This window comes from Bufo bufo, chromosome 7 (assembly GCF_905171765.1).
Source record: "Bufo bufo chromosome 7, aBufBuf1.1, whole genome shotgun sequence".
In the NCBI taxonomy this organism is placed as follows: domain Eukaryota; kingdom Metazoa; phylum Chordata; class Amphibia; order Anura; family Bufonidae; genus Bufo; species Bufo bufo.
This window is the reverse complement of record NC_053395.1, coordinates 229,753,951-230,042,308: the sequence shown is the minus strand read 5'-3', so window position 1 is coordinate 230,042,308 and position 288,358 is coordinate 229,753,951. Positions and strand designations below refer to the sequence as shown.

Sequence of the window (288,358 nt, the reverse complement as noted above, 5' to 3'; positions counted from 1 at the left end):
CATGATGGACAAGGATAGGACTGGTCTATTATGGGCTGGATGTTCCGCTTCGCAAAATGCAGATGGAACACGCCAGGTATCCGTGTTTTGCGGACTGCAAAAATGGCTGCGGCTTGGTGTATGAGCCCTTATACTGCGTGCATGTGACTAGGGATGAGCGAATCGACTTCGGATGAAAGTACGGAGCTCCGTACAGTATTAGAATGTATTGGCTCTGATGAGCCGAAGTTATTGCTTCGCAAAGTCTCGGGAGACTTTGCGCAATAACTTCATAAATTAATTTCTATTGTAAAAAAAAAACATTTCCCAAACTCGGGTTCGGTTCCAATAACTTCGGCTCATCGGAGCCAATACATTCTAACACTGTACGGAGCTCCTGTATTAGAACTAAGTTTTATGCGAATCGACTTCGGATGTTTTCGGCTCATCCCTACATGTGAAGTTGTGTTATGTGGTGACACTTTTGGGCCCTGGGTTGCTGAACTGTTGGGCCGCGGTGCTTACCATGCGGTCACGATAGCTGACATAGCAGAGTGCACAGTGACCCTGGAGGGATGCAGGTGGAGCAGGTTTTGGTGGTCCGCACGTTGACCTGTCTGATCTGTCAGGCTTAGGGCGCGACCACACGGTCAGGTTTCCTGATGCCCTTCTGGAAGCCGAAATCAGGAACCTGAACGTGTGACTGTACCCTTGGGTCCCATTCACATGAATGTGTGGCCTCTGTGCCCGTGTTGCAGAATGTTGACTTGAATGGGTCCACGATCCGCAACATACGGCAAAAGATAGGACATGTCTTATCTTTTGCAGTGCGGAGGCACGGACCTGGAAACTGACAGAAGGGCTTCCGATCAGCGCCTCCGCACCGCAAAAGATAAGACAAGTCCTATCAAGTCAATGGGTCCACACCTCAGCACGGAGCTCACACGACCGGTGCCCCTGTAATGCAGACCATAACACGGGCTCGGAGGCCATACATTCATGTGAATGGGGCCTAAAGTTTGTCTATCGAGGGAGTGTCGGTGATCCGGAGGTCGGCGGTACAGAACGGCCTGTCCATTGCAGGAGAATGTCTGGGCTGGAAGCCAAGGGGGCACAATAATTAAGCTCGCCTTTTTTTAGGGGTAAAAAGAGACTGGTGTATTGCCTCAAATGTATGATCCCATAATGAATCTGCTTAATCGTATTGGATTTAAGTCTGACCTCTAGTGGTTGTTTTCTGGTAAGACAGGCTCATATTTACTAAAGCCTCATTCACACGTCAGTGTTCGGTCAGTGATTTCCATCAGTGATTATGAACCAAAAACAGGAGTGGAGCCTCCGCAGACATAAGGTATAATGGAAAGATTTTCACATTTTCTGTGTTCAGAGCCGCACCTGGTTTGGGCTCAAAATCACTGATGGAAATCACTGACCGAACACTGACGTGTGAATGAGGCAGTCAGCACTGTCAGGGGGTCAATATGGAGTCAGCACTGTCAGGGGGTCCATGTGGAGTCAGCACTGTCAGGGGGTCCATGTGGAGTCAGCACTGTCAGGGGGTCTGTGTGCAGTCAGCACTGTCAGGGGGTCCATGTGGAGTCAGCACTGTCAGGGGGTCCGTGTGGAGTCAGCACTGTCAGGGGGTCTGTGTGCAGTCAGCACTGTCAGGGGGTCCATGTGGAGTCAGCACTGTCAGGGGGTCTGTGTGCAGTCAGCACTGTCAGGGGGTCCATGTGGAGTCAGCACTGTCAGGGGGTCTGTGTGCAGTCAGCACTGTCAGGGGGTCCGTGTGCAGTCAGCACTGTCAGGGGGTCCATGTGCAGTCAGCAATGTCAGGGGGTCCGTGTGCAGTCAGCACTGTCAGGGGGTCCGTGTGCAGTCAGCACTGTCAGGGGGTCCGTGTGCAGTCGGCACTGTCAGGGGGTCTGTGTGCAGTCGGCACTGTCAGGGGGTCTGTGTGCAGTCAGCACTGTCAGGGGGTCCATGTGCAGTCAGCACTGTCAGGGGGTCCGTGTGCAGTCAGCACTGTCAGGGGGTCTGTGTGCAGTCGGCACTGTCAGGGGGTCTGTGTGGAGTCGGCACTTCAGGGCGAGTTTGGCATTCGAAAGAGCTGAGAATAATGAGAGAGAAGCTGACAAGAGGGAGGAAGACCCTGCACCAAGCCCCCTCCATGTACCAAGCCCCCTCCATGTACCAAGCCCCCTCCCTGCACCAAGCCCCCTCCCTGCACCAAGCCCCCTCCCTGCACCAAGCCCCCTCCATGTACCAAGCCCCCTCCCAGCACTAAAAGCCCTCCATGTACCAAGCCCCCTCCATGTACCAAGCCCCCTCCATGCACCAAGCCCCCTCCCTGCACCAAGCTCTAGTGGTTGTTTTCTGGTAAGACAGGCTCATATTTACTAAAGCCTCATTCACACGTCAGTGTTCGGTCAGTGATTTCCATCAGTGATTATGAACCAAAAACAGGAGTGGAGCCTCCGCAGACATAAGGTATAATGGAAAGATTTTCACATTTTCTGTGTTCAGAGCCGCACCTGGTTTGGGCTCAAAATCACTGATGGAAATCACTGACCGAACACTGACGTGTGAATGAGGCAGTCAGCACTGTCAGGGGGTCCATATGGAGTCAGCACTGGCAGGGGGTCCATGTGGAGTCAGCACTGTCAGGGGGTCCATGTGGAGTCAGCACTGTCAGGGGGTCCATGTGGAGTCAGCACTGTCAGGGGGTCCATGTGGAGTCAGCACTGTCAGGGGGTCCATGTGGAGTCAGCACTGTCAGGGGGTCTGTGTGCAGTCAGCACTGTCAGGGGGTCCATGTGGAGTCAGCACTGTCAGGGGGTCTGTGTGCAGTCAGCACTGTCAGGGGGTCCATGTGGAGTCAGCACTGTCAGGGGGTCTGTGTGCAGTCAGCACTGTCAGGGGGTCCGTGTGCAGTCAGCACTGTCAGGGGGTCCGTGTGCAGTCAGCACTGTCAGGGGGTCCGTGTGCAGTCAGCACTGTCAGGGGGTCCGTGTGCAGTCAGCACTGTCAGGGGGTCCGTGTGCAGTCAGCACTGTCAGGGGGTCCGTGTGCAGTCAGCACTGTCAGGGGGTCCGTGTGCAGTCGGCACTGTCAGGGGGTCTGTGTGCAGTCGGCACTGTCAGGGGGTCTGTGTGCAGTCAGCACTGTCAGGGGGTCCGTGTGCAGTCAGCACTGTCAGGGGGTCCGTGTGCAGTCAGCACTGTCAGGGGGTCTGTGTGCAGTCGGCACTTCAGGGCGAGTTTGGCATTCGAAAGAGCTGAGAATAATGAGAGAGAAGCTGACAAGAGGGAGGAAGACCCTGCACCAAGCCCCCTCCATGTACCAAGCCCCCTCCATGTACCAAGCCCCCTCCCTGCACCAAGCCCCCTCCCTGCACCAAGCCCCCTCCCTGCACCAAGCCCCCTCCCAGCACTAAAAGCCCTCCATGTACCAAGCCCCCTCCATGTACCAAGCCCCCTCCATGTACCAAGCCCCCTCCCAGCACTAAAAGCCCTCCATGTACCAAGCCCCCTCCATGTACCAAGCCCCCTCCATGTACCAAGCCCCCTCCATGCACCAAGCCCCCTCCCTGCACCAAGCCCCCTCCCTGCACCAAGCCCCCTACATGTACCAAGCCCCCTCCCAGCACCAAAAGCCCTCCATGTAACAAGCCCCCTCCCTGCACCAAGCCCCCTCCATGTACCAAGCCCCCTCCCAGCACCAAAAGCCCTCCATGTAACAAGCCCCCTCCATGTACCAAGCGCCCTCCATGTACCAAGCGCCCTCCCTGTACCAAGCCCCCCTCCCTGTACCAAGCCCCCCTCCCTGTACCAAGCCCCCCTCCATGCACCAAGCCCCCTCCCTGCTAGTCACTCACTGATGAGAGCAGGCTTTAGTGGGACTGTATTGCCACCTTGTGGTGACTCATTACAGTGCACCCTTCTGCTTCCTCTGAATGCAGTTTGGCTGTTGTAACTTGATACAGTAACTGGCTCAGCAGTCGGGCCGGAGAGGGAGGAGGGAGGCTGCAGGCAGTGCAGAAAGATAGAGAAGGCCCAGTACTGCCCCTGCTCCCCAATAACTGTCCTTATGGCTAATGTGATTTTGTGCAATTTGCTGGAAAGTTGCAAGAAAAAGTAAGTGAACAATTTGGGATTAAAGGGGTATTACAGTTATTTCAAATTAAACCCTACCCACAGGATAGGGAGCGCCGATTAGCTTGGTGGGAGTCCTACTGCTGGGTCGCTTCCCAGTCATGAGAACAGGGGCTCCGTTCCCCACAGTGACCCCCAAAATGGATGCAGTGGCAGGTCAAGTATGTGCATTCATCTCTGTAGGACTCAGGGGCGGACTGGGAACGTAAAGTGGCCCTGGGAAAAAAACTAAAAGTGGCCCCATGTTGTAGGCGGGACTAAATTGATAGAAGACAGGGCAACATAAATAGGCAGGGCCTGCAATACCACAGTGCAGCACAAAGTACCACCGCAGCAGAATCAAATACCACAGTGCAGCACAAAGTACCGCCACAGCAGAATCAAATACCACACTGCAGCACAAAGTACCGCCGCAGCAGAATCAAACACCACAGTGCAACACAAAGTACCACCGCAGCAGAATCAAATACCACAGTGCAGCACAAAGTACCGCCACAGCAGAATCAAATACCACACTGCAGCACAAAGTACCGCCGCAGCAGAATCAAACACCACAGTGCAACACAAAGTACCACCGCAGCAGAATCAAATACCACACTGCAGCACAAAGTACCGCCGCAGCAGAATCAAATACCACAGTGCAGCACAAAGTACCACCGCAGCAGAATCAAATACCACAGTGCAGCACAAAGTACCGCCACAGCAGAATCAAATACCACACTGCAGCACAAAGTACCGCCGCAGCAGAATCAAACACCACAGTGCAACACAAAGTACCACCGCAGCAGAATCAAATACCACACTGCAGCACAAAGTACCGCCGCAGCAGAATCAAATAACACACTGCAGCACAAAGTACCGCCGCAGCAGAATCAAACACCACAGTGCAACACAAAGTACCGCCGCAGCAGAATCAAATACCACAGTGCAGCACAAAGTACCGCCGCAGCAGAATCAAATACCACACTGCAGCACAAAGTACCGCCGCAGCAGAATCAAACACCACAGTGCAGCACAAAGTACCGCCGCAGCAGAATCAAATACCACACTGCAGCACAAAGTACCGCCGCAGCAGAATCAAATACCACAGTGCAGCACAAAGTACCACCGCAGCAGAATCAAATACCACAGTGCAGCACAAAGTACCGCCGCAGCAGAATCAAATACCACACTGCAGCACAAAGTACCGCCGCAGCAGAATCAAACACCACAGTGCAACACAAAGTACCGCCGCAGCAGAATCAAATACCACAGTGCAGCACAAAGTACCGCCACAGCAGAATCAAATACCACAGTGCAACACAAAGTACCGCCGCAGCAGAATCAAACACCACAGTGCAACACAAAGTACCACCGCAGCAGAATCAAATACCACACTGCAGCACAAAGTACCGCCGCAGCAGAATCAAATACCACAGTGCAGCACAAAGTACCACCGCAGCAGAATCAAATACCACAGTGCAGCACAAAGTACCGCCGCAGCAGAATCAAACACCACAGTGCAACACAAAGTACCACCGCAGCAGAATCAAATACCACACTGCAGCACAAAGTACCGCCGCAGCAGAATCAAATACCACAGTGCAGCACAAAGTACCACCGCAGCAGAATCAAATACCACACTGCAGCACAAAGTACCACCGCAGCAGAATCAAATACCACAGTGCAGCACAAAGTACCACCGCAGCAGAATCAAATACCACACTGCAGCACAAAGTACCGCCGCAGCAGAATCAAACACCACAGTGCAACACAAAGTACCGCCGCAGCAGAATCAAATACCACAGTGCAGCACAAAGTACCGCCGCAGCAGAATCAAATACCACATTGCAGCACAAAGTACCGCCACAGCAGAATCAAATACCACAGTGCAGCACAAAGTACCGCCGCAGCAGAATCAAACACCACAGTGCAGCACAAAGTACCACCGCAGCAGAATCAAATACCACACTGCAGCACAAAGTACCGCCGCAGCAGAATCAAATACCAGAGTTCAGCACAAAGTACCACCGCAGCAGAATCAAATACCACAGTGCAGCACAAAGTACCGCCACAGCAGAATCAAATACCACATTGCAGCACAAAATACCACCGCAGCAGAATCAAATACCACAGTGCAGCACAAAGTACCACCGCAGCAGAATCAAATACCACATTGCAGCACAAAGTACCGCCGCAGCAGAATCAAATACCACAGTGCAACACAAAGTACCATCGCAGCAGAATCAAATACCACAGTGCAGCACAAAGTACCGCCGCAGCAGAATCAAATACCAGAGTTCAGCACAAAGTACCACCGCAGCAGAATCAAATACCACAGTGCAACACAAAGTACCATCGCAGCAGAATCAAATACCACAGTGCAGCACAAAGTACCGCCGCAGCAGAATCAAATACCAGAGTTCAGCACAAAGTACCACCGCAGCAGAATCAAATACCACAGTGCAGCACAAAGTACCGCCGCAGCAGAATCAAACACCACAGTGCAACACAAAGTACCGCCGCAGCAGAATCAAATACCACAGTGCAGCACAAAGTACCGCCGCAGCAGAATCAAATACCACATTGCAGCACAAAGTACCGCCACAGCAGAATCAAATACCACAGTGCAGCACAAAGTACCGCCACAGCAGAATCAAATACCACATTGCAGCACAAAGTACCACCGCAGCAGAATCAAATACCAGAGTTCAGCACAAAGTACCACCGCAGCAGAATCAAATACCACAGTGCAGCACAAAGTACCGCCGCAGCAGAATCAAACACCACAGTGCAACACAAAGTACCGCCGCAGCAGAATCAAATACCACAGTGCAGCACAAAGTACCGCCGCAGCAGAATCAAATACCACATTGCAGCACAAAGTACCGCCACAGCAGAATCAAATACCACAGTGCAGCACAAAGTACCGCCACAGCAGAATCAAATACCACAGTGCAGCACAAAGTACCGCCGCAGCAGAATCAAATACCACAGTGCAGCACAAAGTACCGCCACAGCAGAATCAAATACCACATTGCAGCACAAAGTACCGCCGCAGCAGAATCAAATACCACAGTGCAACACAAAGTACCATCGCAGCAGAATCAAATACCACAGTGCAGCACAAAGTACCATCGCAGCAGAATCAAACACCACAGTGCAACACAAAGTACCGCCGCAGCAGAATCAAACACCACAGTGCAGCACAAAGTACCGCCACAGCAGAATCAAATACCACAGTGCAGCACAAAGTACCGCCACAGCAGAATCAAATACCACAGTGCAGCACAAAGTACCGCCACAGCAGAATCAAATACCACAGTGCAGCACAAAGTACCGCCACAGCAGAATCAAATACCACATTGCAGCACAAAGTACCGCCACAGCAGAATCAAATACCACAGTGCAGCACAAAGTACCGCCGCAGCAGAATCAAATACCACAGTGCAGCACAAAGTACCACCGCAGCAGAATCAAATACCACAGTGCAGCACAAAGTACCGCCACAGCAGAATCAAATACCACAGTGCAGCACAAAGTACCGCCGCAGCAGAATCAAATACCACAGTGCAACACAAAGTACCGCCGCAGCAGAATCAAATACCACAGTGCAGCACAAAGTACCGCCACAGCAGAATCAAATACCACATTGCAGCACAAAGTACCACCGCAGCAGAATCAAATACCACAGTGCAGCACAAAGTACCACCGCAGCAGAATCAAATACCACAGTGCAGCACAAAGTACCGCCACAGCAGAATCAAATACCACAGTGCAGCACAAAGTACCGCCACAGCAGAATCAAATACCACAGTGCAGCACAAAGTACCGCCGCAGCAGAATCAAATACCACAGTGCAGCACAAAGTACCGCCACAGCGGAATCAAATACCACAGTGCAACACAAAGTACCATCGCAGCAGAATCAAATACCACAGTGCAGCACAAAGTACCACCGCAGCAGAATCAAATACCACACTGCAGCACAAAGTACCGCCGCAGCAGAATCAAATACCACAGTGCAGCACAAAGTACCGCCGCAGCAGAATCAAATACCACAGTGCAGCACAAAGTACCGCCGCAGCAGAATCAAATACCACAGTGCAGCACAAAGTACCGCCGCAGCAGAATCAAATACCACAGTGCAACACAAAGTACCATCGCAGCAGAATCAAATACCACAGTGCAGCACAAAGTACCACCGCAGCAGAATCAAATACCACACTGCAGCACAAAGTACCGCCGCAGCAGAATCAAATACCACAGTGCAGCACAAAGTACCGCCGCAGCAGAATCAAATACCACAGTGCAGCACAAAGTACCGCCGCAGCAGAATCAAATACCACAGTGCAGCACAAAGTACCGCCGCAGCAGAATCAAATACCACAGTGCAGCACAAAGTACTACCGCAGCAGAATCAAATACCACAGTGCAGCACAAAGTACCGCCACAGCAGAATCAAACACCACAGTGCAGCACAAAGTATTGCCGCAGCAGAATCAAATACCACAGTGCAGCACAAAGTATTGCCGCAGCAGAATCAAATACCACAGTGCAGCACAAAGTACCGCCGCAGCAGAATCAAACACCACAGTGCAGCACAAAGTATTGCTGCAGCAGAATCAAATACCACAGTGCAGCACAAAGTACCGCCGCAGCAGAATCAAATACCACAGTGCAGCACAAAGTACTGCCGCAGCAGAATCAAATACCACAGTGCAGCACAAAGTACCGCCACAGCAGAATCAAATACCACAGTGCAGCACAAAGTACCGCCGCAGCAGAATCAAATACCACAGTGCAGCACAAAGTACTACCGCAGCAGAATCAAATACCACAGTGCAGCACAAAGTACCGCCACAGCAGAATCAAACACCACAGTGCAGCACAAAGTATTGCCGCAGCAGAATCAAACACCACAGTGCAGCACAAAGTATTGCCGCAGCAGAATCAAACACCACAGTGCAGCACAAAGTATTGCCGCAGCAGAATCAAATACCACAGTGCAGCACAAAGTACCGCCGCAGCAGAATCAAATACCACACTGCAGCACAAAGTACCGCCGCAGCAGAATCAAATACCACAGTGCAGCACAAAGTACTACCGCAGCAGAATCAAATACCACAGTGCAGCACAAAGTACCGCCGCAGCAGAATCAAATACCACATTGCAGCACAAAGTACCGCCACAGCAGAATCAAATACCACAGTGCAGCACAAAGTACCGCCGCAGCAGAATCAAATACCACAGTGCAGCACAAAGTACCGCCGCAGCAGAATCAAACACCACAGTGCAGCACAAAGTACCGCCGCAGCAGAATCAAATACCACAGTGCAGCACAAAGTACCGCCGCAGCAGAATCAAATACCACATTGCAGCACAAAGTACCGCCGCAGCAGAATCAAACACCACAGTGCAACACAAAGTACCGCCGCAGCAGAATCAAATACCACATTGCAGCACAAAGTACCGCCGCAGCAGAATCAAACACCACAGTGCAACACAAAGTACCACCGCAGCAGAATCAAATACCACACTGCAGCACAAAGTACCGCCGCAGCAGAATCAAATACCACAGTGCAGCACAAAGTACCACCGCAGCAGAATCAAATACCACAGTGCAGCACAAAGTACCGCCGCAGCAGAATCAAACACCACAGTGCAACACAAAGTACCGCCACAGCAGAATCAAATACCACACTGCAGCACAAAGTACCGCCGCAGCAGAATCAAATACCACAGTGCAGCACAAAGTACCGCCGCAGCAGAATCAAATACCACACTGCAGCACAAAGTACCACCGCAGCAGAATCAAATACCACAGTGCAGCACAAAGTACCGCCGCAGCAGAATCAAATACCACAGTGCAGCACAAAGTACCGCCGCAGCAGAATCAAACACCACAGTGCAGCACAAAGTACCGCCACAGCAGAATCAAATACCACAGTGCAGCACAAAGTACCGCCGCAGCAGAATCAAACACCACAGTGCAGCACAAAGTACCGCCACAGCAGAATCAAATACCACAGTGCAGCACAAAGTACCGCCACAGCAGAATCAAATACCACAGTGCAGCACAAAGTACCGCCACAGCAGAATCAAATACCACATTGCAGCACAAAGTACCACCGCAGCAGAATCAAATACCACAGTGCAGCACAAAGTACCGCCACAGCAGAATCAAATACCACAGTGCAGCACAAAGTACCGCCGCAGCAGAATCAAATACCACAGTGCAGCACAAAGTACCGCCACAGCAGAATCAAATACCACATTGCAGCACAAAGTACCGCCGCAGCAGAATCAAATACCACAGTGCAACACAAAGTACCATCGCAGCAGAATCAAATACCACAGTGCAGCACAAAGTACCACCGCAGCAGAATCAAATACCACACTGCAGCACAAAGTACCGCCGCAGCAGAATCAAATACCAGAGTTCAGCACAAAGTACCACCGCAGCAGAATCAAATACCACAGTGCAGCACAAAGTACCGCCGCAGCAGAATCAAACACCACAGTGCAGCACAAAGTACCGCCACAGCAGAATCAAATACCACAGTGCAGCACAAAGTACCGCCACAGCAGAATCAAATACCACAGTGCAGCACAAAGTACCGCCACAGCAGAATCAAATACCACATTGCAGCACAAAGTACCACCGCAGCAGAATCAAATACCACAGTGCAGCACAAAGTACCACCGCAGCAGAATCAAATACCACAGTGCAGCACAAAGTACCGCCACAGCAGAATCAAATACCACAGTGCAGCACAAAGTACCGCCGCAGCAGAATCAAATACCACAGTGCAGCACAAAGTACCGCCGCAGCAGAATCAAATACCACAGTGCAACACAAAGTACCATCGCAGCAGAATCAAATACCACACTGCAGCACAAAGTACCACCGCAGCAGAATCAAATACCACAGTGCAGCACAAAGTACCACCGCAGCAGAATCAAATACCACAGTGCAGCACAAAGTACCGCCACAGCAGAATCAAATACCACAGTGCAGCACAAAGTACCGCCGCAGCAGAATCAAATACCACAGTGCAGCACAAAGTACCACCGCAGCAGAATCAAATACCACACTGCAGCACAAAGTACCGCCGCAGCAGAATCAAATACCAGAGTTCAGCACAAAGTACCACCGCAGCAGAATCAAATACCACAGTGCAGCACAAAGTACCGCCACAGCAGAATCAAATACCACATTGCAGCACAAAGTACCACCGCAGCAGAATCAAATACCACAGTGCAGCACAAAGTACCACCGCAGCAGAATCAAATACCACAGTGCAGCACAAAGTACCGCCACAGCAGAATCAAATACCACAGTGCAGCACAAAGTACCGCCGCAGCAGAATCAAATACCACAGTGCAGCACAAAGTACCACCGCAGCAGAATCAAATACCACACTGCAGCACAAAGTACCGCCGCAGCAGAATCAAATACCAGAGTTCAGCACAAAGTACCACCGCAGCAGAATCAAATACCACAGTGCAGCACAAAGTACCGCCGCAACAGAATCAAATACCACAGTGCAGCACAAAGTACCGCCGCAGCAGAATCAAATACCACAGTGCAGCACAAAGTACCGCCGCAGCAGAATCAAATACCACAGTGCAGCACAAAGTACCGCCGCAGCAGAATCAAATACCACACTGCAGCACAAAGTACCGCCGCAGCAGAATCAAATACCACACTGCAGCACAAAGTACCGCCGCAGCAGAATCAAATACCACAGTGCAGCACAAAGTACCGCCACAGCAGAATCAAACACCACAGTGCAGCACAAAGTATTGCCGCAGCAGAATCAAACACCACAGTGCAGCACAAAGTACCGCCGCAGCAGAATCAAACACCACAGTGCAGCACAAAGTATTGCTGCAGCAGAATCAAATACCACAGTGCAGCACAAAGTACCGCCGCAGCAGAATCAAATACCACAGTGCAGCACAAAGTACCGCCACAGCAGAATCAAATACCACAGTGCAGCACAAAGTACCGCCGCAGCAGAATCAAATACCACAGTGCAGCACAAAGTACTACCGCAGCAGAATCAAATACCACAGTGCAGCACAAAGTACCGCCACAGCAGAATCAAACACCACAGTGCAGCACAAAGTATTGCCGCAGCAGAATCAAACACCACAGTGCAGCACAAAGTATTGCCGCAGCAGAATCAAATACCACAGTGCAGCACAAAGTACCGCCGCAGCAGAATCAAATACCACAGTGCAGCACAAAGTACTGCCGCAGTAGAATCAAATACCACAGTGCAGCACAAAGTACCGCCGCAGCAGAATCAAATACCACAGTGCAGCACAAAGTACCGCCGCAGCAGAATCAAATACCACAGTGCAGCACAAAGTACCGCCACAGCAGAATCAAACACCACAGTGCAGCACAAAGTACCGCCGCAGCAGAATCAAACACCACAGTGCAGCACAAAGTATTGCCGCAGCAGAATCAAATACCACAGTGCAGCACAAAGTACCGCCGCAGCAGAATCAAATACCACAGTGCAGCACAAAGTACCGCCGCAGCAGAATCAAATACCACAGTGCAGCACAAAGTACCGCCACAGCAGAATCAAATACCACAGTGCAGCACAAAGTACCGCCGCAGCAGAATCAAACACCACACTGCAGCACAAAGTACCGCCGCAGCAGAATCAAATACCACAGTGCAGCACAAAGTACCGCCGCAGCAGAATCAAATACCACAGTGCAGCACAAAGTATTGCCGCAGCAGAATCAAACACCACAGTGCAGCACAAAGTATTGCCGCAGCAGAATCAAATACCACAGTGCAGCACAAAGTACCACCGCAGCAGAATCAAATACCACAGTGCAGCACAAAGTTCCGCCGCAGCAGAATCAAACACCACACTGCAGCACAAAGTACCGCCGCAGCAGAATCAAATACCACAGTGCAGCACAAAGTACCGCCGCAGCAGAATCAAATACCACAGTGCAGCACAAAGTATTGCCGCAGCAGAATCAAACACCACAGTGCAGCACAAAGTATTGCCGCAGCAGAATCAAATACCACAGTGCAGCACAAAGTACCACCGCAGCAGAATCAAATACCACAGTGCAGCACAAAGTTCCGCCGCAGCAGAATCAAATACCACAGTGCAGCACAAAGTACCGCCGCCCTCTTCACAGTATTCAACTGTATCACAGTCCTGAGGATGGTAATACAGATAAGTTCAGGAGGGAAACTGCAGCCGTTGAGCATCGGATCATTATGTAGCTGGCCTGCAGCCATCAGAAATGCTTGGGTGGCCCCCTGGGCTTCGACCCACCGGGATATTTCCATGTAGGGTCTATGGCCAATCCGCCCACCCCTGGTAGGACTGCTGAAGATAGCAGAGTTCAAGCGATTATCCCATAGAGATGAATGGAGCAGCAGTGCGCATGCTTGACCTACTATTGCATTAATTTTGGCGGCCCCTGTTCTCATGATGAGTGGGAGTTCCAGCGTTCAGCCCCCCACCGATCGAATAGTTTTCTCCAATACTCCTTTACATGTAGTCTGATTGTTATCTAAGTCACCGTTATAGACAAACACAATGTAGATAAATGAATCCCACACAAACAGTTCATGTCTGTTATTGGAGAGTAAGTAAGTGAACCTTTGTGTAAATGACTTTTCTAAGAGTTGGGGCAGAAGGTTTTTCAATTAAGGAGATTCGAAGTGTGGGTTTCACAGGTGCTATGTCTATTAAATAAAGTCACACAATGCCCGGTTACTGACAAATCTGTTCTTCTTGACGAAGGTTGGTTGTTGGAGTGAACCATGCCTCAATGCAAGCAACTCTTAGAAGACCTCAGAAGATGGGATATACAGGGAGTGCAGAATTATTAGGCAAGTTGTATTTTTAAGGATTAATTTTATTATTGAACAACAACCATGTTCTCAATGAACCAAAAAAACTCATTAATATCAAAGCTGAATATTTTTGGAAGTAGTTTTTAGTTTGTTTTTAGTTTTAGCTATTTTAGGGGGATATCTGTGTGTGCAGGTGACTATTACTGTGCATAATTATTAGGCAACTTAACAAAAAACAAATATATACCCATTTCAATTATTTATTTTTACCAGTGAAACCAATATAACATCTCAACATTCACAAATATACATTTCTGACATTCAAAAACAAAACAAAAACAAATCAGTGACCAATATAGCCACCTTTCTTTGCAAGGACACTCAAAAGCCTGCCATCCATGGATTCTGTCAGTGTTTTGATCTGTTCACCATCAACATTGCGTGCAGCAGCAACCACAGCCTCCCAGACACTGTTCAGAGAGGTGTACTGTTTTCCCTCCTTGTAAATCTCACATTTGATGATGGACCACAGGTTCTCAATGGGGTTCAGATCAGGTGAACAAGGAGGCTATGTCATTAGATTTTCTTCTTTTATACCCTTTCTTGCCAGCCACGCTGTGGAGTACTTGGACGCGTGTGATGGAGCATTGTCCTGCATGAAAATCATGTTTTTCTTGAAGGATGCAGACTTCTTCCTGTACCACTGCTTGAAGAAGGTGTCTTCCAGAAACTGGCAGTAGGACTGGGAGTTGAGCTTGACTCCATCCTCAACCCGAAAAGGCCCCACAAGCTCATCTTTGATGATACCAGCCCAAACCAGTACTCCACCTCCACCTTGCTGGCGTCTGAGTCGGACTGGAGCTCTCTGTCCTTTACCAATCCAGCCACGGGCCCATCCATCTGGCCCATCAAGACTCACTCTCATTTCATCAGTCCATAAAACCTTAGAAAAATCAGTCTTGAGATATTTCTTGGCCCAGTCTTGACGTTTCAGCTTGTGTGTCTTGTTCAGTGGTGGTCGTCTTTCAGCCTTTCTTACCTTGGCCATGTCTCTGAGTATTGCACACCTTGTGCTTTTGGGCACTCCAGTGATGTTGCAGCTCTGAAATATGGCCAAACTGGTGGCAAGTGGCATCTTGGCAGCTGCATGCTTGACTTTTCTCAGTTCATGGGCAGTTATTTTGCGCCTTGATTTTTCCACACGCTTCTTGCGACCCTGTTGACTATTTTGAATGAAACGCTTGATTGTTCGATGATCACGCTTCAGAAGCTTTGCAATTTTAAGAGTGCTGCATCCCTCTGCAAGATATCTCACTATTTTTGACTTTTCTGAGCCTGTCAAGTCTTTCTTTTGACCCATTTTGCCAAAGGAAAGGAAGTTGCCTAATAATTATGCACACCTAATATAGGGTGTTGATGTCATTAGACCACACCCCTTCTCATTACAGAGATGCACATCACCTAATATGCTTAATTGGTAGTAGGCTTTCGAGCCTATACAGCTTGGAGTAAGACAACATGCATAAAGAGGATGATGTGGTCAAAATACTCATTTGCCTAATAATTCTGCACTCCCTGTAGAGATGCATGAAGCTGGTAAAGGCTGCCAAAGATAAAGACCTGGGCATCAATCTATGTATAGACAAATTATCTACAAATGGAGAACATTCAGGACAGTTGCTGCTCTTCCTCGGAGTGAACGATCTGTTAGGATCACTCCAAGAACACAACCAATAATCCGGAAAGAAGTGAGAAAGAACTTGAGAGGAGCAGCAAAAGACTTACCAAAGACTCTACAAACTGGAAACCTTCTGTCTATGTGTCCATTAATATAAAAACACTGATCAAAACTGGTGTTAATGAAAGGACATGGAGGCTGCAGACCACCTCAAGTTAACCCAAGACCACCTGGATGTTCCACAAAGCTTCTTGGAAATGTTCTATGGACAGATGGGGCAAAATTCTCTCGTCACAATGCACAACACTATGGAGAAAAAAGACACTGCACAGCTACACCAAAACTCATCCCAACTGTGAATCATGGTGAAGGGGGCATGATGGTTTGGAGTTTTTGGAGGGGTTATGGAGCATCATGGGTTAGGGCTGGTGGAAGAAGCATCATGGTTTGGGTCTGGTGGAGGGAACATCATTTTGTAGGGCTGGTGGAGGGAGCAGCATGGTTTGGGGCTGGTGGAGAGCATCATGTTTGGAGCTGGTTGAGGGGACATCATGGTTTCGGGATGGCGCAAGAGCATCATGATTTGTGGCTTGTGAAGCAGGCATCATTTTTGGGGCTGCTGGAGGGGGGCATCGTGGTTTGGGACTGCCTTAATGCCTGGATGCCTTATGATCTTTGAGGGAACAATGAATTCTAGGGTGTATAAAAAACATTTTAAAGGAGACTGTAAAGACATCATCCAAGACCTCAAGCTGGAGAGATGTGATACAACAACATAATGATCCAAAGCACATATGCGGATCAACTAAAGAACAGTGGGAAAAAAAGATAATTTTTATTTTGGACTGACCGAGTCACAGTCTTGACCTTGACCCTATGGAGATGCTGTGAAGAGTCCTGACCTTAACCCTCTTGAGATGCTGTGTCATGACCTAAAGAGTCCTGGCCATAAAGGGGTTGTCCGGGTTCAGAGCTGAACCCGGACATTCCTCCATTTTCACCCCGGCAGCCCCCCCTGACTTGAGCATTGGAGCAGTTCATGCTCCGATGCTCTCCTTTGCCCTGCGCTAAATCGCACAGGGCATAGGCATTTTCTGAAGTTCCGGTGAGGTAGTGGGCTCTCCATAGGGCTGCCAGGCGGAGGCTTCCACCCAGCAGTGAGCCCGGTGGCGTCACCGGCACTGATGGGCGGGCTTTAGCGCTGACCTGGCCTGTAAAATGACTAGGGCAGCGCTAAAGCCCTCCCATCAGAGCCGGTGACATCACCGAACACACTGCCGGGCTGAAGCCTCCGCCCGGCAGTGTGATATTGTAAGTAAAAGAGCCCTTGCCCTGCACTACCCAGCGCAGGGCAAGGGGGCGCATCGGATGCTCCGATGCTAACATCAGGGGGGCTGCCTGGGGGAAATTATGGGTATGTCCGGGTTCATCTCTGAACCTGGACAACCCCTTTAACCCTATGGAGATGCTGTGACATGACCTGAAGAGTGCTGTGCACACAAGGCATCCCCTCAGTGCTGTAAAGTTAAGTGGAGGTGTTTGCTACTAAAGAAGGATCTAAAGGTTATTCAAGTTAAGGGTCACTTAGTTGTTCTCCTTGCTCTGTGGATGTTTATATTGTGTGTCACATGAACGATGCAGTTGTTTGTTATTAGTCTAGTTACTTTGTGTTTGAATATAATTGTGATTTAGGGAACTTTCACACTTGCGTTGTTTGATTCCGGCAGGCAGTTCCGTTGCCTGAACTGCCTGGCTGATCAGGCAAACTGTATGCAAACGCATGTCAGTCAGAAAAATGCATTGCAATACCGGATCCGTTTTTCAGGCAAAACGGATCCGGTATTTTTTTTTCTTCTCATTTTTAAAGGTCTGCGCATGCGCAGATCGGAATACCGGATCCGGCATTCCGTTTTCTTGAATCTTGGATCCTGCACTAATACATTCCTATGGAAAAAATTCAGGCAAGGCTTCAGTTTTTTTCGCCGGAGATAAAACCTTAGTATGCTACGGTTTTCTCTTTTGCCTGATCAGTCAAAATGACTGAACTGAAGACATCCTGATGCATCCTGAACGGATTACTCTCCATTCAGAATGCATGGGGATATGCCTGATCAGTTCTTTTCCGGTATTGAGCCCCTGTGACGGAACTCTATGCCGGAAAATAAAAACGCAAGTGTGAAAGTAGCCTTAGGCCTCTTTCACACTTGCGTTGTCCGGATCCGGCGTGTACTCCACTTGCCGGAATTACACTCCGGATCCGGAAAAACGCAAGTGTACTGAAAGCATTTGAAGACGGAACCGTCTTCCAAATGCTTTCAGTGTTACTATGGCACCCAGGACGCTATTAAAGTCCTGGTTGCCATAGTAGGAGCGGGGAGCGGGGGAGCAGTATACTTACAGTCCGTGCGGCTCCCGGGGCGCTCCAGAATGACGTCAGAGCGCCCCATGCGCATGGATGACGTGATCCATGCGATCACGTGATCCATGCGCTTGGGGCGCCCTGACGTCACTCTGGAGCGCCCGGGGAGCCGCACGGACGGTAAGTACACTGCTCCCCCGCTCCCCGCTACACTTACCATGGCTGTCAGGACTTTAGCGTCCCGGCAGCCATGGTAACCACTCTGAAAAAGCTAAATGTCGGCTCCGGCAATGCGCCGAAACGACGTTTAGCTTAAGGCCGGATCCGGATCAATGCCTTCCAATGGGCATTAATTCCGGATCCGGCCTTGCGGCAAGTGTTCCGGATTTTTGGCCGGAGCAAAAAGCGCAGCATGCTGCGGTATTTTCTCCGGCCAACAAACGTTCCGTACCGGAACTGAAGACATCCTGATGCATCCTGAACGGATTTCTCTCCATTCAGAATGCATTAGGATAATCCTGATCAGGATTCTTCCGGCATAGAGTTCCGTCGTCGGGGCTCTATGCCGGAAGACAAGAACGCAGGTGTGAAAGAGGCCTTAGATAGCTACATATTATTAGGAATCAATGCAGAAACCAGGTCATTTCAAAGGGTTCACTTCAAGTTATTTTTTGCCCTATAAGATGCACTTTGCTATCCCCCAAAGTGGGGGGCAAGTGCCAGTGCACCTTATGGGGCGAATACTAATGAGCGCTTCCATTATGGAACCGCTCATTAGTACAGGAGGACCAGGAAGCTGTGCGGAGTGGGGTCACAGTGCAGCAGGAAGACCAGGAAGAGCACTGGATCTCAGGAGCTGCAGCCGCGTCTAGAGCAGGAGGGGTAAGTTGTTTTTTTTCTTCTTTCTGAGGTCTACTTCACATGGGGGCTTATGAACATGGGGGTCTTGATTGGGCAGATGCCAGTAACACTCTACCTGATCTAAGGTTTGATTGGGGGTCTGATCTGAATAAGGGCCTTATTAACATTGGAAGTCTGATCTGAGGTGTGATTGGGGGTCTTATTAACATCGGGGGTCTTATCTGAGGTCTAATTGGGGGTCTTATTAACATCGGGGGTCTGATCTGAGGTCCGATTGGGGGTCTTTTTAACATTTAGGGTCTGATCTGAGGTCTGATTAGGGGTATTTTTAACATCGGGGATCTAATCTGAGGTCTGATTGGGGGTCATTAACATCGGGGGTCTGATCTGAGGTTTGATTGGGGGTATTATCAACAAAGGGGTCTGATCTGAGGTCTGATTTGGGGTCTTATAAACATCGGGGGTCTGATCTGAGGTTTGGGGTCTTATTAACATTGGAGGTCTTATGTGAGGTCTGATTGGGGGTCTTATTAACATAAGAGATCTAATCTGAGGTCTGATTGGGGGTCTTATTAACATTGGGGGTCTGATCTGAGGTCTGATTAGGGGTATTTTTAACATCGGGGATCTAATCTGAGGTCTGGGGGTCTTATTAATACTGGGGGTCTGTTCTGAGGTCTGATTAACATTGGGGCTCTGATTGGGAGTCTTAACTGAGCTCTGATAAATATTTATTTCCTTATTTTCCTCCTCTAAAACCTAGATGCGTCTTATGGGCAGGTGCGTCTTATAGGGTGAAAAATACAGTAAACTGAAACTGTAAGGAGAGCAGCTGCAGTAGATATATGGCGTCTCACAGATAACAGCCTAGAGCCACGACGAATATACTCTATACTTGAGATTACCCATAGAGCAGGTGGATCTGGGCAAGCTTACATGGAGCAATGATCAGGAGCGAGTGCTGAAGAGGTCGCCCGATCACCACTACGGGTAAATGTGCCATAGAGGGGTCGTCTCACTTCAGCCATTGGCATTTCTCATGTACAGAAAGTTAATGCAAGGCACTTACTAAGGTATTGTGATTCTCCATATTGCCTCCTCCTTTGCTGGCTGGAGTCATTTGTCTATCATATTATACACTGCTGGTTTCCATGGTTATGACCACCCTGCAATCTGTTAGTGGTGGTCGTGCTTGCACAGAATAGGAAAAAGCACTGGCCTCTCTGGTAGCCAGGACCGTGGGAGTGCACGTAGGCAAGCACTTTTTCCTATAATGTGCAAGCACGTCCACCAATGCTGGATTGCAAGGTGGTCGTAACCATGGAAACAAGCAGTATATAACACAATGGAAAAATGAATCCAGCCAGCAAAGGAGGCAACATGGATAATCACAATACATTAGTAAGTGCCCGTATTAACTTTCTCTACATAATAAATGCTATTTGCTGAAGTAACACAACCCCTTTAAGGAGCTGCAAAAATAAGCAAGATATCCGTGGAAAATCGGAGGATTGTCGGCATGCTGGAGGACGTCACAAGCGGGGTCATTTTATTCAGAACTGCTTCCTGGAGTTGTCTGCCGACACGTGTCCAGGTAAAGCAAAGCCCCCAGGGGCCCCTCCACAAGCCCAAGAATGTTAACAGCTAGAGACAAGGAAGTTATTTCACAGAAAACAAGGAGGAAATGTCCAAAAATAACAAAGTCTTGATCTCCACGGCTCAGAAGTTCAGGAGAGAAGGATCGGATTTGCAGAAATTAAAAAGAGACTATGGCGGCTCTCAGGCCTCCCATGTACACGTATTAGTCCCTGCCAGAGGCAGTATCTGAGAGGAGGCCTGTCAGTATAACCAAGACTCAGGGTCAGAACGGAGACCCTCCACTCTGCTATACTGCTCGCTTGTAGCTCCCCCTCCTGGTCATCAGCAGAACCTGGCAGAGTAAAACTTCATATTCACACCACTCCTGGTGAGAAATCTCTACACAAATGTCTTATGTTTGTCCTGCTCTCCCCAGCCTCTACCTTGTTTAGCACAGTCAAAACTGCTGACAGACTCCGTTTAAAGGGGTTTTCCCATCACAGATAATGGGGGCATATCGCTAGGATATGCCCCCATTGTCTGATGGGTGCGGGTCCCACCTCTGGGACCCACACCTATACCGAGAACGGAGCGGGGAGAGTGGTGGCTGGAGGACCCCGGGTTTGCCAGTGCTCGGCTATTTTCGGTGGCCCCATAGAAATAAATTGAGGTCGGCTGAGCATGCGCAGTGGGCCCTTCACCACCTTACCCCGCTCTGTTCTCGGTGAAGCGGGACCCGCACCTATCAGACAATAATCAGACCATTGTCTGTGATGGGAAAACCCCTTTAAGTACAGGTGAAACTCGAGAGAAACTTCAAGAAACTCGAAAAACTAGAATATCCTGCAAAAGTCCATTTATTTCAGTAATGCAGCTTATAATTAGAATATTGTGAAAAGGTTCAGTATTCTGGGCTCAAAGTGTCACACTGTAGTCAGCTAATTAGTCCGTACCCCCTGAGCAAAGGGGACCTGAGATTGTGACTTTGGGGTTTCATAAGCGGTAAGCCATAATCATCCAAATATAACAAATAAAGGCTTGAAATATCTCACTTCGCCTGTACTGAGTCTCATGTGTTAGTTTCACCTTTTAAGTTGCATTACTGAAATACATGAACTTTGCACGATATTCACATTTTTTGTGTTTCAGCTCTATGTCAATGCAAAAAAAAAACCTGCTGCTCTCCATTTTTACCTTCTCTGCTCACTTCTGGGCAGATCTACTGTACTATCTTCCGTTTCCGTGGGTGGGCAGCAGCTCATCCCAGTGACGTGGTCATCAAGCACCTGTAACTCCCAGGAGTGCACTGCAGTCAGCTCTTGTTAACCCTTTCCTCCCCTGAAATACAGCTCCTAATAAATAGGACTATGGTATGCAGTCCCCCCTACTGACCCCCTTCCTCCCCGGCCGAGTTCCTTTCACACTATCTAGAGAGAGAGACGGCCATAGACTGCTGTACCAGAAAGGTGTCCGGGCCACTTCAACAGCTTCACATGAGACCAGTACGCCAGCTCTCAGAGGAGGATGGAAGCTACTGAGCATGTGCGTCCATCACTGAGAAGGTGGACTAGAATGATAAACAGCAGGGGGCGATACAGAGAGAAAAATGTACAGAAAAAAAAAACATTCCAATATTTTATTGCAATCATTTTTTATTTAAAATGGCCGATTAACTTTTCCTGGGATAACCACTTTAATAATATTTGTATTACCGCTAGATTTTTGCTGCACATTAGTTGGGACGGTGAGGTTGTTGTAGGTATTTTACAAAGGTGCAAGGGTCTGTCGTTGACGGAAGGAATGTGTCACCGAGGTTCCAGGCCTCGGTAAAGTAAGATCCAGTATGTTCAGGTGTCAGCGGCAGCTAATGCTGATTGACACTTTGCTATTTTAGTATGGCTGTATAGCTGATCCGGGACGGCTCTTACTGGGAGTAGGCAAAGTGCTGGGTAGGTGACTACTCCCCACGTTCCAGGCCGGGTCTCGACTGGCCTATAAAAAACCCAGCCGGCAGTGTCAGCTGGAAGTGATTACCTCTCTCTGACAGCGGAGCTCTGGCAATCGCTGGGCTGGGAAGCTGAGACCCGTGTGTTGGGAGAGCAGCCACCTAAAGCCTGCATTATGACGGCTGGAGGCAGAACCGCCGACAAGGTGACGTTTTTTTTATGCACAAACTTTCTACTTGGTGTGAACAAACACCAACCTTGCAAAGATTGTTTTTTGTTTGACCTTATGTGTTAATAAACTGATTCATCTGAATTAAGAACTTGTACTTTGTCTCTGTGCTGCACCCGCTTATCCCAACTACCAGAGCGAATCCCCACAGTATTTAGGTACCAGCCGGAATAAAATCATCACATCTTTGGAGGTCGTACATATATATAATACCACAATATACTGTGCATATAAATAATACTGCTATATACTGTACATACAGTACAGACCAAAAGTTTGGACACACCTTCTCATTCAAAGAGTTTTCTTTTTTTTCATGACTATGAAGGCATCAAAACTATGAATTAACACATGTGGAATTATATACATAACAAACAAGTGTGAAACAACTGAAAATATGTCATATTCTAGGTTCTTCAAAGTAGCCACCTTTTGCTTTGATTACTGCTTTGCACACTCTTGGCGTTCTCTTGATGAGCTTCAAGAGGTAGTCCCCTGAAATGGTTTTCACTTCATAGGTGTGCCCTGTCAGGGTTAATAAGTGGGATTTCTATAAATTTCTATAAATTATGTATATAATTCCACATGTGTTAATTCATAGTTTTGATTCCTTCATAGTCATGAAAATAAAGAAAACTCTTTGAAAGAGAAGGTATGTCCAAACTTTTAGTCTGTACTGTATATATACACTCACCTAAAGAATTATTAGGAACACCTGTTCTATTTCTCATTAATGCAATTCTCTAGTCAACCAATCACATGGCAGTTGCTTCAATGCATTTAGGGGGGTGCTCCTGGTCAAGACAATCTCCTGAACTCCAAACTGAATGTCAGAATGGGAAAGAAAGGTGATTTAAGCCATTTTGAGCGTGGCATGGTTGTTGGTGCCAGACGGGCCGGTCTGAGTATTTCACAATCTGCTCAGTTACTGGGATTTTCACGCACAACCATTTCTAGGGTTTACAAAGAATAGTGTGAAAAGGGAAAAACATCCAGTATGCGGCCGTCCTGTGGGCGAAAATGCCTTGTGGATGCTAGAGGTCAGAGGAGAATGGGCCGACTGATTCAAGCTGATAGAAGAGCAACGTTGGCTGAAATAACCACTCGTTACAACCGAGGTCTGCAGCAAAGCATTTGTGAAGCCACAACACGCACAACCTTGAGGCGGATGGGCTACAACAGCAGAAGACCCCACCGGGTACCACTCATCTCCACTACAAATAGGAAAAAGAGGCTACAATTTGCACGAGCTCAACAAAACTGGACTGTTGAAGACTGGAAAAATGTTGCCTGGTCTGATGAGTCTCGATTTCTGTTGAGACATTCAAATGGTAGAGTCCGAATTTGGGGTAAACAGAATGAGAACATGTGTCCATCCTCTGATGGCTACTTCCAGCAGGATAATGCACCATGTCACAAAGCTCCAATCATCTCACATTGGTTTCTTGAACATGACAATGAGTTCACTGCACTAAAATGGCCCCACAGTCACCAGATCTCAACCCAATAGAGCATCTTTGGGATGTGGTGGAACGGGAGCTTCGTGCCCTGGATGTGCATCCCTCAAATCTCCATCAACTGCAAGATGCTATCCTATCAATATGGGCCAACATTTCTAAAGAATGCTATCAGCACCTTGTGGAATCAATGCCACGTAGAATTAAGGCAGTTCTGAAGGCAAAAGGGGGTCCAACACCGTATTAGTATGGGGGCACTAATAATTCTTTAGGGGAGTGTATAATACCACTATATAGTGTACATATATATAATACCAGAATATACTGTGCATATAAATAATACTGCTATATACTGTACATATATATATAATACCACTATATAGTGTACATATATATAATACCAGAATATACTGTGCATATAAATAATACTGCTATATACTGTACATATATATAATACCACTATATAGTGTACATAAGAACACTGAAATGGAAAGATGCGTTCTGTGAACACTATATAGTTAAACATATCAGCTTTATTATATATCATAAGTAAAAATCACACATATTTGGTAACGACAGAAAACAGCAGATGACAAGACACCTACTGGGGTCAAAAATAACCCAGTTGGACCAATACAGACAGAGCATAAAGTGCAGGAAGTGAGGCACGTGGGGCTGTGTCTGCGGCGCCTACTGGGTCTGTATCTCGGTACCCCCCCCCCCTCTCTGGCCTCACTTCCTGCACTTTATACTCTGTCTGTATTGGTCCAACTGGGTTATTTTTGACCCCAGTAGGTGTCTTGTCATCTGCTGTTTTCTGTCTTTACCAAATATGTGTGAATTTTACTTGTAATTAGGGATGAGCGAATCAACTTCAGATGAAACATCCAAAGTCGATTTGCATAAAGCTTTGAATTCTGTACGGAGCAGGGAATGTACTGGTTCTGACGGCTCAGGTACCATTTGGAACCGAACCCGAGTTTGGTAAAAGTTTTTTTTTTTACAGTAGAAATCAATTTCTGAAGTTACTTTGTGAAGTCTCATGAGACTTTGGGTAATAATACCTTCAGCTCATCGGAGCCAATACATTCTAATACTGTACGGAGCGCTCGCTCCAGTATATTCTAATTCATGTGAATCGACTTCGGATGTTTCATCCAAAGTGCATTCGCTCGTCCCTACTTATGATGTACAGTAGAGATGAGCGAATTTCATATTTTGAAATTTGTCCACGCTTCGTCTGGTGGTAAAAGGTGAATTGCGTTATGGATTCCGTTACCACGGACCATAATGCGATTCTATGACAGAATGCCTTTAGAGGCATTCCGTTATTCATTCCGTCATAATAGAAGTCTATGGGCTGCAGAGCGGATCCGTCCTGTTTCCGTTATGCAGGAGAGTCCTCTAAAGGCATTGCGTCATAGAATTGCGTTATGTTCCGTATCGGAATCCATAACGCACCTTTTACCAGTAAACGAAGCGTCAACAAATTTCTAAATTATGAAATTCGCTCATCTCTAATGTACAATTTAAATGTGATATTTTTAACCATTCAGGGGCCCATTTATTAAGACCAGCGTTTTAGGCGCCGGTCTTAATGAGCCCCTGCACCGGCGGTGGCTCTGCCGTAGTCATCAACAGCCCCTCCATAACTTCAGCGCATCCAGCGCCAGTTCTAAGTGTAACACGGCTTCCTCGCTGTCTTATATTTAGACCATTTTATACACCTAAAAAAGACGTAGTAAATGAGGAATGAGACGAGCCGGCCGACCCTTCCCCACCACGCTCACTTTTTATAGACCTGACATGAGTGGGGAAAAGTCGCAGATTGAAAAGTCGCATAATATAGGCGTATTTCTGCATCATAAATGACCCGCATGGTGTTCGCAGAGCGCATCTTTCCATTTTGGTGTTCTCATATCTACCCTACGGCACCTGCGAGGATTGTTAGCGGGCCTGTTCCTTATAGCTGTTTCATTATGTACTGTACATGTAAATAATACCGCTATATAGTGTACATATAATCCCGCATTATACTGTACATATAATACCACTATATACTATACATGTAAATAATACCGCTATATAGTGTACATATAATCCCGCATTATACTGTACATATAATACCACTATATACTATACATATAAATAATACCGCTATATAGTGTACATATAATCCCGCATTATACTGTACATATAATACCACTATATACTATACATGTAAATAATACCGCTATATAGTGTACATATAATCCCGCATTATACTGTACATATAATACCACTATATACTGTACATGTAAATAATACGCTAAATGCTGTACATATAAATAATACAATATATAATGTACATATAATACCACTATATACTGTACATATAAATAATACCACTATATACTGTACATGTAAATAATACCGCTATATACCGTATATATAAATATTACCACTATGTACTGTAAATATAAATAATACCTCTATATACTACACATAACAATAATACTGCTATATTCTGTACATATAATACCGCTATATAGTGTACATGTAAATAATACCGCTATATAGTGTACATGTAAATAATACCGCTATATAGTGTACATATAATCCCGCATTATACTGTTCATATAAATAATACCACTATATACTGTACATGTAAATAATACCGCTATATACCGTATATATAAATATTACCACTATGTACTGTAAATATAAATAATACCTCTATATACTACACATAACAATAATACCGCTATATACTGTACATATAATACCGCTATATGAATAGAATTAAAAAAATTCAAGTCTGTAAAAGAGAGTCAATAGAAGAGTCTTCAATAGCTAAAATAATGTCTGTAGCAATCGGACTGAGGATCCTTATCCTGAGAGAACTTCTCCTAAGGAAGGTAGTAATATAGTTTCACTGACACATCAGTTGTATACCGTATTTGTGGTGAAGGTTAGATACAGAACAGTCAGGTGCGCTATATTAGACCGCAGGCCAGACGTGATGTCAGATTTGCTCTCCAGTATTCCAAATACCATATATTGGAGCAGCTCGATATGGTTCCCAGAGTTCACCTTGTACAGGACATGTTTAAGTCTAAGAGCGGACTCGTGTATTTCTGTGTTTCTGGTGGCGTCCCACCATACGCTCGTAAAAAAAAAAAGTGTAAATAAGTGATTATGGTGCATCAAAAAGTGTAAAAAAAAGTTAAAAAGTGTTGAAAAATGTGAAAGAGTGGAAAAGGTGTAAAGAAGAACATATAAGTATATATACATAAGGAAGAAAAAAAAGAAGATGTAAAATATAAAAATAATTATTAAAACACGCTTGACCCTCTGATTGATTCCTCTGTGTATGAACTCATCCCAAAATGTCTCTCAAGATCAGGAATCCAATCAAATACAAGAAATCCACACCGTCGGGGCTGCGGATCATCACTCTGGTACTTATGTAATTATTTATTTGCCACTTTGTTCATTTACGCTGACATTTCTTTTTACTTTGCACTTTATACCTGTATTTGTATTTTGCATTTTATACCTGTCTGGGTGTTGGTCACTTATTGATTACCTTCTATGACCGATCTGCTACCTGTCCTCCTGTGTTATCCAGATTGTGATCTTCCATTTATCCTGTGTGTCTTTTATCCGCCACTGTACTGTTTGTATTTTTATCCATTTTTACGGTATAAACACAGTGTATTCGTTATTAGTTGTGCTATGCTTTTTTCTCTTTGGTGTTGCTTATTTGGCATGTAGGCGCAGCACACACACTTATCGGAGCTGGTTGCTATAGGCGTGTATTTACACTGACTTCCTGGTGACCCACATCTCTCCATTCCATGCTGATAAACCCTATAGGGTTGGACTGATTGTCTGGGGTGGATGTTGATCCATTGCTTTAGTGCATTCTCTGGAAGTGCAATCCCATCTTATTTGGCTTCTTCTCAAAGTGATCATACACAACCAAGTCAAGATGGTCAAACTACAGTTATAAATTGTCAGCTAGACCCTTAAATCCAATAATATTTCACAAATAGTGGGCAGCTTAATAAAACTTAACGTTTAATAGTCTCAAATAAAATAATAGGCCCTTAGAGTTACAAAATGTTACATTGAAAACAACTGAAGAACGGAGTCTCTTAACCACTTAATGACCTGAGGTTTATACCCCCCTAGGGACCGGGCCCTTTTCTACAAATCAGCACTCCACAACTTTAATGGTTTATTACTCAGTCATGCAACTTACCACCCCAATGAATATTACCTCCTTTTCTTCTCACAAATACAGCTTTCTTTTGGTGGTATTTGATTTTTTGTTTTTCTGATATTAATCAAAATAGACCGCAATTTTCTCCAAAAAAGTGTATTTTTAACTAGTTCTGGTAAAATTTTTCAAATATAATTACATTTCTATACAAGTTTGTCAGAATTTATTGTGCTACATGTCTTTGATAAAAAAAATCCAATCAGTGTATATTTATTGGTTTGCGCAAAAGTTATAGCGTTTACAAACTATGGTACAAAAATGTGAATTTCCGCATTTTCAAGCAGCTCTGACTTTCTGAGCACCTGTCCTGTTTCCTGAGGCGCTAGAATGCCAGGATAGTATAAATACCCCCCAAATGACCCCATTTTAGAAAGAAGACACCCCAAAGTATTCGCAGAGGGGCATGGTGAGTTCATGTATGATTTCATTTTTTTTCACAAGTTAGCGGAAAATTATACTTTCTGAGGAAAAAAATAAAATAATAAAGTTTCCATTTCTGCTAACTTCTGGCAAAAAAAATAAAAATCTCCCACGGACTCACTATGCCCCTCAGTGAATACCTTGGGGTGTCTACTTTCCGAAATGGGGTCATTTGTGGGGTGTGTTTACTGTTCTGGCATTTTGGGGGGGGGGCTAAATTGTGAGCAACCCTGTAAAGCCTAAAGGAACTCGTTGGACTTTCGGCCCCTTTGCCCACCTAGGCTTCAAAAAAGTGTCACACATGTGGTATTGCCGTACTTAGGAGAAGTAGGGCAATGTGTTTTGGGGTGTATTTTTACATATACCCATGCTAGGTGAGAGAAATATCTCTGTAAATTGACAACTTTGTATAAATAAATTTAAAAAGTTGTCATTTACAGAGATATTTCTCTCACCCAGCATGGGTATATGTAAAAATACACCCCAAAACACATTGCCCTACTTCTCCTGAGTACGGCGATACCACATGTGTGACACTTTTTTGCAGCCTAGGTGGGCAAAGGGGCCCATATTCCAAAGAGCACCTTTCGGATTTCACCGGCCATTTTTAAGTATTTGGATTCCAAACTACTTCTCACGCTTTAGGGCCCCTAAAATACCAGGGCAGTATAAATACCCCACAAGTGACCCCATTTTGGAAAGAAGACACCCCAAGGTATTCCGTGAGGGGCATGGCGAGTTCATAAAAGATTTTATTTTTTGTCACAAAAAATCTACAGCCTGCCAGCCAATGATCGCTGCCGGCAGGCTGTAGTTCAACTTGTCTTCTGCGCAATCCTGTGAGCGCGCGTTCACAGGAAATCTCAGGTCTCACGAGATGACGCCAATAGACGTCATTGAGACCTGAGAGCGCTGCCGTCCAGACGCCTATCAGCGTTACCGTGACGGCAAGAGGTTAAACTGCAGCATAATCACAAAAAAGATGGGGACCCAAATACAGGGATAGCGGTAATGATAGAGTAAGAGGAAAGAATTAGACAGAAGGACACAATGCTGGGTCACAAACCCTAGGTGTCCCTACGTCTGTCTCCCCCCCCTTTCACTTTCAAACCCTAGAGTCTCCCTTCCTACATTTAGACTGCCCAGCTTCGTCCGACAGATATGAACAGGTCCGATCCCTCCTGACGCCACTGATAATAGAGTTGGCGATGCAGTGTCCTGTCCGACTGTATCAGGCCTTGGTGGTTTGACACTGATATCACTCCACAGGCTGGGGACCTAGTATTATCCCTTATAATAATAATCAAACATGGCCCGACGCGTTTCATTAGTAGTTACCAATTCCTCAGGGGACTAAACTATATACTTGTGACCACAAGGTATCAGGTCACTATTCAGATCAAGTGTATCAGTTATAATCCGAGCTAATACGGTATAATCAGCCCAAATCCATTTCTATTCAATGCTCAGTATTCATGTGGTGTTCACTCCCATACATTGTATCAGTCATTATGGTCAGATTTTACCAATAAATATTATCAGCTGTTCAACAGCGGTGGTACAGAGGCACAAAGCGCCCAACAGCGGTGGTACAGAGGCACAAAGCGCCCAACAGCGGTGGTACAAAGGCACAAAGCGCCCAACAGCGGTGGTACAAAGGCACAAAGAGCCCAACAGCGGTGGTACAAAGGCACAAAGCGCCCAACAGCGGTGGTACAGAGGCACAAAGCGCCCAACAGCGGTGGTACAGAGGCACAAAGCGCCCAACAGCGGTGGTACAAAGGCACAAAGTGCCCAACAGCGGTGGTACAAAGGCACAAAGCGCCCAACAGCGGTGGTACAAAGGCACAAAGCGCCCAACAGCGGTGGTACAGAGGCACAAAGCGCCCAACAGCGGTGGTACAAAGGCACAAAGCGCCCAACAGCGGTGGTACAGAGGCACAAAGCGCCCAACAGCGGTGGTACAAAGGCACAAAGCGCCCAACAGCGGTGGTACAAAGGCACAAAGCGCCCAACAGCGGTGGTACAGAGGCACAAAGCGCTCAACAGCGGTGGTACAAAGGCACAAAGCGCCCAACAGCGGTGGTACAAAGGCACAAAGCGCCCAACAGCGGTGGTACAAAGGCACAAAGCGCCCAACAGCGGTGGTACAGAGGCACAAAGAGCCCAACAGCGGTGGTACAAAGGCACAAAGCGCCCAACAGCGGTGGTACAGAGGCACAAAGAGCCCAACAGCGGTGGTACAGAGGCACAAAGCGCCCAACAGCGGTGGTACAAAGGCACAAAGCGCTCAACAGCGGTGGTACAAAGGCACAAAGCGCCCAACAGCGGTGGTACAAAGGCACAAAGCGCCCAACAGCGGTGGTACAGAGGCACAAAGAGCCCAACAGCGGTGGTACAAAGGCACAAAGCGCCCCAACAGCGGTGGTACAGAGGCACAGAGTCACCATTACTTATCTGCTCAATGTTAGATGGTCATTGCACACAGACAGGTGATGCCGATGTCTTTCCTCGGCGTCCTGCGTATGGCAGCAGCAAACGGAATACACTGGCGGCTTGTTTTAAAACGCCGCGCTTCTCCGCCCATCCACGCCCCTTTTTGTGTCATTCACATGTAAAATCATGTGTTCCACTCACGGCCACGTGACCAAGCGGCTCCAGGAAGTATTCAGGATACAGACATCCATCCATCACCAGGTATTTCTGGAGTGTAATAATATTACAGGCTATAGCTACTAGAGAGGGGTCATTGATCCAGGGAGTTATTCTGATTGCCTGATTGGAGTCGGGAAGGAATTTTTTATTCCCCTAAAGTGGGGAAAATTGGCTTCTACCTCACAGGTTTTTTTTTGCCTTCCTCTGGATCAACTTGCAGGATAACAGGCCGAACTGGATGGACGGAGGGCTTTTTTCGGCCTTATGTACTATGTTACTATGTTACTAAGTTACCAGGCAACCATTCAAGCATATCGACGTCACCAGTGGGCGGGATAACATTGGGTTAGTGCTCAGGATGCCGATACCTATTCATTGCCTTAATGCAGCAGCTATCATAGTCCAGAACCTACTTAATAGGTAATCCTCTAATTGTGGACATGGCACCACAGTGGATCGCATCCATGTCAAGTAGCACTGATTGCCTACTAAAGTATCCGGACAGGAGGGGAGGGGGTTAACAGCAGTTGGTCAAGGATCAATATAGCAACTGAAGGACATCTGCTCATCGGGCCCCATAGGGTGCGCCGTATTGAGCTGAAGAAGCCACCACGTTTCTCTCTGAAGGACCCTCCTCGTCTTGGTCGTGGGACCACCTCAATCCCTATAAATTCAAGGCTGGAGAAATCACCATTATGTGCACCGTTGATGTGTTTTGCCAGCGGTGTCCCTCTCTTATTTCTTATATCACCTCGGTGTCCCCCCGCTCGTCGCCGCAGCTCACGAGTGGTCTTGCCCACGTGCTCCAGGCCACAGTCACAATTTGCCTTGTAAACCACCCCTTTGGTGCGGCAGTTTACAAAGTGTCTAATTTGATAGACCCTATTTGGGACATTGCCACTAAAGGAACGTCCCTGCGTGATATGTGGACAGGCCACACAGCCACTACAGTGATAACATCCCACGGGACGGCGGAGCCACGTTGCCTTTGTGTCTTGTGTCTCACTGAGGTGGCTGTGGACCAGGCGGTCTTTTAGGCGGAGGCCCCTGCGGTAGGTTACTCGTACACTTTCTTGATGTCAGGGTCAAGTGGAAGGATTTCCCAGTGTTTCCTCAACACTTGCTTAACCTCTTCGGACGCCCCATCGAAGGCTCCTATAAGGCGTATGGGGCCACTGTTTCGGACACAGCAACTCATCCCGATTGCTGTCACAGGCCCTTTTATAGGCTGACCTGAGAACTGAATCCGGATAGCCCCTCTCACGAAATCTGCATCGCAGGTCCCCCGCTTGTTGTTTGAAGTCACCCCTGGTGGAACGGTTCCTCTGGATCCTTAGGTTCTGTCCCAGCGGGATCCCTCTCTTCAGGGGCTGCGGGTGGTGACTGCTCCAATGCAGAAGGGGGGCTTCCTGAAGGTTCTCGTTTGGATCATGCCTTCTGTGCCCCTTGATATTTCAATGTCTAGAAACAGGAGGGGATTCGTTTTAATTTCTGATGTAACCGCCATCCCAGTATTTGGGTCCCTTCTTCTTTGTGATTTTGCTGCCGTTCTTCAGTTGTTTTCAATGTAACATTTTGTAACTCTAAGGCCTATTATTTTATTTGAGACTATTAAACGTTACGTTTTATTAAGCTGCCCACTATTTGTGAAATATTTCTTCTCAAAGTGGGTTTGGTATAGACATGAGTCTCGTGGGTCTCTTTATAAACGGACCAGATTTCGCCTTATTTATGTCCAATGCGGTCAGCGGCGGTAACGTTGCGTTTTATTATTGGTATCCATCTTCTGTATATTTCATCAATGTTTATTCTCAATGGTCATATATACTTTATAACGGAGGACTCTATAAGTCTATCAGATACAGGTGGTGCTGGATGGAATTCGCCCCCTTATAGTCGCGTGGGAATTTATAAAACCGGAGGGTGATAGAATTTCCCATATATCTAATTGATTGATTTCTCCATCCATGCCTTCATGTCACGATGGTGATGTGGGGGGTTGATTGTAGTGGATGAGAAGAGGGATGGGGGCTCCAAGGGGGGATCGAGGTGCTGGTAAAACAGCCTGACCCCAATCCGCCGTCGGCTCAAGGCACCCGCCCCGTGAGCTACAGAAAGCCGAAAACTTCGAGCTCGGCATTTAAGCCTTCGGGTAGGAGCAGGGATGGACTGGGACAATAAAGTGGCCCTGGACTTCAGCCAGACCGGCCCACTTTATTTTTCCCAAACACACTCAAAAAAAAACATAAGTAAAAACATTCCACTGTAAGTATAAGTATGTTTCCATCTCCTCTGTCATCTACTATCTCATGCGTTATGTCTTCTCCTCTCTCTAATCCTCTGTCTTTTTTCAGAACTTCTCTCTCTTGTCTACACTCATGTTCCTGCTCATCTCCTCTATCGTCTTCACATTCATCGCCTGCCTCATGCTCCCTCTCCTCTCCACTCTCCTCTATTGTGGACCCAGCCTGAGAATAGACATATAGTAAGTCACAACTGTAGGCTAAATATGTTCCATAAAGTCCACAAATCTGTATGTGGTTTAAGAAGGAAAAAATAATGATGTCTGACTTACCATAGCAGTCAGGCCCGCACTGCTCTCAGCTTTTGCGGACGTTCCAGCAAATAATGCATCTAATTTTACACATTTAGTGGCATCTGCCTCAAGTGCTTGCCTTTTTTTGTCTCTTAACTTCTCGGCTCCTCCCTTACGTTTAGTCTTGTGTTTTAACATGTTTGTTGTTGCAAGTCACACCTAATGGCAATAGGTAACACTTGTTGTTAACCTTACTTGCTGACGCTGTGGTGGTGGCACTGAATTATCGCTGTACTCGTACACTTTCTCGTTCCTCCTCGGCGGCGCTGGCTCCGCCTCCTCTTGTTGCTTGAACGGGCTCGGCTCCTCCCATACTCCTCCTCTCCTCCCGCATACGGCCTGAGATACCTCACGTCGCTGGGAGGTGATCAGGGCCGCTCTAAACATAGGAGGAGGCGGAGCCGGAGGGAAGTGGCAGGCCAGCGCAGCTTGATGGACACCGATCATTGGCTGACGACGCCGCCGACGCCAGCCGCCAGGTAAATGAATCAAAATCACACAGAAAATGACAGTGATTGACAGCCGGCCCATAATTCGATCGGCCCACCGGGATTCTCCCGGTACTCCCGATGGCCAGTCCATCGCTGGGTAGGAGTGTGTTGAATTCAAATATGTGTTTCGACTCCAAACGAGACATTCTCTTAATGCGGTTACCCCCCCCCCCCTCCAATGTTCTGCAACTTTTTCTATTGCCGTGAAGGTGGGTCCCTTTGGGTCTCGATTATGATGTATTTTGAAGTGCTTTTCATAACCAATTCTAATATTGTTGATGTGCTCTGATATCCTTTTCTTTAATGTCCTTTTTGTTAAGAACTCTTTAATTTCATGTGAGTATGAACTAGTCGTCGACTAGATGGTCTCTGTTTTCTTTTGAATAGAGGTGATTTTGCAATTGCAATTTTTTATATTATTATATTATATTTATTTATATTTTTTACATATCCCCCCCCCCCCCCCCCCCCCGTTTCCATTGTGATATTAGCACTGTCTGCCTTCTAGTGTGTTATTTACAATTTTACTTTGGGAAGTGCACACATCCAGCATCATCACTTCCATGTGAACGCCCCAATACCTTCATTTTATGTGTTATTATATTGTCTATCTTATTTGAATACATCTGCATGACTATAAATATAGAGTGCGGGTCTATACTATTATCCCTAATACCGCTATATACTGTACATATATTACCATTATATAATGTACATATAAATAATATAAAAATATACATTACATATACCACTATATACTGTATATATATATAATACCGCTATCTACTGTACATATGATACCATTATATAATGTACATATAAATAATATAAATATATGTTACAGATAATACCGCTATATACTGTATATATATAATACCGCTATGTACTGTACATATGATACCATTATATAATGTACATATACATTATTATTATTATTATTATTTATTATTAAAGCGCCATTCATTCCCTGACGCTGTACATATGATAAGCGGTGCACAGACATAATACAGACATGTGCACTAATCATAAACAAGACAAGTTACAAACTGGTGCAGAAGGAGAGAGGGCCCTGCCCGTGAGGGCTTACAATCTATATGGTATGGGTGAAGGACACAGTAGGTGCGAGTTAAGTTGGTCATGGCGGTATAGAGGCATATATAAATATATGTTACATATAATACCGCTATATACTGTGTGTATATATATATATAATACCGCTATATACTGTATATATATATATAATACCGCTATGTACTGTACATTTATTACCATTATATAATGTACATAACCAAGGTGTTTGCGGATCAGTGTTTTTGTGTCCTGTGACTGGAGCCTATGTAATGAATGTAATGCTCACCTCTCACCGCCAGGAGGCGATGCTGCACACAGGGGGCGGGCTGAGTAGAGCGCCGCGGCTGACTCCGCCCACTCAGCTGTGACGTCACTCCGCCCCGGGGTCGGGCTGTAGAGGCTTCTGGCTGCGGTTCGGGAGTTTCTTCAGTGATTGGGCCTGAAGTTCTGTCACAGGATGTGTGCGCCGACAGGTGAGTGATATCGCGATATCCACCTCTGCTGCATTAGTTAGTTATGTGACGACATAGCAGAGATAACGGCGATAACCTCAGACAGACCAGCGTGAAGTCCCGACACGAATAGCGGCTCCGTCCGTGTCGTGACATATGATGTGTGTGACGCAATGTTTGTGTAATTATCGGCCAGACGTCATGAGTGCGGATAATGCGGGGCCCCTGCAGGAGAGGACACAGGGGCCCCGGCTCTCCAAGACTATTATATTGTATAATGTCACCGACTGCCCTGTAATAAGCTGCCGTCATATCACACCTGTTATATCTGCCCCGAGACTGTTATATTACCCCCCTGTACTGTACATGGGACTGTTATATTACCCCCCTGTACATGGGACTGTTATATTCCCCCCCCTGTACTGTACATGGGACTGTTATATTACCCCCCTGTACTGTACATGGGACTGTTATATTACCCCCCTGTACTGTACATGGGACTGTTATATTACCCCCTGTACTGTACATGGGACTGTTATATTACCCCCTGTACTGTACATGGGACTGTTATATTCCCCCCATGTACTGTACATGGGACTGTTATATTACCCCCTGTACTGTACATGGGACTGTTATATTACCCCCTGTACTGTACATGGACTGTTATATTACCCCCTGTACTGTACATGGGACTGTTATATTACCCCCTGTACTGTACATGGGACTGTTATATTACCCCCCTGTACTGTACATGGACTGTTATATTACCCCCTGTACTGTACATGGACTGTTATATTACCCCCTGTACTGTACATGGGACTGTTATATTACCCCCGTACTGTACATGGGACTGTTATATTACCCCCCTGTACTGTACATGGGACTGTTATATTACCCCCCTGTACTGTACATGGGACTGTTATATTACCCCCTGTACTGTACATGGGACTGTTATATTACCCCCTGTACTGTACATAGGACTGTTATATTACCCCCTGTACTGTACATGGGACTGTTATATTACCTCCCTGTACTGTACATGGGACTGTTATATTACCCCCCTGTACTGTACATGGGACTGTTATATTACCCCCCTGTACTGTACATGGGACTGTTATTTTACCCCCTGTACTGTACATGGGACTGTTATATTACCCCCTGTACTGTACATAGGACTGTTATATTACCCCCCTGTACTGTACATAGGACTGTTATATTACCCCCTGTACTGTACATGGGACTGTTATATTACCCCCCTGTACTGTACATAGGACTGTTATATTACCCCCTGTACTGTACATGGGACTGTTATATTACCTCCCTGTACTGTACATGGGACTGTTATATTACCCCCCTGTACTGTACATGGGACTGTTATATTACCCCCTGTACTGTACATGGGACTGTTATATTACCCCCCTGTACTGTACATGGGACTGTTATATTACCCCCTGTACTGTACATGAGACTGTTATATTACCCCCCTGTACTGTACATGGGACTGTTATATTACCCCCCTGTACTGTACATAGGACTGTTATATTACCCCCTGTACTGTACATGGGACTGTTATATTACCCCCCTGTACTGTACATAGGACTGTTATATTACCCCCCTGTACTGTACATAGGACTGTTATATTACCCCCTGTACTGTACATGGGACTGTTATATTACCTCCCTGTACTGTACATGGGACTGTTATATTACCCCCTGTACTGTACATGGGACTGTTATATTACCCCCCTGTACTGTACATAGGACTGTTATATTACCCCCTGTACTGTACATAGGACTGTTATATTACCCCCTGTACTGTACATAGGACTGTTATATTACCTCCCTGTACTGTACATGGGACTGTTATATTACCCCCCCTGTACTGTACATGGGACTGTTATATTACCCCCTGTACTGTACATGGGACTGTTATATTACCCCCTGTACTGTACATGGGACTGTTATAGTACCCCCCTGTACTGTACATGGGACTGTTATATTACCCCCCTGTACTGTACATGGGACTGTTATATTACCCCCTGTACTGTACATAGGACTGTTATATTACCCCCCTGTACTGTACATAGGACTGTTATATTACCCCCTGTACTGTACATGGGACTGTTATATTACCTCCCTGTACCGTACATTGGACTGTTATATTACCCCCCTGTACTGTACATGGGACTGTTATATTACCCCCCTGTACTGTACATGGACTGTTATATTACCCCCTGTACTGTACATGGGACTGTTATATTACCCCCTGTACTGTACATGGGACTGTTATATTACCCCCTGTACTGTACATGGGACTGTTATATTACCCCCTGTACTGTACATGGGACTGTTATATTACCCCTGTACTGTACATAGGACTGTTCTATTACCCCCCCTGTACTGTACATAGGACTGTTATATTACCCCCTGTACTGTACATGGACTGTTATATTACCCCTGTACTGTACATGGGACTTTTATATTACCCCCCTGTACTGTACATGGGACTGTTATATTACCCCCTGTACTGTACATGGGACTGTTATATTACCCCCTGTACTGTACATGGGACTGTTATATTACCCCTGTACTGTACATGGGACTTTTATATTACCCCCCTGTACTGTACATGGGACTGTTATATTACCCCCTGTACTGTACATGGGACTGTTATATTACCCCCTGTACTGTACATGGGACTGTTATATAACCCCCCTGTACTGTACATGGGACTTTTATATTACCCCCCTGTACTGTACATGGGACTGTTATATTACCCCCCCTTTACTGTACATAGGACTGTTATATTACCTCCTGTACTGTACATGGGACTGTTATATTGTACCCCCTGCCGGTGTGTCAGTCTTCACTGCAGTTTTGGCATTCTATTTATGAACCAGGATGAACAGAGCTATAGGACCTGCTCACATCAGAAGATGCTGCAGTGCAGGGTATTGTAGACGCTTATGATATATTATTAACCCTGTGCTTGCCCTCTGATCATTGCGAGGCCGCGTGTTCCTTGCTCTGAGGTTTCATATCTTGTGGCGCCCTGGAATGTGGGTCAGCTGAGGCCGGAATGTGGCGTCTCCCCCGTCGGGACCCGTTTGGCGAGTTTTGGGGTATTTTACTTATTTCTCTTTGTCTGCAAGGTGACAGGAATTAACCGATACAAAGAGATACTAAAGAAGACATTCCAGCAGGATCACTCCGAGCGGCCTGCCAGTGACTCCCCCCACAAGCCCCTCCACAAGTGCCGATCCGGATATGGTGGAAAGTAGTGTATGACCGGCTTCCCTGTGACAGGAGGCGTCACAGAGGAACCATCTCATCTGAGATGAACGAAGGGGAGCAAGCCAGTGACTTACTGCCAATATAGGCAGACCACACCGTTGCTATGGGGCCTGCGGCACAGGGGGGGCCCGGAGCGCATGGAAGGCCCGCCCCCTGCAATTTCTATGTACGCCCCTGCTCCGGGCCACTTCCATGCTCCCTCCAGTATCTGATCGCTGTCTCTTTCCGGCCTGAGCGCGCTGAGCCGCTGTCACGATGAACCGCATCTATCACGATGGATAGGCTGATGGGGGTAGTAGTTGTTTGTACTCACTGGGCCGGCAGTGCAGTGGATGGGAAGACAGCACTAAATCCTCTGGGACACTCTCTACTGCAGGGAACACCAGCCGGATGGTGGTTGAGGTGCCCTTGATGGTGGTGGTGTTTAAGGTGCTTTGGTGGCTGGGCCCCTGTGTTCGTGACGCCAGCACCAGAAGGTGACAATGTTGAGCGTAGTAGTAGAAATGATGAGGAGTCAGTTGTAATCAAACAATTGAACATTTGCTGAATCAGTTGTCTTCAGGTAGTCACTACAGATACAGTGCATTTGTATGATATGAGTGATGAGTATTATTCCTTTTATCAGGTTTAGGCAATTGTCAGTTGAGGAGTTCTCTTTAGGGCTGACACTTTACAGGCAAGACTTCTGTAATTATTCTAAGTCCAATCTGAGGGGGCGGAGCTTGCCAATGGCGGAGTGAGCAGCACACTGCCTGAGCTCCTGAGCACCGCCGGCATTTACAGCCCCATATAGCATCCAGAAGCCCGCAGATTTTTCATGGGTCGCAAGAGGGGCACAGCTAGCACCCCTGCACCCGCATCACGAGAATCGGGGGACATCACAAAGTTCCTGTGCCCGTCCAGCCAGCCTGAAAGCCTGAGATCCGGCGCCACAACCTCCAAGATGGCGGAGCAGGCGCGGGAAACGAGCGCCTCTACTCCTCTGACTAGAGGGAAAACTGCGGCCCTCACCTCCAGGAACCAGGGGGAACATATCACCGGAGGACCTCCGGTTTCATATGCAGCAGTGGCAGCAGCGGTGAGTCCTACCTTGGGGTCCGTCCCTTCATCGCCAGCCTCCAGGGGTTCAGAGGCCTATTCAGGCCCACAGCTCTCCCACCACAGCTCCCCTGCCTTGTCGGCTGCCTCCAGTAGATCGCCCACTGCCCTCTCCCATGAGGATGACTGGGACTGGAAGCTCCATTTAAAATCCCTTCCCACTACTGCTGAGGTAGATGCTTTGCTCAGCAGGATGGAAGCTTCCCACAAACAAGATATTGCGGCCTTGCATCAGGATATCAGGCATGTGGGGCAGAGGGTAGAGGAGGTGGAGAACAAACAGGAGCAGATCTTTAATACTCTGGATTGTCACCGTGCAGTCATTAATGAGCACGCTGCTCAAATGCAGGACATTCTAACCCACATGGACGATATTGAAAACCGCAATAGGAGAAACAACCTCCGAATAAGGGGGGTCCCTGAATCTGTAGAAGATCTGCCATCCTGGGCGCAACGCCATTTTGCCTCACTTTTGGAAATTAATCCGGACAGGATCATTGAGATAGATCGGATCCATCGGGCGCTGGGCCCAAAATCAACGGACCTGAAACGTCCCAGGGACATTATTTGCCGTATTCACTTTTACAAGGAGAAGGAGTCCATCCTCAAAGCTGCTCGAGCTGCGGCTGGCCCTGAATCGGGCCCGAATACCATCCAGATCCTCCCGGACCTAGCACGCCGCACCTTACAACTTAGGAAGGCCTTGAAACCGCTTCTATCCACACTCAGGGACAATGAGATCCTGTATAGATGGGGGTATCCCTTCCAGCTCTCGGCCAAGAGAAACGGGAAGTCTGCTACGTTCAAATCTCTTGAAGACCTCCCCAGATTTCTGGCTACACTAGATCTCCCCGCGGTGGAGCTGCCTGACTGGCCCAGACCCCTCATGGTGCCGCCCGTTAGTGATCGTGAAGAATGGCAAGAGGCGATCCCGAAACCGCAGAGGCATCCCAGACGCCATTCCAGACCACCTGTTTGAGCCTAATTGGCTTTCGTGGGACTTCACATTTTATCCCAATGCGCTGGTTCAGTGTATAGTATTCATGTTCTAATGTTTTATGCTATATGTTATATATCTTTGATATTCCTTTTTATATGCCGGGGGTCAGTGGGGCTGCTGCCTTGCCCTTGACCTCTCCTCCCCTCGTTAGGGGTATCGACACCTGGTGTCGAACGTGACTATAGTCACTTACTAGTCTACCTCGGAGCCATAGTTTTTGGCTCTCTCTTATAGGAGGTTTTTTTCTTTTCTTTTTCTTTGTTGTTTTATCTGCGTGTTGCTTGTTAGTCCTTGTCTCTTTCCTTTTGTTTGGATCCACGTGTTCCCTCCCCCACTTAATCCAGTTTCCTCTTAGAGGTCGGTAAGATGTCCCCTCTCTCTTTTTGTACGTTTAATGCCAGGGGCCTAAATAAACCAGAAAAACGTAGCCAGATTCTATATCGCTTTCACCGGAAGCGGGTCATGCTTATTATGTTCCAGGAGACCCACTTTAAGCTTGCCTCGGTTCCCAGGTGTGACCGTGGGTATTACACGACTTGGTTCCATAGTCCCAACCCCGTCAAAAAAACAGGAGGTGTATCTATTGCATTCCACAAATCTTTTCGGCCTACGATTTTGGCTACAGATATTGATAGTAGGGGGCGCTATGTATTCCTCAAGCTGTCTGATGGTCCACGTGTATACACGGTTGCTAATGTCTATTTTCCCAACCAGGGGCAGATTCCATATGGCTCCAAGATTCTCAGGAAACTGGCTCGCTTTGCAGATGGATCCTCTATCATCCTGGGCGGTGATCTGAATATGGTGATGGACCCGGATCTGGATTCTTCGTCTGGTAGGTCAGCTATCTCTCCGGCATCCCAGCGTTCCTTTAGGGAAATCCTGTCCTCTCTCCGCCTTGTAGATCTCTGGAGGGTGCTGCATCCGGGAGTCAGAGATTTCAGTTTTCATTCTTTAGCCCATAATAGCTATGCCAGACTAGACCATTTATTTATTTCACAATCTTTGCTTGAGGAGGATCCACTTAGCTCAATGGATGGCTTCCTTTGGTCTGACCACACTCCAGTGTATGGCCTACTGAGATTTCAGCAGACGCCTTCCCGTCCCTTCACGTGGAGATTGAATGACAATCTTCTTAATGACCTGGTGTGCATGTCAGACATTAAGAAGGCCATCTCTGAGTTTACAGTTAACCACCAAACAGACCCCTCTCCCCCGCCGATTAAATGGGAAGCCCTTAAGTGTGTGCTCAGGGGGATTTTCATATCTCATGGCGCTAGACTCAAAAAGGAAAAGTCCGCTAAACTCTCCTCCCTACTTTCACAACTCGACGGGAAAGAGACCTCAAATAAATTGACCCCCTCTGATCAGTTGAAAGCTGATATCTCGCTGCTCCGCCAACAAGTAATTCAAATTCTAGACCAAAGATCACTATGTTTGCGTGATAAGGTAAAATTTGGATTTTTTGAATATGGCGATAAAAGTGGGAAGTGGCTTGCCAGAGCTCTACATCCTAGGTTGCCCCAGACCCAGATATCCTCACTTAACACATCCGACAAGGGAATTGTTTATGCTCCATCCGAAATCTCATCAGAATTCCGCACCTATTATAGCTCTCTTTATGACTTGAACACAGGGAGGGACTCAGCGTCTGCTTCCTTTACACAGGATACTAAAGACTATCTAGACCAATTCGGCCCTGAAAAGATTCCTAGCGTAGATTCTTTGGCGCTGGAAGATGACTTTTCATCCCCAGAAATTGCGGGAGTTATAAGAGAACTCAAAAATGGGAAAAGCCCAGGCCCAGATGGCCTTACCCCACGCTTTTATAAGCTTCTTATAGATGAGCTATCCCCCTTATTACTCGAATCTTTTAATTCCATAGCAGTGGGAACCCCCTTCCCTCCCCAAACTTTACAGGCCCATATAACGGTTATACCTAAACCTGATAAAGATCCCTCTTATTGCTCCAATTATAGGCCTATTTCTCTTTTAAACGTGGACCTAAAGGTGTACGCTAAATTACTAGCCTTACGATTACACCCCCTTATCCCGAAGTATATCCATCAGGAACAGGTGGGCTTTGTCCCGGGCAGGGAAGCTCGAGATAGTACCTTGAAGACCTTGGGCATCATAGCTAGAGCTAGGAATACTAGGTCTCCTCTGTGTTTACTTTCAGTGGATGCAGAGAAGGCCTTTGACAGGGTCAATTGGGGCTTCTTAACCTTAACCCTGGAGCATTTAGGACTCGGTTCTAAAATGATTAAACGTATTATGGCTCTCTACTCTTCTCCCTCAGCTCAGGTAAGGGCTAATGGCCTTTTATCCACACCTTTTGCTATCAAGAATGGTACACGCCAGGGTTGCCCCTTATCCCCCTTCCTATATATTCTGACCATGGAATCCTTAGCTAATGCGCTGCGCAATAATCAAGATATAAAGGGGGTGAGAGTTGGAACTAAGGAGCATAAACTTTCCCTTTTTGCCGATGATTTGCTTCTCTATCTGTCGGACCCCAGAATAGGCCTTCCTTCGGTCCTGCGGGAATTTGAGAGATTTGGGAGGCTTAGTAACTTCAAAGTTAATATCCAGAAATCTGAAATCTTGAATATTTCGTTACCACGCAGGGAAATTTCTCATGTTAAAGAAAGCTTCTCGTTTAAAGTAGCCTCGGACTCGATTCGCCACTTAGGCATTAACCTCCCAGCAAACCCCAATCTCCTCTTTCAACTGAACTACAAACCCTTATTTAGGAAGGTAGAGGCTTCTCTCCAGAAGTGGTCCCCCCTGCAGATTTCTTGGTTTGGTAGAATAAATGCCCTAAAGATGGATATCTTACCCAAATTCCTCTACCTGTTCCAGACTGCCCCGTGTATTATACCAAATAGTTTTTTTGCCCAATTGCGGTCATTAGCTTCTAGGTTTATCTGGAATGGCACTAAGGCCAGGGTGAGTTACAGAGTTTTATCCAGAGCGAAGAGTGTGGGGGGAGCTGGCCTTCCTGACTTCCAGGCATATTTTAGAGCTTCCATCTCTAATTGTGTTCTAGACCTTATACACAAACGATCTCTGAAACTTTGGGTAGACATAGAACACACCCTCGAGCCCCATATGGTACCTGGGATATTTTGGCTCCCTATAGCAACACTAAATAGCCTTCTACATACTCTTTGTTCTCCCCTACTTCAGATCCTGATCAAACTATGGAGTAGATTTGCCTCCAAAATCAAGTTAATCTCCGCACCGGGTCCTTTGACGCATATTGTGGCTCATCCTGGCCTCCCCTCACAGATCAAGAATCTCCCCTTCTTTCGCACAATTCCCCCGCCCCGGATCCTAATTAGGGACATCTTTAACAGCTCAGGGCTCCTACCTCTCGTGGATCTATCACACATATTCCAAAACTCCCCGAGCCGCTGGTTCCACTACTTTCAACTTCGTAGCTTCTTGGGCTCTCTGGCTCCCGGATCGCAGTTGTCTGCCCCTCTGACAAATTTTGAAAAGCTCTGTGTTGCCAACACAGGCCCAGATCATGGTATTTCTTTGATATATGGCTTGCTGGGTGCCGGTGGGGATGGGGACCTATCATTCGTTGAACAGATGAGAGGTGTTGGGTTTGCCTCTGGTTGGGAGAGTGAACTGACGTTCTCCCTGTCCTCTGAGCAATGGAATCGTTCCCTCTTATTTACGCATAAATCATCCAGGTCCTGTCGTTTACAGGAGTTGAACTATAAGATCCTTACTCGTTGGTATAGGACGCCAGTTAAGTTGCATCATTTTTATCCGTCGGTCCCCAACACCTGTTGGCGTTGCCATTCAGAGGTTGGTTCCATGCTACACATCTGGTGGGACTGCCCTGGGGTCGCCCCTTTGTGGCAAGATGTTTTTGCTCTGTATAATGCACTTTACCGGTCTACTATATCTCCTTCCCCTTTGATTGCCCTGCTCTCTATATTCCCGGGTAGGATCAAACATGTCAAAAAGGGAGTACTTAAAACATTTGTCCTTTCTATGAGACAGATCATACCACGCCAGTGGAGATCCTCAGACAGTTTGCAGAGAATTACGTGGATACGTGCCCTGGATGCCTTATTCAGGATGGAAGAAATGGAAGCTGAGGCCTGTAACCAAGTCCAAACATTTGCACTAACCTGGGAACCTTGGAATCAATTTAGGAGCTCCTCTCGTTTTCAAACCTGGTTGGTCTCAGGTGACTGTACCTGGGATACGTGATATGATGTCTTGTCCTTTCCCCTTCCCCCCGCCCCCCCTACTTTCCACCCCCCCCTCCCTCCCCTGTCTTTTGTTTCGTCGTGTTTTGTTCTTGTCTGTCCCCCTGTCTCTCCTAGGTTAACGATTTAATCTGTTTCACTTAAGAGTTACATATTAGTAGCCCTTTGTTCAAAACGCCATCACTGAGTATCTCAGGATTGTGTCCTAAGTTCCTTTTGCCTTCCCTTTTAGTAGTCAAGGTTCTTCATATCGCACTGTATGTACCTAATATTGCTGAATCTCTCCTTTAGCATTTATTTGATGGCATTTGTCCTCTCTGGTCTTCATGGTTGCGTCCCAGAGAAATATGGTGGTCTCTGAATCCATCTGTGCACTTTATTTTATGTTTTACATGGTCTTGGAAATGGAACTGGAGATATATTTTTCATACAATGTCTTGGTTGCTATGTATGATTGTTGTGTTCTTTTTCTATTCAATAAAAATAGATTCAACACTATTCTAAGTCCAATCTCTAGCACTCTGGTACTAAATATGCTCCTGTCTACTTATCTTGAGCGATCCGATAAGGGCGTTCTCCCTCGTGGCAGGCAAACTCTCTGCGACATTATTTGCAGGATGCTCTCCTGAAGTAATCAGCTTTTTAGGTTTCCACTATATCCCGGAAGGCTCCTAGTGAATAGGGACAATTCTGCGCACTAATCATCCATTCGTGTCCCGGCACTCGGAGAGTTACTCTCAGGCACTGGTGCTGGTGAGGTCCATAGGCTGTATTCAGCTGTAGCCCTCACTAGGCTTGCTTCATATGTAGACATAGACATTACTGTCTGGTGCTTGGCTGCTGTAGATAGATGTTCGCTGTACTCTCTTAGCCTGGCCATGACCAAGGGGTAGAAATAGCAGACTACATGGTGGACGATGCCCGTTTCTCTCATCCATACACTTGTTTCTCCTCTCCACAATACACTCTGTGCTAACTAACTTTATAAACACAGCCCTGGCTATATATATTATGTGGTGCCAGCACCACCTAGGGGCGAATGGGGGAAATGACATTGCCAGCCTGATAATAGGAAATACCATACAATGCAAATACATAGGCAGATGTTCAAAGTGTCCCATTTACACACTGATGTGCGACGCTGCAACAGTGCCTTGCAGAATGAGCCCGTACATGATGAGCGGGTGTCGGGAGACTGGCAGCCGGGCTGTACCAGTGGTATGGCTGTGTGCTGGGCTTATTATTATTTTTATTATTATTATTTATTATTAAAGCGCCATTCATTCCATAGCGCTGTACATATGATAAGCGGTGCACATACATAATACAGACAATTGGATTAATCATAAACAAGATGAGTTACAAACTGGTACAGAAGGAGAGAGGGCCCTGCCCGCGAGGCTTACAATCTACATGGTGTGGGAGAAGGACACAGTAGGTGCGGGTGAAGCAGGTCATGGCGGTATAGAGGCAGCGGGGTCACTGGTTGGAGGCTTGTCTGAAGAGGTGGGTTATCAGGTTTCTTCTGAAGGATTCCACTGTCGGTGAGAGTCTGATATGTTGGGGCAGCGAGTTCCAGAGTATGGGGGATGTGCGGGAGAAATCCTGGAGGTGATTGTGGGAAGAGGCGATAAGAAAAGGAGGTCTTGTGAGGATCGGAGAGTGCGTGTGGGGATGTATCGGGAGGTCAGAGATGTCGGGAGGGGACAGGTTGTGGACGGCCTTGTATGTATTTGTTAGTACTTTGAAGTGAATTCGCTGGGCAATGGGGAGCCAGTGAAGGGATTGTCAGAGGGGAGAGGCAGAGGAGTAACAGGGTGAGAGGTGGATTAGTCGGGCAGCAGAGTTGAGGATAGATTGGAGGGGTGCGAGCGTGCTAGATGGAAGGCCACAGAGGAGAGTGTGGCAGTAGTCCAGGCGGGAGATGATGAGGGCATGTACAAGCATTTTCGCAGATTCAAAGTTAAGGAAAGCGCGGATGCGGGAGATGTTTTTGAGTTGGAGGCGGCAGGTGGTGGAAAGGGCTTGGATGTGCGGTCTGAAGGAGAGGGCAGAATCCACAGTCCGTCCAAGGCAGCGGACCTGGCTGACCGGGGAGAGTGGGCAGCCATTGATCGTGATAGATAGGTCTGGGGGGGGGGTGAGCAAGATGGGGGAAAGATTATGAATTCTGTTTTATCCATGTTAAGTTTTAGAAAGCGAGAGGAGAAGAAGGATGATATAGAAGATAGGCATTGTGGGATTCTGGATAGTAAGGTGGTGATGTCTGAATGTCGTCAGCGTAGGAGTGATACTGGAAGCCATGGGACTCTATGAGCTGTCCCAGGCCAAAGGTGTAGATAGAGAAGAGCAGAGCTGTCCTAGGACAGAGCCTTGCGGGACACCAACAGAGAGGGAATGAGACGAGGAGGTGGTGCGAGAGTGGGAGACGCTAAACATCCGGTCTGTGAGGTATGATGTGATCCAGGAGAGGGCCAGGTCCGTGATGTCAAGAGATGAGAGAGTTTGTAACAGAAGGGAGTGGTCGACAGTGTCAAAGGCAGAGGACAGGTCAAGGAGAAGGAGGACAGAGTAATGGAGAAGGCAGAGGACAGGTCAATGAGGAGGAGGACAGAGTAATGGAGAAGGCAGAGGACAGGTCAATGAGGAGGAGGACAGAGTAATGGAGAAGGCAGAGGACAGGTCAATGAGGAGGAGGACAGAGTAATGGAGAAGGCAGAGGACAGGTCAAGGAGAAGGAGGACAGAGTATTGTTTCTTGGTTTTGGCTGTCAGTAGGTCATTGGTGACTTTGGTGAGGGCAGTCTCGGTCGAGTGGTGGGGTCGGAAGCCAGATTGTAGGCGGTCAATGAGGGAGCAGCAGGAAAGGTAAGAGGACAGGTCAGAATGGACATGTTGTTCAAGTTTTATAGGAGGAAGTGTTGCCGGGGCGAGGGGGCTGTACACAGGGGAGAACTGGCCCTGCCCCGGTGACTGGGCACATATAGCTATGAAAGCCTATGGTCACGTCTCTGGGATATTGCATGCCGTATTTGAACAGAAACTAGTATTTCTGGCCGGCCCTTGTTCACACTAAGCGTTGTCACTACCTCAGGGATCTGGCTGTGTACAGAAGCCATACACTGGAGTGTACCCATAGGCTTCTGTAGTGCAGACCTGTGCCAAAGATGTGTGTTTGCCCACTTGCATTGTGTTACACAGGGCCGCCGCTTCCAATTGCCCCCGGGCCCCCGACTCCTTAGGGGCCCCCAGCGCTGGCCCGCAACTACTATTCTATAATTATTTTCTGTGTGCGACTGGGACGGACAGGACAGTGTGGCGGCGCAGCGGCGCTGAGTAATGTAATTAAACTGTCTGGACTGGAGGGGCCCCCCCGCTGCTCTACCTGCGCTGCGCTGCCTGTCTCTTTAAGAGATTCGAGACGACTGGAGCGGCATGCACGGCACAGGCAGGCACGTCTCGCGTCTCGCTGACGTTGCCACAGGCTCCGCCCCCCAGAGCAGAGAACTTGAAGAAGGAGCAAGCGCCATTGGCAGCCAGCCCCAGTCTGACTCTCCCAGCGCCAGGGAAGGCCCGCGGCCCGCCGCCCCCCACAAAAGACAGGCGGCCAGCCAAGTTCCACTTCCAACTAAGTACAGTCTACAGACCAGTTACTGTCTGGTAGGTTGGTTAAACTTATTGTTAATTAAACTGGATCGGATCCATCCATTCCCAGTTTCCCAAATCCCACTCACTTAGTCCATCAGTGTACTAGCCCGCCCTGCGGCCCTGGTTCTGTTTGGAGTCAGTAGTTGGACTGGAAAAATGTGCATGGGGGGAGGGTGGGGCCCTTATTGTTTTTCGCCCCAGGGCCCCATTTCACCTAGAACCGGCCATGACCCCCTGTACTGTACATGGGACTGTTATATTACCCCCCTGTACTGTACATGGGACTGTTATATTACCCCCCTGTACTGTACATGGGACTGTTATATTACCCCCCTGTACTGTACATGGGACTGTTATATTACCCCCCTGTACTGTATATGGGACTGTTATATTACCCTCTGTACTGTACATGGGACTGTTATATTACCCCCCTGTACATGGGACTGTTATATTACCCCCCTGTACTGTACATGGGACTGTTATATTACCCCCCTGTACTGTACATGGGACTGTTATATTACCCCCCTGTACTGTACATGGGACTGATATATTACCCCCCTGTATTGTACATGGGACTGTTATATTACCCCCCTGTACTGTACATAGGACTGTTATATTACCCCCCTGTACTGTACATGGGACTGTTATATTACCCCCCTGTACTGTACATGGGACTGTTATATTACCCCCCTGTACTGTACATGGGACTGTTATATTACCCCCCTGTACTGTACATGGGACTGATATATTACCCCCTGTACTGTACATGGGACTGATATATTACCCCCTGTATTGTACATGGGACTGTTATATTACCCCCCTGTACTGTACATGGGACTGATATATTACCCCCTGTACTGTACATGGGACTGATATATTACCCTCCTGTATTGTACATGGGACTGTTATATTACCCCCTTTACTGTACATGGGACTGTTATATTACCTCCCTGTACATGGGACTGTTATATTACCCCCTGTACTGTACATGGGACTGTTATATTACCCCCTGTACTGTACATGGGACTGTTATATTACCCCCCTGTACTGTACATGGGACTGTTATATTACCCCCCTGTACTGTACATAGGACTGTTATATTACCCCCCTGTACTGTACATAGGACTGTTATATTACCCCCTGTACTGTACATGGGACTGTTATATTACCCCCCTGTACTGTACATAGGACTGTTATATTACCCCCCTGTACTGTACATAGGACTGTTATATTACCCCCCTGTACTGTACATGGGACTGATATATTACCCCCTGTACTGTACATGGGACTGTTATATTACCCCCTGTATTGTACATGGGACTGTTATATTACCCCCCTGTACTGTACATGGGACTGTTATATTACCCTCCTGTATTGTACATGGGACTGTTATATTACCCCCTTTACTGTACATGGGACTGTTATAATACCCCCTTTACTGTACATGGAACTGTTATATTACCCCCTGTACTGTACATGGGACTGTTATATTACCCCCTGTACTGTACATGGGACTGTTATATTACCCCCTGTACTGTACATGGGACTGTTATGTTACCCCCCTGTATTGTACATGGGACTGTTATATTACCGCCTGTATTGTACATGGGACTGTTATATTACCCCTGTACTGTACATGGGACTGTTATATTACCCCTGTACTGTACATGGGACTGTTATATTACCGCCTGTACTGTACATAGGACTGTTATATTACCTCCTGTACTGTACATGGGACTGTTATATTACCCCCCTGTACTGTACATGGGACTGTTATATTACCCCCTGTACTGTACATGGGACTGTTATATTACCCCCCCCCTGTACATTGGACTGTTATATTACCCCCCCTGTACTGTACATGGGACTGTTATATTACCCCCCTGTACTGTACATGGGACTGTTATATTACCCCCTGTACTGTACATGGGACTGTTATATTACCCCCTGTACTGTACATGGGACTGTTATATTACCCCCCTGTACTGTACATGGGACTGTTATATTACCCCCTGTACTGTACATGGGACTGTTATATTACCCCCCCTGTACTGTACATGGGACTGTTCTATTACCCCCCCTGTACTGTACATGGGACTGTTATATTACCCCCCTGTACTGTACATAGGACTGTTATATTACCCCCCTGTACTGTACATAGGACTGTTATATTACCCCCCTGTACTGTACATGGGACTGATATATTACCCCCTGTACTGTACATGGGACTGATATATTACCCCCTGTACTGTACATGGGACTGTTATATTACCCCCTGTACTGTACATGGGACTGTTATATTACCCCCCTGTACTGTACATAGGACTGTTATATTACCCCCTGTACTGTACATGGACTGTTATATTACCCCCTGTATTGTACATGGGACTGTTATATTACCCTCCTGTATTGTACATGGGACTGTTATATTACCCCCTTTACTGTACATGGGACTGTTATATTACCCCCCTGTACTGTACATGGGACTGTTATATTACCCCCCTGTACTGTACATGGGACTGTTATATTACCCCCCTGTACTGTACATGGGACTGTTATATTACCCCCCTGTACTGTACATAGGACTGTTATATTACCCCCCTGTACTGTACATAGGACTGTTATATTACCCCCCTGTACTGTACATGGGACTGATATATTACCCCCTGTACTGTACATGGGACTGTTATATTACCCCCCTGTACTGTACATGGGACTGTTATATTACCCTCCTGTATTGTACATGGGACTGTTATATTACCCCCTTTACTGTACATGGGACTGTTATAATACCCCCTTTACTGTACATGGGACTGTTATATTACCCCCCTGTACTGTACATGGGACTGTTATATTACCCCCTGTACTGTACATGGGACTGTTATATTACCCCCTGTACTGTACATGGGACTGTTATATTACCCCCCTGTATTGTACATGGGACTGTTATATTACCGCCTGTATTGTACATGGGACTGTTATATTACCCCTGTACTGTACATGGGACTGTTATATTACCCCTGTACTGTACATGGGACTGTTATATTACCGCCTGTACTGTACATAGGACTGTTATATTACCTCCTGTACTGTACATGGGACTGTTATATTACCCCCTGTACATGGGACTGTTATATTACCCCCTTTACTGTACATGGGACTGTTCTATTACCCCCCCCCCTGTACTGTACATGGGACTGTTATATTACCCCCTGTACTGTACATGGGACTGTTATTTTTCCCCCTGTACTGTACATGGGACTGTTATATTACCCCCTGTACTGTACATGGGACTGTTATATTACCCCCTGTACTGTACATGGGACTGTTATATTACCCCCTGTACTGTACATGGGACTGTTATATTACCCCCTGTACTGTACATGGGACTGTTATATTACCCCCTGTACTGTACATGGGACTGTTATATTACCCCCCTGTACTGTACATGGGACTGTTATATTACCCCCTGTACTGTACATGGGACTGTTATATTACCCCCTGTACTGTACATGGGACTGTTATATTACCCCCCTGTACTGTACATGGGACTGTTATATTACCCCCCTGTACTGTACATGGGACTGTTCTATTACCCCCCCTGTACTGTACATGGGACTGTTATATTACCCCCCTGTACTGTACATGGGACTGTTATATTACCGCCTGTACTGTACATAGGACTGTTATATTACCTCCTGTACTGTACATGGGACTGTTATATTACCCCCTGTACATGGGACTGTTATATTACCCCCTTTACTGTACATGGGACTGTTCTATTACCCCCCCCCTGTACTGTACATGGGACTGTTATATTACCCCCTGTACTGTACATGGGACTGTTATTTTACCCCCCTGTACTGTACATGGGACTGTTCTATTACCCCCCCTGTACTGTACATGGGACTGTTATATTACCCCCCTGTACTGTACATGGGACTGTTATATTACCGCCTGTACTGTACATAGGACTGTTATATTACCTCCTGTACTGTACATGGGACTGTTATATTACCCCCTGTACATGGGACTGTTATATTACCCCCCTTTACTGTACATGGGACTGTTCTATTACCCCCCCCCTGTACTGTACATGGGACTGTTATATTACCCCCTGTACTGTACATGGGACTGTTATTTTTCCCCCTGTACTGTACATGGGACTGTTATATTACCCCCTGTACTGTACATGGGACTGTTATATTACCCCCTGTACTGTACATGGGACTGTTATATTACCCCCTGTACTGTACATGGGACTGTTATATTACCCCCTGTACTGTACATGGGACTGTTATATTACCCCCTGTACTGTACATGGGACTGTTATATTACCCCCCTGTACTGTACATGGGACTGTTATATTACCCCCTGTACTGTACATGGGACTGTTATATTACCCCCTGTACTGTACATGGGACTGTTATATTACCCCCCTGTACTGTACATGGGACTGTTATATTACCCCCCTGTACTGTACATGGGACTGTTCTATTACCCCCCCTGTACTGTACATGGGACTGTTATATTACCCCCCTGTACTGTACATGGGACTGTTATATTACCCCCCTGTACTGTACATGGGACTGTTATATACCCCCCTGTACTGTACATGGGACTGATATATTACCCCCTGTACTGTACATTAGACTGTTATATTACCCCCTGTATTGTACATGGGACTGTTATATTACCCTCCTGTATTGTACATGGGACTGTTATATTACCCCCTTTACTGTACATGGGACTGTTATATTACCCCCCTGTACTGTACATGGGACTGTTATATTACCCCCCTGTACTGTACATGGGACTGTTATATTACCCCCCTGTACTGTACATAGGACTGTTATATTACCCCCCTGTACTGTACATGGGACTGATATATTACCCCCTGTACTGTACATGGGACTGTTATATTACCCCCTGTACTGTACATGGGACTGTTATATTACCCCCTGTACTGTACATGGGACTGTTATATTACCCCCTGTATTGTACATGGGACTGTTATATTACCCTCCTGTATTGTACATGGGACTGTTATATTACCCCCCTGTACTGTACATGGGACTGTTATATTACCCCCCTGTACTGTACATGGGACTGTTATATTACCCCCTTTACTGTACATGGGACTGTTATATTACCCCCTGTACTGTACATGGGACTGTTATATTACCCCCTGTACTGTACATGGGACTGTTATATTACCCCCTGTACTGTACATGGGACTGTTATATTACCCCCTGTACTGTACATGGGACTGTTATATTACCCCTGTACTGTACATGGGACTGTTATATTACCCCCTGTACTGTACATGGGACTGTTATATTACCCCCTGTACTGTACATGGGACTGTTATATTACCCCCCTGTACTGTACATGGGGCTGTTATATTACCCCCTGTACTGTACATGGGACTGTTATATTACCCCTGTACTGTACATAGGACTGTTATATTACCGCCTGTACTGTACATAGGACTGTTATATTACCTCCTGTACTGTACATGGGACTGTTATATTACCCCCTTTACTGTACATGGGACTGTTCTATTACCCCCCTGTACTGTACATGGGACTGTTATATTACCCCCCTGTACTGTACATGGGACTGTTATATTACCCCCCTGTACTGTACATAGGACTGTTATATTACCCCCCTGTACTGTACATGGGACTGATATATTACCCCCTGTACTGTACATGGGACTGTTATATTACCCTCCTGTATTGTACATGGGACTGTTATATTACCCCCTTTACTGTACATGGGACTGTTATATTACCCCCTTTACTGTACATGGGACTGTTATATTACCCCCCTGTACTGTACATGGGACTGTTATATTACCCCCTGTACTGTACATGGGACTGTTATATTACCCCCTGTACTGTACATGGGACTGTTATATTACCCCCCTGTACTGTACATGGGACTGTTCTATTACCCCCCTGTACTGTACATGGACTGTTATATTACCCCCCCTGTACTGTACATGGGATTGTTATATTACCCCCTGTACTGTACATGGCACTGTTATATTACCCCCTGTATTGTACATGGGACTGTTATATTACCCCCTGTACTGTACATGGGACTGTTATATTACCCCCCTGTACTGTACATGGGACTGTTATATTACCCCCTGTACTGTACATGGGACTGTTATATTACCCCCTGTACTGTACATGGGACTGTTATATTACCCCCTGTACTGTACATGGGACTGTTATATTACCCCCTGTACTGTACATGGGACTGTTATATTACCCCCTGTACTGTACATGGGACTGTTATATTACCCCCTGTACTGTACATGGGACTGTTATATTACCCCCTGTACTGTACATGGGACTGTTATATTACCCCCTGTACTGTACATGGGACTGTTATATTACCCCCTGTACTGTACATGGGACTGTTATATTACCCCCTGTACTGTACATTGTCGGGTGGTAATAATTCAATTAAGAATTATTAATTATGGTCATAAAAATAATTAACCATAAAAAATTTAAATTTATAAAATTTGTCATAAATTCTTAAAATCATGACCTGGTGAATTGTAGACAACCTAATTGATACAATTCACATCTGAGTCCGACTATTTCCTCAGATAAATAAGTTCTTTTTGACGTGAGATGACGTTAATGATAAAATGTAGTTCTGCATTATACAATGATACACAGGTATTATAAAAATATGCAGATTTATTGGTTACAAGATTATAAACATATATAAGTAAATAAACACAATGATACATGCAAATGAATATATATAGCAATAATATAAAGCATTACAAGCTTAACAATACATGTGAGTGGAAATAACTTGTCACATTATAACCAAGCTATTATTAGGTTAGGATATCAAAGTAGGAACATAAGTTAATACATTACTTCTGTTCAGAGAAAACCTCATGATATCAGGACGGGCATGTCTAATCCTAGACATCAATATAGAATGCTGAATACATTCCGACCCCTTCTAACCAACTACACATCACATGGCTTCAGGCATGGGCAAATCCATCCAAGGATATAACTTAGAAGAGATAACTGTATCCTTCCCCCCATCCTGGACTATTTTCACACACATAACTTTGGTAAGACTATTAAGACAAATAACAGGGATCTAGGATCTTAAATGGGAAGGATTTGAAACAAATCTTCCTTGTGGGAATCCATCACTTAGCTTGGCGAAGAATGTTCTATCAATATCTATATATAAAAGCAATCATTTAATGCTTTGCTAGATTATGAGTCTAGATTCTTCTGCAGGTAGAATGAAGCCTCACAATATCCTAAGACTACATCTCAATATGGAGATGATCAATTTATTTAATTATTTATTTATTCGCCAATCTAGATGGTATAATTTCACCCACACTATCAAATTAGTCTTAATAAAATGAAATATCATTTTCTGTGTCTCTTACCAAGTCCTAGCAGGAATCTCACTTCTGCTCCTAGGAAAGCTGGGTGGTCCATCATAGCGCATCTCATTATGGCTTCCATCTTGATACACCTCAACTTCTCCTCTCCTCCCTCTCTCTTTCTCTTGATCCCCTCCTGCTACTCCGCACACGAATAATTATTCCCCCCCTTATCTAAGAATCATCCCCTTTAGATTAGGGATTCCCAATCAGGTAGGGTGGGTGTATTCGCATGCTAATAACCTCATGACGTGATCTCAACTCCTAATATGGCATAGGACAAATAATGAAATGATATAATATTGTCCATCTGCCTCCAGATGGCACTGCGGTACTGTAGGTGAACATCCCAACTTTTTAAGCATTAAAATTAAATATCTAATAATACTTTCACAGGACCTTTTGACCTACCTTACCATAAATTATTGAGGAAGGTCTTTTCCTTACACTTTTAATTACCTATATCCTGGATTTGTCGGAGTTGACTGTCTTCTCTTATCTTTTTGAAATATGGGTTGACTTGATGAAAATTTTATGTAGCGGCTTTGATGCTGGGCATCGGAACTTGTACATTTAATTTATGTACTCCCATGAATAACTATTGTTTTGAAATCCAATTAACTTAAACTTACTGAGTTGTTTCTGTACCTTCTAAATGGTAAATACATAGTATGACATATATATAAATCGATACATTGTTACACATAGATAACACATTATATGAATTATTGATTAACATATGTTGTAAACTAAATATACCATGCAGAGATATATATATATATATAATTATGAATATATAAATTGAACCTCATACACCAGGTGTGTGATACGGACATGAGTCCTTATCAAGTAACCACGTCCCCTCCAGACAGACATGTTTCAGGGAGTTGGCTTACTCCTTAACAGATGGTCTCATATCTTTAGCACTAACTTTTTAAATACAATGTTCATCTATGTTCCCAATTATTATTTTTATTTTTTTATAAACTGAACTTGCCATGAACTCATCTTGGCTTTTTCAGCCACATAACAAAACTTTGGTTCAGGCTGAATCTTATTCTTAAAGGCAATGAGATGAGCATTCATTTTGATTATAATGTCATTAGATAATATTGTATACGTATGAAAATGCCCAACAACATGGGACTGTTGTATTACCCCCTGTACTGTACATGGGACTGTTGTATTACCCCCTGTACTGTACATGGGACTGTTATATTACCCTCCTGTATTGTACATGGGACTGTTATATTACCCCCTGTACTGTACATGGGACTTTTATATTACCCCCCTGTACTGTACATGGGACTGTTATATTCCCCCCATGTACTGTACATGGGACTGTTATATTACCCCCCTGTACTGTATATGGGACTGTTATATTACCCCCTGTACTGTACATGGGACTGTTATATTACCCCCTGTACTGTACATGGGACTGTTATATTACCCCTGTACTGTACATGGGACTGTTATATTACCCCCTGTACTGTACATGGGACTGTTATATTACCCCCTGTACTGTACATGGGACTGTTATATTACCCCCTGTACTGTACATAGGACTGTTATATTACCCCCTGTACTGTACATGGGACTGTTATATTACCCCCTGTACTGTACATGGGACTGTTATATTACCCCCTGTACTGTACATGGGACTGTTATATTACCCCCTGTACTGTACATGGGACTGTTATATTACCCCCCTGTACTGTACATGGGACTGTTATATTACCCCCTGTACTGTACATGGGACTGTTATATTACCCCCTGTACTGTACATGGGACTGTTATATTACCCCCTGTACTGTACATAGGACTGTTATATTACCCCCTGTACTGTACATGGGACTGTTATATTACCCCCTGTACTGTACATGGGACTGTTATATTACCCCCTGTACTGTACATGGGACTGTTATATTACCCCCCTGTACTGTACATGGGACTGTTATAATACCCCCTGTACTGTACATGGGACTGTTATATTACCCCCTGTACTGTACATGGGACTGTTATATTACCCCCCCTGTACTGTACATGGGACTGTTATATTACCCCCCTGTACTGTACATGGGACTGTTATATTACCCCCTGTACTGTACATAGGACTGTTATATTACCCCCTGTACTGTACATGGGACTGTTATATTACCCCCCCTGTACTGTACATGGGACTGTTATATTACCGCCTGTACTGTACATGGGACTGTTATATTACCGCCTGTATTGTACATTGGACTGTTATATTACCCCCCGTACTGTACATGGGACTGTTATATTACCCCCCTGTACTGTACATGGGACTATTATATGTCATGTGACGGTTATTACACCGCAGTGTGTACGTTTCTCGTGCAGGGCGCTGGCTTCAGGTGTCATGTGACCGATTTTTACCTGCGGAGAGACGACTCCTGGGGTCATTTAGGATGAGACGCAGGTAAGATCCGGCTCATCCGCATCCATGTGCCTGTATAGGGTCGTATATAAACTCCTCCACCATGTAATATACAGTCCTGTCCTATTGATGGCGCTGCACCGCCCCTCAGTTCTGGAGAAGAATCCCTCAAAAGAGGCAGTGACGCCTCAGTCAAGAGTCGCTGCAGCAGCTCCAGCCTGACCTGAGTTCTCTACACAGGTGACAGATCCCGGGTGACAGGCAGAGATGGCAGCCATCGCTGTGCCTGTACGTGCTGCCCGTCATTGTGTTACCCTGCACACTCTGCAGAAGATCCCAGCAATCGTGTCTTCAAGTATACGATGTTTATTGCATCAAATCAAAAGATGTCCTCAGTCCAGGACGCGTTTCAGCTAGCATGCCTTTATCAGCGGGTACAGGTATACAAAGTGACCAAGTATATATAATGGGATAACTCCTCCCCTTGTGACATCATCACCTGCACAGGTGGGGGGAGGGGGGAGTAACAAACAGAAGTATCAACCAGTATGTCAGAAGCTGTAAAGCAGGGTTCATGTCTCAAACTGGGCTTCAAAAAATATACATTTCCACCACAAATCATATTTCACATTTTCTGGAGTATGAGATCCCTCAATGGATAATTGATGTCTGAAAAATAAAAGTTATATATAAATAACGCGACATCAGATCTGCAGAATCTACGTATGATATTATCCAGTTTCTGGTTATAGGGATAGGTAACTTATGTACAAGCGCCGCTCTGGATAATTTAATTCCAGAAATCCCAGTATCAGCGAGTGCAGCGAATTGTGTCTGACCCCGACATGCAACTTATCAGGATTAGTGAGATGACTGATAGATTTGAACAAAGGGGTTATCCCCATTCAATTTTGAGTAAGACTAGAAGAGAACTTACTAATCCTAATAAATCAGCAAAAATGTAATTATCCAGAGCGGCACTTGTACATAAGTTCCATCCCTATAACCAGGGACTGGATAATATCATCCGTAGACACTGGCACTTGTCGGAGAAGGCTTATCCCACCATAGAAGAGTCCTCCCTTGATATGTAACAAGAAGAATCCTAGTTATAGGGATAAACTTGTACATTCTGACATTGGGAACACAAGAAAGGCATTAAAACAGATGGTGTTAGCGACTCCACGTGAGGGCCCCTTCCCATGTCTGTTCTCAACGTTCCCATATTATTAGAGGTTCTACATTTCGCCATCCCCATAGTGGGCGACCCTTTTCAATTGAAGGTTCTTTCACATGTGAATCCACTAATGTGATCTATTTGATAAAATGCCCCTGTGGCTTATTATACATTGGAGAGACCACACAGACGATTAGGGATCGTATTGGGAAACACAAATCCACTATTCGCACTAAGAATTTAATGTTGCCGATCCCATTTCACTTTGATCAGTGCAAACATGGGATTGATCAACGGAGGTTCCAGGTATTGGAAGAGGTTAGACCCAGGAGAGGGGGGACATGAAGAAGCTGCTATTACGGATCCATATGTTGGACGCTCGTCACCCCAAGGGCCTTAACAGAGGTGATGAGATTCTGCACATCTGATGTCGCGTTATTTATATATAACTTTTATTTTTCAGACATCAATTATCCATTGAGGGATCTCATACTCCAGAAAATGTGAAATATGATTTGTGGTGGAAATGTATATTTTTTGAAGCCCAGCTTGAGACATGAACCCTGCTTTACAGCTTCTGACATACTGATTGATACTTCTGTTTGTTACTCCCCCCTCCCCCCACCTGTGCAGGTGATGATGTCACAAGGGGAGGAGTTATCCCATTATATATACTTGGTCACTTTGTATACCTGTACCCGCTGATAAAGGCATGCTAGCCGAAACGCGTCCTGGATTGAGGACATCTTTTGATTTGATGCAATAAACATCGTATACTTGAAGACACGATTGCTGGGATCTTCTTTGAATATTCGTGGAGATTTCTTCCTATCCCGTGCAACGCGCAATATTGAGTGAGCGCCGGCTGTTTTTCCTGTGTGTCAGTCTTCACTGCAGTTCTGGCATTCTATTTATGAACCAGGATGCTCAGGATGAACAGAGCTACAGGACCTGCTCATATCAGAAGATGCTGCAGTGCAGGGCATTGTGGGTAGACGCTTATGATATATTATTAACCCTGTGCTTGCCCTCTGGACTGAAGCTGCGTCTGATTATTGCGAGGCCGCGTGTTCCTTGCTCTGAGGTTTCATATCTTGTGGCGCCCTGGAATGTGGGTCAGCTGAGGCCGGAATGTTGTGCCTCCCCCGTCAGGACCCGTTTGGCGAGTTTTGGGGTATTTTACTTATTTTTCTTTGTTTGCAAGGTGACAGGTATTAACCGATACAAAGAGATACTAAAGAAGACAATCATTTAAAGGGGAATTACAGCAGGATCACTCCGAGCGGCCTGCCAGTGACTCCCCCCATGAACACCCCACAAGCCCCTCCACAAGTGCCGATCCGGATATGGTGGAAAGTAGAGTATGACCGGCTTCCCTGTGACAGGAGGAGTCACAGAGGAACCATCTCATCTGAGATGAACGAAGGGGAGCAAGCCAGTGACTTACTGCCGATATAGGCAGACCACGCAGTTGCTATGGGGCCCGCGGCACAGGGGGGGCCCGGAGCGCATGGAAGGCCCCGCCCCCTGCAATTTCTATGTACGCCCCTGCTCCGGGCCACTTCCATGCTCCCTCCAGTATCTGATCGCTGTCTCTTTCCGGCCTGAGCGCGCTGAGCCGCTGTCACGATGGATAGGCTGATGGGGGTAGTAGTTGTTTGTACTCCCTGGGCCGGCAGTGCAGTGGATGGGAAGACAGCACTAAATCCTCTGGGACACTCTCTACTGCAGGGAACACCAGCCGGATGGTGGTTCAGGTGCCCTTGATGGTGGTGGTGTTTAAGGTGCTTTGGTGGCTGGGCCCCTGTGTTCGTGACGCCAGCACCAGAAGGTGAAAATGTTGAGCGTAGTAGTAGAAATGATGAGGAGTCGGTTGTAATTAAACAGTTGAACATTTACTGAATCAGTTGTCTTCAGGTAGTCACTACAGATACAGTGCATTTGTATGATATGAGTGATGACTCAGAAATAGGTCAAGTATTATTCCTTTTATCAGGTTTAGGCAATTGTCAGTTGAGGAGTTCTCTTTAGGGCTGACACTTTACAGGCAAGACTTCTGTAATTATTCTAAGTCCAATCTCTAGCACTCTGGTACTAAATATGCTCCTGTCTACTTATCTTGAGCGATCCGATAAGGGCGTTCTCCCTCGTGGCAGGCAAACTCTCTGCGACATTATTTGCAGGATGCTCTCCTGAAGTAATCAGCTTTTTAGGTTTCCACTATATCCCGGAAGGCTCCTAGTGAATAAGGACAATTCTGCGCACTACTCATCCATTCGTGTCCCGGCACTCGGAGAGTTACTCTCAGGCACTGGTGCTGGTGAGGTCCATAGGCTGGATTCAGCTGTAGCCCTCACTAGGCTTGCTTCATATGTAGACATAGACATTACTGTCTGGTGCTTGGCTGCTGTAGATAAATGTTCGCTGTACTCTCTGAGCCTGGCCATGACCAAGGGGTAGAAATAGCAGACTACATGGTGGACGATGCCCGTTTCTCTCCTCCATACACTTGTTTCTCCTCTCCGCAATGCACTCTGTGCTAACTAACTTTATAAACACAGCCCTGGCTATATATATTATGTGGTGCCAGCACCACCTAGGGGCGAATGGGGGAAATGACATTGCCAGCCTGATAATAGGAAATACCATACAATGCAAATACATAGGCAGATGTTTAAAGTGTCCCATTTACAAACATATGTGGGACGCTGCATACCCCACTGCTAGAATATAAGTCGTCCTCAACGTTTGCAGTGATAGAAGCTGTGGATTTCTATGCCGTCTCCTGAAATACACCAAATACGCTTCACACTAGGGCTGCAGTAAACTATTATTTTAGAAATCAAGTATTCTATCGATTATTTTTTACGATTAATCAAGTAATTTAATAAGAAAAAATGAATTAATAGACTGTTTACCTTTATAAAAACTCATCTGTCCCCAACACTCTTTGTTCCCCCCTGTGCCATCAGCTCCACTATCCCCCTGTGCCTTCAGCTCCGCCCCCCCCCCCTGTGCCATCAGCTCTCCCCCCCCCAGTGCCATCAGCTGCCCCCCCAGTGCCATCAGCTGCCCCCCCAGTGCCACCAGCTTGCCCCCCAGTATCATCAGCTGCCCCCCCAGTGCCACCAGCTTGCCCCCCAGTATCATCAGCTGCCACCCCAGTGCCACCAGCTTGCCGCCCCCAGTGCTACCAACTTCCCCCAGTGCCACCAGCTTGCCCCCCCCCCCCCAGTGCCACCAACTGCCCCCCAGTGCCACCAGGTCCCCCTCCTAGCCATGACCCCAGCGACAGTACTTACCTTTCCTGTAGGGGCGCCGCTCCACAGCTCCTCCATATTCTTCTATGCGTCGGGTCACAGTGTGTGCTTACGTGCACTATGACCTGGTGATGTGTCAGAAAGAAAGTGCAGCGCGGTGCGGGCCGGCGGGTGACCACGGAGCGGTAAGTAATAGCAAGCGCTTCACTCCCGCTCTGTGGTCACATGACACAAACGAATCCTCGATGCAAAAGATTTGCATCGAGGATTTCTTTGTGTCGAATTACTCGATTCAGTCGAGTAATCGTTTCAGCCCTACTATACACACACAAATATGCGTATGCTAACGCAGAATACTATTATGGCACTTCGATAACCTCCTGTGAATAAAGGGTTAAGCATAATAATACACCTTAGGCATCATCACAGATACATTTTTCTTGGTTTCTGCTCTCATGGCGAAAGAGGGTAATTGGGCGTTGTAATCTTGGTGCTTGACAGGGACAAAAGGGCGGTGATCTCACATTTGCGGCAACAAAATTCCATGACATAGTCCTGAGACAAAGTCCATCCCTGATTTGGGGTACAAAATTTTTTTAATCCGGAGGGTTAAAGTGCAAAGGTTTCTGATTTATAAGAGCATGTGCGTTGCATAAGATAAGGCACAGAAAAGTCTTTCTGGGTTCAGTTCCTTGAACGTTGCATAAAATATTTGACTTAAAGTCCCAGACAACCTGAGAAGGGGGTGAAAAGGGAATAAATGGCGCAATTTGTCTGACAAAGGCGGAGTCCTTAGTAGAGTCCTTTAAAAGGGCAGAGGGCTCTATAGTGACTTAGGGGAAACTGCCACTGAAACTATAAGAGTTCCTCTGATAACAATGTCTCTGGCTCCATTTTAATATTGGCCAACCGGCCTACTTAGTCATAGGGGTCCGGACTAGATGGAACATCTGTAGGTAATGGGCTCCCGGATTCCCAAGACTCAGGGGGTGATGTTTCCCCAACACCTTCAGTCAGGCGTATGGTGGGTACAATGGGAAGGGGGGGTGTAAATGCTTCCTCACCTCGTCAAAGATGGAAGGATTTTTCTCCAATTTTTGTATCCTGGGCTTCGGCCCAACCATGGGTTTTTCGGCAATAAAGGGCTGTTTTTCAACGAGCTGGTACCACTGTAGCTGTGGGTCTTTGGTTGGTGACAAGAACAACGTCAGTAGATAGCTCTGTCTCCTCCTCGAACTCAGAGTCTTTAACAGGTTCCGGAACCTCAGATGGTTGCCCAGTTCACTAGACCGCAGTGGCATCCGGACCACGGGTGCCCTCCGCTGGGGTGAATTCCACAACCTCATTTGCATAAAGACTATGGAGCCAGCTGGAGAGTTCCTTTCGTTTGTCCGATCTACGGTTCACATAATAGTCCCGGTCAGTTTCCAGATTACGGATGAACCCAAACCCGCGCGTCTTTCAAAAAGACAGAACCCTGCCTAGTCTCCTCACTGGGACCGGAGTTTGTTCCAGGGGTTCCTCTAGGAGTTTACGAGTTATATCCTCATTGTACTTTCTACACGCGTGAGTGCGCTGTAGACGGGCCACCTTAATTTCAGCCGATAATTTGGCCCACAGTACAGCATGGGCAGCAACTGGCCACATAAGATCAGGTGCAGCTTGGTCCGGACCGGACCTTTTGGCTAAAATGGTTGCGATACACTGTTCAGGGGTGCTCTGACCTGCAGTGGTAAGCGGTCTAGGCGGTGGGTCCACACCACGCTCCATCCAATGTCGGTCCCAAAGGTCTCCAGCCTCCACGGATCATCGTTTGCATGGTAGGGTGGGCACTCCCCGCTCCCTCGGGTGCAGCTCCCGATGCAGGACCGGCTTGCTTTTCAGCCATGCTGCTCGCTTCTCTCAGCTCAGCGTCTACTGACGTGTTTAGCGTGCGCACGTACGTCACGCTCTTTTGGTGCGCAACCCTCCCCCTGGGTTCACTTTGCATAGGGGAACTGCCGGCATTGTTAGGACAATACAACATTGGTGGATGCACATTATTAATTACTTTGCATAAAGGGGTTGCAAAATAGATTTTCCCGCTCTGAAGGGAGTGTACCTCAATTTTCCCGCCGCTAGCAGGGTGTAACTCAAAGTTCTGGCACAGCAAATTAATCAGGAGGGTTCAATTGGAAGGTCAATTCACTGACAGCAAGCAGTCTTATTGACACAACAACATGCGATTTTTCCACTTTTGACACTGCGATTCGGTAGCAAGTGACTTGGGTAGTATGCCCATGTGACTTAAACAATTCCCCAGTTCAATAAAGACATTTAAAGTTTCCACTGTGTCAGCACATACAAAGTCTCTCAATTAGACAAATAGGGCTTATTCTCATAAGGCGCAGAGGATTTTGTATCCTGTTCGTGACACCAATTCTAAATGCAACGAGCCGAACTGCAGGGGAAACCCGTAAGGTGGGCCGATGGGGGTAGTAGTTCATGTACTCACGGTTATCAGAGCCTCCCTGGGCCGGCAGTGCAGTGGATGGGAAGACAGCACTAAATCCTCCAGGGCACGCTCGGTTACAGGGAACACCAGCCGGATGGTGGTTGAGGTGCTCTTGATGGTAATGGGTGTAAGGTGCTTTGGTGGCTGGGCCCCTGTTTTCGTGACGCCAGCACCGTAAGGTGAAAATGTTGAGCGTAGTAGTAGAAATGATGAGGAGTTGGTTGTAATTAAACAGTTGAACATTTGCTGAATCAGTTGTCTTCAGGTAGTCAGTACAGATACAGTGCATTTGTATGATATGAGTGATGAGTATTATTCCTTTTATCAGGTTTAGGCAATTGTCAGTTGAGGAGTTCTCTTTAGGGCTGACACTTTACAGGCAAGACTTCTGTAATTATTCTAAGTCCAATCTCTAGCACTCTGGTACTAAATATGCTCCTGTCTACTTATCTTGAGCGATCCGATAAGGGCGTTCTCCCTCGTGGCAGGCAAACTCTCTGCGACATTATTTGCAGGATGCTCTCCTGAAGTAATCAGCTTTTTAGGTTTCCACTATATCCCGGAAGGCTCCTAGTGAATAAGGACAATTCTGCGCACTACTCATCCATTCGTGTCCCGGCACTCGGAGAGTTACTCTCAGGCACTGGTGCTGGTGAGGTCCATAGGCTGGATTCAGCTGTAGCCCTCACTAGGCTTGCTTCATATGTAGACATAGACATTACTGTCTGGTGCTTGGCTGCTGTAGATAAATGTTCGCTGTACTCTCTGAGCCTGGCCATGACCAAGGGGTAGAAATAGCAGACTACATGGTGGACGATGCCCGTTTCTCTCCTCCATACACTTGTTTCTCCTCTCCGCAATGCACTCTGTGCTAACTAACTTTATAAACACAGCCCTGGCTATATATATTATGTGGTGCCAGCACCACCTAGGGGCGAATGGGGGAAATGACATTGCCAGCCTGATAATAGGAAATACCATACAATGCAAATACATAGGCAGATGTTCAAAGTGTCCAATTTACACACTGATGTGCGACGCTGCAACAGTGCCTTGCAGAATAAGCCCGTACATGATGAGCGGGTGTCGGGAGACTGGCAGCCGGGCTGTACCAGTGGTATGGCTGTGTGCTGGGCTTATAGGAGGAAGTGTTGCCGGGGCGAGGGGGCTGTACACAGGGGAGAACTGGCCCTGCCCCGGTGACTGGGCACATATAGCTATGAAAGCCTATGGTCACGTCTCTGGGATATTGCATGCCGTATTTGAACAGAAACTAGTATTTCTGGCCGGCCCTTGTTCACACTAAGCGTTGTCACTACCTCAGGGATCTGGCTGTGTACAGAAGCCATACACTGGAGTGTACCCATAGGCTTCTGTAGTGCAGACCTGTGCCAAAGATGTGTGTTTGCCCACTTGCATTGTGTTGTTACATGGACACTTGGAGCCCACCACCCTCAGTCTGTATGCTTCAGATGCATTGCCCAGAGGTTTGCTGAACCTAAAGGGGTATTCCAATAATAAATGGTCACCAGTCCTGGATGTGGGTCCTGGTGACTTGCTAATCCCCCACCCCATTCTGGTGATCAGTGACTACACCATTCCCAGCAGTTATCGCCTCTCCAATGAATACAGTAGGTTATAATTTGTCACTGGAATACCCCTTTAAGCCCCTTACACTCCATGTTTTATGATGTGTGGGAGTATAGGAAAGTGTTCTTTTTGATTATTCTTTTTTTTTTTGTACATTTTTCAGAAAAAGGAATTAAATGGAAATTAAGATGCAAGTGTATGCTGTGTTAGATTTTGTCTATCCCCCCCCCCCCCCCCATACTCCTTAGTCCTCTATGAGCCTACAGGCTCCCCCCCAGCACGTCAGTCACCTTGCAGGGGGGGTATGATTGGTGGCATCAGCGGTAAGGAGTTAAAGGGGTTATCCAACTTCTAAAATGCCCGGGCACCTTACTTACCTCACTCCCCAGCACCCGCATCACTCGTGGGGGCTTATTTTTTGCAGGACAAGTTGTACTTTTATATGGCATACAATGTAGTGGGACGCGGGCAAAAAATTCCAAATGGGGTGGAATTGGCAAATGGGGGTGTGGCAGGGGAGGGGCCAGGACAGGAGGTGGGATGGGCCAGGGGTGGGCAGTGGGCGGAGTTAGGGGCCCAATTCAGATTCTTGCTATGGGGCCCAATGATTTCTATGTACGCCCCTGGAGGAAGCTGTCTCATTGGATCACGACAGATTTGTCCGTCGCTGCAGCTTGTACAGGGAGGGGAGAGACCCAGATTTCCCAGATTCAGTAATTCCAGCTTTACTGTATTGCATGTTGAGGAGCCTGGGAAAGCTGGGTGGCATCCGCCGTTGACATTTTAATGGCAGCCATATTGGTTTTCAGCCGTTAAGCTAGTGTACCTCAGAGCAGCGCTCCAGTATAGTTCATCCCCCCAGACTCCTCATGTCTTCCGGTCAGGTCATGTGACTGGCGTTTCGTTCGGTTCGGTTCACCATAAGCGACATCCTCTGACATTTGCACACAGAAGGCGGTCGTCCCACAGATGGTTTATGTTACATTGTAACCACTGCTTTTGTGCATTCTCTTCTCCAGGCTGTAGGGGGCAGCGTGGGAGACCATGCCACAGAAGCCGCCGAGCATGATCACGGAGAGCGCTGACTGTGCCTGGGAGCCGCTGTCCCGCAGGGAGGAGGTGCCGTGTGACCGCTTCAAGCACGCCGCGGTGGCGTATGACGGCTATGTGTACATCCATGGCGGCCGGCAGGACAGCGTGCTGGGAGACTTCTGGAGATACAGTATAGGTGAGCGACATTTTACTTTCCACAGTTTTTTCCTCTGGATTGATCTGTGACGATCCACAAGCAGGTTTCATTCTCCGGGGTGACCCCAAGAGCTGACTCTCTGCTCCGGCCAAGACCTGAGTGGAGCAGCGGAGGCCGGAGAGGGAAGGAGCCAAGTGCTGGGTCGGGAAGCAGGCAAGTATGCTTCTCATCGCGGGTCTACCTGGAGAGAAGAATAATAGTCTGGACATGCTGGCAGTTGTAGTTCTCCCCTGTTATTATGGGGCATTGGTGGACATTACATGGATAGAGCTACAACTCCCAACATTTCTAGGACTTTATTATTGAGGACATTGCAGTGTGTGAGTATAATGAAAGAACTACAACTCCTAGTATTTGACAACTTTTATAGAGGGAACCGCTAAGCTCACGCACACTGCACAGGAGCTCCGCCCACGCGGTGACATCACTCAGGTCCTTCACCACTTCTCTGCACTGCTGAGCTCTGTCTTAATGAAATTGGCTGAAGTGGAATGAGCAAGATGAAAAGGCGGGGGAGGAGGAGAGAGCGTGGCTGCGGGGACCGAGGGCAGGACTTCTATAGCACTGCGGGCTCGTGGACGTGCCACCATTTCAGTGTGGTTAGGCCCCGCCCCTCTCCTGGACTTCCTGTTCAGTGTGTGATGACGTCAGACTCGTTCCCTCAGCCGTTCTGTAGCCGAAGATGGGGAGGACTAAGGGAAAGACGGCGCTTTGTCTTCAAGGTCTTTCCCAAACTCCTCAGGACAGCACCGTGTAGACGCAGCGCTGTGTGAGCTATGGATTTCATGTATTTGACTGATTTACGTTTTTTCAGGGTTTAGTTTCCCTTTAAACACCAGTGAAGATGTAGATTACATAATTGTATTAGTTTTCCGTTACATCATTTATAAACAGGGATGAGCGAACTTTGTGTTTTACAAGTTCGAAGTCGGGGTTCGGGTTTAATTACAATTCCATTATGGATTCCGTTACCACGAACCATAACGGAACGCATAACGGAATGTCTTTAAAAAGCGTTCCGTTATGCAATCCGTCATAGAATTGCGTTACGGCTCGTGGTCAGGGCTGTGGAGTCGGTAGATAAATGGTCCGACTCCGACTCCGAAGTTTTTGGTACTTCCGACTCCTCTGTATTTAATATGTGACTGTATTTGATACATTCCTTCAAGGAAAGAAAGGCCACGTACGTGTCATTACCACAGAACTACTGGCCAGGAGCCGCTGCCTTCTCCGTTGTGCGGATCTTCTGCTGAAGATCGGGCAGTGGGCAGTGGGGGGGGATCCAGGACGGGGAAGGGGCATTTATTGTAAAACCTGATTTCCCAGTAGAATCCCACAGTCCTGTGTAAAGGTTCAGCTACAATCTGAGGTCACAGGTTTTATGACCTCGGCTGAATGACGGCAGTTTTTCCGATGGTTTCCAGCTTCAGTCTTGAGCTATTGTCCATCCATTCCCTTCACTGATACAAGTGTCTCTAGTCCTGCAATAAACATAGTTACTTATCAGTCAGAGGCGAGGTTAACGATGGGCGCTGCGTTCCCTGTAACAGCGGAAGACAACACAGCGGAAAGTATAAGTATCGCCGCTCCTTAACTGTGCGTTGCGTGAAATATAGTGAAGCATATGAAAAGCTTCTTCACGGTCGCTTAACGCGTTCGTTTTGCGGTAACGTGACGCACCGCATGCATTAGCCTTTATTCTTACAGTAGAGAAGTATCGTATTTTTCGCAAAAGTGGAGGAAAAATAGCAGTGCGTCTTATGGGGCGAATGCTGCGACCGTCCGGCGAATAGGCTGAGAGGGAGGAGGGGCTGGGGCCGGCATCTGTAATGGCAGCGGGGCCCGGTGCAGTCACTGTATTCTACTACCCCGGGCCCCGCTCACTGTAGTATACGGTAATCATATCTAACTTGTGGGTATTGTTAGAGTATTCCAATCATCTTAAATCCAGCGCTGTACTACTTACTACTAACGTATTGGCATCAGGAGGCCGGGCGGGCGCTCGTAGCGTAGCTCACTACGTCACGCGCCCGCTCCGCCCACTGTATGAATGAAGCAGGCACCGGGCCCCGCTGCCATTACAGAAACAGATGCCACCCACAGATGCCCCCATAACAGTGCCACCCACAGATGCCCCCATAAATACGGTAATTAATTATAACTTTTTGTGAATTGGGACATTTAAACTTGATTTTTTTTTTATTCCAATTTAAATCTAGTAGGAGTCGGGGTCGGTTCATTTATTGCCAACTCCGACTTCAGGTACCCAAAATTGCCTCTGACTCCTCGACTCTGACTCCACAGCCCTGCTCGTGGTAACAGAATCCATAACGGAATTGTAATACTGCCCGAACTCGAAATTGTAAAACACAAGTTCGCTCATCCCTATTTATAATTATAACCATTCCATGATGTCACCAGAGTTCCACTTTAACCCTTTCCTGCACTATGTTATGGGGCACAGAGACTGTACCCAGGATACCATGATTGACAGCTGTTCTCCGAAGAAAACCATGAACCCAACCATTTAACTTTTTGTCCTCCGACGACATGGCTGGACGTACTCCAACGACTAGATGGCTGTCTGTCGAGATTTTTGTCATTTTACTGGAAATAGTGCACTGACGGGAGGCAGGTGAGGAGGTGCGCTGACGGGAGGCAGGTGAGGAGGTGCGCTGACGGGAGGCAGGTGAGGAGGTGCGCTGACGGGAGGCAGGTGAGGAGGTGCGCTGACGGGAGGCAGGTGAGGAGGTGCGCTGACGGGAGGCAGGTGAGGAGGTGCGCTGACGGGAGGCAGGTGAGGAGGTGCGCTGACGGGAGGCAGGTGAGGAGGTGCGCTGACGGGAGGCAGGTGAGGAGGTGCGCTGACGGGAGGCAGGTGAGGAGGTGCGCTGACGGGAGGCAGGGGAGGAGGTGCGCTGACGGGAGGCAGGGGAGGAGGTGCGCTGACGGGAGGCAGGGGAGGAGGTGCGCTGACGGGAGGCAGGGGAGGAGGTGCGCTGACGGGAGGCAGGGGAGGAGGTGCAGGGGAGGGGGTGCACTGACGGGAGCCAGCGGAGGGGGTGCACTGACGGGAGCCAGGGGAGGGGGTGCACTGACGGGAGCCAGGGGAGGGGGTGCACTGACGAGAGCCAGGGGAGGGGGTGCAGGGGAGGAGGTGCACTGACGGGAGGCAGGGGAGGGGGTGCACTGACGGGAGGCAGGGGAGGGGGTGCACTGACGGGAGGCAGGGGAGGGGGTGCACTGACGGGAGGCAGGGGAGGGGGTGCACTGACGGGAGGCAGGGGAGGGGGTGCACTGACGGGAGGCAGGGGAGGGGGTGCACTGACGGGAGGCAGGGGAGGGGGTGCACTGACGGGAGCCAGGGGAGGAGGTGCAGGGGAGGAGGTGCACTGACGGGAGGCAGGGGAGGAGGTGCAGGGGAGGGGGTGCACTGACGGGAGGCAGGGGAGGAGGTGCAGGGGAGGAGGTGCACTGACGGGAGCCAGGGGAGGGGGTGCACTGACGGGAGCCAGGGGAGGGGGTGCACTGACGGGAGCCAGGGGAGGGGGTGCACTGACGGGAGCCAGGGGAGGAGGTGCACTGACGGGAGGCAGCGGAGGAGGTGCACTGACGGGAGGCAGGGGAGGAGGTGCAGGGGAGGAGGTGCACTGACAAGAGCTTGTCAGTCAGACTAGGGGACCCAGTTGGTGAATATACTGGACTCCTAAAATGGTCAGGCAGGTGAAGCCATTCTGACATAGATTTTCTAGGTAAGTCCACTGGCTTCATCAGGTCTAAGAGATCGATTTTGTAATGTATGAACAATGTATTGTATATTGTAACGACTCCTGTTTCCTGCTCGCACGTCGTCACTCACGGTCTCTGCTCTGGTTCCAGCTCTCAGCCGATGGGAACAGCTTCCCAGCTGCAGACGAGCTCCGGATAAACTGGAAGGACACTCCATGGTGGCCCACGAGGTGAGCGTGTGTTTATTATGTATATATTGTGTCATTCTGGAGACTTCCCTGTGTCAGGGAGACTTAAGGGGTTAAAGGGCTCATCCATTTTGTGGCAGTTGCCCGATTAGGACAGTAATAAAGGGGCTCTCCACATTGTGACACGTCCTTATATCATACACAGAAGAGCACAGTTTGACCCCCTACAACCACTCTATATTGTGGGGCCCTTTATTGGGTAAACTGGACATTCCCTTTGAACAGATACCTGTGTTAGGAAAAGGGGGCAGGGCTGTGACAACTTCAGTGTCGCTGAAAACCAGTGCCACAGTTATGACAGCCATAGAGACATCAATCACAATTCCATAATTAATAATCACGGGGCGGGGGAGGGGATGCCTCTGGCAATAAATGATCCATCTGAGTATATCTTTGTGTCCTGTCATGGTGGCCTGCAGCCAAGAGTCCGCCATTCTCCGTAGAGTAGGAAATGTCGGAGATCGGGGCTTTTTCCATCCACAGGCATACATTATGTTTCGTCGTTGACAAACAATCAAACCACAGTTCACACTGCAACTTTGTTGCAATACTGTTCAGTTGCATCATGGGAGTAGAATAGAACACAGTAACTGTGAGGGGACTTTCACACTAGCGTTAGAAGAATCCGGCAGGCAGTTCTGTTGCCGGAACTGCCTGCTGGATCCGGAAATCCGTATGCAAACCGATATCTTTTTTTTCCGGATCCGGTAGACTTATTCCTTGAAATACTGGATCCGTCTTTCCGGTATCATCCAGAATAACAGATCTGGTATTTTTTTTTTTCACAGCTAGAAAACACTTTGCATACTGGAAAACCGGATCCTGCGATGCGGTAATTTATGGAACACTTGGTACCGGATCCGGCATTAATACATTTCAATGGAAAAGTGCGGTAGTGTTCCGGGATTTTGTCCGGAAAAAATACCGCAGCATGCTGCAATATTTTGTCCGGTCAAATACCGTACCAGGGACGGAACTGAAGACGTCCTGATGCATCCTGAACGGATCGCTCTCCATTCAGAATGCATTGGGACAAAACTGATGCGTTATTTTCCGGTATTGAGCCCCTTTACCGCATTTCAATGCTAGTGTGAAAGTACCCTAACTTCCTCTTGTTCTCTCTCCGCAGGGTGTGCTCTATGTATTCGGGGGAATGGTGGACTTTGGGGCCAATCGGGACAATACCCCGCTCTGGATGTACGCGACGGGTGAGCATCATGTGACCAGAGAACTGCGAGAGGTTAATAGGAAAGAATGACGTGTGACGGCTGGAAAGGGCAGCATGTGTTCACTGGACCCCCGGAGCCTAATGTATTACTGTACAGACCTGAGAGGGGGTGGAGCTCCTGAGTCTGTGCCCCGCCCCCGAACAGGTTAATACGGGTCATACATGAATTGTAATACAATATGTTATAAATTTAAACCAAAAAGGGGTTGGGTCCCTTTAAGAATGTTTCAAAAAGAATCTTTTGAATTGTTACATTTTGTATAATGCAGGGGTACTCAAGTGCTTACCTGGGTCTGCTGTAAGGAGAGACAACACCAGTAGGCCAACCTAATCCCCAGTAAGAGTGCCCCTTTAGTGCCTCCCCGCACTGGAAAAATCTCCTCTTAGTGCCACCTATCAATAATGATGCCAAGTATGATATCTCTTTAGTGCCCCCCACAGAGTGTGATGTCCCCTCAGTGCCCCCTAACAGCAGTGTGATCCCTTGGTGTCCCCACACAGTGTGATGCTCCTTTAGTGCCCCCCTCAAACAGTATAGTGCCCCCTTAAATGGCCCCGCCCACACATAGTGATGCCCCTTAGGTGCCTCCCCTGCAGAGGGGTGCACCACCAATGAGGCCAGGTGAGGTGGTCGCCTCAGGCAGCACCAGGTAGGGGCAAAAAGGGGGGGACAGCCAAAGAGCCACGGGGTGAAGGGAAGGGGTTAGGTTAAGAAATTGGCATTGGGAAGGGGGGGTGTGCTGTTTCAGGTTTCGCCTCAGGCAGCAGCAAGGCTAGGTGCACCCCTTGTTTACTTCACGACTCTTCTCACCGTGGGCAATAAATAACTAAATAATAAAAGGTCGGTCACCAGATAATGAATAAGACATGAGAGCAGAGGAATGAAACGCGTCATGTATCATGTGATTATTATTATTATCTGTCCCATCAGACACAAGACGATGGTGTGAGTTCAAGGCCCAGGAAGGACAGGTAAATATTACTGTATGTCGGGACGAGGCTGCTCCTCGGGGGTGGAGCAATGCAGGTTCAAAACTTGTTTATGTGTTACAGGAAAATAGACCCACGAACAGAAAGGGGCACAGTGCGGTCGTGAACCAGTCGGCCATGTTTGTGTACGGAGGCTACTTCGATATTGAGGGGGCGGTGGAGGAATTCTGGGTGTATTATTTTGGTAATCTGCAGAGTGTGAACTTGTGTCTGTCCTTAAGAGAATCTCTGTTCCTCTTCTAAATGTCTGTCCTGATATAACATTAGATGGTTGTCGTCTCACCCTTGTCAGATACACAGAAGTGGTCTCAGCTGTGCCCTCACACACGGGGCATGGGCCCGGGGCCACGACATGGACACTCCTGTGTTACCCATAATGCTGCCATGTTCCTGTTCGGTGGACTAAAGAATATGGCCGAACAAAATGACTTCTGGAGATTTGATTTTCGGAGACACAACTGGTCAGTCATCAAAACCAGGTGAGACAAGTATTATAGTGCAGTATTATAGTAGTTATATTCCTGTACATAGGAGCAGTATTATAGTAGTTATATTCTTGTACATAGGAGGCAGTATTATAGTAGTTATATTCTTGTACATAGGAGCAGTATTATAGTAGTTATATTCTTGTACATAGGAGCAGTATTATAGTAGGTATATTCCTGTACATAGGAGGCAGTATTATAGTAATTATATTCTTGTACATAGGAGCAGTATTATAGTAGTTATATTCTTGTATATAGGAGGCAGTATTATAGTAGTTATATTCTTGTACATAGGAGCAGTATTATAGTAGTTATATTCCTGTACATAGGAGGCAGTATTATAGTAGTTATATTCTTGTATATAGGAGCAGTATTATAGTAGTTATATTCTTGTACATAGGAGGCAGTATTATAGTAGTTATATTCTTGTACATAGGAGCAGTATTATAGTAGTTATATCCTTGTACATAGGAGCAGTATTATAGTAGTTATATTCTTGTACATAGGAGCAGTATTATAGTAGTTATATTCTTGTACATAGGAGGCAGTATTATAGTAGTTATATTCTTGTACATAGGAGCAGTATTATAGTAGTTATATTCTTGTACATAGGAGCAGTATTATAGTAGTTATATTCTTGTACATAGGAGCAGTATTATAGTAGTTATATTCTTGTACATAGGAGCAGTATTATAGCAGTTATATTCTTGTACATATAAGCAGTATTATAGTAGTTATATTCTTGTATATAGGAGCAGTATTATAGTAGTTATATTCCTGTACATAGGAGCAGTATTATAGCAGTTATATTCTTGTACATAGGAGGCAGTATTATAGTAGTTATATTCTTGTACATAGGAGCAGTATTATAGTAGTTATGCAAAAACACAAATGCAATAGCACTCTGCAACCAGCACTCTGCCCTGCCTCTATGCTGGATGCAGAGTGCTATTGCATTTGTGTTTTTGCGTTTGTATGTGTATTTCGCCATAGCGATATGCACCTACATACAGGGTTGTGCTGACTGAATCCCCCACATTATAGTAGTTATATTCTTGTACATAGGAGGCAGTATTATAGTAGTTATATTATTGTACATAGGAGCAGTATTATAGTAGTTATATTCTTGTACATAGGAGCAGTATTATAGTAGTTATATTCTTGTACATAGGAGGCAGTATTATAGTAGTTATATTCTTATACATAGGAGCAGTATTATAGTAGTTATATTCTTGTACATAGGAGGCAGTATTATAGTAGTTATATTCTTGTACATAGGAGCAGTATTATAGTAGTTATAGTCTTGTACATAGAAGCAGTATTATAGTAGTTATATTCTTGTATATAGGAGCAGTATTATAGTAGTTATATTCTTATACATAGGAGCAGTATTATAGTAGTTATATTCTTATACATAGGAGGCAGTATTATAGTAGTTATATTCTTGTACATAGGAGCAGTATTATAGTAGTTATATTCTTGTACATAGGAGGCAGTATTATAGTAGTTATATTCTTGTACATAGGAGCAGTATTATAGTAGTTATATTCTTGTACATAGGAGCAGTATTATAGTAGTTATATTCTTGTACATAGGAGCAGTATTATAGTAGTTATATTCTTGTACATAGGAGGCAGTATTATAGTAGTTATATTCTTGTACATAGGGGGCAGTATTATAGTAGTTATATTCTTGTACATAGGAGCAGTATTATAGTAGTTATATTCCTGTACATAGGAGGCAGTATTATAGTAGTTATATTCTTGTACATAGGAGGCAGTATTATAGTAGTTATATTCTTGCACATAGGAGCAGTATTATAGTAGTTATATTCTTGTACATAGGAGGCAGTATTATAGCAGTTATATTCTTGTACATAGGAGCAGTATTATAGTAGTTATATTCTTGTACATAGCAGTATTATAGTAGTTATATTCTTGTACATAGGAGCAGTATTATAGTAGTTATATTCTTGTACATAGGAGGCAGTATTATAGTAGTTATATTCTTGTACATAGGGGGCAGTATTATAGTAGTTATATTCTTGTACATAGGAGCAGTATTATAGTAGTTATATTCCTGTACATAGGAGGCAGTATTATAGTAGTTATATTCTTGTACATAGGAGGCAGTATTATAGTAGTTATATTCTTGCACATAGGAGCAGTATTATAGTAGTTATATTCTTGTACATAGGAGGCAGTATTATAGCAGTTATATTCTTGTACATAGGAGCAGTATTATAGTAGTTATATTCTTGTACATAGCAGTATTATAGTAGTTATATTCTTGTACATAGGAGCAGTACTATAGTAGTTATTTTCTTATACATAGGGGAAGTGTTATATGTACAATATTTTCTTGCATCTTAATCTGGTTCTTTTCTCTACATTTTCTGTCTGAAGTTTTGGCCCCCCGAAATTGGTTGGACATGGTTCTGTGATCCATCAGGGCTGCCTGTGGATAGTCGGAGGAGGTTTACCATCTCGCACTCCAGCTCACAATTTATGGAGATATCACTTTGCTTCTTGTTCTTGGAAGAAATTCTCGAGAGTAAAGCAGCGGGTGGACTGTGCGCGGGTGTATCATTGTGTGGTGGCGGTGGGCGGTAGATCCACATCTGGTGGCAGGAGCTCCTCTTTGTGCAGTGAACACCCGGAGGCGCTGGGTGGTGACTCCTCCGCGGAGAAGCTTTACTCCTTCCTTACTTTGGGCTCTAACAAAGTCTCCACGCTCTCCGCCTGCAACCTCATAGAGATGAAAACTTTTAATGAGCGTCCGGCGCCCACCGCGCTCTGCTCGTGCTCGTTCTCCACAGGCGCCGATGAGCAGCGCTTGCTGACTGGTTACGAGAACGAGTCTTTCACGCTCCTGGAGGAGGGTTATCCGCAGACCGCACCGTCCTGTGGGGATCCAGCGGAGGAGGAGTTCTTCCTGATGATCGGGGGGAAGCCGCTCTCCAGACATTGTGAGATCTCCATAGGTCGGGTTATGATGAAATAGTGAAAATCAGAGAGACATCGTCTGGATTATCTGTTACATTACAATACGAATCACCATTGACGGCGAGTGAGGGGTGACCTGTGTGTTACCATGGTTACAGCACTGCGGTCCCTGGCATCCAGGTGGCGCCTCCACATCTAGACCATGAATGAAGTTCTGATGTTGGACGGACGTGTGGAAAGAATCTTTATATGTTTCTCAGACCTAACGCAAAATGCTGCATTTACAGGAGCAATGGTGCTTTTAAAGGGACACTACACCTGTAATCTGTGGAGGTGTAGTATGCGGTATGTTATTCTGTGTTAGCAGCTGTTCCAGGCTGACCGCAGTGTGACAAGTTAGTAGAGGTGCAGATCCCCTCCATTTATAATGCTATTGTGAAATTTAGATTACTGGCCCTTTAAATCTTGGCTAGATGTAATTCTATATAGAAGCTGCAGCTGATCCTTGGAGGGAGCGTCTCATAGGACAGACTGCTTGATGCGCAGGTTAATTAATAAATGACCCCCACTATAATCAGACATGAGCCACGTCTCCACCCCGGACTGGTGCTGCAGGAAGCCCCCTGACCACATAGCCTACTCGGGCAAACGCACGTCACTGAGGGGGGGCCGCGCCTGTTCATAGACTTCATGGACCACCATTCATTTGATCAACTTATGAGACAATCCCTTTACGGAAAAGCAAATGGGGTAAACAAGTGCCTTTTGAGCTGCAGGATACATGGCAGCAAAGGGAAAACTGTAAAAAAAAAACGCCATAACACAAGGAGCTGTACGGGAAGCCTCAGTAGTGCAGACCGCCGTCTTCCATATTTATGTGCCAAATATACAATTGCCATGTTATCCAGGGACATCATCCAGTGCCTTACATTGGGATCTGAAAGAGAATGTTACCTATTGTTTAAATCATGTTTTTATGTTAAACACATTTTTGATGGTTATTTTTAATCTTCCATGTCAATATCTATATTTAAACAAAACCATAAAATCCTGCAGTTTTTGCACTGGCCGCTATGTCTAATAATTGGCGACACTTCTCAGTCTGTACAGATCACTTTACCGCAGTTATCTGCTTAGCTATCATTCTAATCCTGCCTGTAATGATACCACCCAGGTGTATAGATAAGACAAGCTCTGACAATCACCTGTTGTGAATGGTGGTTCCCATCTATTCTGTCCTTGTACAATGACCTCCGCACAGGTCACAACGCCCAGAAAACGCTCTCCATAGAAGTTATTGAGGTCCCCTCCTGACCATTGTGTCTACGGCTCATGTGGCTGCCATAAAGCAAATCTTTGAAATGCTGTTAATAAAAGCTCAGGCAAGATGGCCGCCCCCCATAATAATGATGTTCAGGAAATAGAATTTAAAAAGTCTAATCAAAAAATATAAACATTAGAAGAAAAAAAAAAAAAAAAAAAAAAAGGACGAGTTGCTATTTGGTTCAACTGGCAGAAAAAAGAATTGATGTTTCCATTAAAAGGGAAGTGAACACAAAAGCCTATAGGGAAAGGCGAGGGGTCCCTGCCCCCATGCAGAAAATCTGCCCACAAAAAAGCTAATAAATCCGCGCTATTTATCGAGGTTTTTATTGTGGCTTTTGGTGCAGGTTTTATGTTAACAACCCTATTGAAGTCCTTGGGGAAGACCACCCAAGGTGCGGAGCCGCACAAACCATCGACATGCTGTGGATTTTAAAATCTGCACAGAAGAAAAAAAAAAAAGCGAAGTGTACATGAGGTTTGGCAATCTCCCTCACTTTGCCGCTGCTTTTTCCAGCAGGAGAATCCGCATCGCGTGCAGGTGCCCTGAATGTGCCGCTGCTCACCGTAATGCCACAGATGTAATGCCACGATTATCGGATTGTTATTGTGAGAAATATCTCTTAGGGCTCATGCACACGAACGTATTTTCTTTCAGTGTCTATTCCATTTTTTTTGCGGACCGTATATGGAACTATTCATTTCAATGGGTCTGCAAAAAAACGGAAGTTACTCCGTGTGCATTCCGTTTCTGTAAGTCTGTATTTCCGTTCCGGAAAAAAATAGAACGTGTCCTATTATTGTCAGCATTACGGACAAGGATTGGACTGTTCTATGAATGGCCAGCTGTTCAGTGCCGCAAAATACGGAATGCACACGGACGTCATCCGTGTGTTTTTTGCGGATCGCTAAATACATACGGTCGTGTGCATGAGCCCTTAGGGTGTATGGCGTTAAGAGAGGGGGGGGGGAAGCAGTGTAAAAGCAGCCTGCAGTGTAAAGAATGGGGATTTTTCTGCTGGCTGTGGTCGGGGATATACATTCATTGCCACTGTTTATCTTTCCTATGTATTTAGCATAAAGGATACATTGTATTTACATGGACTTGACCTCACCATAGCAACTAGAGAGGAGCGAATTTCACGTTATGAAATTTGTTCACGCTTCGTTTGGTGGTAAAAGCAGAATTGCGTTATGGATTCCGTTACCACGGATCATAACGCAATTCTATGACTGGATGCATAACGGCATTCCGTTATAATAGAAGTCTATGGGCTGCAGAACGGATCCGTCCTGATCCCATTATGCAGCCCGTAGCCTTCTATTATAACAGAATGCCGTTATGCATTACGTCATTGAATTGCATTATGATCCGTGGTAACGGAATCCATTACGCAATTCTGCTTTTACCACCAAATGAAGAGTGAAATATTTTTAAAATATGAAATTCGCTCGTCTCTAATAGCAACCATTGTTTACACTGCTGGCTGCATTCAGAGGACTGGAAACCAGTGCAATATGGAGGAAAGCATTCTCTAATATACAGTATTCATCCCTTAGTAAAGAGCCTGGGCAGTAGCTATAGTTCATGAATAGAATGCCAGCAATACAGTGTAGACTGACATGAGCAGTAGAAAACAGAAGTGGATGCAGTCTACAGAATTACATGGCATTCAGGACCTGTGGAAAGCTGGGTGACAACCTGATCGGGATTGTCACCCAGCATCTCGAGCAGGAATGAGGGAGAACTGGTGAGCGGGCGCGTCTGGCGCAATCCCTCTCATTCTGCCCACTAACCACTTATTTCCTGTTGTGGGTGAAGAAGATAAATAAAAAGTATGAAGACAAGTTAGATTTTTTTTAATGTTTTTTATTTTTAGATTTGACAAAGGAGAATAAAACAATTTCCCCAATGATCTGTTCGGTACAAACCAGAGTTGCGTTCAGGCGTCTACAAAGAATTGTCGCAGAAGAGATCCAGCGCCAAGAAAAATAAATTATATTCTGATCTACAGCAAAATATCAAAAAAAAGAGTAAAAATCCCGTTAGTGCGAAAAAAATTAAAAAAAAGATGTAAAAACGGTAAGAATACAGTCAGTGGCTACGAGACGTCTGTGCGGTGTGAACAGAGAGGGTGGAGCCTAACATGACCCCGCCCTACAAACATTGAGAAACAAGTCTATCCTGTGCCATCTCAGAGTTCTGCCTCCTCATACTCTGTTCACAGCCAGAGCTGCATTTAGATTTCTGACTTTCTGCAGAGCCCAAGGAGGAGTCGGGGAGAGTTAGAGTCTGAAATCTGGGTGATGGGACCAGACATTGAGCGCAGTCTTTACAAGGTACAGGAGGTAGAAGAACACCACCCAGAAGGTCAGCTTCTGATGGAAGGACTGGAGGAGAAAGCAGAATCCTGGAATGCAGGACGAGGTGAAGTCACAAATCAGAAAACTTGTTATTAAGTCGTAAAATGTTCATAAAGCGAGAAAGAGGAGGAGGTGATAATCCAGTGATCGGGGGAATAAAGTGCCAGACTGGGTGACAGCGACAGCCTGCTGGGGGGAGTAGTTCCTAGCCCGAGGAGAGGTGAAGATTTCAGTGTTTATGTCGTAAGAGTCAAATTATATTAAAACAAACATTGTGTCAGTACATTTCCTGGACCTGAGCCGAGTGTCGCCCAAGTTCAACACCAAGATCCTCCTTGCCCTGTGCACAGCGACATCACACAGCAAATACTGTACACATACAGAGTCACATCGCATACTCTGGTCACATCCAGAGCTGCAGTCAAAGTCCTAGATGCAATAGTAACTGCGTCCCGGTGCACCACTTTGTGCTGGATGTAGTCAGTTTATGACAGATGTAGGGTTTACTCCGGGCAATCTGATGTACAATGTATTGTAGCAGAGCAGGGAGAAGCAAGGTTATGCAGGCTGAGCGCCAACAGAAAACCGGCAGGGTTGGGAATGCAGCTTTGGATGTGACTGGAGCAGAAAAAACATGCAAAAGCCTTCAAATCCATCCAACAAAACCTATCTGCGATACTGAAAGTCTGTTCGCTGGAGCTGCGAGTGTGTCCTCGATGCTTCCCAATGCATCACCGCAGTAAAGGGGACACACACTGGTATGTGCCGTGTGAACAGCAGGGGTCAGCCACCTCTGGAACTCCAGGTGTTGCAAAACTACAACCTCCAGCATCCGTTACCCACTTAGTCACCATTTCTTGGAACTCCCATATGTGTGCATGCTGAGAGTTGTAGTGTCACATCAGCTGGAATTCCTAAAGTTGCGTATCCCTGGTCTACAGTATCATGCCCTTCTGTCTACCCGCAGGCGCCTAGTGGCAGCATTAAGTCACAGGCAGCCTCTTCCCTGTGTGCCCAGGAGGGGGCAGAATACTCAGAGGGAACCTGTCACCGGGGTTTTGTGTATAGAGCTGAGGACATGGGTTGCTAGATGGCCGCTAGCACATCCGCAATACCCAGTCCCCATAGCTCTGTGTGCTTTTATTGTGTATAAAAACCTATTTGATAGATATGCAAATTACCCTGAGATGTGTCCTGTATGTGAGATGCGTCAGGGACAGGACTCGTCTCAGGTTTATTTGCATATGTATCAAATAGGTTTTTTCCCACAATAAAAGCACACAGAGCTATGGGGACTGGGTATTGCGGATGTGCTAGCGGCCATCTAACAACCCATGTCCTCAGCTCTAAACACCAAATCCCGGTGACAGGTTCCCTTTAAGCAGGGCTTCCGATGGGTCGCCTTAAAGTGCTGCTCAGGCAATGTCTGGGTGACCTGAAACCTACAGCCAATGCAGATTTCTAGGGTGAGAGGAATTGAAACCCAATGAAACCATTTCATTATCCGTGCAGGACGTACACACTAGAACATAACACACTGTGACGCTGCTGCAGCTCTTCTCCGACAAAATGTAAATACAAATATACACACAAAACTAAAGGCAGACCAAGTCTGAGAGGGAATGTAGTGTCCTTAAGGTCTAGGTTCACCTATCAGTTTACACAGTACATGATTGTGAATACTCTAGTCACAGCCAGAGCTGCAGAGTTAACAAATCATCTGGCTACCAACAAATGCACCATAGTCTGACTTTACTGCATTCTGGAATAGGCAGCTTCTGTCAGGTATAACACATCTCCCTGCAGCATCTCATGCATTCCTACTGGCTGTGATGCAGCTTCGGCTGTGACTATAGAGAAGACGACATAAGTAAAGTATAAAAAGTCCATATTGTAAGCTATACGAGGTTTATAAATGAACCTGCTCTAAAAATGACAGGAACAGAATTTACAGTGTTAAAACGGAACATGGCCTCCTGGGCCAAACACCCCGAGGGGCAGAATAGCGGCCTCCATCCTGAACCACGAGCCTCCTGGGCCATACACCCTGAGGGGCAGAATAGCAGCCTCCATCCTGAACCACGAGCCTCCTGGGCAGAATAGCAGCCTCCATCCTGAACCACGAGCCTCCTGGGCAGAATAGCGGCCTCCATCCTGAACCACGAGCCTCCTGGGCCACACACCCCGAGGGGCAGAATAGCGGCCTCCATCCTGAACCACGAGCCTCCTGGGCCATACACCCCGAGGGGCAGAATAGCGGCCTCCATCCTGAACTACGAGCCTCCTGGGCCATACACCCCGAGGGGCAGAATAGCGGCCTCCATCCTGAACTACGAGCCTCTTGGGCCACACACCCCGAGGGGCAGAATAGCGGCCTCCATCCTGAACTACGAGCCTCTTGGGCCATACACCCCGAGGGGCAGAATAGCGGCCTCCACCCTGAACCACGAGCCTCCTGGGCCATACACCCTGAGGGGCAGAATAGCGGCCTCCATCCTGAACCACGAGCCTCCTGGGCCATACACCCCGAGGGGCAGAATAGCGGCCTCCATCCTGAACTACGAGCCTCCTGGGCCACACACCCCGAGGGGCAGAATAGCGGCCTCCATCCTGAACCACGAGCCTCCTGGGCCACACACCCCGAGGGGCAGAATAGCGGCCTCCATCCTGAACCACGAGCCTCCTGGGCCATACACCCCGAGGGGCAGAATAGCGGCCTCCATCCTGAACTACGAGCCTCCTGGGCCATACACCCCGAGGGGCAGAATAGCGGCCTCCATCCTGAACTACGAGCCTCTTGGGCCACACACCCCGAGGGGCAGATTAGCGGCTTCTTTCCGGGGCCTGGGTTTCCAATGATTTCCAGCCTCTCGCTTTACAGCAGGACTATGGCAGTGATACTCAGGAGCAAAATGATGTAAATTGTTACATTTAGCACACAAATATAAAAAAGTTAATGGGGAAGAAGCAATTCTGTGTAATGAGCATCACATGACCGCAGCGTCCGGTGCGGTGCGGGCTCAGGTGCGAAGCTTCACGTACGATCCCCTGGGAGATTCCACATCCAAGCAGAAACTGGTTTTATGACGCGGTCGTCTCGAGGATGCAGTTATACATTATCAGCGGTAAACCATAAAACCAAGGAGAGATCCGAGCATAAGGCAGAGCGGAATGTCGCATCTTGTGGCAGGCGTTCGAAACGCCCCCGGACAGGGCAGCGGGGGAGGGGGGAGAAATATTCCAGTGTATCAATAGCTTAAGGTGACGGAACGTCTTATCGTCTGTCAGGAGATCTGGTCAGGCTCATCTGCAGCTCTCTGTACTGATAACACCGTCCCTTTAAACGGCCAGTCTGCCCAGATGGCGCCTCAGAGCTCCGTGGTCAGCAGACACCGCGGTCTGGTCCTCTCCGTGGGGGTCACAGTGCTGGAAGAAATCACAGGTGTCAAATGCAAAATTAATTCCTACAAGATTAGAAAAACAAGGCTACGTCTTGCACAAACAGCGCCACCACTTGTCCACAGGTTGTGCCTGGTATTGCGGATCAGTCCCATTCACTTCAGTAGAGCTGCACTACCGGAGGGGGGGGGGTGAGCTGGCGCGGTGCTCCTGTTATCCTGGACAGCCTTCTTTAAGAATTAAGCGCGGGACTGATGATCTCACCTGGAGGCGGCAGGAACTTGTGTTACATTTAGGCTCTCGGCGGCAGCGGGTGCAGAGTCGATCACATTATTCAGGACTTTTGGGTGCAGGGAGGTCTCCGCTCCGAGGTGACCGTTCGATACAACTCCACTCTGAGAGGAGAAAGATTGAGGAGGTTGTCAGGAAAGCATTCATCGTCATTGGCCAAGGTGGCAGACAGACGCCAAAAAGTCTTATACTCCAGTCACATCCAAAGCTGTCCCTGCTGTGTTGCATTGTGGGAGAAGTAGCATTTACGATCTAGAAAGCTGCTGTTCACACCTTCCTGTGAATCAAAAAGGGGCTGCCCTCAAAATGTACCCCTAAAAGAAGTGCACTTACCGGTATTAACCAGCGGGGGGCGACAGACACATAGGATGGGACCTGCAGGGAACAACCAACATGTCAGCTCCTCACCGAGGGCTTGAGCAATGCGACAGTCACTAGAAGGGGAGGGGGGGGGGTTACCGGCGGTGGCGCAGGGGTCTCCGTGAGGTCGATCAGGTTCTCGGTCAGCGATGCCAACAGCAGGTCCAGGTCATCAGTCACACTCTACAGGTGGAAGGGCCGTCAGATGAAAGAGGTACAGTCCAACCGCCCCACATAACCAGACCCCCACAGCAAAAACAGGGCAACACAAACCTTCAAAGGGGTATCCCAGCCAGAAGCATCTACCAGCCCCCCGCCGATCACACCGCCCCCAGCTGCTCCATTCAATGTCTATAGCAGAGATGCATACTGCTAGATGGGTGACAAATGCTTCTGGCTGGAACGCCCTTTTAAAGGGCCAGAGTCCAATTGTGTGAATAAAGCTCAATCACGGTGTAATGAAAACTTCAGCAATTTCCTAACAGACTCTGTTCCCATTCACTGATGATAAGCAGAGATCTTGAAAATGGTGAAGAACTGAAAACACATTCTTTTTTTTTTATATCCGAAGGCTGAAAACCTACGTTCTGTTCACACAGCTGAGGGTCTGCTACAATGGTTGACAATCTCATCAGCAGTGGAACCTTCCTGTCCTGATAGTTTCAGTTTGAAGTCCAGGATGTTTACATCACAGAGGATTGTCTAGACTGGATACAATTGTAACAAACCCTCTGCTGTGAGAAGTATTAGGTCTGCACCTGGGTGTGAAGATTTTCTCCATTCACTGTCAGCAATCAGAAACTCTAGTAGAGCTGCTCATTTACCTTGATTTGAGGGGCCTCCTCTGGGGGTATCAGGGTAGAAGACGACATCACCACGCTGTCGAATTTGGATTCCTTTAGTTCCTGGGATCCAACATTTCTACAGAAAAAATAAAATAAAAAATGTATTCTAAAGTGAAGGTTGGCCGATACCAGCGAACAGCGGCGTTATTCTGCTGCCTGGGTTCGCTCGGTGTAACATTCCTGTACACAAGAGACAGCTCAAGGCATGTAAGTGACATCTCAGACTTCACAGCATCTCGCGAGACCGCTCTGACCAGCAATAGTGGTCACATACGGATCCCAGAGATTGTGACACACAAGGCCAGGTTCAGAGGAACGAGTTGGGAGCGCAATTTCACGTCCTGAGCTCCTGTAACGGGAACTCACAGCACGATAATGATTTCTCATGCTGTGCGTTCCTGCCCGACATCAGCAGTAACGAATCGTACCGACATAGTGCAGTCAGTACTAATCATTAGAGCAGAGTTAGGGCAGGGACACACAGCACGAGAAGTTATTATGATGCTGTCAGTTCCCGTTACAGGAAATCAGGACGGGAAACCACAAGTCAAACTGGACTAAAGAGGAGAGGGAAGGTGCAGGAGGCGTATGAAGGAAGGCTAAGGGCCGAGGAGAGGGAAGGTGCAGGAGGCATATGAAGGAAGGCAAAGGGCAGAGGAGAAGGAAGGTGCAGGAGGAGTATGAAGTGGAGGTAAGGGCAGAGGAGAAGGAAGGTGCAGGAGGCGTATGAAGTGGAGGTAAGGGCAGAGGAGAGGGAAGGTGCAGGAGGCGTATGAAGGAAGGCTAAGGGCAGAGGAGAGGGAAGGTGCAGGAGGCGTATGAAGGAAGGCTAAGGGCAGGGGAGAGGGAAGGTGCAGGAGGCGTATGAAGTGGAGGTAAGGGCAGAGGAGAGGGAAGGTGCAGGAGGCATATGAAGGAAGGCTAAGGGCAGGGGAGAGGGAAGGTGCAGGAGCCGTATGAAGGAAGGCTAAGGGCAGAGGAGAGGGAAGGTGCAGGAGGAGTATGAAGGAAGGCTAAGGGCAGAGGAGAGGGAAGGTGCAGGAGGCATATGAAGGAAGGCAAAGGGCAGAGGAGAAGGAAGGTGCAGGAGGAGTATGAAGTGGAGGTAAGGGCAGAGGAGAAGGAAGGTGCAGGAGGCGTATGAAGTGGAGGTAAGGGCAGAGGAGAGGGAAGGTGCAGGAGGCGTATGAAGGAAGGCTAAGGGCAGAGGAGAGGGAAGGTGCAGGAGGCGTATGAAGGAAGGCTAAGGGCAGGGGAGAGGGAAGGTGCAGGAGGCGTATGAAGTGGAGGTAAGGGCAGAGGAGAGGGAAGGTGCAGGAGGCATATGAAGGAAGGCTAAGGGCAGGGGAGAGGGAAGGTGCAGGAGGCGTATGAAGGAAGGCTAAGGGCAGAGGAGAGGGAAGGTGCAGGAGGAGTATGAAGGAAGGCTAAGGGCAGGGGAGAGGGAAGGTGCAGGAGGAGTATGAAGGAAGGCTAAGGGCAGAGGAGAGGGAAGGTGCAGGAGGCGTATGAAGGAAGGCTAAGGGCAGAGGAGAGGGAAGGTGCAGGAGGCGTATGAAGGAAGGCTAAGGGCAGAGGAGAGGGAAGGTGCAGGAGGCATATGAAGAAAGGCTAAGGGCAGGGGAGAGGGAAGGTGCAGGAGGAGTATGAAGGAAGGCTAAGGGCAGAGGAGAGGGAAGGTGCAGGAGGCGTATGAAGGAAGGCTAAGGGCAGGGGAGAGGGAAGGTGCAGGAGGAGTATGAAGTGGAGGTAAGGGCAGAGGAGAAGGAAGGTGCAGGAGGCGTATGAAGTGGAGGTAAGGGCAGAGGAGAGGGAAGGTGCAGGAGGCGTATGAAGGAAGGCTAAGGGCAGAGGAGAGGGAAGGTGCAGGAGGCGTATGAAGGAAGGCTAAGGGCAGGGGAGAGGGAAGGTGCAGGAGGCGTATGAAGTGGAGGTAAGGGCAGAGGAGAGGGAAGGTGCAGGAGGCATATGAAGGAAGGCTAAGGGCAGGGGAGAGGGAAGGTGCAGGAGGCGTATGAAGGAAGGCTAAGGGCAGAGGAGAGGGAAGGTGCAGGAGGAGTATGAAGGAAGGCTAAGGGCAGGGGAGAGGGAAGGTGCAGGAGGAGTATGAAGGAAGGCTAAGGGCAGAGGAGAGGGAAGGTGCAGGAGGCGTATGAAGGAAGGCTAAGGGCAGAGGAGAGGGAAGGTGCAGGAGGCGTATGAAGGAAGGCTAAGGGCAGAGGAGAGGGAAGGTGCAGGAGGCATATGAAGAAAGGCTAAGGGCAGGGGAGAGGGAAGGTGCAGGAGGAGTATGAAGGAAGGCTAAGGGCAGAGGAGAAGGAAGGTGCAGGAGGCGTATGAAGGAAGGCTAAGGGCAGGGGAGAGGGAAGGTGCAGGAGGAGTATGAAGGAAGGCTAAGGGCAGAGGAGAGGGAAGGTGCAGGAGGCGTATGAAGGAAGGCTAAGGGCAGAGGAGAAGGAAGGTGCAGGAGGCGTATGAAGGAAGGCTAAGGGCAGAGGAGAGGGAAGGTGCAGGAGGCGTATGAAGGAAGGCTAAGGGCAGAGGAGAGGGAAGGTGCAGGAGGCGTATGAAGGAAGGCTAAGGGCAGGGGAGAGGGAAGGTGCAGGAGGCATATGAAGGAAGGCAAAGGGCAGAGGAGAAGGAAGGTGCAGGAGGCGTATGAAGGAAGGCTATGGCAGAGGAGAGGGAAGGTGCAGGAGGCGTATGAAGGAAGGCTAAGGGCAGGGGAGAGGGAAGGTGCAGGAGGCGTATGGAGGAAGGCTAAGGGCAGAGGAGAGGGAAGGTGCAGGAGGCGTATGAAGGAAGGCTAAGGGCAGAGGAGAGGGAAGGTGCAGGAGGCGTATGAAGGAAGGCTAAGGGCAGGGGAGAGGGAAGGTGCAGGAGGCGTATGAAGTGGAGGTAAGGGCAGAGGAGAGGGAAGGTGCAGGAGGCATATGAAGGAAGGCTAAGGGCAGGGGAGAGGGAAGGTGCAGGAGGCGTATGAAGGAAGGCTAAGGGCAGAGGAGAGGGAAGGTGCAGGAGGAGTATGAAGGAAGGCTAAGGGCAGGGGAGAGGGAAGGTGCAGGAGGAGTATGAAGGAAGGCTAAGGGCAGAGGAGAGGGAAGGTGCAGGAGGCGTATGAAGGAAGGCTAAGGGCAGAGGAGAGGGAAGGTGCAGGAGGCGTATGAAGGAAGGCTAAGGGCAGAGGAGAGGGAAGGTGCAGGAGGCATATGAAGAAAGGCTAAGGGCAGGGGAGAGGGAAGGTGCAGGAGGAGTATGAAGGAAGGCTAAGGGCAGAGGAGAAGGAAGGTGCAGGAGGCGTATGAAGGAAGGCTAAGGGCAGGGGAGAGGGAAGGTGCAGGAGGCGTATGAAGTGGAGGTAAGGGCAGAGGAGAGGGAAGGTGCAGGAGGCATATGAAGGAAGGCTAAGGGCAGGGGAGAGGGAAGGTGCAGGAGGCGTATGAAGGAAGGCTAAGGGCAGAGGAGAGGGAAGGTGCAGGAGGAGTATGAAGGAAGGCTAAGGGCAGGGGAGAGGGAAGGTGCAGGAGGAGTATGAAGGAAGGCTAAGGGCAGAGGAGAGGGAAGGTGCAGGAGGCGTATGAAGGAAGGCTAAGGGCAGAGGAGAGGGAAGGTGCAGGAGGCGTATGAAGGAAGGCTAAGGGCAGAGGAGAGGGAAGGTGCAGGAGGCATATGAAGAAAGGCTAAGGGCAGGGGAGAGGGAAGGTGCAGGAGGAGTATGAAGGAAGGCTAAGGGCAGAGGAGAGGGAAGGTGCAGGAGGCGTATGAAGGAAGGCTAAGGGCAGGGGAGAGGGAAGGTGCAGGAGGAGTATGAAGTGGAGGTAAGGGCAGAGGAGAAGGAAGGTGCAGGAGGCGTATGAAGTGGAGGTAAGGGCAGAGGAGAGGGAAGGTGCAGGAGGCGTATGAAGGAAGGCTAAGGGCAGAGGAGAGGGAAGGTGCAGGAGGCGTATGAAGGAAGGCTAAGGGCAGGGGAGAGGGAAGGTGCAGGAGGCGTATGAAGTGGAGGTAAGGGCAGAGGAGAGGGAAGGTGCAGGAGGCATATGAAGGAAGGCTAAGGGCAGGGGAGAGGGAAGGTGCAGGAGGCGTATGAAGGAAGGCTAAGGGCAGAGGAGAGGGAAGGTGCAGGAGGAGTATGAAGGAAGGCTAAGGGCAGGGGAGAGGGAAGGTGCAGGAGGAGTATGAAGGAAGGCTAAGGGCAGAGGAGAGGGAAGGTGCAGGAGGCGTATGAAGGAAGGCTAAGGGCAGAGGAGAGGGAAGGTGCAGGAGGCGTATGAAGGAAGGCTAAGGGCAGAGGAGAGGGAAGGTGCAGGAGGCATATGAAGAAAGGCTAAGGGCAGGGGAGAGGGAAGGTGCAGGAGGAGTATGAAGGAAGGCTAAGGGCAGAGGAGAAGGAAGGTGCAGGAGGCGTATGAAGGAAGGCTAAGGGCAGGGGAGAGGGAAGGTGCAGGAGGAGTATGAAGGAAGGCTAAGGGCAGAGGAGAGGGAAGGTGCAGGAGGCGTATGAAGGAAGGCTAAGGGCAGAGGAGAAGGAAGGTGCAGGAGGCGTATGAAGGAAGGCTAAGGGCAGAGGAGAGGGAAGGTGCAGGAGGCGTATGAAGGAAGGCTAAGGGCAGAGGAGAGGGAAGGTGCAGGAGGCGTATGAAGGAAGGCTAAGGGCAGGGGAGAGGGAAGGTGCAGGAGGCATATGAAGGAAGGCAAAGGGCAGAGGAGAAGGAAGGTGCAGGAGGCGTATGAAGGAAGGCTATGGCAGAGGAGAGGGAAGGTGCAGGAGGCGTATGAAGGAAGGCTAAGGGCAGGGGAGAGGGAAGGTGCAGGAGGCGTATGAAGGAAGGCTAAGGGCAGAGGAGAGGGAAGGTGCAGGAGGCATATGAAGGAAGGCTAAGGGCAGAGGAGAGGGAAGGTGCAGGAGGAGTATGAAGGAAGGCTAAGGGCAGGGGAGAGGGAAGGTGCAGGAGGCGTATGGAGGAAGGCTAAGGGCAGAGGAGAGGGAAGGTGCAGGAGGCGTATGAAGGAAGGCTAAGGGCAGAGGAGAGGGAAGGTGCAGGAGGCGTATGAAGGAAGGCTAAGGGCAGAGGAGAAGGAAGGTGCAGGAGGCGTATGAAGTGGAGGTAAGGGCAGGGGAGAGGGAAGGTGCAGGAGGCGTATGAAGGAGGGCTAAGGGCAGAGGAGAGGGAAGGTGCAGGAGGAGTATGAAGTGGAGGTAAGGGCAGGGGAGAGGGAAGGTGCAGGAGGCGTATGAAGGAGGGCTAAGGGCAGAGGAGAGGGAAGGTGCAGGAGGAGTATGAAGTGGAGGTAAGGGCAGAGGAGAAGGAAGGTGCAGGAGGCGTATGAAGGAAGGCTAAGGGCAGAGGAGAGGGAAGGTGCAGGAGACGTATGAAGTGGAGGTAAGGGCAGGGCAGGATGCGGGAGCCGAGAGAAGCGGGGAAGGGTAGGGAATATGCAGGACATTACTCACGCTATGAAGAAGGTCTGTGCTGGGATTTGTGGTTCTCTGTCTGGACTTTCCGGCACCAGCGAGCGGTTATTGATCTTGACACTGACGCTCCTGTGACAAACATCAGCCATGATCTTAGGGGGAGGGGAGGATGATCTACAAATGAGGGTGGGGGAGGGGTCAGGGGGGCACTTACCTGGAAAGCATCTCCTCAGAGCTCACAGTCCTGTGACCGATCCCCAAATCTTCTATAATCTGTGAAGATGGAAAGCCCCAGGGTCAGACAATGAGAGCATAACACTGCTACCCCAACAGTATGGAGTGATCTACCACAGATAGCACCAGGGGCTCAGTAACGCTGCATAAATACAGGCGCCCCCCAACCCCAGCCGTAAGACCTCACCTTGTGGCCGGCCTCCACCTGCGCCTTCAGGATGTTGCTCTTTATATCTGGGGGCGGCCATACTGGAGCCTCCACCATGTTATTCAAACACTTCTCCAGCAGCTTCACAGGGTCCTCCTGAGACAGACAATGATGGGGGTTATACCAGAGAAAAGGGAAGGGCACAGGAGGGGTTAAAAGGGGCAAAGGACCTGGAAAGGGCAGGGTGAAGGTGCAATGGATCGAGCCTGGGGTAAAATCACCTAAATTCTATACTCCTTGGCCTCATGGAGCCGCCCCTACCTGCTTGTTCACATTGATATTTAGTCGCAGTGGAGGAATGGCCACCATATTGGCGTCCACGTTATTCAGCTTCACGGTTGCATCTTCAAAGGCTGAAAAAAAACACACACATGAGACAGTGAGCGCCCCCTATGTCAGTGTCAGTTGGAGGGGGGTGATCCGAAAACTGATGACCCATCCCCCGCTCCGATACTGCTAAACAACTAGAAGGCCTTGGACTCTAGGAAAGCTGGGTGACAACCACGGGAGCCTCACTGGCTGCATTCACTGTCACCCAGCTTTCCCAGGAACAGATACACCGCTTCTCTTACCTGGGGGGGCGTTTGGCTGTGCGACGGGCATTTCCTCTGCGCAGGGGTTGGAGAAGGCCAGGATTCCGGGCTCCAGACTGGTTCCAGGGCCCGTGGGGACCGGCAGCGTCAGGAGCTCGTCCAGCTTCTTTTCCAGCGATTCCTGACTCTCAGTTACACTAACAAAGCTGTGGAGGCAGCAGGTAAACCCTGAGAAGCAACCCCCGGAGCAGCGCTCAGTGATGTCCTGTACTGCGCCGCCATCAGACCGTGAGTGGTGGAGGGGGTGCTGTGTACCAAGAACGGTATAGATTGTGCAGACACACATTCAAACTGTCCTCCCACTATTCCACTGGGAAATTTACCTGTGCTCATCCTTTACCTCCTGCTTCATGAATAGAATACCAGAATACAGTGAATACTGACACAATCAGATCCAGGATGCCACTCAGGGCCGATGGCTCAGTTACCCCAGACACAGGGGGAGATTATGAGCAGACTAGGGGGCGGACATGTACCTGTCTCCTCCGAGGGAAGCGTTAATAACATCAGGACCAGGCAGGATTTTTTTTGCATTTATTGCTCTTACACAGAAGTCTTGGTGTTTTTGCTGGAGCAGAAAAAAAAATAAAAAAAAAGACTAAAATGTCTTGATTGTGCTGTGTCCCCCTGATAACACTTCCTGTCCTCTGCAGCTCAGGGTTAGGGCAATTTCTCACGAGTGTTCAGTGCGGGAAATCGGCTCCGTGTGTCGGTAGCATTCCCCAGAATGAACGCTGCTCCTGTGACATGAACTCGCAGCATTACAATGGTTTATAATGCTGTGTGCTCCTGCCCGACCTCGGCTGTAATGAACTGTACTCAAATAATGCAGTCAGTACAAATGATTACAGCCGAGGTCGGGCAGGAGCACACAGCATTATAAACCATTGCAATGCTGCGAGTTCATGTCACAGGAGCAGCGTTCAGTCTGGGGAATGCTACCGACACACGGAGCCGATTTCCCGCACTGAACACGTGTAAAACGGTCCTTAGATTTCACTATCTGAGCTTAAAAAATAAATAAGAGATTCTGATTGGCTGCCAGAAGCCCCGGATAACACTAAGTGCTCAGAGCACACAGACAGGAAGGGTTATCATGAGGACACAGGTGAAAATAAGAAAAATATATACATAATTGCCATTTTCTTCACCATTTATCTTGTCATTTTTAGGTTTCACATTTTTTTTTATCCATTCATCTATATAATATAACTTTATAGAGGTCAGAGCCCCAAATCCCCGACATAGAAGGAGCGACATGATGAACTCTGTGCTGCCTGCAGTCACCACTAGGGGGAGCTCACTGTAGTCTGTGATATGGAGTTCAATGTATTAACAGTCTGCAGTAAACTTCCGAGCTCCCCCACTGGTGACTGTGTAATCTGTATGTAGTGAGCTCCCTCTAGTGGTGGCTGTATAATCTGCATGTAGTGAGCTCCCTCTAGTGGTGGCTGTATAATCTGCATGTAGTGAGCTCCCTCTAGTGGTGACTGTGTAATCTGTATGTAGTGAGCTCCCTCTAGTGGTGGCTGTATAATCTGTATATAGTGAGCTCCCTCTAGTGGTGGCTGTATAATCTGTATGTAGTGAGCTCCTCCTAGTGGTGGCTGTATAATCTGTATGTAGTGAGCTCCTCCTAGTGGTGGCTGTATAATCTGTATGTAGTGAGCTCCATCTAGTGGTGGCTGTATAATCTGTATGTAGTGAGCTCCATCTAGTGGTGGCTGTATAATCTGTATATAGTGAGCTCCCTCTAGTGGTGACTGTATAATCTGTATGTAGTGAGCTCCCTCTAGTGGTGGCTGTATAATCTGTATGTAGTGAGCTCCCTCTAGTGGTGGCTGTATAATCTGTATGTAGTGAGCTCCCTCTAGTGGTGACTGTATAATCTGCATGTAGTGAGCTCCCCCTAGTGGTAGCTGTATAATCTGCATGTAGTGAGCTCACCCTAGTGGTAGCTGTATAATCTGCATGTAGTGAGCTCACCCTAGTGGTAGCTGTATAATCTGCATGTAGTGAGCTCCCCCTAGTGGTAGCTGTATAATCTGCATGTAGTGAGCTCCCTCTAGTGGTGGCTGTATAATCTGCATGTAGTGAGCTCCCTCTAGTGGTGGATGTATAATCTGTATGTAGTGAGCTCCATCTAGTGGTGGCTGTATAATCTGTATGTAGTGAGCTCCATCTAGTGGTGGATGTATAATCTGCATGTAGTGAGCTCCCCTTAGTGGTGGCTGTATAACCTGTATGTAGTGCAGCCACCACTAGATGGAGCTCATCTGTATGTAGTGAGCTCCCTCTAGTGGTGGCTGGATAATCTGCATATATGTAGTGAGCTCCCTCTAGTGGTGGCTGGATAATCTGCATTATGTTGCGAGATCCCTCTAGTGATGGCTGTATAATCTGTATGTAGTGAGCTCCCTCTAGTGGTGGCTGTATAATCTGCATGTAGTGAGCTCCCTCTAGTGGTGGCTGTATAATCTGTGTATAGTGAGCTCCCTCTAGTGGTAGCTGTATAATCTGCATGTAGTGAGCTCCCTCTAGTGGTGGCTGTATAATCTGCATGTAGTGAGCTCCCCCTAGTGGTGGATGTATAATCTGTATGTAGTGAGCTCCATCTAGTGGTGGCTGTATAATCTGTATGTAGTGAGCTCCATCTAGTTGTGGCTGTATAATCTGTATGTAGTGAGCTCCCTCTAGTGGTGGCTGTATAATCTGCATATATGTAGTGAGCTCCCTCTAGTGGTGGCTGGATAATCTGCATTATGTTGCGAGATCCCTCTAGTGATGGCTGTATAATCTGTATGTAGTGAGCTCCCTCTAGTGGTAGCTGTATAATCTGCATGTAGTGAGCTTCCCCTAGTGGTAGCTGTATAATCTGCATGTAGTGAGCTCCCCCTAGTGGTGGCTGTATAATCTGCATGTAGTGAGCTCCCTCTAGTGGTGGATGTATAATCTGTATGTAGTGAGCTCCATCTAGTGGTGGCTGTATAATCTGTATGTAGTGAGCTCCATCTAGTGGTGGATGTATAATCTGCATGTAGTGAGCTCCCCCTAGTGGTGGCTGTATAACCTGTATGTAGTGAGCTCCATCTAGTGGTGGCTGCATCTGTATGTAGTGAGCTCCCTCTAGTGGTGGCTGGATAATCTGCATATATGTAGTGAGCTCCCTCTAGTGGTGGCTGGATAATCTGCATTATGTTGCGAGATCCCTCTAGTGATGGCTGTATAATCTGTATGTAGTGAGCTCCCTCTAGTGGTGGCTGTATAATCTGCATGTAGTGAGCTCCCTCTAGTGGTGGCTGTATAATCTGCATATATGTAGTGAGCTCCCCCTAGTGGTGGCTGTATAATCTGTATGTAGTGAGCTCCCTCTAGTGGTGGCTGTATAATCTGCATATATGTAGTGAGCTCCCCCTAGTGGTGGCTGTATAATCTGTATGTAGTGAGCTCCCCCTAGTGGTGGCTGTATAATCTGTATGTAGTGAGCTCCATCTAGTGGTGGCTGTATAATCTGTATGTAGTGAGCTCCATCTAGTTGTGGCTGTATAATCTGTATGTAGTGAGCTCCCTCTAGTGGTGGCTGTATAATCTGCATATATGTAGTGAGCTCCCCCTAGTGGTGGCTGGATAATCTGCATGTATGTAGTGAGCTCCATCTAGTGGTGGCTGTATCTGTATGTAGTGAGCTCCCTCTAGTGGTGGCTTTATAATCTGTATGTAGTGAGCTCCCTCTAGTGGTGGCTGTATCTGTATGTAGTGAGCTCCCTCTAGTGGTGGCTGTAGGATTTGTATGCTGGGGGGGGGGGGGGGGAGATTTGGAGCTCTGACCCCTAAATATACAGATCTCCAGAGCACCATTTCTTAACCTTACCACTGCAAAGAAACCCTGGAAAAATGTCCCGACTCCTGGGGAACTCGATGCCATTCCTGCCTCATACATTTTTGTGATTTGAGGGGGTAAAGCTTCTATAATTATTGTCTGGCATCATTTGGCTCAGGTTTGGTGACTGCACTGCAGAGGACCTCAGAGCTGAAATCAGTTGATCTTCTGTATTGGGAAGGTGCCCGGTCTTCTGGTGCTGTGTTCTGGGAACCAGCAGCCAGAGATTATGGGGTTGTCTGGACATTTATGACACAGACAGGATATGCCGTCTGATAGGTGGGACCCGCACCCATCTCAAGAACAAGGCCCCGCTGTAAGTGCAGAGCACACGGCACCTGTGTGGCTTCCTCCATTCGTGGCGGGGCCCCGTTCTTGAGATAGGGGCGGGTCCCAATAAGACCGCCACACGCTTCCACATCACTAATGAAAAACCGCACATTTTACAAAGTTTATAGACGCCATCATTTTCCGCACCAGAATTTTCTAATGACCCCTTTGCCTTCCAGCAGAAGGGCCCCTCATTTCTCATGTGGACTCAGTATCCTTCGCCCCAAAACCTACAGGGATAAAGGCAACGTTGTAACATGTTCGCCGACATCATAAAATGTATCATATCAGTCAGGCAAGGGGTGGAGCTCTTCATGAGAGTTCAAGGTCCAGTATCAATAGGGATTGAAGTGACATCATCAGCTGAGGGGCGGAGTCTTCCAGAACGGTAAAGACAATGGATCTTCTATCCTTGATACATTAAGATATCTACAGGATCCCCGCAGTTACACATCTTATAATTCCGTCATGGCCGCCCGAGGATTCAGACCGTGGAGCTCAATCGGTTTCCCGGCATTCCTCACATTGTGCCGATACGCGGAGTGGGTGTAGCTTCTGTCCGCCAGCAGCGCAGAGGAGGAGGAGGACTGCGGCTTCCAGTGGCTTCCACCGTCCTGCGAGGCGCCGGGAGGCCTGAGGTTGTTTTATTCAAAGACTGAAGATTAATATCAATAAAAACAACCATAAAAAGTGCGAGGAGAACCGCAACCGAGAGAAAAGCGAAGAAGAGAAGGATGCGGAGAGGAGGGAGAGTCGGCGATCACTGCCGCTTCCCGAAGATCATCATTTTCTGCAGGATGGAACTGAGAGCAAATCATCGATCGGAAGATCCACCATTAAATCAGAACTATGCGGATCAGATCACAGGATTAGGGCTCGTTCACACATTTTGCGTTCCGTATATGGAACCATTCATTTCAATGGGCCCGCAAAAGATGCAGAAAACACTCTGTGTGCTGGCCGCATCCGTTGCTCCGTTCCGTGACCCCGCAAAAGGAGTCCTGTCCTATTCTTGTCAGTTTTGCGGACAAGAATAGGCATTTATATAATGGGCCTCATGTTCCGTAAATTGCGGAAGGCATACGCTTTTTGCTGATCTGAAATTTGTGGACCCTCAAAAAACGGCACTGTCGTGTGAACGAGCCCTTGCTAGGATCAGATCACAGGATTACTAGTATCAGATCAGAGACGTATGGGGGATCAGATCACAGGATTACTAGGATCAGATCAGAGACGTATGGGGGATCAGATCACAGGATTACTAGGATCAGATCAGAGACGTATGGGGGATCAGATCACAGGATTACTAGTATCAGATCAGAGACGTATGGGGGATCAGATCACAGGATTACTAGGATCAGATCAGAGACGTATGGGGGATCAGATCACAGGATTACTAGGATCAGATCAGAGACGTACGGGGGAATCAGATCACAGGATTACTAAGATCTGTAAATCATGTAGCCAAACAAGCAGCTATTTCACGGCCACCATGTGAGAATCTACCCTCATTGATCATTGTTTAGATGCCACAATTGGCAACTCATTATTTAGACTGGATCACAGATTATCAATTATAGCAATCTGGACTAATTATGAGCAGGTCATTAAATGGGATCAGATCACTGACTATTGGCTGAGATCAGATCATTGATTATATAAAGGGAAGATCGATCATGATGAGCAAGAGATCATAACCGATTACGGATGTTGATGGTTTAAAATGGTTAACAATTTATTCATCAGGGTGGATCACTGAGACCAGATCACCGACTGATCACGACTTGCACTGGATTACTAAATTTCCGTTGCTTCAATCCAATCTTAGACAATTAAAGGGGTTTTCCGTCATTTAATACTGATGACCTATCCTCTGATTTGTGGTGGTCCGACACCTGGGACCCCACCGATCAGCTCCTCCTCGGCCAGAGATGCCACGTTCATTGGTCACGTGGCCGAGGCACAGCCCAGCCTCAGAAGTGAATGGGGCTGAGCTGAATACCAAGCACAAGCAGTATACAGTGTACGGCGCGGTGCTTGGCGAGGAGGGCGCGCTGCTCACAGGAGGCAGTGCCTTCTCAAAGAGCTGATCCGTGAGGGTCCCGGGTGTCAGACCCCCACCCATCAGATACTCAAGACCAATCCAGAAGATCGGTCATCAGTATCACAATCTCAGGAAATCCTTTTAATTGATCAGATCACTGAGGATTATGGACATTTGATTCCAAACTTCTTCATCTGGACGGATCATTGATCAGAATGGATTGTCTGCATTATTGATTACCTAGACTGGATCACTGACGGCTGGATCCTCAGTAAAGATCATTAACAATGGATTGGGTGATTGATTACTTGCATCAGTGTACAAGCTATTGATTAGTCAGACTGGATCGCGGATGATTGATTGATTGGATGGATCAGAGCTTCTTCCTCGGCCGATCATTGATTACTGGCTTCTCTGCAGGATCAGCTCGTACGTTTCCAGTGATTGGCAGCGAAGGTGAAAGATTACAGGAATCAAGTCCCAAAAATCACAACGTGGAGCAGAGAGGCGAGATGAGAGGACACAGCGATACAGATACCAGAGAAGATGGCAGCTGATATCCGTATCCACAGGACCCCAAGCCTCCAGCAGCCCCCCACCACCACAAGCAGCAAGGTCTGATTGGTGAAAAAGCAGCGCAGAGACAGCGGCACCACCCGAAACACTACAGCAAATCACCCCCGTGCCCCTCCCCCGCCACCCCCAGTGATCAGGACGTGAAACTAGAAGACTGACACAATATCAAAAGGGAAGCTAACATCAGAACAATCACCCTCATCAGCGGAGAACATCAGATCCCTCGCTTCTAGACAAGAGCTGCAACGCGGCTGAATAACAATCGCCCCCAAGGCCGCGTCGGACGCCCTGCGATAGTCCAGGGGGGGGCAGTTTCAGCCGCGGCGCAGAGCTCTCCTTATTCCTGTCCGATGTAAATAAAGCCTGGAATTTCTGCAACTTTCCAATACGGTTTGTGTTTCGGTGCGTCGTTCTTCACAATGAAGGAATTTGGGAAGAAGCAGAGGGAGAGAAGCGCCGAAGTCTGATCGGAAATGGATTGAGGTCCCATTAAAGCTTCCAACTCCGGGGTCGGGACCTCGCGCGAGGGATACGGAAAAGCTGGAGACTAACGGCCCGGACATCCGACTGAAGATTAAATATTCACTTCTGTCTCCAGCAAAGTTCTGTGCATTTCACCAGGAAACGCTTCACGTCTTCTACAGAAGCAACGGACTGAAAACAGGCGCTTGTGAGGACGGAATAAGGCAGAGCAGGGGGCGTGCGAGGGCGCAGGAGATTCGGAAGGAGAGACTAGTGCCAATGGAGATGATGAAAAGATGGAGGAATGGGGGAGGAGCGAGGAAGAGGGGTGCTTCGGTTTTTTTGCAAGACAAGTTGTACTTTCTAATGGAGTAGGGATGAGCGAATCGACCTCGGACGCTTCATCTGAGTCCGTTCACATAAAACTTCTGTACGGCGCGGGAGCCGATGAGACTAAATTACCTTGGAACCAAAACGGAGTTCAGGATCAAGGGTTTTTACTGTAATTAATTCAACCCCCCCCCCCCACATTGTTGATGTTTATGGGGAACTTTATTCATATTTGTTATAAAAATAAATAAATAAACAAAGTAGCAATGTAAGAAATGGTCCCTTTCGCTGTTGTCAAGCAGAGATTTTGGGGAGAAACAGAAACTCTATTACAAAGTTGCAGAACTTTTCATTATACAAAGATGAGGCTTTATGTACACAAGACAAGAACGTGTCCGGAAATAGAGGGGGGGGGGGGGGGGGGGGGGGGTCGGTCAGGGTTAGAGAAACGTGGCTGCTTTGTGGCAAAATAGCAGTAGCCCTGTCCATGGGTTGTGTCTGGAACTGCAGCTCCACTGAAGCAAATGGGGCTAAGCTGCAATACCAAACACAACCTGTGGTCAGGTGTGGCGCCGTTTCTTGAAGAAAGCAGCCATGTTTTTTTTTTTTTCAATCCTGTACAATTCCTTTAACCCCAAGTAAATGATCTTTGGTCCGCGGTTTCTCAGGGAGCATTCACACAGCTGCGCGTTGCAGTATGCGAAACACAGGCGTCTGATCGCCCCCTCGGCAGGTTAGATACACAGATCTAGAGGGCGTATCCACCAGTCGGACACTGTCTCCAGGGTGATGACGGTGATTGTCCATTACTAGGGCTATTAAAGGGGTCGTCCCAACGATGAGAATTATCCCACTAGTGGTGCCCGCTGCCCATCCATGGAGGTCACCCCCAAATATAACCAATAGGAGATTGTGCCCATCGGGAGAGACCGTCAGATCAGGCTCTTATCACGTCCTAGTCGTGCGGCAGAGATATTTGGGACGACCCCTTTAAGGACGACAATAATGTATAATGAAAGAAACGGCTTCTGACACCCGGATAATCGATGGCAGCGGCGGCGACCCCGACCACCGCGAATCTCGGGAGCCGAAGACAATAATAGAGAAAAGACGAACCATTTCTTCTCGGGGTGGTGGCCTCCTGGACTCTGATGAAGGGCCCCAATCTCAAAACGTGGCGACTGCGCAGGGACAGAGGGCGCCGGGCGAGCAGACGGCTTCATGGGCCAAACCTGTGATACAGGCAACGAGTTATAATACTGCTGAGCTGTGTATCTAATCCTATCCTGTGTGATACTGACTGCTGAGCTGTGTATCTAATCCTATCCTGTGTGATACTGACTGCTGAGCTGTGTATCTAATCCTATCCTGTGTGATACTGTCTGCTGAGCTGTGTATCTAATCCTGTCCTGTGTGATACTGTCTGCTGAGCTGTGTATCTAATCCTATCCTGTGTGATACTGTCTGCTGAGCTGTGTATCTAATCCTATGTGATACTGTCTGCTGAGCTGTGTATCTAATCCGATCCTGTGTGATACTGTCTGCTGAGCTGTGTATCTAATCCTATCCTGTGTGATACTGTCTGCTGAGCTGTGTATCTAATCCTATCCTGTGTGATACTGTCTGCTGAGCTGTGTATCTAATCCTGTCCTGTGTGATACTGTCTGCTGAGCTGTGTATCTAATCCTATCCTGTGTGATACTGTCTGCTGAGCTGTGTATCTAATCCTATCCTGTGTGATACTGTCTGCTGAGCTTTGTATCTAATCCTATCCTGTGTGATACTGCCTGCTGAGCTGTGTATCTAATCCTATCCTGTGTGATACTGTCTGCTGAGCTGAGTATCTAATCCTCCCATGTGTGATACTGTCTGCTGAGCTGAGTATCTAATCCTCCCATGTGTGATACTGTCTGCTGAGCTGTGTATCTAATCCTGTCCTGTGTGATACTGTCTGCTGAGCTGTGTATCTAATCCTATCCTGTGTGATACTGTCTGCTGAGCTGTGTATCTAATCCTATGTGATACTGTCTGCTGAGCTGTGTATCTAATCCTATCCTGTGTGATACTGACTGCTGAGCTGTGTATCTAATCCTATCCTGTGTGATACTGTCTGCTGAGCTGTGTATCTAATCCTGTCCTGTGTGATACTGTCTGCTGAGCTGTGTATCTAATCCTATCCTGTGTGATACTGTCTGCTGAGCTGTGTATCTAATCCTATGTGATACTGTCTGCTGAGCTGTGTATCTAATCCTATCCTGTGTGATACTGTCTGGAGCTGTGTATCTAATCCGATCCTGTGTGATACTGTCTGCTGAGCTGTGTATCTAATCCTATCCTATGTGATACTGTCTGCTGAGCTGTGTATCTAATCCGTTCCTGTGTGATACTGTCTGCTGAGCTGTGTATCTAATCCGATACTGTCTGCTGAGCTGTGTATCTAATCCTGTCCTGTGTGATACTGTCTGCTGAGCTGTGTATCTAATCCTACCCTGTGTGATACTGTCTGCTAAGCTGTGTATCTAATCCTATCCTGTGTGATACTGTCTGCTGAGCTGTGTATCTAATCCTCTCCTGTGTGATACTGTCTGCTGAGCTGTGTATCTAATCCTCTCCTGTGTGATACTGTCTGCTGAGCTGTGTATCTAATCCTCTCCTGTGTGATACTGTCTGCTGAGCTGTGTACCTAATCCTATCCTGTGTGATACTGTCTGCTGGGCTGTGTATCTAATCCTCTCCTGTGTGATACTGTCTGCTGAGCTGTGTATCTAATCCCGTCCTGTGTGATACTGTCTGCTGAGCTGTGTATCCAATCCTATCCTGTGATACGGTCTAATGAGCTGTGAATCTAATCCTATCTTGTGCGATATGGTTTGCAGAGCTGTGTATCTAATCCTATGAAGTGTGGTACTCATCTTCTGTATCTAAGCCCATCATGTGTGATACAGTCTCTTCATAAGGCTTCATTCACACGCCTGTATGAATGAGTCCGCATCCATTCCACAATTTTGCGGAACGCGTGCGGACCCGTTCATTTCTATGGGGCCGCAGAAGATGCGGACAGCACACCGTGTTCTGTCCGCATCCGTTACCCCAGGAATGAATTCTGATAATCCGCCATCTTCCGGATCGCAGCCGGATAACCGCCACACACTGACATATTCGGCCTCTCCCCCTCAGCGGCCGGTCCAAGTGGCGCTCTGACTACATCGTTAACCCTTCGGAGGATGGAGGACTATCAGATTTTGCGGAATACCAGGCACAGCATTCAGGGCGGACGCCATGTTCTCATACCGGCTGAGCTCCATTGGGGTGGACCGCAGGCTCTGCTCTGTCAGCGCTGGAGGCAAGAGAAGGAGAAAGAAGGGGTTAAAGACGCGGAGCTCCACCAGCCGCAGGAGAAGGAAGGGTCTGTACTTACTGAATCAGGTTGGGTCTCGGAGGTTGAGCTGTGAATAGAGAATAAAAGTAAAATTAGACTCTGCAGCTTTAATAATTTCACAGCAGGCAGTAAAGCGATGCAGAGTCAGAACCATGGCCAGACGGCGGCGGAATCTGCGCGGCTTCCACCATCACTTACATCGACTTAACAGGGTCCTCCGCGAGTAGCGTTTGCTGGGTCTGCGCTCGAAGGACGACGAACGCCGCGGTTTGCTGGATTTTGTCGTCTGGTATTCAGTTTTCCCGCTGTAAAGAAACAAAGTGAGAAACTGAAGACCACAAGGAATAAAGAGGAACTCCGACTGCTACAGTGGACAGCGGGGCGCTTATAACGCTTGTGACCCGCAAAATAGCTGGCAGATCGGAGCAGCCACCGCAACTTACATAGGACTGCAGGTAAAATCAGTGAAGAGGGCCACTAAACAGTAAAATCGCTGATCCAGCTCTGCTACATCTGTCTTTATTGCTGAACTTCACAGGTAACGTTCAGTCACTCTGCTTTCTGGTCATCTTATACTCTAGTTACATCCAGAGCTGCATTCAGAATAGTACAAGTTTCTGCATCGCATACTGACGAAGGATCTTTTTCCCAAGCGGATCGCTTGGGAGCAAAATTGGGAGTGCAGCTCTGGTCATGACTAGAGTAACATCTGATGCAAAGTAAATCAAAAAGGGTGACAAATGTGTAACCTAGATAATAAGGTTGAAGGCAGTCCGGGTATGACCCGTATAGCTGCACTGTGTGTGTAATGCTGCGCAGCCCTGATGACGGTGCTCCGGGTATGACCCGTATAGCTGCACTGTGTGTGTAATGCTGCGCAGCCCTGATGAAGGTGCTCCGGGTATGACCCGTATAGCTGCACTGTGTGTGTAATGCTGCACAGCCCTGATGACGGTGCTCCGGGTATGACCCGTATAGCTGCACTGTGTGTGTAATGCTGCGCAGCCCTGATGAAGGTGCTCCGGGTATGACCCGTATAGCTGCACTGTGTGTGTAATGCTGCGCAGCCCTGATGACGGTGCTCCGGGTATGACCCGTATAGCTGCACTGTGTGTGTAATGCTGCACAGCCCTGATGACGGTGGTCCGGGTATGACCCGTATAGCTGCACTGTGTGTGTAATGCTGCACAGCCCTGATGACGGTGGTCCGGGTATGACCCGTATAGCTGCACTGTGTGTGTAATGCTGCACAGCCCTGATGACGGTGGTCCGGGTATGACCCGTATAGCTGCACTGTGTGTGTAATGCTGCACAGCCCTGATGAAGGTGCTCCGGGTATGACCCGTATAGCTGCACTGTGTGTGTAATGCTGCACAGCCCTGATGACGGTGCTCCGGGTATGACCCGTATAGCTGCACTGTGTGTGTAATGCTGCACAGCCCTGATGACGGTGCTCCGGGTATGACCCGTATAGCTGCACTGTGTGTGTAATGCTGCGCAGCCCTGATGAAGGTGCTCCGGGTATGACGCGTATAGCTGCACTGTGTGTGTAATGCTGCACAGCCCTGATGAAGGCAGTCCGGGTATGACCCCGTATAGCTGCACTGTGTGTGTAATGCTGCGCAGCCCTGATGACGGTGCTCCGGGTATGACCCGTATAGCTGCACTGTGTGTGTAATGCTGCGCAGCCCTGATGACTGTGGTCAGGGTATGACCCGTATAGTTGCACTGTGTGTGTAATGCTGCGCAGCCCTGATGACGGTGCTCCGGGTATAACCCCGTATAGCTGCACTGTGTGTGTAATGCTGCGCAGCCCTGATGACGGTGGTCAGGGTATGACCCGTATAGTTGCACTGTGTGTGTAATGATGCGCAGCCCTGATGACGGTGCTCCGGGTATAACCCCGTATAGCTGCACTGTGTGTGTAATGCTGCGCAGCCCTGATGACGGTGCTCCGGGTATGACCCGTATAGTTGCACTGTGTGTGTAATGCTGCGCAGCCCTGATGACTGTGGTCAGGGTATGACCCGTATAGCTGCACTGTGTGTGTAATGCTGCGCAGCCCTGATGACGGTGTTCCGGGTATGACCTGTATAGCTGCACTGTGTGTGTAATGCTGCGCAGCCCTGATGACGGTGCTCCGGGTATGACCCGTATAGCTGCACTGTGTGTGTAATGCTGCGCAGCCCTGATGACGGTGCTCCGGGTATGACCTGTATAGCTGCACTGTGTGTGTAATGCTGCGCAGCCCTGATGACGGTGCTCCGGGTATGACCCGTATAGTTGCACTGTGTGTGTAATGCTGCGCAGCCCTGATGACGGTGGTCAGGGTATGACCCGTATAGTTGCACTGTGTGTGTAATGCTGCACACCTGTATCTGAACCGTGACCCCAGCCGTATAAAGCTGGAGCGGCTGGAGCCTTTCTGCGTGGGCCCCCGGAGACGGAAGAAGGAGTGGTGCTCCACAGCACACTTCCACAGATGCTTGCACGCCTTGGGATGATCCATTTTGAAACAAAACGTGTGTTCCTGCTCCTTGCCCTTTAAATAAGGAGGTTACAATTAGTCACAAGATCCAGACGGTCACAAGGGGGCGCACTACATCATCACAAGGGGGCGCACTACTTAAAGGGAAGGCTGGGTGCAGGGCTTATTCTGTACCCGCGCCAAGACTCCAAATGCCTCCAGAGCAGCGCCCTCTAGCGGCCAGAACAACACAGCTCAGCGAGTTGCCACGTTACCCGCCAGGGCCGCCCCTTCACTCCCTCACCTGCTCATCATCCTCAACCACGACCAGCGTCAATCTCGACTTCTTGAAGTCCAGGCGAGTTATTTTGGGCCTACGAGAGAAGATTGGGAATGAGCGCAGAAGGCGGAGTTACAATTAATTCCTTTAATCAGACAGGTGCCGGATTATCAGATAGAGGAGTAAATAAGGTCGGCGCACGCTAAACCGCGATTCGTACATCCAGGGCATTGTCTAATAAGTTGTATTTCTCATAGTTTTCAAGATTCTTCTTGCTTGCTGTCAGTGAAGGGAAACATTCCTGTTTACACAATTTTAAAAACCTAATCCAATACTTCTCACAGCTGAGGGTTTGTTACAGTTGTGTCCAGTCTAGACAACCCTCAGACCGATACACTGTAACAAACCATCAGGACAGGAGAGAGATCTGGGCACAAAGGGAGGATTGTCTACACTGGATATGATTGCAACAAACCCTCAGCTGTGAGAAGCATTAGATCAGGGAAGGTTTTCAGCTTTGTCCCATTCACCGACAGCAAGCACAGATCTTAAAAATGTTGTGAATTGAAACACATCGTCTATTATAAAGCCACAGAACATTGGAAATCTCTCCAGTGGTAAGTGTCCGATAATCCGCAGCGCCGTCATCTGGATTATGGGGAACGGTGATCTAATAATCTCATGGTTCGCCGCAGTTTGTTACAATGTATCAGATCCTGTAAGGGCAGGAAGCGCGGCTCCACACACTCCCCTATAGCTGTACCTTGTATCGGGGAGGAGCGCCCCCTGGTGTCCATCTGCAGAGGACGATCCGATTTCACATATTTCAGGAGATGTCGCAATCGTCCTCATTCCTGAAGAACGCGTCACCTTATGTAAGGGATCGGGTGTGACGAGCGCAGGAGACTGTGCTGCCCCCTGGTGGCAGAGTCCAGTATGACAACCACCATCAGTAGGTGCAGCAATGGGACGATGGACTACAATACACAACTGGTCAGACTAATACTCCCATTGGACGCTATAGAGTCTGCCCCACAGAACGTACGCCATGCATGCCCTAAAACGCTCCCCTGGCAGACACATGCCAGCCGAGCTGCCAGCATGCACTGCACATTGACAAGTCCAGACCCAAAATGGAAAATTTAAAAACTGGCACCGCAGAAAAAGTTAGCAGGGCCCGAAGCTGGATTCACCCCTTGGCGTCCGGCGTCACCGATTCTGCGCAATCCCATAATTCCCTAAAAACCAAACCCACAGGAGAGCGCTCCGAACAAGACTCACCAGAAGAACAAGCCGATCTTCGTTTCCCCCTCAAACACCAGAACTCCGGTCGGGGTCAGTCCCAGCTGGTAGTCGTTGCCGTCTCGAGCCTGTGGTGGAGAACGCGGGGTCAGTACCAAGTGCAGACCCTCAGGGGACCCTTAGGGCTCTGTCACACGAGCGGATACCATGCGTGACATCCGCTGCGTGAATGAGCGCCCAGGCCGGCTGCGGACAGCAGAGACACGGAGCAGTAACTCAGAGAGAGGCGCGGAGCGTTATCAGTCATGTGACTGCTCCGTGTCTCTGCTGTCCGCGGCGGGGCTTGGCTCTCGTTCACACAGCGGATGTCGCGCATACCCAGGGGCCACACTGACTGCAGCTGCCACAATACTTTGCATCATGTATTTAGGGTTTTTCGGTTCTTCTCTACGAATAGAATACTAGGACTGCAGTGAAGACTGACACCTGTATAGCAAGCTATGAACAGCATAAATAAGTCCGAGGCAAACCTTTCTATGTGTCCTATCATTAGCGTTAGTCAGCCCGGATCTTTTATGACATGCTGGGAGTTGTAGTGTCACAACAGGCAGCAGATCCCTGGTCTACAGATCTAAGGTTCATACAACCATGAAGTGGATGTTACTTAAGAACAGCGCAGGCGCCGCTCATCTTCGACGAAACCTCTCCGCTGAAAGGACTGGTGCAGCAGATGGCGGCGCTCACCTTCACGATGTGCATGTCCACGCCGTACATCTCCAGCCACTTGGCTTTGTTCAGATAATTTGTTTCGGCCTCGGCGGGCGTCTGACCCCTGGAGGAGGAGGAGAACGGAACGTGGTATTAATGTAAACATCTCCCACAATGCAATGCAGCGCGCGGAGGGAGGGGACGTGCTGCTGGGGATCGGTTCTTCAGATGCTATGAAAGCAGAATATTGCTGCAGCTCTGGATGTGACTGGAGTATAAGACGCGATTTAGCTCACAAGGTCCGGATTTATAAAAGACGCTACCTGAACTCCTTCCACTTCTGATACACGGCGAGCTCCATCTCCTCTGTCTGCGTGGGTACAAAGCGAAACTCCGACACCAAGTCCGGCGTGTGCTCTGTGGGGTCAAAATCTCCGAGTTCAACTGGAGGAAGAGAAAAATAATGACTGAAGTGTCTCAAGGGGCCCCGTGATGTCCTAGCATTGGGCATCCCCACAAGGACCCTTCTGTCCCTACTTATGACCCATAGAGATGCAACACGACCCCTCGGGGTGGCTGGCAACGTTTGGGGCAGTCTGGGCACAAGGGGTTAATTCCCACAGCGCTGATCGACAAAAGGTTAACACAGGATTCCTCTGGAAATATCATGTCTCCCGGGAGCCAGCGCCAACGCTGCTAAATCCGGATTAACGTCCCGTCTCATCTCAACACAATCTCCTTATGAGCCCAGAGCCAGACAGGGGGCTTACCGGCCAACACCCCCCAATGTGCCAACCAAAGGGGTGCCGCGCACAGAATACACCTACATGTGACCCATGCGCAGTCAGTGCCCCCCGCCTCTGCCCCTTACCTTGGAGCGTGTATGCCGCCAGCTGCACAGCAGTGTCGAACGGGCACTCCAGCCTGGAAGAGAAAGAAAGCAAATGGCATCAGGACGACTCTACATCCCATCACCGCTCTCCAGGTAGAACAGGTGCTCCTGTCCCTTTAAGGAAATGTAAAATAACAAAAACAAAACAAAAAAAAAAAAAATAATGAAAAAGGGAAAATATAATCCCCCCCCCACATTGTGTCAGGGATGCTGCGCATGTCATGGCGCCAATTTAGAGATTGACGTGTGTGAAGCTTAACCCTTGCAGAATGAATAATGAAACAATCTGCAACTTTTTAACAGACTTTGGACTTTTAATTTTCGCTCCATAAGATGCACTCCCCGCACTCCCCTCCCCCCCAAAAAAGTGGGGGGAAATGCCCCTGCGTCTTATGGGGCGAATGCTTCCATTTTACACCGCAGTCTGCGATGTATGAGCCGGGAGAGAGGAGGGGCCGGAGTCCGGAACTAGGGGCCCGGTGCAGTCACTGTACTCTAACGCCGGGCCGTACAGCACTTACCACCAAGCTTCCAGAGCGGACGGCAGCAGTAACGTCACTCACTGACGTCGCGCACCTGCTTCATTTATAAAGTGGGAGGAGCAGGCGCGCGACGTCAGTGAGTGACGTTACTTCTGCCGTCCGCTCTGCCTGCTATAAGTGCTGTCCGGATACAGGGGAACAGGGGAGAGCGCAGCGATTAATGGTTTATAAATACTGCGGTGAGCGGCGGGGCCAGTGTATTGGGGGATCTGTGGATGACATAACAGTGCCATCCACAGATCTCCCCCATAAACAGCGCCATCCACAGATCCCCCCCATAAACAGCGCCATCCACAGATCTCCCCCATAAACAGCGCCATCCACAGATCTCCCCCATAAACAGCGCCATCCACAGATCTCCCCCATAAACAGCGCCATCCACAGATCTCCCCCATAAACAGCGCCATCCACAGATCTCCCCCATAAACAGCGCCATCCACAGATCTCCCCCATAAACAGCGCCATCCACAGATCTCCCCCATAAACAGCGCCATCCACAGATCTCCCCCATAAACAGCGCCATCCACAGATCTCCCCCATAAACAGCGCCATCCACAGATCTCCCCCATAAACAGCGCCATCCACAGATCTCCCCCATAAACAGCGCCATCCACAGATCTCCCCCATAAACAGCGCCATCCACAGATCTCCCCCATAAACAGCGCCATCCACAGATCTCCCCCATAAACAGCGCCATCCACAGATCTCCCCCATAAACAGCGCCATCCACAGATCTCCCCCATAAACAGCGCCATCCACAGATCTCCCCCATAAACAGCGCCATCCACAGATCTCCCCCATAAACAGCGCCATCCACAGATCTCCCCCATAAACAGCGCCATCCACAGATCTCCCCCATAAACAGCGCCATCCACAGATCTCCCCCATAAACAGCGCCATCCACAGATCTCCCCCATAAACAGCGCCATCCACAGATCTCCCCCATAAACAGCGCCATCCACAGATCCCCCATTAACAGTGCCATCCACAGATCCCCCATTAACAGTGCCATCCACAGATCCCCCATTAACAGTGCCATCCACAGATCCCCCATTAACAGTGCCATCCACAGATCCCCCATTAATTCAAAACCCACCAAAAGCACACCTTTTGGTTAAATTTTTTTCTTTTCTTATTTTCCTCCTCAAAAACCTAGGTGCGTCTTATAGGGTGAAAAATACGGCAATTCTCCCTTTTCAAGAACAATCGTCGTAAAACTGTTTCCAGGGGCAACTAAGCGACGTTGTGTAGAGGCCGCCGAGTTTTATTCTGAGAGGAGTGGCCCTTTAAAGAGACCATTTTTTATATATAACTCTCTATCAATAGATTAGTTTATAGTTTCCACAAAATACACTGTACAATTAACCCTTTCCTTACAGAAGGATTTTCACTTTGCAATGCAACAAACATTATATAGACAATGAATAAAAATACATAGTGAACATGGAGGGGGGGGGGGGGCACTTACTTTCCACTGAAAATATCTTGTTTTAGTTGCAGAACAAACAAATATCTGAAAAAAAAAAAAAGAAAAAAATCAAATCAGTGAGAAAACGACCTAAAAAGAATAATGTACAAAGGAAGAAGAGCGATACACCGCTACCAGCTCCAGATGGTGTATCTAATCCTATCCTGTGTGATACTGCCTGCTGAGCTGTGTATCTAATCCCATCATGTGTGATACAGTCTGCTGAGCTGTGTATCTAATCCTGTCCTGTGTGATACTGTCTGCTGAGCTGTGTATCTAATCCTGTCCTGTGTGATACTGTCTGCTGAGCTGTGTATCTAATCCTGTCCTGTGTGATACTGTCTGCTGAGCTGTGTATCTAATCCCATCATGTGTGATACTGTCTGCTGAGCTGTGTATCTAATCCTGTCCTGTGTGATACTGTCTGCTGAGCTGTGTATCTAATCCCATCATGTGTGATACTGTCTGCTGAGCTGTGTATCTAATCCTATCCTGTGTGATACTGCCTGCTGAGCTGTGTATCTAATCCTATCCTGTGTGATACTGCCTGCTGAGCTGTGTATCTAATCCTATCCTGTGTGATACTGCCTGCTGAGCTGTGTATCTAATCCTATCCTGTGTGATACTGCCTGCTGAGCTGTGTATCTAATCCTGTCCTGTGTGATACTGCCTGCTGAGCTGTGTATCTAATCCTATCCTGTGTGATACTGTCTGCTGAGCTGTGTATCTAATCCTGTCCTGTGTGATACTGTCTGCTGAGCTGTGTATCTAATCCTATCCTGTGTGATACCGTCTGCTGAGCTGTGTATCTAATCCCGTCCTGTGCGATACTGTATCTAAGCCCACCCTGTGATACTGACCTGGTGAGCTCCTCCCGCAGGTTGTTGGGCTCGGAGGAGTAGAACTTGACGCGCAGGTGCAGACAGTACGGAGGGCCGACTGCAGGAGAAACATCAAGCGTCAGGTTTATGTGATGGACGCCGGCAGAAGCAGTGACCCGCACGCGCCCCGCACTCACCCCGCGTCAGCATCATCTCAGCCTCCACAATTATACAATTAAATCGGACACAAGCAGATTAATCCGGAGTTCTGAAGCCGTACAGCTGCGCGGCGGCAGGGAACGGGGCCATGCAGATTATTGCAAAATGTATATTTCATCATTAAAGGGAAACTCTGCCCAAAACAACAAACACCCCTCCCCCCATATAGCCGATGCCAGCTCTCCTCTTATTTCCTTACTTGTAGAAGCACCCAAGGCTTTCTGCGTCATCTACAGATTGCTAATCAGCTCCAATAAACCAATATGTTATACTCCAGTCACACCCAGAGCTGCATTCAAAATCTTGCGGAGTGCTTCTTTCTGGCACGTTTTTCCACATCAATATATATTTGCGTCCTGGCATCTGTTCATACCTGTCCGCACGGTCTACTAAATAGAAAGTATGCTACACTTCCCACAATGCACTGCAGCCGAGCATGCTCCACACAGACCAGGGACATGCACAGAATACACATGGCCTGTCCACGCCATGCCGCTGCTTACCTGCTACCAATTTTACCAGGAAGGTTTGCCACCTTGCAGCCTGAAAGCGGTCCGGAGGTCAGCAGGTTTGTGGATGCAGCTCTGGATGTGACTGGAGTATAGGGCAAATTAAAGGATTTGCAATTTTGTGACTGGTGGCGCTAAGACGGCTGGCACTGTGACTGGTGGCAGCGGCTGCTGTCTGTGTGTAGCTCTGATGCACGGACAGTAAGGGCAGTGCGCCAACGTGGAGAGCACAAAATAACCTGCGAGCGGCGGTGATTTGGTGGCGTGCAGGTGTGGAGCGCCATGTGATGATTGGTTGGCTCACCGCGCTTGTGCAGTTCAATTATCGGCACACACGCACACAGGGCTTTTATTATAAGAGATCGCTTGTACCATTGATTCCCTCAAACACAATGTATAATAATAATAAAAGCCCTGTGTGCGTGCTGATAAACTGCGCATGCGCGGCGACCAATCAGCACACGGTGCTCCACGCGCCACCCGAAACGCTCATTACACAGCTGTACCCCGCACCAGGTGCTCCCGTTACCTGACAGGCCGCAGTGCATGCCTCTGTACGGCTCCAGCACCCGCAGCGGCGCCATCACCAGATCCTGCAGTTTCTGCAGCCTGCACGCTGCTCCCTCCTCCCTCCTCTTCCAGAGCCCGGGCACTTCTGCTAGAGGAGGCCGCCCGACGGAAGACTCGCTCCCCGGGGCTCAGCTCTGAGGCGGCAGCGGCATCAGGTGTCGAGTGCAGGGGGCTGCCGCAGGCTTGGTGTTTGCCTCTAGTGATACTGCCCCCTGCCCTGCTCCAGGTAAACCCCCCCCCCCCCCCCCCCCCCCATCAACTGCCCCCTGCCCTGCTCCAGGTAAACCCCCCCCCCCCCCCCCCATCAACTGCCCCCTGCCCTGCTCCAGGTAAACCCCCCCCCCCCATCAACTGCCCCCCTGCCCTGCTCCAGGTAACCCCCCCCCCCCCCCATCAACTGCCCCCTGCCCTGCTCCAGGTAAACCCCCGCCCCCCCCCATCAACTGCCCCCTGCCCTGCTTCAGGTAAACCCCCACCAACTGCCCCCTGGTCCAGGTAAACCCCCATCGCCCCTACTCTCCCTACATCCAGGACCCCCCCTCCCCGAGTACCCCTGCTCCAAGTGCCTCCCCTTTAGTTCCAGATGCCCCCTCAGTGCCCCTCCCCCTTGTAGTGCCCCTGCTCCAGATGCCCTTCCTCCCTCTGGTGCCTGTGCTCATGCCACTTCCACCTCCTGTCATGCCCCTGTTAGGGTGGTCTCTGCTCCAGGTAGCCCCCTTACCGCCTCTTTCACCAATCAGTGGTAGAGTGCTTCTTTCTCTCCAGTGTCTGTTCTCCGGCGCACTGATGTGGGCGGTGCGGCCGCGTGTGGTGCGCTGCGATTCTATTGGCCGGCGCGCATGCAACAGCGGCACACACGCATGGACACATCGCAGGCACAGAGGGATTTTATTATAGAGGATGGATAAATGAAAGGGTCCCTAACCGCCGCGGCGTCTGCAGCCGCGGTCATGTGACTGGCCGGGGACGTCTCTCCCCGATCGTGACCTCAGCTGCTCCCTAATTTCAGGCATCAGAGAATGAGGAATGCAGAACGACCTTCGCCCAATTAAGTCATTTTACATGGATGTGACCAATAATTGTGCTCATCAAGCATGGCATTCCTCCGGCCCCCTCCCCCGCACCAAGGTGGCAGAGCGGACGATAATTTACTGTAATGTCAGGGAAGTGCTGGGCGCCTGCGGTGCAGCATATGGACCAGACAGGATTAGGCCAAGTTCAAGGTCTCTTAAAGGGGACATGACAATAAAATCCAGGTGTGACTGGCATTTTGCAGGGCACCCCTAATACAGCACTGACAGGACAGGTGCCCCGATCTGCCGTGAGACGTCGCGGGCGCTGTACTTACTCTTCACCTGCTTTTTGATGCTCTTGGTGTTGTCCAGCCAGTGCTGTGGAGAGACAGGGAGGGGAAGAGTTAACTCACGGTTCAGTAAATTGTTACAACGTTTATGAGACAATTAAGAAATAAAGTTACATTGAGGATCCGAGAAAATCGGCAGGAGGTTTATGGGGGAGACCCGAGGAAATCTCACTGATGGCGTCATAAGAAGAATGGCAAAAATAAAGGAGCGCAAGTAAACTGCGCCAAATTACCGAGATGGCGACCAGCATGCAATAGATATGGCGCATCGCCCTTACACCTCCTCTTGGTTCTCGTACAGGGACATCAATATTTGGGTTCAGATGGTAGAACATAATAATCTAATGTGTATGGGGGGCAGCCCGAGTGCCCACGATAAAACCATCAGATGGACGGCAGCGATGGGTACGACACTACAGAAACTACAGGATGTAGCAGAGCTGGGTCGGTCTCTACAGGGTGTATTAGACACCCCGATGCTGAAAGTGATTGTCAGGAGGGAAGAGTTTCCTCCCGGGAGACGCCAGACGCTATTACATGCAGGACAGCGGGGTGCTGGCGGCAAATCCAGATCTTTCAGCAGTATTAGGGTTCATTCACATGTCCGTAATTTTGCAGACCCATTCATTTTCAATGGGGCCGCGGAACGGAAGTGCGGATGCGGACAGCACACAGTGTGCTGTCCGCATCCGCACTTCCGTTCCGCAGCCCCGCAAAAAAAATAGAGCATGTCCTATTCTTGTCCGCAGACACGGACAAGAAAAGACATGTGCGGTCCAGTGTTTTGCAGAACTGCAATTTGCGGACCGCAAAACACTTGCGGACGTCTGAATGGACCCTTGGACTGCAAGATGATGGGTAACGAGTGTTCATATTGCAGAAAATTTGCCCATCTAACATACCCTTTAATCGCTTCTTGAGTAGAGAAAACACAATAGGTTTTTCAGCAGTCCTATGTAACACCACAGATAACACATGCATACTCGGCTGAGGCCTGCATGCATGTGTACAGGGGAGTCAGGAATGAGGAACATGACAATGAGATCAAGGTGGTGACTTGTCTCCAAATTCCCAGATCTCAATCCGATCGTCATCTGCGGGATCCGAGCAGCTTACAGGATCCGATACCACAGACAGGGCACCTCGGAGGTCACGTGGGGTCTGATGGGTCAGCGCAGAGGGGGCACACGGTATTAATGTTCTGGTGCGATCGCTGATTATAACGTTCGGGATCACACTCCGCTTTGCTTCCTGTAGTTGTCACTTGACCCTTCCCAGCCCTCACTTTGCTCCGACAGGAGGAGGGGGACCCCCGCACCTCTCGGTGCCTGTCTCCGAGCTGCTCAATTCCAGCCCAGGAATGTGGAGGAGATGAAAGAAAACAGGCTCCTAGATGAAGAAAAACAGCCGGAGCTCCTCACCCCCCCCCCCCCCAGCCTCCCCCACCCGAGGCCTGCACCGCACCAGCCTGGCTCTGAGAACACGAGCGCTGGGGCCACAGAACAAGGTCATCTTGCTGGAACAGAAATGGTTAATTGCTGCAATTCTGGGGAAATCCGTACACTGCACTGAACATACCGAATCAAGTACAAGAGGGGGGGCTCCAACGCACCAACTTACCGCCCCCCTCAAGACCCCAACTTACCGCCACTTGTGCTGAATCCATGAACTGTAACCCAAAGTAATCGATCTCGATCAGGTCCAGGTGGTACATGATCTGATCAAACAGCTCCTGACCTCTGGCTTTTTTCTAAAACAGAAGAGAAAACCAGGAATTAACCCTCAGAGGGGCCAGACTTCGTATAGACACCCGCACTACATGACCCAGCAACCCCAGCATCAAGCATTGCGGCAGAAGAAGAAAAACTCCACGAGAAGATACAAAATGCTGGAAATGTATCAACCAGGAAGAAGTGTCGGCTATTGTCCTGTGTTATCAGCCAGGGAGGAGAAGGCCTTACAAGTCTACTGGGAAAGCTGGGTGACCATGGACATGGCTGGTAGGCCAGGAGTCAACTGGTTTCAAGGATTCATCCAGGAGCAGTATTGTCAGCCATACTGGTTTTCACCCAGCTTTCCCAGTTACAGCGCAGTTCCTGCTGGTCATTGTTTTAAGATCAGGGCAGGAATTTTCTGGCATTCCTTCATCAACACTTAAGAAACCATCATCAGAGTGAAGGATGCAGATAAATGCTGGAGAACTGGTTTCTTACTGGTTCCGCTCTCTATTGCGCAGGTCAGGACTGGGAGTGAGGAGGAATGCGGTGGCCCTGAACAGGGAGGGGGTGCAGGGCAGGGGCTCCTCGCTGCAGGACGGGCACCGGCTGGGCAATGGCTGAAAAGCCTCTTTGTGTCTCTTAATGAGAGCTGAGCCGCGGCCATTGTCCTGGACACAGGGGCTGCACCTCGTGCCACTCCTCCTGCCCAACAAGAGGCACAGGAACCGTGGAGCCTCACATGTCCGGAGACACCTCGGACTCAACCGACCGCAGCCCCCGAGACAAAGTACTGCAGAAATCACATGAGGGGGATTAGATACACAGCTCAGCAGACGGTATCACACAGGATAGGATTAGATACACAGCTCAGCAGACAGTATCACACAGGATGGGATTAGATACACAGCTCAGCAGACGGTATCACACAGGATAGGATTAGATACACAGCTCAGCAGACAGTATCACACAGGATAGGATTAGATACACAGCTCAGCAGACAGTATCACACAGGATAGGATTAGATACACAGCTCAGCAGACAGTATCACACAGGATAGGATTAGATACACAGCTCAGCAGACGGTATCACACAGGATAGGATTAGATACACAGCTCAGCAGACAGTATCACACAGGATGGGATTAGATACACAGCTCAGCAGACAGTATCACACAGGATAGGATTAGATACACAGCTCAGCAGACAGTATCACACAGGATAGGATTAGATACACAGCTCAGCAGACAGTATCACACAGGATGGGATTAGATACACAGCTCAGCAGACAGTATCACACAGGATGGGATTAGATACACAGCTCAGCAGACGGTATCACACAGGATAGGATTAGATACACAGCTCAGCAGACAGTATCACACAGGATGGGATTAGATACACAGCTCAGCAGACAGTATCACACAGGATGGGATTAGATACACAGCTCAGCAGACGGTATCACACAGGATAGGATTAGATACACAGCTCAGCAGACAGTATCACACAGGATGGGATTAGATACACAGCTCAGCAGACTGTATCACAAAGGATAGGATTAGATACACAGCTCAGCAGACAGTATCACACAGGATGGGATTAGATACACAGCTCAGCAGACAGTATCACACAGGATGGGATTAGATACACAGCTCAGCAGACGGTATCACAAAGGATAGGATTAGATACACAGCTCAGCAGACGGTATCACACAGGATAGGATTAGATACACAGCTCAGCAGACTGTATCACAAAGGATAGGATTAGATACACAGCTCAGCTCAGCAGACTGTATCACACAGGATAGGATTAGATACAGCAGTTTAGCAGACAGTATCACACAGGATAGGATTAGATACAGCAGTTTAGCACACAGTTTTATATACAAGATCAGATACAGCATCACACATGATGGGATTAGATACACAGCTCAGCAGACGGTATCACACAGGATAGGATCAGATAAAGCATCACACATGATGGGATTAGATACAGCTGCTGTATCTGAGGGTGTGATGCATGTACTGGGGCAGTACCAGGAGGTGTAGAGGCTGCAGTCATACCTAGGCCCAAAAACCTCTTCCTCATAGCATAGACCAGCAGAGCTATACATATACATCGTGGCGGCCACACCAGCAAAAAAGGAGTTAAATGCCCGTCAGGTCATGATGGGAGTTGCAGTTTCACAGCAGCTGGAGAGCCACAGGTTTGTGAACAGGTTCTAAAACATTTTATAACATTTCTAGTTCTCTGGATGCAGCCTGCAGTGTAAAGAACGGGGGTTTCCTATTCTCCCTATGTTTCGCGCCTTTAACTGCGGTCACAGAATGGAAACTGGAGCGGCGTCCGCAGCTGGTGAATGTTTAACTTTCGCTGTTATTTGTGGTTTATTTCAGTTGCCTGAACCCTTTGCCGACTTGTGTAACTGAGGACTCCGCAAACATCCCAGCGAGGTGCAAACCGGCCCCAAACCACTTCCTGCCACACAATGGGAATCTGCACTTTATGGTAACTTGAAAATGACCCCGACGGCAGAGAAAGAGCAGCTCCGCGGGGGATATATTCGCCCTGTCCCCTTCCCCCGGGGTGGCCCTTGGTATTGAGCCTAATGCAAAGTCATGGCACAGGGAACGCCAGCCGGGGGCGCTCTTTCAAGCCTTTCGTCATACGTTGCCACCTCAGACCCGGCATTAGACAATTTTCAAGATCTCTGCTTGCTTGAACATTGTTTACATCCCGAGGCTAAACTTCTGTACAGACCTAATACTTCTCACAGCCGGGAGTCTACCATAACTGCATTCAGAGTAGACTGACACATTGTAGCAAACCAATACAGGAGAGATCTGTGAGCGGATGTGTAGAGTTCACAAGGATAGTCTATTCTAGACTGATGCACTGTAACAAACCCTCAGCTGTGGGTATAGTATATTAGATCGGTAGAAGTTCTCAGCTTAATATAAGAAAGAATATTTCCATTCATTGAGAGCAAGCAGAGAGCTTAAAAACTGAATACAAGACAAAGTATAAGAAAGTGGCCGATTGACCAAAGGGGCAACTTGTATCTCCTGGGCCCCTGTTTAAAGTACATTACCGAGCCCCCGCCTACCGGTGTCTTCTTATTTGGCAGAGGGGTTGTCGGGCCCCTGAGCCACCAGGGCCCGGGTGTGACTGCTTCCTCTGCACCCCTGACTGGCGCTGCTATTGGGGACATCATATCACCTAAAATATTTGCCAGTTCAGTCACAAAAGTCGTTCTTCTGGTTCCACCTGACAAATCCGGGAACAATTCTCTGGGTCACATGACCTCACCCCTGTGATACATTGTATCAGCTCCAACAACCAGGGATGATAATACAGGAGTCCTCCGGGGGTCATCGCACAGGATCAGGAAAGGAGCCGTAATGCTGATTCTAGGTGTCAGCAGCACCCAGCTTTCCCAGATACGGACGAGTCCCGGATTTCCTGGGATGTTCTCTCTCTCAGCTGATAATGTGACAGGCGTCTCCAGCTCTCCCAGACAGCCGTTATTATAAGAGACTGTCAGAGAGTGAAGAACACAGACAGAACCAGTCGGACAGCAGACGCAGCGGGTCAGGGAGGAACCAGAGGGAACCGGCTGCCTCAATATAACAGTTATTAAAAGGAGCTGTCATCAGCTTATTATACTACAACAGAGGTATAAGAAGAGCGCCCAATAGGTCACATCTTATTACAGTACAGCAGCAGATATCAGTCACGTCATTACTTTATGGCAGCATCATAACATCAGTCATATATTATTACAGTGTAGCAGCATTATAAGCCAAGAGACACATGTGAGTCGCATCTTATTACAGTACAGCAGCTGATATCAGTCACATCTTATTACAGTACAGCAGCTGATATCAGTCACATCTTATTACAGTACAGCAGCTGATATCAGTCACATCTTATTACAGTACAGCAGCATTACAAGCCAAGAGACAGATATCATTCACTCCTTATAGTATAGCAGCATTATAAGAGGAATGGTCGATCATTCACATCTTATTACAGTCCAGCCACTGATATTGGTCACATCTTATTACTTTACGGCAGCATTATTAGAGGGATGATATCAGCCACATCTTATTACAGTTAATGGCCGCCATTATTTCTTGTTACTCTGCGTCTGTTGAGAATCTTACAAGACTAAACAAATAGGAAACGTCTCTTTAAGACTCACACTCACCGGCAGATCCACGCTGACATCACTCCCATCCAGAAGGGAGACCCTACAGGTGATGATGGACCTGGCATCGCCAGCAGCTGGTATGTGGGTGACGGCTCTCTGGGCCTCCCGAAGACGTTCCTTCTCGGCATAGCGGTGAATGGACCGGCGCCCAAGTGTGCGCCGGAAAAAACTCAACATCTTTTGGCTGCAGAAAACAAAGAAACAAAAAACTAATTTATAAATGAGGAAAACAATAAATGATAAATCAAATGTTTCCGGGAGCGATGGCGACAATAGTCACCGGACGGAGCCGGGACTGAGGAGGGAAGGAGCACAGACGCCGGCTCTAGAAACCAGTGACTCATCTACTGATACAAACTGGTTTCATCAAATGAAGTCTATGCCAAGGACAGTCGTGTGTCTGAACATGAACCACTACGTCATCCCCGAACCTGCAGGGACAGGCCCACACCTGAAGGGGGCGACTGATCAGACAGCGGGGAGGCCATCAGAACACAAGCGATTCCGTGACACCCCAAGGGCTGATAGCGCTATATTATACCGCAACAATCGGAATCAGGAGGAGCCAGAATATCACCTGCTCCATCAAGACATAATCAGTAACTCCAGGTCAGGATGCTGCGCTCTCTCCACCATACTTTACACTACAGCTCTGATTCTTAGCACATACTCAGCAGGAAGTCAACACATGGAGAGAGGATTTCTATTTCAGCAAAGACAGAAGATTAAAGTACAAGAAGCAAAAGAACCAGCGAGAAAGATGAAGATGATCAGGAAATTGTGTCAGAGGAGCAGGAGCCTCAATAAGGGGAGGAGCCTCAATAAGGGGAGGAGCCTCACATTTATTGTTAAAGGGGTATTATCAACACGCCGTTTCATACTTACCTGCTCCCGGCGCGCTGTCCACTTCCTGGTTTCAGCACTCGGCGGGCTCCATCTTGATTGAAGTCTTCTCCCGGCCAGGCAGCGCGCTGGACTGAACGCGCACGCCGAGGCCGCGCATGCGCCCTGGTGACTTCTTCCTGGCAATTATACTGGCCAGGAAGAAATTACCTTAGCGCATGCGCGGCCTCGGTGTGCGCTTTCGGGACTGCGCACGGCCGGCCGGGAGAAGAGAAGAAGTAGTCTGCGCAAGCGCAGCCACCGCGATTCCTGAGAAGAGCGGTGGCCGTAACCAGGGGAGACGGAAGACAACAGTCAGGTAAGTATATTAGGTTTATTTTCTTCTAAGGGGTGGGAATTAGTTAATTAAATATATTTAGAAAAATGATCACTGTTAAATCATTAAATGAGAATACCCCTTTAAATCAGACTCCCTTTCTTTCTAGTCTGGAGCGGAGCGGGGGGGCATTCTGATTGCAAGCTCTGCAGCTCCAGACAGATGCTCTGCAGAGTATGCTGCCACCTTATAAATAGAGCCGCAGACGATGGGGGTGATATTCAGACCAGAAGATACAAACCTGATGACTGCTCTGACCTGGAAACGCCAAATCAGGAGCGAAGCCGAGATAAACCCCCCATTAAGATAACTCCAGACTCCATAACACACGTGACGACGCAGAAGAGAGGAAGAGCTGCATTGGACCAGAGGGACTACTACTCCCAGCAGGCGGTTTCAATACCCCAAGCTGAACACATATGTCCAGTTTAGATGTTTCGTTTAAAGGGGTTTTCCAGGATTTTAATAGAGGACGTCTCCTCAGGCGAGCAGCTAATCCATGACGGGAAGGCTGCACTCGCACAGTCCGCGGCCTTCTCTTCAACCAGCTGATCGGCGGAGGTGGCGGGTGTCAGACCCCCACAGATCTGATACTGGTGACCAATCCTGAGGATAGCTCATCAATAGTACAAGCCTGAAGAACCCCTTTAAGGGAGCTTCCAAAAGTCAGGAGAGTCCTGCAGATACCGGAGGTTGCAGAGGAAGCAGCAGAGTCCTGGGGGGGGAGCCAAAGGCCCCTAAGACGACCCTAGTGTTAAAAATGGTAGATGGCGTCACAGAGGCTGCACTGGGGCCCCTGGAAACCCCCTTCCCACCAGGATCAAGTGAATACAGTCTATTGCCCCCTGTTATCACCCACTTCAGGGGAGAGGATGACTGTAGGACAGGAGAATACAGTCTATTGTCCCCTGTTATCAGACATTTCAGGGGAGAGGATGACTGTAGGACAGGAGAATACAGTCTATTGCCCCCTGTTATCAGCCATTTCAGGGGAGAGGATGACTGTAGGACAGGAGAATACAGTCTATTGCTCCTGTTATCAGCCATTTCAGGGGAGAGGATGACTGTAGGACAGGAGAATACAGTCTATTGCTCCCTGTTATCAGCCATTTCAGGGGAGAGGATGACTGTAGGACAGGAGAACACAGTCTATTGCCCCCTGTTATCAGCCATTTCAGGGGAGAGGATGACTGTAGGACAGGAGAATACAGTCTATTGCTCCCTGTTATCAGCCATTTCAGGGGAGAGGATGACTGTAGGACAGGAGAATACAGTCTATTGCCCTCTGTTATCAGCCATTTCAGGGGAGAGGATGACTGTAGGACAGGAGAATACAGTCTATTGCCCTCTGTTATCAGCCATTTCAGGGGAGAGGATGACTGTAGGACAGGAGAATACAGTCTATTGCTCCCTGTTATCAGCCATTTCAGGGGGAGGATGACTGTAGGACAGGAGAATACAGTCTATTGCCCCCTGTTATCAGCCATTTCAGAGGAGAGGATGACTGTAGGACAGGAGAATACAGTCTATTGCCCCCTGTTATCAGCCATTTCAGAGGAGAGGATGACTGTAGGACAGGAGAATACAGTCTATTGCTCCCTGTTATCAGCCATTTCAGAGGAGAGGATGACTGTAGGACAGGAGAATACAGTCTATTGCTCCCTGTTATCAGCCATTTCAGAGGAGAGGATGACTGTAGGACAGGAGAATACAATCTATTGCCCCCTGTTATCAGCCATTTCAGGGGAGAGGATGACTGTAGGACAGGAGAATACAGTCTATTGCCCCCTGTTATTAGCCATTTCAGGGGAGAGGATGACTGTAGGACAGGAGAATACAGTCTATTGCTCCCTGTTATCAGCCATTTCAGGGGAGAGGATGACTGTAGTGTTCTCATGTCGTATTAGTAGAATAGCAGTTATCGGTGGGGTCTGGCCCCGGGATCCTGATTATAGGTGGGATTGTCGCTCCCCATCCTGGTTTCAGTAAATAAGTCCTTAGGCCCCTTTCACACGAGCGAGTTTTCCGCGCGGATGCGATGCGGGAGGTGAACGCATTGCACCCGCACTGAATACCGACCCATTCATTTCTATGGGGCTGTTCACATGAGCGGTGCTTTTCACGCATCACTTGTGCGTTGCGTGAAAATCGCAGCATGCTCTATATTCTGCGTTTTTCACGTAACGCAGGCCCCATAGAAGTGAATGGGGTTGCGTGAAAATCGCAAGCATCTGCAAACAAGTGCGGATGCGGTGCGATTTTCACGCACGGTTGCTAGGAGACGATTGGGATGGAGACCCGATCTTTATTATTTTCCCTTATAACATGGTTATAAGGGAAAATAATAGCATTCTGAATACAGAATACATAGTACAATGGGACTGGAGGGGTTAATAATTTTTTATTTTTTTTTATAATTTAACTCACCTTAATCCGCTTGATCGCGCAGCCGGCATCGCTTCTGATTTCTTTCTTTGCTGTGTGCAGGAACAGGACCTGTGGTGACGTCACTCCGGTCATCACATGATCTATCACCATGGTAAAAGATCATGTGACGACCGGAGTGACGTCACCACAGGTCCTGTTCCTGCACACAGCAAAGAAAGCGATGCCGGCTGCGCGATCAAGTGGATTAAGGTGAGTTAAATTATTTTTTAACCCCTCCAGCGCTATTGTACTATGTATTCTGTATTAAGAATGCTATTATTTTCCCTTATAACCATGTTATAAGGGAAAATAATACAAATCTACAGAACACCGATCCCAAGCCCGAACTTCTGTGAAGAAGTTCGGGTACCAAACATGCGCGATTTTTCTCACGCGAGTGCAAAACGCATTACAATGTTTTGCACTCGCGCGGAAAAATCGTGCATGTTCCCGCAACGCCCGTGTTAAAGAGGCCTTAGGGTTTCAAGATCTCTGCTTGCTGTCATTCATTCTGGATCTACATCTCTCCTGGTGATGTGAGGGACACACTGCACCTGTCAGTCCATCACTTAAAGGGGTATTCCCACCCAGGACAAGAATCGTCAGGTGTAATAGAGTCCTGGAATCTATCGTATTGCACTGATCGAATGCTGTCAGTGAATAGATTCCAGGACTCTCAGGGTCACACAGCGTTATAAATCAGTATAAGGGCTCATGCACGTTTCCATGCATTTTTTTTTTTTTAGGCCCGTATGCAGATCCATTCACTTCAATAAGTCTGCATAAAAAAAGTAATTTATACCATTACTAGAACATATCCCATTAATGTCCGTATTACGGACAAGGTTAGGACAGTTCTATTATGAGCCGGAAGTTCTGTTCCCCAAAATGCAGAATGCACATGGCCTGTATCCGTGTTTTGCGAGTTCGCAATTTTGTGCATGATCCCTAGTGCTGTGGGATCCCGTCAGAGGAGCGGAGGTCAGAACGGACCTCTCACATTTATCCAACTCATGTGTGTCTGGACTTAAGGCGTACCCAAGGGCTATGCCATAAAGGTATTACAGGAGCTAGTCCCAGAGGGGGCCGGCCTGCACTTGTGGTCCCATTCTTCAGATGGTACCTGCACCTTTCAGACCCTTTATGGCTGCTCCTCGGTGCCGCCCGGCTCGTTCGTTGCTGGTTTGCGTTGTCCGAACCTCCTCTCTGTACATTTACTGTGGGATACAGAAGACACTGGAGGAGACTTCACTGCCCCAAATACCCTGCCCCCGACCTCCCATCAACACTGGTGAGGAGACAATCACTCCCAGCAGTGACAGATCTACTACTACTGCAGCGGTAACATTGGACCAGCTACAATCTGTTCTCTGCTGGACCAGCCTGTTGTAAAACTACAACTCTCAGCATGGCCTGAAAACATCCAACCCCGGTGCTCAGCCAAAACTAGCTGTGCCCTCTACACCGTGCACCGGCTCTAGTGGTCAGATAATATAAAGACCCCCCCCCCCCCCCCCTCTTATTACAGGAGGGCTCCTGAGGTTTTCTGAGTCACCTTCAAGTCATCTGTTTACCACCGTCTCCTGCCCCTTCCCACCACACAGATAACACTGCGGGGGAGTAACGAGCGCAGAGGTCAGGAGATACAATGGGACAAACACTGCCCCCCCCCCCAATAAAAAATAAATAAATCATACAATCCTCCCCAAGATGTGATGATCAATGAACTATTGTAAATTGTGATACAAAGTATCCAGTGACCCTGGAGCGTTATAAGGGGAGCGGCTGATATCAGTCACATGTAATGTCTGGAGGTTATATCAGTACTGGAGCGTTATAAGGGGAGCGGCTGATATCAGTCACATGTAATGTAATGTCTGGAGGTTATATCAGTACTGGAGTGTTATAAGAGGAGCGGCTGATATCAGTCACATATGATGTAATGTCTCTGGAGGTTATATCAGTGCTGGAGCGTTATAAGAGGAGCGGCTGATATCAGTCACATATGATGTAATGTCTGGAGGTTATATCAGCGCTGGAGCGTTATAAGAGGAGCGGCTGATATCAGTCACATATGATGTAATGTCTCTGGAGGTTATATCAGCGCTGGAGCGTTATAAGAGAAGCGGCTGATATCAGTCACATATGATGTAATGTCTCTGGAGGTTATATCAGTGCTGGAGCGTTATAAGAGGAGCGGCTGATATCAGTCACATATGATGTAATGTCTGGAGGTTATATCAGCGCTGGAGCGTTATAAGAGGAGCGGCTGATATCAGTCACATATGATGTAATGTCTGGAGGTTATATCAGCGCTGGAGCGTTATAAGAGGAGCGGCTGATATCAGTCACATATGATGTAATGTCTCTGGAGGTTATATCAGTACTGGAGCGTTATAAGAGGAGCGGCTGATATCAGTCACATGTGATGTAATGTCTCTGGAGGTTATATCAGTACTGGAGCGTTATAAGAGGAGCTGCTGATATCAGTCACATATGATGTAATGTCTGGAGGTTATATCAGTCCTGGAGCGTTATAAGAGGAGCGGCTGATATCAGGAGGTGTCAGCACTGAAGACTAGCGACATATAGTAGTCGTCATGGGGGGCAGGGACGTCTCTACACTCGGTCACTCATCCCACTGACAGCTTCTCCTCGGCCTGGACCAGTTGATAACCGGTCGCATTCTTCCGTCTTAAAGGGGTTTTCCAAATTTTGTCCACTGCTGGAAATTGTGATAACAAGAATAGAAGCTCCTCCCATCATCTCATTCCAGGCTTTGTTTACATGGCTGCAGTGGTGACAGCTATCGACCCCATGTGACTGCTGCAGCCAATCACGGTCCTCCGTCAGAGGTAACACAGACTGCACCGCGACGCCTAACATTTATTATAATGACCGTCTATGGTGCCGCCCTGTGACGGACAGCGACACGGACGTCGCACAGAAACCCAAGTTGGATGAGTTTTTTTGCATGTCGCGGTCTCTGTATGTCACATGTCACATGGCGACTAGAGAGGAGCGAATTCCATATTTTGAAATTTCGTTCACGCTTCGTTTGGTGGTAAAAGCATAATTGCGCTATGGATTCAGTTACCACGGACCATAACGCAATTCTATGACGGGAGGCATTCCGTTATTCATGCCATCATAATAGAAGTCTATGGGCTGCAGAACGGATCCGTCCCGTTTCCGTTATTCAGGGGAGTCCTCTAAATGCGTTCCGTCATAGAATTGCGTTACGGTCCGTGGTAACTGAATCCATAACGCAATTCTGCTTTTACCAACAAACGAAGTGTGAACGAATTTCAAAATATTAAATTCGCTCCTCTCCAAGTGCGACGCCATATAGACTATCATTATAAAAAATGTCATGTGACAAACGTCGCCAGATAGCCACGAGCGGCGGACGCCCTTCCCCCAGTCTTTGGCCTCTTCAGCATCAGACTACACCGACTTGTTTGTAGTCTGTCACCATGGAAACGCATAGGTCTGCACAGCAAATACAATGTAATAAAAACACCCGGACTGTACCACTCTACACAGGTGGCAGGTAAACGCCGCGATCGCCCGTCCATCACCGGGCCATAAACCGCCGCTGCGCAAGTTTCCATCACCAGAAAATAGAACAATAAATTGACACAAACATCGCTCTGGACGGAGACGTCACATGACACAATAAACTGTACCGCGGCGACCGATTCCGTAAACGCCTCAAGTAGTCCCCCACGGTGAATGAGCCCCATAATTATCGGAAGGATTACTGTCTATCTGCTCAGCATCAGAGACTGAAGAATATCGGTTCGATCTGATCGTCCATGGGTGGGATCGCACTTCTATGGCCGATCAGCCCCCGGTTCTAATATTCACCTCCCGGGACTGAGCTGCCGACAAGCGCAACAAGTGTCGCACAGCTGGCGGCTCGTTACAGTGTGTCGGGAGGCGGCGCTCGGCGGATACATTGTCGCACAGACGTGGCCCCCGGTCCTGGGGGGGTCGGCGCTCACCTCGGTGCGGGGCTCCCGGGGCGGAGGGCGACTCTCCTCTCACTGCTCGCATCTCCCAGGAAATGGCGTCTGGAGCTGAAGGCAGGAGCTGCGCTCTTAAAAGGGCGACGCCCCCTGCAGGCGGTGGGGTCCGCACAGAGCGGAAGGGTCCACACAGAGCAGGGGCGGGGGGGTCCGCACAGAGCGGAAGGGTCCACACAGAGCAGGGGGGGCGGGGGAGTCCACACAGAGCGGAAGGGTCCACACAGAGCAGGGGCGGGGGGAACAGGGGGGGTCCACACAGAGCGGGGGAGACCACACAGAGCAGGGGCGGGGGGAGCAGGGGGGGTCCACAAAGAGCAGGGGCAGGGTCCACACAGAGCAGGGGCAGGGGGGGGGGGTCCACACAGAGCAGGGGCGGGGGGAACAGGGGGGGTCCACACAGAGCGGGGGAGACCACACAGAGCAGGGGCGGGGGGAGCAGGGGGGGTCCACAAAGAGCAGGGGCAGGGTCCACACAGAGCAGGGGCAGGGGGGGGGGGTCCACACAGAGCAGGGGCGGGGGGGAACAGGGGGGGTCCACACAGAGCGGGGGAGTCCACACAGAGCAGGGGCAGGGGGAGCAGGGGGGGGGTCCACACAGAGCAGGGGCGGGGGAGTCCACACAGAGCAGGGGGGGTCCACACAGAGCAGGGGCAGGGTCCACACAGAGCAGGGGCAGGGGGGGGGTCCACACAGAGCAGGGGCGGGGGGGGGTCCACACAGAGTGGGGGAGTCCACAGAGAGCAGGGGCGGGGGGGAGCAGGGGGGTCCACACAGAGCATGGGCGGGGGGGTCCGCACAGAGCGGAAGGGTCCACACAGAGCAGGGGCGGGGGGGGGTCCTCACAGAGCGGAAGGGTCCACACAGAGCAGGGGCGGGGGGAGCAGGGGGGGTCCACACAGAGCAGGGGCGGGTGGGGGGGGGGGGGTCCGCACAGAGCAGGGGGGGAGCAGGAGCTCTGCACTAAAACCTGAAGCCCCCCAGAGGAGAGGCCTCTTTATTCTCTTATTTATATTATGTATTTACATTATTTGTTATTATTTATGTATTTTTATTTATTTATTTATTTATTTATTTATTATTCCTTTATTTTCTTATCACTTTTTGATGAGGAAGGATTTTGGTCAAAAAAACACAACTGGAAAATAAACTCCGTTCAGACACCTGGACGTGATGCGGATTACGTGTGGTTTTTCTGCGCAAATTTTCATGCAGGAAAACCGCAGTGTAAGGCCTTACGCACACGAACGTATTTTCTTTCCATGTCCGTTCCATTTTTTTTACTCCGTGTGCATTCCGTTTTTCTATTGTCCGCATTACGGACAAGGACAGGACTGTTCTATTAGGGGCCGGCTGTTCCGATCCACAAAATACGGAATGCACATGGACGTCATCCGTATTTTTTGCGGATCCGTTTTTTGTGAACCGCAAAATACATACGGTCGTGTTTATGAGGCCTAATACAAATCTCACGTAGACTTTGCTTTTTTCTTCCGTGCGGAGCAGCGTGTTAGTTCTTTTGTGCGATTCCGCGTCCTCTGTAGAGGGGTTTCCCCATACACTCCCATTGCGTTATTAATATAAAGATAAAATATGCACAAAAATACGGAAAAAAAAAACGCTCACAAAAAATGCGCCTAACCCGCAGTGAACAGTGCAGATTTATGTGCGGTTTTGTCGCGGATTTTCTGCACATAAATTTGCGCCGTGTGCAGCCCCTCTCAGGTCGTGCTCACAAGTGACTGAAAATCCAGAAGAAAGAAAGCGCACTAAAAACCGCAACAAACCCGTGCGTATTACATGCGGTTTTTGCCATGGAAAAGCCGGAAGATTTCACTCTCTCCTTTAGAAAAGGTGAAATCCGCAAGAGAAATCCGCGGTATAAATTCACATGCTGCAGATTTACAATCCGCCATACCGCAGCTTTTCTGCTGTGTTTCTTTTTTGTGCAGCGCATGGCGAAGAATTCTAAAATTGTCGCCTACTTTGCTGGTACCGCACAACGCCGCGGAGTCGTCACGCAGAAATCCACAGCCAATTAGTCACGTGTGACCCTGGCCTAAGGTTACCTGCACACATTGCAGAATACGCGCGGTTTTTCCGTATCCCAGCACCAGCAGAGGGTATGAGATGAGACAAATCTCAGGTGCAGTTTGCAGAATTGGGCGGAAATTGACCCTCAGTGCGGACGTCCAGATCCGCAGAACATCAGTTATGTTTTTAGCTGCAGATTTCACCCTTTTCTGATGAAGGATGAGATCTGCAGCAGAACCGCATTTAATCCGCAGTTAGAAACTGTAGATGTTGGTGCAGAAATCCGTACGGAAATTAGTACGGATCTTATGCGTGTTCACCCGCCTCGAGTGCAGGCGGCCTAAATGCATCTTCAACACTGCAAAAATGCTGCAGATATCTGCATTTTGCAGAAAAACGGCTACGACCAAGGCCTCTTGGACACAAACGTGCCTGTGCTGCGGCCTGCAAATTGCGGGCCGCAATGCACGAACACCCACCGTGGGGCAGCCGCAGTTGATCACGGAGCCATTTACTTTAATGGGTCCACGATCCGCCCGTTCCGCAAAAAGATAGGACTTGTTCTATCTTTTTGCGGAACGGAAGTACGGGACGAAACCCCACGGAAGCACTCCGTAGTGCTTCCATAGGGTTCCATTCCGTGCTTCCATTCCGCATCTCCGGATTTGCGGACCCATTCAAGTGAATGCGGAATGCACACGGAACGGCGCCCGTGTATTGCGGATCCGCAAATGCGGTCACGGAGCGCACACGTTTGTGTGAAAGAGGCCTTACTGATGGCCCCTGACTGGAGTAGCTTTCACAAGATAGTAAATGTGTTGGGGCGTAAGTCCTGACCCGCCGCGCCCCAGTCACTTCCTCTCCACTCACACGTGGCGACAACGGTGCCATAATGCCTGCGTGACAAAGCATTGTGGCACAGGCGTTCAAAAAAAAAAAGGGTCTTGCGACATTTTTACACCTAAAAATATTCAAAAATGACCCCCAATGTCTCTGTATGGGGATGGATGATGGGAGTAGTCATTGCTCGTACAGTAAGGGAGATGGCTGTGTGTGATATAATATGTAAATGCGGCTCTTCCCCTCCACCGACGAGCAGGCGGTTATCAGTAGCGTTGAGCGAATCAAAGTTCACAAAGTGGACTTCGATCTGAATTTCACGGAAAATTCTATTCTCTGCAAAACAGAATTTTCTCGTGTTTTATGGTAATGAATCAATTTTTACTAAAATGGCGGTAAAAAGAAAAAAATCATACTCGCCTTGTCCATTTGAGCGCGAAGATCCGGCGCGTCATCTCATGCGCAGTGACGTATGACATCACCACTCCAGCCAGCGTGATGACATCATCACAACGCGTGAGATTTTGCCCGGGATCTTTAACCAAGATGGCCACGGCGGCCTTTTTGTGCTCAAATGGATAAAGTTTTTTTTTTTGTCGTTTTTTTTAACTGATTAGCCCTCAGATCGGCGATTTGCGAACTGCAAAACACACAGCGGTCGTGTGCATGAGGCCTCAGCCGCGGATTTCCAATGCAGCGTCTGCGACAAATACATGCCAGATTTTTCAGCTGTGTCTTTTACATACTTTTAGGCTGTTTTCACAAAATCCCATGTTTTTTATGGCGTTTTTTGTGAGCTTTTTGAAAATAGATAATGAAGCAATCTTGAAAAAATATCAGTGGACCCGACCAATTCCGCTTTACCGCCCAGATACCGATATGACTCAGAAGTCTGCTAGTAAACCCACCACATCGAGTATGTTTAATATCTCTTCTTGTTGTCAGTGACTGGAAACATTTTTGTTCACAAGCAGAGGCAGAAGACGCGCACAGAGAGTTTGTTACAATGTATCAGTGTGTACGGCAGGATCTCCCGTGCCTATGCCATATGTGTCAGACATGTACAGTAAGCTGGCGCTGAAATCCATGCCACTTCCCAAGAAATGCTGCGCAGCCGCTCAGATTGCAACCCAACGTATTCTGCTTCAGTATCTGTTTTTTGTGGTCCGTATGCGCAACCATTCATTTCAATGGGGTCGCAAAAAACAAATATATGACTCAGTGTACATTCCGTTTCCATATGTCCGTTCTGCAAAAAAAAAGAACATGTCCCATTATTGTCCACATTCCGGACGAGGACAGGACTGTTCTATTAGGGGCCGGCCGTTCCATAAAATGCGACATGCACGCGGCCGGTATCCCGTGTTTTGTGGACCAACAATTTGCGGACGGTCGGAAGTCCATGCAGATTTCTACTCATTTCTGCACCAAAAACCACATGTCACTTGCGCATTTTGTTGCGGATTTCCTGCAGGTCTCACCCTTCCCTTGAAAAGGGTGAAATCTGCGCAAAAAATAAAAATAAATCACACAAACAATTAAGATGCTGAGAATTTCTAAATCCGCCCGGCAGGTCAGTTTCCTCACGGCGTACATGTGCTGGTTCCGTATTACGCTGCGGTTTAACCGTCTGAGAATCCGTGTGCAGTCCGCATCAGGTGCTGGGACCTCCACTCTTCTCCACGGGACCCTTGTGTTTGTGTTGGGGGGGGGGGGGGGTCCCGATGATCGGACCTCTCGCTCTACATTTACACCAATATTGTCACAATGGTATTTAAAAAGTCCCCTAGAAATCTGGGGAGCAGGGAAATGATAAATCTCCCTTGTGCCAAAATTTGGGCCCAAAATGATGCTTCCCAGGCCACACCCTTTCCCGCTAAATCACACCCAATAAGCCCCACCCCCTTTGGTAAGCTGGGTGCATTTTTTTTTTTTTTAAACCTGTAAATACCAGATTGCAGATTTTGGGACAAGGTCCGGCGCAGTCAGGGTGTCTCCTTTAAGACTCCCCGGACTTGCTGTACCTGTTAGACGATTCCTCCAGTGACTGTAACATTACGTGGATATTGTGCTCCGGGGTCCGGATCCTGGTAGACGCGGCAAAGAGAAACTCCTGAAAGTCCTACCTGTCTGTGCTTCTAAACAGGAAATTCACTGCAGGATTTAAAGCGGCGACGCCACCTCCTCCGCTCCAGTGCCGAGGATAATAGAACTAGAAAACGTGCTTGATATGGGATCGACGCCTTCCCATATGGAGCGCCCCCCATGGTACCAGTAATGAGGGGATCCGGTAACATACGCTGTCAATGCATCCACTACTTACAAAGAAATGCGCTTCGTGATGACGTAATTCGTCACAAAGCGATTTTTTTTTTGTGAAATTCAATTTTACGATACTTCGCTCATCTCTAGTGACTAGTATCAGCCGAGATTTCCAGATGCCGCCATTTCTTCCTTTTCGTTACAGTTTCCTGCATTTATGTTTCTCTCTTTTAAGAAATTTTCATTCTAGGACATTTTTTTTCAAATACTAACAGGTCCCACAGTTTTTGGCTAAATTTACAAAAAATAAATAAAAAAAAGTCTGCCACTTGTATCAAATCAGCGCCAGAGGTAATTACAGTAAGAAACGGTCGGCTGCACTTGTCCTGCTGTTAAGATTGTTACAAATTCTGAAATAATTTGTAACAATGTAAAAATGAGGAGCAGGGGATATGGAGATCAGAAAAAAAAAAAAATGTTTTCCAAAGTTAGTATTAAAGGGAACCAGTCACCGGGATTTTGGGTATAGAGCTGAGGACATGGGTTGCTAGATGGCCGCTAGCACATCCGCAATACCCAGTCCCCATAGCTCTGTGTGCTTTTATTGTGTAAAAAAAATGATTTGATACATATGCAAATTAACCTGTCCCTGACTCATCTCACGTACAGGACACATCTCAGGTTTATTTGCATATATATCAAATCAGTTTTTTTACACAATAAAAGCACACAGAGCTATGGGGACTGGGTATTTCGGATGTGCTAGCGGCCATCTAGCAACCCATGGCCTCAGCTCTATACACCAAATCCCGGTGACAGGTTCCCTTTAAACAAATGTGGTAACATCGTAATCGTACTGACCCAGAGACCGAGGGGAACAGGTCAGTTTTCTCGTATAGTAAACGCCATAATCATAAAAACCCATTAAACTGTGGCGGAATAGTGTTTTTTTCCCCCCAATTCCACCCCATTTTTTTCCAGCTTTCCCCTACATCATATGCAATAAGAAACTGCGTCATTAAAAAGTACAACTTGTCCCACAAAAAACAAGCCCTCATACATTTATGTGAACGGAAATATAACAAGTTATGGCTCTGGGGAGGCTCAGAGTAAAAAATGAAAATGCAAAAACAAACATTCGCCCGGTAATGAAGGGATTTGTTAGTGACACCGACGCCTCTGCTTCATTAAACTATCAGCGAAGTCTTAATTAGTAGAAAATATTTATTTTCTAATTTCCTGTCGCCTAAACCTGCGTCTTCTAGTCCCGAAAAATAAATTCTATACACAGTGGAGTCCCATTATTTCTGCCGATGCAGCTTCGTTATCAGAGGAGCAGTGACCGTCCAGATACGCAGCAGCTTCTCTGCACTGGCGCCCGCCGGATGGTTTCAGCTGCAGCGTGTGGGCCGCCCTTGTGCACCTTCGTAGCCGATGTTCACCTCTCTCATCAGTGGCATGTGGTGCTCTGCGGTTTCCACGTCGCTTATTCACAATGGCGCCATTTGTCCACAAATGATACAATTTCACCACAGAGAACAGTTCACACTGTGCAGGTTCAGGAATAGCCCCCCCCCCCCCCCCCCGGGGCCTAAAAGCCGATAATCATCCCTCCCTGCAAATCTGATAATTCTCGCCTTTTACCTATGACAGTAATGATTGATATGTGTGCAGACAGCCTATCACACCCACCGAGCCAGCTCAGCACACTTTATATGCCCACCGAGCCAGCTCACCACACTTTATATGCCCACCGAGCCAGCTCACCATACTTTATATGCCCACCGAGCCAGCTCAGCACAACATATACCCACCAAGGGATAAGTGTGCAGACAGCCTATCACACACCTTATATACCCACCAAGCCAGCTCACCGCACTTTATATACCCACCGAGCCAGCTCACCGCACTTTATATACCCACCGAGCCAATTCACCACACTTTATATGCCCACCGAGCCAGCTCACCACACTTTATATGCCCACCGAGCCAGCTCACCACACTTTATATGCCCACCGAGCCAGCTCACCACACATTATATGCCCACCGAGCCAGCTGACCACACATTATATGCCCACCGAGCCAGCTCAGCACAACATATACCCACCAAGGGATAAGTGTGCAGACAGCCTATCACACACCTTATATACCCACCAAGCCAGCTCACCGCACTTTATATACCCACTGAGCCAGCTCACCACACTTTATATGCCCATCGAGCCAGCTCACCACACTTTATATGCCCATCGAGCCAGCTCACCACACTTTATATGCCCACCGAGCCAGCTCACCACACTTTATATGCCCACCAAGCCAGCTCACCACACCTTATATGCCCACCGAGCCAGCTCAGCACAACATATACCCACCAAGGGATAAGTGTGCAGACAGCCTATCACACACCTTATATACCCACCAAGCCAGCTCACCGCACTTTATATACCCACCGAGCCAGCTCACCACACTTTATATGCCCACCGAGCCAGCTCACCACACTTTATATGCCCACCGAGCCAGCTCACCACACTTTATATGCCCACCGAGCCAGCTCACCACACTTTATATGCCCACCAAGCCAGCTCACCACACCTTATATGCCCACCGAGCCAGCTCAGCACAACATATACCCACCAAGGGATAAGTGTGCAGACAGCCTATCACACACCTTATATACCCACCAAGCCAGCTCACCGCACTTTATATACCCACTGAGCCAGCTCACCACACATTATATACCCACCGAGCCAACTCACCACACTTTATATGTCCACCGAGCCAGCTCACCACACCTTATATGTCCACCGAGCCAGCTCCCCACACATTATATGCCCACCAGGCCAGCTCACCACACTTTATATGTCCACCGAGCCAGCTCACCACACTTTATATGTCCACCGAGCCAGCTCACCACACCTTATATGTCCACCGAGCCAGCTCACCACACCTTATATGTCCACCGAGCCAGCTCCCCACACATTATATGCCCACCAGGCCAGCTCACCACACTTTATATGTCCACCGAGCCAGCTCACCACACTTTATATGTCCACCGAGCCAGCTCACCACACCTTATATGTCCACCGAGCCAGCTCACCACACCTTATATGTCCACCGAGCCAGCTCACCACACCTTATATGCCCACCGAGCCAGCTCCCCACACATTATATGTCCACCGAGCCAGCTCACCACACCTTATATGTCCACCGAGCCAGCTCACCACACTTTATATGCCCACCAAGCCAGCTCACCACACCTTATATGCCCACCGAGCCAGCTCAGCACAACATATACCCACCAAGGGATAAGTGTGCAGACAGCCTATCACACACCTTATATACCCACCAAGCCAGCTCACCGCACTTTATATACCCACTGAGCCAGCTCACCACACATTATATACCCACCGAGCCAACTCACCACACTTTATATGTCCACCGAGCCAGCTCACCACACCTTATATGTCCACCGAGCCAGCTCCCCACACATTATATGCCCACCAGGCCAGCTCACCACACTTTATATGTCCACCGAGCCAGCTCACCACACCTTATATGTCCACCGAGCCAGCTCACCACACCTTATATGTCCACCGAGCCAGCTCCCCACACATTATATGCCCACCAGGCCAGCTCACCACACTTTATATGTCCACCGAGCCAGCTCACCACACTTTATATGTCCACCGAGCCAGCTCACCACACCTTATATGTCCACCGAGCCAGCTCACCACACCTTATATGTCCACCGAGCCAGCTCACCACACCTTATATGCCCACCGAGCCAGCTCCCCACACATTATATGTCCACCGAGCCAGCTCACCACACCTTATATGTCCACCGAGCCAGCTCACCACACCTTATATGCCCACCGAGCCAGCTCAGCACACGTGATGGGACTCAGCCATGTACAGTATATACGCACTGTGGAGAAAGTGCAAGAAAAATCAATGCAAAAGTATAGCTAAAATAAGAAGACTGGTGGTTGCGGACTCGCTCCCTGACAACCACCTATTCATGGCTGCTCTCTACCAAAAACAGCGCCACTTCTGTCCACAGGTTATTTATGGAATGGCAGGGCGGTTAGGACAGGTGTGGCTCTGTTTTTGGAACAAAGCAGTCATGAATAGGTGGTTGTCAGGGAGCGAGGCCATAATAACAGTTTGTGTTTGGTGCAATGTGTCACTAGTAACCAGCCTGTCGGACAGGACGCAGGCGAGAAGTCATTCGGTGCCACTGATCATCAGGTGGTGATCGGCAGATTTCTTCTAGTTTCTGTGACCACCACAATATGGAACATGGTCGTAAATATTGCAGCCGTCCAGACCTCGTCTGCAGCCAAGAGCCGGCATGGAGTCCGAGCAAAATATACATCCAAAACCATTGCAACAATCTGGAGTTACTCCAGTCACATCCAAAGCTACATTCCCAGTTCTGCTGGATTCCTCTGAGCTCTCAGGACCTCCCTGCTGACTCAGCGCCTGTACCGAGCAGGCTCTGCTGTGTAGCACTGCGGGAGATGTAGTGTTCTACGCCGCGCTGTACGTCTGCTGATAGCTGAGATTCATTGGAGGCAACAGGAACTGTGCTGCCAACACTAGAGCCAATGGGTGACAAGGCTGATGGACCTGACCGCTCACTGCTGCCCCCTACTGGTCCAGTCTCATAGTAATATTAGAGCCCTACACTGATCCAAGGCAGGACTGGCTGATATCAGGGAGCAATAGAGCGCAATCGCCATCCACGGACTCCGCTGTCGGCCCACGGGGCACCGAAAATAGAATTTTATTAGCAGAATTGGCCATGGCAACGAGATGAATAATTAATGGAACCACAGACAGGAGGTTACCCCCGGAAATAAATAAGTCACAGAGATCATCAGAACAAGTATCACAAAGGGTTAAACAGACACCGAACAGGAGGGGGGGGGGGGGGGGATTCAAGGAAACATTCTCCTTCTTCAGAGGCCGCAACGCATAGAAAACCTCTGCATTATTCAAGAGAAATTCACATTTTTATCTCTATTTGAGCGGGGTGCGAACTGGCGCAGGTTACTGGGACCGAATACTACATTAATGAGGGGCGTACGGCCCCGGACCCCCTCTGGTAATCACTGAGACGGGGTCTCGGGTCTGGAATCCGCAGAAGATGTTGACTAACTTACCTTCACTCACCTTGCATGTCTTAAGCTCCAGTCACACCCAGAGCTGCATTTTTCTATTTTTTTGTTAGCTCGCAGGCCCTAAAATCTCACCGATGCCCCTGCTGCTTCAGTATCTGCAGTCCGGCACCGTTTCACACGCCAGTATTCGTATAAAGTGCAACCAGTAAGGTGCACCAGAAGCAGCGCAGGCAAAAAAAAAGCTGCTTGTGCAAAACCTTGTGACCCCCCCCCCCTAAAAAAGCAACATAACCCATCGTACTCTGTATCAGGGGGCATGGCCTTATTGTACCTAAGCTAGGCTGGCAGTGAGACTCGTAAACGCAGCTTTGGATGTGACTGGAGTAGAGAACATGACAAGATGCTCAATATCACAAGGAGCTGTGAACTACACCCTATACACAGGACAGGACGGGCAGCCATTCAAAAATGCAGCCTGGCCTCAATGCCACCCCAACACAGACCGGACGTGAACTGGACACCGGTGGAACGAGAACGACGCGGCTGATACGGAACGGAAGCCGCATTTCAGTGGTTCAGGATCCATCAAGGCCATACAAAAAAACACTTTAGTGCAGCATCAGTGGGATGGATATGTTCTGGATCATCAGACTTTACAGAGTACTGGACAAACAATGGTCTGTAAACCTAAATGTTGATGGTCTGCGGAGGTGGAATACGTCTCTTATCACAAGGTGCGGCCACAATAACCGCAATCTCACCGGCCTCAGAAGGGCAGAGACAGTCTACAAGGACCTGTAATACCGATTCCGCCCACCGAGTGGCAGCACAGACATTGCATTTTATAGATTGTGCATACGGACGGCAGGATATAACACCGAGGGTCGGACTCCGAATCATGCCCGTCACTGGCGCAGCTTGGAGGGTCGCCATACTTGCAATTATTGATGCGCTTAAGAAATAGCCGCTTCCACCATCATGACAATTACATTTAATGGAAGAAATAAAAATATATTATTGTATTAGTGGTCAAGGAAACAAAAAAACAAAATCATCTCCAACCTGCGGCGCTCTCCGGCTGTTGCAAAACTACAACTCCCAGCATGCACTGAGCCCGCTGGCAGCTGTGGTTTAGCGACAGCTGGAAAGCTCTGGGTAGGGGACCACTGCTCTAGGACATACCCCTAGAATGGGTCTGAGTACACTAACATTTCACAATTATCGCTGACAATGATGAGCGGCGCCTGCACCAGCTGATCAGCGGCAGGCGGCTGGTGCTAGTTCATGGAGGGTGCCCGGTGGCGGCTCAGTTCCAGTTCAGTGTACCGGATGACGTTTGCGCCGATAACTCCAGTGATTGGTCCTGGGGGGTGGACGGGGTTCGGTGTAGATTGTGAGGGGGGGTGACGGTATGATCCGGGAGCTGCGGCCGTGTGGGTGTAATGAATAGGGCGTAGGGATCTCTGGCAGTGAATGTACAGAGGAGGGGCGCTGTAGTGCACAAAGCAACGTCACATAAATAAAAATCTCATCTATTCGTTTCCAAGCGAAGCGGTCGGAGAATCAGTTTTCTAAAGAAACAAAACCCATGGCGTCTCTGATGCGGGAGAAATGTCGACTTCACAAATCGATTATTATAAAGTGCAGCAGTGCTGATTTGTCCTCCTCAGTCCTTCTGTGTGGTCGGATCCTGGGGCGTGCAGGCGAATGGTCAGCGCGCGCCCCTGCTGACGGCCGGCTCCTTCCGTTAATGAAGTGATGAAGGTTTTACCATCCCCTCCTCGTAGACCTTCAGGATCGCTTCACACACAAATCTGTACTGACTCTGCAAGACACAAAGGGCACCAGCATTCAGCACAGGTGGGATCCGGGTCTGCAGACCCCCATGATTGCCCCCCCCCCCCTTTGGCCTTCATCTCCTCTGCGTGTGCAGACCCCTCGAATCGGTGGGGGTCTCACCACCCGGACCCCACTGATCAAAGCTTCTGACATCACTATGATATGGTAACACTTATGGAAGTTTAGTTACCCTTCGAAGGGATTGTAGGACACTATAAAAACATGGCGGCTGACTTCCAGAAACAGCGCCACACTTGTCCATGGAGGCAGATCTTTTGGGGCTTGTGAAAAACTCCCTGAAATTTTTGTCTTTTATACAAGCTTTTTTTTTTCTTGTGTTTTTTAATCTTTAGTACCCGGAGATACTGATGGCCCATCCTCATGATCATCAATCAATAGCAGATCGTGGGGGTCCTTACACACTACAGGATGAGCCGTTTCAGGGTGGCTCCGATGCATTGTGTAGCGGATGGAGCTGGTAACTGCAGCGCTGCTCCCAATGCATGTAACCAGATCATGGTGGTCTAGCCCGGAAACCCCCTTTAAGGGTCCATTCACACGTCCGTAGAAGGGGTCTGCATCCGTTCTGCAATTATGCAGAACGGGTGCAGACCCATTAATTCTCTATGGGGCCGAAAGAGATGCGGACAGCACACAGTGTCCTGTCTGCATCTAAATTTCCGGAGCGCCCCCCGATCTGCAGCTCCAGAAAAAAATAGAGCATGTCCTATTCTTGTCCACAATTGCGGACAAGAACAGGCATTTCTATGGGGGCGCCGGCCGGGTGTATTGCGGATTCGCAGTGCACTTCGGACGTCTGAATGGAGCCTAAGGCTCCTTCACATCCACTACTTTTGGAGCATTTTAAACAATTTTAAAACGTCATGTAGTTCAAGTGTTTCTCATGGCGTATTTTTTCAAGAGCGCTCTCTTTCATTACGCCCCCTCTTATTACGCCAGGCAGCGCAGGACACACAGCACAGTCCATTGGTTGTGACGTTACCGGAGTCTGGATCATCATGGCGCGCTGATCTCTCATCGTCCGTACAATGTCCAGTGGGTACACGGCCTGGTTACACTCCATCAGACACATCGCTGTCTCCATGGTGATAAGCACACCCGTCCGACCGATCCCAGCGCTGACAGAGAACAAGATAAGAAATTCAATGCAAAAATTCCCATAAAACTCACATTACACCAGTTTGCCTTTAGAACAGCGGAGCCTGGAACAAACCAGAACAACTGCAATGTTCTCCATGGCCACAGGGGGGCAGTCAAGGAATAAAAGTTCTATAAAAGGTCATTTTGCAGCTTTTATTAAAGTTATTAAAACCTTTCTTTTAGCAGTTTCCTAATTTATTAATTTTTCTCGAAAGCTGCGTGAAGACGACTATGGTGACAGCACCATGACCCAGCTCTCCAAGAGTCCTGAATGGTAAATGTGTCTTGCTGTGCAGGAATATGAGATACATCCCTCTATATCTGGCCAGACACAGGAAAGCTGGGTGACAACCAACACTGCCAGCAAACAAGTTACCTCGGGTGGCACCTGGGCAGGGAGTCCATGACAGCTGTCATATTGTGGTCATCACCCAGCTTTCCCAGCCTGCCGGATGTTATAACGGTCTCCATTCAGTAAACTGGGAAAGCTGGGTGCTGCCTGCAGCGACAATCTGTCCATACAGGAAAGGCGGACGGCAGCTCCTGCACTACTACAACTCCAGCCATGCCCTGACAGCTGAGAGATGCAGGTTGGGGACCACTGATATCACCCTTTAACCCTTTCACCCCCGGAGGTTTTCGTTTTGCGCTCCCTGCCTTCCCAGAGCCATAGCTTTTTTATGTGTCTGTTCACATAGCCGTATGAGGGCTTGTTTTTTGCGGGACAAGTTTTACTTTCCAAAGTCACCATTTAATATTGCATATGATGTAGTGGGAAGCGGGAAAAAAATTCCAAATGGTTTGAAATTGCAAAAAAAAAAAAAAAAAAAAAGCAATTCCACCAAAGTTTAACTTTTTTTTTAACGACGTTTGATAAAACCGACCGGTTACTTTTATTCTACAGGTCAGCACGAATCCGGCAATACCTTATATGTATAGTCTTGCCGCCATATTTTGACCCCTATAACTTTTTAGTAATTGTGTGTACAGAGCTGTATGGGGGCGATCGGAACTTTTCATTGATACCATTCTGGGGTGTGTGACTTTTTGATCACTTTTTATTTAATTCTTTTGTAGAAAATGAAGCGACCAAAAACTTTTTTCCGTATGGGAAATATATTTTTATACTATGAGCGTTTTTCTTCGCACATCGCGACTAGCACTGGAGTCTATGAGAAAATTGCTAGTTTCCTATGGAGCCCTGTTACAGGCAAGGGCTCCATAGGAAATACTATGCAGCAGCCTCCCGTCATTCATAAAGACACGGGCTGCTGCACACAAGCTCTGTCTCCTCCGATCGCCACATGGGGGAGCCGGAGCATAGCCAAAAGTGCGCACTTTCGGTTTCAGCGCGCTCAGATGCCATGGTCCGATTTGACCACGGCATCTGAGGGGTTAAATGTCCACGATCTGCATTACTGCCGGTTGCGGACATGAGACGCTGGTGTCTGCTAAAAGAAGCAGACGGCCACCCGTGGCAATGGCGCCCGCAGCGGGCGCCATCTATATACACCCGCCCAGCACCGTACATGTACGGTGCTGGGCATGAAGGGGTTAACCCGTGTGGTTCCATCCGGGAGGACGCTAGAAAGGCAATTCCCCTAAAAGTTTACCAGGGAAGGGTGGGGGTTACCTGCAGTGAACGACCACCGGCTGCTCGTGGTTAAACCTCTTCTGCCTCACAAGACACACAAAATCCAGGAAGTCGCTGGAGTCGTCTGGGACCCCGTGGTCGGGCCACGCCGTGTACTGGATCTGGGTGAGCGGGCGACTTTCATCCTTCTAAAAAGGAAATTTCGTCTGTAAGCAACAGCCGCACAAACCTCAGGACCGATGGGGACCCCTGTGCATGGCCTGGAGGTAGCGGCCACCTCACGCCTCCCACTGCTGTCACCGATCCTCACCTCCAGGTTAGTCAGCGTCATCTCTCGGAAAACATATGCAGGGTTCCCCTCCTCTGAATGGCAGGCGACTCTGAAATTCCCAAATTCTGAGCTGACCGAGGGCTCCGGCCAGTACTGGTGGCACTTTACCTGAAACCACAGCAATATTGGGCTATCACCACCAGGTATTAAGAAAAAGTAACCATTCCTGCTTGCTGTCAATGAAAAGAAACATTTCTGTCTGCATTCACAGACTGAAAAATCCATGCAACCTCACAGATGATGGTCTGTTACACTGTATCAGTGTAATATCTACCCCAGTACTTGGGTTAGATCAGCATTAATATGGAGTTTTGAGACATAAATTGCTATCCTCTGGACATACGGGATAGAAGACTTTGAGCTCACAGAAGATTGCATTGACTCCTACACTGTAACAAACCCTCAACTGTGTGAGGATGAGTATTCAGCCCCTGAATCTCAACAAGGAGGTTCCCAGTCAGTGACAGGAGGCAGAGATTGTGAAAATGGTGAATAAATAGATCAATCAGGGGGGAAAGGGAGTACATGAGCTCTGGACGAGCAGCAGTGTGACATTCAAGACTGGAGAAACCTGCAGACTATTGCACCCAGAAAGCTGCAGCCATTGGCATAATGGAAACAAAGCTGAAAATGGCCGCAGCCCCCAAGATCGGGAGAGGAACTAGAAGTTATTCTGTGGGATATATCATGTTTACATCCTCGCTGATGCATCTCATATGGCTCAGCCAAGACGCTGCAGGAGAATGTACCTTCCCCCGCTCCACCTGCGTAGTGAGCATGACCACCATGGACGAGCCCTGCTCCCAGGTCATCTGCCAGAAGTCTGGACAGGTATTTGGCAGCGGCCCCTGGCAGGCGATGTACCGGTTGATTATGCTGGAGGACGGTATCTCCATCTGCAGGGAAACAAGAACAATCATGAGTCGGGACAGGTCCTTATTACTGGAAGGAGCCGATCAGATCCCGAGGCGATGAATCCCTCGGCAGGTCGCCTTCTGGGACGGGCGGTTTATGTGAAAACAGAGGCGCAGATTTCCAGCTTCGCTGCCAAATCACTTCGCCCGCTCAAAGTCATGAGGAAAGGTGAAACATTGCAGCCGCGGTGCAGGGCGAGGATGAAAGTGAAGATCAATCACTGTATGTCCCAATGTCTCATTGTTTTCATGATCTCTCCTTGCTGTCAGTGAATTAAAACATTTACAAGATGAAGATCAGTCCAGTTCAAACCGACATGGGTGCAGTAAAGAGCTCTGCTCCTCTGTCAGCTGGTCATGGATTATGAGATATACATTTTAAGAAGGTGGTCTGCATTCACTGACAGCAAGCAGAGACCTTAAAAAGAGTGAGGAATTGTAACAAAGTCTGTTAGGAAAGTTGCAGAACCATATTCACTGCGTTACTGAAGCGGACCCTCCGGAGCGGTCACTCACATTGATGTAATTTGCGTTGATGTAATCGTCGCCCCCGTGTAATATGACCCGTGTAGCATCATCTGCAGAAAGTGACACACAAATAAAAGATTTGCTTCAGTTACTCAGATTTATCAATATTTCTATTTGCTGTCAATGAATTGAAACACTGCAGACTGAACACTGGTCCTGATCATATCTGACTGCCACAGGTGCAGACCCCGTTACAATGCATCACAGCAAGAGGCGTGATCAGGGTGGTGGGCGACTGTACGGACTCTGCTACATCCCCACAGCCCAGAGCGGTCGCTCTTCTCTGTCGCTTTGCTCCGTTACCACACGCGGCTGATATCTTACCAGCTGTAAGATCGCAATTCATGACAGCAAGAGAAGTGCGGAGAGCTGAGGCTTTGACCCGTCCTGATGTGTTATTAGGACGGGTTTTGTGTTTATTTTTATTTCCCCTGATTCTTGCCCCCCCCATATTATAAATAATAAAATGTGTTTATAATAAAGTAATATTTAGATATTTTCAGTAATTTTATTTCAGTAATTCCCGGAGAACCCCTTTAAAGAATATCGCCTACAGTTTTGTCCCTTTAGTTGTGAGAAGCTTCGGAGCAGAGAGCAGAGTGCAGCACTTACAAGGTGAAATGTCTCTGTATCGATTTTTGGAAATATTCTGAGGTAATTTGGCACAAGACATGGTCATCCCCGGCTTCTTCCTGTACAGTTGCTGAATGCAAAAAAAAATAATAATAATAATAATAATTACACATTTTTGAGACGACGCATCACTGGCAGCAGAGATCTTTGAAATGATGAGGAAATGAAAGACGGCCATGCGGTTTCGTTACAATGGGAACCTATGGGTGACGCACGCCCCTGTATACCGTGCCACACAATGGAGCAGCCTCTAGTCAGTAATACATGGAGGGGCTCCTTACATCGAACTGCGCCAGGACCGTGCCATTGAGCAGACCCTCCGCCAGCTGGATCATGGACTCTCTCAAAGCGTCGTCCTCCGAGTGGACACGGTCTATAGGAGTCTTCTCGGGGATGTACTGAAAATCCGGCTCATTCTCCATCCTTTCTTCTACGATGTCATAGACGGCTGAGACAGAAACACAATGAGATGAGAGCAGGGACAGCGGCTGTGCGATATGGCAGAGCTTGGTGAGGCCGCCATAAGGACCCCCCATAAGGTGCCCCAGGTGGGCTCTCTATGGTACACCCTGTATACGTCCTTGCTCTTAGGACCCCCCGAAATGAGGACATTGCATAGAAACATGAGACTCACCATTCGGTCGCACCAGTAGCACCAGCTCCCTAGAATGCCTCTCACAGCTCGCCTTAATGAACATGACAACTTGATCGTGCGTGTGCTCCGATATGTCCCGGCCATTGATCAGTACAACCTGATCCCCTTCATTAAGACGGGGGACACACAGATCGGCCTGCAAAAGGAGAGGAGACACAGGCATCACACATACAGCTACTGACACACTGTAACGAAAGCTTTACAGTCAGGAAAGGGAGGGGGGTGCACCAAGATGACGGAATGGTGCCTAACAAAACCGCTGCCCATGTGACATGAATTCGGACGGGGTGACTTTCCAATGTACGCTACATCCCCCTATAGCGCAGGTTTATGACAGAACAGACTATGCATGTATGGAGCGCTACGTACAGAGGTTCCTGGAGCCACGCGGGACACGATGACCGGCATCTTCTGATCATAGCCGCCCTGCACAAGAAGAACAATGGATCAGTGAGGACGTCCGGCCGGCACATGGTCTGTACCTCCTGTATGACGCGCCATCATGTGACATGACTAGTCGATCATACAGCTGAATTCACATTGGGAAATCTCCCTGCGGATACATGTATCTATAGACGTCCATTCACCTTGGGCCGGTATACGTTTTACTCCATCAGTAGACTACGCTATTTTCTTACAGGGACGCGCAGCCAAATCCATATACTGTGCAGTGCGCCATATCCCACAGAGGCGTACATGGGGATATGCCCCCTAACACCGATCTGGGGGGTTACAGAGCTTCTTACCTTAACATTAAATCCAAAGCGCCCGTTCTCATCTGGTCTCATTCTAATCAGAACCAGATTGTCGTGGGGCACAAAGCCGTTGGGCTGCAAGAGAAATGCAGGACACGTTAACAGAGCGGCACGAGGAGCAATCCCCCCAGGGACACATCACAAGGGGGTCTACAGTTGTCAGGATCTCTCTGGTCCTCTGACTGCGTTTTCCGTCACTTTCTACTTTCTGTTTAATCCTCACCCTCGTCAAGCTAGCTGTCAGTGAATAGAAACATTAATTCCATCATGTTGAACTGTCTTAGCTGTATGGCTTAGGATGGCTGGGTGACAACCCCAGTGGGCGCTGTAACGACGGATATTACAACGGCTTCTCCTCATCTTCCCGATCAGCCATATTATCTGCACAACTAGAAGGATTTCCCCTCAGGAGTCTGGGAAAGCTGGATGCTGACTGAGGGAGCCGCCTCCATGACAGCTCCCTGGTGGCTACCCTCATCTTTTCCAGAGGTACGGAGGGCCAATCTGTCCAGCTTTTACGTCTTGCTATCACTACATAACCACGCCATTCAGGACACCAGGAAAGCTCTGTGGCGACCCTTGCTGGAGCTGTGAAGGTGGCCATATTGGTTATCACCCAGCTGTACTGGGAATATTATAGGGAATCTGTCACCTTGATTTTGGACTAAAAAAAATGTTAATAGCAGCACAACGAAAAAATGAAACCTTTCTTGTGGTTGTGCCAGAAAGACCATGACGGTCGAAACGTCGCATTTGTGTTGGTGAAGAAATCCTGCATAATTGAAGACAAGTGAGTGCTGCGGTTTTTTACATATACGACGCTTGATTTTGGACTATTATCTACAGCAGATAAGGAGTCGGTATCACTATTTTTTAATTTCGTACTGCCACCTGTTCCCCCGCTGTCAGCACCGTCCGGACTCCTGTGCGCATGAACAGCAGTCCTGATAACGTATTTAAACAGCGTGGAGACGGGGGGCAGTAGGAAAATAAAAAATAGTGATCAGGGCTCCTTATCCGCAGTAATACTCATGTTTCACCCAGCATTTCCAGGAACAGACAAATGTGATAAATAGCTGAAAACACTTTTTTCCTGCAGCCAGCTAGAAGAAGGTGGTGAGCCATATTATGGGGGCCCGTATAATAGTGCATTCACACTGGGGTCCCTCGCAGTGCTGTTCATTCTCTCTGCGGAGAACCAGTTTCACTTGTATTAAAACTTCAGCGCAGAGGAAAGGAGAAGCGATCTCATCATACACAATGACTTCCACTAAAAGCGGGCGAGAGGAAGGACATGCAGAGAAGCGAGACCCCGGGGTCAGCGCGCACTCACTGTGGATCTCTCGGGAGACCAGCCCTCGCTGACGTGGTTGTCCAGCTCCTGCGACTGGTAGATTTGGCTGTTCTTCTTAGACTGTTTTGGGGGCAGCGCAGGTGGGGGGGCCTCCAAGGAGGTGTCTTGTGATCTGTGAATGAAGCAGAACATATAGTAAATAAGTAGACACCGCACGTCAAGGGAATGCTGGGAGATTTAAGCACTGGAATATAAAACAGGTGACAGAGCCATCTGCTAATGAAGAATAATTCTAGATGAAACTGGTGAGGAAACCAGATGCTTTATAACTGAGTGAATGTTCATAATTTCGTCTTTATAGTAAGCAGAGACAATTTTTCTGATAGAGAGCTCCAAATCTTCTACATAAACAGAGACCACTAGAGGGAGCTCAGGAGATTACTGCATACAGATATATACAGTCACCACTAGAGGGAGCTCAGGAGATTACTACATACAGATATATACAGCCACCACTAGAGGGAGCTCAGGAGATTACTACATACAGATATATACAACCACCACTAGAGGGAGCTCAGGAGATTACTACATACAGATATATACAGCCACCACTAGAGGGAGCTCAGGAGATTACTACATACAGATATATACAGCCACCACTAGAGGGAGCTCAGGAGATTACTACATACAGATATATACAGCCACCACTAGAGGGTGCTCAGGAGATTACTGCATACAGATATATACAGCCACCACTAGAGGGAGCTCAGGAGATTACTACATATCGATATATACAGCCACCACTAGAGGGAGCTCAGGAGATTACTACAGTGGGGGAAATAATTATTTGACCCCTCACTGATTTTGTAAGTTTGTCCAATGACAAAGAAATGAAAAGTCTCAGAACAGTATCATTTCAATGGTAGGTTTATTGTAACAGTGGCAGATAGCACATCAAAAGGAAAATCGAAAAAATAACTTTAAATAAAAGATAGCAACTGATTTGCATTTCATTGAGTGAAATAAGTATTTGAACCCTCTAACAAAAAAAGACTTAATACTTGGTGGAAAAACCCTTGTTTGCAAGCACAGAGGTCAAACGTTTCTTGTAATTGATGACCAAGTTTGCGCACATTTTAGGAGGAATGTTGGTCCACTCCTCTTTGCAGATCATCTCTAAATCCCTAAGGTTTCGAGGCTGTCTCTGTGCAACTCTGAGCTTGAGCTCCCTCCATAGGTTTTCGATTGGATTAAGGTCCGGAGACTGACTAGGCCACTCCATGACCTTAATGTGCTTCTTCTTGAGCCACTCCTTTGTTGCCTTTGCTGTATGTTTTGGGTCATTGTCGTGCTGGAACACCCATCCACGACCCATTTTCAGTTTCCTGGCAGAGGGAAGGAGGTTGTCGCTCAGGATTTCACGATACATGGCTCCGTCCATTTTCCCGTTTATGCGAATAAGTTGTCCTGTGCCCTTAGCAGAAAAACACCCCCAAAGCAAAATGTTTCCACCCCCATGCTTGACGGTGGGGACGGTGTTTTGGGGGTCATAGGCAGCATTTTTCGTCCTCCAAACACAGCGAGTTGAGTTAATGCCAAAGAGCTCTATTTTGGTCTCATCAGACCACAGCACCTTCTCCCAGTCACTCTCTGAATCATTCAGGTGTTCATTGGCAAACTTCAGACGGGCCTGCACATGTGCCTTCCTGAGCAGGGGACCTTGCGAGCCCTGCAGGATTTTAATCCATTGCGGTGTAATGTGTTTCCAATGGTTTTCTTGGTGACTGTGGTCCCTGCTAATTTGAGGTCATTAACTAACTCCTCCCGTGTAGTTCTAGGATGCTTTTTCACCTTTCTCAGAACCATTGACACCCCACGAGGTGAGATCTTGCGTGGAGCCCCAGAGCGAGGTCGATTGATGGTCATTTTGTGCTCCTTCCATTTTCGAACAATCGCACCAACAGTTGTCACCTTCTCTCCCAGCTTCTTGCTAATGGTTTTGTAGCCCATTCCAGCCTTGTGCAGGTCTACAATTTTGTCTCTGACATCCTTGGACAGCTCTTTGGTCTTTCCCATGTTGGAGAGTTTGGAGTCTGCTTGATTGATTGATTCTGTGGACAGGTGTCTTTTATACAGGTGACTAGTTAAGACAGGTGTCCTTAATGAGGGTGACTAATTGAGTAGAAGTGTCTAACCACTCTGTGGGAGCCAGAACTCTTAATGGTTGGTAGGGGTTCAAATACTTATTTCACTCAATGAAATGCAAATCAGTTGCTATCTTTTATTTAAAGTTATTTTTTCGATTTTCCTTTTGATGTGCTATCTGCCACTGTTACAATAAACCTACCATTGAAATGATACTGTTCTGAGACTTTTCATTTCTTTGTCATTGGACAAACTTACAAAATCAGTGAGGGGTCAAATAATTATTTCCCCCACTGTATATACAGATATACACAGCCACCACTAGAGGGAGCTCAGGAGATTACTACATATCGATATATACAGCCACCACTAGAGGGAGCTCAGGAGATTACTATATACAGATATATACAGCCACCACTAGAGGGAGCTCAGGAGATTACTACATACAGATATATACAGCCACCACTAGAGGGAGCTCCGGAGATTACTACATACAGATATATACAGCCACCACTAGAGGGAGCTCCGGAGATTACTACATACAGATATATACAGCCACCACTAGAGGGAGTTCAGGAGATTACTACATACAGATATATACAGCCACCACTAGGGGGAGCTCAGGAGATTACTACATACAGATATATACAGCCACCACTAGAGGGAGCTCAGGAGATTACTACATACAGATATATACAGCCACCACTAGAGGGAGCTCAGGAGATTACTACATACAGATATATACAGTGATTGATCAGACACTAATAACTCATCCTCTGGTAGGTTATATATTGTCATTCTGGGACAAACCCTGTTCTTCATCTTTAACACCCCCCGGTGTCCTCTATTTTTTATTTCATACTCCCCCTCCCCTGTCCTCCTGTCATGTTTCAGCAGGGACTACACTCGGTATAAAGGATAACCCTACCATGTGTCTACAATAACTCTGGCGTCTTCCTCTCTTGTAAGGAAACCTTTAAAAAGCGACTCCAGCTCTCCAGACCCTAGAGATCTCTCATGGTTACACTCAACGGAAATCAGCGGTAAGCCCTAAACCCTCCTGGAGGGTGTGAATGCCCCCATCCAGTTTCACATCCCAAGTGACTGCTCCACTTTCCGTGGTTTACACCAATTATAGTATTTTGTGGTTTTTCCTTTACTAATTCCCAGCTATGTCATGTGTTACATACACAGCAGTCGCATTCAGCTCCTCTCTACACCTCTCTGCTCTCATCTCTATGGTCAGTGCAAGAAGACAGGTTCCTGGACAATGCTGGAACCGGACCATTCAGCCCCATGTACGAAGGATTAACCCTTCTGCTGTTCCCACTAGGGTTGTTAAACTTAAAGAGGACCTTTCATGGTTTTTTGTTAATTGAGATAAATACCTTTACTTGCGGGGTACCCCCCGCTGATACTGCCACCCTGCCTGATTTTTAAAATATCGCTCCTGTGCCCCGTTGTGTTCTCCCGTAGTTTTCCCGCTCAGTATGCTAATACTGAGCATCGGTACAGGGAGGAGGAGACCCCAGGGTTTCTCAGTAGGCGTCTCCTTTCCCTGGCTGTGCCCCGGTCCAATCACAGCGGAGAGTGTCACAGCCAGGGAGAAGGAGACGCCCACTGAGAAACCCTGGTGTCTCCTCCTCCCTGTACCGATGATCAGTATTAGCATACGGAGCGGGAAAACTACGGGAAAACACAACGGGGCGCAGGAGCGATATTTTAACAAATCAGGCAGGGTGGCAGCATCAGTACCCTGCAAGTAAAGGTATTTTTTATCTCAATTAATACAAAACCATGAAAGGTCCTTTTCACTGTCCTAGAGTACCAGGGATAATTCTATTAACCCCTTTACTACCATAGACAACCAGGTATACAGGAATTAACCTCATCACTAATCTATTAGGAATCCTTATATTAACCACTTCACATCCGCCCATAGGATATAAACGTCCTATGGGGGAACGGTTTCTCTCTAAATAGCAGCTGCACGCTAATCGTACAGCTGCCGAGTGGGGGGCCCGCTGTCAGTGACAGCAGGGCACCCCAGGAAGAAGGCAGGGACAGTTCCCAGGTGTCCCTGCCTTCTAGATCGCTGCATAAACAGCGATCAACGAGCGCTGTGTATACAGATCAGGAAGCGCTCCCGGCCCGGTGGTCATGTGTACAGCCTCTCTGGGGGGTGTATTTCTCCTGTAACTGGGGCTACTATGTCAGCCCCAGTTACAGGAGAAATCAAGAGTGTAAAAAAAAAAAAAAACTGAAGTTAAATGTCCCCCAGAGGTCTTGTATGACCTTATGGGGGACACAAAGTGTAAAATAAAAAAAATAAAAATAAAGTGTTTTAAAAAAATAAAAAAAATATTTCACATGTAAAAAAAAATACAAAAAAAATCCCCCAGGTAATAATAAAAAAAGGTTAAAAATATAAAAAATAAAATAGACATATTTGGTATTGCCGCGTCCGCAACGACCGGCTCTAGAAATATATCACATGATCCACCCTGTCTGATAAACACCATAAAAAAATAAATAAATAGAAACTGTGTAAAAAAAAAAAAAGCCATTTTTGTCACCTTACATGACAAAAAGTGCAACTCCAAGTGATCAAAAAGGCGTATGTCCCACAAAATGGTAGCAATAAAATAGCCACCTCACCCCGCAAAAAATTAGCCCCTACATAGGAAAATTCGCTCAAAAAATTAAAAAACTATTGCTCTCACAACATGGAGACATTAAAACATAATTTTTTTGTTTCAAAACTGCTATTATTGTGTTAAAGTGAAATAAATTAAAAAAAGTATACATATTAGGTATCGCCGCGTCCGTAACAACCAGCTCCATAAAAATATCACAGGACCTAACCCCTCAGGTGAACACCGTAAAAAATAAATAAAAACAGTGCCAAAAAAATAAAAATAAAAGTATACATATTAGGTATCACCGCTTCTGTAACGACCAGCTCTATAAAACTATCACATGACCTAACTCTCAGGTGAACACCTTAAAAAAAAAAAAAATTGCAAAAAAATGCTATTTTTTGGTCAGCTATCACTAAAAGTGCAACACCAAGCGATCAAAAAGGCGTGTGGCCCCCAAAATAGTACCAAACAGTCACCTCATCCTGCAAAACTAAGACAATTGGTCAAAAAATAAAAAAGCTATGGCTCTCAGACTATGGAGACACTAAAACATCATTTTTTTGGTTTAAAAAATGCTATTATTGTGCAAAACTTAAATAAGAAAAAGTAGACATATTTGATATACTGTAATTGCGTCCGTAACAACCTGCTCTACAAAAATAGCACATGATCTACCCTGCCAGATGAATGTTGTAAAAAATGAAAACAGTGCCAAAACTGCCATTTTTTAGTTACCTTGCCTCACAAAAAACGTAATATAGAGAAATTAAAAATAAGTACCCCTAAATACTACCAATAAAACTGGCCCCTTATCCCCTAGTTTCCAAAATGGGGTAACTTTTTGGGAGTTTCTACTGTAAGGGGGGGCTTCAAATGGGACATGGCATCTAAAAACCAGTTCAGCAAAATCTGCCTTCCAAAAACCATACAGCACTCCTTTCCTTCTGCGCCCTGCCGTGTGCCCGTACATCAGTTTACGACCACATGTGGGTGTTTATGTAAACCGCAGAATCAGGGTAATAAATATTGAGTTTTCTAAAAGGGAAAATCTGCCAAAAAAGTGAAATTTTGAAATGTCATCTCCATTTTCCTTTAATTCTTGTGGAACACCTAAAGGGTTAACAAAGTTTGTAAAATCAGTTTTGAGAAACTTGAGGGGTGTAGTTTCTACAATGGGGTCATTTATGGGGGGTTTCCACTATGTCAGCCCCACAAAGTGACTTCAGACCTCAACTGGTCCTTAAAAAGTGGGCTTTGGAAATTTTTCTTAAACATTTTAAGAATTGATTCTAAAATTCTAAACCTTTGAACGTCCTTAAAAAATATTTACAAAATGATGCAAACATAAAGCAGACATACGGGGAATGTTAAGTAATAAATATTTTATGAGGTATCACTTTCTGTTTTAAAAGCAGAGAAATAGAAATTTTGAAAATTTTAAATTATTCCAAATTTTTGGTAAATTTAGGATTATTTTATAAATAAAGGTGAAATATATTGATTTAAATTTACCACTGTCATGAAGAACAATGTGTCACGAGAAAACAGTCTCAGAATGGCCGGGATAAGTAAAAGCGTTCTAAAGTTATTACCACATAAAGTGACACATGTCAGATTTTCTAAATTAAGCCTGCTCAGGAAGGGGGTAAATGGCCCAGATGTGAAGTGGTTAACCTACTCAATGTTCGCAACTACATTAACCCCTTCACTGCCCTAGATCACCAGCGAGTCTACCATTAACCCCTTCACTGCCCTAGATCTCCAGGGATCCTTACATTTTTACTGGCCTAGATAACCAGGTATTGTTACATTATCCCCTTCACTGCTCTGCACCACTAGGGATTCTAACATTAACCACTTCACTTCTCGAGACCACAAGGAATATTGACGCTCACCCTTTTTTTCACTGTCATAGCAGTTATACTGACACTTATTTTCCAGGGATGCTGACACTAACTAAGGCTACTTTCACACTTGCGGCAGTGTGATCCGGCAAGCAGTTCCGTCGTCTGAACTGCCCGCCGGATCCGCCGATCTGGAGGTGACTGAAAGCATTTGTGAGACGCATCCGGATGCGGATCCGTCTCACAAATGCATTGCAAGAATGTATCTGTCTCTCTGCTTGTCATGCGGACAGACGGATCCGTCTTGTATCTTTTTTCACATTTTTACTGGTCTGCGCATGGTATTTTGATTGCTGGATCCGGCACTAATACATTCCTATGGGGAAAAATGCCAGATCCGGCATTCAGGCAAGTCTGTTCCGTTTTTTTTCTTTTGCCTGATTACTCTCCATTCAGAATGCATGGGGATATGCCTGATCAGTTCTTTTCCGGTATAGAGCCCCTGTGACAGAACTCAGTACCGGAAAATAAAAACGCTAGTGTGAAAGTACCCCAACACCTTTACTGCCACAGACCACCCGGGATACAGATATTAAACCCCTTTTATGTCCAAGATAGGCAGGTAAACAGACATTTATGCTTTCACTACCCAAGATCTCCAGGGATTTTTACATCAACCCCTTTCACTGCCCTAGACATCAGAGGTACTTAAATTAACCGCATGACAGCCTATTTCTGGCATTAACCCCTTGACAACCCTAGACCACCATGGATTATGACACTAAATCCTTTGCTGCCCAAGAACACCAGGGTAGCAGACATGCATCCTGTAAAGCCCAGAAGGTATGCTGACACTCGGCTTAGATCCCCGGGGATGCTGACACCTTTTCTGATATCTGTGGATACAGATATCAACAACTTTACTGCCCTAGGCCACCAGGGATGAAGAAGATGACCTTTACTGCGCTATCCCGGGATGCTGTTTAATGCCATTTGCCTGGATGTGACGTGTCCTGTATATTTGGTTGCTTTGATATTTGGACTAGAGGGAGCAGTGTCCACGTCCATAACTGCCCTGCTCACTAACTACAAAGGCCTACAGGGAACATTGGTCCTAACGCCACTAAGCAAGGTGTCACCACACTATAGAGTCTGACCCTATCCGATTTCTTCAGGGTGTCATTTACTGGCTTGGTGTGGACTTCTCGCAGGATGTGAGCAGCTCTCACCCCGGTGTCTGCTCATCACACGTAACTGGGCAAAGCCAAATAACCGCTATGTCAGTCGCACCACCACAGCTGGTAAAACTTACTGCGGAGAGTCCAGGATGATGCTGTTGGCCTGTGTGGAGGATGGCGACCTGTGGTTTGTGAAGACTTCGCCCGGAGAAGTGTGGACTATGTGGTCTACCAGGTGCCCGACTGACGATGGCCGAAGCCGCGCGCCTTCCTGAGTGAACGTGGCGTTCCGGCTACAATGGAAAAACCTGCTTAGAAGGATGGGCACAGAACCCGAACAAAAGAACTCCCATCATCCTGTTCTGTCATTTAAACTCAGCTATTTCTTGTATATATTTCTGATTCCAGGAAAGCTGGGTGACCACCAGCATAACCACCTCTACAGGCCGTCAGTCTGCTGACAGGTAAATCTGCAGTGAAATGCGGTTCCTGCACCAGGAAAGACAAAACTCTGGATTCAGGACTGCATGAAAAGCTGGGCGAGGTCTGATGGCCGCCATGTCACCCGACTTTCCCAGACAGAGAAGAGGACGAGTCCAGGATGATCCAGGAATGTGTGTCTACGTACTGATTGGGGCTTCCAGGAGGCGAGCGGGACGGCAGGCTCTGGGTCTCCAGCCTCTCATTGGACAGGGAATTCCTGCTTACCACCTCCCAGTCCATATCGCTGACCAGTTTACGTGACAATGGTTTACTGGGAGACCTGTGGAGAAAGAATCATCATCATCAGATCTGTCCCAGCACAGATGCACTGCAAATTGGGTGCAGCTTAGACAGTGCTCAATATTCGGGGCTTCACGAACACAATGCCAGGACTACAGTGAGGACTGACACTTCAGAGCAGTCGACGTCAGACATTGCGAGGCTCCATTTAGATATCGGGGAAAATATCTTTAGATGGATTTTGTGCACAAACCCAGAAATTCATCGCCTTCTGCCTCGTAAACCGCACACCGTCATCGCGCTTTTCTCAGCTGCCTTACAAGTTCAATGTGTAAACCTCGTCCACTCGGTTGGCGACACCTCCCCCGCATCCACACAGAAAACGCAAGACCTCCTATCTGTATCATTTTTATATCACAAAGATTTAAAGGGGAAACGCGGCCGAGCTGACGGTTCTTCTGTAAAACCGCCGCGTCCGGTCATTGAAATTTTAGGTCGCTGTTCCAGATTTATAGAAATCAATGGTCATATAAAGAGAAGTTCTGCAACCTTCAAAATGATATTGCACTTTCATCTCTTCAAGATCTCTGCTTGCGGTCACTAAATGGTAACATACTGCTCACACCACTGATGACCTTGCTACAATGTATCAGTCTCCACAACAGCAGCACAAATCTCTCTCCTGTGCTGGGAATTATGCTCTTATCTACACGGACACACCGACAACCCCACCAGCTGCATGGGCAGGGCAGACATTCAGCCTCTAAAAATAATGGAGAATGCTCCCATTCACTGGCAGCGAGCAGAGATCCTAAATTTTAAGGAGTGAAGAAATAAAATGTATTAAAAAGATGCAGAACTTTAAAAAAAAAAAAAAAAAAAAATCCCCGCTGTTGCGGAGGGGCTGCGCAAATTTGCTCCTTAGATTTCTGTGTCATACAACCAATAAGAGAAGCCTCTGACAATTCCAACTGGACATCATGTTACGTTGTCATGGCCGCCTGGGACCGGGCAGATGAGAATCACCTGGCGGGCTCAGCAAGAGCCTGGGGTCCAGTCACAGCCGATACAGCTGGTACCAGGGGAGAGGATGGTGATGGGAGTCACCTGACGGGCTCAGCAAGAGCCTGGGGTCCAGTTACAGCGAATACAGCTGGTACCGGGCAGATGATGCTGATGGGAGTCACCTGGCGGGCTCAGCAAGAGCCTGGGGTCCAGTCACAGCCAATACAGCTGGTACCAGGGGAGAGGGTGCTGATGGGAGTCACCTGGCGGGCTCAGCAAGAGCCTGGGGTCCAGTCACAGACGATACCAGGGGAGAGGATGGTGATGGGAGTCACCTGGCGGGCTCAGCAAGAGCCTGGGGTCCAGTCACAGCCAATACAGCTGGTACCAGGGGAAAGGATGGTGATGGGAGTCACCTGGCGGGCTCAGCAAGAGCCTGGGGTCCAGTCACATCCGATACAGCCGGTACCAGGGGAGAGGATGCTGATGGTAGTCACCTGACGGGCTCAGCAAGAGCCTGGGGTCCAGTCACAGCCGATACAGCCGGTACCAGGGGAGAGGGTGCTGATGGGAGTCACCTGACGGGCTCAGCAAGAGCCTGGGGTCCAGTCACAGCCGATACAGCCGGTACCAGGGGAGAGGATGCTGATGGGAGTCACCTGGCGGGCTCAGCAAGAGCTTGGGGTCCAGTCACAGCCAATACAGCTGGTACCAGGGGAGAGGGTGCTGATGGGAGTCACCTGGCGGGCTCAGCAAGAGCCTGGGGTCCAGTCACAGCCGATACAGCTGGTACCAGGGGAGAGGATGCTGATGGGAGTCACCTGGCGGGCTCAGCAAGAGCCTGGGGTCCAGTCACAGCCGATACAGCTGGTACCAGGGGAGAGGATGCTGATGGGAGTCACCTGGCGGGCTCAGCAAGAGCCTGGGGTCCAGTTACAGCGAATACAGCTGGTACCGGGCAGATGATGCTGATGGGAGTCACCTGGCGGGCTCAGCAAGAGCCTGGGGTCCAGTCACAGCCAATACAGCTGGTACCAGGGGAGAGGGTGCTGATGGGAGTCACCTGGCGGGCTCAGCAAGAGTCTGGGGTCCAGTCACATCCGATACAGCTGGTACCGGGAAGATGATGCTGATGGGAGTCACCTGGCGGGCTCAGCAAGAGCCTGGGGTCCAGTCACAGCCGATACAGCTGGTACCGGGAAGATGATGCTGATGGGAGTCACCTGGCGGGCTCAGCAAGAGCCTGGGGTCCAGTCACATCAGATACAGCTGGTACCAGGGGAGAGGGTGCTGATGGGAGTCACCTGGAGGGGTTAGCAAGAGCCTGGGGTCCAGTCACATCCGATACCAGGGGAGAGGGTGCTGATGGGACTCACCTGGCGGGCTCAGCAAGAGCCTGGGGTCCAGTCACATCAGATACAGCTGGTACCGGGCAGATGATGCTGATGGGAGTCACTTGGCGGGCTCAGCAAGAGCCTGGGGTCCAGTCACAGCCGATACAGCTGGCACCGGGCAGATGATACTGATGGCAGTCACCTGGCGGGCTCAGCAAGAGCCTGGGGTCCAGTCACAGCCGATACAGCTGGTACCACGGGAGAGGGTGCTGATGGGAGTCACCTGGCGGGCTCAGCAAGAGCCTGGGGTCCAGTCACATCCGATACATCTGGTACCAGGGGAGAGGGTGCTGATGGGAGTCACCTGGAGGGGTCAGCAAGAGCCTGGGGTCCAGTCACAGCCGATACAGCTGGTACCGGGCAGATGATGCTGATGGGAGTCACCTGGCGGGCTCAGCAAGGGCCTGAGGTAAAGTCACATCAGATACAGCTGGTACAGGGGAGAGGGTGCTGATGGGAGTCACCTGGAGGGCTCAGCAAGAGCCTGGGGTCCAGTCACATCCGATACATCTGGTACCAGGGGAGAGGGTGCTGATGGGAGTCACCTGGAGGGGTCAGCATGACCCAGGGGTCTAGTCGCACTTCACGACGGGCCCGGTGTCCGGAGCTCCGCATAATCTTAGGTATTTGTGACTCTAATAAACAGTTTTGAGCGCCCGGGCGCCACCGCCCACTTATACTTTTTCTTCTGCATTTCCTGTTGAGCCCAGCAACGCGTTCTGAAGTTTACCACAAAGCTGAACATCAATTTTGCAGCAGGTTTAACCCTCCATTTGACAGAGCTGGTTGCAGATATGGTGTTGCTAAAAATGACAGAAGCACCAAAAAAACTTCTTGTGCCTCACTAGGCAGTACTAAAAAATATCTTGGAGAAGGGGGGATGGTTTAAAATGCACCAACTTAAAGGGGTTGTTCAGAATTAGAAAATAAGCATTTTTTTTCCCATAAACAGTGCCACCCCTGTACACTGGTTGTGTCTGGTATTGCATCTTAGCCCTGTTAAAATGCATGGGGCTAAGCAGCAATACCACACACAACCTATGCAGAAGTGTGGCACTGTTTCTCAAAGAAAGTAGCAGTGTTAAAGGGAGATAAGGAGGAGGAAACTTACTCATAAGTCTAGCAAGAGGAGCCAAATCTATCTTACCACATGCGCCACCGGGATAAATGTATCACATCTTCTGCTGCCTGGTACAGAATTAAGGCATCAGTGCTATGGCGTCTTACCTGGCAAACACTCGGTCCTTATTGGCCTTCTCCTTCCCATACTGCACGGACTGCACCTCCGTCCTCCCACTGCAAAGAGCGGCACATGAATCAGGGCGCGGCAGAAATTATGTCATCAATACAGAAAGCCACACCGGCCATTAGAGTGACCAGAGCAAAAACATGAAACAAATATCTGCATCCTCAAGGGGTTATTTTGGTCCTTCATTTTTGTCATCATGTCATAATATATCTTTTTGTGAAACGGGGAAGGGGGGGTGGTCAGAGACCAATTCTCTCAGAGCGCTCCAAATACTCTCCGTAGCCATAGGGTTACATGACAGAATTCTAGCAAACACTAGAGGGTGCCGCTGCCTGCAAACACCGCTAGAGGGTGCCGCTGCCTGCAAACACCGCTAGAGGGTGCCGCTGCCTGCAAACACCGCTAGAGGGTGCCGCTGCCTGCAAACACCGCTAGAGGGTGCCGCTGCCTGCAAACACCGCTAGAGGGTGCCGCTGCCTGCAAACACCGCTAGAGGGTGCCGCTGCCTGCAAACACCGCTAGAGGGTGCCGCTGCCTGCAAACACCGCTAGAGGGTGCCGCTGCCTGCAAACACCGCTAGAGGGTGCCGCTGCCTGCAAACACCGCTAGAGGGTGCCGCTGCCTGCAAACACCGCTAGAGGGTGCCGCTGCCTGCAAACACCGCTAGAGGGTGCCGCTGCCTGCAAACACCGCTAGAGGGTGCCGCTGCCTGCAAACACCGCTAGAGGGTGCCGCTGCCTGCAAACACCGCTAGAGGGTGCCGCTGCCTGCAAACACCGCTAGAGGGTGCCGCTGCCTGCAAACACCGCTAGAGGGTGCCGCTGCCTGCAAACACCGCTAGAGGGTGCCGCTGCCTGCAAACACCGCTAGAGGGTGCCGCTGCCTGCCAACACCGCTAGAGGGTGCCGCTGCCTGCCAACACCGCTAGAGGGTGCCGCTGCCTGCAAACACCGCTAGAGGGTGCCGCTGCCTGCAAACACCGCTAGAGGGTGCCGCTGCCTGCAAACACCGCTAGAGGGTGCCGCTGCCTGCAAACACCGCTAGAGGGTGCCGCTGCCTGCAAACACCGCTAGAGGGTGCCGCTGCCTGCAAACACCGCTAGAGGGTGCCGCTGCCTGCAAACACCGCTAGAGGGTGCCGCTGCCTGCAAACACCGCTAGAGGGTGCCGCTGCCTGCAAACACCGCTAGAGGGTGCCGCTGCCTGCAAACACCGCTAGAGGGTGCCGCTGCCTGCAAACACCGCTAGAGGGTGCCGCTGCCTGCAAACACCTCTAGAGGGTGCCGCTGCCTGCAAACACCACTAGTGTGCCTGAAAACAGAATATATACAGCTCCCATCCTCAGTAAGTTCGGGGCTCCCCCTAGTGGCAGGAGCAAGCAGCAAGGGTCATAACATAATTCCATGTCCATGCATGGAATTCAGAGCTCTTTATGAAACCTCTGTGCGCTCCTTACAGATTAAGGAATTAACCCGGACCTAAAAGAAAACTGTAATTAAAGACAGACATGGACTTTAAGCAACTAAATAGTTCAAAGCGAACCAACACTTTGACTTGGATTGCAGGGAGTAAACATGAGCCTTGTAAGCAGCAGGTGCTGGGCCGGGTCTCATGTGTCAGCGCACTTCTAGACCAAGACAAGGGGGATATCACTGGAAATGTCCTCTCTTCAGTGATCAAGAGCTGACCTAGGGAAGACTGGAGGAGGCAGATGTGACCAGATCACTGAGCCAAGATGTGGCCAAGATCATTTTTAGACACGGACGCTTTGCCAGCACACTTGGGCCTGTCAAACAGCAGTGAAATATCTGACACTTATGAATGGAGGCAAGCGGACAGGGGCAGCGAGGAGGAAACGGGATGAGTCAGAAACATACGGTTCACTGCCCGAGCAATTCTCGCTGTAAATCCAGGTACACGGGCACCACCCAGGCCTCTTAAATTAGCATCTTCTCTAGTAGCAGCACAAGCAAGTGAAAACGGTCCTAAACAGAATTTCCTACTGCCACTGGCTGAAGAGAGACCACCCCTGTGACCTGACAAACGATCACTACATTGCTGAAAGACTTTTTCGGTCAGGAGTATGGGAAAGCTGTTTTTCTATTTTTTCCATTTGCAAAATACACGGCACAGAAAACAGCATCAGTGACTGCAGACCACAGGGCAGAGGGCTCTACTAGTATTAGCGAAGATCCACACATGAGCACTGCAGCCAGTCCCTGGTCTCCTCGGTGCACCGCCCAGTCACCGCTGCAGCCGGGTGAACAGATCCTGGAACCAGACCGCCCCATTAAAATCAATCACACCCCGGACTGAGCCTCAAAAGCCATCAAACCTCAGCCTGGCCTGCTAAACCTAAATATAGACCCCCAGAACAGACACAAAGTTAACTCGGACCCCAGACCAGAGGGCAAAATATTTCCAGACCCCAAAATGAATTCAGACCAGAACATAAAATTCATTCAGACCTGAGAACAGACCCTACAATTACTCAGACACAAGACCAGGCTGCTACAGCCTTTACTTACATTGGACGTACATTTTCGGGGGGCAGGGTCTGCAATCACAGATGTGGATGTCACCGACGCCATGTCAGCAGTGGCTGTAATCTAGTTTCCTTCTACAGTCCTCATCTGAAACACTTACCAGTACCGAAAGCGGGAACCCAATGTAAAATAATGGGCAAAGAAGTTTTTGTGTGGCGGCAGTGGAGAGTCGAGCCGAAAGAAGGTGTGATGCTCTACGCACGTCTTCCAGACATTCTTGCAGGCTCGGTAATTCACCATATTAAATCCCAGCACCGTCTCTCGATATTCATTCTGAAAAATAGGAAAATATCATCGGTCAGCACCAGGAGAGAGGCAACGGACGGCAGTGATCTGACTTGTGCATAGCCTCACCGGAAGCCTAGAGGACAGACACATAAGCACCATGTGTACCCCAATCCTATAGCCAAGACGTGTGTGCACCCCAATCCTATAGCCAAGACGTGTGTGCACCCCAATCCTATAGCCAAGACGTGTGTGCACCCCAATCCTATAGCCAAGACGTGTGTGCACCCCAATCCTATAGCCAAGACGTGTGTGCACCCCAATCCTATAGCCAAGACGTGTGTGCACCCCAATCTTATAGCCAAGACGTGTGTGCACCCCAATCCTATAGCCAAGACGTGTGTGCACCCCAATCCTATAGCCAAGACGTGTGTGCACCCCAATCTTATAGCCAAGACGTGTGTGCACCCCAATCCTATAGCCAAGACATGTGTGCACCCCAATCCTATAACCGTGTGTGCACCCCAATACTATAACCAAGACGTGTGTGCACCCCAATCCTATAGCCAAGACGTGTGTGCACCCCAATCCTATAGCCAAGACGTGTGTGCACCCCAATCCTATAGCCAAGACATGTGTGCACCCCAATCTTATAGCCAAGACGTGTGTGCACCCCAATCCTATAGCCAAGACGTGTGTGCACCCCAATCCTATAGCCAAGACGTGTGTGCACCCCAATCCTATAGCCAAGACATGTGTGCACCCCAATCCTATAACCGTGTGTGCACCCCAATACTATAACCAAGACGTGTGCGCACCCCAATCCTATAGCCAAGACGTGTGCGCACCCCAATCCTATAGCCAAGACGTGTGCGCACCCCAATCCTATAACCAAGACGTGTGTGCACCCCAATCCTATAACCAAGACGTGTGTGCACCCCAATCCTATAACCAAGACGGGTGTGCACCCCAATCCTATAGACAAAATACATGTGCATCCCAACCCTATAACCATAACATGTGCACCCCAATCCTATAGCGAGGATATGTGTGCACCCCAATCCTATAGCGAGGATATGTGTGCACCCCAATCCTATAGCGAGGATATGTGTGCATCCCAACCCTATAGAATATGTGTGTACCCCAACCCTATAGAATATGTGTGTACCCCAACCCTATAGAATATGTGTGCACCCCAACCCTATAGAATATGTGTGCACCCCAACCCTATAGAATATGTGTGTACCCCAACCCTATAGAATGTGTGTGTACCCCAACACAACAACAGAACTATGTCTGAAGCCGTCATGTGCACCCCTGCCTAATGTGGCTCCTGTCGTTCACATAAGTGCGATGTAGTAGAAGGAATGAGCCCCTCCAGGATGCGACGCCGATCACTCACCAGTTCTCTCCGGAGCTGAATGAAAAACTGTTTACATTTGAAGGAAATTTTTACAATCTTCAACCTGAAAAATCAGAAAACATGAGATGAAACAATAACGGGAAACGTTGCATCTCGCCAGCGCTGCTGTATACAGTCATCTATATTCACGTCACATAGCGAGAGATCTCATGTGCTCTTCCTCAAGAATCCTTGCTAACACCGGACCCCCTGACACAGATTGTGGATAAGATCAGGGTGGCGTTGGTGATGGTGGGGGTCTCTGGCGCTGACAGTTTGCGCTTCACTTGCTGTTCCCCCAGGACACAGATGAGAGGCCCCTTGACTATGACCTATTTTTCAGCTGAGGAGACCCTCCACGAATCCAGTGACCTTCAGCGACCACAGAAAGACTGGTTATTTTTATCCTTGTGTGCAATCGAGAAGATGTCGCCCAGGAACATCACAGGGGACGGATTGCGGAGAGATTAGAAACATTCCCAAGGATCGCTTCCCGAGGCCACAAGTAACTGGCCATTCCCAGCTCCTGGGGGCTATCTGCAGCCCCTCCTGTGTCACAGAGCGGCATGGATGACAAGTATGACCTATGGGACATCATCGCCTCCCCCTCAGGTGCCGCTGGGAGATCTACGCGGACCCTCGCCCTGGTGGTCCTGGCCCATTAACACTAGACTTCCCCTGCAGCGGGGGGATTCGGAATGGGCTCGTGATGATCAAATGGTTGTGATGAGACAAGGAATATGTCAACATACAGCATTATACAGTTAACCCTTCAATGCCCAGGCCTAATGATGGCTACGTTTTTCGCGTTTCTGCGTCTCCCCATTTCAGCAGCCATAATTTTTTTTCACCGATGTTGTTGTGGGAAGCCTTGTTTTATGCTGGAGAAATTGCTGTTATTGGCACCGTGTGGGGGAGTATAGTACACGTTTCCACTTAAATAAAACGTGGTGCACTTTTAGTGAGGCACATAAAGACACAATAGAGCTGTCGCCTGTACGTATGCCGCGGTACGGTCTGCCGGAGCTGTGCCACATTTTGCTTAGTAAACCTTCCTCAATGTAGTGAATTTGCCCGGAGCGTTCCTTTACTATAGTAATGCATTTACAATTTAGGAAGTTAAGTATCAGACTGATAAACTCCCCTCTTACCATGGAAAAGTATTAATCCGCACCCCGTTTTTATAAATGACAATGCCACCCGACATAACGCCAATTAAGATTTCATTGTTACTTTGATCCTGAAAAATTAAAATAAATGGAATTACATAAAACCTCAAAAACAAAGTTTCATTTTGCAAGTTTCTCTGTATTTTGAATAATATAAGCACAGAAAAATAACTGGTGCAGTCACTGTGTACATACTCCAGAGCTGCACTCACTATTCTGCTGGTGGAGTCACTGTGTACATACATTACTTATCCTGTACTGATCCTGAGTTACATCCTGTATTATACTCCAGTGCTGCACTCACTATTCTGCTGGTGCAGTCACTGTGTACATACATTACTTATCCTGTACTGATCCTGAGTTACATCTTTTATTATACTCCAGAGCTGTACTCACTATTCTGCTGGTGCAGTCACTGTGTACATACTCCAGAGCTGCACTCACTATTCTGCTGGTGCAGTCACTGTGTACATACATTACTTATCCTGTACTGATCCTGAGTTACATCCTGTATTATACTCCAGTGCTGCACTCACTATTCTGCTGGTGCAGTCACTGTGTACATACATTACTTATCCTGTACTGATCCTGAGTTACATCCTGTATTATACTCCAGAGCTGCACTCACTATTCTGCTGGTGCAGTCACTGTGTACATACATTACTTATCCTGTACTGATCCTGAGTTACATCCTGTATTATACTCCAGAGCTGCACTCTCTATTCTGCTGGTGCAGTCACTGTGTACATCCATTACATTACTTATCCTGTACTGATCCTGAGTTACATCCTGTATTATACTCCAGAGCTGTACTCACTATTCTGCTGGTGCAGTCACTGTGTACATACATTACTTATCCTGTACTGATCCTGAGTTACATCCTGTATTATACTCCAGAGCTGCACTCTCTATTCTGCTGGTGCAGTCACTGTGTACATCCATTACATTACTTATCCTGGACTGATCCTGTTACATCCTGTATTATACTCCAGAGCTGCACTCACTATTCTGCTGGTGCAGTCACTGTGTCCATACATTACTTATCCTGTACTAATCCTGAGTTACATCCTGCATTATACTCCACAGCTGCACTCACTATTCTGCTGGTGCAGTCACTGTGTACATACATTACTTATCCTGTACTGATCCTGAGTTACATTCTGTATTATACTCCAGAGCTGCACTCACTATTCTGCTGGTGCAGTCACTGTGTACATACATTACTTATCCGGTACTGATCCTGAGTTACATCCTGTATTATACTCCAGAGCTGCGCTCACTATTCTGCTGGTGCAGTCACTGTGTACATACATTACTTATCCTGTACTGATCCTGAGTTACATCCTGTATTATACTCCAGAGCTGCGCTCACTATTCTGCTGGTGCAGTCACTGTGTACATACATTACTTATCCTGTACTGATCCTGAGTTACATCTTGTATTATACTGCAGAGCTGCACTCACTATTCTGCTGGTGCAGTCACTGTGTCCATACATTACATTACTTATCCTGTACTGATCTGAGTTACATCCTGTATTATACTCCAGAGCTGCACTCACTATTCTGCTGGTGCAGTCACTGTGTACATACATTACTTATCCTGTACTGATCCTGAGTTACATCCTGTATTATACTCCAGAGCTGCACTCACTATTCTGCTGGTGCAGTCACTGTGTACATACATTACTTATCCTGTACTGATCCTGAGTTACATCCTGTATTATACTCCAGAGCTGCACTCACTATTCTGCTGGTGCAGTCACTGTGTACATACATTACTTATCCTGTACTGATCCCGAGTTACATCCTGTATTATACTCCAGAGCTGCACTCACTATTCTGCTGGTGCAGTCACTGTGTACATACATTACTTATCCTGTACAGATCCTGAGTTACATCCTGTATTATACTCCAGAGCTGCACTCACTATTCTGCTGGTGGAGCCCTGTAAGGTAATGGCTGGAAATAGGAAGGTGGAGAAGTGATAAATACCAGGAGTAGCAGACGACATATATACACATAGGTGTAAGTAATGGTAACATTGCTGTGACACAGGAGTAACGCAGTGTATGAAGTGGAAGGATCTGGTTGCGGCTCAGTAACGAACCTGCACACAAGAGACAGCAATACCCTGAAGGTTCCTGGTGCAGCGAGCAATGCAAACAGACAATAACCCTGAGCTTGTCCTCACGCTCTTCATTCACTGCTCGCATCGGAGCGCAAAGAAACACTGCAGGAAGGAAACACTTGTACGAAAGGAAACATCAAAACCAAAGGTCAAGGCTGGGAAATGAGATGCAGATAAGTTATGGGGGGGGGGCAGCGTGTACACACAGACACCGCCTTCAGTGGTGTAGCGTGGGGGATGGTCAGTTGGCCGGGGGCCAAACTGCAGGGGGTTCTAGGCAGCAGGGTCACTTGAGGCCAGCTCAATGAGGGCCACAGGAGTCTATGGCTCCCGTCCCTTCCACTAGGCCTGAAACCCATGAGGCAGTAGAACAGGGTGGGAGATCACAATGACATCAGTGCGACCCGCGCCGGGTCTCGCGGGATGACATGATGAAGGGGTGCAGGAGGGCATGGTGATGTGTTTGCAGCCGCCTGTGCCAGGTCATCCACTCGGGCCACAGGCGGAACAGAGGTATTTTTTTTTCTTTTAATGTATGCACACTAAGGGTCCATTCACACATCCGCAAAATGGGTCGGCATAAGTTCCGCAATTTTGCGGAACAGGTGCAGACCCATTCACTTTCAATGGGGCCGGAATGTGCTGTCCGCATCTGCATTTGCGAAACCACACTTCCGGATCCGCAAAAAAATAGAACATGCAATTGTGGACAAGAAAAGGCATTTTCTATGAGAGTGCCGGCGATGTGTGGTCCGCAAAATGTGGAACGCACATTGCCGGTATCCGTGTTTTGCGGATGCGCAAAACACATACGGATGTGTGAATGGACCCTAATGCAGGCAGTACTGAGGGGGGGGGGGATTATAAATACTATAAGGGAGAAAAACACACACTAAGGCCCCATTCACACGTCCGCAATTCTGTTCCGCATTTTGCGGAACGTAATTGCGGACCTAATTATTTCTGTGGGGACAGACTTTGTCCCGCTCGGATCCGGAATTGCGGATCTGCACTTCCGGGTCCGCACTTCCGTTCCGCAAAAATATAGAACATGTCCCATTCTTGTCCGCAATTGCGGACAAGAAAAGGCATTTTCTATATAGTTCTGGCAATGTGCGGATCCGCAAAACACATACGGACGTCTGAATGGAGCCTAATACAAAGGAGGACATATATATATATATATATATATATATATATATACACACACACACATGGGGCATTTCATATATACTGCACAAGCAGAACAGTGAGTGCAGCTCTGGAGTATAATACAGGATGTAACTCAGGATCAGTACAGGATAAGTAATGTATGTACACAGTGACTGCACCAGCAGAATAGTGAGTGCAGCTCTGGAGTATAATACAGGATGTAACTCAGGATCAGTACAGGATAAGTAATGTATGTACACAGTGACTGCACCAGCAGAATAGTGAGTACAGCTCTGGAGTATAATACAGGATGTAACTCAGGATCAGTACAGGATAAGTAATGTATGTACACAGTGACTGCACCAGCAGAATAGTGAGTGCAGCTCTGGAGTATAATGCAGGATGTAACTCAGGATCAGTACAGGATAAGTAATGTATGTACACAGTGACTGCACCAGCAGAATAGTGAGTACAGCTCTGGAGTATAATGCAGGATGTAACTCAGGATCAGTACAGGATAAGTAATGTATGTACACAGTGACTGCACCAGCAGAATAGTGAGTGCAGCTCTGGAGTATAATACAGGATGTAACTCAGGATCAGTACAGGATAAGTAATGTATGTACACAGTGACTGCACCAGCAGAATAGTGAGTGCAGCTCTGGAGTATAATGCAGGATGTAACTCAGGATCAGTACAGGATAAGTAATGTATGTACACAGTGACTGCACCAGCAGAATAGTGAGTGCAGCTCTGGAGTATAATACAGGATGTAACTCAGGATCAGTACAGGATAAGTAATGTATGTACACAGTGACTGCACCAGCAGAATAGTGAGTGCAGCTCTGGAGTATAATACAGGATTTAACTCAGGGTCAGTACAGGATAAGTAATGTATGTACACAGTGACTGCACCAGCAGAATAGTGAGTGCAGCTCTGGAGTATAATACAGGATGTAACTCAGGATCAGTACAGGATAAGTAATGTATGTACACAGTGACTGCACCAGCAGAATAGTGAGTACAGCTCTGGAGTATAATACAGGATGTAACTCAGGATCAGTACAGGATAAGTAATGTAATGTATGTACACAGTGACTGCACCAGCAGAATAGTGAGTGCAGCTCTGGAGTATAATACAGGATGTAACTCAGGATCAGTACAGGATAAGTAATGTAAGTACACAGTGACTGCACCAGCAGAATAGTGAGTGCAGCTCTGGAGTATAATACAGGATGTAACTCAGGATCAGTACAGGATAAGTAATGTATGTACACAGTGACTGCACCAGCAGAATAGTGAGTGCAGCTCTGGAGTATAATACAGGATGTAACTCAGGATAAGTACAGGATAAGTAATGTAATGTATGTACACAGTGACTGCACCAGCAGAATAGTGAGTGCAGCTCTGGAGTATAATACAGGATGTAACTCAGGATAAGTACAGGATAAGTAATGTAATGTATGTACACAGTGACTGCACCAGCAGAATAGTGAGTGCAGCTCTGGAGTATAATACAGGATGTAACTCAGGATTAGTACAGGATAAGTAATGTATGTACACAGTGACTGCACCAGCAGAATAGTGAGTGCAGCTCTGGAGTATAATACAGGATGTAACTCAGGATAAGTACAGGATAAGTAATGTAATGTATGTACACAGTGACTGCACCAGCAGAATAGTGAGTGCAGCTCTGTAGTATAATACAGGATGTAACTCAGGATCAGTACAGGATAAGTAATGTATGTACACAGTGACTGCACCAGCAGATTAGTGAGTGCAGCTCTGGAGTATAATACAGGATGTAACTCAGGATCAGTACAGGATAAGTAATGTATGCATGTACATAGTGACGGCACCAGCAGAATAGTGAGTGCAGCTCTGGAGTATAATACAGGATGTAACTCAGGATCAGTACAGGATCAGTAATGTATGTACACAGTGACTGCACCAGCAGAATAGTGAGTGCAGCTCTGGAGTATAATACAGGATGTAACTCAGGATCAGTACAGGATAAGTAATGTATGTACACAGTGACTGCACCAGCAGAATAGTGAGTGCAGCTCTGGAGTATAATACAGGATGTAACTCAGGATCAGTACAGGATAAGTAATGTATGTACACAAAATGAGTTCACCGACTAGTTCTCCTTTATCCAGTTGGCACATAAACAGGACTGAGTGGCGGATTCCTTCTGCTTCCAGCCATGACACATCACTTCCGATCACTTACCCGTGCGTAGTGCAGCTCCACACCATACAGCTCTAAAGTGCGAGCAGTGTTTAGATAACTGAATTCCGCCTCTGCTGGAGACAGGCCTCTGAGAAAAACAAAACCATAAAACGCGTCAGTGCCTGCAGAAGCACCGTACAATGCAAGACAAAAACCTGCTACAGAAATCTAGAATATATGAGCCACATAAAGAGCATTCTGTGGACACAAGACTCAGCAGCTGTCCCGAACACCTGCGCTGTTGTTTTTGCAGCGTGTGAACAGGTTTCGCAGTTGACATATATTGTACCCGGTGGTAGATTAGGGCAGAACGACTTGAGGAGACATCGGTGTCGGCTCTGTAGAGATTAGTGAGGAGCTGCCCTAATGAAGGGTCAACTTCTGAAGGTTTTCCAAACAAACTCTGACTATGCCATGGATCATGCGTGACACCAGGGAAACTCCTCCCATACGAAATGTTCCCGAGATCTTAACTGACGTCCAACAACAACCTAAAAGGCAGAGTTAGTCATTGGCACATGGACGCAGGGAGGTGTCCGGCGGGTGTCCACACCACAGAGGTCAGGAGGCTGAGGAATCCGAGGCTGGCAGCTGATGTCTAGGACTATGCTCCAGGACTGGTCTAACCGGGTGCTGGAGTCCATCTGTCCACCCGTCTAAGCTCGTCAATCAGTACAATTAAAGGGGCTGTCCAAGAGTTTTTGCAAATGAAGCTTACATCAGTAAAATGTTATACTATATAAAGAGAAGGCGGCTACCTAGCTGTAAACTCCCCTCACCACTACAGCACCGCTGCTCCAGCCACGGGTTCACTTCTCCTACAGCGATGACGTGCTGTACATCCAGCGTCTTCAGTGATGCATGCAAACTCTTGATTGGCTGCAGCAGTCATGTAGATGTACAGCGCGTCATCGCTGCATGGAGTAAATATAAGAAAAATGACAGCGCACACCATATCCGCGCTGTTCACACTTCTCGCCACATCAAAACCGATGAGAAAAGTGGGCGGGGCTAAGCAGGAGGGGACAGCGCCGGACTCGACTCCGCGCACACTGCCTATTAGTAAATTCAGCGCGTTAGTCCAGCAGACTTATGAAGTATGAAAACCCGTAAATCATGCCCTTTCAGTTTCTCACCATTTTCAATATCTCCGCTTGCTGAGGTGAAAGGGAAATGCCCATGAGAGAGACAACCCTGCAGTCAGCTACCGTTCTGCGCCAGCCTCATTCATCTGAGAGAGGTTTGAGGAATTCCCTGCACCTGCTACAACAACCACCCCATTCACATGAATGGAAGGACTTTCAAGTCACAGAGATTTCTGTCGCATGTGAATATACACTTAGGCCTCTTTCACACGAACGATGCGGATTGCGTCAGGATGCGTTCAGTGAAACTCGCAACAAGTTCAGTCACTTGCAACCATCAGTGAAAAACGCATTACACCCGGAAGCAATGTGTTTTTCACTGAAGCCCCATTCACTTCTATGGGGCCAAGGCTACGCGAAAAAAAAACGCCGAATATAGAACATTCTGCGATTCTCAAGAAACGCCTTAGGCCACTTTCACACGAGCGAGTTTTCTGTGCGGGTGCGATACGTGACGTGAACGCATAGCACCTGCACTGAATCCTGACCCATTCATTTCAAAGGGTCTGTGTACGTGAGCGTATTTTTTCACGCATCAGTGCTGCGTTGTGTGAGAATCGCAGCATGTTCTATATTCTGCGTTTTTCCCGCAGCCCCGGCCCCATAGAAGGGGATGTGCGCTGTCCCAGCATCTATTTCTTCCATTTAAGATTACCATGTTATGTAATGCTGCTAATGCGAATTATAGGTTTCCTGAATGTATTATGTAAATCCCATTTGCCCTTTGCTCCCTGTCTACTCCTCCCCTTTCGGTGACATCACATCCTGTTCTCTCTGCTCCTGTGTGCTTTTTCTTCTGCAGCAGACTCAGAGCTGGTGAGAGCATTTCGTTTGGACCTCAATATCCTCAATGTGTCTTTGCTCAAGGTAAATTCAATAAATTACCAAAGCATCTCCATTGTATTCTCCTCACTGGATTATCACATGCAACTGGTACCACGACCTAGGGATATTAGTGAGTTCAGCCGTCTACCATTGCTTGTACAGATTACCACTCACAACCAGAGACTTATCTAACGTACATCTGTGGCAGAATAGTCAAAACAAAGCTTAAATCTACAGTCTCTGCATGTCTACACGCAGTCTGCAAGCAAGCTTAGAGCTGTCCGCCATCTTACATGCACGTGGCTTCATAAGCACAGTGAATAAGCTGAAATCCTTTCTTAAAGAGACAGTACCACTTAAACAGGAATAACATGTCCGCAAGAGGCTCCGTGGATTTCTCGGTCACTGAACATACGGAAACTCACCCTGCTCCCAAAAACTCAGATATACAAGAAGAAGATTAGAGAGACCTTTGATGCAACCAAAGAAGAGTTATGTGACAATTTAAATGATTTATGGCAAAGAATTGAACACTATATAGCAGCTCTTTTGCGCTATAAACAATGATGCATCACAGCGTTGAATCGTTTAACTAACGCCTTAGCGACTGTCTGCAAAGTACATCACCTTTCTGAACGATTCCAATTTTGATGATGCTTCAGAAGGGCTGAGAGAGAGAAAGAATCTCCTCCAAGAGAAAGATGCCTTAGTACAAGACACTAAGAGCAAGGCATCGCACACTTGCAGGAGGTGAGATCCCATCGATCAACTCCAAAACCTCTCGCTCCGGAAAGTCGGCGTTACATGACAAGATTAGAGAGATCCGGGCAGAAGCAGAGGAAGCTAGTTTAAGAAGTTCCTTTGCTAAGAGGGAGGCTGAGATCGCAAAGAATAGAGCAGAAATGGAGGCTGAGATCGCAAAGAAGAAAGCAGAGACTGTGCAGATGGAGGCAGAAGCCTAACTGAAAATTCTTTAAACAGAAAGGGAAGAAGCAGCGACCTTAGCTAAACTGAAGCTCTTTGACAAGCATTAGGGCAAGGTACCGACCTAGACTGTTTCATCCCAGGAGAAGTGGAAGACCCAGCCGACCGCTCTGCCAGATATGTGCTAAGGCAATCATCGCCTGCTCCTCCTGCTAAATCGCATGTACCAACGCCACTTCTAAACCACCAACTAGTGAACCCACAGAGCACCAGATATCGTCACCCACCGATAACCAGGTAATTTCTAGCCTCGGGCCTCCAGAGACTAAACCACAGCTTAATCCTTATGACACATCATCCTGTCCTGATCAATCTCAGCCTTATGTGCCCGAGCCCCTACACGCCCCAGAGACACCACAATGCAATCCAGCAACAAGGAATGGGAGAGCAGACATGTCGGACTTTGCCAGATACTTGATGCGCAGGGAGCTTATAAACAACATAGACTGTGCTGAAAACTACAGAGCCTGGAAGTCGACCTTTGAAGCTGTAATCAGCGATCTTAACCTCACTGCCAGGGAAGAACTTGACTTGCTTGTCAACTGGTTAGGCCCAGAATCTGCAGAAGGCGTAAAGACATTCAGAGCAGTTCATGCAGGCCGCTGCGGCATGGGAGAGACTTGAACAGACCTAGGGCAGTTCTGAAGCCATAGAAAGCGCCTTATTCAGGAGACTTCAAGCCTTCCCAAAGATAACTGGTAAGGACAATCGCAAGCTCCAGGATCTAAGCGACCTACTAAAGGAATTAGAATTGGCTAAACTGGACCCACGGCTGCCATGACTGAGTTGCCTTGATACTGCCCATGGTGTCAATCCAATTGGGTCGAAACTACCACACGGCATGCAAGAAAAATGGGCAGACCAGGGCTCCAGATATAACGTGTCTTTTCCCTCTTATTTTTCCGGATTCATCAGTGCTCAGAAGAAGAATGATCCCAGCCTTTGACTTCACAGAATCCACTCTACCTGCTTCACCCTCGTGCTCAAGGTACGACAACACAACAAGTAAATGTAGAGACTTAAGGGGAACAGTCTCCGTTAGGTGAAAAAATGTCCCACTGATTACAACCTCCACTACTAGGAAGGACACCCCCCGTCCTTAAAGAAAAGGACCCTAATCGCATGTGCCCTATCCACAAAAGACCTAATCCTTTAAAAGAATGTTGTGGGCTCAGGGCAAAGACTTTGCAAGAACGCAGAGAGACACTCAAAGAGCTTGGAGTGCGTTACATGTTGTACCTCGTCAAATCTTATGGCAAAAGACTGTAAAGCTATTATCAGGTGTGCAGAATGCAGCAGTGACAAGCATGGTGGATAAATGCATCCTACTTTGCCTCCAGACAATGCACCACCTCATACTGCAACCAACGCCGTCGCACTTCATGGCGGAGAGCCACCGGCTCAAGAGCTAGCGACGACCACTGTCTCCCCCTCCTGTATAGAAATGTGTGACAAGAAGACTGGTTCCAAGTGCTGTACCAAGGAGACTGGCTCCAAGTGCTGTGCCAAGGAGACTGGCTCCAAGTGCTGTGCCAAGGAGACTGGCTCCAAGTGCTGTGCCAAGGAGACTGGCTCCAAGTGCTGTGCCAAGGAGACTGGCTCCAAGTGCTGTGCCAAGGAGACTGGCTCCAAGTGCTGTGCCAAGGAGACTGGTTCCAAGTGCTGTGCCAAGGAGACTGGCTCCAAGTGCTGTGCTAAAGTGTGCTTAGTCAACGTCTACCCAGAAGGGCAATCTGAAAAGGCCACCAGAATGTACGCCATTATAGATGAACAAAGCAATAGGTCTCTGTCGAAACCCAAATTCTTTCAGATCTTCAGCATTATGGGGGAGGCAACACCGTACACCCTAAACACTTGTTCTGGTCGTGTAGAGACTTATGGCAGAAGAGCCACTGGATACCTTATCTCCTCCATTAACATTCATATACCCTTGCCAACTATTGCGATCAGATACTGGATGAAAGAGATGAAATTCCTACTCCAGAAGCTGCATACCATCATTCCCACCTGAAACATCTAGCTAGTGAGATTCCTCCTATGGACATGAATGCTGACATCCTACTTCTGCTCGGGGGAGACATTCTGAGAGTCCACAAGGTGCGGCAACAATGCCACGGTCCTGACAACGCCCCATATGCACGGAGACTCGACTTAGGCTGGGTGATTGTGGGCGACTTATGTATAAATAAGAGCCAGAAACCATCTCAAGTGAACTCCTTCAAAACGTTTGTGCTCAAAAATGGTCGGACAACTCCCTTTAAGCCATGTGTTCGTCAGTACGAGGTAAAGGAAAAACTTTCTAACCTCCTTAAGGCACCGGACATCATTCCTACCCTTTATGACAACTTAGGAAGATCAGTGTTTTGTACAACACCAGAGGACAACAGATTAGCCTTGTCCATAGATGACAAAGAGTTTATTAAAAGAATAGACAATGGATTCTTCAAACATGCATCTAACCACTGGGTTGCACCTTTACCTTTCCGTGTGTAAGACTTCCTGACAAGCAGGAACAGGCACTATCCAGATTCATCTCCTAATAATCATTTTGTGGCCTTCATGGAAAAGATATTGCACAATGACCATGCAGAGCCGGCTCCACCTTTGCAAGAGCATGAGGAATGCTGGTACCTTCCCCCTCCTTTGGAGTATAACACCCACGGAAACCAAACCAGATAAGAGTGGTATTCGACTCATATGGCGTATCTCTGAACAACGTCCTTCTCAGCGGTCCAAACCGGACCAATTCTGGTAGGAGAACTTATGAGATTCAGAAAGGAGCCAGTTGCCATTACTGCAGACATTGAACAAATGTTTCACTGCTTTATCGTACGGCAAGAGCCCAGAAATTATCTCAGGTTTCTTTGGCACAGAGACAATGACACCAGCAAGGAAATGGTTGAATACCGCAGGAAGGTGCAAGTGTTCAGTAACAGTCCTTAACCTGCTGTTGCTACATATGGCCTACGTAGGGCTGCCTCTGATGGCGAGTCAGAGTTTGGGAAAGATGCACGAAACTTTGTTGAGAGAGACTTCTACGTGGACGACGCACTCAAATCCTTGCCCACAGCGGAGAAAGCCATAGATCTGCTCAAAGGGACACAAGGTCTGGAGTTTTTGCTTAACCAGAGTAAAGAAACTCCTACTTAAGACGTCTTCAGTCTCCAAGACCCTCATGAAGATCCAGAGATTCGGCCTGAAGTTAGTACCCTTGTCACCAAGTCTGAAAGGAGGGCTGGCTTGGGCTGTCACCGATTTGAACGCTTCTCCAGATGGTCAAGGCTCGGTTACACCATTGCAAGGTTAGTCCACAGCGTACATTGCGTTCACGCTGAGAGACATAACGCCGAATGTTGCAGTTGGCACGTGTGCCATAAACCTCTCACTGCAGAAGACATTGTCCTCAGTGAGCTGCTTGTGATACGTAACGTACAGCAGAGTGCCTTTCACACGGAACTGAAATGTACACATCACAAGCAAGATATTCCAAAAATCAGCCCCACTGTCAACTTGAAACCAGTAATTGACGATCACGGCATGCTGAGGGTTGGTGGTCACCTAAACTAGAGACTTCAGAAAGGAATCCCCTCATTATTCCTGCCGATCACCATGTTGCTACACCGCTGATACGTCATCATCATCATGAAAGCATCAAGCCCCATGGCAGACTTTGCACTGAGGGCGCTTTAGGAGCCGCAGGTCTTTGGATAGTGGGAGCAAAAAGACAGGCTGCTCATATCATTCACCATTGCATTAAATGTAGCAAGGAAAGGGGAAAACTGCAACATCAACAAATGCCTGATTTGCCAGTTGATAGGACAAGCACCGAACCACCGCTTACTTATGCTGGTCTGGATGTCTTCGGGCCATGGACAGTCACTGCACGGAGGACCAGAGGTGGTCATGCAGACAGCAAACGATGGGCAGTGTTGTTTACATGCTTAACTGTACGTGCCATAAACACTGAAGTAATAGAATCCATGGACGCTTCTAGTCTCATCAATGCTTTAAGACGACTTCTCGCCATCAGAGGACCAGTAAACCAAATGAGATCTGACTGTGGAACCAACTTCATAGGAGCCTGTCGGGAGTTGCGACTCTAAGCCAGTTCAAGACTACTTGGCCAACAATGACTGCACACGGATCTTTAACCCCCTGATGCCTCTCATATGGGCGGTTCATGGGAAAGAATGATGGGCATCACCTGCAAGACATTGGACTGTTCCTGGCCACCCATTCTAGTTTACTGTGTTTTCTTTATTGCTTTTTGTCTTTCAGGTTCCAGTATTCTCATAGAACATCGTATGGACATTCATGTTTAGTGTATAGTGTGAAATCCTAGGATTCCAGACGGGCAGTGCGCTGTCCCAGCATTTATTTCTTCCATTTAAGATTAATTGCTGTATTTGTGTTATCATATTATTACCATGTTATGTAATGCTGCCACCCTGTGGTCCCTCTTGTTATAGGTTTCCTGAATGTATTATGCAAATCCCATTTGCCCTTTGCTCCCTGTCTACTCCTCCCCTTTCAGTGACATCACATCCTGTTCTCTCTGCTCCTGTGTGCTTTTTCTTCTGCAGCAGACTCAGAGCTGGTGAGAGCATTTCGTTTGGACCTCAATATGTCTTTGCTCAAGGTAAATTCAATAAATTACTAAAGCATCTCCATTGTATGCTCCTCATTGGATTATCACATGCAACTGGTACCACGACCTAGGGATATTAGCGAGTTCAGCTGTCTACCATTGCTTGTACAGATTACCACTCACAAGCAGTCAGAAAGTTCTCTAACGTACATCTGTGGCAGAATAGGGCTTCAGTGAAAAACGGATTGCATCCGGATGTGACCTGGATACAGTCCGGATGCAATGAGTTTTTCACTGATGATTGCTAAAAGATGTTGTTTGTAAACCTTTAGTTTTTTTTTCATGTGCGTGAAAAACGCATCAAAACGGATTGCACCCACGCGGAAAAAACTGAACAAATGCACGCAATCGCAGACAAGACTGACAACTTGCTTGCAAAATAGTGGGAGTTTCACTGAACGCACCCGGAGCCAATCCGAATAAACAGGGCAGAGTAGGAGAAGGGGAAAGCCACAGCAGACTGCAGCGGAGCGTCTCACCTGTGCTGCTGATGCAGTTTAGCAATCTCCTTCTCAAAGTCCAGCGGCTGGTTGGGGATGAATGTCAAGTCGACAAGGTAACCAGGCAAGTGCTCCGAGTGACTGTAATCTCCGATCTCAGCTTTTCAGGGAGAAAATAACATAAATCAAATGTTAAGAACGCAGGGAATGAAGATCTGCAAAGGACAGCTCTGCAGCAATACTTACACTGGACGGCGTAAGAGGCCAGCAGGGCGGCAGTATTGTAAGGGCAGGGCAGCCTGCAAGGTAAGAGAAGAACTCAACTGCAATATTCTACACGGAAGCTGCGAGCTATAAGCTTATTATGCAAGTCGCTTAATGGGACACTTGTGATTCCAAGGTTACAAACATTATTAGAATAATCGTGATCGCCTCATCTATATCAATGTCCACAGCTCCCCTATTACATCTAGATACGTGCACCATGTGTTATACTCCAGTCCCATCTAAAGCTGCAGAGACACTTCTGCTGGTTGCACCCTGCTTCATCAATATGCTACAGTGATAAAGTCGTGGGTGTCAGCACTACATCTTCTGCAGTGAGGAGCTCTGCACCGAGTCTGAACCCAGGACTATATCTGGGTTATAAATGGCTCCATAGGTCGTTTGTTCCAGTCACTTACCTCCCAGTCAGAATGTCCTGTTTTATCTGCAGGAAGTACTGATACCTGGAAGAGAGGGGGACTGGATCTGAACAGCAATCACAGGAATTATTATTTTTTTGGTTTTTACACATTTCTGCAGGAATTTTGGTAACCAAATGTGCCCATTGTATATACTGCCCGCTCGCCGACCTGTCATGGCTGATTGTGAGCGCATTGGTAAATGTGTTAAATCTTTGTATAAAGCAAAGTCCTGCAAGCTTCTAATATACTCTGTGTATAAAGTACTTCTCATTTTAAAGATCTGTGCCGGCTGTAGGTGACTGGAAACATAGGCTGAAAATCCCTCCTGATCATGGGCTCGTTATAACAGAGCCCTACAACTAGAGCAGTTTAACACTATAAGGCTGGGTTCAGACCTGAGCGTCTTTGATATGCGCGTTTAACGCGCGTTTTTGACGAGCGTTTTTTGCAATAGTAAACGCGCGCTTGAGTGATTGACTGCAATGTCCTATGGCCACAAACGCGCGTCAAAACGCCCCAAAGAAGCTCAAGTACTTGTTTGAGCGTAGGGCGTTTTACAGCGCGTTTTTCAGCGCTGTAAAACGCTCAAGTGAGAACCAGGGCCATAGGGAAGCATTGGTTTTTATGTGTTGAGCGTTTTACAGCGCGTTTGAACGCGCTGTAAAACGCTCAAGTGTGAACCCAGCCTTAGGGTTCAGTCTCTGGATGCTGTCATCCAATCACAGCAAGCAGAGATCTTAATTGGGAAGTGAAATACAAAGCATATTAGACATTTGCAAAACTGTTCTTTTCTTCTTAAAGTTAATCTTACTGCTGGGGTACCTACCTTAGATGTATTTCTTCTATAACTTGCTGGGGCCCCTACCTTGTGTATTCCTCCTGTAACTTGCTGGGGCCCCTACCTTGTGTATTCCTCCTGTAACTTGCTGGGGCCCCTACCTTGTGTATTCCTCCTGTAACTTGCTGGGGCCCCTACCTTGTATATTCCTCCTGTAACCTGCTGGGGTCTCTACCTTGTGTATTCCTCTATAACATGCTGGGGTCTCTACCTTGTGTATTCCTCTATAACTTGCTGGGGCCCCTACCTTGTGTATTCCTCCTGTAACTTGCTGGGGTCTCTACCTTGTGTATTCCTCCTGTAACTTGCTGGGGCCCCTACCTTGTGTATTTCTCTATAACATGTTGGGGTCTCTACCTTGTGTATTCTTCTATAACATGTTGGGGTCCTTACCTGGTGTATTCCTCCTGTAACTTGTTGGGGTCCGTACCTTGTGTATTCCTCCTGTAACTTGCTGGGGCCCCTACCTTGTGTATTCCTCTATAACATGTTGGGGTCTCTACCTTGTGTATTTCTCTATAACATGTTGGGGTCCGTACCTTGTGTATTCCTCCTGTAACTTGCTGGGGCCCCTACCTTGTGTATTTCTCTATAACATGTTGGGGTCCGTACCTTGTGTATTCTTCTATAACATGTTGGGGTCCTTACCTTGTGTATTCTTCTATAACATGTTGGGGTCCGTACCTTGTGTATTCCTCCTGTAACTTGCTCAGGTCAGAGACAAAAAACTTGACTCTAAAGCTCAGGCTGTGCGGAGATCCCCCTGTAAGCGAGTAGAAAACAGATGCGAGAGGCTACAAACTGAGAGAAGGACATGCACAACGCACTGCGGACGAGACCGCCGCTCATAGACTCGGCAGGATTCAGAAATCTCCTCCTTTGTGTCTTTTTTTTGCTTGTTTTAGTTCCTTATTAATATTTCTCAGGTGGTAAATGACTTACTTTTCAGCTGCTTCCTGATTGGTTTATTCCGGTCCAGCCACCTCTGAGTGCGACAAAAAGGAAAAAGACTTGAAAAGACCAGAAAGGACGGGAGATAAAGACGTGACAACAGAATGGCGCCATGAGAGGCAGTGATTGGGCCGTGCACAGAAACCACGTCATCAGTCTTACCGGGTTATCGCAGGAATCGTCGGCCAACTGTAGTCCAAAATAGTCCCGCTCGGTCAGATCCAGGAACCTGAAGACTGAATCTAGCAGCACTTGTCCATGGTCGTGCTTCTGAAAAACATGGCAGAGACGACAGCGACACGTAAAGTTCTGCAAACATCGGGGAGATGCTGGGATCCAACATTTTCTAACTTTTTTATATTTCCGTCCACAGAGCTGTATGGGGGCTTGTTTATTGTGGGACGAACTGTAGTTTTTCTTGGTACCATTTTTGGGGTACGTACGACTTTTTGATCACCGTTATTCAAGTTTTTGGGCGGGGAAAAGGTGACTAAAAAATGGTGGATCATGTGGTTTACATTTTTTTTCGTTACAGCATTCACTGAACAGGATTTTTTTTTTATATTTCAATAGTTCAGACATAAAAATATATTAACAATTAAAAAATAAACATATGTACAATTGGGAAAGGGGGTGATTTAAACTTTTAATATTTTTTTTATTTTTATTTTATTTTTTTACTTTTTATTTAATGACTATTAGCCCCCTGAGGGATCTTTTGATCCCTTGTCCAATTCATTCTAATAAAAATGTATTAGGGTTAATAGGATTCTGACACCGTCCCTGCTGAGCTGTGCCTCGTGGATAGCACGGCTTACCATGGCACTCCTGAAAGGCTTCACAATTACTGCGGGGGTCTCCGGTCGGAAGGCATACTACCTCACAGGTGCCGACACTTGAGGGGATAAATGACAGGGTTCGGCGGGATTGCCGTTCCCAATCATTGCGGCGGGGTGTCTGCTCACCGCAGCAGCCCGCTCCATACAGTCCCTCAACCACTGTGACATAGGGGTCAAGGTGGTTGAAGGGGTTAAAGTTTATTAATGATAAACATGTTGGGCCGTGAGAATAATTTCTTTTGGTGAGGACAGTTCTCTCGTGTGAAAGGTTCCTCTCGGCCTCATCCTGTCCTGGGTGTGATTTAGATCCTGTGTCCATGCACATCGATTCAGTCCCTGCGCTGTCAGTGGATCCAGTCGATTCTACATGTAAGAGCTTCATTACTGTCTTACATTTAGACCATTTTCTATGCATAAAAAAGTGTAGAAAATGGTAAATGAGACGGGCCAGGCCGTCCCCTTCCCTGATTCCGCACCACGGCATGTGACAACATCTGCGCCAGATATATACGCTTCAAGGGGTTCTACAGTTATTTTAAACTGATGATCAGCGGGGTCCGACACCTGGGACCGCCTGGGTGGGGCTAAGCTCTGTTCACTTGAATGGAGCTTAGCCCCGCCCAGGCCACTGATACTAGTCGTCACTGGGCCTGCGGTAAACAGCGAGAAGGCCGCGCGGCGCTACTGCCAGCGCGGCTGCCTTCTCAAACAGCTGATCGGCGGGGGTCCCGGGTGTCGGACCCCCGCCGATCAGATGCTGATGATTTATCCAGAGGATAGCTCATCAGTTTAAAATAACTGCAGAACCCTTTTAAACACAGAAACTAATTAGAAAAATCAGAGCTGCAGTGTAAAGCATGGGGAGGAACAGAACAGCAGCCTTTGAGGAGATGAGAGGTGGATTACAGACTGCCTCTGACTTTTATAGACAATGGCACTGAGCTGGAGTCACTGATCACAGCGGTACCTTAATGGAGCAGAATCAAAAACCCCCCCCCCCCCCCCCCTAATAAGCAAGCCAAGTTCCCGAACCAGAAAGGAGTTCACAGGAAGAAGCTGCTCCGGGGATCAGTTACACGGAGATGAGAAAGTCAGGGACGGTTTCAGTTTATGCTTTACACGTGGAGCTGCGGGGAGTCCTCAATATTCATGAGATGAGGGACCAGAGATGCCAGTGACCCCCGCCGGTGGCTCCTGGACATGACTCTTGGTCAGACGTCACCAGATACAAAGAATAAAATCTGAGCTGCTCAGTGATTTTATGGGAGACGTCAGCGTCAGGAGGGGGCGGCCGGCTCGAAATGCTGAGTGAATGATTGATAGGAGAGGTCACAGAGAGCACTGCGTGCAGGGAGCGTCCCGGGTGAGAGGGCTGATAACAGAGAGCAAGGCGTCAGCTGCACAGGGAACGTGGCATTAATGTGACTAACATTTCTTTTAGCTTCTGGAAATGCAGGATCTGTGACTTTGATATTTGATTTCAGTATTTTTATTTTTTTAACCTGTAATGTTGAAGGGGTATTCCCCTGAAATGACCAGAGTGGCCGTTCTATGGGAGTTCTGGAGACAGCAGAGTACAGCGCTCAGGAGGCCCCTGTTCTCGCGATCGATGGGGGTCCCAGTGGTAGGACCCCCACCGATCTGCCAGTTATCCCATATCCTGTGGATATGGGATAGCTTTTACCTAGTGGAATACCCATTTAAGACACACGGTCTATGTGACGTTACATCACACCCTAAGAGGTGAGCCCCCTTGCTGACATCACTGCGGCCTGCACCGATGGTGAAACAGTCGGGATCAGAGCTGTTTGTGCTCTTGGTTGTTAGTATGGGGGGTGGCTGTAAGTCACAACTGTCCATCAGCGGCGGGTGATCATATGTGCACAGCTTCTGCGCCCCATCAGGTGCGTGTGGATGCAGGAAGGGGTTAATAGAGGATCTTAAATAAGTCATTTATGAAACAATGTCCCTTTTAAATTTAAATGGATTTTCTGGGAGCACAATATTGATGGCCATCAACATCTGATCTGTAGGGGTCCGACTGCCAGCACCCCCGCCATTCAGCTGTGTGAAAGAGTCCTGCAGCTTCATCACAGCGCTGTACAGTGGCCGTGCTTGGTACTACAGCCCAGGCCCACTCACTTGAATAGGACTGAGGGGGGTCCATGTGACTGATGAATGTGACGTCACTGACATAGGAAGAGGCAGGAGCGCTGCAGTCTCTCCAAAGAGCTGATCGGCAGGGATGCCGGGAATCAAACCCATGAGGATAGGTCATGAGAACCCCGAGCAAACGCAAAGGACAGCGTTCACATGGTAATGGGTATACATGGGGCCGACCCCGCGGCCAAGGCTATATTATTACGTTGGCACTTACATTTACACGGAAAGCTTGCACACTGTTATCCAGAAGGAGAACGCTGCACACCACCTCTGTGCTCTGTCTGTCTCGGGCCTGCTCCGATGCGCGCACATTGTAGGTTCTGCCGGCAGGCAATCGGAAACGTGCGCTCATTACTGTCCACACAAAGTCTGCAAAAAGGAGAAAAGGCGGAAAACATGAGGCAGAAAGTTCATGGCTTCACAGAAGAGCAGCATCACGTCATAGTAAGGCTCTCATCATGTCGGAGGTGCATGTTGGGAGTATTCCCTGAGGTATACTGAGGACCTGGACAGAGCGTTGTATGGGAGCACATGGACAGTCCTGGCATTCCCAGCGCAGAAGTATCCACATAATGCAATGTGAACAGAGCCTAAAGCTAATACTTTACTGCAATGGAAGTCAGGCGCGGTCGTACTTCCGTTCAAGTTCATGGGCGACCACCGGCGCCAAAGTCAAAACGCACATTTTTCTTTTCCACCTAAAAACCAATCCAAACAAAACTGCAGAACGCAAGACGGTGACGCAGATCCGATGTCCGGGAGTCGTCAATCAGGAAGAAGGAAAGGTCCGCGTCACCATGAGGGGGTACGTGGCATGGGTACAGTCTTCACATACCCCACATTATTTCACCATAGTGACCCCTATACATCATCAGGTCATAGGTCAGGATAGTAGAATGATTATAAGAGGTGTCCTGTACAGATGGAGTGTTACCCTGTGTAACGGGCCTCCAGCTGGCCCTGAGGTCGGCTCAGTTCACACTTTGCATTTTCTAGTAGGGTCCAGTTACACCTCGTCTGCTTCTGGAGTACACGGAGCAGACTAGTGACACAGCGGGCAGTGCCACGCACCTCTATTTGGGAATATAAGCCTTACTTCCAGCGCCATGAACCACGTGCTACCTGCACGGCTACACCACAGCGCGCGCAGGTTCCTGGCGGTCAATACATTATGTAAGAGCATGCTCGCTGCTGTCTTATCGCCTGCCCTGTGGTCTGAAAGGATAAAAAGTGAAGCTGAACAATTTCCTTAGTGAGGGGAAGATGGGACGTTTCCTTTAAGGAGGGGCCGCCTGCAGCCGCTTATCAGTCCCAATGTCAACACTGGCAGCAATCAGACTTCCTGCAGCATTTCACCAGGAGAGGACAAAGTTATAAAGGACGTCACCACCCTTAACAACTAATCTGCTATTACTATGTGCAGCCCTGTGTGCTTAGTAGTAAATGTACATCTACAGGTATGCAAACCTCCATGCTTTACACTGCAGGCTTGATGCTCAAAACTGGAGCAAACAAAAATAGTTTTACAAGGTTAATTCCTGTAATATCCAAAATTAGATGAAGCTTCGGGTAGGTTCACGTACAGTTAGTGAAGAATGCAGAGATCAAAAGGAGTCAATACTTTTCCTGCTCCGCTTATTAATCCAGCTATCAAATACATGGACAGCGACTGAGGATATAACTTATGGAGCGAAGGCAGGAGAATGAAAGGGGCCACCTTACAATGCCTAGAGGGGCGCTCGCCCTGGATGGAATGATGGATAGAGGTCCTTCTATTAGGCCGCTTGCAGACGAGCGTGTCCGGATTAGGTCCGGATGCGTCCCGGTGCATTGCGGCAAACCCGCGCGAGTAGGTACGCAATTGCAGTCAGTTTTGACTGCGATTGCGTTCCGATGTTCAGTTTTTATCGCGCGGGTGCAATGCGTTTTGCACGCGCGTGATAAAAAACTGACTGTGGTACCCAGACCCGAACTTCTTCACAGAAGTTCAGGTTTGGGTTAGTTGTAGTGTAGATGTTATTATTTCCCCTTATAACATGGTTATAAGGGAAAATAATAGCATTCTGAATACAGAATACATAGTACAATAGCGCTGGAGGGGTTAAAAAAACAAAAAAATAATTTAACTCACCTTAATCCACTTGTTCGCGCAGCCGGCATCTCTTCTGTCTTCATCTGTGAGCAATAGGACCTTTGATGACGTCTCTACGCTCATCACATGGTCCATCACCATGGTGATGGATCATGTGATGAGCGTAGTGACATCATCAAAGGTCCTATTGCTCACAGATGAAGACAGAAGAGAAGCCGGCTGCGCGAACAAGTGGATTAAGGTGAGTTAAATTATAATTTTATTTTATTTTTAACCCCTCCAGTGCTATTGTACTAAGCATTCTGTATTCAGAATGCTATTATTTTTCCTTATAAAGAAAAAAATAAGGGGTTGGGTCAGCACAACCTGCCTGCAGGTGCAGATCACTATGGCGAAATACATATACAAACGGAAAATGCAAATGTGATCGCACACTACATCCAGCACTCTGCCCTCCATGCTGGACGAGACATTGGTTTATATTTTGGCCAAAGCATAGTAAGCCACTCACCGCGTCAAGGTTGTCTCATGAGTGGTCCCTAACTCTTGTTCCTACCTGTTCATGGGCCATGACAGCCACATAAAATCCAGGGAATGCAGGTCAGCATGCAAGCCAAGTACACTTTGCTTGTAACCCCGTCCGGTGCCATTACAGCTTTCATCGGATCCAGGGATGCAAGTACCAACATGCATGCTGAACCCACCATATACTTCTCCTGGAGCCAGATGGCTAATGGTAGGTTCTGTCATGGCCCATGAACAGGTAGGAACAAGAGTTAGGGACCACTCATGAGACGACCTTGACGCGGTGAGTGGCTTACTATGCTTTGGCCAAAATATAAACCAATGTCTCGTCCAGCATGGAGGGCAGAGTGCTGGATGTAGTGTGCGATCACATTTGCATTTTCCGTTTGTATATGTATTTCGCCATAGTGATCTGCACCTGCAGGCAGGTTGTGCTGACTCAACCCCCCACTTTTTTTCTTTGTAGCATATATTGGAGGCGTGGCGATCTCCTTTGAGTCATTGCACACCTGACCAGTCAATCTGTCCTTGAGGCTGGTTTTAAAGTCAGTATAAAACTGAGTCTGCTTGTAAAGAACCTACCATTAGCCATCTGGCTCCAGGAGAAGTATATGGTGGGTTCAGCATGCATGTTGGTACTTGCATCCCTGGATCCGATGAAAGCTGTAATGGCACCGGACGGGGTTACAAGCAAAGTGTACTTGGCTTGCATGCTGACCTGCATTCCCTGGATTTTATGTGGCTGTCATGGCCCATGAACAGGTAGGAACAAGAGTTAGGGACCACTCAATTGAGACGACCTTGACGCGGTGAGTGGCTTACTATGCTTTGGCCAAAATATAAACCAATGTCTCGTCCAGCATGGAGGGCAGAGTGCTGGATGTAGTGTGCGATCACATTTGCATTTTTCCTTATAACCATGTTATAAGCGGAAATAATAATGATCGGGTCCCCATCCCGATCGTCACCTAGCAACCGTGCGTGAAAATCGCACCGCATCCGCACTTGCTTGCGATTTTCACGCAACCCCATTCATTTCTATGGGGCCTGCGTTACGTGAAAAACGCACAAAGAGAAGCATGCTGCGATTTTCACGCAACGCACAAGTGTGCACAGCCCCATAGAAATGAATGGGTCAGGATTCAGTGACGGTGCAATGCGTCCACCTCCCGCATCGCACCCGCGCGGAATACTCGCCCTTGTGAAAGGGGCCTTAAAGGGAGACTACCAGCATGTAATGGACGTTCAGATGACGCCCATGCCTAATGCTCTCCACAAGTACGGCTGGTAATGGGTCTGCAAGAACTACTACTCTCAACACTCTGTATCTTACCATTTTGGAGAATCAGGGACTCACATTGCACGAGGGCCCTTTAATGCCTGAATGCTATACTGATCTGCAGTTATATAACCGGTGGTCTTCCAGCAAATACGGGTTGTAGACCGCGAGGGTCCATTCATATCTTTAGGATTTATGCAAATTTCAGGGAATCTTAATGTCAAATTCAACATAAAAATCTGCAAACACTCCGCATCCCATGTCTGACCCGTTCACATGGTATGGAAGATCTCCGCATGGACTGTGTCCAGGCTATGGAAATAAGAAGTATGCGACTTATTCCCATGGATTCAGCAGATCAGCCACACAGAGGGGAGACCACTGAAGGCAGATCCGTGGCACCAACTGCAGCAGAAATCAGAAGGTCAAACTCTTTCTTACATGAATCCTGTAGTAAATCTGGAAATCCACCATGTGTGAACATACCCTTACACTGAACTCTTACCCCCAATGCTGGACAAATGTCAGTCTATACTGCGTCCACGGCAGTCTAGCACCAGGAAGATCAGGATGAAATAAAATCTCTTCCTTCTGAATACAAAGGTGGAGATTTCGGGAATCCTGGTTTTCCAGGAGAAGCCTGCACGGACGACATGACGATCCAGATTCATGCATTGGATCCCTATGGAAGAGCTTTCCAACACCCGGCAGGAAAGCAGATGTGTGTGTGTGCAAACACTGCATCAACACTCTGCTAGGCAAAGGCCTGAAATTAAAACCAGTGGGAGGTTTAATAAAATTTTAATGAGGCCTCGGCCTGACAATTCCCCCGAACCGAGGAATGAAATTCACAGATGATTGATGGGCACGGCGCAGAACACAGAGGTGATGAGACGGTGATGTGATTACAGGAGCAGCAAATATCCGTCCAGCTCTGCAGCTGCCGCAACAACATGGCGGAGGCCGCTATCAGGGCTTAAAGGGGTATGAGGACATACAGATATCTTCCGCCATATATAACGCCCCGGATATCAGGAAGCACGGCCACACTCTGCTACTGCGGGCATTACTCCCAGGGCTGCAGCTAATGAAGGGAAGCTCGTTAGGACGGTTAATTGTTCATCAGATGCAGATTTATTCATCAAGGCTTTGTATGCTGAGCAGGCGGCAGCGACAGACCCTAATAATGACCTGACCTACATCCTCATGTGAAGGCGCAATACAAGACCCCCCCAGTAAATTCCAGTCCTTCAGTTGTCCATTAAAATTCTATTGCAAGTCTTTCCCCAATTTTGCATGTGTTCTGGGAAAGCTGGGTGACTACCAACATGGCCACCTACAAGGTTGTAATTGTTACCCAGATTTCCTACAGACCTCAATGGTAAAGCTGTCTAATTATGAAACACCAGAGGACGGATCGCTGTGTATCTGCCATTCAGGAATCTGGGAAAGCTGGGGGACGGCTCCTGCGGGAGATGTGACGGTGGCAGCACAAGTAGTCACCCGGCCAGGCAGGAAAAAAACAACATGAAAGACGACACAACGGCTTAAAGGAGAATTTATTTTTACATTTTTAAAGGAATTATTTTCTTCTGAAGCAACATGCCCCCCAGAGCGACACAGACCCTACAGAGAGAAGTGCCCCCCAACAAAGCGATGCGAAGAGTGACACGGACCCTACAGAGAGATGAGCCCCCCAACAAAGCGAGGCGAAGAGAGACACGGACCCTACAGAGAGATGAGCCCCCCAACAAAGCGATGCGAAGAGCGACACAGACCCTACAGAGAGATGTGCCCCCCAACAAAGCGAGGCGAAGAGCGACAAAGACCCTACAGAGAGATGAGTCCCCCAACAAAGCGATGCGAAGAGCGACACAGACCCTACAGAGAGATGAGCCCCCCCCCAACAAAGCGATGCGAAGAGAGACACAGACCCTACAGAGAGATGAGACCAACAAAGCGAGGCGAAGAGAGACACAGACCCTACAGAGAGATGAGCCCCCCAACAAAGCGAGGCGAAGAGAGACACAGACCCTACAGAGAGATGAGCCCCCCAACAAAGCGAGGCGAAGAGAGACACAGACCCTACAGAGAGATGAGCCCCCAACAAAGCGAGGCGAAGAGAGACACAGACCCTACAGAGAGATGAGCCCCCAAACAAAGCGAGGCGAAGAGCGACAGACCCTACAGAGAGAAGAGCCCCCCCCCAACAAAGAGATGCAAAGTGCGACACAGACCCTACAAAAAGATGAGAGCCCCCCCCAACAAAGTGATGCGAATAGCGACACAAACCCTACAGAGAGATGCGCTTTCCAAGGGGGCAACACGCATCCTACAGAAAGATGTGCCCCCCAACAGGAGGAGCAGAGCAACACACTCCCTACACAGCGCCGTGCCCCCGAACAGAGCGACTCCCTACAGAGTGCTGTGCCCCCCAATAAAGCCATGCACATGGCGACTTACATTCTACAGAGAGATGCGCAGGTTTTCTACTCTGGACCCTAGAAAAGCTGGGTGACAGTAGCTGTGACTTCTCATATGAATGTCTGACACCTCGAGAGACCAGGACAACGCCAGGATTTCTATTTTCTGGGACTGTGTCACCTCTAAACCGATTGTCTTTTCTTTTCGGACATACACGCAAGCTGGTTTTTATGTAGGCCTTCTATTGGAGCGGCCTCACAGACCCCCATAAACATCTAGCATCTGATGGTCTGGAGTTTCTGGTAATCCAGAAAGCCACAAGAACCTACCTGGTCCACTTCAGCTGGGTCTGCCTCGCACACAGTATTACGGCCACGCGTCCACATGGCGCCCGGGCGCTGTCCACTTTTCTCACAGAACCATTTGCATGAATGAGTCGTGCAGGTGTCCTGGGCTCGCTATCTGTACGATGGTTTGTGTACAGATTGCTATGGACTGAGAGCGGTACCCAAAAGAATGCACTGGAACATGTGCATGAATACGGGTCTGTAATACATCATCAAGGGGGATGGGAGGGGGGGGTATCTGCACATCCCTCTGCTTAGACCTCGGAGGCAACACTTCATGCATTATTAGATAAATCCCCAGGGGGTGTTGTGCAGGGACCGACCTGTGCGCCCCACCGATCCTCCATGACTACCCCGCCAGGGTCCTAGCAGATGTCCGCATCCACAGACGCCTCTGTGATAACCCAGTGACCTAGATTCCTGCTCTGTGTCTGGGTGAAAGCACAGGCCCTGCATGGCTCCAAACATGCACTCCAGCTGTTGCAAAACTACAACTCCCAGCATGCATACTTGCTCTTCTCAGAACTCCCGTAGAAATGAATGGAGCATGCTGGGAATTATAGATTCACAACAGCTGGAGTGTCGTAACAGCGGTCACACACGCGACATGGGTGACCATGACACAAACTGCCCAAACAACTACACTACTACTAGGTTTTCACTTTTTTTTTTTTTGCTGCATACTTAGAACTAGCATTTTTCCTGCACTTTTAACTCTGAGAAAATCCTAGGGGAGAAAATGCTCGAAGAAAAAATAAGAAGCCAAACCTACAGCATGCCACGCTTCCATACTGCCACCGATTTCACACACAAGCGTTTTTGGTGGGTTTCTTTGCAGCATTTTCTCATGTAATCAGATGCTACTTTAACATCTATAGTTCTAAAATTCAATAAAGACAAAGCTTTTTTTTTTGCATGCCATTTTTGACATTGGGTTTGAGCATTTTTGTTACTGTTAGAAATCTATATGGGGGCCTCAAAAAAAATATGCTGTTCTATACAATTAAGGCTACTTTCACACTAGCGTTCAGAGCGGATCCGTCTGCATTATAACTTAGAAAATTTTCTAAGTGTGAAAGTTGTCTGAGCGGATCCGTCCAGACTTTACATTGAAAGTCAATGGGGAACGGATCCACTTGAAGATTGAGCCATATGGTGTCATCTTCAAGCGGATCCGTCCCTATTGACTTCCATTATAAGTCTGGACGGATCCGCTCGCCTCCGCACGGCCAGGCGGACAACCGAACGCTGCAAGCAGCGTTCAGGTGTCCGCTCACTGAGCGGAGCGGAGGCTGAGCGCTGGCAGGCGGATGCATTCTGAGCGGATCCGCCTCCACTGAGAATGCATTGGGGCCGGACGGCTGCGTTCAGGGCCGCTTGTGAGCCCCTTCAAACGGAGCTCACGAGCGGACACCCGAACGCAGGTGTGAAAGTAGCCTTAACAACACATAAAAAAACAAACAAAAAAAAACAACTTTTTCACTATGAAAAACAAAAATGATACAAAAACGTTGCGATGGAAGCCTCAGAAAGGTCTTTTAATGATCTTGACATTTTGCACATTTCCGGAGACGAGCAGCAGTGACCTTCCCGCTGCCGGCAGCCACGGCACGTTGCACGGCTGCAGCCATGTCACCCAGCATGGAGGATGGGAGTTCACGGCCATCGACATTCCTGAGCTGCAGGTTACCTTAGAAACTACCAGTATCCATCATGTTCACACCACACCCTGCTGCTTGTACAGAGCGCGCCGCCCCTTTAAGACAGAGACCTCACACGACACCTGGCGAGCAGAATACAATGACTGGACCATCCGCGTGTATCTGCCGATTGTCTGATTAACCATCTGACACATGAGAGTTGTTGCTACTGGACACGTGTACATCTGCTGCTGAGCCCCCCCAAAAAAAGTAAAAAAAAAGTCTCATGCTAAAAATTCATACTTTATAATGTAATGGCTATCAATCTGTTACAAAACTACAACTCCCAGCATGCCCTGTCCATCTCTTCACCCCTACCGTTACTGGTGCAGTATAGTTTCCACATTGTTTATCTCCATGATGTTTCCATCCAGGTGTCAGGTGACAGACTCTGTTTCTAGTGGGGGCCGCAGGGGCCGGTACTGGGCCTCGGACTACATTAATGCCTACTTTAGCGCAGCAACCAGTGCCAGGCAGCTGCTGACAAAGCAAATAGGATCATGGGGCTCACACACAAGACGAGAACGCAGGATTACCTCTGAACTAGTCAGACCGCACAGACTGGGGGGTACAAAACATAGCAGAGCTGAAGAGGTTGGGGGGACATTTAGGAAGGGGCTTCATTATTTCTCCTTGAATCCTGCCTCCTCAGCCTTTGCTAACGATTGCAGAGATGGCGCCCATCAGTCCAGCGGAGCCTAGTGTTAGTCAGGGCCCTGGGCTCCGGATCTGAGCACACAGCGGAGGCCAGAACAAAGTGCAATCAGAGAAGGATGCGGGGAGAGCAGAGGAGCGCGACATCCGTCACGGGTGACGCCCCAGTGCCACACACATGCATTACAGACAGAGACGTGCGCCGGGGGAGATCTCCGATGAGGCCGACGGGTCCGATGCTGGCAAATGGAAGAAACAAACAGGGAGGGGAGCGGTCGCACACTGGGCGATGGTCAGGAAGTCTCTATACGAGGACCACAACCCTTATATAAAGAGCCGCTGGACGTAGATGGAACCTTGAAGTCCGGTCTCTTCCCAGCCTGCGATGAGCAGGAGACGGCCGACACAAGGCTCCCTGCCGATATAACAACGTATTCCCCATAAAATGGCAATTCTACAGTATATTTTCCTAGAAGTCATTGTGCCGTTACCAGTTGTGTCCGATCAGTGCTGCCAGTACCAGGCGGTGTAGGGGCACACCTCATTGTAAGAAGAATGGATTTATATATACATTTACAGGAGGAATAAAAGGGAAAAAGTTCAACACAGAGGAAAGACGCCCCAGAAATGGAGAATGCAGAAGAGAGCGGATGGATAATACTAGGGCCAGAATTCAGTGCAGAGAAGAGAGGTGCACCCCGGGGTAAGGGTTCTGCCACATAAGACGGGGGGGACCCCAGGATCAGGCACCCAAAGGTCAGTTACCACGACAGTTTCCACAGCAGACACTATAGGTACAAGACAGAGCGACAAGTCAGTCACATTCCTATAATCCGCCATCCGGGAGACCCGAGAGCTGCCGGATCATGAGAGGAGACGCTGCTGGGGCCCAAAATATAAGATAAGAGGAAATCTCTACCCAGTCTCCGCTGCAGGGAAGGCGATCACTCTCATCATCCCTGTCCCCAGGAGTCTGCAATCTCTTCTCTATACACAATGTATCACTCCCCATGTTCATCCCTGACCCTATGAGCTCACAATCTAATCTCCCCATCTCATACACAATGCATCACCCCCATCATCCCTGACCCTATGAGCTCAAAATCTAATCTCCCCATCTCATACACAATGCATCCCCCCCATCATCCCTGACACCAGGAGCTCACAATCTAATCTAATCTTTTTTATACACAAAGTATCACTTCTATCATATACATGTCCCCAGGAGCTCACAATCTAATCTCTCCATCTGATATGCAATGTATCGCCCCCATGATTCCTGACCCCAGGAGCTCACAATCTATTCTTGGGGAGAGCACACAGACTCCGTGCTCAGATCTGGAGTCCACAGCCACAGATATTTCTGCCAATCGGTTTCATTCCTCTGGATGGGAGTTTTCTGCAGACACGGACCTGCTGTGTGTGAATACTGGCTGAGGCCATGGTTCTGTGCCGGACTATCAGATGAAAGGAATGGCAGTGCAGACAGAACAGGAGCGGAGACAGGAGCGGACGCCGGAGATTCTGAGCCGTGAGGTTCACTTCACACATTACATGTAATTAAAACAGTGTGAAAAGGATTAAGGGGTGGAGGGGGGTCACCCCAGGGGCGGCCATCTCTGCACTAACCACTTCCGAAACAAGTAATTGCGAGCTCAGGGGAAGCCAATCATTAGACATAGCGCGCATATTTCTGAGGACTTCAAGCGTCTCGGATTACATGAGCGCAGGCGGATGATGCTGGAGATCCTCCGACTACTGCTCCCCCGGGGCTCCTCCACGAAGCTTCCAGCAGTGCTCCTAATGTGTAAATCGCCAGAATGATCCCCCGGATCCGTGCGGGACCTCCCTGATCACCGCGCTCCCTGCTGGGGATAATGTGCTTTATGTTTTATCACTCACATGAAATTAAATTAATTCAAACGATCTTCTAATAGACGCTGGAGGAGATTTATCACCAGGAGCTTTTGTTGCCGCAATTTGTGCTAAATTTATCAAATGTCGCCCAATGTTTGATAAATCTGATGCACCGTTAAAGGGGCATGCAGGCAGTACATATTGATGACCTATCCTCAGGACTCGTCACTATCTGATCAGTGGGAGTCCGGGGCTTGTACGAGCGAAGTGCAGTCCCATGGAAGTGACTGGAGCGGGGGCTGTGCTTGCACGGTGCACTCGCTATTCCTTTCCATGAGACTTCCGAAAATAGCCGAGCGCACTAGAAGTGAATGCACAGCACTGTGTGCATCCATTGTGTGCTCTCCTTCACTTTCCGGAGCCAGTTCTGGAGATAGCTGCGGGTCTCAGAGGTGGGGCCCGCGTGTATCTGACATTGGTGGTATATCCTAATTATGCCATTAAAGGGGTTCTCCAGGCTTTTGACCTACCATCAATATCAGATCGGCGGGGGTCCGACACCTTCTCTTCATACAGCTGATTGCCGGGGTGCCGGGTGTCAGACCCCCGCTGATCTGATATTGATGGTAGGTCATCAGTATTAAAAGCCTGGAAAACCCCTTTAAAGTATTGGATGACACAACCCCTTTAAAAGAGAATCCGTCACCACGATCATGGACTGTTATCTGCAGCTATACATGAGAAATCCTGCAGATAAAGGGTCCACATCCTCTGCTGTTGGAAATGAAAGCTGCTATGGAATCAACTGACAGGACTGCTGCGCATGCGCACAGGAGTCTTCTCCGCTATGTTAGCGCAGGGCTGTGTATTTCAGAGGGAAAAGAGGAATATAAATAATGGCGATCTGGGCTCATTATGTGCAGGACTACTCATGTATTACTGGAGATAATAGTCCAGAATCGTGGTGACAGATTCCCCATAACCCACTTTACAAAAAAACTGGAGCAACTGATGTAAAAATGGCAAATGTTGAACATTTTTGAGCAATCTGCCACCACTCCAACACGGTTCTGGTCCCGTGGGTGCCCGCTTTCTGTGCCAGCTTGACCCGCTAGAAATACCAGAGGCTGCTGAGGCTAATCGCCGGCAGAGGCGTGTCACCACTAAGACCAGTAATTGGCTGAGTGGACCTTTCCAAGCATTTGCAGCAAACCCTCAGCTGTGAGCAATACCAATTCTGACTTGTTTTCACTCATTGGATGTTACATTTTACTGACAGCAAGCAGAGATTTTAACTGATTCTTAAAATTTATAGTCACTCAACAACTCAATAAGTTAAGGTGCAACCACCAGTGGTAAAAGGGGGCGAATCGTCCGATAATCAGACTAAATGAGATGATGGGAGTCTTCTCCCCCAGTAGGCTTGGCGACATTTTGTTATCATGTATCCCTCTAAATATTTTCCCATCCCCACAGGTACACAGGGGTCTACGAATATGCAAATTCTTCTATTTCAGCAGCACAGAGGAAGTCAGGATTTATTCAGAGGCAGAACTACAATGCAGCATTATGTCCAATCACCTGCAACCTGTGGCTCTTGAAAAACTACTACTCCCATCATCCTCTGCTAGCTGCAGGCTGTCAGGGCATGCAGCGAGATATATTTCCGCAGCAGCTGGAGAGCCCCAGGTGGCAGGGCACTGCATGGAGGCACAGGGAGGCACTGGGTACTGCAGGGAATAATGTGCCGAATGTCGGGCTGCTCGCCTTCTCCAGTCATAGATCACCACAAGCAAGAAATATGTCATGCCAAGCAAGTGCACTGTTCATCCGCAGCTTCCTCTGACAAAGGGAAAGATCCCGCTGAGGATGTACAGTGACGTCACCTATGGCCATGGACTCCCATAAACTCCACTGATGAACATTGCAGAAAAATCCAGGCAGCAGCTCACACTGCGAACCCCACCATAGTAGCTAGAAGACCCCCTATCACATGAGGCACTAACAGCTCAATATAGGGGAATATATAGGGGTGGGGGGTACATACTTTCATTCCCGCAGGACACTGACAACATACGCTTTACCTTCATATAAGATCCACGTTCTGCAGTTTGTGGTGAGGAAATGGGTCTCCCAGCTGCTCCAGTGTCAGGGGTGGGGGTCTCGCTCCTGGACCTCAGTCACACCGGTCTCGGAGAAGGCAGCGGTCTCGGCAGATGGAGCCTCATACTGTCAGGCAGGATCATGGATGTTCTGCAGAGAAGGGAAAACAGCTAGGGAGGGGTGGACCCTATAAACGAGGGGGCACAGTACAGATGTGTGGGTGCTGCCAGGGTACCATTCACTAATGGCCGGGAGATGTGCGACCCCAAGGATCTATAGGGGCCGGTAGGTGACGAGCTACAGGTATACGGAGTGTATTACTATTCAAAGGCAAGAGCTGCAGATACAATGTATCTATAGGTATAAGGGAAAACAGCAGAGCTGCAGCTACAATGTATCTATAGGTATGGGGGCAAACAGCAGAGCTGCAGTTACAATGTATCTATAGGTATGGAACAAACAGCAGAGCTGTAGCTACAATGTATCTATAGGTATGGAACAAACAGCAGAGCTGCAGATACAATGTATCTATAGGTATGGAACAAACAGCAGAGCTGCAGCTACAATGTATCTATAGGTATGGGGACAAACAGCAGAGCTGCAGCTACAATGTATCTATAGGTATGGCACAAACAGCAGAGCTGTAGCTACAATGTATCTATAGGTATGGCACAAACAGCAGAGCTGTAGCTACAATGTATCTATAGGTATGGGGACAAACAGCAGAGCTGCAGCTACAATGTATCTATAGGTATGGAACAAACAGCAGAGCTGCAGCTACAATGTATCTATAGGTATGGGGACAAACAGCAGAGCTGCAGATACAATGTATCAATAGGTATGGGGGCAAACAGCAGATGCAATGTATAGGTATGGGGGGCAAACAGAGCTGTAGCTACAATGTATCTATAGGTATGGGGGCAAACAGCAGAGCTGTAGCTACAATGTATCTATAGGTATGGAACAAACAGCAGAGCTGCAGCTACAATGTATCTATAGGTATGGGGGCAAACAGCAGATGCAATGTATCTATAGGTATGGGGGGCAAACAGAGCTGTAGCTACAATGTATCTATAGGTATGGGGGCAAACAGCAGATACAATGTATCTATAGGTATGAGGGGGCAAACAGCAGATACAATGTATCTATAGGTATGGGGGCAAACATCAGAGCTGTAGCTACAATGTATCTATAGGTATGGGGGGGGCAAACAGCAGATACAATGTATCTATAGGTATGGGGGCAAACAGCAGAGCTGTAGCTACAATGTATCTATAGGTATGAAAAGAGAAAGTAAGTCAAAGGGGAGATACTGGGCCAGTATACAGGTGAAAGGCAGTATTACCAATGGATGGTAGGAAAAAGTACTGCATAGGTGACAGAAGTTTACTCCGACAGCTAGTCAAAGCATAGATCTATAGGTGACAGATTCCATTTAACATCTGCAGATGTTAAAGGGTGACAATCTATAGGTGAAACTAAAGTTGGTCTTTATGCCTAGGCAGATAAGCAGGAAGGGGTCAATTCTATAGATCTCCATAGCGGTTATTGGGGAGGCTATAGAGCTGCAGGTGACAGGGAGGGTTCGTATACCCCAACAGATAGTGCTGGGGGTAAGAATCTATAAGTGATGCAAGAACCGGTCTGAATGTGGAACGATACTGAGGATGGAAGATAGGAATCTATAGGTGACAGGAAGGGGTCTATATGCTCCAAGCACTAGGGGTGGATGGAGCAGAGGGGTCTATATTCCAGCAGCGGTAGGTACAGGTTTGGGTGATATATCTATAGGTAAAACGCAAGATTGCTCCAGCTAATGGTTGCAGAGGTCTCTACACCAGGCATCAGTAGGAGGAAATGGTGGATCTATAGGTGACAGGGTCTATATATTCCAACAGCTGTAGTTACAGGTGGGATATATACCTACAGTTGACAGGCAGACTCTATATGCTCCGGTTGATGGTTTCAAAAGTCCCTTTAAATCCAAGCAGCTGCAATTGAAGAGTGGGGACCTATAGGTGAAAGGGTCTTCAGCACCTGAAGGTGCACGTTGGCGTATATCTATATGTGACACACTATATGCTTCAGTTGATGGTCACTTAATATCCAGGAAGTCGCAGGTGGAGACTATGGATCTATAGGCAGCAGAGGTCTATATGTTCCAGCAGTTGAGAGATCTCTCTGTATGTGACGCTCTATATGCTCCAGTTGATGGTCTTCAATATATCCAGGCAGCAGCAGATGAAGACTATGGATCTATAGGTCACAGGGTCTATTTATAATCCAGCAGCCGTGTATATAGGGGACACTATATGCTCCAGTTGTTGATTTCAGATAAATATATCCAGGCAGCAGCAGGCGAAAACGTATGAATCTATAGGCGACAGGTTCTATTTACATCCCAGCAGCTGTTTGTCTATAAAGGGTTGCTCTATATGCTCCAGTTGATGTTTGCAGAGGTCCATATATATCTATCCAGGCAGCAACAAGCGGAGACTGTGGCAGATGAGTATCTATAGGTGACACATGGAGAGTCTATAGGCTCCAGCAAGCAGATGTGGTCTTCATATATCCAGTTCACCCTATAGGTGGTGGTCAAAGTCCATAGGTGCTGTATATGGCCCCCTGTATATCCAGGTCACTCTATAGGTGCTGTATACTGTCCCGTGTATATCCAGGCCACTCTATAGGTGCTGTATACGGTCCTGTATATGGCCCCTGTACATCCAGGTCACTCTATAGGTGCTGTATATGGCCCCCTGTATATCTAGGTCACTCTATAGGGACTGTATGTGGCCCCCTGTACGTCCAGGTCACTCTATAGGTGCTGTATATGGCTCCCTGTATATCCAGGTCACTCTATAGGGACTGTATGTGGCCCCCTGTACATCCAGGTCACTCTATAGGGGCTGTATGTGGCCCCCTGTACGTCCAGGTCACTCTATAGGGACTGTATGTGGCTCCCTGTATATCCAGGTCACTCTATAGGGACTGTATGTTGCCCCCTGTACATCCAGGTCACTCTATAGGGGCTGTATGTGGCCCCCTGTACGTCCAGGTCACTCTATAGGGGCTGTATGTGGGCCCCTGTACGTCCAGGTCACCCTATAGGTTCTGTATGTGGCCCCCTGTACGTCCAGGTCACTCTATAGGTGCTGTATATGGCTCCCTGTATATCCAGGTCACTCTATAGGGACTGTATGTGGCCCCCTGTACATCCAGGTCACTCTATAGGGGCTGTATGTGGGCCCCCTGTACGTCCAGGTCACTCTATAGGGGCTGTATGTGGCCCCCTGTACGTCCAGGTCACCCTATAGGGGCTGTATGTGGGCCCCTGTACATCCAGGTCACCCTATAGGTTCTGTATGTGGCCCCCTGTACGTCCAGGTCACTCTATAGGGGCTGTATGTGGGCCCCTGTACATCCAGGTCACCCTATAGGTTCTGTATGTGGCCCCCTGTACGTCCAGGTCACTCTATAGGTTCTGTATGTGGCCCCTGTATGTCCAGGTCACTCTATAGGGGCTGTATGTGGCCCCCTGTACGTCCAGGTCACTCTATAGGGGCTGTATGTGGCCCCCTGTACGTCCAGGTCACTCTATAGGGGCTGTATGTGGCCCCTGTACGTCCAGGTCACTCTATAGGGGCTGTATGTGGCCCCCTGTACATCCAGGTCACTCTATAGGTGCTGTATGTGGCCCCCTGTACGTCCAGGTCACTCTATAGGGGCTGTATGTGGCCCCCTGTACGTCCAGGTCACTCTATAGGTGCTGTATGTGGCCCCCCGTACGTCCAGGTCACTCTATAGGGGCTGTATGTGGCCCCTGTACGTCCAGGTCACTCTATAGGGGCTGTATGTGGCCCCTGTACGTCCAGGTCACTCTATAGGGGCTGTATGTGGCCCCCTGTACGTCCAGGTCACTCTATAGGGGCTGTATGTGGCCCCCTGTACGTCCAGGTCACTCTATAGGTGCTGTATGTGGCCCCCTGTACGTCCAGGTCACTCTATAGGTGCTGTATGTGGCCCCTGTACGTCCAGGTCACTCTATAGGTGCTGTATGTGGCCCCTGTACGTCCAGGTCACTCTATAGGGGCTGTATGTGGCCCCCTGTACGTCCAGGTCACTCTATAGGGGCTGTATGTGGCCCCCTGTACGTCCAGGTCACTCTATAGGTGCTGTATGTGGCCCCCTGTACGTCCAGGTCACTCTATAGGTGCTGTATGTGGCCCCTGTACGTCCAGGTCACTCTATAGGTGCTGTATGTGGCCCCCTGTACGTCTAGGTCACTCTATAGGGCTCCAGCAGGTGGTCGCAGGGCTCTACATGTCCCAGCAGCTACAGGCTATCTAGAAGGGCAGCTCACGGGCTCGCTGTGTCGAGGCGGGGCCCCTGAGTTGGGCTCTCGGGAGACAGACGTGTCGCTCGCTTGCGGTGTCCGGTCGCTGCGGGGTTTCTGGGGCCCCGGCCCGGGGAGATGTGCGGGCTCCGGCCTCGGTTTGTCACTGCTCCCCTACCCCCGCCCTCAGGCCGGAGCATAGCAACGGGACATGGCGCAGTAATCGCACATTCTCGCGAGAAGTGGCCGCAGCGATGACGTCACCGCCGTAATCCGTTCTCTGCCGGTCGCTTGCTCCACCAATACGGAAAATGAGATGCGTTACCTCGTCCGCTGCACAAGTAAGGCAAAGAGAGCCCGGCACACGGCGCCCGCCACCACCGCCGCCGCCTCACCGGGCAGCGCCATCTTGTCACATCACGACTGAGGCGACCGCAGTCACCAAGACGTGGGCAACAGCGACACCTGCAGGACGCGGCGGGAACTGCAGCTCCCACTACTGCTTGCAAATGATTTGTATTTTATTTCCATCCATGTGGTAACCATTTATACTATTATTATTATTATTATTATTATTATTATTTATTTGCTTCAATTATTATTACATGGTTTCTATATTATAACGTTTCTTCTTACACTTTTCTGTAGATGCATTAATGTTCTTCTCTTCATTCCACTGATTGTTACCTTCATATTCTTCTTTATTACAACATTTATTAAGTAGAAGATGAGGGTCTGGATGTGTTCGGGGGTCCGGTGTGGTCCGTATTAGAGTAGAGTGGACACCTGGATGTTCGGGTTCGACGAGTTCGGCCGAACTTGAAAAAAAAGTTTGGGTTCGGGACCCGAACTTGACCCCGAACCCGAACCCTATTGAAGTCAATGGGGACCCGAATAGGGATGAGCGAACCCGAACTGTATAGTTCGGGTTCGTACCGAATTTTGGGGTGTCCGTGACACGGACCCGAACCCGAACATTTTCGTAAAAGTCTGTGTTCGGCGCTTTCTTGGCGCTTTTTGAAAGGCTGCACAGCAGCCAATCAACAAGCGTCATACTACTTGCCCCAAGAGGCCATCACAGCCATGCCTACTATTGGCATGGCTGTGATTGGCCAGTGCAGCATGTGACCCAGCCTCTATATAAGCTTGGGTCACGTAGCGCCGCCCGTCACTCTGCTGATACAAGTGTAGGCAGAGGACGCTGCTGCTGCGACGTTAGGGCGAGATTAGGCAGATTAACTCCTCCAAAAGACTTCATTCTGTGATCGATCTGCAGCTGTGGATCATTGAACTGCTGCTATTCAATTGCTCAGTGTTTTTAGGCTGCCCAGAGCGTTTTTCAGTCACTTTTTTCTGGGGTGATCGGCGGCCATTTTGTGGCTTGTGGTGCGCCAGCACGAGCTACCACCAAGTGCATTTAACCATCGATAGTGTGGTTATTTAAATCTATCCCTAAAAGGGTATATTAGATTCAAGGTGCAGATAGGGTCATTCTCAAGAACTTCACACGCTACCGTGCAGATCCAAGTCTAATTCTGTGATTAAACGTATACCTGTCACCCAGCGCCTAAATAATAGGCCTCACATTTGTATTCAGCTAAATCTGTCATTACTGCTGTGCCTGTATTAGTGTAATACGGTACCTAAATAGATAGCCAGATAGTGTTAGGTGTCTGTAAAAAAAGGCCTGATTTTTAATTCAATACATTGGCCCGAATAATATTTTTCTTATTGTGGTGAACGGTAACAATGAGGAAAACATCTAATAAGGGACGCGGACGTAGACATGGTCGTGGTGGTGTTAGTGGACCCTCTGGTGCTGGGAGAGGACGTGGCCGTTCTGCCACAGCCACACGTCCTAGTGAACCAACTACCTCAGATCCCAGTAGCCGCCAGAATTTACAGGGATATTTGGTGGGGCCCAATGCCGTTCTAAGGATGGTAAGGCCTGAGCAGGTGCAGGCATTAGTCAATTGGGTGGCCGACAGTGGATCCAGCACGTTCACATTATCTCCCACCCAGTCTTCTGCAGAAAGCGCACAGATGGCGCATGAAAACCAAGCCCATCAGTCTGTCACATCACCCCCATGCATATCAGGGAAACTGTCTGAGCCTCAAGTTATGCAGCAGTCTCTTATGCTGTTTGAAGACTCTGCTGGCAGGGTTTCCCAAGGGCATCCACCTAGCCCTTCCCCAGGGGTGGAAGAGATAGAATGCACTAACGCACAACCACTTATTTTTCCTGATGATGAGGACATGGGAATACCACCTCAGCACGTCTCTGATGATGATGAAACACAGGTGCTAACTGCTGCGTCTTTCTGCAGTGTGCAGACTGAACAGGAGGTCAGGGATCAAGACTGGGTGGAAGACGATGCAGGGGACGATGAGGTCCTAGACCCCACATGGAATGAAGGTCGTGCCACTGACTTTCACAGTTCGGAGGAAGAGGCAGTGGTGAGACCGAGCCAACAGCGTAGCAAAAGAGGGAGCAGTGGGCAAAATCAGAACACCCGCCGCCAAGAGACTCCGCCTGCTACTGACCGCCGCCATCTGGGACCGAGCACCCCAAAGGCAGCTTCAAGGAGTTCCCTGGCATGGCACTTCTTCAAACAATGTGCTGACGACAAGACCCGAGTGGTTTGCACGCTGTGCCATCAGAGCCTGAAGCGAGGCATTAACGTTCTGAACCTTAGCACAACCTGCATGACCAGGCACCTGCATGCAAAGCATGAACTGCAGTGGAGTAAACACCTTAAAAACAAGGAAGTCACTCAGGCTCCCCCTGCTGCCTCTTCTGCTGCTGCCGCCTCGGCCTCTTCTGCTGCTGCCGCCGCCGCCTCGGCCTCTTCCTCCGCCTCTGGAGGAACGTTGGCACTTGCCGCCCAGCAAACATGGGATGTACCACCAACACCACCACCTGCGTCACCAAGCATCTCAACCATGTCACACGGCAGCGTTCAGCTCTCCATCTCACAAACATTTGAGAGAAAGCGTAAATTCCCACCTAGCCACCCTCGATCCCTGGCCCTGAATGCCAGCATTTATAAACTACTGGCCTATGAAATGCTGTTATTTAGGCTGGTGGACACACACAGCTTCAAACAGCTCATGTTGCTTGCTGTCCCACAGTATGTTGTTCCCAGCCGCCACTACTTCTCCAAGAGAGCCGTGCCTTCCCTGCACAACCAAGTGTCCGATAAAATCAAGTGTGCACTGCGCAACGCCATCTGTGGCAAGGTCCACCTAACCACAGATACGTGGACCAGTAAGCACGGCCAGGGACGCTATATCTCCCTAACTGCACACTGGGTAAATGTAGTGGAGTTTCAGCTGCAGCACGCACGGGTCAGTCGCACTGTGGATCAGACCCACTTCACCACCAATGACTGGGCCTCCATGCGAGACCTGTGTGCCCTGTTGCGCTGTTTCGAGTACTCCACCAACATGGCCAGTGCCGATGACGCCGTTATCAGCGTTACAATACCACTTCTATGTCTCCTTGAGAAAACACTTAGGGCGATGATGGAAGAGGAGGTGGCCGAGGAGGAAGAGGGGTCATTTTTAGCACTTTCAGGCCAGTCTCTTCGAAGTGACTCAGAGGGAGGTTTTTTGCAACAGCAGAGGCCAGGTACAAATGTGGCCAGACAGGGCCCACTACTGGAGGAGGAGGAGGAGGAGGATGAGGTGGAGGAGGATGAGGTGGAGGAGGATGAGGATGAAGCATGTTCACAGCGGGGTGGCACCCAAAGCAGCTCGGGCCCATCACTGGTGCATGGCTGGGGGGAAACGCAGGACGATGACGATACGCCTCCCACAGAGGACAGCTTGTCCTTACCTCTGGGCAGCCTGGCACACATGAGCGACTACATGCTGCAGTGTCTCCGCAACGACAGCAGAGTTGCCCACATTTTAACGTGTGCGGACTACTGGGTTGCCACCCTGCTGGATCCCCGGTACAAAGACAATGTGCCCACCTTACTTCCTGCACTGGAGTGTGATAGGAAGATGCGCGAGTACAAGCGCACGTTGGTAGACGCTCTACTGAGAGCATTCCCAAATGTCACAGGGGAACCAGTGGAAGCCCAAGGCGAAGGCAGAGGAGGAGCAAGAGGTCGCCAACGCAGCTGTGTCACGGCCAGCTCCTCTGAGGGCAGGGTTAGCATGGCAGAGATGTGGAAAAGTTTTGTCACCACACCACAGCTAACTGCACCACCACCTGATACGGAACGTGTTAGCAGGAGGCAACATTTCACTAACATGGTGGAACAGTACCTGTGCACACCCCTCCACGTACTGACTGATGGTTCGGCCCCATTCAACTTCTGGGTCTCCAAATTGTCCACGTGGCCAGAGCTAGCCTTTTATGCCTTGGAGGTGCTGGCCTGCCCGGCGGCCAGCGTTTTGTCTGAACGCGTATTCAGCACGGCAGGGGGCGTCATTACAGACAAACGCAGCCGCCTGTCTACAGCCAATGTGGACAAGCTGACGTTCATAAAAATGAACCAGGCCTGGATCCCACAGGAACTGTCCATCCCTTGTGCAGATTAGACATTAACTACCTCCCCTTAACCATATATTATTCTACTCCAGGGCACTTCCTCATTCAATCCTATTTTTATTTTCATTTTACCATTATATTGCGAGGCAACCCAAAGTTGAATGAACCTCTCCTCTGTCTGGGTGCCGGGGCCTAAATGTGTGACAGTGGCCTGTTCCAGTGGTGGGTGACGTGAAGCCTGATTCTCTGCTATGACATGAAGACAGATTCTGCGCTGACATAAGGCCAGATTCTCTGTTACGGGACCGCTCTCCTCTGTCTGGGTGCCGGGGCCTAAATGTGGGACAGTGGCCTGTTCCAGTGGTGGGTGACGTGAAGCCTGATTCTTTGCTATGGCATGAAGAGACTGTTTCTGTGCTGACATGAAGCCAGATTCTCTGCTATGGGACCTCTGTCCAATTGATATTGGTTCATTTTAATTTTTTTAATTTTAATTTTAATTCATTTCCCTATCCACATTTGTTTGCAGGGGATTTACCTACATGTTGCTGCCTTTTGCAGCCCTCTAGCTCTTTCCTGGGCTGTTTTACAGCCTTTTTAGTGCCGAAAAGTTCGGGTCCCCATTGACTTCAATGGGGTTCGGGTTTGGGACGAAGTTCGGGTCGGGTTCGGATCCCGAACCCGAACATTTCCGGGAAGTTCGGCTGAACTTCTCGAACCCGAACATCCAGGTGTTCGCTCAACTCTAGACCCGAACTTTTGGGAACTAAAATGGCTCTAAAATAGTCCTGGAAAGGGAATCAAAATGTGCTTAAGAGCATGACAAAAAGCAGAAGAGACTGCTGCATGACTTGGGGCTCAGACTGCTTGGCTGATGTGCAAGGGGGTGAAAGACTGATGGACATCGGCTGCAGGTGCCAACTCTGCGCTTTCAGCAGGAGACTGGGTGGGAGACAATGTGAAGGAACTGGATCCACTGTCAGCAACCCAATCTACTATCCCCTGTACTTGTTCAGACCTCACCATTCGTAGAGCTGCATTAGGCCGACCAAATACCGCTGCAGGTTTTGTCGCCTACTCGCACCTGAGTAAGGGGTTTAACTTGTGCGTGTAGCTGGCACAGATCGACCGCGTCCTCTCCCTGCAACAGGAGCTCCACCAGCAGCACCACGACCTGGGCCACGTCCCTTATTTGACGCTCTCTCCTCATATTTCTCAAGTTTAGGATCTTGCCCTAAATGGGTGTTTAATTAATAGTAAAAAAGAACGACAGTATGTAAAGGGTGTATCTCACACGGCCTGAACCAGACTAGGCCTCAATTAAAGATTTCTTTGCACAAAATGGCTGTATTCCAAATGCCTGATTCAAACCCCTGTATGTAGAGGGGGTGTCTCACAGGGCCTGAACCTCTGTAGGCCTGAATTCAATATTGGTGCACCAAATGGCGGTATTTAAAATCTCTGAATGGAACCCAAATGTATTAAGGGAGTATCTCACAATGACATCTGCATCAAAGGCTGCCAACTAAACTTTTGGAGTTTAACAACTGAATTTGACAGCAGTATAGAAGCCTGTAATGTCACACGTGCTGATGCTGCAAGGCCTGAAAATAGTGCTTTTTGTCAAATAAGTGTGTTTTTCAAACCCCAGAAAATGATGGGTGTATATCTAGCTTAAATTGCACACTGACTAATCCAGATGTTGTAGTTTTCCCCCAAAAATGGTGATTTGCAATGTCCCAAAAGCTCAGATGCAGTGCTGGTGCACTGGGCATGTATAAAATGGCTGCTGCCACCACCCACCTAACTAACAGAATTCTAAAAGTTAGTATTTTTTGGTCAATGAGCTCAGGGCGGGGTAAAACGATAGTGCCCTGCACCCACATTACTATTTCTCTGTAGATCACTGAGTTAGATTCTCTCCTATCCTCTCCCTACACTGGTAACAGCAGAGTGACGGGCGGCGCTACGTGACTCCACCTTATATAGAGGCTGGGTCACATGGTGCTCCGGCCAATCACAGCCATGCCATTAGTAGGCATGGCTGTGATGGCCTCTAAGGTCAGACAGTTAACCGCTTGTTGATTGGCTGCTCTGCAGCCTTTCAAAAAGCGCCAAGAAAGCGCCGAACACCGAACCCGAACCCAAACTTTTACGAAAATGTTCGGGTTCGGGGTCCAAAAATCCTAAAGTTTGGTACGAACCCGAACTTTATAGTTTGGGTTCGCTCAACCCTAGTCCGTATTCATGTATGGGTCTGGATGTGTTCGGGGGTCCGGTGTGGTCCGTATTCATGTATGGGTCTGGATGTGTTCGGGGGTCCGGTGTGGTCTGTATTCATGTATGGGTCTGGATGTGTTCGGGGGTCCGGTGTGGTCCATATTCATGTATAGGTCTGGATGTGTTCGGGGGTCCGGTGTGGTCTGTATTCATGTATGGGTCTGGATGTGTTCGGGGGTCCGGTGTGGTCCATATTCATGTATGGGTCTGGATGTGTTCGGGGGTCCGGTGTGTTCTGTATTCATGTATGGGTCTGGATGTGTTCGAGGGTCCAGTGTGGTCCATATTCATGTATGGGTCTGGATGTGTTCGGGGGTCCGGTGTGATCTGCATTCATGTATGGGTCTGGATGTGTTCGGGGGTCTGGATGTGTTCGGGGGTCTGGTGTGTCGTCTGTATTCATGTATGGGTCTGGATGTGTTCGGGGGTCTGGTGTGATCTGTATTCATGTATGGGTCTGGATGTGTTCGGGGGTCTGGTGTGGTCTGTATTCATGTATGGGTCTGGATGTGTTCGGGGGTCCGGTGTGGTCTGTATTCATGTATGGGTCTGGATGTGTTCGGGGGTCCGGTGTGATCTGTATTCATGTATGGGTCTGGATGTGTTCGGGGGTCCAGTGTGGTCCATATTCATGTATGGGTCTGGATGTGTTCGGGGGTCCGGTGTGATCTGTATTCATGTATAGGTCAGGATGTGTTCGGGGGTCCGGTGTGGTCCGTATTCATGTATGGGTCTGGATGTGTTCGGGGGTCCGGTGTGGTCTGTATTCATGTATGGGTCTGGATGTGTTCGGGGGTCCGGTGTGGTCTATATTCATGTATGGGTCTGGATGTGTTCGGGGGTCTGGTGTGATCTGTATTCATGTATGGGTCTGGATGTGTTCGGGGGTCCGGTGTGGTCTATATTCATGTATGGGTCTGGATGTGTTCGGGGGTCCGGTGTGGTCTGTATTCATGTATGGGTCTGGATGTGTTCGGGGGTCTGGATGTGTTCGGGGGTCCGGTGTGATCTGTATTCATGTATGGGTCTGGATGTGTTCGGGGGTCCGGTGTGATCTGTATTCATGTATGGGCCTGGATGTGTTCGGGGGTCTGGTGTGATCTGTATTCATGTATGGGTCTGGATGTGTTCGGGGGTCCGGTGTGGTCTATATTCATGTATGGGTCTGGATGTGTTCGGGGGTCCGGTGTGGTCTGTATTCATGTATGGGTCTGGATGTGTTCGGGAGGTCCGGTGTGGTCTGTATTCATGTATGGGTCTGGATGTGTTCGGGGGTCCGGTGTGGTCTGTATTCATGTATAGGTCTGGATGTGTTCGGGGGTCCGGTGTGGTCTATATTCATGTATGGGTCTGGATGTGTTCGGGGGTCCGGTGTGATCTGTATTCATGTATGGGTCTGGATGTGTTCGGGGGTCCGGTGTGGTCTGTAGTCATGTATAGGTCTGGATGTGTTCGGGGGTCCGGTGTGATCTGTATTCATGTATGGGTCTGGATGTGTTCGGGGGTCCCGTGTGTCGTCTGTATTCATGTATGGGTCTGGATGTGTTCGGGGGTCCGGTGTGATCTGTATTCATGTATGGGTCTGGATGTGTTCGGGGGTCCGGTGTGGTCTGTATTCATGTATGGGTCTGGATGTGTTCGGGGGTCCGGTGTGATCTGTATTCATGTATGGGTCTGGATGTGTTCGGGGGTCTGGTGTGATCTGTATTCATGTATAGGTCTGGATGTGTTCGGGGGTCCGGTGTGGTCTATATTCATGTATGGGTCTGGATGTGTTCGGGGGTCCGGTGTGTCGTCTGTATTTATGTATGGGTCTGGATGTGTTCGGGGGTCCGGTGTGATCTGTATTCATGTATGGGTCTGGATGTGTTCGGGGGTCCGGTGTGATCTGTATTCATGTATGGGTCTGGATGTGTTCGGGGGTCCGGTGTGGTCTGTATTCATGTATAGGTCTGGATGTGTTCGGGGGTCCGGTGTGGTCTGTATTCATGTATAGGTCTGGATGTGTTCGGGGGTCCGGTGTGGTCCGTATTCATGTATGGGTCTGGATGTGTTCGGGGGTCCGGTGTGGTCTGTATTCATGTATGGGTCTGGATGTGTTCGGGGGTCCGGTGTGATCTGTATTCATGTATAGGTCTGGATGTGTTCGGGGGTCCGGTGTGGTCTGTATTCATGTATAGGTCTGGATGTGTTCGGGGGTCTGGTGTGATCTGTATTCATGTATGGGTCTGGATGTGTTCGGGGGTCCGGTGTGGTCTGTATTCATGTATAGGTCTGGATGTGTTCGGGGGTCCGGTGTGGTCTGTATTCATGTATAGGTCTGGATGTGTTCGGGGGTCCGGTGTGGTCCGTATTCATGTATGGGTCTGGATGTGTTCGGGGGTCCGGTGTGGTCTGTATTCATGTATGGGTCTGGATGTGTTCGGGGGTCCGGTGTGATCTGTATTCATGTATAGGTCTGGATGTGTTCGGGGGTCCGGTGTGGTCTGTATTCATGTATGGGTCTGGATGTGTTCGGGGGTCTGGTGTGATCTGTATTCATGTATGGGTCTGGATGTGTTCGTGGATCTGAATGTGTTCGGGGGTCCGGTGTGATCTGTATTCATGTATGGGTCTGGATGTGTTCGTGGGTCTGGACGTGTTCGGGGGACCTATACATGAATCTGTATTTGTGGCAAAACCAACCTCACCACTGGGTGCTGGAGAGGACTGGTTGCCAGCCTCTTGCCCCAGGATTATGGGCCCTCTCATCAGCCCATGCTAAACTAAAACCCCATGGCAATTTGACTGTGTTTGTGGCATCTGAGCGCTGTTCGGATATATTGAGCGCTCAGATCCAAGCCATCTGGGGATAAGTTTAATGTGGGGGTTCTGTTCAGTTTGATAGGAGTTATGTATTTTTGTGTAGTTTTGCTGTTGTTGTGAACAGAGGTATTTTCTGTACCTAGTTGGCTTACCACACCCAGTTAAGCCAATTATCTCACACAGCCTAACTCTGTAAAAACTGGTTTTGGGCAGAAAAGCCATGCTTGCTTTGTTCACAAAGGACTTTTACAAACTTTTGAACCCCTGGTCTAATTCGTGCCATTTTGGGATATGTTAAATGTCTATGTTTACTGTAATGGTTGGGACATTGTATATTTGAGTAGTGATGTCTGTTCTATTGTCTCCACGTGTGTATTTGCGATTTCCCTTTGTCCTGAGAGATAATTAAATTACTCCTCGGTTGTCTCCAGGACAGATGACATTGTGTATTCTCCTGCCTGTGATAATTACATCAACCCATTGTGTAAGGTAATTGTATCACAGGCAGAGGGGAGGATTTTGTGTGGGAGTGTTTTACTGTATTGTACGTGTTTATTGGTTGTTTTTACAAAACCCTGTGGGTGGTACTGATGTGTAACAATGTTATATAAAAACAATAAACACACAGCTCTGGCTGACCACTGCTGGTTCTATCCCACTGCTGCCACCAATTGTAGCGGCATACAAGGGAATGCTCCAAACTCCGAACGGAACCTCACGAATAGCTGACGAATAGGAAACGCACACAAGCGGCTTACACTTCTGGCAATCAGTCTCTAACAGCATACAGTGAATCCCCCCAAGAACGAGACGAGGCTCCATGTTGAGGGTCAAGCAGTGGTCAGCCAGAGCTGTGCGTTTTATTGTTCTTATATAACACTGTTACACACTAGTACCACCCACAGGGTTTTGTAAAAATAACCAATAAACCCGTACAATACAGTAAAACACTCCCACACAAAATCCTCCCCTCTGCCTGTGATACAATTACCTTACACAATGGGTTGATGTAATTATCACAGGCAGGAGAATACACAATGTCTTCTGTCCTGGAGACAACCGAGGAGTAATTCAATTATCTCTCAGGACAAAGGGAAATCGCCAATACACACGTGGGGACAATAGGACAGACATCACTACTCAAATATACAATGTCCCAACCATTACAGTAAACACAGACATTTAACATATCCCGAGATGGCTTGGATCTGAGCGCTCAATATATCCAAACAGCGCTCAGATGCCACAAACACAGTCAAATCGCCATGGGGTTTTAGTTTAGCATGGGCTGATGAGAGGGCCCATAATCCTGGGGCAAGAGGCTGGCAAACAGGCCCCTCCAGCACCCAGTGGCGAGGTTGGTTTCGCCACAGTTTTCATGTATGGGTTTGGATGTGTTCGGGGGTCCGGTGTGATCTGCATTCATGTATGGGTCTGGATGTGTTCGGGGGTCCGGTGTGATCTGCATTCATGTATGGGTCTGGATGTGTTCGGGGGTCTGGATGTGTTCGGGGGTCTGGTGTGTCGTCTGTATTCATGTATTGGTCTGGATGTTTTCGGGGGTCCGGTGTGGTCTGTATTGATGTATGGGTCTGGATGTGTTCGGGGGTCCAGTGTGTGATCTGTATTCATGTATGGGTCTGGATGTGTTCGGGGGTCCGGTGTGGTCCGTATTCATGTATGGGTCTGGATGTGTTTGGGGGTCCGGTGTGATCTGTATTCATGTATAGGTCTGGATGTGTTCGGGGGTCCGATGTGGTCCATATTCATGTATGGGTCTGGATGTGTTCGTGGGTCCGGTGTGATCTGTATTCATGTATGGGTCTGGATGTGTTCGGGGGTCCGGTGTGGTCTGTATTCATGTATGGGTCTGGATGTGTTTGGGGGTCCGGTGTGGTCCGTATTCATGTATGGGCCTGGATGTGTTCGGGGGTCCGGTGTGGTCTGTATTCATGTATGGGTCTGGATGTGTTTGGGGGTCCGGTGTGGTCCGTATTCATGTATGGGTCTGGATGTGTTCGTGGGTCCGGTGTGATCTGTATTCATGTATGGGTCTGGATGTGTTCGGGGGTCCGGTGTGATCTGTATTCATGTATGGGTCTGGATGTGTTCGGGGGTCCGGTGTGGTCTGTATTCATGTATGGGTCTGGATGTGTTCGGGGGTCCGGTGTGTCGTCTGTATTTATGTATGGGTCTGGATGTGTTCGGGGGTCCGGTGTGATCTGTATTCATGTATGGGTCTGGATGTGTTCGGGGGTCCGGTGTGATCTGTATTTATGTATGGGTCTGGATGTGTTCGGGGGTCCGGTGTGATCTGTATTCATGTATGGGTCTGGATGTGTTCGGGGGTCCGGTGTGGTCCGTATTCATGTATGGGTCTGGATGTGTTCGGGGGTCCGGTGTGATCTGTATTCATGTATGGGTCTGGATGTGTTCGGGGGTCCAGTGTGGTCTGTATTCATGTATGGGTCTGGATGTGTTCGGGGGTCCGGTGTGGTCTGTATTCATGTGTGGGTCTGGATGTGTTTGGGGGTCCGGTGTGGTCTGCATTCATGTATGGGTCTGGATGTGTTCGAGGGTCCGGTGTGATCTGCATTCATGTATGGGTCTGGATGTGTTCTGCATTCACACACCGGACTGGAATCTAAGTTGCCTTTTCTTACATCTCTAAGACAAAACTGGCGTCAAATAGTCTCAACTTTCTAACACCCGTACAGCAGATGCTCGGGTGCTTTCAGGGCCACGCCATCAACCTCACTTATATTTCTGCCAGTTTTGGGTGTAAACGACGCTGAAAATCTCCTCCACTCATGTGTAAGGTGTGCCAGGCGCAGGGACTTCCCTAGGTACGCCTAATTTACGGTGGGGCGCACACCTTGTCATAAATTGTGTGCATCCTCCGGCAGCGCAGGGGAGAATCAAAGACCGGCGTAAAATACTGCGCGTTGTGAATGATCCCCATTGTCTTCAATCCAGATGAAGCGCAGCTTATAATGCATCCATCTTCCCATCTACATGTACTGCAGCATTTCCCTAGGCTTACAGCGCTGTTCATCCAGAGCCTTCTGATTCCTAAACAGAATGCTAGAACTGCAGTAAAGACTGACACACAGGGCGTGCTGCTTAAGGCCTCGGTATCATGTGCTCTCATTGAAAGATAAAGCTGTTGAGGCGCCATTGTACGTGTCAGAATTTTGTGATCAGACCACTGCCAGACCAAAGTTTTGCTCATTGAAAGTTACCTTTGTCCCGCCTGGCGATTTCCCCAAACGCCTTCATGTTTGAGGACCGCAGGCGGCGGTAATATTTCTTGCTGAGCCGTGAAGATGACGTCTCTAAATATAGCAGGTTTACTGCGGGCCAAATCTCACTGGTAATAGGACATTGCTTGCCACGGGCTAAGGGTCCGAATTATCAAATCCAGTTTTACAAGCTGCGAGATTAACCCCTCCACTGCTGATCTCTAGTGCTGCTGGCAATGCAAGGGTTAAGACTGGGAGCTTGTGCGCTACCGCTGAAGGAAATCCATAAGACATGAAGAGAAATGTTGAAGAATTTAAAGGGGTTGTCCATAGTTAACAAAACAATGGCTGCCTTCTTTGTAAAACAGCGCCACACCTGTCCATGGCCGCGTCTGGTACTGAAGCTCAGCTCCATTGAAGTGAATGAGGCCGAGCTGCAATACCACACAAAACCTCCGGACAGGTGAGGCGCTGTTTCTGGAAGAAAGCAGCCATCTTTTTCTACCCCTGGAAAACTCCTTTAAGGAAGCCTTCATAAGCTAGCTTCCTATAGGGTTGGGGTGTAACCGTTCCATAGGGGGTCACTTCCTAGAAGCAGCAAGAATACATCCATCTCCAAGCTGTCCCTACTTCCAAAAGCGGTTATGGGGGTGCAGAATCAAGATGGGATGTATATTGGAAAAAGGCTCCCCGACCCAATGGAGCAGTGATTTATGAGACTAGAGCGCCACTTAAAGGGGGGTTCCGCTTTTACTCATCTTATAAAATATCTTAGTGACAGGCCACATGAACATCTGGGGATTGCTGAGCTGGGACTTTGTGAACGTAGGGGCTTCTGTACAGACCGCTGACCCATTTTCCACTAGTCAGATCCTTCTCCAGTCCTGATAGTGTGTTACAATGTATCAGTGCAGGTAAAATGTATCGGTCTGCAGTTTGGGCTGTTTATATCACATAGCATTGTCTGGTCTGGATACAATTGTAGCAAAGCCTGTGCTGAGATGACTACAAACACGTTTCTGTTCTCTGACAGCAAGCATGGATCTTTCCTTGAGACTTGACAAACCCTGTAAAGGATAATTCTACAATCACAGCATTTCGGCTCCTGGCCAAAAATATGCATTCCTGTACTGAGGGGGGGGGAAGCGTCTGCAAAAATATCTGAATTCTCATCAGCAGCATTACTTTAGAAGTGATGTGGAGCACAGTCCGTATATATCTCTGCCATAAAATGCTGCAGTGACGTCCATCCTGGTGATGTGGCCGACTGTCCACCAGCTGCTCCACATGACGAAGACGACGAGTTTATTATAATGGAGGAATTACAATAAAATGTGGAAAGGTTTATAAAGTTTAAGTATTGAATCCAACACAACCATCAGTAATATACCCCCTACTAGTATAATATACCATAAATACCCCCTACTAGTGTAATATACCATAAATACCCCCTACTAGTGTAATATACCATAAATACCCCCCTACTAGTATAATATACCATAAATACCCCCTACTAGTGTAATATACCATAAATACCCCCCTACTAGTATAATATACCATAAATACCCCTACTAGTGTAATACACCATAAATACCCCCCTACTAGTATAATATACCATAAATACCCCTACTAGTGTAATACACCATAAATACCCCCCTACTAGTATAATATATCATAAATACCCCCTACTAGTACAAAGTATAATATACCATAAATACCCCCCTACTAGTATAATATACCATAAATACCCCCCTACTAGTATAATATACCATAAATACCCCCTACTAGTACAAAGTATAATATACCATAAATACCCCCTACTAGTGTAATACACCATAAATACCCCCCTACTAGTATAATATACCATAAATACCCCCTACTAGTACAAAGTATAATATACCATAAATACCCCCCTACTAGTATAATATACCATAAATACCCCCCTACTAGTATAATATACCATAAATACCCCCTACTAGTACAAAGTATAATATACCATAAATACCCCCTACTAGTGTAATACACCATAAATACCCCCCTACTAGTATAATATACCATAAATACCCCCTACTAGTACAAAGTATAATATACCATAAATACCCCCCTACTAGTATAATATACCATAAATACCCCCCTACTAGTATAATATACCATAAATACCCCCTACTAGTACAAAGTATAATATACCATAAATACCCCCCTACTAGTATAATATACCATAAATACCCCCCTACTAGTACAAAGTATAATATACCATAAATACCCCCTACTAGTGTAATACACCATAAATACCCCCCTACTAGTATAATATACCATAAATACCCCCTACTAGTACAAAGTATAATATACCATAAATACCCCCTACTAGTGTAATACACCATAAATACCCCCTACTAGTATAATATACCATAAATACCCCCTACTAGTACAACGTATAATATACCATAAATACCCCCCCTACTAGTATAATATACCATAAATACCCCCCTACTAGTATAATATATCATAAATACCCCCTACTAGTACAAAGTATAATATACCATAAATACCCCCTACTAGTATAATATACCATAAATACCCCCTACTAGTACAAAGTATAATATACCATAAATACCCCCTACTAGTGTAATACACCATAAATACCCCCCTACTAGTATAATATACCATAAATACCCCCTACTAGTACAAAGTATAATATACCATAAATACCCCCTACTAGTGTAATACACCATAAATACCCCCCTACTAGTATAATATACCATAAATACCCCCTACTAGTACAAAGTATAATATACCATAAATACCCCCTACTAGTATAATATACCATAAATACCTCCTACTAGTACAAACCGGATTCCAAAAAAGTTGGGACACAAAACAAATTGTGAATAAAAACTGAATGCAATGATGTGGAGATGGCAAATGTCAGTATTTTATTTGTAATAGAACGTAGATGACAGATCAAACGTTTAATCCGAGTAAATGGATCATTTTAAAGGAAAAATACGTTGATTCAAAATTTCACGGTGTCAACAAATCCCCAAAAAGTTGGGACAAGTAGCAATAAGAGGCTGGAAAAAGTAAATTTGAGCCTAACGAAGAGCTGGAAGACCAATTAACACTAATTAGGTCAATTGGCAACATGATTGGGTATAAAAAGAGCTTCTCAGAGTGGCAGTGTCTCTCAGAAGCCAAGATGGGTAGAGGATCGCCAATTCCCACAATGTTGCGCAGAAAGATAGTGGAGCAATATCAGAAAGGTGTTACCCAGCGAAAAACTGCAAAGACTTTGCATCTATCATCATCAACTGTGCATAACATCATCCGAAGATTCAGAGAATCTGGAACAATCTCTGTGCGTAAGGGTCAAGGCGGTAAAACCATACTGGATGCCCGTGATCTCCGGGCCCTTAAACGACACTGCACCACAAACAGGAATGCTACTGTAAAGGAGATCACAGAATGGGCTCAGGAATACTTCCAGAAACCATTGTCAGTGAACACAATCCACCGTGCCATCCGCCGTTGCCAGCTGAAACTCTACAGTGCAAAGAAGAAGCCATTTCTAAGCAAGATCCACAAGCCCAGGCGTTTCACTGGGCCAGGGATCATTTAAAATGGAGTGTGGCAAAATGGAAGACTGTTCTGTGGTCAGAAGTCTTTTTGGAAATCTGGGACGCCATGTCATCCGGACCAAAGAGGACAAGGACAACCCAAGTTGTTATCAACGCTCAGTTCAGAAGCCGGCATCTCTGATGGTATGGGGTTGCATGAGTGCGTGTGGCATGGGCAGCTTGCATGTCTGGAAAGGCACCATCAATGCAGAAAAATAGATTCAGGTTCTAGAACAACATCTGCTCCCATCCAGACGTCATCTCTTTCAGGGAAGACCCTGCATTTCTCAACAAGATAATGCCAGACCACATTCTGCATCAATCACAACATCATGGCTGCGTAGGAGAAGGATCCGGGTACTGAAATGGCCGGTCTGCAGTCCAGACCTTTCACCTATAGAGAACATTTGGCGCATCATAAAGAGGAAGGTGCAACAAAGAAGGCCCAAGACGATTGAACAGTTAGAGGCCTGTATTAGACAAGAATGGGAGAGCATTCCTATTTCTAAACTGGAGAAACTGGTCTCCTCGGTCCCCAGACGTCTGTTGAGTGTTGTAAGAAGAAGGGGAGATGCCACACAGTGGTGAAAATGGCCTTGTCCCAACTTTTTGGGGATTTGTTGACACCATGAAATTCTGATTCAACATGTTTTTCCCTTAAAATTGTACATTTTCTCAGTTTAAACTTTTGTTCCGTGATTTATGTTCTATTCTGAATAAAACATTAGAAGTTGGCACCTCCACATCATTGCATTCAGTTTTTATTCACGATTTGTATAGTGTCCCAACTTTTTTGGAATCCGATTTGTATAATATACTATAAATACCCCCCTACTAGTATAATATACCATGAATACCCCCCTACTAGTATAATATACCATAAATACCCTCTACTAGTGTAATATACCATGAATACCCCCCTACTAGTATAATATACCATGAATACCCTCTACTAGTGTAATATACAATGAATACCCCCCTACTAGTGTAATATACCATGAATACCCCCTACTAGTATAATATACAATGAATACCCCCTACTAGTGTAATATACCATGAATATCCCCTACTAGTATAATATACCATGAATACCCTCTACTAGTATAATATACCATGAATACCCCCTACTAGTGTAATATACAATGAATACCCCCTACTAGTATAATATACCATGAATGCCCCCTACTAGTATAATATACCATGAATACCCCCTACTAGTATAATATACCATGAATACCCTCTACTAGTATAATATACCATGAATACCCCCTACTAGTGTAATATACCATGAATACCCTCTACTAGTGTAATATACCATGAATACCCTCTACTAGTGTAATATACAATTAATACCCCCCTACTAGTGTAATATACCATGAATACCCCCCTACTAGTATAATATACCATGAATACCCCCTACTAGTGTAATATACCATGAATACCCCCTACTAGTGTAATATACCATGAATACCCCCTACTAGTGTAATATACCATGAATACCCTCTACTAGTGTAATATACAATGAATACCCCCCTACTAGTGTAATATACAATGAATACCCCCCTACTAGTATAATATACCATGAATACCCCCCTACTAGTATAATATACCATGAATACCCCCTACTAGTGTAATATACCATGAATACCCCCTACTAGTATAATATACCATGAATACCCTCTACTAGTGTAATATACCATGAATACCCCCCTACTAGTATAATATACCATGAATACCCTCTACTAGTGTAATATACCATGAATACCCTCTACTAGTATAATATACCATGAATACCCCCTACTAGTATAATATACCATGAATGCCCCCTACTAGTGTAATATACCATGAATACTCCCTACTAGTGTAATATACCATGAATACCCTCTACTAGTATAATATACCATGAATACCCCCTACTAGTGTAATATACCATGAATACCCCCTACTAGTATAATATACCATGAATACCCCCTACTAGTGTAATATACCATGAATACCCCCTACTAGTATAATATACCATGAATACCCTCTACTAGTGTAATATACCATGAATACCCCCCTACTAGTATAATATACCATGAATACCCTCTACTAGTGTAATATACCATGAATACCCTCTACTAGTATAATATACCATGAATGCCCCCTACTAGTGTAATATACCATGAATACTCCCTACTAGTGTAATATACCATGAATACTCGCTACTAGTGTAATATACCATGAATACCCTCTACTAGTATAATATACCATGAATACCCCCTACTAGTGTAATATACCATGAATACTCCCTACTAGTGTAATATACCATGAATACTCCCTACTAGTATAATATACTATGAGAATATATCCAGCTACTGTTTGACCTCTACCACAGGAGGATATCCAGCATCTGTATGACCGCTAGCATGCCAGAGGGGCAGCCTTATGGCACCAAGGTTAAATGCCACCCAGTATTGATGTGATCTTCACATATATCCTGTTGCAGACCCCAAAACAAAGTGGGCACCGCCTGGTGTGATTAGTGCCAGAGCACCACGAGCAGTCAATCGCATGGACACCTTTGGGGCGGTTGTTTTTATTATTGCCTTCTACTCACTTTGGGTTATAAATAATTGTTTCAATCAGTCTTTAATTAAAACTTTCAACAGCTTTTCCTGTGCAGCTCTGCATTTCAGATCATCTGCAGGCAGCCGGCTCTCCCCTGATAGAACTGACCTATATAAGGACTGGCAGGAGTTCAGAGATAAGGGTCATACATCCAACCGTCAGAGCAGTTCTGCCAGCCTGCAAGTGAATGTGGGCATAGCAGTGAATATGGGCACTGCTATGTGACTGGGACTATGATATGGGCACTGCTATGTGACTGGGACTATGATATGGGCACTGCTATGTGACTGGGACTATGATATGGGCACTGCTATGTAACTGGGACTATGATATGGGCACTGCTATGTGACTGGGACTATGATATGGGCACTGCTATGTGACTGGGACTATGATATGGGCACTGCTATGTGACTGGGGCTATGATATGGGCACTGCTATGTGACTGGGGCTATGATATGGGCACTGCTATGTGACTGGGGCTATGATATGGGCACTGCTATGTGACTGGGGCTATGATATGGGCACTGCTATGTGACTGGGGCTATGATATGGGCACTGCTATGGGACTGGGACTATGATATGGGCACTGCTATGTGACTGGTATGATATGGGCACTGCTATGTGACTGGGGCTATGATATGGGCACTGCTATGTGACTGGGATTATGATATGGGCACTGCTATGTGACTGGGACTATGATATGGGCACTGCTATGTGACTGGGGCTATGATATGGGCACTGCTATGTGACTGGTATGATATGGGCACTGCTATGTGACTGGGACTATGATATGGGCACTGCTATGTGACTGGGGCTATGATATGGGCACTGCTATGTGACTGGGGCTATGATATGGGCACTGCTATGTGACTGGGGCTATGATATGGGCACTGCTATGTGACTGGGACTATGATATGGGCACTGCTATGTGACTGGGACTATGATATGGGCACTGCTATGTGACTGGGACTATGATATGGGCACTGCTATGTAACTGGGACTATGATATGGGCACTGCTATGGGACTGGAACTATGATATGGGCACTGCTATGTGACTGGGACTATGATATGGGCACTGCTATGTGACTGGGACTATGATATGGGCACTGCTATGTGACTGGGACTATGATATGGGCACTGCTATGTAACTGGGACTATGATATGGGCACTGCTATGTAACTGGGGCTATGATATGGGCACTGCTATGTGACTGGGACTATGATATGGGCACTGCTATGTGACTGGGACTATGATATGGGCACTGCTATGTAACTGGGACTATGATATGGGCACTGCTATGTAACTGGGGCTATGATATGGGCACTGCTATGTGACTGGGGCTATGATATGGGCACTGCTATGTGACTGGTATGATATGGGCACTGCTATGTGACTGGCGCTATTATATTGTAGGTCTGTGCTGTGGGGCCTGGTCCACGTCCGCTGCCCTTATATCACAGGCTTCCAGATAAGCTGCCAGCGGTTGGCTATTCCTGCCAGGGTCTGATCTGTGATGGCACCAGATTTGGTGGCGTCCCCATCTTGGCTCCATTTGTTAGGGGCTGTGAAATGGTTAACTAGATTTATGATGGACAGAAAGCCGCCTCTGGGTACACTGCTTTATTATGAGGGGCACCTTTACGATGCCAGCCGGAGTCCGGCACCTGGCACCGTCATCAACATTTGTAGATTTTACCTCGGTCATAAACTCCTTCCACAAATATCTCCGGATCTTCCCGAATTTTACTGACCTATAAAATGTCACAGGAGCCTCGTACGGTACCAGAGTCCTGGGGAGGCTGCGAGGAGCGAGAGCTGCAACCCCCGAAAAGTAAGTAGGAATGTAGTGACATCATGTTATATACGTATAGATTAACCCTATAGATGTAGAGCATTCATGTATACAGATCTTATAGAAGTATATATATAATCCATGTGCACAGTATATACACCCCATAGAAATATATGTATAGTATAATCCAGGTAAACAGTATATTCACCCCATAGAAGTAATCTATAGTATAGTCCATGTACAGTACAGACCAAAAGTTTGGACACACCTTCTCATTCAAAGAGTTTTCTTTATTTTCATGACTATGAAGGCATCAAAACTATGAATTAACACATGTGGAATTATATACATAACAAACAAGTGTGAAACAACTGAAAATATGTCATATTCTAGGTTCTTCAAAGTAGCCACCTTTTGCTCTGATTACTGCTTTGCACACTCTTGGCATTCTCTTGATGAGCTTCAAGAGGTAGTCCCCTGAAATGGTCTTCCAACAGTCTTGAAGGAGTTCCCAGAGATGCTTAGCACTTGTTGGCCCTTTTGCCTTCACTCTGCGGTCCAGCTCACCCCAAACCATCTCGATTGGGTTCAGGTCCGGTGACTGTGGAGGCCAGGTCATCTGGCGCAGCACCCCATCACTCTCCTTCATGGTCAAATAGCCCTTACTTTCAAAGTTTTCCCAATTTTTCGGCTGACTGACCTTCATTTCTTAAAGTAATGATGGCCACTCGTTTTTCTTTACTTAGCTGCTTTTTTCTTGCCATAATACAAATTCTAACAGTCTATTCAGTAGGACTATCAGCTGTGTATCCACCTGACTTCTCCTCAACGCCACTGATGGTCCCAACCCCATTTATAAGGCAAGAAATCCCACTTATTAAACCTGACAGGGCACACCTGTGAAGTGAAAACCATTTCAGGGGACTACCTCTTGAAGCTCATCAAGAGAATGCCAAGAGTGTGCAAAGCAGTAATCAAAGCAAAAGGTGGCTACTTTGAAGAACCTAGAATATGACATATTTTCAGTTGTTTCACACTTGTTTGTTATGTATATAATTCCACATGTGTTAATTCATAGTTTTGATGCCTTCATAGTCATGAAAATAAAGAAAACTCTTTGAATGAGAAGGTGTGTCCAAACTTTTGGTCTGTACTGTATATGGTAAATAGACCCCATAGAAATATATGTATAGTATAATCCATGTAAACAGTATATTCACCCCATAGAAGTATATGTATAGTACAGTCCAGGTGCACAGTATATACACCTCCAGAGCACAGTCCATGTATACAGCACATAGACCATCACCTATAGTCGTTCCTGCTTCGTACACAGATTTCCAGTTTTACCGGAATCTTTGCATAATCAGCAGTTCTGTGACTTTCTCATATACTTTGTGTTTCAATTATTTTCCATTATCAAGATCTCTGCTTTCTGTCAGTGAATGAAGAAAAATTCTTGTTTACAGACTGAAAGGCTATTGACATCTTTGATGATTGCATTTTACTCATTTTAGGCTAAAAATATATATTTTCTTCAATTGGTCTTTATAAAAACTGTTCAACAGTTTTTTGAGAAACAGGAGTTAAAAAAATCAGTCTGTTTGCAGAGTATTAGTGTCAGTCCTGTCAGCTGAAGGCTCATGTGAGGCCTTATCTCTGATCTTCTGACCTTATAAACAGTCATTATGACTAAACCCTTATCAAACTGATAAGAATATGGCTTAAAGGAGAACCCCTTCAAATGAGCGTTTATGAGACTGATTTTTTAACCCCCATTTGCCAAAAATGTCTGAACTTTTTTTTAAATAAAGACCAATTAAAAAAGTTTTTTTTTTTAAGTGAGTAAAATGTAATTGTTACAGAATTGCCCCAAACTTAGCCTTTAAAGAGGTTCTCTGACTTCAGCAAATAGCATTTATTATGTAGAAGACGTTAATACAAGGTTCCTCCTAATGTATTTGGATTCTCCCTGTTGCTTCCTTTGCTGGCTGGATTCATTTTTCCATCACATTATGCACTGCTCGTTTCCATGGTTACGACCACCCTGCAATTCATCACTGGTGGTCGCGCTTGCACTCTATAGGAAAAAAAAACGGCCTCCCTGGTGGCCAGGACTGTGGGACCCCACATAGGCTGGTGGTTTTTCCTATAGAGCGCAAGCATGACCACCACTGATGGATTGCAGGGTGGTCGTAACCATGGAAACTAGAAGTGTGTAATGTGACGGAAAAATTAATCAAGCCAGCAAAGGAGGCTGGCTTCCATAACGTCACCCACAATGCTAGGGAGGCACGTCCCTGTCGCGGCCGCTATTGGCTGCTCCCCCCCGTCGGCGGAGGTTTTGATCCGTGTGATGATGCAGCGGCGGCTGTGCAGGGATCAGGAGCGACACAGGTGCCGGGGCGCGGCGTAAGTATAATCTATACCAGGGTCCCGGGCATGTTTTAGACTTTTAATAACCCCATTAAGTTTATGTGATTGTTCATCCTCTGCATGTGAACAAGAATGTTTCCAGTAACTGACAGGAAGCAGAGATCTTGAAAATGATATGACACTACTGCAGGAGTTGACATGCCATTCTCTGTGTTTTTTTTCAGGATGACTCCTCCATGGACGTTCACCCTGTGTTTCCTCTTCGCTTGGACCTTTGGGGGATGCAAAAGTCTGACCTTCGTGCCCCGATCAGATTTATACTCGCTACTGGCGAACAGACACCTGCTGACTGACGCACAGCTGCAGCAGCTGCTCAATGTGCCAGCCCACGGGGTGTACCGGGGTGAGTAGCATCATCCGACACCCCCCCACAGTGAGTGGGTGAAGGAAAAATCTTATGGAATGGGCGCGGCGAATCCGCAAGGTTTACAGCAGCAGCAAAGTGAAGGAGAATTTAAAGAATCTGCACCGATATCCGAGCAGAACTGGAATCTAAAAATTTTTTTTTTTTCAATTGGTCTTTATAAAAACTGTCCAACTGTTTTTGAGAAACAGGAGTTAAAAAAATCTGTCTGTTTGCAGAGTATTAGTGTCAGTCCTGTCAGCTGAAGGCTCATGTGAGGCCTTATCTCTGATCTTATGACCTCATAAACAGTCATTATGACTAAACCCTTATCAAACTGATAAGCTTATGGCTTAAAGGAGAACCCCTTCAAATGAGTGGGTTTTTTTTAACCCCCATTTTCCAAAAATGCCTTAACTTTTTTTTTTTTCCAATGAAGACTAATTGAAAAAGTTGTTATTTTATTTATTTTTTTCAAACGACCGCGCAGCAAATCTGCAGCTCCAGGGCCACTGGCATCTACTGACTGGTTAAGATCCAGTCCCCTCCAGAGCTGCACTCACAACTTTGTTGGTAATGAGACTGTGCCATTGCTTCTGAGCTCCCACAATGCAATGAAAGCTCTCTGGTAACTATCAGAATTGTGAATGCAGCTCTGGATGTGACTAGTGCATATCGTTACAATACAATTTCAGATAAATGATAAAAAATTGTGAATGCAGCCCTGGATGTAATTCGAGCCTATTATAATCAATACAGTTATTGATAAATGATAAAGAATTGTGATTGCAGCTTGTGATGTGTCTAGAGCAAAACAGTCAGTGCTAAATAATAAAGAATTGTGAATGCAACGGTGGATGTGCTAAGAACATTTCATATCAAGAAGACAGTTACTGATAAATGAGACAGAATTGAGAATGCAGCTCTGGATGTGACTAGAGCATATCATGCTAATACATATTGATAAATGATAAAGATTTGTGATTGCAGCTCTGGATGTGACTATAGCATATATCAATACAGTTACTGATAAATGATCATTTGTTTTCTCTTTATCAGAGCTTGTGGCTAAAGATTGCAGAGCGGCTTATCTTAACATGAGAAGAAAGAGTGGGCTCTATGTGGTGTGGCCTAAGGACTCCCCTCCAATGGTGGTCTTCTGTGACCAGCGTCCAGAGGGGGGCGGCTGGACCTACCTGCAGAGGAACTCCCGGCGGGACACTCCATCTTTTGAGTCACAGAACTGGACCCAGTACAGAAATGGCTTTGGCGACCTGATGAAGGACCACTGGTTGGGCAACGACCTGATCTACCACCTCACCCGGCAGAACCTCTTCATGGTCAGGTTCCTCCTGGTTGACAATCAGGGTAACAGATTCCATGCAGACTATTCCAGCTTCAGGGTGGACAGTGAGGGCGACGACTACACCCTGAGGTTGGGCGACTACTCTGGGGATGCTGGGGACGCACTGACCATCCTGAATGAGACAGGGACCCACGACAACATGAAGTTCTCCACCACAGACAGGGACAACGACCGGTGGAACAAGAACTGCGCCGAGGCCTCCGGAGGAGGAGGATGGTGGTACGACAGCTGCCACACTGCCCTCCTCAATGCCGACCATACCATCTACTGGGGCGGTCTGTGCACCGAGGGCAGAAGCTGCCGGGCCGCAAGTATCATGATCAAACCAAGCAGCAAGAACTGCGCCCCCATACCGCTGCCCGGGGGGCATTACCCCATTCATATCCCCTCATAGATCCGCAGATACCAACCCCCCACAGCCAGAAGCCACGCTCTGGATAAGATCTCTGCTGAATGTGATTAACCCATGTAACAATAAATCTGCAGCTTTACAATTAATGTCTCTTTCTTTGTGCTCCGGTTTTCTTAAAGCTGCACATTCGGTGCAGGTGCCTGCCCATAGCAATGGCTGGTGCTAGCCTGCAAGCTGGGGTGGGCACGGACTGAAACGAGCTCCTCCTGTAAGAATGACACATGCGGACCCCTTACCCCTAATTAAAAGCTCAGCCCCTTCCATACCACCTGGTGACAGCGGACCCCCTGATAGGCCATGTCTGCCCCCTGAGTGTCAGCAGGGAATGCCGTGATGTGTGAGCTCAGGGCCATGAACCATCTACAAGGGAAGGAGGCTTCTGTAAAGAGAGCAAAATCACGATCTGATGAAATGCTCTGCAGCCTTCTCACACTCTACACCATTTCCAAGATCTCTGCTTGCTGCCAGTAAAGGAGTACATTTGATCCAGAGGCTGCAAAACTGTACATAATACTTCTCAAAGCTGAGAGTTTGTTACAAACGAATTTGGTCAAGACAAACCTCCTGTAAGCGAAATAGTCTCATGATGCATTGTACCTCCCCCGGTGCCTTGTACCTCCCCCGGTGCCTTGTACCTCCCCCGGTGCCTTGTACCTCCCCCGGTGCCTTGTACCTGCCCCGGTGCCTTGTACCTCCCCCGGTGCCTTGTACCTGCCCCGGTGCCTTGTACCTGCCCCGGTGCCTTGTACCTGCCCCGGTGCCTTGTACCTGCCCCGGTGCCTTGTACCTCCCCCGGTGCCTTGTACCTCCCCCGGTGCCTTGTACCTCCCCCGGTGCCTTGTACCTCCCCCGGTGCCTTGTACCTGCCCCGGTGCCTTGTACCTGCCCCGATGCCTTGTACCTGCCCCGATGCCTTGTACCTGCCCCGATGCCTTGTACCTGCCCCGATGCCTTGTACCTGCCCCGGTGCCTTGTACCTGCCCCGGTGCCTTGTACCTCCCCCGGTGCCTTGTACCTCCCCCGGTGCCTTGTACCTGCCCCGGTGCCTTGTACCTGCCCCGGTGCCTTGTACCTCCCCCGGTGCCTTGTACCTCCCCCGGTGCCTTGTACCTCCCCCGGTGCCTTGTACCTCCCCCGGTGCCTTGTACCTGCCCCGGTGCCTTGTACCTCCCCCGGTGCCTTGTACCTGCCCCGGTGCCTTGTACCTGCCCCGGTGCCTTGTACCTCCCCCGGTGCCTTGTACCTCCCCCGGTGCCTTGTACCTGCCCCGGTGCCTTGTACCTGCCCCGATGCCTTGTACCTGCCCCGATGCCTTGTACCTGCCCCGGTGCCTTGTACCTGCCCCGGTGCCTTGTACCTCCCCCGGTGCCTTGTACCTGCCCCGATGCCTTGTACCTGCCCCGATGCCTTGTACCTCCCCCGATGCCCGATGCATTTTACCCGCCCCCGATGCATTTTACCCGCCCCCGATGCATTTTACCCGCCCCCGATGCATTTTACCTACATTTGTTGCAAAATATCATATTGTGTTGCTGGAGGGATTAGCTCACAGCTGTCAGAAGAATTAAGTCAGGACAGATTTGCAGATGTTTTTGCATAAACAAGAATGATGCTTTCACTGACAGCAAGCAGAGATCTTAATTATGGTGAGAAGCATAAAGAATATGCGAAAGCTGAAAATTTTTCTAGAAAGCACAGTTTGAGCTTGATGAGTCTGTGAGGGTCCCTATAGGAGCCTCACAACCCCTTCCACATCCTCAGTATTAAAGGGGTCCTCTCACTTCAGCAAATCTCATTTGTCATGTAGACAGAGTTCATACAAGGCCCTTCCTAATGTATTGGGATTTTCCATATTGCCTCCTTTGCTGGCTTCATTTTCCCATTACATTACACACGGCTCATATCCAGCGGTTACGACCACCCTGCAATCCAGCAGCGGTGGACGTGTTTGTACATTATAGGAAAAGGAGCCCGTCTAGGTGTTCTCCCACGGTCCCAGCCATCAGAGCGGCTGCAAACACGTCCACCGCTGCTGGACTGCAGGGTGGTCGTAACCCCTGGATATGAGCCGTGTGTAATGTGATGGGAAAATGAATCCAGCAAAGGAGGCAACAGGGAGAATCCCAATACATTAGGAAGGGCCTTGTATGAACTCTGTCTACATGATAAATGCCACTTCCCGTTTAATGACACCGTAGGGTCCCCCTAAATATAATGCAGGCCACGCTCTGTAGAGATGGTATAATGTGCACATTGGTGAGAGAAAGTATGTGCCCCCCCCCCCATCTGTACGTCACCTATTCTTTTATAATTGTCATACTGAATGGTGTCAGGTCAGGGTTCGGAGCCCATTGGCCCCTATGCTTTACCTGGACCCCCCCCCAGGTGATGACCTCAGCAGACCTGTATACAATATATTCATCCAGTATACAGCGGTGCCTCCGTCATGGCGCCTCCACTTCATCCATCTGCTGCTGAGTTCTGATGTCACTGATTGGGGGCAATACACCCCCCCAGACCGTTACTCCTGCACCCCGTTACTCCACTGCTAAAAGCAACCTGAGTAATAATCATATGACGTGACTAATGAATTACTATGTATCCACCATGTGCAAAAGTAAGCCCCCATAAATCAAGCCTTCTCCAGCCTCCGACCTCACGGAGGCTGCATTCAGTCCTCTCTCGCGGTCCAGAAGAGACGACGGACATCTGGAGGGGGTCACGGAGGTCGAAGTAAAACCGTGCACACTGCGATATGGATCAGCAACCTCCGGCACTCCATCTTTTCAGGAACTATAACTCTCAGAATGCTTAATTCACTTCTATGCGAGTTAAAAGAACAGCCAACCATGTTTGCATGCTGGGAGTTGTAGTCTCACAGCAGCTGCACTATGAGAGCATAGAGTCATAATGAGGCATCTATGGGACAGATGTTGATGGGTCGCGTCTCGGGGTCCTGTCACTGCAGGAGGTTCACATATTTACTCACCGCTCCAAAATAAGTCAATTAAATAAAAATCCCCTCAAATGAATTGACCACCCCATTCAGAAAGCGGGGCCCTATCCCAGAGGGTAGCTATGAGGGTCTCGCTGCTGGGGCCTTATGACCAGACCATTAGAGAGAGAAGATCTAGGTGAAGGTGAATGATATTTCTATGGAGTGACGCAGATAAGTGGCTGCCTGAGAATTATGCTGCCGCTCATCTCCCTGTCACACATGAAGGGGTTGGATGGAAGCAGCACAATGTACATATGATCGAACCTACAAGAACTGCACGGAAAGCCAATCTTCTGAGGCCCCTCCCCTCCATTTGTGCCGCCGTTTCCTGACAATCTTTTTCTTGTAGTTTATATTTCTGTCCTGTAATTTAATCATCTCTCCATGTACTGCTGAGCTTATTCTTATATTTAGCAACGTGCTGCAGTGTAAAGCATGGAGGAGGCGCAGAACAGCAGCCTGGGCTTCTGATGAGACAGGAAACAGATTACAGACTACCCCAGACTCTAAGGCCTCCTGCACACGGCCATTTTTTCCCCCCGTTTACTGGACGTTTTTTGCGTTCCGTATACGGAACCATTCATTTCAATGGTTCTGCAAAAAAAAACGGAATGTACTCCGTATGCATTCCGTTTCCGTATTTCCGTTCCATTCTAACATACAACATGTCCTATTATTGCCCGCAAATCACGTTCCGTGATTCAAGTCAAGTCAATGGGTCCGCAAAAAAAACGGAACACATACGGAAATGCATCCGTATGTCTTCCGTTTCCGTTCCGTTTTTTGATGAACCATCTATTGAAACTGTTATGCCCAGCCCAATTTTATCTATGTAATTACTGTATATGCCATACGGAAAAACGGAACAGAAACGGAAACACAACGGAAACAAAAAAACCGGACGCAAAACACTGAAAAAGCCATACGGTCGTGTGCAATAGGCTTAATAGGGTACTTTCACACTAGCGGTTTTCTTTTCCGTCACCGAGTTCCGTCCTAGGGGCTCAATACTGGAAAATAACTGATCAGTTTTATCCCCATGCATTCTGGATGGAGAGCGATCTGATCAGGATACATCAGTTCAGTCCCTCTTACGTTTTTTGGACGGATAAAATACCGCAGAATGCTGTATTTTTCCCTCCGGCCAAAAATACTGAACACTTACCGGAACGCCGGCCTTAATTTCTATTGAAATGTATTAGTGATTAAAATTGCTGCATTGACGAATCCGTTCTTCCAGTCTGCGCATGCGCAGACCTTTAAATCTGTGAAAAAAATAATAATACCGGATCTGTTTTTCCAGATGACACCGGAAAGATGGATCCGGTATTTCAATGCATTCGTTTGCGTCCGGGTTGCCGGAATCCCGTGCCGCAAGTGTGAAAGTAGCCTAAGATGAGTTCCTACAAAGCAGCGCTGTAGTATGAAGAAGGAAAACCTCTAATACAACGAGGTCATTTCAGACCTTAGGCTCCAATGCAGACATATTGGAGTCACTGATCATAACTGTGCACTAATAGAGCAGAGCTGCAGTGTAAAGAATGAGGAAGGGACAGAGTACAACTTCAACTACCTTAGGCTCCAATAGACAATGCAACTAAATTGGAATCACTGATCATGACGGTGCACTAAGAGTGGAGCTGCAGTGTAAAGCATGAGGAATGGACAGAATAGAAGACTACCTTTACACTATCTTAGAGCATCTTAACGGAAATAAGCAAATAACGCCATATCAGCATGGCTTCATGAGGGATCGGTCATATCAGACTAATTTAATCAGTTTCTATGAGGAGGTAAGTTCCAGACTTGACAGCGGCGAATCAATGGATGTCGTGTATCTGGACTTCTCCAAAGCATCTGACACTGTACCACATAGAAGGTTAGTATATAAAATGAGAATGCTCGGACTGGGAGAAAACATCTGTATGTGGGTAAGTAACTGGCTGAGTGATAGAGAACAGAGGGTGGGTATTAACGGTACACACTCAGATTGGGTCAGTGTCACTAGTGGGGTACCTCAGGGGTCAGTATTGGAGGGGTCACTGTCACTAGTGGGGTACCACAGGGGTCAGTACTGGAGGGGTCACTGTCACTAGTGGGGTACCTCAGGGGTCAGTATTGGGCCCTATTCTCTTCAATATATTTATTAATGATCTTGTAGAAGGCTTGCACAGTAAAATATCAATTTTCACAGATGACACTAAACTGTGTAAAGTAATTAACACTGAAGAGGACAGTATACCGTATATACACACACTACAGAGGACAGTATACCGTATATATATATATATATATATATATATATATATATATATACTACAGAGGACAGTTTACTGTATATATACTACAGAGGACAGTATACATATACTACAGAGGACAGTATACCGTATATACACACTACAGAGGACAGTATACCGTACATACACTACAGAGGACAGTATTCCGTACATACACTACAGAGGACAGTATACCGTACATACACTACAGAGGACAGTATACCGAACATACACTACAGAGGACAGTATACCGTACACACACTACAGAGGACAGTATACCGTACACACACTACAGAGGACAGTATACCGTATACACACTACAGAGGACAGTATACCGTATACACACTACAGAGGACAGTATACCGTATACACACTACAGAGGACAGTATACCGTATACACACTACAGAGGACAGTATACCGTATACACACTACAGAGGACAGTATACCGTATACACACTACAGAGGACAGTATACCGTATACACACTACAGAGGACAGTATACCGTATACACACTACAGAGGACAGTATACCGTATACACACTACAGAGGACAGTATACGGTATACTACAGAGGACAGTATACCGTATACTACAGAGGACAGTATACGGTATACTACAGAGGACAGTATACGGTATACTACAGAGGACAGTATACCGTATACTACAGAGGACAGTATACGGTATACTACAGAGGACAGTATACGGTATACTACAGAGGACAGTATACTACTACAGAGGGATCTGGATAGATTAGAGGCTTGGGCAGATAAGTGGCAGATGAGGTTTTAACACTGATAAATGTAAAGTTATGCACATGGGAAGGAATAATGCAAGTCACCCGTACATACTAAATGGTAAAACACTGGGTAACACTGACATAGAAAAGGATCTAGGAATTTTAATCAACAGCAAACTAAGCTGCAAAAACCAGTGTCAGGCAGCTGCTGCCAAGGCCAATAGTATAATGGGTTGCATCAGAAGGGGCATAGATGGCGGTGATGAGAACATAGTCCTACCACTTTACACATCACTAGTCAGACCACACATGGAGGACTGTGTACAGTTCTGGGCTCCTGTGAACAAGGCAGACATAGCAGAGCTGGAGAGGGTCCAGAGGAGGGCAATTAAAGTAATAACTGGAATGGGGCAACTACAGTACCCTGAAAGATTATCAACATTAGGGTTATTCACGTTAGAAAAAAAGACGACTGAGGGGAGATCTAATTACTATGTATAAATATAGTAAGAAGTGGCCAAAGGAGGAAAAAGGCGCTCATAGGGTGAGTAGGTTCAGAACAAGCTTCCAAATACAGGAAGAGTGGTACTGCTCACCTGTTATTGTTGCACCTAATGTTTGTTGCAACTATACTGGAGGCGAGTAGGAGTGGTTTAGGTGTTGCTGGTTGGTGCTGCCGGTTACGTCAGTGTTCACCTTTGGCGGGGGCCAAGCCGCCGTCCGGGTCAGTGTATGAAGTATATATCCACTGGACTCTGGGGTCGAGTGGAGGGTGGACCATAGGCGCAAAACACAACCAGAGTTTGTTTCAAACCAATAGGTTTTTTTAATTGTTTTTGTTATCGTGACAACGCGTTTCGAGGTACTGTGGACCCCTTTTTCAAGTCTATGAAAATGCTGCTGATGGAAATTGCACTGCTCCCAGCTTCTGGCACGCGCGGCGTCCAGATGCTGTGTGACACGAAACGCGTTGTCACGATAACAAAAACAATTTAAAAAACCTATTGGTTTGAAACAAACTCTGGTTGTGTTTTGCGCCTATGGTCCACCCTCCACTCGACCCCAGAGTCCAGTGAATATATACTTCATATGTATAAATATATCAGGGGTCAGTACAGAGATCACTCCCATCATCTATTTATCACCAGGACTGTGACTGTGACGAGGGGACATCCTCTGCGTCTGGAGGAAAGAAGGTTTGTACACAAACATAGAAGAGGACTCTTTACTGTAAGAGCAGTAAGACTATGGACTCTATACTGTAAGAGCAGGGAGACTATGGACTCTATACTGTAAGAGCAGGGAGACTATGGACTCTATACTGTAAGAGCAGGGAGACTATGGACTCTATACTGTAAGAGCAGGGAGACTATGGACTCTATACTGTAAGAGCAGGGAGACTATGGACTCTATACTGTAAGAGCAGGGAGACTATGGACTCTATACTGTAAGAGCAGGGAGACTATGGACTCTATACTGTAAGAGCAGGGAGACTATGGACTCTATACTGTAAGAGCAGGGAGACTATGGACTCTATACTGTAAGAGCAGGGAGACTATGGACTCTATACTGTAAGAGCAGGGAGACTATGGACTCTTTACTGTAAGAGCAGTGAGACTATGGACTCTTTACTGTAAGAGCAGTGAGACTATGGACTCTTTACTGTAAGAGCAGTGAGACTATGGACTCTTTACTGTAAGAGCAGTGAGACTATGGACTCTTTACTGTAAGAGCAGTGAGACTATGGACTCTTTACTGTAAGAGCAGTGAGACTATGGACTCTTTACTGTAAGAGCAGTGAGACTATGGACTCTTTACTGTAAGAGCAGTGAGACTATGGACTCTTTACTGTAAGAGCAGTGAGACTATGGACTCTTTACTGTAAGAGCAGTGAGACTATGGACTCTTTACTGTAAGAGCAGTGAGACTATGGACTCTTTACTGTAAGAGCAGTGAGACTATGGACTCTTTACTGTAAGAGCAGTGAGACTATGGACTCTTTACTGTAAGAGCAGTGAGACTATGGACTCTTTACTGTAAGAGCAGTGAGACTATGGACTCTTTACTGTAAGAGCAGTGAGACTATGGACTCTTTACTGTAAGAGCAGTGAGACTATGGACTCTTTACTGTAAGAGCAGTGAGACTATGGACTCTTTACTGTAAGAGCAGTGAGACTATGGACTCTTTACTGTAAGAGCAGTGAGACTATGGACTCTTTACTGTAAGAGCAGTGAGACTATGGACTCTTTACTGTAAGAGCAGTGAGACTATGGACTCTTTACTGTAAGAGCAGTGAGACTATGGACTCTTTACTGTAAGAGCAGTGAGACTATGGACTCTTTACTGTAAGAGCAGTGAGACTATGGACTCTTTACTGTAAGAGCAGTGAGACTATGGACTCTTTACTGTAAGAGCAGTGAGACTATGGACTCTTTACTGTAAGAGCAGTGAGACTATGGACTCTTTACTGTAAGAGCAGTGAGACTATGGACTCTTTACTGTAAGAGCAGTGAGACTATGGACTCTTTACTGTAAGAGCAGTGAGACTATGGACTCTTTACTGTAAGAGCAGTGAGACTATGGACTCTTTACTGTAAGAGCAGTGAGACTATGGACTCTTTACTGTAAGAGCAGTGAGACTATGGACTCTTTACTGTAAGAGCAGTGAGACTATGGACTCTTTACTGTAAGAGCAGTGAGACTATGGACTCTTTACTGTAAGAGCAGTGAGACTATGGACTCTTTACTGTAAGAGCAGTGAGACTATGGACTCTTTACTGTAAGAGCAGTGAGACTATGGACTCTTTACTGTAAGAGCAGTGAGACTATGGACTCTTTACTGTAAGAGCAGTGAGACTATGGACTCTTTACTGTAAGAGCAGTGAGACTATGGACTCTTTACTGTAAGAGCAGTGAGACTATGGACTCTTTACTGTAAGAGCAGTGAGACTATGGACTCTTTACTGTAAGAGCAGTGAGACTATGGACTCTTTACTGTAAGAGCAGTGAGACTATGGACTCTTTACTGTAAGAGCAGTGAGACTATGGACTCTTTACTGTAAGAGCAGTGAGACTATGGACTCTTTACTGTAAGAGCAGTGAGACTATGGACTCTTTACTGTAAGAGCAGTGAGACTATGGACTCTTTACTGTAAGAGCAGTGAGACTATGGACTCTTTACTGTAAGAGCAGTGAGACTATGGACTCTTTACTGTAAGAGCAGTGAGACTATGGACTCTTTACTGTAAGAGCAGTGAGACTATGGACTCTTTACTGTAAGAGCAGTGAGACTATGGACTCTTTACTGTAAGAGCAGTGAGACTATGGACTCTTTACTGTAAGAGCAGTGAGACTATGGACTCTTTACTGTAAGAGCAGTGAGACTATGGACTCTTTACTGTAAGAGCAGTGAGACTATGGACTCTTTACTGTAAGAGCAGTGAGACTATGGACTCTTTACTGTAAGAGCAGTGAGACTATGGACTCTTTACTGTAAGAGCAGTGAGACTATGGACTCTTTACTGTAAGAGCAGTGAGACTATGGACTCTTTACTGTAAGAGCAGTGAGACTATGGACTCTTTACTGTAAGAGCAGTGAGACTATGGACTCTTTACTGTAAGAGCAGTGAGACTATGGACTCTTTACTGTAAGAGCAGTGAGACTATGGACTCTTTACTGTAAGAGCAGTGAGACTATGGACTCTTTACTGTAAGAGCAGTGAGACTATGGACTCTTTACTGTAAGAGCAGTGAGACTATGGACTCTTTACTGTAAGAGCAGTGAGACTATGGACTCTTTACTGTAAGAGCAGTGAGACTATGGACTCTTTACTGTAAGAGCAGTGAGACTATGGACTCTTTACTGTAAGAGCAGTGAGACTATGGACTCTTTACTGTAAGAGCAGTGAGACTATGGACTCTTTACTGTAAGAGCAGTGAGACTATGGACTCTTTACTGTAAGAGCAGTGAGACTATGGACTCTTTACTGTAAGAGCAGTGAGACTATGGACTCTTTACTGTAAGAGCAGTGAGACTATGGACTCTTTACTGTAAGAGCAGTGAGACTATGGACTCTTTACTGTAAGAGCAGTGAGACTATGGACTCTTTACTGTAAGAGCAGTGAGACTATGGACTCTTTACTGTAAGAGCAGTGAGACTATGGACTCTTTACTGTAAGAGCAGTGAGACTATGGACTCTTTACTGTAAGAGCAGTGAGACTATGGACTCTTTACTGTAAGAGCAGTGAGACTATGGACTCTTTACTGTAAGAGCAGTGAGACTATGGACTCTTTACTGTAAGAGCAGTGAGACTATGGACTCTTTACTGTAAGAGCAGTGAGACTATGGACTCTTTACTGTAAGAGCAGTGAGACTATGGACTCTTTACTGTAAGAGCAGTGAGACTATGGACTCTTTACTGTAAGAGCAGTGAGACTATGGACTCTTTACTGTAAGAGCAGTGAGACTATGGACTCTTTACTGTAAGAGCAGTGAGACTATGGACTCTTTACTGTAAGAGCAGTGAGACTATGGACTCTTTACTGTAAGAGCAGTGAGACTATGGACTCTTTACTGTAAGAGCAGTGAGACTATGGACTCTTTACTGTAAGAGCAGTGAGACTATGGACTCTTTACTGTAAGAGCAGTGAGACTATGGACTCTTTACTGTAAGAGCAGTGAGACTATGGACTCTTTACTGTAAGAGCAGTGAGACTATGGACTCTTTACTGTAAGAGCAGTGAGACTATGGACTCTTTACTGTAAGAGCAGTGAGACTATGGACTCTTTACTGTAAGAGCAGTGAGACTATGGACTCTTTACTGTAAGAGCAGTGAGACTATGGACTCTTTACTGTAAGAGCAGTGAGACTATGGACTCTTTACTGTAAGAGCAGTGAGACTATGGACTCTTTACTGTAAGAGCAGTGAGACTATGGACTCTTTACTGTAAGAGCAGTGAGACTATGGACTCTTTACTGTAAGAGCAGTGAGACTATGGACTCTTTACTGTAAGAGCAGTGAGACTATGGACTCTTTACTGTAAGAGCAGTGAGACTATGGACTCTTTACTGTAAGAGCAGTGAGACTATGGACTCTTTACTGTAAGAGCAGTGAGACTATGGACTCTTTACTGTAAGAGCAGTGAGACTATGGACTCTTTACTGTAAGAGCAGTGAGACTATGGACTCTTTACTGTAAGAGCAGTGAGACTATGGACTCTTTACTGTAAGAGCAGTGAGACTATGGACTCTTTACTGTAAGAGCAGTGAGACTATGGACTCTTTACTGTAAGAGCAGTGAGACTATGGACTCTTTACTGTAAGAGCAGTGAGACTATGGACTCTTTACTGTAAGAGCAGTGAGACTATGGACTCTTTACTGTAAGAGCAGTGAGACTATGGACTCTTTACTGTAAGAGCAGTGAGACTATGGACTCTTTACTGTAAGAGCAGTGAGACTATGGACTCTTTACTGTAAGAGCAGTGAGACTATGGACTCTTTACTGTAAGAGCAGTGAGACTATGGACTCTTTACTGTAAGAGCAGTGAGACTATGGACTCTTTACTGTAAGAGCAGTGAGACTATGGACTCTTTACTGTAAGAGCAGTGAGACTATGGACTCTTTACTGTAAGAGCAGTGAGACTATGGACTCTTTACTGTAAGAGCAGTGAGACTATGGACTCTTTACTGTAAGAGCAGTGAGACTATGGACTCTTTACTGTAAGAGCAGTGAGACTATGGACTCTTTACTGTAAGAGCAGTGAGACTATGGACTCTTTACTGTAAGAGCAGTGAGACTATGGACTCTTTACTGTAAGAGCAGTGAGACTATGGACTCTTTACTGTAAGAGCAGTGAGACTATGGACTCTTTACTGTAAGAGCAGTGAGACTATGGACTCTTTACTGTAAGAGCAGTGAGACTATGGACTCTTTACTGTAAGAGCAGTGAGACTATGGACTCTTTACTGTAAGAGCAGTGAGACTATGGACTCTTTACTGTAAGAGCAGTGAGACTATGGAGCTCTCTGCCTGAGGAGGTGGTGATGGTGAGTACAATAAAGGAATTCAGGAGGGGCCTGGATGTATTTCTGGAGTGTAATAATATTACAGGCTATAGCTACTAGAGAGGGGTCGTTGATCCAGGAAGTTATTCTGATGCCTGATTGGAGTCGGGAAGGAATTTTTTATTCCCTAAAGTGGAGAAAATTGGCTTCTACCTCACAGGGTTTTTTGCCTTCCTCTGGATCAACTTGCAGGATAACAGGCCGAACTGGATGGACAAATGTCTTTTTTCGGCCTTATGTACTATGTTACTATGGTTATTCTTTTCCGCTATCGAAATCCGGTAAAGGGTCTCAATACCAGAAAAAAAAAACCTGTTTTGTCCTAATGCATTCTGAATGAAAAGCAATCCGTTCAGTATGCATCAGGACGTCTTCAGTTCCGTCCCTTGTACGGTATTTGATCGGACAAAATACTGAAGCATGCTGCAGTATTTTTTTACAGCCCAAATCCCAGGAACACTACCGCACTTGCCATTGAAATGTATTAATGCCGGATACGGTACAAAGTGTTACGGAAAATGCCGCATCGCTGGATCCGGTTTTCCGGTCTGCGCATGCACAGTTCTTTCTAGCTTTGAAAAAATGTAATACCAGATCCGTTATTCCGGATGATACCGAAAAGACGGACCCGGTATTTCAATGCACGAGTCTAATGGATCCGAAAAAAAAATACTAAAATATCCGTTTGCATACGGATTTCTGGATCCGGTAGGCAGTTCTGGTAACGGAGCTGCCTGCCGGATTCTTCTAACGCTAGTGTAAAAGTACCCTTAGGCTGCAATAGACAATGCAGATATATTGGAGTCACTGAAATCGGATTAATAGAGCAGAGCTGCAGTGTAAAGTATGAGCAATGAACAAAGTTGAAGTCTGGACGTCTAATGAAGCAAAAGGCAGGTTTTAGACTACCCCAGGCTCCAACAGACATCACAGCTAAGCTGGAGTCGGTGACCATAGCTGTGTCCTGACGCTGAAGATCAGAAGCAGCAGGTAAGTGTCATCTGGGGGTCGCCACTTTTAGATGATCATTCTGGTCAGACTGAAGACGTGGAATAAGACGACTCACGTTGGCAGCAGACGGATAAAGGTCTCATAAACCCGGGTAATGTCACTTATAAACTGTTACCACGTTCTTAAGTACATTGAGAAAAGACAAATATTCCTGCATCCGACAGGTGTCAGGTACGCCACTGACCCCAACCGCGTCCAGTCTACGAAACGTAACCCTCACCCCCACCCGTCAGTCAGTGCCCGCACGGGGATATTTACTCTGGTTTTACAGGATTTGATTCCGGGTCCGGTGCCACCTGACAGCTGCCGGACTCGCATATTAAAGTTAACGACTGACCGACCCCTCAATGATCAAATATAAAAGGTTATTTTTTTTCACTTTTTTGGAGTCTCCGGGTCCAGGACAGGCGCAGAGGTGCGAGATCCCAGTGCCAGGATGATGGAGGTAAAGCTGTGGACCATCTGCTGCTTGATGCTATCGGGAGTCTCGGTCTCCTGGGCGGAGGAGGAGATGGACCTAAAAAAACTGGCAAGTTCACAGATTGCGAACATCGACATGATTGATGACGTAAGCGTCATTATCAACTACAACCAACTGCGAGATAGGAGAGGTAAGCGCCTGACGTCATCACGCGGTACAGACTGCGGGGATCTGGTGGGGTGTGGAGTAGGGTCATCAATAGCTTTCTCCATCGGTGGGGCATAGGAATAGTATTTACAGGCTGACTTTCACACTTGCAGCAGAGTGATCCGGCAAACAACTCCGTCGCCGGAACTGCCTGCCGGATCCAGAAAAACGTATGCCAACTGATGGCCTTAGTAAGACCGATCAGGATTCTGAGCAGTAAGAAAAATGCATTGAAATGCCGGATCCGTCTGTCATCCGGCAAAACGGATCCAGCATTCATTTTTTCACCTTTTTTTCCAGCATTCCGGTATTTTGAATGCCGTATCCGGCACCAATACATTCCTAAGGAAAAAAAATGACGGATCCGGCATTCAGGCAAGTCCTCCGTTTTCTTGGCCGGAGATAAAACCGTAGCATGCTACGGTTTTATCTTTTGCCTGATCAGTCAAAATGACTGCACTGAAGACATCCTGAACGGATTACTCTCAGAATGCATGGGGACATGCCTGATCAGTTATTTTCCGGTATTGAGCCCCTAGGACGGAACTCAGCGCCGGAAAAGAAAATGCTAGTGTGAAAGTAGCCTAACACTACTGAGCAGTTGTTACAATTGTGTCAAGTTGTCTGAGAGCTAAACCCTGCAGGGACACAATAGTTACAATGTATCACTGCTCAGTTTGGAGCGCCCCTTTTTTTCACCCAGGGGATTGTCTAGATTGGATACAATTGTAACAAGACCGCAGCTCTCAGCAGGATTAGATCGATACAGTTTTTCAGGCTCTGAATTAAAATAAGATTGCTTCCACAAACTGACAGCAAGCAGAGATCTTGCATAGAAATTTCAGTCACAAAAAATAAACCTTTTAACATTATTAAAATATTGTCTCTGTTATTAGTAGGATTTGATTGGTGTCTCTCCAGAATTAGGGCTCATGCACACGAATGTGTCCGTTCCGTATGCGCAACTATTCATTTCAACGAGTAGACAAAAAGAAACGGAAGTTACTCCGTGTGCATTCCATTTCCGTATGTCTATTCCGCAAAAAAATAAAACATGTCCGCATTACGGACAAGGATAGAACTGTTCTATTAGGGGCCACCTGTTCCGTTGGTGGTGAGCATGAGCCCTTAGAGGGAGGATTCAACGATCGTCCTCTATTACCTTTCAGTCTTCCATAGTTCTCACCACGTGGGACATTTATCGCACATTGATGGGGTATGCCATAAAAGTGGGACCCCAGAGGGGATGGAGAGGATGCCGCTGCTCATGTGCAGTGTCCTCGCCATTCACTGCTAAGGTGCTTCCAAAAAGAACAGATCCGGTGTTCTGTCAGAAAACCTTAAATCGTCAGATTCCCTTACCCCGCGTGACTTCCGGGGGAGTGCGCCTCGGCGCAAGCGCAGTACCACGGCACGGAGTCTCCGCGCAAATGCCGTACCAGGGCATGGGTAAGGTAAAATTACAGTGAGCGTTGACTCATGAACGCGTGATGGGCCCAACTGCGCGTGCGCTCTCAGGGGTAAGATTGGACGGTCTTTTATCTTGTTAAATCTCCTTACCCTCACACTGCGCACGTGCGGATTAAAGCCAGCCAGCAATGAATCTGAAGCGCGCTGTGTAGTGAGGGTAAGGAGATTTCACAATCCGCGCGTGCGCAGTGTGAGGGTAAGGAGATTTAACAAGACAAAAGACCATCAGATCTCCTTAGTCCTGAGAGCGCACACGCAGTTGGGCACATTGTGCGTCCATGAGTCAACGCTCACTGTAATTTTACCTTACCCATGCCCTGGTACGGCATTTGCGCGGAGGCGCACACCCCCGGAGGTCACGCGGGGTAAGGGAATCTGACAGAACACCAGCGCTCAGCTATATTCATACATCCCATGGAAGCCATGCATGTACGGCGTCCTCTCCAATCCGAGGTCAGACCCACATTTATGACATATCCAGCCATAAATATAAATAGGCCCTTACAAGGTCCCTCAAACCACCGAGGACAATCTGAGCTGCACCCGAGCACTGGGACCCCCAGGATTTATGGGGGTCCCAGTGGTTGGACCCCACTGATCATAAGTGATGGCTTTTTCTAGCGATATGCTGTCACTTTATAAGACAGGACTACCCCTTTAAGGGCAGGAATTTGCAGCAATAATTAGCCATTTTCAATGTTATAACAACCCTCCCCATCTCCGCATCATCCAGGGCATGTCGCCCCCTAGTCTCACCCATGTAGCCACCGACACATTTTGTTTGGGGGTACGTGTCGGCGGAGTATGCCGGGTGTATTCCCTGACACATAGATCTATGGTCATGCTCAGGGTGTGCGCCAGAAGCTTCCCAGCAAACTTAGGCCTCTTTCACACGGGCGTTGCGGGAAAAGGTGCAGGTGCGTTGCAGGAACATGCGCAATTTTTCTGCGCGAGTGCAAAACATTGTAATGCGTTTTGCACTCGCGTGAGAAAAATCGCGCATGTTTGGTACCCAAACCCGAACTTCTTCACAGAAGTTCGGGCTTGGCATCGGTGTTTTGAAGATTGTATTATTTCCCCTTATAACATGGTATAAGGGAAAATAATAGCATTCTGAATACAGAATACATAGTACAATAGCGCTGGAGGGGTTAAAAAAATAAATAAAATAAAAATATTAAACTCACCTTAATCCACTTGATCGCGCAGCTTCTCTTCTGACTTCTCTCTTTGCTCTGTGCAGGAACAGGACCTGTGGTGACGTCACTCTGGTCATCACATGGTCCATCACATGATCCATCACCATGGTAAAAGATCATGTGATGACCAGAGTGACGTCACCACAGGTCCTGTTCCTGCACAGAGCAAAGAAAGAAGTCAGAAGAGAAGCCGGCTGCGCGAGCAAGTGGATTAAGGGGAGTTTAATATATATATTTTTTAACCCCTCCAGCCCTGTATTCAGAATGCTATTATTTTCCCTTATAACCATGTGATAAGGGGAAATAATAATGATCGGGTCTCCATCCCGATCGTCTCCTAGTAACCATGCGTGAGAATCGCACCGCATCCGCACTTGCTTGCGGATGCTTGCGATTTTCACGCAGCCCCATTCACTTCTATGAAAAACGCACAAAATAGAGCATGCTGCGATTTTCACGCAACGCACAAGTGATGCGTGAAAATCACCGCTCATGTGAACAGCCCCATAGAAATGAATGGGTCGGGATTCAGTGCGGGTGCAATGCGTTCACCTCACGCATCGCATCCGCGCGGAATACTCGCCTGTGTGAAAGGGGCCTTCGAGTTAACGCGCGTTGTGGACAGACCCTTACCCCCTCGTAGCCGGTCCTGCCGCAGTCCTCATTTTGCTTTGTTTGGTCTCTTCCAGTCTACTTCACCAGGGACTGCGATGAGCTCTACCTCCTGGGGCACAGGAAGAGCGGGGTCTACGTGATCCAGCCCACGGGCTCCCCTTACCTGGTGGTCCAGTGCTACATGTACGACTGCGGGGGCTGGACCGTCATCCAGCGGAACAGCTTCGACACCTACATCAGCTGGCACGAGACGTGGACGGCTTACGAATACGGCTTCGGGAACATCGTGTTGGATCATTATCTCGGCAATCACTATATCAAACTGTTAACTGCGCAAAAGTGGTACAAAGTCCGGTTCCTCCTGGTGGATTCCGAGAACCGGACCAGACGCGCCGACTACGACAGCTTCTACCTGACCAACGCCACAGACAAGTACCAGCTGAAATTAGGGACCTACGAGGGAGACGCCGGCGACTCGCTGTCATCCGGGAACCACAAAAACCTGCATGACAATATGAGGTTCTCGACTTATGACAACGACAACGATCGGCTGCACAACACAAACTGCGCCAATCAACACGGCGGCGGCTGGTGGTTCGATTCTTGCTACGACGCTCACCTCAACAATAAGGGGCTTCTGCACTGGAAAACGCTGTGTGACCATAACTGCAGACGCTCGGTCATCCTGATAAAACCCGTCCATATGCATTGTAACCGGGTGTAGTGAAGGCGCCGGCCCGGCTCAGCTACATACAACAATCAATCATCTACATCATTTGTAATTCTGATTAAAATTCTCATCACAGAAACCTCCGAGAATCTCATGTCCTCAATGGCGCAGACGTCCTAATAAGTCATACGACTAATAAACAGCAGCAGCAGCGTGTGAGCAGCGTCCAGAAACCTTCCGGTCTGTGGGGGCTTCTCCTCTCGCTGGCTTCAGACGTCACTGGGGACGGTGGGGGGGTCATGATATTACTACAATTCTGACGGTGGGGGGGGGGTCATCATATTACTACAGTTCTGACGGTGGGGGGGTCATCATATTACTACAATTCTGACGGTGGGGGGGTCATCATATTACTACAATTCTGACGGTGGGGGGGGGGGGGGGGGTCATCAAATTACTACAATTCTGACGGTGGGGGGGGGGGTCATCAAATTACTACAATTCTGACGGTGGGGGGGGTCATCATATTACTACAATTCTGACGGTGGGGGGGGTCATCATATTACTACAATTCTGACGGTGGGGGGGTCATCAAATTACTACAGTTCTGACGTGGGGGGGGGGCATCATATTACTACAATTCTGACGGTGGGGGGGGTCATCAAATTACTACAGTTCTGACGGTGGGGGGGGGTCATCATATTACTACAATTCTGACGGTGGGGGGGGGGGTCATCAAATTACTACAGTTCTGACGGTGGGGGGGGGGTCATCAAATTACTACAATTCTGACGGTGGGGGGGGGTCATCAAATTACTACAGTTCTGACGGTGGGGGGGGGTCATCATATTACTACAATTCTGACGGTGGGGGGGTCATCATATTACTACAATTCTGACGGTGGGGGGGGGTCATCAAATTACTACAGTTCTGACGGTGGGGGGAAGGGGCATTATATTACTACAATTCTGACGGTGGGGGGAGGTCATCATATTACTACAATTCTGACGGTGGGGGGGGGGGGGGGTCATCATATTACTACAATTCTGACGGTGGGGGGGGGTCATCATGTTACTACAATTCTGACGGTGGGGGGGTCATCATATTACTACAATTCTGACGGTGGGGGGGGGGGTCATCATATTACTACAATTCTGACGGTGGGGGGGGGTCATCATATTACTACAATTCTGACGGTGGGGGGGGGTCATCATGTTACTACAATTCTGACGGTGGGGGGGGGTCATCATATTACTACAATTCTGACGGTGGGGGGGTCATCATGTTACTACAATTCTGACGGTGGGGGGGTCATCATATTACTACAATTCTGACGGTGGGGGGGGGTCATCATATTACTACAATTCTGATGGTTGGGGGGGCATCATATTACAATTCTGACGGTGGGGGGGCATCATATTACTACAATTCTGACGGTGGGGGGGGGCATCATATTACTACAATTCTGACGGTGGGGGGGTCATCATATTACTACAATTCTGACGGTGGGGGGGGGGGGGGTCATCATATTACTACAATTCTGACGGTGGGGGGGTCATCATATTACTACAATTCTGACGGTGGGGGGGGGGGGGTCATCATATTACTACAATTCTGACGGTGGGGGGGTCATCATATTACTACAATTCTGACGGTGGGGGGGGGGTCATCATATTACTACAATTCTGACGGTGGGGGGGGTCATCATATTACTACAATTCTGACGGTGGGGGGGGGTCATCATATTACTACAATTCTGACGGTGGGGGGGGTCATCATATTACTACAATTCTGACGGTGGGGGGGGGGGGTCATCATGTTACTACAATTCTGACGGTGGGGGGAGGTCATCATATTACTACAATTCTGACGGTGGGGGGCATCATATTACTACAATTCTGACGGTGGGGGGGGTCATCATATTACTACAATTCTGACGGTGGGGGGGGGGGGTCATCATGTTACTACAATTCAATATATTTGTTTATAATTAATAATGTATATGAAAAATGATAGTAAATATCCTTTTATTGTCTTGGTGCCGATCACATGACTCGCCCACCTGTGCAGGGCACGGAGCACAGGGCCACGTTCTCTGGGGTTTGCTCCTTAGTAACAAGCTGCGCTGTAACAGGATCTGGAGCAACTGAGAGAAATCTCCCGAGATAGTGGAGCCAGCTGAAACATCCATTATAAGGGGGTTCTATTCACTGGCAGCAAGCAGAGCAGGTGCGACTTCACTGACTGACGACTCCGGGGTTTCTAGGGCCCCTGCAGCCCAGCCGGGGAGGATCCTGGGGGCAGGACAGGTAGTCGCCCTATAGACGCAGTGGACCCAGTTACATACTATGCGCTCGTGGTCTGGGGTCCACTGACCACTGGGTGAGGTTCCCCGCCATTCCTGATCAGTCTTGCTGCTTTTCCAGGGCGCGCAGGATCCGGTCTCTCCGGGACGTGTATGGGGCGTGCTTCATCCTCAGTTTATGTTTGGGGAACACGTTCCCGCTGGGTGCGTACATGGTGCCCCCCTGCTCACCCATAAGCCCCCGCAGCAGCCTGTTGCGTGTCAGTATCTTCTCGTAGAACTCCAGCCCTCCCCGGGCATAGGCCTTGGAGACGGCGGCGGCTCGCCGGTCCGACCTGTAGTCCGACCACTGACTGACGGCATCAGAGCACAAGAAGTAGCCTGTAGACCCCAGGAGGACGGCCAGGGCATTGAAGACGCCCCTCAGTAAGATGGGCCCGGAGTACAGCCCCAGGAGCTGCTTGAGGGCCACACTGGAGACACAGACGCTGGTCAGGCAGAGCGGGGCCACACACGCCTGGAGGATAGGGCCACTAGTCTGTGCATGAATGGCTTCCCGAGCCAAGGAGAATTTTTGTGCGTTTGCTGAAAAGGTGAGGGAGTCCCGTAACCTGCGGCCGAGCTCGCTGGCCCAGTCCACCTCCTCCCCGTTAATCACCAGCAGCCGGTCGGTGACCCCCGCGCCGTCCTCCATTGTACCGTTATAGTTTGCAGGAATCCCAATCAAGCAGCCGCTGGGAAGCCACGGGACCCCGGCACTGACGGGCTGGAAGCCATAAGCAGCAAAGGGAGAGAAACCGGTGGAGGCCAAGCGGGTGTCGTCCAGGACGTCCTGGAACAGGGCGCGCAGCTTGTCGGAGAGCGCCGCCGGCTCGCCCTTTGACCAGCCCTGATACAACCTCCTGAAGGTCTGCTCCGGGAACGCGTGGTAGGAGACGTTCAAGGCCAAAAGTCCAAGAGAAGACGCCCCGAGAAGCTTCCCCCGATGCTGCCGAGTAAAGACACAGAGCTTCAAGAAGAGGGGGTACGCCATGCTCCGACAACCTGACAACCAGAGAAGGGGACATCGTTACCTTCAGAAATAGCAGTACAAAAAATACTCTGCAATCTTAAGAGACCAAGTATCGACACCAAAAAAGGAGAGAAAGGCAAAGTACGACTAACACTGTATATAAACTTTATTATGGTTCCCAAAGGGGGGGGAATCCAATAAAATACAATGACGAACAGTACAATACAATGGTGGATAAAGACACACAGGGTGGGAACGGATCACAGAATGGACAAGGCCCAAGAGATATTAGATAGTTAATAAATACCCATGTGGGGAGCGAATATATATATAAATGACCCCACCAACCATGAACAAGATATCAGAGCCAGATACAGTACAGAAATGTAAAGTGTATTTCATGCATTTTGCACTTTACATTTCTGTACTGTATCTGGCTCTGATATCTTGTTCGTGGTTGGCGAGGTCATATATATATATATATATATATATATATATATATATATATATATATATATATATGCTCCCCACTTGGGTATTTATTAACTATCTAATATCTCTTGGGCCTTGTCCATTCTGTGATCCGTTCCCACCCTGTGTGTCTTTATCCACCATTGTATTGTACTGTTCGTCATTGTATTTTATTGGATTCCCCCCCCTTTTGGGAACCATAATAAAGTTTATATACAGTGTTAGTCGTACTTTGCCTTTCTCTCCTTTATTGGTGTCGATACTTGGTGTACAGGCCTAGTACGCACACTTCATGAGTTATCTACGATTGGTGTTTATTAATCTTAAGAGACCAATAAGACAGTGAGCGTCTGCGTGTCCGACCCCCCCCCATACCTTTAAGAGATTGGCCTCCGGGGGGCGCTGCAAACACCTGCACATCAAGACTCATTACAAATACACCCCCCCCCCCCCCCCCCCCACTAACATTAAGGGGCTGACGAAGGGCAGAGCACAATATGAATAAAGCTTATTACACAAGAAGGGTGCCATTCACTGACAGCAAGCAGAGATCTTGTGATTTCTGAAGAAGCAAAACACAGAATCTATCGTCGAATGTGTCATCATATAATGTTCATAGACGTGAATAGGCCACGTCCACACGGGACACGCAAAGAAAAAAATCCACCTGCAAATCTGGCCAGAAAAGTTACAGCGCGTCCGCTATATGTGAACATGCCCTTAAAGGGATGTCCCAGAACCCAGCTATATGTGAACATGCCCTTAAAGGGATGTCCCAGAACCCAGCAGCCGCGTACCATCGCTCCACTCAAACAGGGGACCCCCAACAGTCAGGCCCTCATTACCTATGCTGTGGAAGCCCCCTTTAAAATCAGACAGTAAATATCAGCAGAGACCATGGATTTCCTGCAGATGAATCCCAGCCAGAGGTCCAAACCCTTTCACTAGTGATGCCAAGGAGGCACCAGGCATCTCCTGCAGAACCTCACTACACATCTGCCATAAAAAGAACTTCTCTGGAGCCTATAAACCTCAGTCGCGATAAATCCCCTCAGCTGTCCCGACCCCGGTAAAGGCACTGACCTCCAACACATGTGCTGCACCTCTACCGTAAAGCGCGGCCGCAGGAAGTCGTAACGCAGAACGTTGCGTTCCAGTGAAGCGCGCGCCGGTGACGTCACAGGGCGGATACAATGTGTCAGTTACGTTATGTACAATGTGTCAGAGATGCAGGTGAGGTGCAGTGCGATCTGCCTCCAGAAGGTGGCGCGTGGAGCTGACTCTGGATCTGCCTGACACTGGCGCCTTTCTCTGTCTGCCTTTTATATTATTTATTATTATTATTTATAAAATATTTATAATATTTTTCGTATTATTATTATTTTTTTTAGATTTTGGTACTTTTTCACATTATTCAGGTGCTTGACTTTACAGACTGAGTGGATTTACTACAATGGGTATGTGTACCTTTACTGTAAGATTCTTCTTTTCTAATAATTATTGTTACATTGTAGTCAATAACAGCACGAGAGAAACGCATTGAAAAACCTGACGGACGCTACTTAGATTAACATAGATTTGTCAGGATATGTTTTGAGATAAATCTGATCCAGATCCAGATCCAGTGAGGAGCCGCGCCGCCAGCAGAAGGGAGCAGAGTCCTGCCGCCAGCAGAAGGGAGCAGAGTCCTGCCACCAGCAGAAGGGAGCAGAGTCCTGCCACCAGCAGAAGGGAGCAGAGTCCTGCCACCAGCAGAAGGGAGCAGAGTCCTGCTACCAGCAGAAGGGAGCAGAGTCCTGCCTCCAGCACGTTTCGCCAAAATCCTGATTGACATAGATCTGTCATTGGTGCTGTCAAGAGCATTGAGTGTGAATGAGGCCTTAAAGGGGGTTTGTGAGGTTGTAATACGGATGACCTCTCCTCAGGACAGGTCATCAGTATCTGATTGGTGGAGGTCCGAAACCCAGGATCCTCGCCGATCAGATGTATGAGAAGGGAGCAGCACTCCTGTGACCGCTGCGGCCTTCTGCCAGTGACATCACCTTTATCTGTCACATGACCTAGGACAGGGATCAGCATCCTCGGCACTCCAGCTGCTGTGAAACTACAACTCCCAGCATGCACACCTATTCGCCTGTTCTTGTAACTCCCTTAGAAGTGAAAGGAGGATTCTGGGAGTTGTAGTTTCCGACCAGCTGGAGTGCCGCAGGTTGCTAGGAGCAGCTCAGCCTCATAGAAGTGAACAGAGCTGAGCACGATCCAAACGCGGCCACTATGCAATGTACGGCGCTGTGAGAAGGCCGCAGCGCATACAGGAGCACCGCTGGCTTCTCAAACAGCTGATGTCGGACCCCCATCGATCAGATACTGATGACCTTTCCAGAGGATCGGTTATCAGTATAAGGGTACTTTCACACTTGCGTTAAAGTTTTCTGGTATTGAGTTCCGTCACAGGTGCTCAATACCGGAAAAAAAAACCGCTTCAGTTTTATCCGAATGCATTCTGAATGGAGAACATTCCGTTCAGTTTTCATCAGGATGTCTTCAGTTCAGTCACTCTTACGGTATTTGCTGCGGTATTTTCTCCAGCCAAAATTACGGAACATTGAAATGTATTAATGCCTGCATCCGGTACCAAGTGTTCCGTTAAACCGGATCCGGTTTCCCCATCTGCGCATGCGCAGACCTTTAAAAATGTGAAAAAAATAAATACCGGATCCGTTTTTCCGGATGACACCTGAGAGACGGATCCACATCTGGAAACAAATGCTATTCGTTTGCAACGGAACTGCCTGCCGTAATCCGACAACGCAAGTGTGAAAGTGCCCTCAAAATCACATTAAAACCCTTTTAAACAGGTTTAAAAAAAAAAAAAAAACGAGCCTCTTCATCCTCTGCCGTTCCAGAGCAGACACTTCAGCGGTTCCTGTGGTCTTTTCTCTTTTTTGCAAGCAGCCAGTATGTGACCGCGGCAATCAAGGGCGGCAGCAGTCGTGTGCCTCACTACTGGCATCATGGCTCCCATCGCTGAGCAGTGACACCAGACGTACATGACATGACGGCCGAGGCCGCTGAGGGGCGACATAGCAGATGCTTGACAACATAGACTGGGGGCTGCCAGAGGATCAGCAGGAATTTGAGGCAATGAGTAATTTTTACATTATTTTTTGTAGAATTTGCAGCTCTTTTTTGAAAGAAAAATACAGAAAACCATTCGTTTTTTTCTGGCATTTTCATCCTTTTTTTGTTGCTTTTTTGCAGTTTTTGAGTTGTTTGCTGTAAAATCGCCAGCTCCGGATGTTGACAGTCTATGGGAGATTGGAAATGCAGGATACACAAGCTTTTTGCTAGTGGTCTTTTAGTTCATTCCTCATTAGGCGTCCCTTGTCTTTCTTGCTTCTTTTCAGCCTGCCGGACCCTTTGGTGTTTATCTGGAAACATCTTCTCTATAGGGAAAAGCGCCATAAAAAAAAAGTGGCATGCCACACGGTGTGCAGAAAACGCTGCAAAAGCCGCAGGTGGCCCAAAAAAAAAATAATGCAGCGCTAATTCTGGATTTTTTTTTTACAGGTATAAAAAAATATCAACTTTGTGTGTAAAAAGCCCTAGAACTACAACATTGATGCCATTTTGGTTAAATAATGATAAATGTATAATAAAATAATAATCATTGTATCATAATATCAGCGAATTAGAACCACACTGTAAATAAATTGCAAGTTACCCAAAAAACCAGCATTGATGCACACGGTGCAGTATCATGAGGACTATGAAGAGATTAGGACAGAACCAACAGTAAGATCCCTAATACAATGGGAGGGAGGAGGAGGCTGCGAGCCGCCCCTATAACAGGCCATGTAGGAGCTTGGCTGAGAGTCGGTCAGACTGTGTTCACACACGATAGGTAGTTTAGCGGTAGGATCCACGCCACACTTGGAGACCTTGGAGAGCTCCGATATGTTCCTGATTGGAAGATATTGGCGAAAGTCTCAGCTTTTAACATCAGTGAGGGTCTGGCCAGTACGGTCAGTCGCATATTATTGTGATGCACCTTTTTTCAGTGATGTATGTATTTTTATATTTTAATCCACACATTATTTCTTCTTGTGCAGGATGTTTTTGTGGTGCATGTGGTCCGCTGCCGGCATCCTCCATTGTATGCATTTTTGCTGCGGATTGCCGTTAGCGACGGATCACTTGTGGAGGAATTGCTCCCCCGATTATAAACACACCACAGTGTTTGGGTTGAGCATTTCCTCCCATTTAGGCCACTTTACTCAGTGATTTTTCTTTAATGGCTGGCGAACCTGAAAAACCTTCAGGTCATATTTGCAGCCACCAAATACTTGAAGTGCACAAATAGTCCCACAACATGAACAGTGACATACCAGAGGGGATCAATGACAAAAATTCCCACAAAAATATACAGTACAGACCAAAAGTCTGGACACACCTTCTCATTCAAAGAGTTTTATTTATTTTCATGACTATGAAGGCATCAAAACTATGAATTTACACATGTGGAATTATATACATAACAAACAAGTGTGAAACAACTGAAAATATGTCATATTCTAGGTTCTTCAAAGTAGCCACCTTTTGCTTTGATTACTGCTTTGCACACTCTTGGCATTCTCTTGATGAGCTTCAAGAGGTAGTCCCCTGAAATGGTCTTCACTTCACAGGTGTGCCCTGTCAGGTTTAATAAGTGGGATTTCTTGCCTTATAAATGGAGTTGGGACCATCAGTGGCGTTGAGGAGAAGTCAGGTGGATACACAGCTGATAGTCCTACTGAATAGACTGTTAGAATTTGTATTATGGCAAGAAAAAAAAAGCAGCTAAGTAAAGAAAAACGAGTGGCCATCATTACTTAAAGAAATGAAGGTCAGTCAGTCAGCCGAAAAATTGGGAAAACTTTGAAAGTAAGGGCTATTTGACCATGAAGGAGAGTGATGGGGTGCTGCGCCAGATGACCTGGCCTCCACAGTCACCGGACCTGAACCCAATCGAGATGGTTTGGGGTGAGCTGGACCGCAGAGTGAAGGAAAAAGGGCCAACAAGTGCTAAGCATCTCTGGGAACTCCTTCAAGACTGTTGGAAGACCATTTCAGGGGACGACCTCTTGAAGCTCATCAAGAGAATGCCAAGAGTGTGCAAAGCAGTAATCAAAGCAAAAGGTGGCTACTTTGAAGAACCTAGAATATGACATATTTTCAGTTGTTTCACACTTGTTTGTTATGTATATAATTCCACATGTGTTAATTCATAGTTTTGATGCCTTCATAGTCATGAAAATAAAGAAAACTTTTTGAATGAGAAGGTGTGTCCAAACTTTTGGTCTGTACTGTATATTTTAATCAAAGGTCATTTTTATTGATCTTAAAGGGAAACTCTCAAAAATGTGCCCTGCTGGAGCCTAGAAAAAAATTATTTTAGGCCACGGGAGTACAGACCCCAAAAATTAATCATTCACCTGACAGAAAAGAACAAGTGATTATGTGGCTGGAGGTCAGTGGATAACAATTTTACTGTAGGCCAGTGGAGTACAGGCCCCCAAAATTAGGCATTCACCTGACAGAAAAGGCCTTTTATGCTGCTGTATTTACATAAGACAAGGGCAATTCTTTGTTCTGGGTGGTGGCGGATATGTGTGGGCTGGCACGAGGAAATTCAATTACACGTGGTCGTCACAGGTGTTGAATTCCTCAGAGATCCATGCCTAATTCATTTTTAGAAATGTGAGGTAGTTCAAACTTTCGTGAGTTAGGCGAGTGCACTTATCGGTCACGATCCCCCCTGTGCTTAAACTCCTTTCGGACAGGACACTCGACGAGGGGCAAGCCAAGAGTTCCATGGCATATTGTGCCAGCTCTGGCCATAGGTCAAGCCTGCACACCCAGTAGTCCAGGGGTTCATCGCTTCTCAGAGCGTCCACATCGGCCGTTTACCCAATGTAGTTGGACACCTGTCGGTCTAGGTGTTCCCTGAGGCTGGATCCGGAGGGCGGCTGTCGCTGGGTTGGCTGCAAGAACTATCTCATATCCGAAGTGACCAACACATCTTCAAACCGCCCTCTTCTTGCTTAGGATTGGTGCCCACAACTGTTTCGCTGTGCGTGGAAATTCCTCTGCCAGCGCCCGCAACAGCAGAATGCAGCATCTCTCGCAGCAAGGCCTGGAAATACTGCATTCTGACAGCCCTATGTGATGCTGGTAACATGTCTGCCATTTTGTGTTTGTACCGGAGGTCTAAGCACGTTGCCACCCAGTACTGGTCCTTGCCCTTTATGCTTTTTATGCTCATCACCCAGGAGAATGTCATCCTCGGTCTCCTCCCCCCCAGCCACGGACAACACCAGGGATCCCCGAAAAGTTTAAAGTCCCCCTCAAACCCTGCTCTTCTTGTTTCCCCTCCCCCAGCCACCATCCTCCTCTGACTCCTCTTCAGACTCCTGCTGACTTGTCTCAGATGCAGTAGTCCCCCCTGGGAATTCATTCAGCATTGCGACTTCCTCATCTTCCAGCTCCTGCTCCTCGACGGCTTGATCAATGACACGAAGCAATGCACGCTCCAGAAAGAAGGCGTAAGGTATGATGTCACTGAGGCGTCCAGGCTGCGACTGACCAGTTTGGTGATCTCATCAAATGGCCGCAGAAGTCTGCATGCGTCGCGCATGAGCAGCCACTGGCGCGGTGAAAAGAAACCAAGCTCCCCAGAACCTATCCTGCCGCAGAGTTCGTAAAGGTAGTCGTTAACGGCACGTTGCTGCTGCAGCAGTCTATCAAGCATATACAAGGTGGTTGAGTTCCATCGCGTCAGGCAGTCACAAATCAGACGTCTGATGGGCAAGTGGTGTCGCCGCTTAACCTCAGCAAGGCGAGCCATGGCCGTGCAAGATCTTCTAAAATGGCCAGAGATTTTCCTGGCCTGCCGCAAGATCGGTGTGGCTATTGGCTTCCAGGCACAACAGCCGCAGCACAGCATGGCATTGTCTCACCTGGCACGTCGAATAGGTTCTGGGGAGCTTGGGGGGCGCAGCGGAAGAGGCGGTAGCAGTAGAAAAGTAGGAGTCAGCCGAGGAGGAGATGGAGGATGGAGTAGGAGGAGGAGGAGGAGAAGAAGAGGCAGGCCTGCATGCAATCTGTGGCGGTAACACCAAATCCACACGGGTGCCACGTGCTACATGCTTGGTGGCCGTCAGAAGGTTTATCCAGTGGGCAGTAAAAGTTATGTACCTTCCCTGCCCGTGTTTGCTAGACCACGGTGGAAGGTGGAGGACAAAGGGGAGGAGAAGGAGAAGAGGCAGGACGTGGAGCGCCAGGAGTGTGGCTTTGTGGATTCTGACGGTGTTGCTCCCACTGGGCTCGGTGATGGGAGGCCAGGTGCCTTCTTAAGGTGGTCGTCCCTAGGTCAGTATTGGGCTTACCGCGACTTATGCGTTGCCAGAACAGGCTGCAGATGGCAACACTATTGTCAGCAGCTGACACGTTAAAAAAAGCCAACACTGCGGAGCCATGTGCCGGCGTCCTGGGAGCATCAGAAGTGACCGTGCATGGTGGATGGGTCGCTCCAGATACATTTGTAGTCTGCTTTTTGCCCCCTGTGCACTGTAAGTTCTGCCTGCTTCTCCTCCTTATCTGCTGCTCCGTCTCTCCCTCTGAACTACCCCCCTCTTCCTCTCTTGTGGGCACCTACGTGACGTCCATCGACACGTCATCATCGTCACCTTCACCACCACTGACATTAGAGATCTCGGAGTAGTCAGCAACAGCGGGGCAGGACCACAGAGATGGGGAGGAGATGTAGGGGGTACAGCACTGTGGAGAGCACAGGTAGAATGGTAGACAGAGATGAGGAGGAGATGTAGGGGGTGCAGCACTGTGGAGAGTACAGGTAGGATGGTAGACAGAGATGAGGAGGAGATGTAGGGGGTGCAGCACTGTGGAGAGTACAGGTAGGATGGTAGACAGAGATGAGGAGGAGATGTAGGGGGTGCAGCACTGTGGAGAGTACAGGTAGGATGGTAGACAGAGATGAGGAGGAGATGTAGGGGGTGCAGCACTGTGGAGAGTACAGGTAGGATGGTAGACAGAGATGAGGGGGAGATGTAGGGGGTGCAGCACTGTGGAGAGCACAGGTAGGATGGTAGACAGAGATGAGGGAGGAGATGTAGGATGGTGCAGCACTGTGGAGAGCACAGGTAGGATGGTAGACAGAGATGAGGAGGAGATGTAGGGGGTGCAGCACTGTGGAGAGCACAGGTAGGATGGTAGACAGAGATGAGGAGGAGATGTAGGGGGTGCAGCACTGTGGAGAGTACAGGTAGGATGGTAGACAGAGATGAGGAGGAGATGTAGGAGGTGCAGCACTGTGGAGAGTACAGGTAGGATGGTAGACAGAGATGAGGAGATGTAGGGGGTGCAGCACTGTGGAGAGTACAGGTAGGATGGTAGACAGAGATGAGGGAGGAGATGTAGGGGGTGCAGCACTGTGGAGAGCACAGGTAGGATGGTAGACAGAGATGAGGAGGAGATGTAGGGGGTGCAGCACTGTGGAGAGTACAGGTAGGATGGTAGACAGAGATGAGGAGGAGATGTAGGAGGTGCAGCACTGTGGAGAGTACAGGTAGGATGGTAGACAGAGATGAGGAGATGTAGGGGGTGCAGCACTGTGGAGAGTACAGGTAGGATGGTAGACAGAGATGAGGAGATGTAGGAGGTGCAGCACTGTGGAGAGCACAGGTAGGATGGTAGACAGAGATGAGGAGGAGATGTAGGAGGTGCAGCACTGTGGAGAGCACAGGTAGGATGGTAGACAGAGATGAGGAGGAGATGTAGGGGGTGCAGCACTGTGGAGAGTACAGGAAGGATGGTAGACAGAGATGAGGAGGAGATGTAGGGGGCGCAGCACTGTGGAGAGTACAGGTAGGATGGTAGACAGAGATGAGGGAGGAGATGTAGGAGGTGCAGCACTGTGGAGAGCACAGGTAGGATGGTGGACAGAGATGAGGAGGAGATGTAGGGGTGCAGCACTGTGGAGAGCACAGGTAGGATGGTAGACAGAGATGAGGAGATGTAGGAGGTGCAGCACTGTGGAGAGCACAGGTAGGATGGTAGACAGAGATGAGGAGGAGATGTAGGGGTGCAGCACTGTGGAGAGCACAGGTAGGATGGTAGACAGAGATGAGGAGATGTAGGAGGTGCAGCACTGTGGAGAGCACAGGTAGGATGGTAAACAGAGATGAGAAGAAGATGTAGGGGGTGCAGCACTGTGGAGAGTACAGGTAGGATGGTAGACAGAGATAAGGAGGAGATGTAGGAGGTGCAGCACTGTGGAGAGCACAGGTAGGATGGTAGACAGAGATGAGGAGATGTAGGAGGTGCAGCACTGTGGAGAGCACAGGTAGGATGGTAGACAGAGATGAGGAGATGTAGGAGGTGCAGCACTGTGGAGAGTACAGGTAGGATGGTAGACAGAGATGAGGAGGAGATGTAGGTGCAGCACTGTGGAGAGTACAGGTAGGATGGTAGACAGAGATGAGGAGGAGATGTAGGAGGTGCAGCACTGTGGAGAGTACAGGTAGGATGGTAGACAGAGATGAGGAGGAGATGTAGGGGGTACAGCACTGTGGAGAGCACAGGTAGGATGATAGACAGAGATGAGGAGGAGATGTAGGAGGTGCAGCACTGTGGAGAGTACAGGTAGGATGGTAGACAGAGATGAGGAGGAGATGTAGGGGTGCAGCACTGTGGAGAGCACAGGTAGGATGGTAGACAGAGATGAGGAGGAGATGTAGGGAGTGCAGCACTGTGGAGAGCACAGGTAGGATGGTAGACAGAGATGAGGAGGAGATGTAGGGGGTGCAGCACTGTGGAGAGTACAGGTAGGATGGTAGACAGACATGAGGAGGAGATGTAGGAGGTGCAGCACTGTGGAGAGCACAGGTAGGATGGTAGACAGAGATGAGGAGGAGATGTAGGGGGTGCAGCACTGTGGAGAGTACAGGTAGGATGATAGACAGAGATGAGGAGGAGATGTAGGGGGTGCAGCACTGTGGAGAGTACAGGTAGGATGGTAGACAGAGATGAGGGAGGAGATGTAGGAGGTGCAGCACTGTGGAGAGCACGGGTAGTATGGTATACAGAGATGAGGAGGAGATGTAGGAGGTGCAGCACTGTGGAGAGTACAGGTAGGATGGCGGCAGGACCACCCTCCTTGGGCTGATCGGGGTACTGTTGTCAGACCGCTGGGTGGCGGCCGTTGCAACCTCCTCTACCTGATCCGATGCCAAGAATGGCTGCGCATCGGTAAGGTCTGGGAATGGATGGGAAAATAATTCCTCTGACTCTAATGGAGGGGCTACGGTGGTGGTGGTGTCTTTGGGGGTGCACACAGTAGAGAGTGAGGAGGGTGCAGATACAGAGGATGAGGAGGGTGCAGAAGCGGAAGACTGAGTGAGCCACTCAACCAACTCTGGTGCGTCCTTTGACATAATCGCACACGCCTTCTCCAACTTCCCACTTAGGCTCCGGCCTGGTGCACCTGCCCGACCCCTACCACCCCTGCGGAACAGCCTGCCTCTTCCTCTGCCTGTCATTTTCAAAAAGACCCTGTGACAAAAGTCCCTAGGGAAGAGCAGTATTTGTGGAAGCAGGTATATCGCAGGCCTCAATCAGTATTTGGAAGCTGGTATATAAACCACTTAATCAGTATTTTGTGGAAGCTGGTATATAAACCCCTAAATAAGTATTTTGTGGAAAATGTCTACCATCCTACCTGTGCTCTCCACAGTGCTGCACTCCTACATCTCCTCCTCATCTCTGTCCTCCATCCTACCCGTGTCCTCCACAGTGCTGCACCCCCTACATCTCCTCCTCATCTCTGTCTACCATCTTACCCGTGCTCTCCACAGTGCTGCACTCCTACATCTCCTCCTCATCTCTGTCTACCATCCTACCTGTACTCTCCACAGTGCTGCACCTCCTACATCTCCTCCTCATCTCTAATACCCTATCTGTGCTCTCCACAGTGCTGCACCTCCTACATCTCCTCCTCATCTCTGTCTACCACCCTACCCGTGCTCTCCACATTGCTGCACCTCCTACATCTCCTCCTCATGTCTGTCCACCATCCTACACGTGTCCTCCACAGTGCTGCACTCCCTACATCTCCTCCTCATCTCTGTCCACCATCCTACCTGTGCTCTCCACAGTGCTTCACCCCCTACATCTCCTCCTCATCTCTGTCTACCATCCTACCTGTGCTCTCCACAGTGCTGCACCCCCTACATCTCCTCCTCATCTCTGTCTACCATCCTACCCGTGCTCTCCACAGTGCTGCACCCCCTACATCTCCTCCTCATCTCTGTCCACCATCCTACCTGTGCTCTCCACAGTGCTCCATTCCTACATCTCCTCCTCATCTCTGTCATCCATCCTACCCATGTCCTTCACAGTGCTGCACCCCCTACATCTCCTCCTCATCTCTGTCCTCCATCCTACTCGTGTCCTTCACAGTGCTGCACCCCCTACATCTCCTTCTCATCTCTGTCTACCATCCTACCTGTGCTCTCCACAGTGCTGCACCGCCTACATCTCCTCCTCATCTCTGTGTACCATCCTACCTGTACTCTCCACAGTGCTGCACCCCCTACATCTCCTCCTCATCTCTGTCTACCATCCTACCTGTACTCTCCACAGTGCTGCACCCCCTACATCTCCTCCTCATCTCTAATACCCTATCTGTGCTCTCCACAGTGCTGCACCTCCTACATCTCCTCCTCATCTCTGTCTGCCATCCTACCTGTGCTCTCCACAGTGCTGCACCCCCTACATCTCCTCCTCATCTCTGTCTACCATCCTACCTGTACTCTCCACAGTGCTGCACCCCTACATCTCCTCCTCATCTCTGTCTACCATCCTACCTGTGCTCTCCACAGTGCTGCACCTCCTACATCTCCTCCTCATCTCTGTCTACCATCCTACCTGTGCTCTCCACAGTGCTGTACCCCCTACATCTCCTCCCCATCTCTGTCTACCATCCTACCTGTGCTCTCCACAGTGCTGCACCCCCTACATCTCCTCCTCATCTCTGTCTACCATCCTACCTGTGCTCTCCACAGTGCTGCACCCCCTACATCTCCTCCACATCTCTGTCTACCATCCTACCTGTGCTCTCCACAGTGCTGTACCCCCTACATCTCCTCCCCATCTCTGTCTACCATCCTACCCATGCTCTCCACAGTGCTGCACCCCCCTACATCTCCTCCTCATCTCTGTCTACCATCCTACCTGTGCTCTCCACAGTGCTGCACCCCTACATCTCCTTCTCATCTCTGTCTACCATCCTACCTGTGCTCTCCACAGTGCTGTACCCCCTACATCTCCTCCCCATCTCTGTCTACCATCCTACCCATGCTCTCCACAGTGCTGCACCCCCCTACATCTCCTCCTCATCTCTGTCTACCATCCTACCTGTGCTCTCCACAGTGCTGCACCCCTACATCTCCTTCTCATCTCTGTCTACCATCCTACCTGTGCTCTCCACAGTGCTGTACCCCCTACATCTCCTCCCCATCTCTGTCTACCATCCTACCCATGCTCTCCACAGTGCTGCACCTCCTACATCTCCTCCTCATCTCTGTCTACCATCCTACCTGTACTCTCCACAGTGCTGCACCCCCTACATCTCCTCCTCATCTCTGTCTACCATCCTACCTGTGCTCTCCACAGTTCTGCACCCCTACATCTCCTTCTCATCTCTGTCTACCATCCTACCTGTGCTCTCCACAGTGCTGCACCCCCTACATCTCCTCCACATCTCTGTCTACCATCCTACCTGTGCTCTCCACAGTGCTGTACCCCCTACATCTCCTCCCCATCTCTGTCTACCATCCTACCCATGCTCTCCACAGTGCTGCACCCCCTACATCTCCTCCTCATCTCTGTCTACCATCCTACCTGTACTCTCCACAGTGCTGCACCCCCTACATCTCCTCCTCATCTCTGTCTACCATCCTACCTGTGCTCTCCACAGTGCTGCACCTCCTACATCTCCTCCTCATCTCTGTCTACCATCCTACCTGTACTCTCCACAGTGCTGCACCTCCTACATCTCCTCCTCCTCTCTGTCTACCATCCTACCTGTACTCTCCACAGTGCTGCACCCCCTACATCTCCTCCTCATCTCTGTCTACCATCCTACCTGTACTCTCCACAGTGCTGAACCCCCTACATCTCCTCCTCATCTCTGTCTACCATCCTACCTGTGCTCTCCGCAGTGCTGCACCTCATACATCTCCTCCTCATCTCTGTCTACCATCCTACCTGTACTCTCCACAGTGCTGAACCCCCTACATCTCCTCCCCATCTCTGTCTACCATACTACCTGTGCTCTCCACAGTGCTGCACCTCATACATCTCCTCCTCATCTCTGTCTACCATCCTACCTGTACTCTCCACAGTGCTGCACCTCCTACATCTCCTCCTCATCTCTGTCTACCATCCTACCTGTACTCTCCACAGTGCTGCACCCCTACATCTCCTCCTCATCTCTGTCTACCATCCTACCTGTGCTCTCCACAGTGCTGCACCTCCTACATCTCCTCCTCATCTCTGTCCACCATCCTACCTGTACTCTCCACAGTGCTGCACCTCCTACATCTCCTCCTCATCTCTGTCTACCATCTTACCCGTGCTCTCCACAGTGCTGCACCCCCTACATCTCCTCCTCATCTCTGTCCACCATCCTACCTGTACTCTCCACAGTGCTGCACCTCCTACATCTCCTCCTCATCTCTGTCTACCATCTTACCCGTGCTCTCCACAGTGCTGCACCCCCTACATCTCCTCCTCATCTCTGTCTACCATCCTACCCGTGCTCTCCACAGTGCTGCACCTCCTACATCTCCTCCTCATCTCTGTCTACCATCCTACCTGTGCTCTCCACAGTGCTGCACCCCCTACATCTCCTCCTCATCTCTGTCCTCCATCCTACTCGTGTTCTCCACAGTGCTGCACTCCCTACATCTCCTCCTCATCTCTGTCTACCATCCTACCTGTGCTCTCCACAGTGCTGCACCCCCTACATCTCCTCCTCATCTCTGTCTACCATCCTACCTGTGCTCTCCACAGTGCTGCACTCCTACATCTCCTCCTCATCTCTGTCTACCATCCTACCTGTACTCTCCACAGTGCTGCACCCCCTACATCTCCTCCTCATCTCTGTCTACCATCCTACCTGTACTCTCCACAGTGCTGCACCTCCTACATCTCCTCCTCATCTCTGTCTACCATCCTACCTGTACTCTCCACAGTGCTGCACCCCTACACCTCCTCCTCATCTCTGTCTACCATCCTACCTGTACTCTCCACAGTGCTGCACCTCCTACATCTCCTCCTCATCTCTGTCTACCATCCTACCTGTACTCTCCACAGTGCTGCACCTCCTACATCTCCTCCTCATCTCTGTCTACCATCCTACCTGTACTCTCCACAGTGCTGCACCCCCTACATCTCCTCCTCATCTCTGTCTACCATCCTACCTGTACTCTCCACAGTGCTGCACCCCCTACATCTCCTCCTCATCTCTGTCTACCATCCTACCTGTACTCTCCACAGTGCTGCACTCCTACATCTCCTCCTCATCTCTGTCTACCATTCTACCTGTGCTCTCCACAGTGCTGTACCCCCTACATCTCCTCCTCATCTCTGTCTACCATCCTACCTGTGCTCTCCACAGTGCTGCACTCCTACATCTCCTCCTCATCTCTGTCTACCATCCTACCTGTACTCTCCACAGTGCTGCACTCCTACATCTCCTCCTCATCTCTGTCCACCATCCTACCTGTGCTCTCCACAGTGCTGCACCCCTACATCTCCTCCTCATCTCTGTCTACCATCCTACCTGTACTCTCCACAGTGCTGCACCCTCTACATCTCATCCTAATCTCTGTCTACCATCCTACCTGTACTCTCCACAGTGCTGCACCCCTACATCTCCTCCTCATCTCTGTATACCATCCTACCTGTACTCTCCACAGTGCTGCACTCCTACATCTCCTCCTCATCTCTGTCTACCATCCTACCTGTGCTCTCCACAGTGCTGCACCTCCTACATCTCCTCATCTCTGTCTACCATCCTACCTGTGCTCTCCACAGTGCTGCACCCCTACATCTCCTCCTCATCTCTGTCTACCATCCTACCTGTACTCTCCACAGTGCTGCACCCCCTACATCTCCTCCTCATCTCTGTCTACCATCCTACCTGTACTCTCCACAGTGCTGCACCCTCTACATCTCATCCTAATCTCTGTCTACCATCCTACCTGTACTCTCCACAGTGCTGCACCCCCTACATCTCCTCCTCATCTCTGTCTACCATCCTACCTGTGCTCTCCACAGTGCTGCACCCCCTACATCTCCTCCTCATCTCTGTCTACCATCCTACCTGTGCTCTCCACAGTGCTGCACCTCCTACATCTCCTCCCCATCTCTGTCTACCATCCTACCTGTGCTCTCCACAGTGCTGTACCCCCTACATCTCCTCCTCATCTCTGTCCACCATCCTCCCCGTGCTCTCTACAGTGCTGCACCCCCTACATCTCCTCCTCATCTCTGTCCACCATCCAAACCGTGTCCTCCACATCTCTTCCCTCATTTAAGTCTACCACCCTACTCGTGCTCTTCATTCTGCCACTGATCTAAGATTAATACCCTCCATAATTTGAATTTCTCACTCCTGTCTTTAAGACTTTTCTTGAGCTGCACCAGTTCTCTGGAACGCACTTCCCTGGACAATCAGGTTTATTCCCAACTTCCTTAGCTTTAAATGTGCCTTAACAACACATCTTTACGGGCAGGTTATCATCTTCCCTAAACTGATTCTTCCCCATTTCCCCCCCCCCCCCACTCGATGCACTGGATCCTTCTAGTACACAGATCAGCAATCTTCAGCACTCCAGCTGCTGTGAAACTACAACTCCCAGCATGTTCTTGTGACTCCCACAGAAGTGAAAGGTGGATTCTGGGAGTTGTAGTTTCAGTGCCGGAGGATGCTCCTCTCTGATCTAGTATAAAGATGTCCAGACCACTTTATAACAACCAGTGTTACCATTTGTCTCACCTCCATTTCCTCATAGATTGTAAGCTCTTGTGAGCAGGGCCCTGACTCCTCGTGTCTCACTGTATATTAGCCTGTTATCCTGTGATGTCCACTTTGATTTGTCAATGAACCCTCTGAATTGTACAGCGCTGCGGAATGTGGTGGTGCCATATCAGGATTATTATAAGATTTCTCCTCGTGCAGATGTGTAAGGATGTAATAGGATCTGGTGTGAATACTGGCACAGGGGCTTCTCCATATATTGCAGAATACTAGGACGTGACCTGGCAGAGAACTGGCTGGCATTTAGCTCGTGGACCACCAGGGGGCGCCAACGGGATCTGTTCTCTGGTTAATCTTTCAATTGCATTTTCTACACGTTGCAGATTACGCAGTTTTATCGCGCAGAAAAACCTCAGTGTGACACAGCACCAGGAGATTGTATGAGATTAGACAAATCCTTCACACGTTTGGGGTCATTTATTAAGACTGGCATTTTAGACGCTGGTCTTAATACGCCTGCGCTGGCGCTTGATGGGCCGAATCTATGTAGAGGCGCATCCACCGCCGGCGCCTAACAGCCTTCAGTCTACATCCGTTCCCTTGCTGTCATAGATTTAGATCATTTTCTATGTAGAAAATGATAAATGACCTTCTTCCTCGCACACGCCACACCCTTTTTCTTGGAAGAGGGTAAAGTCGCAGATTTGGGGGCAAATCCCCTTTGCGATCGAATCTGTGACAAATATACGCCAACAAGTGGCGTATATCTAACCATAAATAACCCCCTTTGTGTGGATCTTCAAATGCACAGTAGGACAATTTTGCGTGCGTCTCTGCGGCAAATTTGTTGCATTTTTTCAGCCACATATTCAATAGGGTTTGTACTTTATGCATTAAATCAGTGCAGTTTTCAAGCTTTTCGCAGCAGATTTATGTAGAGATTTTGGTGCGTTTTTGCTTTCCAAGTGGATTATCTGCGTACAGATTCGCAACGTGCACAGAAAGCCTGAAACAGATCGAAACTGATGACACATCTGCCCTCGCCCATCATCCGTGGATTCAGTCTTGTGACCAGAAATGCCAGACCCTGTGGATGAAGACCGGAGACCGGCGCTGACTGATGACCCGGGTCCCACAGAAATGATTTCCATCAGTTTCTCCACAAAGGTCGTCCTACAAAATACAAGAGTAAACCTCGTACAGCGCGATTCAGAGGGACTGGCAGCCGCGTAGACAGTGATACTGTCTGCTGAGCTGTGTATCTAATCCTATCCTGTGTGATACTGTCTGCTGAGCTGTGAATCTAATCCTATCCTGTGTGATACTGTCAGCTGAGCTGTGTATCTAATCCTATCCTGTGTGATACTGTCTGCTGAGCTGTGTATCTAATCCTATCCTGTGTGATACTGTCTGCTGAGCTGTGTATCTAATCCTATCCTGTGTGATACTGTCTGCTGAGCTGTGTATCTAATCCTATCCTGTGTGATACTGTCTGCTGAGCTGTGAATCTAATCCTATCCTGTGTGATACTGTCTGCTGAGCTGTGTATCTAATCCTATCCTGTGTGATACTGTCTGCTGAGCTGTGTATCTAATCCTATCCTGTGTGATACTGTCTGCTGAGCTGTGTATCTAATCCTATCCTGTGTGATACTGTCTGCTGAGCTGTGTATCTAATCCTATCCTGTGTGATACTGTCTGCTGAGCTGTGTATCTAATCCTATCCTGTGTGATACTGTCTTCTGAGCTGTGTATCTAATCCTATCCTGTGTGATACTGTCTGCTGAGCTGTGTATCTAATCCTATCCTGTGTGATACTGTCTGCTGAGCTGTGTATTTAATCCTATCATGTGTGATACTGTCTGCTGAGCTGTGTATCTAATCCTATCCTGTGTGATACTGTCTGCTGAGCTGTGTATCTAATCCTATCCTGTGTGATACTGTCTGCTGAGCTGTGTATCTAATCCTATCCTGTGTGATACTGTCTGCTGAGCTGTGTATCTAATCCTATCCTGTGTGATACTATCTGCTGAGCTGTGTATCTAATCCTATCCTGTGTGATACTGTCTGCTGAGCTGTGTATCTAATCCTATCCTGTGTGATACTGTCTGCTGAGCGGTGTATCTAATCCTATCCTGTGTGATACTGTCTGCTGAGCTGTGTATCTAATCCTATCCTGTGTGATACTGTCTGCTGAGCTGTGTATCTAATCCTATCCTGTGTGATACTGTCTGCTGAGCTGTGTATCTAATCCTATCCTGTGTGATACTGTCTGCTGAGCTGTGAATCTAATCCTATCCTGTGTGATACTGACTGCTGAGCTGTGTATCTAATCCTATCCTGTGTGATACTGTCTGCTGAGCTGTGTATCTAATCCTATCCTGTGTGATACTGTCTGCTGAGCTGTGAATCTAATCCTATCCTGTGTGATACTGTCTGCTGAGCTGTGTATCTAATCCTATCCTGTGTGATACTGTCTGCTGAGCTGTGTATCTAATCCTATCCTGTGTGATACTGTCTGCTGAGCTGTGTATCTAATCCTATCCTGTGTGATACTGTCTGCTGAGCTGTGTATTTAATCCTATCATGTGTGATACTGTCTGCTGAGCTGTGTATCTAATCCCATCCTGTGTGATACTGTCTGCTGAGCTGTGTATCTAATCCTATCCTGTGTGATACTGTCTGCTGAGCTGTGTATCTAATCCTATCATGTGTGATACAGTCTGCTGAGCTGTGTATCTAATCCTATCCTGTGTGATACTGTCTGCTGAGCTGTGTATCTAATCCTATCCTGTGTGATACTGTCTGCTGAGCTGTGTATCTAATCCTATCCTGTGTGATACTGTCTGCTGAGCTGTGTATCTAATCCTATCCTGTGTGATACTGTCTGCTGAGCTGTGTATCTAATCCTATCCTGTGTGATACTGTCTGCTGAGCTGTGTATCTAATCCTATCCTGTATGATACTGTCTTCTGAGCTGTGTATCTAATCCTATCCTGTGTGATACTGTCTGCTGAGCTGTGTATCTAATCCTATCCTGTGTGATACAGTCTGCTGAGCTGTGTATCTAATCCTCTCCTGTGTGATACTGTCTGCTGAGCTGTGTATCTAATCCCATCCTGTGTGATACTGTCTGCTGAGCTGTGTATCTAATCCTATCCTGTGTGATACTGTCTGCTGAGCTGTGTATCTAATCCTATCATGTGTGATACAGTCTGCTCAGCTGTGTATCTAATCCTATCCTGTGTGATACTGTCTGCGGAGCTGTGTATCTAATCCTATCCTGTGTGATACTGTCTGCTGAGCTGTGTATCTAATCCTATCCTGTGTGATACTGTCTGCTGAGCTGTGTATCTAATCCCATCCTGTGTGATACTGTCTGCTGAGCTGTGTATCTAATCTTATCCTGTGTGATACAGTCTGCTGAGCTGTGTATCTAATCCTATCCTGTGTGATACTGTCTGCTGAGCTGTGTATCTAATCCCATCCTGTGTGATACTGTCTGCTGAGCTGTGTATCTAATCCTATCCTGTATGATACTGTCTTCTGAGCTGTGTATCTAATCCTATCCTGTGTGATACAGTCTGCTGAGCTGTGTATCTAATCCTCTCCTGTGTGATACTGTCTGCTGAGCTGTGTATCTAATCCCATCTTGTGTGATACTGTCTGCTGAGCTGTGTATCTAATCCTATCCTGTGTGATACTGTCTGCTGAGCTGTGTATCTAATCCTATCCTGTGTGATACTGTCTGCTGAGCTGTGTATCTAATCCCATCCTGTGTGATACTGTCTGCTGAGCTGTGTATCTAATCCTATCCTGTATGATACTGTCTGCTGAGCTGTGTATCTAATCCTATCCTGTGTGATACTGTCTGCTGAGCTGTGTATCTAATCCTATCCTGTGTGATACTGTCTGCTGAGCTGTGTATCTAATCCCATCCTGTGTGATACTGTCTGCTGAGCTGTGTATCTAATCCTATCCTGTATGATACTGTCTGCTGAGCTGTGTATCTAATCCTATCCTGTGTGATACTGTCTGCTGAGCTGTGTATCTAATCCTCTCCTGTGTGATACTGTCTGCTGAGCTGTGTATCTAATCCTATCCTGTGTGATACTGTCTGCTGAGCTGTGTATCTAATCCTATCCTGTGTGATACTGTCTGCTGAGCTGTGTATCTAATCCTATCCTGTGTGATACTGTCTGCTGAGCTGTGTATCTAATCCTATCCTGTATGATACTGTCTTCTGAGCTGTGTATCTAATCCTATCCTGTGTGATACTGTCTGCTGAGCTGTGTATCTAATCCTATCCTGTATGATACTGTCTGCTGAGCTGTGTATCTAATCCTATCCTGTGTGATACTGTCTGCTGAGCTGTGTATCTAATCCTATCCTGTGTGATACTGTCTGCTGAGCTGTGTATCTAATCCCATCCTGTGTGATACTGTCTGCTGAGCTGTGTATCTAATCCTATCCTGTATGATACTGTCTGCTGAGCTGTGTATCTAATCCTCTCCTGTGTGATACTGTCTGCTGAGCTGTGTATCTAATCCCATCCTGTGTGATACTGTCTGCTGAGCTGTGTATCTAATCCTATCCTGTGTGATACTGTCTGCTGAGCTGTGTATCTAATCCTATCATGTGTGATACAGTCTGCTGAGCTGTGTATCTAATCCTATCCTGTGTGATACTGTCTGCTGAGCTGTGTATCTAATCCTATCCTGTGTGATACTGTCTGCTGAGCTGTGTATCTAATCCTATCCTGTGTGATACTGTCTGCTGAGCTGTGTATCTAATCCTATCCTGTGTGATACTGTCTGCTGAGCTGTGTATCTAATCCTATCCTGTGTGATACTGTCTGCTGAGCTGTGTATCTAATCCTATCCTGTATGATACTGTCTTCTGAGCTGTGTATCTAATCCTATCCTGTGTGATACTGCCTGCTGAGCTGTGTATCTAATCCTATCCTGTGTGATACAGTCTGCTGAGCTGTGTATCTAATCCTCTCCTGTGTGATACTGTCTGCTGAGCTGTGTATCTAATCCCATCCTGTGTGATACTGTCTGCTGAGCTGTGTATCTAATCCTATCCTGTGTGATACTGTCTGCTGAGCTGTGTATCTAATCCTATCATGTGTGATACAGTCTGCTGAGCTGTGTATCTAATCCTATCCTGTGTGATACTGTCTGCGGAGCTGTGTATCTAATCCTATCCTGTGTGATACTGTCTGCTGAGCTGTGTATCTAATCCTATCCTGTGTGATACTGTCTGCTGAGCTGTGTATCTAATCCCATCCTGTGTGATACTGTCTGCTGAGCTGTGTATCTAATCTTATCCTGTGTGATACAGTCTGCTGAGCTGTGTATCTAATCCTATCCTGTGTGATACTGTCTGCTGAGCTGTGTATCTAATCCCATCCTGTGTGATACTGTCTGCTGAGCTGTGTATCTAATCCTATCCTGTATGATACTGTCTTCTGAGCTTTTTTTTTTTTACATAGTACATACATAAGGCCGAAAAAAGACATTTGTCCATCCAGTTCGGCCTGTCATCCTACAAGTTGTGTATCTAATCCTATCCTGTGTGATACAGTCTGCTGAGCTGTGTATCTAATCCTCTCCTGTGTGATACTGTCTGCTGAGCTGTGTATCTAATCCCATCTTGTGTGATACTGTCTGCTGAGCTGTGTATCTAATCCTATCCTGTGTGATACTGTCTGCTGAGCTGTGTATCTAATCCTATCCTGTGTGATACTGTCTGCTGAGCTGTGTATCTAATCCCATCCTGTGTGATACTGTCTGCTGAGCTGTGTATCTAATCCTATCCTGTATGATACTGTCTGCTGAGCTGTGTATCTAATCCTATCCTGTGTGATACTGTCTGCTGAGCTGTGTATCTAATCCTATCCTGTGTGATACTGTCTGCTGAGCTGTGTATCTAATCCCATCCTGTGTGATACTGTCTGCTGAGCTGTGTATCTAATCCTATCCTGTGTGATACTGTCTGCTGAGCTGTGTATCTAATCCTATCCTGTGTGATACTGTCTGCTGAGCTGTGTATCTAATCCTATCCTGTGTGATACTGTCTGCTGAGCTGTGTATCTAATCCCATCCTGTGTGATACTGTCTGCTGAGCTGTGTATCTAATCCTATCCTGTATGATACTGTCTGCTGAGCTGTGTATCTAATCCTCTCCTGTGTGATACTGCCTGCTGAGCTGTGTATCTAATCCTCTCCTGTGTGATACTGTCTGCTGAGCTGTGTATCTAATCCTATCCCGTGTGATACTGTCTGCCGAGCTGTGTATCTAATCCTATCCTGTGTGATACAGTCTGCTGAGCTGTGTATCTAATCCTCTCCTGTGTGATACTGCCTGCTGAGCTGTGTATCTAATCCTATCCTGTGTGATACTGTCTTCTGAGCTGTGTATCTAATCCTCTCCTGTGTGATACAGTCTGCTGAGCTGTGTATCTAAGCCCATCCTGTGTGATGCTGTCTGCTGAGCTGTGTATCTAATCCTCTCCTGTGTGATACTGTCTGCTGAGCTGTGTATCTAATCCTATCCTGTGTGATACTGTCTGCTGAGCTGTGTATCTAATCGTCTCCTGTGTGATACTGCCTGCTGAGCTGTGTATCTAATCCTATCCTGTGTGATACTGTCTACTGAGCTGTGTATCTAATCCTATCATGTGTGATACAGTCTGCTGAGCTGTGTATCTAATCCTCTCCTGTGTGATACTGTCTGCTGAGCTGTGTATCTAATCCTATCCTGTGTGATACAGTCTGCTGAGCTGTGTATCTAATCCTATCCTGTGTGATACTGTCTGCTGAGCTGTGTATCTAATCCTATCCTGTGTGATACTGTCTGCTGAGCTGTGTATCTAATCCTATCCTGTGTGATACTGTCTGCTGAGCTGTGTATCTAATCCTATCCTGTGTGATACTGTCTACTGAGCTGTGTATCTAATCCTATCCTGTGTGATACTGTCTGCTGAGCTGTGTATCTAATCCTATCCTGTGTGATACTGTCTACTGAGCTGTGTATCTAATCCTATCCTGTGTGATACTGTCTGCTGAGCTGTGTATCTAATCCTCTCCTGTGTGATACTGTCTGCTGAGCTGTGTATCTAATCCTATCCTGTGTGATACTGTCTGCTGAGCTGTGTATCTAATCCTATCCTGTGTGATACTGTCTACTGAGCTGTGTATCTAATCCTATCCTGTGTGATACTGTCTGCTGAGCTGTGTATCTAATCCTATCCTGTATGATACTGTCTGCTGAGCTGTGTATCTAATCCTATCCTGTGTGATACTGTCTGCTGAGCTGTGTATCTAATCCTATCCTGTGTGATACTGTCTGCTGAGCTGTGTATCTAATCCTCTCCTGTGTGATACTGTCTGCTGAGCTGTGTATCTAATCCTATCCTGTGTGATACTCCCTGCTGAGCTGTGTATCTAATCCTCTCCTGTGTGATACTGTCTGCTGAGCTGTGTATCTAATCCTATCCTGTGTGATACTGTCTGCTGAGCTGTGTATCTAATCCTATCCTGTGTGATACTGTCTGCTGAGCTGTGTATCTAATCCTATTCTGTGTGATACTGTCTGCTGAGCTGTGTATCTAATCCTATCCTGTGTGATACTGTCTGCGGAGCTGTGTATCTAATCCTATCCTGTGTGATACAGTCTGCTGAGCTGTGTATCTAATCCTATCCTGTGTGATACTGTCTGCTGAGCTGTGTATCTAATCCTATCCTGTGTGATACTATCTGCTGAGCTGTGTATCTAATCCTATCCTGTGTGATACTGTCTGCTGAGCTGTGTATCTAATCCTATCCTGTGTGATACTGTCTGCTGAGCTGTGTATCTAATCCTATCCTGTGTGATACAGTCTGCTGAGCTGTGTATCTAATCCTATCCTGTGTGATACTGTCTGCTGAACTGTGTATCTAATCCTATTCTGTGTGATACTGTCTGCTGAGCTGTGTATCTAATCCTATCCTGTGTGATACCGTCAGCTGAGCTGTGTATCTAATCCTGTCCTGTGTGATACAGTCTGCTGAGCTGTGTATCTAATCCTATTCTGTGTGATACTGTCTGCTGAGCTGTGTATCTAATCCTATCCTGTGTGATACTGTCTGCTGAGCTGTGTATCTAATCCTATCCTGTGTGATACTGTCTGCTGAGCTGTGTATCTAATCCTATTCTGTGTGATACTGTCTGCTGAGCTGTGTATCTAATCCTATCCTGTGTGATACTGTCTGCTGAGCTGTGTATCTAATCCTTTCCTGTGTGATACAGTCTGCTGAGCTGTGTATCTAATCCTATCCTGTGTGATACTGTCTGCTGAGCTGTGTATCTAATCCTATTCTGTGTGATACTGTCTGCTGAGCTGTGTATCTAATCCTATCCTGTGTGATACTGTCTGCTGAGCTGTGTATCTAATCCTATCCTGTGTGATACAGTCTGCTGAGCTGTGTATCTAATCCTATCCTGTGTGATACTGTCTGCTGAGCTGTGTATCTAATCCTCTCCTGTGTGATACTGTCTGCTGAGCTGTGTATCTAATCCTATCCCGTGTGATACTGTCTGCTGAGCTGTGTATCTAATCCTATCCTGTGTGATACTGTCTGCTGAGCTGTGTATCTAATCCTATCCTGTGTGATACTGTCTGCTGAGCTGTGTATCTAATCCTATCCTGTGTGATACTATCTGCTGAGCTGTGTATCTAATCCTATCCTGTGTGATACTGTCTGCTGAGCTGTGTATCTAATCCTATCCTGTGTGATACTGTCTGCTGAGCTGTGTATCTAATCCTATCCTGTGTGATACTGTCTGCTGAGCCGTGTATCTAATCCTATCCTGTGTGATACTGTCTGCTGAGCTGTGTATCTAATCCTACCATGTGTCATACTGTCTGCTGAGCTGTGTATCTAATCATATCCTGTGTGATATTGTCTGCTGAGCTGTGTATCTAATCCTATCCTGTGTGATACTGTCTGCTGAGCTGTGTATCTAATCCAGTCCTGTGTGATACTATCTGCTGAGCTGTGTATCTAATCCTACCATGTGTCATACTGTTTGCTGAGCTGTGTATCTAATCCAGTCCTGTGTGATACTGTCTGCTGAGCTGTGTATCTAATCCCACCATATGTCATACTGTCTGCTGAGCTGTGTATCTAATCCCACCATGTGTCATACTGTCTGCTGAGCTGTGTATCTAATCCTATCCTGTGTGATACAGTCTGCTGAGTTGTGTATCTAATCCTAACATGTGTGATACTGTCTGCTGAGCTGTGTATCTAATCCTATCCTGTGTGATACAGTCTGCTGAGCTGTGTATCTAATCCTACCATGTGTCATACTGTCTGCTGAGCTGTGTATCTAATCCCACCATGTGTGATACTGTCTGCTGAGCTGTGTATCTAATCCTATCCTGTGTGATACTGTCTGCTGAGCTGTGTATCTAATCCTATCCTGTGTGATACTTTCTGCTGAGCTGTGTATCTAATCCTATCCTGTGTGATACAGTCTGCTGAGCTGTGTATCTAATCCTGTCCTGTGTGATACTGCCTGCTGAGCCGTGTATCTAATCCTATCCTGTGTGATACTGACTGCTGAGCTGTGTATCTAATCCTATCCTGTGTGATACTGTCTGCTGAGCCGTGTATCTAATCCTATCCTGTGTGATACAGTCTGCTGAGCTGTGTATCTAATCCTACCATGTGTCATACTGTCTGCTGAGCTGTGTATCTAATCCTATCCTGTGTGATACTGTCTGTTGAGCTATGTATCTAATCCTATCCTGTGTGATACTGTCTGCTGAGCGGTGTATCTAATCCTATCCTGTGGGATACTGTCTGCTGAGCTGTGTATCTAATCCTATCATGTGTGATACTGTCTGCTGAGCCGTGTATCTAATCCTATCCTGTGTGATACTGTCTGCTGAGCGGTGTATCTAATCCCATCCTGTGTGATACTGTCTGCTGAGCTGTGTATCTAATCCTATCCTGTGTGATACTGTTGCTGAGCTGTGTATCTAATTCTATCCTGTGTGATACTGCCTGCTGAGCTGTGTATCTAATCCTATCCTGTGTGATACTGTTGCTGAGATGCTGTATCTAATCCTATCCTGTGTGATACTGTCACAGAGAACGCTGCTCCCTCGCTCCGGGGCTCCGGTGTTGAAGAACATCGCTTTAAGCAGCATCAGGCATTGATTATTTGTAATAGGATCAAGTTCACAGGGGCCACAAGTATCTTCCATGTGGGGCTCTGCCGACAGTACAGCTCCCCCGAGGGCTCCAAATAACATTACCAATGGATTTCAGTGATCGCCCTGCATCCTCAGCAGAGACTCTGCACTATACAGGGAGTGCAGAATTATTAGGCAAATGAGTATTTTGACCACATCATCCTCTTTATGCATGTTGTCTTACTCCAAGCTGTATAGGCTCGAAAGCCTACTACCAATTAAGCATATTAGGTGATGTGCATCTCTGTAATGAGAAGGGGTGTGGTCTAATGACATCAACACCCTATATTAGGTGTGCATAATTATTAGGCAACTTCCTTTCCTTTGGCAAAATGGGTCAAAAGAAGGACTTGACAGGCTCAGAAAAGTCAAAAATAGTGAGATATCTTGCAGAGGGATGCAGCACTCTTAAAATTGCAAAGCTTCTGAAGCGTGATCATCGAACAATCAAGCGTTTCATTCAAAATAGTCAACAGGGTCGCAAGAAGCGTGTGGAAAAACCAAGGCGCAAAATAACTGCCCATGAACTGAGAAAAGTCAAGCGTGCAGCTGCCAAGATGCCACTTGCCACCAGTTTGGCCATATTTCAGAGCTGCAACATCACTGGAGTGCCCAAAAGCACAAGGTGTGCAATACTCAGAGACATGGCCAAGGTAAGAAAGGCTGAAAGACGACCACCACTGAACAAGACACACAAGCTGAAACGTCAAGACTGGGCCAAGAAATATCTCAAGACTGATTTTTCTAAGGTTTTATGGACTGATGAAATGAGAGTGAGTCTTGATGGGCCAGATGGATGGGCCCGTGGCTGGATTGGTAAAGGGCAGAGAGCTCCAGTCCGACTCAGACGCCAGCAAGGTGGAGGTGGAGTACTGGTTTGGGCTGGTATCATCAAAGATGAGCTTGTGGGGCCTTTTCGGGTTGAGGATGGAGTCAAGCTCAACTCCCAGTCCTACTGCCAGTTTCTGGAAGACACCTTCTTCAAGCAGTGGTACAGGAAGAAGTCTGCATCCTTCAAGAAAAACATGATTTTCATGCAGGACAATGCTCCATCACACGCGTCCAAGTACTCCACAGCGTGGCTGGCAAGAAAGGGTATAAAAGAAGAAAATCTAATGACATGGCCTCCTTGTTCACCTGATCTGAACCCCATTGAGAACCTGTGGTCCATCATCAAATGTGAGATTTACAAGGAGGGAAAACAGTACACCTCTCTGAACAGTGTCTGGGAGGCTGTGGTTGCTGCTGCACGCAATGTTGATGGTGAACAGATCAAAACACTGACAGAATCCATGGATGGCAGGCTTTTGAGTGTCCTTGCAAAGAAAGGTGGCTATATTGGTCACTGATTTGTTTTTGTTTTGTTATGTCAGAAATGTATATTTGTGAATGTTGAGATGTTATATTGGTTTCACTGGTAAAAATAAATAATTGAAATGGGTATATATTTGTTTTTTGTTAAGTTGCCTAATAATTATGCACAGTAATAGTCACCTGCACACACAGATATCCCCCTAAAATAGCTACAACTAAAAACAAACTAAAAACTACTTCCAAAAATATTCAGCTTTGATATTAATGAGTTTTTTGGGTTCATTGAGAACATGGTTGTTGTTCAATAATAAAATTAATCCTCAAAAATACAACTTGCCTAATAATTCTGCACTTCCTGTATTTATGGCCACAGACGGATAAGAGAATCTGAAAGCTTCAAATATCCCAAACTTCCTCCCAGGACATCACTGCACACATATATGTTATAACCATGACCAGACACAATGGAAAGTAAATGTAATTGTGACCAATTGTGGCATAATTTATGTTATTTCTAACTTGCTTTGAGAATACAGCACCTTTATATACTATGCCTTCATTTATCCTAAAATATTAACTACTAGCTACAGCACCGTCCCCCATGTACAAGATAAAATTATTATAATACTGCTCCTATGTACAAGAATATAACTCCTATAATACTGCTCCTATGTACAAGAATATAACTACTATAATACTACCTCCTATGTATAAGAATATAACTACTATAATACTGCCTTCAATGTACAATAATATAACTACTATAATACTGCTCCTATGTACAAGAATATAACTCCTATAATACTGCTCCTATGTATAAGAATATAACTACTATAATACTGCCTTCAATGTACAATAATATAACTACTATAATACTGCTCCTATGTACAAGAATATAACTACTATAATACTGCTCCTATGTACAGGAATATAACTCCTATAATACTGCTCCTATGTACAAGAATATAACTATTATAATACTGCTCCTATGTACAAGAATATAACTACTATAATACTGCTCCTATGTACAAGAATATAACTACTATAATACTGCTCCTATGTACAAGAATATAACTACTATAATACTGCTCCTATGTACAAGAATATAACTACTATAATACTGCCTCCTATGTACAAGAATATAACTGCTATAATACTGCTCCTATGTACAAGAATATAACTGCTATAATACTGCCCCCTATGTACAAGAATATAACTACTATAATACTGCTCCTATGTACAAGAATATAACTACTATAATACTGCTCCTATGTACAAGAATATAACTACTATAATACTGCTCCTATGTACAAGAATATAACTACTATAATACTGCTCCTATGTACAAGAATATAACTACTATAATACTGCTCCTATGTACAAGAATATAACTACTATAATACTGCTCCTATGTACAAGAATATAACTACTATAATACTGCCTCCTATGTACAAGAATATAACTGCTATAATACTGCCCCCTATGTACAAGAATATAACTACTATAATACTGCTCCTATGTACAAGAATATAACTACTATAATACTGCTCCTATGTACAAGAATATAACTACTATAATACTGCTCCTATGTACAAGAATATAACTACTATAATACTGCTCCTATGTACAAGAATATAACTACTATAATACTGCTCCTATGTACAAGAATATAACTACTATAATACTGCTCCTATGTACAAGAATATAACTACTATAATACTGCTCCTATGTACAAGAATATAACTACTATAATACTGCTCCTATGTACAAGAATATAACTACTATAATACTGCCTTCTATGTACAAGAATATAACTACTATAATGCTGCCTCCTATGTACAAGAATATAACTACTATAATACTGCCCCCTATGTACAAGAATATAAATACTATAATACTGCTCCTATGTACAAGAATATAACTACTATAATACTGCCCCCTATGTACAAGAATATAACTACTATAATACTGCTCCTATGTACAAGAATATAACTACTATAATACTGCCCCCTATGTACAAGAATATAACTACTATAATACTGCTCCTATGTACAAGAATATAACTACTATAATACTGCCCCCTATGTACAAGAATATAAATACTATAATACTGCTCCTATGTACAAGAATATAACTACTATAATACTGCCCCCTATGTACAAGAATATAACTACTATAATACTGCTCCTATGTACAAGAATATAACTACTATAATACTGCTCCTATGTACAAGAATATAACTACTATAATACTGCTCCTATGTACAAGAATATAACTACTATAATACTGCTCCTGTGTACAAGAATATAACTACTATAATACTGCTCCGATGTACAAGAATATAACTACTATAATACTGCTCCTATGTACAAGAATATAACTACTATAATACTGCTCCTATGTACAAGAATATAACTACTATAATACTGCTCCTATGTACAAGAATATAACTACTATAATACTGCCCCCTATGTACAAGAATATAACTACTATAATACTGCTCCTATGTACAAGAATATAACTACTATAATACTGCCCCCTATGTACAAGAATATAAATACTATAATACTGCTCCTATGTACAAGAATATAACTACTATAATACTGCCCCCTATGTACAAGAATATAACTACTATAATACTGCTCCTATGTACAAGAATATAACTACTATAATACTGCTCCTATGTACAAGAATATAACTACTATAATACTGCTCCTATGTACAAGAATATAACTACTATAATACTGCTCCTGTGTACAAGAATATAACTACTATAATACTGCTCCGATGTACAAGAATATAACTACTATAATACTGCTCCTATGTACAAGAATATAACTACTATAATACTGCTCCTATGTACAAGAATATAACTACTATAATACTGCTCCTATGTACAAGAATATAACTACTATAGGGGCGGAGCCTAGCCACGCTGCTGAATGGCCGCACGAGCTTGAGCTCCTCCAGCATTCCGGCTCATTTGCCCTATATAAGCTTATAATTTGCCCCATTATGGGGAAATCTGGCAAGGATAAGATCAGAGGAAGTTCAGAGTCAACCCCACGGCACCCTAAACAACCAGAGATGGAGAAGTTTCTCCGGAAAACGCCGAGAGCTGCCGCACAGAAAGGCGCCAATATGGCGGCGTCTATTGCCCATGACTCTGACGCAGGAGAACTATCCGATGCGGGCAGCGGCTCTGATATCTCAGACAGGAGGCCCAGAGATCCGCCTCTATCAGAGCGGACCCTTCGCCGGGTTCTTGAATCGGCCCTGACGCCTCTTAAACAAGATTTGGCGGACATCAAAGATGATATGAAACATCTAGGCCAGAGAGTGGTCACGCTGGAGGGCACGCAAGAAGCCATCATGACCTATGAAGGCAAAGCGTCAGAGGTGCTAGCATCTCACAAGGCCCTATTGAATGAGGCCTTCCTGAAACTGGAGGATCAAGAGAACCGGAGTCGCCGGCGCAACATACGCATCCGCGGCCTACCTGAATCAATTGCGGCGGAGGCCTTACCGACAGTGGCGCGTGAGCTGTTCTCCACAATGCTTGGGCCAGACAGAGCGGAGGGGATCGTGGTGGAGCGCATACACAGGGCGCTGCGCCCTAGGCCTAAACCACAAGAGCCACCACGCGACGTAATCTGCGGCCTACTGAGCTACATAGACACCGCAGCCCTCCTGAAAAGGCAACGAGAGATGGAGGTGCTGGAGTATGAAAATGTGCCCATACAGATGTTCCAGGATCTTGCGCCATCCACCCTGGCTAAGCGCCGCTTATTCAAGCCTCTCCTCGATGTTCTCAGGAAGACGTCCACTCCGTTCCGGTGGCTATATCCTTTTGGGCTGGCGGTTTCCAGGAATGGAAAACTGCTCACAGTGCGTTCACCAGCGGACCTGGAGTCAGTCTGGAGGTCCCTAGATGTCCCTCCAGTGGAGATTCCCTCGTGGTTACCAGCCGACCAAGATGGCCCCCTGCCTGTCGCACCGCGGGTATCTGCTTGGCAGACGGTATCCGCAGGCAGGCCAGATCGCCCGGGACGCAACAAGATGGACAGGGCCCTCACTTGAGCCTGAACCACGGTGACATCGGCTGTGTTTGTAAGCATGAACTGCTAATACCATGCTTTGTCTCATTTCTCTAATATAGAGATGTTTTTATCTCTTGCCCTCCTGGCAGTGTTTTGTTTGGGCGAGCTCGGCCTTTCCTAATGGCCCTGTATTTGGCTAATACCATGCTTATAGCCTAATGCTCCCATAAGAAGTTATGCCTTAGTTGGGACACTTTCCTGATGTTGTAGGACTCTGCCTCCAAGGAGGTGTTCTTTCTCTCCCCATGTGCAGGGTAATGACCGGATAGATTCCGGTGCTGGGTGTATTTTCATTTTTTGTTTTTGTTGGTCTTTTTGTTATAGACCATAAGTGCTTTGCTTGCCCCCTCGCCAGTCCATTTCTACACTGGCTGGTGATAAGTAAAGCGCTCTTCACTTCTCGGATGGGTATCGTGTCCGAGCTGGTCATTTGCCAGTTTAATATGTTTAATGTTATCCCCCTAATTTTTTGTCTTTTATTCCCCCTCCCCCCTCCCCTCTCCTCTGCTCATTTTATCTTAATGTGTTTCTTTACAATATGGGGTATCATATGCTTATATGCAGTTGTATGTATGCAAATATGTCTTCCATAGTAGTAGCCTCACTTAATGCGCATGGGCTGAACGAGCCATGCAAAAGGTCTCAGACACTCTCTCTCCTCCTGAAAGATAGGGTCTCAGTGGTTTTCCTACAGGAGACTCATTTTAGAACAGGCAAAATCCCCAAATTTCCCCCTAGGAAATTTGTACAATGGTTCCACAGTACACATGACTCGGCCAGTAGAGGGGTCAGTATAGCCGTGCATAAATGTCTACCCTTTAAGCCCAAAGCAACTTCTGCAGACCCTGATGGCAGGTTCCTTTTTGTAAAAGGTGCTTTAGGCGACAATCCTGTGACGTTCGCCAACCTATATGCCCCTAATAAAGGCCAAGTACCATGGCTCGTTCAGACCCTAACTGCATTATCCGCCTTCTCAGAAGGGTTATTAATTCTTGGGGGCGACTTTAATGTTGCCATAGAACCAGCGGTGGACACCTCGGTGGGCAGACCTTCTGTGTCTTATAGGTTATTGAAAAGGCTAAAAACTTCACTGAGGAAACTTAAGGTTTTGGACGTTTGGCGGACCATGAACCCAAATGGCCGAGACTACACATTTTATTCACACGCTAAGATGTCCTTCCATAGATTGGATTATCTGTTCTTGTCTGATTCGCATATACGTAATGTCTCTGGAGCCCGGATAGGCAATATAACATTATCCGATCATGCCCCGGTTATTATTACCTTCTCCCTGTCAGGTCCACAAAGGAAAGAGCGTTTGTGGCGCCTCAATGACACTTTGGTCTTGGACCCCACACACGCCAGCAAAATTAAGGCCTCGATCTCGGAATTCTTTAGGCTCAACGATACCCCAGAATCCCCCCCGTCTCCTGCCATACTGTGGGAATCACATAAAGTAGTTCTTAGAGGGGAACTTATTGCCTTGGGGGCTTATGTAAAAAAGCAAAGGACGAAGGCCTTGGATGCCTTATTAGCTTCCATTGCTCGTCTGGAATCCTCTCACAAGGAATCACAGGCTATACGCACCTTAACAGAATTGTCTGAAGCTAGAACACGTCTTAAAAACTTATTAAATATCACTTCTGCAAAACTAGTGTTACGATCAAGATTTAAGGCCTATGCCCATGGGAATAGAGGAAACAGACTGATGTCGGCTATTGCCAAAAAGCAGTTTTCTGACTCCTTTGTTTCCTCTATTAAAGATTCCAAAGAAAAGATACATAAGTCCACCCCAGACGTTGCCAAGGCATTTTGCTCCTTCTATGAAGCTTTGTACAACTTACCCCCCCATCAGGGGCTACACCTAGTGACTTATCAGACGCCACAGATAAATTCCTGCAGACTCTTAACCTTCCTTCTATTTCATCATCTAAGGCCTCCCAACTAACTAGACCCATCTCAGAGTCGGAGATCCGTAAGATTCTCATGTCCATTCCCTCAGGCAAAAGTCCCGGCCCTGATGGCTTCTCCATCGTGTATTATAAATCATTTCAAGACGTTTTAATCCCCCGTTTCAAGAACTTGTGCAATCACCTTCTGACTGGTGGCTCTCTTGCACCTCACTCCTTATTGGCGCACATTACTGTCCTCCATAAGGAAAATAAGGATCCGACTTGCTGCAGTAACTATAGGCCGATATCTCTGCTCAACAATGATGTGAAGTGGTGGGCGAAGATTCTGGCTTCTAGGCTTCAGGATGTTCTACCTGATATTGTCCATGAGGAACAGGTGGGCTTTGTCCATGGCAGACAGGGGTCAGAAAACACGGTACGGCTCCTACATCTTGTAAATTGGGCCAAAAGATCTTCTAAGCCTTTGGTCTTGGTGAGTACAGATGCGGAGAAGGCCTTCGACAGGGTCAGCTGGCACTTTATGTCTCGGACCCTGTCGAGGTTCGGCATCCCGGATCAGTTTGTTACTGCTATCAATACCTTATATTCGGCTCCCTCTGCCATGGTCAAAGTTAACGGAGCACTGTCCCCACCATTTCGCATCACTAACGGGACAAGGCAGGGATGCCCTCTTTCCCCTGCACTATTCATTTTAGTGATGGAGACCCTCCTGTGTAAAATTAGAGCAGATCCAGATATTAAAGGCCTCCAGGTTGGCTCCTGCAATCATGTTACTGCAGCATTCGCGGACGACCTTTTAGTCATGACCTCCAATCCTTCGGAGTCTTTGCCCAAGCTGTTGAATATATTTGAGGAATTTGGATTCATATCCAATTTTAAAATAAACTATGGGAAATCCATGGCTCTCAATATTTCCTGCCCCCAAGCTTTGATTAATAATCTTAAGCGCAATACCCCGTTTACCTGGGCCTCCAGAGACATTACGTTCTTGGGGATGCGAATTTCGGCTAACGTCCATGATCTGGCCTCCCTCAATTATGCTCCACTTTTGCAAAATGTACGCAACCATTTACAAAACCTGAAACTCCCATTTGTATCTTGGGTTGGAAGAAAGAACTACCTTAAGACGTTTATTCTTCCCAAATTTTTATATATGCTACAATCCCTCTCTATTTGGCTCCCAAACTCATATTTCACAGAAGTCCGCCGAGTGTTCACACGCTTCCTATGGAATGGCAGATCACCGCGTATTGCCTACTCTACCCTGACAAGGGATAGGAGGTTCGGGGGTTTTGGGATGCCAGATGTAAAATTATATTATACTGCTGTCCAATTGTGTAGATGTGTAACAGTACTATCCCGGTCATCTAGTTCACTCTGTTCACGTCTTGAGTCTGTACTGCTCACAAATCAGGAGCGGCTTACTCTGTGGGGTGTCAGGCCCTTCTCAGCCAATCACTGCTCTTCTTCCCCATTCTGGAAGGGGATGCTGGTAGAATGGTCCAAAATGGTCAAATCCCACCTGTTCAGCTTTCCTAACCCTTGTATGCCACTCAAATTTCTGCAATCCCGTATCCATCCTTCAGTGCAAAACCCCTCTGGGATTTGGTCCAGGCTCGCTGACCTGTCTCTGCGGGATGTCCTTCTCCCGGATGGTAGTTTGCACTGGAATTTGATAATGGACCGCCCTGAAGTTAAAACTGCACCCTTCTTTCACCTGGCAGATTTTAAAAGAGATATAACTCAGTGTACTGGATCCTTTGCTGGGAGCGGTTCTCCTTCCTGGCTAGAGAAGAAAGTTTTGGCTATTAAACCTCCCCTTAGGCCACTATCTCTGATGTATAAGGAAATGCTTTCCTCCTTTCCACCGGAGCTCCGATACATGACCTCCTGGGAAAAGGAGCTATCTCTGACCCTGAAAGAGCCTGAGAAGGCCTTTGTCCTAGCTCACTCGCACGGTTTTAACCGTTGTGTTAGGATTCAGGAGAATTCTTTTAAGCTCCTTAGTAGATGGTATAAAACGCATGAATTCTTGCATAAACTAAACCCAGATATCCCCGAAACATGCTGGAGATGCGGCATAGAAACTGGATCCCTGTCTCATATTTGGTGGCTCTGTCATAAGATTCAGCCGTTCTGGAAGCTGATAGAGTCCCTGATTAATGCTATATGTAAGACCAAGATCACCCTAGACGCCAAACTTATTCTATTATGGTGTCCTAATGACACTCTTACTCCTGCTAAGAATAATCTCCCGACAATGCTACTCACTGCAGCGAAGCTGCTTATCCCCTTTTTGTGGAAAACTGATTCCCCGCCGTCTCTCCAAATGTGGACGGATAAGGTAGACCAGATCTACCGTTTCGAGGAACTTGCGCATTGGGAAAATAACTCACGCTCTCGCTTCTTAAAACTGTGGTCCCCATGGAAGACACATAGAAACTTTACGTGCTAGAGCAGCATTCCCTCCCTCCCTTGTTTCCCCCTCCTTTCCTTCCTCTCCTTTCCTCCCCTTTTCCCTCTTCCCCTATGTATAAGTGTATCTGATTGACGCCTCTGATTTTATGTAATGCTCGTACATGACGTTGACTGTCACTTCTGACTCTCTGACATATATATGCTGTTATGTGTGAGCTCACAGCTCTGATTCCTTTTCAATAAAAAGAAATATGGTTAAGAATATAACTACTATAATACTGCCTCCTATGTACAAGAATATAACTACTATAATACTGCTCCTATATACAAGAATATAACTACTATAATACTGCTCCTATGTACAAGAATATAACTACTATAATACTGCTCCTATGTACAAGAATATAACTACTATAATACTGCTCCTATGTACAAGAATATACCTACTATAATACTGCCTCCTATGTACAAGAATATAACTACTATAATACTGCCTCCTATGTACAAGAATATAACTACTATAATACTGCTCCTATGTACAAGAATATAACTACTATAATACTGCTCCTATGTACAGGAATATAACTACTATAATACTGCTCCTATGTACAAGAATATAACTACTATAATACTGCTCCTATGTACAAGAATATAACTGCTATAATACTGCCCCCTATGTACAAGAATATAACTACTATAATACTGCTCCTATGTACAAGAATATAACTACTATAATACTGCTCCTATGTACAAGAATATAACTACTATAATACTGCTCCTATGTACAAGAATATAACTACTATAATACTGCTCCTATGTACAAGAATATAACTACTATAATACTGCCCCCTATGTACAAGAAAATAACTACTATAATACTGCTCCTATGTACAAGAATATAACTACTATAATACTGCCTCCTATGTACAAGAATATAACTACTATAATACTGCTCCTATGTACAAGAATATAACTACTATAATACTGCTCCTATGTACAAGAATATAACTACTATAATACTGCTCCTATGTACAAGAATATAACTACTATAATACTGCTCCTATGTACAAGAATATAACTGCTATAATACTGCCTCCTATGTACAAGAATATAACTGCTATAATACTGCTCCTATGTACAAGAATATAACTGCTATAATACTGCCCCCTATGTACAAGAATATAACTACTATAATACTGCTCCTATGTACAAGAATATAACTACTATAATACTGCTCCTATGTACAAGAATATAACTACTATAATACTGCTCCTATGTACAAGAATATAACTACTATAATACTGCTCCTATGTACAAGAATATAACTACTATAATACTGCTCCTATGTACAAGAATATAACTACTATAATACTGCTCCTATGTACAAGAATATAACTACTATAATACTGCCTCCTATGTACAAGAATATAACTGCTATAATACTGCTCCTATGTACAAGAATATAACTGCTATAATACTGCCCCCTATGTACAAGAATATAACTACTATAATACTGCTCCTATGTACAAGAATATAACTACTATAATACTGCTCCTATGTACAAGAATATAACTACTATAATACTGCTCCTATGTACAAGAATATAACTACTATAATACTGCTCCTATGTATAAGAATATAACTACTATAATACTGCTCCTATGTACAAGAATATAACTACTATAATACTGCTCCTATGTACAAGAATATAACTACTATAATACTGCTCCTATGTACATGAATATAACTACTATAATACTGCTCCTATGTACAAGAATATAACTACTATAATACTGCTCCTATGTACAAGAATATAACTATTATAATACTGCCCCCTATGTACAAGAATATAACTACTATAATACTGCTCCTATGTACAAGAATATAACTACTATAATACTGCTCCTATGTACAAGAATATAACTACTATAATACTGCTCCTATGTACAAGAATATAACTACTATAATACTGCCCCCTATGTACAAGAAAATAACTACTATAATACTGCTCCTATGTACAAGAATATAACTACTATAATACTGCCTCCTATGTACAAGAATATAACTACTATAATACTGCTCCTATGTACAATAATATAACTACTATAATACTGCTCCTATATACAAGAATATAACTACTATAACACTGCTCCTATGTACAAGAATATAACTACTATAATACTGCTCCTATGTACAAGAATATAACTACTATAATACTGCTACTATGTACAAGAATATAACTATATAATACTGCTCCTATGTATAAGAATATAACTACTATAATACTGCTCCTATGTACAGGAATATAACTACTATAATACTGCTC

At 47.6% G+C, this 288,358-nt stretch overlaps 6 protein-coding genes and 1 long non-coding RNA gene across 25 annotated transcripts; 4 read left to right on the top strand and 3 right to left on the bottom strand.

Annotated features, from left to right (window-relative positions):
- The first annotated feature begins 35,920 nt into the window (after window positions 1-35,920).
- LOC121007830 (leucine-zipper-like transcriptional regulator 1 homolog) lies at window positions 35,921-79,600 on the top strand. 5 transcript variants are annotated; one of them, XM_040440065.1, is made up of 9 exons: window positions 35,940-36,039; window positions 59,100-59,178; window positions 68,677-68,885; window positions 72,786-72,865; window positions 74,013-74,091; window positions 75,043-75,083; window positions 75,165-75,285; window positions 75,394-75,580; window positions 77,992-79,600. In XM_040440065.1, exons 3-9 carry the CDS (start codon window positions 68,702-68,704, stop codon window positions 78,587-78,589), a joined length of 1,290 nt encoding a protein of 429 aa, XP_040295999.1. In that variant the 5' UTR covers window positions 35,940-36,039; window positions 59,100-59,178; window positions 68,677-68,701; the 3' UTR covers window positions 78,590-79,600. The 5 variants fall into 5 exon arrangements, with proteins under 5 accessions (XP_040296000.1, XP_040295998.1, XP_040295999.1 ...); XM_040440064.1 differs by lacking the exon at window positions 59,100-59,178 and having other exon boundaries at window positions 35,935-36,039; XM_040440068.1 differs by lacking the exon at window positions 68,677-68,885.
- Window positions 79,601-85,012: 5,412 nt separating this feature from the next.
- Window positions 85,013-134,223, bottom strand: EPB41L5 (erythrocyte membrane protein band 4.1 like 5). Of its 4 annotated transcripts, none has more exons than XM_040439978.1 (26): window positions 134,140-134,223; window positions 121,565-121,751; window positions 117,289-117,393; window positions 115,629-115,671; window positions 113,022-113,100; window positions 112,162-112,206; window positions 110,131-110,183; window positions 109,583-109,703; window positions 109,296-109,383; window positions 108,591-108,679; window positions 107,334-107,403; window positions 106,935-107,104; window positions 104,761-104,867; window positions 104,602-104,629; window positions 104,475-104,520; window positions 102,300-102,415; window positions 93,541-93,707; window positions 93,230-93,321; window positions 92,948-93,064; window positions 92,741-92,799; window positions 92,566-92,655; window positions 87,093-87,189; window positions 86,368-86,451; window positions 86,242-86,283; window positions 85,882-86,012; window positions 85,013-85,644 (listed from the first exon to the last, which is right to left on the bottom strand). In XM_040439978.1, the coding sequence occupies exons 1-26, from the start codon at window positions 134,169-134,171 to the stop codon at window positions 85,587-85,589; spliced, it is 2,316 nt and encodes a 771-aa protein (XP_040295912.1). In that variant the 5' UTR covers window positions 134,172-134,223; the 3' UTR covers window positions 85,013-85,586. The 4 variants fall into 4 exon arrangements, with proteins under 4 accessions (XP_040295912.1, XP_040295911.1, XP_040295913.1 ...); XM_040439977.1 differs by having other exon boundaries at window positions 85,013-85,649; window positions 85,884-86,012; XM_040439979.1 differs by lacking the exon at window positions 134,140-134,223 and adding an exon at window positions 129,221-129,328 and having other exon boundaries at window positions 85,013-85,649; window positions 85,884-86,012.
- Window positions 134,224-140,471: 6,248 nt separating this feature from the next.
- Window positions 140,472-203,420, bottom strand: PTPN4 (protein tyrosine phosphatase non-receptor type 4). 8 transcript variants are annotated; one of them, XM_040439970.1, is made up of 28 exons: window positions 203,397-203,420; window positions 198,717-198,885; window positions 185,969-186,123; window positions 182,915-183,022; window positions 182,744-182,786; window positions 182,486-182,564; window positions 180,961-181,005; window positions 180,524-180,576; window positions 180,317-180,437; window positions 172,236-172,323; window positions 166,705-166,793; window positions 165,554-165,617; window positions 164,027-164,199; window positions 161,360-161,428; window positions 157,639-157,773; window positions 157,145-157,318; window positions 149,241-149,373; window positions 147,899-147,982; window positions 147,522-147,578; window positions 147,132-147,288; window positions 146,779-146,945; window positions 146,477-146,567; window positions 145,853-145,914; window positions 145,172-145,318; window positions 144,402-144,530; window positions 144,131-144,279; window positions 142,340-142,475; window positions 140,472-141,322 (listed from the first exon to the last, which is right to left on the bottom strand). In XM_040439970.1, the coding sequence occupies exons 3-28, from the start codon at window positions 186,104-186,106 to the stop codon at window positions 141,245-141,247; spliced, it is 2,769 nt and encodes a 922-aa protein (XP_040295904.1). In that variant the 5' UTR covers window positions 186,107-186,123; window positions 198,717-198,885; window positions 203,397-203,420; the 3' UTR covers window positions 140,472-141,244. The 8 variants fall into 8 exon arrangements, with proteins under 8 accessions (XP_040295904.1, XP_040295903.1, XP_040295902.1 ...); XM_040439969.1 differs by lacking the exon at window positions 203,397-203,420 and adding an exon at window positions 200,659-201,413; XM_040439968.1 differs by lacking the exon at window positions 203,397-203,420 and adding an exon at window positions 200,663-201,413.
- On the top strand, window positions 201,254-203,403 carry LOC121007778. 4 transcript variants are annotated; one of them, XR_005780470.1, is made up of 4 exons: window positions 201,254-201,372; window positions 201,466-201,711; window positions 201,876-202,040; window positions 202,245-202,696. It is a non-coding gene; the product is annotated as an uncharacterized LOC121007778 (long non-coding RNA). The 4 variants fall into 4 exon arrangements; XR_005780471.1 differs by lacking the exon at window positions 201,254-201,372 and adding an exon at window positions 203,018-203,403 and having other exon boundaries at window positions 201,453-201,711; window positions 202,245-202,976; XR_005780469.1 differs by lacking the exon at window positions 201,254-201,372 and adding an exon at window positions 202,123-202,163 and having other exon boundaries at window positions 201,453-201,711; window positions 201,876-201,957.
- A 22,939-nt stretch (window positions 203,421-226,359) lies between the features above and the next one.
- LOC121008838 (fibrinogen-like protein 1-like protein) lies at window positions 226,360-228,455 on the top strand. Its single transcript, XM_040441539.1, has 2 exons — window positions 226,360-226,695; window positions 227,755-228,455. Exons 1-2 carry the CDS (start codon window positions 226,491-226,493, stop codon window positions 228,453-228,455), a joined length of 906 nt encoding a protein of 301 aa, XP_040297473.1. The 5' UTR covers window positions 226,360-226,490.
- Window positions 228,456-241,192: 12,737 nt separating this feature from the next.
- Window positions 241,193-246,291, top strand: LOC121008442 (fibrinogen-like protein 1-like protein). The gene is made up of 2 exons (XM_040440993.1): window positions 241,193-241,222; window positions 245,556-246,291. The coding sequence occupies exons 1-2, from the start codon at window positions 241,193-241,195 to the stop codon at window positions 246,198-246,200; spliced, it is 675 nt and encodes a 224-aa protein (XP_040296927.1). The 3' UTR covers window positions 246,201-246,291.
- A 1,955-nt stretch (window positions 246,292-248,246) lies between these two features.
- TMEM177 (transmembrane protein 177) lies at window positions 248,247-251,062 on the bottom strand. Of its 2 annotated transcripts, none has more exons than XM_040440991.1 (2): window positions 251,018-251,062; window positions 248,247-249,503 (listed from the first exon to the last, which is right to left on the bottom strand). In XM_040440991.1, the coding sequence occupies exons 1-2, from the start codon at window positions 251,026-251,028 to the stop codon at window positions 248,552-248,554; spliced, it is 963 nt and encodes a 320-aa protein (XP_040296925.1). In that variant the 5' UTR covers window positions 251,029-251,062; the 3' UTR covers window positions 248,247-248,551. The 2 variants fall into 2 exon arrangements, with proteins under 2 accessions (XP_040296925.1, XP_040296926.1); XM_040440992.1 differs by having other exon boundaries at window positions 248,247-249,495; window positions 251,018-251,056.
- Between the last annotated feature and the right edge of the window lie 37,296 nt (window positions 251,063-288,358).

Excerpts from the sequence above, each read along its gene's own strand:
- LOC121007830 (XM_040440064.1), top strand. The coding sequence starts at position 68,702 with ATGCCACAGAAGCCGCCGAGCATGATCACGGAGAGCGCTGACTGTGCC. Across the intron at positions 72,866-74,012 it reads ACTCCATGGTGGCCCACGAG|GGTGTGCTCTATGTATTCGG; the intron begins GTGAGCGTGTGT and ends CTCTCTCCGCAG. Across the intron at positions 75,581-77,991 it reads TGGTCAGTCATCAAAACCAG|TTTTGGCCCCCCGAAATTGG; the intron begins GTGAGACAAGTA and ends TTCTGTCTGAAG.
- EPB41L5 (XM_040439977.1), bottom strand. The coding sequence starts at position 134,171 with ATGTTACAGTCACTGGAGGAATCGTCTAACAG. Across the intron at positions 86,013-86,241 it reads CCCCCCGCTGGTTAATACCG|AGTGGAGTTGTATCGAACGG; the intron begins GTAAGTGCACTT and ends TTCTCCTCTCAG. Across the intron at positions 85,650-85,883 it reads CACAAGTTCCTGCCGCCTCC|TCCAGCACTGTGACCCCCAC; the intron begins AGGTGAGATCAT and ends CCTGTGATTTCT.
- PTPN4 (XM_040439970.1), bottom strand. The coding sequence starts at position 186,106 with ATGAGCGCACGTTTCCGATTGCCTGCCGGCAGAACCTACAATGTGCGC. Across the intron at positions 182,565-182,743 it reads AATCAGGAAGCAGCTGAAAA|GGGGATCTCCGCACAGCCTG; the intron begins GTAAGTCATTTA and ends ACTCGCTTACAG. Across the intron at positions 149,374-157,144 it reads ATCATCCTGGACTCTCCGCA|ATCACAAGACACCTCCTTGG; the intron begins GTAAGTTTTACC and ends CTTCATTCACAG.
- LOC121008838 (XM_040441539.1), top strand. The coding sequence starts at position 226,491 with ATGCCATTCTCTGTGTTTTTTTTCAGGATGACTCCTCCATGGACGTTC. Across the intron at positions 226,696-227,754 it reads AGCCCACGGGGTGTACCGGG|AGCTTGTGGCTAAAGATTGC; the intron begins GTGAGTAGCATC and ends TCTCTTTATCAG.
- LOC121008442 (XM_040440993.1), top strand. The coding sequence starts at position 241,193 with ATGCACGAGTCTAATGGATCCGAAAAAAAA. Across the intron at positions 241,223-245,555 it reads CTAATGGATCCGAAAAAAAA|TTCACCAGGGACTGCGATGA; the intron begins ATACTAAAATAT and ends CTTCCAGTCTAC.